The 219,586-nt window shown below is 51.7% G+C and overlaps 70 protein-coding genes and 3 non-coding genes across 73 annotated transcripts; 33 read left to right on the forward strand and 40 right to left on the reverse strand.

The window, feature by feature from the left end:
• Window positions 1–9,570: 9,570 nt before the first annotated feature.
• Window positions 9,571–10,583, forward strand: BO95DRAFT_450928 (uncharacterized protein; the record flags this gene model as incomplete). The annotated part of the gene is made up of 6 exons (XM_025588051.1): window positions 9,571–9,711; window positions 9,883–9,933; window positions 9,958–10,099; window positions 10,222–10,278; window positions 10,336–10,438; window positions 10,478–10,583. 6 exons carry the CDS (start codon window positions 9,571–9,573, stop codon window positions 10,581–10,583), a joined length of 600 nt encoding a protein of 199 aa, XP_025445200.1.
• A 9,554-nt stretch (window positions 10,584–20,137) lies between these two features.
• On the forward strand, window positions 20,138–21,278 carry BO95DRAFT_407828 (cutinase-domain-containing protein; the record flags this gene model as incomplete). The annotated part of the gene is made up of 3 exons (XM_025584084.1): window positions 20,138–20,518; window positions 20,674–20,861; window positions 20,925–21,278. Exons 1-3 carry the CDS (start codon window positions 20,239–20,241, stop codon window positions 21,276–21,278), a joined length of 822 nt encoding a protein of 273 aa, XP_025445201.1. The 5' UTR covers window positions 20,138–20,238.
• A 691-nt stretch (window positions 21,279–21,969) lies between these two features.
• On the forward strand, window positions 21,970–23,880 carry BO95DRAFT_490015 (MFS general substrate transporter; the record flags this gene model as incomplete). Its single annotated transcript, XM_025590596.1, has 4 exons — window positions 21,970–22,120; window positions 22,177–22,922; window positions 22,997–23,372; window positions 23,656–23,880. The coding sequence occupies exons 1-4, from the start codon at window positions 22,007–22,009 to the stop codon at window positions 23,878–23,880; spliced, it is 1,461 nt and encodes a 486-aa protein (XP_025445202.1). The 5' UTR covers window positions 21,970–22,006.
• Window positions 23,881–26,145: 2,265 nt separating this feature from the next.
• Window positions 26,146–28,317, forward strand: BO95DRAFT_440162 (uncharacterized protein). The gene is made up of 8 exons (XM_025585894.1): window positions 26,146–26,631; window positions 26,685–26,704; window positions 26,757–26,793; window positions 26,844–26,914; window positions 26,976–27,277; window positions 27,329–27,403; window positions 27,466–27,533; window positions 27,599–28,317. Exons 1-8 carry the CDS (start codon window positions 26,439–26,441, stop codon window positions 27,982–27,984), a joined length of 1,152 nt encoding a protein of 383 aa, XP_025445203.1. The 5' UTR covers window positions 26,146–26,438; the 3' UTR covers window positions 27,985–28,317.
• Window positions 28,318–29,189: 872 nt separating this feature from the next.
• On the forward strand, window positions 29,190–31,017 carry BO95DRAFT_407833 (FAD-binding oxidoreductase; the record flags this gene model as incomplete). Its single annotated transcript, XM_025584085.1, has 5 exons — window positions 29,190–29,468; window positions 29,552–29,655; window positions 29,719–30,064; window positions 30,141–30,379; window positions 30,492–31,017. 5 exons carry the CDS (start codon window positions 29,190–29,192, stop codon window positions 30,994–30,996), a joined length of 1,473 nt encoding a protein of 490 aa, XP_025445204.1. The 3' UTR covers window positions 30,997–31,017.
• A 197-nt stretch (window positions 31,018–31,214) lies between these two features.
• On the reverse strand, window positions 31,215–32,933 carry BO95DRAFT_512171 (T6SS phospholipase effector Tle1-like catalytic domain-containing protein; the record flags this gene model as incomplete). Its single annotated transcript, XM_025591500.1, has 3 exons — window positions 32,758–32,933; window positions 32,684–32,698; window positions 31,215–32,632 (listed from the first exon to the last, which is right to left on the reverse strand). The coding sequence occupies exons 1-3, from the start codon at window positions 32,918–32,920 to the stop codon at window positions 31,215–31,217; spliced, it is 1,596 nt and encodes a 531-aa protein (XP_025445205.1). The 5' UTR covers window positions 32,921–32,933.
• A 2,090-nt stretch (window positions 32,934–35,023) lies between these two features.
• BO95DRAFT_356352 (DUF3433 domain-containing protein) lies at window positions 35,024–38,665 on the reverse strand (the record flags this gene model as incomplete). Its single annotated transcript, XM_025582297.1, has 2 exons — window positions 35,024–36,870; window positions 36,922–38,665. The coding sequence occupies 2 exons, from the start codon at window positions 38,663–38,665 to the stop codon at window positions 35,024–35,026; spliced, it is 3,591 nt and encodes a 1,196-aa protein (XP_025445206.1).
• A 3,432-nt stretch (window positions 38,666–42,097) lies between these two features.
• BO95DRAFT_356494 (sugar porter family MFS transporter) lies at window positions 42,098–44,040 on the forward strand (the record flags this gene model as incomplete). The annotated part of the gene is made up of 5 exons (XM_025582308.1): window positions 42,098–42,399; window positions 42,485–42,685; window positions 42,750–43,139; window positions 43,160–43,497; window positions 43,586–44,040. 5 exons carry the CDS (start codon window positions 42,098–42,100, stop codon window positions 44,038–44,040), a joined length of 1,686 nt encoding a protein of 561 aa, XP_025445207.1.
• A 353-nt stretch (window positions 44,041–44,393) lies between these two features.
• BO95DRAFT_440168 (putative hydrolase) lies at window positions 44,394–47,172 on the reverse strand. Its single transcript, XM_025585895.1, has 7 exons — window positions 46,581–47,172; window positions 46,311–46,527; window positions 46,070–46,254; window positions 45,607–46,010; window positions 45,210–45,554; window positions 44,978–45,108; window positions 44,394–44,834 (listed from the first exon to the last, which is right to left on the reverse strand). The coding sequence occupies exons 1-7, from the start codon at window positions 46,909–46,911 to the stop codon at window positions 44,549–44,551; spliced, it is 1,899 nt and encodes a 632-aa protein (XP_025445208.1). The 5' UTR covers window positions 46,912–47,172; the 3' UTR covers window positions 44,394–44,548.
• Window positions 47,173–51,058: 3,886 nt separating this feature from the next.
• On the forward strand, window positions 51,059–52,389 carry BO95DRAFT_460940 (terpenoid synthase; the record flags this gene model as incomplete). The annotated part of the gene is made up of 4 exons (XM_025588782.1): window positions 51,059–51,512; window positions 51,572–51,603; window positions 51,656–51,903; window positions 51,969–52,389. 4 exons carry the CDS (start codon window positions 51,059–51,061, stop codon window positions 52,387–52,389), a joined length of 1,155 nt encoding a protein of 384 aa, XP_025445209.1.
• Window positions 52,390–52,852: 463 nt separating this feature from the next.
• Window positions 52,853–53,399, reverse strand: BO95DRAFT_460941 (uncharacterized protein; the record flags this gene model as incomplete). The annotated part of the gene is made up of 2 exons (XM_025588783.1): window positions 52,853–52,971; window positions 53,048–53,399. 2 exons carry the CDS (start codon window positions 53,397–53,399, stop codon window positions 52,853–52,855), a joined length of 471 nt encoding a protein of 156 aa, XP_025445210.1.
• Window positions 53,400–54,325: 926 nt separating this feature from the next.
• On the reverse strand, window positions 54,326–56,144 carry BO95DRAFT_490041 (MFS transporter; the record flags this gene model as incomplete). The annotated part of the gene is made up of 6 exons (XM_025590597.1): window positions 54,326–54,433; window positions 54,540–54,878; window positions 54,931–55,299; window positions 55,349–55,750; window positions 55,881–55,970; window positions 56,055–56,144. 6 exons carry the CDS (start codon window positions 56,142–56,144, stop codon window positions 54,326–54,328), a joined length of 1,398 nt encoding a protein of 465 aa, XP_025445211.1.
• A 599-nt stretch (window positions 56,145–56,743) lies between these two features.
• Window positions 56,744–59,249, reverse strand: BO95DRAFT_440169 (acyl-CoA oxidase). The gene is made up of 2 exons (XM_025585896.1): window positions 59,122–59,249; window positions 56,744–59,050 (listed from the first exon to the last, which is right to left on the reverse strand). Exons 1-2 carry the CDS (start codon window positions 59,211–59,213, stop codon window positions 57,040–57,042), a joined length of 2,103 nt encoding a protein of 700 aa, XP_025445212.1. The 5' UTR covers window positions 59,214–59,249; the 3' UTR covers window positions 56,744–57,039.
• A 677-nt stretch (window positions 59,250–59,926) lies between these two features.
• BO95DRAFT_356421 (kinase-like protein) lies at window positions 59,927–60,519 on the reverse strand (the record flags this gene model as incomplete). Its single annotated transcript, XM_025582304.1, has 2 exons — window positions 59,927–60,352; window positions 60,412–60,519. Coding segments are annotated over 2 exons (534 nt in total), but the record flags the coding sequence as incomplete, so codon positions are not given.
• Window positions 60,520–61,369: 850 nt separating this feature from the next.
• On the forward strand, window positions 61,370–62,923 carry BO95DRAFT_460945 (uncharacterized protein; the record flags this gene model as incomplete). Its single annotated transcript, XM_025588784.1, has 1 exon — window positions 61,370–62,923. One exon carries the CDS (start codon window positions 61,370–61,372, stop codon window positions 62,921–62,923), a length of 1,554 nt encoding a protein of 517 aa, XP_025445214.1.
• Window positions 62,924–63,039: 116 nt separating this feature from the next.
• BO95DRAFT_383441 (putative transporter) lies at window positions 63,040–65,452 on the reverse strand. Its single transcript, XM_025583420.1, has 7 exons — window positions 65,048–65,452; window positions 64,782–64,999; window positions 64,681–64,733; window positions 64,278–64,620; window positions 63,950–64,226; window positions 63,762–63,884; window positions 63,040–63,699 (listed from the first exon to the last, which is right to left on the reverse strand). Exons 1-7 carry the CDS (start codon window positions 65,269–65,271, stop codon window positions 63,144–63,146), a joined length of 1,794 nt encoding a protein of 597 aa, XP_025445215.1. The 5' UTR covers window positions 65,272–65,452; the 3' UTR covers window positions 63,040–63,143.
• Window positions 65,453–65,930: 478 nt separating this feature from the next.
• BO95DRAFT_44949 (TPR-like protein) lies at window positions 65,931–67,774 on the reverse strand. Its single transcript, XM_025587952.1, has one exon. The coding sequence runs from the start codon at window positions 67,746–67,748 to the stop codon at window positions 66,036–66,038; it is 1,713 nt and encodes a 570-aa protein (XP_025445216.1). The 5' UTR covers window positions 67,749–67,774; the 3' UTR covers window positions 65,931–66,035.
• A 446-nt stretch (window positions 67,775–68,220) lies between these two features.
• BO95DRAFT_407860 (class I SAM-dependent methyltransferase) lies at window positions 68,221–69,490 on the forward strand (the record flags this gene model as incomplete). The annotated part of the gene is made up of 4 exons (XM_025584086.1): window positions 68,221–68,445; window positions 68,495–68,608; window positions 68,700–69,189; window positions 69,226–69,490. Exons 1-4 carry the CDS (start codon window positions 68,370–68,372, stop codon window positions 69,488–69,490), a joined length of 945 nt encoding a protein of 314 aa, XP_025445217.1. The 5' UTR covers window positions 68,221–68,369.
• Window positions 69,491–69,798: 308 nt separating this feature from the next.
• On the reverse strand, window positions 69,799–71,159 carry BO95DRAFT_471591 (glycoside hydrolase family 43 protein; the record flags this gene model as incomplete). Its single annotated transcript, XM_025589604.1, has 2 exons — window positions 70,474–71,159; window positions 69,799–70,421 (listed from the first exon to the last, which is right to left on the reverse strand). Exons 1-2 carry the CDS (start codon window positions 70,838–70,840, stop codon window positions 69,799–69,801), a joined length of 990 nt encoding a protein of 329 aa, XP_025445218.1. The 5' UTR covers window positions 70,841–71,159.
• Window positions 71,160–72,047: 888 nt separating this feature from the next.
• BO95DRAFT_440171 (putative isoamyl alcohol oxidase) lies at window positions 72,048–74,300 on the reverse strand. Its single transcript, XM_025585897.1, has one exon. The coding sequence runs from the start codon at window positions 73,905–73,907 to the stop codon at window positions 72,213–72,215; it is 1,695 nt and encodes a 564-aa protein (XP_025445219.1). The 5' UTR covers window positions 73,908–74,300; the 3' UTR covers window positions 72,048–72,212.
• Window positions 74,301–75,315: 1,015 nt separating this feature from the next.
• On the forward strand, window positions 75,316–76,963 carry BO95DRAFT_383455 (uncharacterized protein). Its single transcript, XM_025583421.1, has 5 exons — window positions 75,316–75,606; window positions 75,672–75,739; window positions 75,804–76,183; window positions 76,233–76,297; window positions 76,364–76,963. Exons 1-5 carry the CDS (start codon window positions 75,411–75,413, stop codon window positions 76,750–76,752), a joined length of 1,098 nt encoding a protein of 365 aa, XP_025445220.1. The 5' UTR covers window positions 75,316–75,410; the 3' UTR covers window positions 76,753–76,963.
• A 3,520-nt stretch (window positions 76,964–80,483) lies between these two features.
• Window positions 80,484–81,749, reverse strand: BO95DRAFT_356359 (RTA1 domain-containing protein; the record flags this gene model as incomplete). Its single annotated transcript, XM_025582299.1, is given in 3 exon segments — window positions 80,484–81,231; window positions 81,251–81,462; window positions 81,525–81,749. The coding sequence occupies 3 exon segments, from the start codon at window positions 81,747–81,749 to the stop codon at window positions 80,484–80,486; spliced, it is 1,185 nt and encodes a 394-aa protein (XP_025445221.1).
• A 686-nt stretch (window positions 81,750–82,435) lies between these two features.
• BO95DRAFT_356394 (sugar porter family MFS transporter) lies at window positions 82,436–84,129 on the reverse strand (the record flags this gene model as incomplete). The annotated part of the gene is made up of 2 exons (XM_025582302.1): window positions 82,436–83,581; window positions 83,647–84,129. 2 exons carry the CDS (start codon window positions 84,127–84,129, stop codon window positions 82,436–82,438), a joined length of 1,629 nt encoding a protein of 542 aa, XP_025445222.1.
• Window positions 84,130–85,287: 1,158 nt separating this feature from the next.
• Window positions 85,288–86,648, forward strand: BO95DRAFT_356356 (putative isomerase YbhE; the record flags this gene model as incomplete). Its single annotated transcript, XM_025582298.1, has 4 exons — window positions 85,288–85,561; window positions 85,632–85,672; window positions 85,742–86,060; window positions 86,122–86,648. The coding sequence occupies 4 exons, from the start codon at window positions 85,288–85,290 to the stop codon at window positions 86,646–86,648; spliced, it is 1,161 nt and encodes a 386-aa protein (XP_025445223.1).
• Window positions 86,649–87,152: 504 nt separating this feature from the next.
• On the forward strand, window positions 87,153–88,473 carry BO95DRAFT_460955 (putative glycerol dehydrogenase (GCY1); the record flags this gene model as incomplete). Its single annotated transcript, XM_025588785.1, has 7 exons — window positions 87,153–87,213; window positions 87,286–87,370; window positions 87,422–87,429; window positions 87,496–87,653; window positions 87,727–87,756; window positions 87,816–88,113; window positions 88,184–88,473. 7 exons carry the CDS (start codon window positions 87,153–87,155, stop codon window positions 88,471–88,473), a joined length of 930 nt encoding a protein of 309 aa, XP_025445224.1.
• Window positions 88,474–89,322: 849 nt separating this feature from the next.
• Window positions 89,323–91,384, reverse strand: BO95DRAFT_490053 (flavin-containing monooxygenase; the record flags this gene model as incomplete). The annotated part of the gene is made up of 3 exons (XM_025590598.1): window positions 89,323–90,544; window positions 90,605–91,013; window positions 91,084–91,384. The coding sequence occupies 3 exons, from the start codon at window positions 91,382–91,384 to the stop codon at window positions 89,323–89,325; spliced, it is 1,932 nt and encodes a 643-aa protein (XP_025445225.1).
• Window positions 91,385–91,764: 380 nt separating this feature from the next.
• Window positions 91,765–95,346, forward strand: BO95DRAFT_383462 (uncharacterized protein). The gene is made up of 16 exons (XM_025583422.1): window positions 91,765–91,927; window positions 91,999–92,034; window positions 92,098–92,173; window positions 92,235–92,739; window positions 92,796–93,028; window positions 93,077–93,335; window positions 93,382–93,404; window positions 93,458–93,530; window positions 93,587–93,708; window positions 93,756–93,869; window positions 93,923–93,991; window positions 94,040–94,181; window positions 94,233–94,373; window positions 94,431–94,502; window positions 94,567–95,097; window positions 95,168–95,346. The coding sequence occupies exons 1-16, from the start codon at window positions 91,783–91,785 to the stop codon at window positions 95,228–95,230; spliced, it is 2,604 nt and encodes an 867-aa protein (XP_025445226.1). The 5' UTR covers window positions 91,765–91,782; the 3' UTR covers window positions 95,231–95,346.
• A 620-nt stretch (window positions 95,347–95,966) lies between these two features.
• Window positions 95,967–97,427, reverse strand: BO95DRAFT_471596 (putative NAD binding Rossmann fold oxidoreductase; the record flags this gene model as incomplete). Its single annotated transcript, XM_025589605.1, has 5 exons — window positions 97,032–97,427; window positions 96,858–96,969; window positions 96,691–96,792; window positions 96,561–96,622; window positions 95,967–96,500 (listed from the first exon to the last, which is right to left on the reverse strand). Exons 1-5 carry the CDS (start codon window positions 97,314–97,316, stop codon window positions 95,967–95,969), a joined length of 1,095 nt encoding a protein of 364 aa, XP_025445227.1. The 5' UTR covers window positions 97,317–97,427.
• Window positions 97,428–98,389: 962 nt separating this feature from the next.
• Window positions 98,390–98,941, reverse strand: BO95DRAFT_429302 (nuclear transport factor 2 family protein; the record flags this gene model as incomplete). Its single annotated transcript, XM_025584887.1, has 1 exon — window positions 98,390–98,941. The coding sequence occupies one exon, from the start codon at window positions 98,939–98,941 to the stop codon at window positions 98,390–98,392; it is 552 nt and encodes a 183-aa protein (XP_025445228.1).
• A 275-nt stretch (window positions 98,942–99,216) lies between these two features.
• BO95DRAFT_45076 (non-ribosomal peptide synthetase) lies at window positions 99,217–103,288 on the reverse strand. Its single transcript, XM_025588033.1, has one exon. The coding sequence runs from the start codon at window positions 103,188–103,190 to the stop codon at window positions 99,360–99,362; it is 3,831 nt and encodes a 1,276-aa protein (XP_025445229.1). The 5' UTR covers window positions 103,191–103,288; the 3' UTR covers window positions 99,217–99,359.
• A 1,799-nt stretch (window positions 103,289–105,087) lies between these two features.
• BO95DRAFT_356223 (uncharacterized protein) lies at window positions 105,088–106,807 on the forward strand (the record flags this gene model as incomplete). Its single annotated transcript, XM_025582292.1, has 3 exons — window positions 105,088–105,178; window positions 105,245–105,752; window positions 105,805–106,807. 3 exons carry the CDS (start codon window positions 105,088–105,090, stop codon window positions 106,805–106,807), a joined length of 1,602 nt encoding a protein of 533 aa, XP_025445230.1.
• A 47-nt stretch (window positions 106,808–106,854) lies between these two features.
• On the reverse strand, window positions 106,855–107,997 carry BO95DRAFT_450959 (NmrA/HSCARG family protein; the record flags this gene model as incomplete). The annotated part of the gene is made up of 4 exons (XM_025588052.1): window positions 106,855–106,920; window positions 106,981–107,322; window positions 107,377–107,907; window positions 107,956–107,997. 4 exons carry the CDS (start codon window positions 107,995–107,997, stop codon window positions 106,855–106,857), a joined length of 981 nt encoding a protein of 326 aa, XP_025445231.1.
• Window positions 107,998–108,738: 741 nt separating this feature from the next.
• On the forward strand, window positions 108,739–109,383 carry BO95DRAFT_407887 (peroxiredoxin-like family protein; the record flags this gene model as incomplete). The annotated part of the gene is made up of 1 exon (XM_025584087.1): window positions 108,739–109,383. One exon carries the CDS (start codon window positions 108,739–108,741, stop codon window positions 109,381–109,383), a length of 645 nt encoding a protein of 214 aa, XP_025445232.1.
• Window positions 109,384–110,498: 1,115 nt separating this feature from the next.
• Window positions 110,499–111,167, forward strand: BO95DRAFT_440180 (uncharacterized protein). The gene is made up of 3 exons (XM_025585898.1): window positions 110,499–110,708; window positions 110,783–110,867; window positions 110,938–111,167. The coding sequence occupies exons 1-3, from the start codon at window positions 110,567–110,569 to the stop codon at window positions 111,038–111,040; spliced, it is 330 nt and encodes a 109-aa protein (XP_025445233.1). The 5' UTR covers window positions 110,499–110,566; the 3' UTR covers window positions 111,041–111,167.
• A 460-nt stretch (window positions 111,168–111,627) lies between these two features.
• BO95DRAFT_407889 (CHAT domain-containing protein) lies at window positions 111,628–116,071 on the forward strand. The gene is made up of 3 exons (XM_025584088.1): window positions 111,628–112,321; window positions 112,377–112,463; window positions 112,520–116,071. Exons 1-3 carry the CDS (start codon window positions 111,773–111,775, stop codon window positions 115,637–115,639), a joined length of 3,756 nt encoding a protein of 1,251 aa, XP_025445234.1. The 5' UTR covers window positions 111,628–111,772; the 3' UTR covers window positions 115,640–116,071.
• A 137-nt stretch (window positions 116,072–116,208) lies between these two features.
• Window positions 116,209–119,907, reverse strand: BO95DRAFT_356208 (uncharacterized protein; the record flags this gene model as incomplete). Its single annotated transcript, XM_025582290.1, has 6 exons — window positions 116,209–116,523; window positions 116,618–116,989; window positions 117,060–117,596; window positions 117,648–117,842; window positions 117,893–118,164; window positions 118,353–119,907. 6 exons carry the CDS (start codon window positions 119,905–119,907, stop codon window positions 116,209–116,211), a joined length of 3,246 nt encoding a protein of 1,081 aa, XP_025445235.1.
• Window positions 119,908–120,061: 154 nt separating this feature from the next.
• On the forward strand, window positions 120,062–120,972 carry BO95DRAFT_45168 (uncharacterized protein). The gene has a single exon (XM_025588098.1). The coding sequence runs from the start codon at window positions 120,217–120,219 to the stop codon at window positions 120,778–120,780; it is 564 nt and encodes a 187-aa protein (XP_025445236.1). The 5' UTR covers window positions 120,062–120,216; the 3' UTR covers window positions 120,781–120,972.
• Window positions 120,949–122,508, reverse strand: BO95DRAFT_490067 (putative protein kinase; the record flags this gene model as incomplete). The annotated part of the gene is made up of 5 exons (XM_025590599.1): window positions 120,949–121,130; window positions 121,201–121,441; window positions 121,502–121,821; window positions 121,859–122,196; window positions 122,261–122,508. 5 exons carry the CDS (start codon window positions 122,506–122,508, stop codon window positions 120,949–120,951), a joined length of 1,329 nt encoding a protein of 442 aa, XP_025445237.1.
• Window positions 122,509–124,183: 1,675 nt separating this feature from the next.
• Window positions 124,184–125,569, reverse strand: BO95DRAFT_450962 (uncharacterized protein; the record flags this gene model as incomplete). Its single annotated transcript, XM_025588053.1, has 3 exons — window positions 124,184–124,712; window positions 124,783–125,291; window positions 125,348–125,569. The coding sequence occupies 3 exons, from the start codon at window positions 125,567–125,569 to the stop codon at window positions 124,184–124,186; spliced, it is 1,260 nt and encodes a 419-aa protein (XP_025445238.1).
• A 1,140-nt stretch (window positions 125,570–126,709) lies between these two features.
• On the forward strand, window positions 126,710–128,842 carry BO95DRAFT_440184 (amidase family protein). Its single transcript, XM_025585899.1, has 3 exons — window positions 126,710–127,148; window positions 127,220–127,647; window positions 127,698–128,842. The coding sequence occupies exons 1-3, from the start codon at window positions 126,850–126,852 to the stop codon at window positions 128,723–128,725; spliced, it is 1,755 nt and encodes a 584-aa protein (XP_025445239.1). The 5' UTR covers window positions 126,710–126,849; the 3' UTR covers window positions 128,726–128,842.
• A 223-nt stretch (window positions 128,843–129,065) lies between these two features.
• On the reverse strand, window positions 129,066–129,816 carry BO95DRAFT_512195 (uncharacterized protein). Its single transcript, XM_025591501.1, has one exon. The coding sequence runs from the start codon at window positions 129,732–129,734 to the stop codon at window positions 129,369–129,371; it is 366 nt and encodes a 121-aa protein (XP_025445240.1). The 5' UTR covers window positions 129,735–129,816; the 3' UTR covers window positions 129,066–129,368.
• A 652-nt stretch (window positions 129,817–130,468) lies between these two features.
• On the forward strand, window positions 130,469–132,752 carry BO95DRAFT_440186 (phosphate transporter). The gene is made up of 3 exons (XM_025585900.1): window positions 130,469–130,759; window positions 130,828–132,264; window positions 132,332–132,752. The coding sequence occupies exons 1-3, from the start codon at window positions 130,681–130,683 to the stop codon at window positions 132,619–132,621; spliced, it is 1,806 nt and encodes a 601-aa protein (XP_025445241.1). The 5' UTR covers window positions 130,469–130,680; the 3' UTR covers window positions 132,622–132,752.
• A 1,027-nt stretch (window positions 132,753–133,779) lies between these two features.
• BO95DRAFT_490077 (cytochrome P450) lies at window positions 133,780–135,830 on the forward strand. Its single transcript, XM_025590600.1, has 6 exons — window positions 133,780–134,069; window positions 134,124–134,209; window positions 134,284–135,084; window positions 135,144–135,245; window positions 135,306–135,437; window positions 135,523–135,830. The coding sequence occupies exons 1-6, from the start codon at window positions 133,835–133,837 to the stop codon at window positions 135,715–135,717; spliced, it is 1,551 nt and encodes a 516-aa protein (XP_025445242.1). The 5' UTR covers window positions 133,780–133,834; the 3' UTR covers window positions 135,718–135,830.
• A 1,710-nt stretch (window positions 135,831–137,540) lies between these two features.
• On the reverse strand, window positions 137,541–138,768 carry BO95DRAFT_490083 (uncharacterized protein). The gene has a single exon (XM_025590601.1). The coding sequence runs from the start codon at window positions 138,521–138,523 to the stop codon at window positions 137,612–137,614; it is 912 nt and encodes a 303-aa protein (XP_025445243.1). The 5' UTR covers window positions 138,524–138,768; the 3' UTR covers window positions 137,541–137,611.
• Window positions 138,769–141,988: 3,220 nt separating this feature from the next.
• On the reverse strand, window positions 141,989–142,919 carry BO95DRAFT_460975 (uncharacterized protein; the record flags this gene model as incomplete). Its single annotated transcript, XM_025588786.1, has 2 exons — window positions 141,989–142,726; window positions 142,821–142,919. The coding sequence occupies 2 exons, from the start codon at window positions 142,917–142,919 to the stop codon at window positions 141,989–141,991; spliced, it is 837 nt and encodes a 278-aa protein (XP_025445244.1).
• Window positions 142,920–143,805: 886 nt separating this feature from the next.
• BO95DRAFT_471605 (uncharacterized protein) lies at window positions 143,806–144,674 on the forward strand. Its single transcript, XM_025589606.1, has 2 exons — window positions 143,806–143,978; window positions 144,038–144,674. The coding sequence occupies exons 1-2, from the start codon at window positions 143,853–143,855 to the stop codon at window positions 144,596–144,598; spliced, it is 687 nt and encodes a 228-aa protein (XP_025445245.1). The 5' UTR covers window positions 143,806–143,852; the 3' UTR covers window positions 144,599–144,674.
• BO95DRAFT_45266 (putative DNA photolyase) lies at window positions 144,641–146,909 on the reverse strand. Its single transcript, XM_025588163.1, has 2 exons — window positions 145,322–146,909; window positions 144,641–145,261 (listed from the first exon to the last, which is right to left on the reverse strand). The coding sequence occupies exons 1-2, from the start codon at window positions 146,703–146,705 to the stop codon at window positions 144,684–144,686; spliced, it is 1,962 nt and encodes a 653-aa protein (XP_025445246.1). The 5' UTR covers window positions 146,706–146,909; the 3' UTR covers window positions 144,641–144,683.
• A 488-nt stretch (window positions 146,910–147,397) lies between these two features.
• Window positions 147,398–148,792, forward strand: BO95DRAFT_45270 (NAD(P)-binding protein). The gene is made up of 5 exons (XM_025588166.1): window positions 147,398–147,707; window positions 147,759–147,917; window positions 147,973–148,079; window positions 148,141–148,457; window positions 148,516–148,792. Exons 1-5 carry the CDS (start codon window positions 147,630–147,632, stop codon window positions 148,704–148,706), a joined length of 852 nt encoding a protein of 283 aa, XP_025445247.1. The 5' UTR covers window positions 147,398–147,629; the 3' UTR covers window positions 148,707–148,792.
• On the reverse strand, window positions 148,792–149,657 carry BO95DRAFT_45276 (uncharacterized protein). Its single transcript, XM_025588172.1, has one exon. It carries the CDS (start codon window positions 149,544–149,546, stop codon window positions 148,878–148,880), a length of 669 nt encoding a protein of 222 aa, XP_025445248.1. The 5' UTR covers window positions 149,547–149,657; the 3' UTR covers window positions 148,792–148,877.
• A 598-nt stretch (window positions 149,658–150,255) lies between these two features.
• On the reverse strand, window positions 150,256–160,933 carry BO95DRAFT_450971 (putative polyketide synthase; the record flags this gene model as incomplete). Its single annotated transcript, XM_025588054.1, has 26 exons — window positions 150,256–150,304; window positions 150,332–150,548; window positions 150,570–150,607; window positions 150,629–150,746; window positions 150,768–151,290; window positions 151,312–151,372; window positions 151,456–152,090; window positions 152,116–152,349; window positions 152,432–152,726; window positions 152,783–153,612; window positions 153,673–155,612; window positions 155,634–155,750; window positions 155,772–155,967; window positions 156,010–156,189; window positions 156,226–156,349; window positions 156,383–156,419; window positions 156,447–156,570; window positions 156,601–156,636; window positions 156,661–156,720; window positions 156,751–157,079; window positions 157,157–157,234; window positions 157,286–157,727; window positions 157,785–157,858; window positions 157,951–158,074; window positions 158,140–159,175; window positions 159,918–160,933. The coding sequence occupies 26 exons, from the start codon at window positions 160,931–160,933 to the stop codon at window positions 150,256–150,258; spliced, it is 8,913 nt and encodes a 2,970-aa protein (XP_025445249.1).
• A 2,875-nt stretch (window positions 160,934–163,808) lies between these two features.
• BO95DRAFT_383501 (Gfo/Idh/MocA family protein) lies at window positions 163,809–165,269 on the reverse strand. The gene is made up of 4 exons (XM_025583423.1): window positions 165,239–165,269; window positions 165,154–165,174; window positions 164,544–165,078; window positions 163,809–164,443 (listed from the first exon to the last, which is right to left on the reverse strand). Exons 1-4 carry the CDS (start codon window positions 165,258–165,260, stop codon window positions 163,975–163,977), a joined length of 1,047 nt encoding a protein of 348 aa, XP_025445250.1. The 5' UTR covers window positions 165,261–165,269; the 3' UTR covers window positions 163,809–163,974.
• Window positions 165,270–165,392: 123 nt separating this feature from the next.
• On the reverse strand, window positions 165,393–166,307 carry BO95DRAFT_512207 (uncharacterized protein). Its single transcript, XM_025591502.1, has 2 exons — window positions 165,915–166,307; window positions 165,393–165,848 (listed from the first exon to the last, which is right to left on the reverse strand). Exons 1-2 carry the CDS (start codon window positions 166,216–166,218, stop codon window positions 165,541–165,543), a joined length of 612 nt encoding a protein of 203 aa, XP_025445251.1. The 5' UTR covers window positions 166,219–166,307; the 3' UTR covers window positions 165,393–165,540.
• Window positions 166,308–167,962: 1,655 nt separating this feature from the next.
• Window positions 167,963–174,914, forward strand: BO95DRAFT_383504 (putative pectin methylesterase). Its single transcript, XM_025583424.1, has 3 exons — window positions 167,963–168,164; window positions 168,224–169,202; window positions 170,400–174,914. The coding sequence occupies exons 2-3, from the start codon at window positions 168,307–168,309 to the stop codon at window positions 174,832–174,834; spliced, it is 5,331 nt and encodes a 1,776-aa protein (XP_025445252.1). The 5' UTR covers window positions 167,963–168,164; window positions 168,224–168,306; the 3' UTR covers window positions 174,835–174,914.
• Window positions 174,915–175,292: 378 nt separating this feature from the next.
• On the forward strand, window positions 175,293–175,364 carry BO95DRAFT_t75. The gene has a single exon. It is a non-coding gene; the product is annotated as a tRNA-Arg (tRNA).
• Window positions 175,365–175,465: 101 nt separating this feature from the next.
• On the reverse strand, window positions 175,466–177,384 carry BO95DRAFT_356211 (acyl--CoA ligase; the record flags this gene model as incomplete). The annotated part of the gene is made up of 4 exons (XM_025582291.1): window positions 175,466–176,109; window positions 176,172–176,592; window positions 176,658–177,041; window positions 177,109–177,384. The coding sequence occupies 4 exons, from the start codon at window positions 177,382–177,384 to the stop codon at window positions 175,466–175,468; spliced, it is 1,725 nt and encodes a 574-aa protein (XP_025445253.1).
• A 4,945-nt stretch (window positions 177,385–182,329) lies between these two features.
• Window positions 182,330–184,243, forward strand: BO95DRAFT_490151 (phosphoglycerate mutase-like protein; the record flags this gene model as incomplete). The annotated part of the gene is made up of 7 exons (XM_025590602.1): window positions 182,330–182,477; window positions 182,531–182,615; window positions 182,672–182,720; window positions 182,785–182,913; window positions 182,966–182,999; window positions 183,053–183,304; window positions 183,369–184,243. The coding sequence occupies 7 exons, from the start codon at window positions 182,330–182,332 to the stop codon at window positions 184,151–184,153; spliced, it is 1,482 nt and encodes a 493-aa protein (XP_025445254.1). The 3' UTR covers window positions 184,154–184,243.
• Window positions 184,236–186,152, reverse strand: BO95DRAFT_383511 (uncharacterized protein). The gene is made up of 2 exons (XM_025583425.1): window positions 185,947–186,152; window positions 184,236–185,883 (listed from the first exon to the last, which is right to left on the reverse strand). The coding sequence occupies exons 1-2, from the start codon at window positions 186,055–186,057 to the stop codon at window positions 184,261–184,263; spliced, it is 1,734 nt and encodes a 577-aa protein (XP_025445255.1). The 5' UTR covers window positions 186,058–186,152; the 3' UTR covers window positions 184,236–184,260.
• Window positions 186,153–186,870: 718 nt separating this feature from the next.
• BO95DRAFT_471612 (putative aldehyde dehydrogenase) lies at window positions 186,871–188,506 on the forward strand (the record flags this gene model as incomplete). The annotated part of the gene is made up of 3 exons (XM_025589607.1): window positions 186,871–187,497; window positions 187,565–187,885; window positions 187,934–188,506. Exons 1-3 carry the CDS (start codon window positions 186,973–186,975, stop codon window positions 188,504–188,506), a joined length of 1,419 nt encoding a protein of 472 aa, XP_025445256.1. The 5' UTR covers window positions 186,871–186,972.
• A 578-nt stretch (window positions 188,507–189,084) lies between these two features.
• Window positions 189,085–189,559, forward strand: BO95DRAFT_512213 (uncharacterized protein; the record flags this gene model as incomplete). Its single annotated transcript, XM_025591503.1, has 2 exons — window positions 189,085–189,172; window positions 189,221–189,559. Exons 1-2 carry the CDS (start codon window positions 189,161–189,163, stop codon window positions 189,557–189,559), a joined length of 351 nt encoding a protein of 116 aa, XP_025445257.1. The 5' UTR covers window positions 189,085–189,160.
• A 121-nt stretch (window positions 189,560–189,680) lies between these two features.
• On the forward strand, window positions 189,681–191,851 carry BO95DRAFT_45454 (Zn(II)2Cys6 transcription factor domain-containing protein). The gene is made up of 2 exons (XM_025588268.1): window positions 189,681–189,889; window positions 189,951–191,851. Exons 1-2 carry the CDS (start codon window positions 189,801–189,803, stop codon window positions 191,611–191,613), a joined length of 1,752 nt encoding a protein of 583 aa, XP_025445258.1. The 5' UTR covers window positions 189,681–189,800; the 3' UTR covers window positions 191,614–191,851.
• A 189-nt stretch (window positions 191,852–192,040) lies between these two features.
• BO95DRAFT_t76 lies at window positions 192,041–192,113 on the forward strand. Its single transcript has one exon. It is a non-coding gene; the product is annotated as a tRNA-Phe (tRNA).
• A 196-nt stretch (window positions 192,114–192,309) lies between these two features.
• BO95DRAFT_440198 (MFS general substrate transporter) lies at window positions 192,310–194,120 on the reverse strand. The gene has a single exon (XM_025585901.1). The coding sequence runs from the start codon at window positions 193,689–193,691 to the stop codon at window positions 192,369–192,371; it is 1,323 nt and encodes a 440-aa protein (XP_025445259.1). The 5' UTR covers window positions 193,692–194,120; the 3' UTR covers window positions 192,310–192,368.
• Window positions 194,121–196,022: 1,902 nt separating this feature from the next.
• On the reverse strand, window positions 196,023–196,093 carry BO95DRAFT_t77. Its single transcript has one exon. It is a non-coding gene; the product is annotated as a tRNA-His (tRNA).
• Window positions 196,094–197,827: 1,734 nt separating this feature from the next.
• On the reverse strand, window positions 197,828–198,718 carry BO95DRAFT_460996 (uncharacterized protein; the record flags this gene model as incomplete). Its single annotated transcript, XM_025588787.1, has 1 exon — window positions 197,828–198,718. One exon carries the CDS (start codon window positions 198,716–198,718, stop codon window positions 197,828–197,830), a length of 891 nt encoding a protein of 296 aa, XP_025445260.1.
• A 691-nt stretch (window positions 198,719–199,409) lies between these two features.
• Window positions 199,410–200,315, reverse strand: BO95DRAFT_330729 (uncharacterized protein; the record flags this gene model as incomplete). Its single annotated transcript, XM_025581906.1, has 1 exon — window positions 199,410–200,315. A coding segment is annotated over one exon (906 nt), but the record flags the coding sequence as incomplete, so codon positions are not given.
• Window positions 200,316–200,775: 460 nt separating this feature from the next.
• On the forward strand, window positions 200,776–203,107 carry BO95DRAFT_490166 (uncharacterized protein; the record flags this gene model as incomplete). Its single annotated transcript, XM_025590603.1, has 3 exons — window positions 200,776–201,507; window positions 201,569–201,990; window positions 202,021–203,107. The coding sequence occupies 3 exons, from the start codon at window positions 200,779–200,781 to the stop codon at window positions 203,105–203,107; spliced, it is 2,238 nt and encodes a 745-aa protein (XP_025445262.1).
• Window positions 203,108–203,746: 639 nt separating this feature from the next.
• On the reverse strand, window positions 203,747–205,419 carry BO95DRAFT_461000 (uncharacterized protein; the record flags this gene model as incomplete). Its single annotated transcript, XM_025588788.1, has 8 exons — window positions 203,747–203,799; window positions 203,857–203,905; window positions 203,961–204,178; window positions 204,239–204,314; window positions 204,376–204,657; window positions 204,749–204,834; window positions 204,908–204,971; window positions 205,018–205,419. 8 exons carry the CDS (start codon window positions 205,417–205,419, stop codon window positions 203,747–203,749), a joined length of 1,230 nt encoding a protein of 409 aa, XP_025445263.1.
• Window positions 205,420–205,832: 413 nt separating this feature from the next.
• Window positions 205,833–207,149, reverse strand: BO95DRAFT_461001 (uncharacterized protein; the record flags this gene model as incomplete). The annotated part of the gene is made up of 8 exons (XM_025588789.1): window positions 205,833–205,920; window positions 205,992–206,055; window positions 206,125–206,173; window positions 206,224–206,415; window positions 206,473–206,691; window positions 206,760–206,845; window positions 206,912–206,975; window positions 207,048–207,149. 8 exons carry the CDS (start codon window positions 207,147–207,149, stop codon window positions 205,833–205,835), a joined length of 864 nt encoding a protein of 287 aa, XP_025445264.1.
• A 402-nt stretch (window positions 207,150–207,551) lies between these two features.
• On the forward strand, window positions 207,552–209,436 carry BO95DRAFT_490188 (uncharacterized protein; the record flags this gene model as incomplete). Its single annotated transcript, XM_025590604.1, has 7 exons — window positions 207,552–208,307; window positions 208,357–208,442; window positions 208,496–208,777; window positions 208,840–208,906; window positions 208,981–209,198; window positions 209,288–209,336; window positions 209,390–209,436. Exons 1-7 carry the CDS (start codon window positions 207,845–207,847, stop codon window positions 209,434–209,436), a joined length of 1,212 nt encoding a protein of 403 aa, XP_025445265.1. The 5' UTR covers window positions 207,552–207,844.
• A 251-nt stretch (window positions 209,437–209,687) lies between these two features.
• On the reverse strand, window positions 209,688–211,539 carry BO95DRAFT_440199 (PAF acetylhydrolase). The gene has a single exon (XM_025585902.1). It carries the CDS (start codon window positions 211,517–211,519, stop codon window positions 209,999–210,001), a length of 1,521 nt encoding a protein of 506 aa, XP_025445266.1. The 5' UTR covers window positions 211,520–211,539; the 3' UTR covers window positions 209,688–209,998.
• A 429-nt stretch (window positions 211,540–211,968) lies between these two features.
• On the reverse strand, window positions 211,969–212,468 carry BO95DRAFT_490193 (NAD(P)-binding protein; the record flags this gene model as incomplete). Its single annotated transcript, XM_025590605.1, has 1 exon — window positions 211,969–212,468. The coding sequence occupies exon 1, from the start codon at window positions 212,428–212,430 to the stop codon at window positions 211,969–211,971; it is 462 nt and encodes a 153-aa protein (XP_025445267.1). The 5' UTR covers window positions 212,431–212,468.
• A 752-nt stretch (window positions 212,469–213,220) lies between these two features.
• Window positions 213,221–214,529, reverse strand: BO95DRAFT_461005 (uncharacterized protein; the record flags this gene model as incomplete). Its single annotated transcript, XM_025588790.1, has 6 exons — window positions 213,221–213,316; window positions 213,377–213,635; window positions 213,713–213,750; window positions 213,811–214,157; window positions 214,239–214,275; window positions 214,338–214,529. 6 exons carry the CDS (start codon window positions 214,527–214,529, stop codon window positions 213,221–213,223), a joined length of 969 nt encoding a protein of 322 aa, XP_025445268.1.
• A 964-nt stretch (window positions 214,530–215,493) lies between these two features.
• BO95DRAFT_461006 (flavin-containing monooxygenase) lies at window positions 215,494–217,316 on the forward strand (the record flags this gene model as incomplete). The annotated part of the gene is made up of 4 exons (XM_025588791.1): window positions 215,494–216,332; window positions 216,382–216,915; window positions 216,962–217,101; window positions 217,183–217,316. The coding sequence occupies 4 exons, from the start codon at window positions 215,494–215,496 to the stop codon at window positions 217,314–217,316; spliced, it is 1,647 nt and encodes a 548-aa protein (XP_025445269.1).
• Between the last annotated feature and the right edge of the window lie 2,270 nt (window positions 217,317–219,586).

Below are 219,586 nucleotides of genomic sequence, written 5' to 3' on the forward strand. Positions count from 1 at the left end.
TATTTTTTTTTAATAACTATAATAGTAATTTTATTAAATACTTATAATTGCTTCTTAAAAGATATTTAATATTTAAAATAATAGAACTAGTAGCTGTAAAAAAGGCTCTAATTATATTTTTAGATATTTATTATATAAATCTTATTTTTAGTAAAGTTTTTTTTAAAAAGTATATTATTTATATAAATCTAAATAAAAAAATATAATTAGTACGGTTCCGTGCTTTTCTAAAATATTTAATAATCCGAAGAATTCTTATATTTATAATTCTATTTAAAAGTAGCTGAATAATCGGCAAAAATATTCCTTCTATAATATATAAAATATTTAATATAAAGTTTAATTCTAAGAAACAAAAAATCTATAAAATTTATTAAATTAAAAATTACTGTATTATAGTGCTTGACTAGTCAGATAGAAAAAATCTATAATACTAGTAGACTATAGTATGTTTTTATTAGTTAGTTTTAAAAGTTTTATAGTTTAATATAATTCTGTTTAAGCTAACTCTTCTAGAGATAGATTTTTCTAAAATAGTTAATTTATAAAAAAGATATAAGCTGGTGTTTAGATAAATATAATATTTATAAAAATAAAAATAAGTTAAAGATACTATTACTGTTAAAATATTTTATATATAGTTTAAATCTTAATAAAAAAATAGAAATAATCTATAAGTAGATATAGAGCAACTAGTTATATTTATTTAAAAAATATTAAAAATATAAGTTATATTAGAAGTTCTGTATATATTAATATAGTTTAAAAAAAAGAAATTAATTATATAGATATAGTTTCCAGAAAAAGAATTTTATATTCTAGTAACTTTATAAAAAACCGGATTTAACATAGAGATGATTTATAATAGTCTAATAATAAAAAAAAAAGCTGATATTATTATATACTTTATAAAAAAGCCTAAAAAATATATAATTCTAGTTATATTTTTTTAACTTAACTCGACCGGTTTTAATTTTTAGAGATTTTATTAGAATATATATTTTTTTAGTATACTACTGTCACACGTTTAAAAAAAATAGATTATAAAATATTTTTAGTAATTAAATTAAAAAAAGATTATTTATATCTTTAAGTATTATATTTTTAGTATATTTTAGATAGTATTAAATAACCGGTTGAGTAATAAAGCTCTTTCTAATTTAATAATTAAACTATTAAAATTTTTAGTATTAATTTTAGATTCTAAAAAAGAAAATATTAGTATATTTAAAGTTATTATAAAAAATAGTAAGATAATATATTTTAAAGATAAAATATCTTCCGAAGAGAGTAATATTACTAATTCTAAATAAGTTTTTAAAATTTTTATTTTTTTATTTAAAAATATAATTTCCGAAGACTCTAAAAATACTAAAAAGCAAAATTTATATAGAAAAATAAAAAAAAATAATAAGACCAGAATAAAGACTGTTAATACTAAAGAAAAAAATACTAATATTAGAAAAGAGAATACTGCTACTAAAAAAAAACTGCTAATATTAAAAAAGAGAATACTAATAATATTAAAAAAACTGCTACTATTAGAAAAAAGAATATTATTATTAAAAAAAAAACTACTAATATTAGAAAAAAAAATACTAATACTAAAAAAGAGAATACTAAATAGATTATTAAAAATATATTCAGGCGGATTACTTTCTAAAAAATATTTAAATTAGCTTAATCCAAGTCTTCTCTGGTTTATTAATTTATTCAGAGAAAAATATATTAGTCTAATACACGCTCTTTTTAATAGAAATAAATTTCTAAAATATAGTAACTTATTATATATAGAACGCGTCTCGGATAAGTATATATTTATAATATAAAAAATAAAATTATATTATAAAGTCTAAAAAGTTATATAATTAAAAATATAAAATATAAAACAACGCGTAAAAATTAGAATTTAAATAATTTTCTGGTATTGACTGGGCGTGTTTTAAATCTGATTTAATATACTAGTAAATAGATTAGATTTTAAAAAAAAAAATAAATATTAAAAAGAGATAGTCTAACTACCAGAGTTTATTATATAATAAAATAGATATATCTTATTTATTTTAATATTAGATTTTATACTAAGATTGGTTTAGACTTTGAATTATAATTATTAGTTAATATTATATATATAGATAATTCTCAGAAGTCAGAATATATATAGGTATATAATATTTAATAATATTTAGCTAAATAGTATATAATACTAATTAGTTATAATAGCCAGAAAGAAAATCTAATTTAAGAAGTATTTAAAGTTAGCTAGTATTATAGAAAATAAAGAGATAAAAGACTACTTCTATTTATATTCTTAATAAAAAGTCTACTTAAAATAGTTCTTAAATTTTAAGATTTTTAAAGAAGCTTAATCTATATAAATTATTTTAATTTTAGTAGTAAGATTAGTTTTTAGAATCTATAGTAGAGATTCGAAATTCTCTGATTATATTATAATCTATTTTCTAGTATATATTATAATAAATTAAAAAAATAGAAAATCTTTAAGAGACTATTTAACCAAGTCTAATATTATTTAGTTTTAAATTAATAAAATATTTATTACCAGATCTAAAGTCTTTGTATTTTTTTTAATTATTAGAGAAACTTCCCTGAACTTCCGGAGATAGAAAATCAGAAACTTTAATATTTTATTTAGAATATTTAAATATTTAAGACTGCTTATAATTCTGTTTTTTTTAAAAATAATTTTCTGTCTTTATTTTAGTTTAAGTCAGATTCTATTATTTAGATTTTGATTCTTTTACTAAAACCTAAAAGCTACAACTAATAATAATTAAAAAATTTTAAAGCTTAGATTAAGTTGATATAATTTACTTACCAGTAGTTTTTCTTAAATCTTAATAATTTTTAATTTTAGTAGCTAATAGAAATAATATTTAAAGAATTAAAACCAAACTATTTAATATATCGAGAAATAAAAAAATAAATTTAAAAACTATTTAAAATATAAAAATTCCGAATCTTATATTTTATAAAATAATAAGCTTATAAATAGTTCGACTATTTATTTTTAAAATAAAAAAATTATATTAAGTAGTATAGTAATTTTAACTAACTATACCAGATATTTAATTTAATTTATAAAATTTGCTGGTTAGTAGATATTTTTATCTAGATATAGAAAATAGTTTCTGTTAATAATTACTTAGAATTAGAATAAAAATAGTTTAAATATAAGTCTAAAAATCTCTAATCTTTTTATTATAAATTAACTAATTAGATTTTTAAATAGTATATTTTAATTTATAACTCGGGCTTATTTAATAAAATAGTATGCCAAGCTGCGATTAATATCTAAAATTATTAAAAAAAAAGTATAATTATATTATTTAAATATATAAATAGAACTATAAGTATCTGATAAAGATATTTAACAGTCTATATATATATAAAAAATTTTAGAAACTATCTGTTATAAATTTTTCTTTTTAAGTAGTTTTAAATATATAGATCCGGGGTTATTAGAATTAAATTAATATAAATAATAAACTAAATAAAAAAATAACTATAAATTCTTTTATATATAATTTTTTTAATATTAATAATTCTAATAAGACCTCTGGTACAGCTTAAAAAATAAAATAAAAAAATAAATTTAATTTAGAATCTAAGAAAGCTATTAAAGAATATATTTAATTTTTTTTTATTTTTTTTCCGATTAGTTCTTAAACTTAGTTTCTTATTATAAAAAGAATATTATTATTTAATTTTATTTATCTATTTATTAAGTAAAACCAATCTTATACTTAAGCTATACTTAGTATATATATACTTTAATATCTAATATTATTATTACTAAGTTATAGTTCTGTTAAGCAGCTTTTTAACTTAAACTATTAGATTAATTTTCTAACTAAAATTAATAAAGTATCTTTAAAAATACTAGATTATTAGATATTAATCTGTTTACTAAAGCTAATTCTATACTTAAACTGTACTATATATATATTTTTATATTTAATACTATTATTATTAAATTATAGTTTTAGTACTTTCTAATCCAGCTTTATAAAATTAAAAAGATTAATAATAAAATTATTAGTCTTAATATAATATATCTATAATATCCGCCTGTAAAAAAGTTAATAGTAAATATTAACTAATACTTAATCTTTTTTTAAATTAATAAAAAATATTTTTTTAAAATTAAGAATTTTAATATCTAATTTTATTACGACTCGCGCTCCGGTATCTATATAATATATATAAAAAGTTTTATAAAATAAGCTATATTAAGACTGTTAAAATTTTTTATTAGAATATAGCTACCTGCTACTATATCTGTTTCAGTTCTATTTATATATATTTTATTATTATTATTTTCTTTCTAAATACTTTTAATAATAGTATATTTTTAATAAACTTCTGTAGATTCTTAAGACTGTTAAAATTAAAAATACTAATACTAACCGCTGTCTTTATATTAAGTAGTTTTTTATTAAGAATCTTAAATTTCTTCTATTCTATTATTTTATTAAATTTAATAAAAAGCTGTATATTTATTCTTGCTTTTCTATCTTCGCGTAAATATAAGAATTTGGGCGTGGGAAAATAGAGTATAAAAATAAATAACTATATTATAGTTATAGTATATACGAAAAACACGGATTATATAAAAAATAAAATATATATTTATAATTTAGAAAATAAAATAAATAGTTTTTATATCTTTTTAATAGTCTTCTGCAGTAATTTTTTTAAATTATTTTATAAAAATATTAAGATTATCTTTTTTAACTTTATATCGAAAAGATAAGTTTTCAGAAAAACATATTATAATATATAAATAAAATAAGTAGACTTCTTCTAGATATTATAGTTAAAAAGAATATAGTAACTATTTTTAATACTATTTACTAATAATACTAAGTATTTAATAATAATTAATAACTTAAAGATACTTTTATATTTTTTAATTATTAATACTACTACTTAGTATACTAAAATATATAAATATATCTTAATCTTAATTAATAGTATAATACTGTAAGTCTATTTTTTAAGTATACTATAAAATATCTGTAAATATGTTTTATATCTATTTTTTTTATCTCTAAATTAATATTTATAATTCTTAAACTTAATATTTTATTAATATTTTTATAATAATATATTTTTACTAATTTTATAATAGTAATCTAATTCGTGTTATTATTATTATATAGTTTACTAAAAAAAGAGAGGTTTAATCTTATTTTTTTATAAACTTTATTCTTTTTTTTTAATAGATATTATACTACTAGTAGTTTTTTTTTTTTATTTTATTATTTTAAGTTCTTTAGTTGCTTTATATATTAATTCTTTTTATAACTAAAAATATATTTTAAGTAAGAGAATTAGGTTTTTATATTTTTTTACTGGTCTAATAGTCCAGAAATTAAAATATCTAATTAGACAGCTTTATTAAGTATATTCTTTTTTTTATTATATCTATAATTTAACTAACTTTTTGTTTATTTAGAAACTGAGACTTTTTATTTATTTAATAAATAGAAATCTGATGGTAAGAATATTTTAGTATTAGACTAATACCAAGTCTTTTTTCTATTAATATTCTATATATTACTAATAATTTAATATATAATAAATTTAGATGTTTTTCTTGATAATATCTTTCTTAATAATATATTTTTTAATAATATATTTCTTAATAATATCTTCCTTAATAATATCTTTCTTAATAATATCTTTCTTAATAATATCTTTCTTAATAATATCTTTCTTAATAATATCTTTTTTAATAATATCTTTCTCGATAATACCTCTCTTAATAATATCTTTTTTAATAATACCGATAATATTTATTTAATAGGAATATATATATTTTAAAATAGGTTATACTTTTTTTAGAATACTTTTCTTATTTTAAGCCTATAATAGATAGAAGTTTATTAGATTAGTTTTTTATAAATAATTTTTAATTCTGTCTATAAACTCTTTATCTAACTTTTTTTTTATTCTTAGAATCTGGGTTTTTAGTACAGAGATTTCTCGAGAGGACTATACTAGTTTAGTAAAAATATTTTAATTATTTAATAATTCTTTAATTTAAATTCTTTTAAAAAAGCTGAATATTTTTAAACAAGCTGTTAAAAGATTTTTATCTCTTCTTTTAACTAAAGAATATAAAGTTAATATTAATCTAATAATATAGTCCTCTTCTCGGTTATTACTTAAAGAAGATCTTGCTAAAAAAATTCTAAAAAAACTTTAGATTATATATAATTTTTTAGAGCTATTTTATTATATTCTATTATCTTAGCTTAACTAGAAAAAGTTATATTTTAGAATAACTAAATATTTTAATAATCTAGTTGAGTTCTGGTATTCTTATATATAAAGATTCTTTCTAGTAACTATATTTAGTAAATATATATCTTTTTCTAATAAAGATCTATTACTGCTAGATAATTTTATTTAGATAAATTACAAGATGCTCTAGGACTATAAAATTTCTATTTAATATAATCGGATTATTTTTATAAGATTTAATAAACGAACGTTTTTTTTTATTGGTAATTAGATTATTCTAACTATATAACTAATATTAGAATAATATTAACTATCTAGATTTTATAAAAATTATTCTAGCTTTTCTAAACCAGATTAGAGTGGCTAACAGCCAGGTCAGGTTAGGTTAATTGGAATTTTTATACCTGACCGCCAGGTTATGGCCAGGTTAAGAAAATTTTTATACCTGACTGCGGTATAGCTAAAAAAGGGACGGTTAACCGTCTTAACTGTTTTTAACGCCAAGACCTGCTCGCTATACCTATTTAGACTCTAGCACGGTTAAGATATATTCAGGTTAAGCGGTTATTAACCTGACCATCTTAACCGTTGTCTAAAAGTATATAGAAACAAGCTTTTAAAATCAGAAAAAAATAACTAAAAGAAGTATTAGTATCTTCTTTATCTCTATCTTAAAGAATTAATCAGAGATTTCTGATAGTATTGATAAAATTCAGCTTTTTATAAAATTATGGTTCTTACAGCGAGAAATGCATATAAAGATATATAATTACAGTTCGGTTTAAGCCGTACATCTTAATTATAATATACAATATCAGAAAAACTGTATATTTACTAATAATCGGACTACTAAGAATAAATATACTATTTTTATTCTACTATTCTTCTTCTTACTTCAGCTTAGATAGTTTATTATATCCTTATTTCCATCTAAAAGAGCTGAATTGTCTGTATAATAGGTTAAACTTGAAGAAAAACCCGCGTAATACTATTTATATAGTTTTTCTCGGCAACTGTATTTTCCAACAATTACCTTATTAAATACCAGATACTGTGAGGGCAGTCTACTATTTTTATTCTTTTAATCCAGTTGATCTTTTTTATTCTTTTTACCCAGTTAACCTTTTTAATCTGTTTAATCTTTTTAATTCTAAGCACCCTAGAGACCTGCTATTATTTATACTAATCTTACTTTATTTATTTAGTTTAACCGACTCCCCCGCGTAATAATAATACATATCCCGAAGCCTTCCCGCACTTTTCTCTTTTTTTCTTCCTCTCTCCATGCTTAAAATTCTTGTATCTTAGCACTAAATAGATTAGTTTTTAATTATTTGAACAGCTCTTATAGATACTGCATCTTTTATAGAGAGCTCTATATAAGCCTTTTTCAGGTTTTTTCTATAAATATCAGAGCGACCTGACCAACCTGACCAATCTGACCGACTGAAATAAATAAGATGCGGCAGGCGCCTTAGCTATATTCAAAATATAATAAATTATATTTACACAAAAGCGCGTCTTAAAGCAAAATAAACTACTTTTATAGAATTTTCTACTTTTTTTTTTCTGTATCTATTATTTGCAGAGTAGTCTTAGAATTATAAGTTAATTACAGTTATCTGGCTTATTTTTAGAGAATACTATCGAGCCTTCTTCTTCTGTTTCTCAGATATTTACAAACTATAATAATATTTAAACTAAGATAAGCTTCTCAAGCCAGATTTTTTCTCCTTCCTTAAATCTCCAGATTACGCGCGTCGTAAAGAATCGGAAGATTGTTCTATATCTAACTTATAAAAAAAAGTGCTCTACTTTTCAGAATTAGTAGCAGAAGACAACCTTTTTTAAAGCCTGTATACAAGCTCGAAAACCGCTATTTCACTTCGGTCGAGAGAAGGCATTAATAATATAGAACAGCTTTTAGAAAGATATATTATTTTCCGATAGAACCTCTTATATCTACTATGTTGCCTGTCTTCATATCCTATAACACCCGGGAATTAAAAACTCAGGAACTAGTTTTATAAGCTACTATCTTCGCAAGGATTATAAGAAGAAAATGCTATCAGTGGTATTTAAGCAAATAATCAGTCAGATACTAAGTAAAGGGCCATTACAGGTATTTATTTGTTCTTTCAATATAAATCTTTTTTAATTGTTATTTTCTCTAGGCCTCTACAGCCTACGATGAACAGAACTTTTAGAATCAAGTCCTATGCTTTATAATTACCTGTCGCCTACCATTCCGAACTATCGAGTATATTTAATTTAAACGGATGATCAATCTTGCAGCTTTATCTTCCTGCCGAAAATCAAGTCCTCCCAATCGAGCGCAGATTAAAGAATATTTCTTGGAGTTGTCAAAAGATATACACACACAGCTGTTATTAAAGTTCTCAGATACTGGAAGGATATCGGTTGCAGTAGACTGCTGGACTAGTTCTAATCAGAAAGTATTTCTTGCTTTAACTGGATATTTTTTAATAGAAGATATAGATTACTATGAAGTTCTACTGGGCTTCCGACCGGTATCTGGATCTTATACTGGTAAGAATCTAGCTATAATTATTCTATCAGTCTTGCACAAATACAACCTGTCCTATTAGTTGTTAGATATAACAACTGATAATGCTAGTAACAATAGTTTAATATTTAGTACAATTTTATCTGAACTCCGGACTCAGCTCAGCTAAAGCATCCAGCTTTATAATGCTTTACTCAATCCCGACCTTGCAACAATTATTCAAAGCCAGTATTATATATTCTGTCTTGCTTATATAATTCAGCTTGTGGTTAATACTCTTCTGCGGAAACTTCAGATTAAGGTCTTAAACAGTACTGTCGAATATATATGGAAGAATTATAATAGAAGTCTTAAAGCCTCTTCTGGTATTTTAAGAACTCTTAAAAAGATATATTCTAGGAGCTATCTATAAAAGACTAATATAGAGAGCCCCTACTATAGTAGAGACTATCTAAATTAGTCTTTTACAGACAGGTTCTAAAGATCTTCTTTTAATAATAGCTAATAATACTAATTCTTAATTATAGATTCGGAAGATTGCACGATTTGTAAATATAAGCTTTTAATACTATAAAAAGTTCCAGCTTATTTAACAACTCGAATCAGGCTCGGTCTACTACCTTCTTCTTAACTGTAAAACTTGCTGGAACTTAATCTATCTTATAATTCGCCGGGCACTTAATTTTTGTTAAGCAATTAACAGTTTTATTCAGCACTGTGATTATAGTAACATTAATCATCTTTACCCTACTATAATTGAGTAGAAACAGATGGAGTATCTTCTTAAGCTTCTATACTTCTTTTTTCTTTTTATATCGTATCTATCTGAGAACAGTGGGCCTACTGTTCACAAGGTTTATAATATCTACAACAATCTTTTCGATTATCTGGATCACTCAATCAATCGATTGGTAAGAAAGCGGGCACCCTGGAAAAAAGAGATTCTTGGAGGCTTGCAGGATATACATCGAAAGCTCCGAAAATACTACCATTATACCTACCAGGCAGAAGGCTATATCTATATAATTACAACTATTCTGGACCCGATGTCAAAGCTTAAAAAGTTTAAAAAGAATACCTAGCTGGATAATAATACTGACTGGTATCTTAAGTACCGAACTATTTTTGAGAAGGTGTTCTATTTCTATTACAGTTAGAATCCGGCTATTAATATACTATTAACTATCTCCGGGTTACTGTCAGGCCTGGATAAAGCCTTTTATAACATCTCTAAACGCCGGAGACTCTCACCGGCAGCCGAGACATTTAAAAAACTTAAGATATATCTAGATATCGAAGGTATATAGCTTATCAAAATATCTTTGATTAAACTGATACTGTTCTAAGTACTATAGGATATACTGATATTCTTGCTTACTAGAAGTCCCGCCGTAATTAGTTTTCTATTCTCTATTAGATAGCTAGAGATTTTCTCTTAGTTGCTACCAACGGTGTTAGTATTGAACGTCTATTTAATAGTTCTTAAGATATCTGTTACTATTGCCGGAGCTGTTTTTATTCTGATATAATTAAAGCAGTAATGCTTCAGATATGTACCGATTGTTTTACTATCAGTAAGAAGTACCAGGATATTCTTAATAATCTTAATCCGGATTCGATTATCTTTATACCTAAGGAGTAAGAGGAGGATAAAATAATTACTATCTTCTATATTAGTAAAAATAAGAATATAAATAATCTTAAAGATAATCTAGAAGATGGATTATTATTAGAAACAAGAAAGCTAGCTTTATCTGAGTCTTCGAATATTACACGTACTTAGGTAGAGATAGAGACCCGGTCTTCTCGATTTCTTCGCTACCATGATTATCATCCTGGACAGTATAAAGAGTAGTATAATCTTATCAGTTTATCTAATATTAAATTTTATATTTCTTATACTGGATTTTGTAAATGTCTTTTTTAAAGCGTAGTATACCCCTCGGAACCACAGGAAAAGAGGTCGAGCAGGTCGAACAGATCGAACAGATCAAACAGGTCAAATAAATCAAACAGATCAAGCAGATAAGCTAAATCTAGATAACATTACTATACTATAATTAAAAGTATATTACACTTTGTATATTATCTGTATAAAAGAAATATATATATTATTAATTAACCTGCAGTTATTAACCTACCCGCTATACCTGACCTTCCTGACCGGCAGGTATAAACGGTTAAAGTGATGGTTGTATCTTAACCTAACCATAACCGTACGGTTAAAATTTTTTTGTACCTTAACCTGACCGCCAGGTTATGGTCAGGTTAAGGTTAAGGTATAACGGTCAGGTTAATCCACTCTAAACCAGATTATAACTATTCTTACTTTTTAATCGAATATTAAGAATATTTAGAGATCTTAATATTATTAATTTTAAAACAAGTTAACTTTGTATTCTCTTATTAGACTATTCTAAATAATAATTTGATTATTATTTTTTATATATTTTATCTATCTACTCGTAAGTTTCGATAATATATTAAGATATATTCTTTTTAAATAAAGTTAAAGATTAAATATTATAGATACAGCTACTTTTAATAGTTATTCGAGCAGTCTAATATCCGGTTAATTCTATTTCTACTATTTATTAATAACTTTGGAGTATATTAAAATATATATAAAATTTTAAAAACTTTTTATCTTATTTTAGTAGAATTAACTTATTAGAAATAATATTATTTAAATAATTTTTTTATTCTAATACTGGGTTCTTATAGTATAAAAATAGAAGATAATATTTAGATATTTTAAAAAAAGATCTGGACTTTTTTTTAAAAATTTTATATATATCTTTATAGAGTATATATAGTTATTACTATATTTATTATTATATTTACCGGCGATATATCCTAATAAATAAAAAATTCTAGTATTTAAAACTATAATATTAAATTTAGATATTATATCTGCTATTATCTAAAAAATAATAGATATAACTTAAAATTTAACTTTCTCTTATACAATTAGTATTATTTTAAGATTAAATTATTCCGAAAATATACAGAAAGTCTTTTTTTATCTATTAAATAGATTTAGTTTTTTAGTTTAAAAAATCTATTATTTTATTTATTACTACTTGAATTATTTGTATTATTATTAGATCTTGTTTTTAGTCAACTGTATAATATTTTTTATTTAAATTAGAAGAATCTTAATCTCTGTTTTTAAAACTTTATACTTCGGATTTTAAATCTAAAAAATATAAAGAAATATTTTATAGTACTTCGGAAAATTATTAGGCTTATTTATTAGTCTCGTCTGTTAGTACTTAAATATCTTTAAATATAGATATTATCCGAACTTAGACAAGCACTTGTTCTACTTTTACTAGTCTTATAATATAAGACTAATAAAACTTAGTTTTATTAAAGATATTTTAAATATATTTTAGTTTTATTTTTAATATTTTATTTATAAATTAAACTAAGTTTATTACTAGAATATATTATCCGGACCTGTGCTGTTATTGTCTAAAAGATTTTAGTAACTTTAATATATTATACTATTTTAATTCTAATAATATTCTAATTTATTATATACAGTTAAAAAGCTTTTTAGTATCTTATTATAGTTGTTTTATTACTTAAATCTTAAGATTTAAAAAGATTTATATCTGATAATAATATATCTTATCTTTTATAATATAAATAACTAGCTAACTATTTATAAATAAACTACTAGTTTTAAAAGATAAATAGCTCTGAAATCTTACTATTCTAAATATTTATATTAGAATATATTTTCTATTATTTACTACAGAGTATAGACTATTAATAAACTGTAATATACTAAGCAGAAAATAGAAATATAAATAGATATAAAATAACTTTTTTACTATTTAGAATCTTAATTTTAATTACTTTTATTTTTATTTTTAGAATTTATAAGATCTGGACAGATCGGGCCTTACTATATAATTTTATAATCTATTTTTTTTAAATAGATTAGATTCGACAGTCCCTGCGACTTAGATTTAATAGTATTTAAAACTATAGCTTTTTTATTTAAATTTAATTAATCTTAAAGTTCTGCTAGTTATATTTATAATTTTTAAATTACTATATTCTACCGAACAAATATAATTCTATAATAGAGTGGCTAACGGCCAGGTCAGATCAGGTTAATTAGAATTTTTATACCTGACCGCCAGGTTATGGCTAGATTAAAGAAATTTTTATATCTGACCGCAGTATAGCTAAAAAACAGGCGGTTAACTATTTTAACTATTTTTAGTACTAAGATTTTTTTACTATATTTGTTTAGGCTCTAATACAGTTAAAATATATCTAGATTAAGTAGTTATTAATCTGACTATTTTAACTATTATCTAAAAGTATATAAAAACAAGCTTTTTAAATTAGAAAATAATAACTAAAAGAAGTATTAGTATCTTCTTTATCTCTATCTAAAAGAATTAATCAGAAAATTCTAGTAGTATTAATAAAATTTAGTTTTTTATAAAACTGTTGCTTTTACAGCGAGAAATATATATAAATATATATAATTACAGCTTGGTTTGGGCTGTATATCTTAGTTATATTATATAATAACTAAAAAACTATATATTTATTACTAGTTAGATTATTAAAAATAAATATACTGTTTTTATTTTATTATTCTTCTTCTTACTCCAGCTTAAATAGTTTATTATATTTTTATTTTCTATTTAAAAGAGCTAAATTATCTGTATTATAAATTAAACTTAAAAAAAAATCTGCTGTTAAGTTATAGACTGGCAGGTACAGATAACAGCAGATAAAATAATAAAATAAATAACAAGCTAATAATATTTTAATAACTTATTTTCTTATTTTTAATTAGCTATTTAATTAGATTATTTTTAGATTTATAAATAAGACGTAGCTCGAAGAGCTATAAAAGAATTTAGAAACAAAAAGATTTTTAAGCAGATTCAGGGTCATGTAATAAACAGTTAGAAATAATAGATTTAGCAGATTAAATAGATTAAATAAATTAAATAAATTAAGTAAATTAAATAAATTAAGCAGATTAAGCAGGTCAAGCAAGTTAAATAGATTAAATAGATTAAATAAATTAAGCAGATTAAGCAGGTTAAACAGATTAAATAAATTAAGTAGATAAGTTAAAAGAATTAGGGCTATACTATAATATTTATATAATATTATTTATATGATTTTTTTCGGCAACTATACTTTTTAATAATTATTTAATTAAATATTAGATATTATATTTCTTAGAGGGTTCTGTAAAAGTCTTTTTTAGGTTTTTTTTATTAATATAAAAATAATCTGACTGATTTAATTAATCTGACTTTTATAATTCTGGACTTAAGATATGATTTTCTGCTTACTAGGCTTTTTAAAATAAATAAGATGCGGCAGATGCTTTAGCTGTATTTAAAATATAATAGATTATATTTATATAAAAGTATATTTTAAAATAAAATAAACTGTTTTTATAGAATTTTCTACTTTTATCTTTCTGTATTTATTATTTGTAGAGTAGTTTTAGAATTATAAGTTAATTATAGTTATCTAGCTTATTTTTAAAGAATACTATCGAGCTTTTTTTTTTTATTTTTTAGATTTTTATAAACTATAATAATACTTTAACTAAAATAAGCTTTTTAAGCTAGATTTTTTCTTTTTTTTTAAATCTTCAGATTACGCGCGTCGCGAAGAATCAGAAGATTATTTTATATCTAATTTATAAAAAAAGTTTTTTATTTTCTAAAATTAGTAGCAAAAGATAATCTTTTTTAAAACCTATATGCGAGCTCGAAAACTGCTATTTTACTTTAGTTAAAAAAAGATATTAATAATATAAAATAGTTTTTAGAAAAATATATTATTTTCTAATAAAACTTTTTATATCTATTATACTGTATATTTTTATATCTTATAACACCCGGGAATTAAAAATTTAAAAACTAGTTTTATAAACTATTATTTTTGTAAGAATTATAAAAAGAAAATACTATTAGTAGTATCTAAGTAAATAATTAGTCAGATACTAAGTAAAGAGTTATTATAGATATTTACTTATTTTTTAAAAATAAATTTTTTTTAATTATTATTTTTTTTAGGCCTCTACAGTCTATAATAAACAGAATTTTTAAAATTAAATTTTATATTTTATAATTATCTGTCGCCTATTATTCCGGACTATTAAGTATATTTAATTTAAACAGATAATTAATCTTGCAGTTTTATTTTTTTACCGAAAATTAAGTTCTTCCAATCAAGTACAAATTAAAGAATATTTTTTAGAATTATTAAAAAATATATATATACAGCTGTTATTAAAGTTTTTAAATATTAAATAAATATTAATTATAATAGACTGCTGGACCAGCTCTAATTAAAAAGTATTTTTTACTTTAATTAGATATTTTTTAAATAAAAAATATAGATTATTATAAAGTTTTACTGGACTTCCGACCGGTATCTGGATTTTATATTAATAAAAATCTAGCTATAATTATTTTATTAGTTTTATATAAATATAATCTATTTTATCGGTTGTTAGGTATAACAACTGATAATATTAATAATAATAGTTTAATATTTAGTATAATCTTATCTAAATTTTAGATTTAGCTTAGCTAGAGTACTTAGCTTTATAATATTTTATTCTATTCCGATCTTATAATAATTATTTAAAGCTAGTATTATATATTCTGTTTTGCTTATATAATTTAACTTATAGTTAATATTCTTCTATAAAAACTTTAGATTAAAGTTTTAAACAGTACTGTTAAATATATATAGAAGATTTATAATAAAAGTTTTAAAGTCTTTTTTAGTATTTTAAAAACTCTTAAAAAAATATATTCTAGAAGCTATCTATAAAAGGCTAATATAAAGAGTTTCTACTGTCTATAATAAAAATTATTTAGATTAATCTTTTATAGACGGGTTCTAAAGATTTTTTTTTAGTAATAGCTAATTTTACTAATTCTTAATTATAGATTCGGAAGATTGCACGATTTATAAATATAAGTTTTTAATATTATAAAAAATTTCAGCTTATTTAACAACTTGAATTAGGCTTAGTTTATTATCTTTTTTTTAACTGTAAAACTTGCTGGAATTTAATTTATTTTATAATTCGCCGGATACTTAATCTTTATTAAGTAATTAAAAGTTTTATTTAGTACTATAATTATAATAATATTAATTATCTTTATTCTACTATAACTAAGTAGAAATAGATAAAGTATTTTTTTAAGCTTTTATATCTTTTTTTTTTTATATTCTATCTATCTAAGAACAGTAGGCCTACTGTTTATAAGATTTATAATATTTATAATAATTTTTTTGATTATTTGGATTACTTAATTAACCGATTGATAAGAAAGCGGATACTTTAAAAAAAAAAGATTTTTAAAGGCTTGTAAAATATATATTAAAAACTCCGAAAATACTATTATTATATCTACTAGGCAGAAGGCTATATTTATATAATTATAACTATTCTAAACCCGATATTAAAGCTTAAGAAGTTTAAAAAAAATGTCTGACTAGATAATAATATTAACTAGTATTATAAATACCGAACTGTTTTTAAGAAGATATTCTATTTTTATTATAGTTAGAATCTAGTTATTAATATACTATTAATTATCTTCGGGTTATTATCAGGCCTGGATAAAGTCTTTTATAATATTTTTAAATATTAAAGACTTTTACCAGCAGTTGAGATATTTGAAGAACTTAAAATATATTTAGATATTAAAGATATATAGCTTATAAAGATATTTTTAATTAAATTAATACTATTCTAAATATTATAAAATATACTAATATTTTTACTTACTGGAAGTCCTACTGTAATTAGTTTTCTATTCTTTATTAAATAGCTAGAGATTTTCTTTTAGTTGCTACTAACAGTATTAGTATTAAATATCTATTTAATAGTTTTTAAAATATCTGTTATTATCGCCGGAGCTGTCTTTATACTAATATAATTAAAGTAGTAATACTTTAAATATATATTAATTGTTTTATTATTAGTAAGAAGTATTAGAATATTTTTAATAATCTTAATCTAGATTTAATTATTTTTATATCTAAAAAGCAAGAGAAGAATAAAATAATTATTATTTTTTATATTAATAAAAATAAGAATATAAATAATCTTAAAGATAATCTAAAAGATAGATTATTATTAGAAATAAAAAAGCTAGCTTTATCTAAGTCTTTAAATATTATATATACTTAAATAGAGATAGAGACCCGGTCTTCTTGATTTCTCTACTATTATAATTACTATTCTGAATAGTATAAAAAATAGTATAATCTTATTAGTTTATCTAATATTAGATATTATTTTTTTTATACTAGATTCTGTAAAAATCTTTTTTAAAGTATAGTATACCTCTCAGCTCCACGGGGGGAGAGGTCGAGTAAATTAAATAAATTAAGCAGATTAAGCAGATTAAGTAAGTTAAACAAATTAAATAGATTAAACAGATAAGTCAGAAGGATTAGAACTGTATTATAATATTAAATAAATAAACTAAATTTAGAGAATATTACTATACTATAATTAAAAATATATTATATTTTGTATATTATCTGTATAAAAAAAATATATATATTACTAATTAATCTGCAGTTATTAATCTACCTGCTATACTTAATCTTTCTAACCGGTAGATATAAATAGTTAAAATAATAGTTATATCTTAATCTAACTATAACCGTACGGTTAAAATTTTTTTATATCTTAATCTGACCGCCAGGTTATGGCCAGGTTAAGGTTAAGGTATAACGGTCAGGTTAATCCACTCTATTCTATAATTAAAAAATATATTCTATTTAAATAACTTGATTTTAAAAGACTAAAAGTCTATTTAATAAACTAAATTTTTAAAATATTTTTATTAGTATACTCAACAGAATACTCTTAGAGTATTCTAATCCAGTATAATAATATAATACTATCTTTTTAGAGTTATATTAGGATTTTTAAATAGTTAGTTTATAGTTTTTTATATTCTTTATATTATACTTACTAATATTTATTAGTTCTTATCTATTTTATAATTAATTATTTATTTAATATTATTCTACTTTATTCTATCTTTCTTGTAGGGTTATATACTATCTTAATTATTAATATTTTGTATTTCTTTTTATAAAATCTTTATAAGTAATTTGAAAAGATTTTTTATTAGTACTTTTTTATTTTAAATATTTAAATAAATAGGCTCTAATAAGCCCTAATCCTAATATTAAAAAAATATTTATATTAGATTTTTTATAGAAGTCTGTTTATACTTTTCTAATTTTAACAATTTTAATATAGTATACATGGAATATTAACTTTATATAAAGTATTATAAAGATTTCTATTATTTTTATATTTTAAAATACTATTTTATATATTTAAAAATTTTAATAATATTATTATTACTTCTTAGCCTACAGTTAAAGAATAGAAAGATAACTAATCTAATATAAAAATAAACTATAAGAAACTTCTATAACGTTTAAGATAACTGTTAGTATTAAAATTAATTATTAAGTAATCTACTTTTAATACTAGTTATAAACAGTTCTGTAATATACTTTTTCTATTATATAATAGTATTTATTATTTTAAGACTATTTTTTACTACTACAACTGTATTCTAACTGTACTATAACTGTATTATAACTATATTATAACTATATGATAACCAATAATCACTCTTTATAACTAAATACTACTATCATTAATAGTAGAAAAGGCTCTATACAGACCCCCTTGGCCTGCTATGTAACTCCGCAATCGTGAAAGGTGAGCTCATGCCCTACATTTATGACTAATATTCTGGATAAATGGCGTTTGGAATAGGATGTGCACAACCTTGGATTTATGCACAATGCCGTCTAGACACAGGATATCGAACCGAATTCTAGTGCTCGTCAATAGGAAATCAAAGGATCTACTCTGCCACTTAGTCTAGGCCCTCGATTCAAGAACTGTCAAGCCAGCCCGCAGGTCCTGCACAATTTTCTTTCACTGCTGAACAACCAGAAAGGCAGTTTTCTCGAGCCGGAAAGTCTGGACTCTCAGGTACGGAACATTCTGACAGCAGTCGGCTTGTCACCCGCCTTGTGGGCCCTGATGCTGAAACTCACAATAGCCCTGGGTAAGTATCTCTGTTGCCTATCCAAGATTGCAGTGTGATCTTGTGAGCGATTTGACTCCGCCTGAGGGAAGAAAGAATGAGAAGGATTTGGCGTTCCATGCTGGACCACCGGCCTCGAATAACTCTTCACTCGCAGCGTGAAAATTCTCGCTAGATCTATTAATTGTCTAAAGCATCATTATCAAGGTAGGCAAAGGTGAGTACCTCTCGATTGATAAGTCTGCTAGTGACGTCGATTGCCGATCCTAAGCCCCGTCGAGAATACGCCAAGGCGGTGATATCGAGCGGTACCGAGGCAGATCTCCTTTCGCGCTCCGCAACCGGGTCATGCTGCTCACGTTCGGGTTGATCCTCATCCTTCGAGAGTGATGGATCTACCATGGTCTGGATCATTTTGCCCTGAATGCTTCAGGCACAGCCGTAGGTGATCCATGGATCAGAAATGGAAGGACTGGCCAACTGAAACAGACAGACTTTTCCAATTCCGCCGTATCATCCATGCATGACAGGCTGGCCGAAGTTTCAGCGAGGACAGGCTCAGCCTTTGAAGCTGATCTCTCTCATCCACCAAGGAATGTGGTGCAGGTTGAAGGTTTTGCCGGAGCGGGCCGATTGCCCGATCGGGGAAAGAGGCCTCAAAAATTGGGCGATTGCGGGGACGCAGGAATCACTAGTAGTCATTAGTAGAGTACGGAGTAGCCCTAACGAACCCCTTAAACAGCCGGCGAGAAGACCCGTCCAGGAACACGATCACCGCCCCAGGGGGAAAGAGGGGGACGATCGCTCATTTATCGGCGACAGACCCTGGTCACGGACAGGGTCTGCCCTTGGGATCCGAGCGCCCCGACTGGCAGCAGTCATTCTACCGGTCTGGCTGCTACACCGACACATAACGGTTCGCCCGCGACGTCGCAGGGTGAGACATTTGCGGCTAACCATGGATTGTGATGTATCAACCGCACGGTTTCAGGCCTCTCACCCCGGGGTTGAGCCACCTCCCAGGGATGTGAACCGAGCTTCTCGAACAGCCTCGGTGCAAGCTGAAACACGCCCGATCCGATCGCGGGCTGTTCAGCTCAACTGACTTGTGAAGGGTCTCAATTTTGAGGACTTGGACCAAGTATAAGGTTGGGAGGTTTTCACGCAAAGTTGGTCGGTCCAGTCCAATCCAGCTCGTCCATCCATTGACTTCGGCCAGTGCAGTGCACTTCCTCTCTCTTCCCTCACTCAGGCTGTTCCTTCGTTTACAGAGCTGCGCTCTATCTCTCTCGTTCCAATCGCACGTTTGTTGCCGTCGATCTTTTCATCATGAAGTCCTTCGTTACTCTTTCTCTCCTTGCCACTGCGCTGGCTGCGCCCACTCCGACTCTGCATGGGCGTCAATTCGACCTCTCTTCTTTGCTGTCCGGGTCCAGCTCTGGCTCCAGCACCTCCTCTGGATCTAGTGGTCTGAGTGCCCTGGCCTCGCTGTTCCCAACCAGTGGCTCGGCGACCGGCAGCACCACCGGCTCTTCCGACACCAGTGGCAGCGCTAGTGGGAGCACCACTGGCACCACCACTACCAGCACCGACAGCAGCAGTGGCCTGAGTGCGCTGAGCTCTCTGTTCCCCAGTAGCAGCGCGACCACCAGCTCCTCTGGCAGCAGCGATGGACTCAGCGGTATGATCAGCAGCGTCATGGGTGGTAAGCTTCTGTCCCTCTTTTGTGCCCCCCTCATCTTACACAATACTCATTTCCTTTAGGCTCTAGCACTCAGAACGGAGTCACCTCCAGCACCGGCTGCAAGGAGCTGACCTTCATTTTCGCGCGTGGAACCACGGAGATGGGCAACATGGGCAGCGTGGTCGGCCCCGAGGTCGCCTCGGCCCTGCAGTCACTGACTGGCAACAAGGTGACGGTGCAGGGTGTGGACTACCCCGCCGACTGGGCCGTAAGTCGTCCTCTGTCTCTTCAATTCTCTCCGATCACGTCAAGCTAATCGTGTCCCAAACAGGGCAACATGAACATGGGCGCCTCTGGCGGCCCCAAGATGGCCAGCCTGGTCAAGCAGGCGCTGAGCCAGTGCCCCAACACCAAGGTCGTGCTGGGCGGCTACTCGCAGGGCTCGATGGTGGTGCACAACGCCGCCAGCTCGTTGAGCGCGGGCCAGATCCAGGCCGCTGTCCTGTTCGGTGACCCGCTCAAGATGACCTCGGTCGGCAAGCTCGACTCCAGCAAGGTCAAGGAGTTCTGCGCCGTCGGCGACCCCGTCTGTGAGAACGGTGTCAATGTCATGGCTCACTTGTCTTATGGAAGCGATGCGCAGACGGCCGCGCAGTTCCTGGTAAGTGCCGTCGGGCTTTCTTAGGTTGGGGCGGAAAATGAGGTAGAAGCATGAGGATGCGTTATGGTCATGGATTGGTTTTATGGATCTGGAAATGGTTATTCTTTGAGCTTGGATATGGGTTTCTATGATGTAGTGGGGATGGGATAGCCTGGTGCTGTCTCATGGTCGCTGCTGCTGGGGTTATACTTTCTTGCACACACTCCTTTTATACATGAATGTGAACACACTTTTCGGGGTGCTTACTCTTTGCTGAGTGAGTGGAGTAGTCTTTTCATTTTGCAAGCAAAAAACAATTCCCAAGTGCCTTAAACATATTTCTGTGGTAACATATGCCACTAGTGCCAAGACAGCGAGTCGTGTACATTGAACAGTGGACGGGTAAGCCAGAATGAGCCTCTTTAGCGTACAGTATCATCATTTTAATGATTGTACAACGGTGCAGACTGACGGACCAATCCCCAACCCTCTTAGTCGACCAGCCACCCGGAGAGTCCGAGGCAAGGATTACAAACGCGACCGCGTGCAACAAGCCTTCTGGGTTCCCCGGCTTTTCCCCAGAGTCATCCCAACCGTGCGGGGTCAACTGCCGATCGGCCTTCTTCGTTGGCCTGGTGGCCATTCGGAATATCCGACATCTTGGCACTTGCTTAACAGCTCTTTTATATGCTGCGGATGACCCGCACCCGCACATATCTTGCCCCCCCCCCTGCTTCTCTCCCTTTCTCCACTCTACTCCGCTACATCTCACCATGGACGAGGACAAGGGCACATCCAACCACATCGACTACGCCGATGAACAGGGGCTGCAAGATGGCTACGATGCCAAAACCGCCGAACCGGCCCCGGACCCGCACGATCCCAAGGTAGGCAACTCTACGTCTAACCAACACAGACTATCAGACTCACCTTCACTCCACAGAACTGGCCTCTGCTGACGAAAATCACGACATACATGACCATCTGCTGCTTCACCTTCCTGGCCAACGTCAACAGCAGCAACTTCACCGTCGCCACCAAAGCCATCATCGCCGAGTTCCACGTCTCCTCCACGGACGCAGGCCACCTCGTCTCGCTGAATGTCTTCTTCTTCGGCCTGGGCAACCTCGCATGGGTCCCTCTCATGCGGGTCTTTGGCAAACGGCCCGTCTACCTGGCCGCCCTGCTCGGCCTCTCGATGATGAACGTCTGGTCCGCGAAAGTCACGGGATACTCGGAGTTGCTGGGCGCTCGGATCATGTCCGGGCTCGCCGCCGCCGCCGCCGACGCGACTGTCCCCGCGGTGGTGGGCGATATGGTTCGTCCGGAGGGTCGGGGTCACTGGTTGATGATCTTCCATCTGGCGCTGACGTCGGGGTTGTTCGTGGGGCCGTTGATCAACGCCTACATCGTGCAGGACGCGGGCTGGCGCTGGATGTGTTGGTTCCTGGCCATTGCTTCCGGTGTGATTTGGGCGGTGGGTATCTTCACCATCCGCGAGACCACATATCTGCCTGCTCGACATGAGGCTTCCCAAGACAAGACCCCCTCGGTCTGGAGCATGCTCTCGTTGAAGCAGGGCTACAACCCCGATGCCTCGTTCCTGCGCACGGTCAAAGCCATCCTATCCGCCGCAGCTTATCCCCAGCTCCTCTGGTGTGCCTTTACCATTGGTGTCTCAGTCGGATGGTGAGTCCCCCGAACCCTCGTCCCTTCTCCCACAACACATCCCCAGACTGACTAACTGGTCATGAGTCAAACAGGAACATCGTCGTGCAACTCACCGCCTCTCGCACCTTCACCTACGCCCCCTACAACTGGCCCGCCGGCGACATCGGCCTCCTCTCGCTGGCCGGGTTCATCGGGTCCCTCCTCGCCTTCTACGTCGGCGGCCGTCTCATCGACCAGATCTCGACGCGATACACCCAACGCCGCGGCGGCGACCGACAACCGGAGTACCGTCTTCCGGCCTTGGTGGTGCCCGGGGTGATCGGACCGGGGGGCATTCTGATATTCGGCCTGTGCATCGCGCACCAGACGCACTGGATGGGCGTGGCGGTGGGATACGCGATGCAGGCGTTCGGGGTGGCGGCCATCTCGAATGTCGCGGTGACATATGCGTTGGATTGTTATCAGCGGGTGAGTTGCTTCGTCTTCTTTTTCTTCTTCTTCTTCCTTTTCCTCCTCCGGCCGTCGAAAATCCGCAGTCAGTCGCAATATGCTCCTTGGTAGGATGCCGAGGGACCATCCAGGATATAAACCCCTCCCCGATCCCCCGATTCCCCTCGCCCAAGCACCCCCCTCTCTCCTCTCTCATTCGGATAAAAAATCTCCTCTTCAATCAAGCCCCTTAATCTATTTTCCTCGTATTCCCTCGCCGTTCTCAATCAAAACTAGAACTAATACGAGGGGTGGGATGCAGATCGCCGGCGAAGCTTTGGTGATCATCTTCGTCATCCGCAACACGATCGGCATGCTGCTTTCGCTGTACGCGAGCGACTGGATCGCGCGCCAGGGCGTGGCGGTCGTGTTCGGCGAGATGACGGCGATCCAGGCCGCTAGTTTGCTCTTGGCGGTACCCTTGTTTTTCGGGGGAGCGCGGTTGCGCGCGTGGACGGGGCGGTATGGACCTAATCGGGGGGGTTGAGATCGATTGAGGTGTTGGTCGGTGGGTTTACGAGTTTTCGGACTTGGTCGGGAGGGGTGCATATATGGTTGCGGTTGTGGTGTGGTGTTTTGGTGGATTTCTACAGTTGGTGGTGGTGGTGGTGGTGCTGTTCTTGTCTGGCATCTATGCCCTTAGCACTGTAGTTACGTACCTGAGCGGTAGAATCTGGTAATAAGTTTCCTTGACCTCTGTCCAGTTGGTATTTTGATTCTTTCTGAATCCCGCTGCGCATTGCGAACCAGTAGGAATCGACCTTGACCAATGGTTGCCTATCCATTCCTGTCTCACACTCGCAGGGTAGTTGACGGTTCAGCTCGCTAAGAGAGTTTTCCGGGTCGGATTTCCGAGGCTGCACTCCCAATTGGGCCTTTTTTTCTCTCGCCTGCAATCTCCGTTTTTATGTCCACTGGGTCCTCGGAGAGGTCCGAGCGGAGGGGCAAGTACCAGACTCGCATGGGAAAGGGCAGCGATGGAGAGCTGGCCGACGTGAGCATGACAGATTCTCGTCCATGGGTGAATCTCGGGGTGGCGGGGGTTCTCCCTGGTGAGTCGGACATCGTATTTGTGGATTGACACAATGGAGCTCCGGCGAGGGATAAGGTTTCCGGACGCAGAATGAACCTTGGGTCGGTGTGGTTGCTTACGTATATTATTTGATGCTCTAAAGGTAACAGAACCTAGTGTCAACATTCACCTACCTACTGAGTACATATGTGCAAGTTATTTGGTGAGGCTGTCCATCAACTGAAGGATTGCAAGCTGCATGGATCCTGTCTATCATTAGTTGAACAATCGTGCTGGATCCTCTCACCACATGGCACGACGGGTTGATTTTCTGCTGTTTCTTGGCTGTTGCGGTGCTGGTGTGGGCAAGTTAGGGCCAGAACCGAGGCTACCCCTAAGCTGAGTGGGTCGTTAGCGGCTTCGCTACTCTTCTTGGTCTTCTTAGATTTGCCGATTTTTTTCCTCAATTGAACCACGACAACCCAAGCATAACCACAACTTGCGTCATCAGGCCCTCCCTCAAAGGCATCAAAGGCAGCCGGTGCAATTTCCACCCTGTTCCAGCTCCTTGGGTCATCCACGGGCCAGGGTCAGCCCATCCTTCGTATTATTCTCGACAACCACGGTAGTTACAATCTATTAGCCGACCTTATTAGATTTAGATTGCATGTCAGCACTCAATCAGGCATCTCCTCGAGTCCATGAGTTCTTTCAGGGGAGAGAGGCCATTGTCCCTTGTTCCTGCAAGCCGTGACAAAGCTTAACCTGCATAGAACTTTTCCTCCTGAACCGAACTATCATCCTCTACCTGAACTCTGTCAATCCTTTCGGTTGCTCGGCTTCCGACTTGACCTTCCTTCCTTCCTTCCTCCCTTCTAGCTCTGCTCGGACCCCCCGTAGGGTCTGCACCATTTTACCAGTAGCCCCCAAGCATACGCTCTACCTGGCTTCAGAAAAAACTGTAGGAAATAACATACGTGCCAAAAAGATCACGTACACTCGTTTAAACCACCTGGAAGCTGAACCCAGGTCAGCTTCCAGACCGAGCTGACAGGAGAGAAAAAACAATGCACTCTGCCAGGGTGGAGCCGGTGAGTGCCACCCATGGATTCGTTTCCGCTTCTCTGCGTGACGGGCAGCCTCGGTTCCAGATTTTCGGGCCTTGCCGGACTTCTGACTTGCTGCTTTGTTTTTGTTTTGGATTTTTTTTTCCTCTTCCTACCATTGTGGACATTGGACAACTTCCCCCCTCCACCCGCCTCTCAGATCTGTACCGTGACATCCGTCGATGCCCCAGAAAGAGAAGAGCGAGGGGAAACAAGCTGTGATCGTCACGATCTCCTGTTTTAAGAGGGGAATGGGATGCGATCATGAGCAATAGGACACAACATCCCCCTTCGATTGACTCACTCACCGGGGACGAATCCCCGAAAGTCTGAAAATTGGATTCTTGTCTGGGAAACCAAAACAAAATCGCCCGCCAGCCAGCCAGCTGGGTCTCATGAGCAGCACTAGAACCAACTAGTCTCGTCTTGTCCCTGCTCCGAATACACGGTCGCCCAGCGCCAAAACGTGCGCTGCAGCACATAGTCTCAGTAGTCCAACAAGTCCCTCCATTAGCGGGCGAAATTGAGTTCGCCACTTTTCTTGGTGCAGGACAGGGCTTTTTACGTAGCGTAGCGCGTCGTTTCCTCCTCTGGTATGAGGGGAGAGCAGCCCATTCTAAAGAAAGAGTTTGGTTGATTGTAGCAGCGGGTAATTGTATATGACAGAGTGCACCGAAGTGTTGTTCCCTTATCTGCTGGTTCACTGTCTCCGCTGCAGTCCTGGCGTTGGCCTGTCTGTCACCTACACAGTATATCTCCGGGCTACAGTCTGTGCTTCTTCTTTTCTCCTTCTCTTTTTTCCTTCCCCAGATCTATTCTCATCTGTCACTCTTTTCCCTTTCTTTGTTTCTTTCTTTCTTTTACTAGGGTGTTTGTTCTCACCCATCGACAGAGATCAAGCCCAGATCATGCCGAGTTGAGCACACCATGACCAACAGCTCCTCCATCACGCCGGCCATGGCGCCGCCCGCCGGGATGGTCTCCAACTTCGTCGACCCCCCGTCGTGCGGCCTCAAGTTCCTTGTGGTCAACTGTGTCTTCCTGCCTCTGGCGGTGATTGCGCTGGTCGTGCGCATGTGGACGCGCATTTACCTGGTGCGCAGTGTGTCATATGATGATTGTAGGTCTCCTTCGCTCCGGAGTATCGAGCATAATATACTAACAATACTCCAGACCTCATGATTATCTCCGTTGTAAGCCGCCTCCTCAATGATATTCCTCACGTGCATCGCAACTGACCAGCAGGTCCTCTCCTGCATCCTCACCGGCGTCACCCTCGACAGTAAGCCATCCATACCCTGCTCCAACCGCAACCACCAAGCTAATGGACAGTGCTCAACTGGGGTCTGGGTAAACACATGTGGGACGTCCCGTACAGCTCTCTCACCCCGTGGTTCCTGAGGGTAAATTCCACCCGGCCCCTCCACCTCCAACCACACGCGCAAATCTGACTAACGGCGATAGCTCAACGTCGTCGCGGCCATCATCTACTGCGCCGGGACCGGCTTCACCAAAGTCTCCGTCCTGATCTTCTACCTGCGCATCTTCCCCAGCAAGACCTTCCACTACGCCGTCTGGGCCGTCATTTTCATCGCGGTGGGCTACAACGTGGCCAGCGTGCTGGCCAACATCTTCAGCTGCAGCCCCGTGGCCGCCTCGTGGGACTATTCGATCACGAACGCGACGTGCATGAACCGACCGGTGTTTTACTTTGCGAATGCGGGATTGGGCATTTTCACGGACTTCATGACGACGTTGGTTCCGATGTGCGTTTTTTCTCTTGGTGATTGAAGGGGGTGATGCTGACGGGGTGGTAGTCCGTGGCTGCGGAGATTGCAGATGCCGTTCCGACAGAAATTCGCGGTTGGCGCTATGCTGGCTATGGGGTGCATGTGAGTGTTCCAGTCCTTTTTGTTTCGTTTGAGGGCATCAATGATGCTAATAAGGAGGATAGTGTCGGAGTCATCAGCTGTATCCGTCTCGCCAGTTTATACACCCTGCTCGAAAGCACCGACCTCACTTGTACGCTCCCGCCTCTCGCTCCTCCTCATCCCACCATAAGATTGGAGACTAAAGACAAAGCACAGGGACCACGACCAACGCACTCATGTGGTGCACCATCGAGCTCAACCTGGGGATCATCGGCGGGTGCACGACCGCGATGCGCCCCTTCGTGCGCCGCTACTTCCCCCGCCTGCTGGGTCTCTCGACGCACAGCGGCGGCTACCACGAGTCGGCCTCGCGCAAATACGGCCACCCGCTGGGCTCCATCCCCCGCGATGCGCCCGAGTTCGCGCCCGCCAGCAATCACTACTCCACTCGATTGCACGGGGGCACCAACGACGACAGCGAGGAGCATATCCTACCGGGGACGACCACCCCGGGGGCCGCGTTGCACCGCAGCAAGGGCAGCACGGAGGGGATTATCCGGACGGTGGAGTTTAATGTGGATAGTAATACGGACCTGCGATAGCTGATGATACGGTATATTGATGCATAATTGAGGGATTATTTTCTTGTTCTATTTTTGTCTTCCACAGCTTCTTGTGCTGGGATTCTTTCGTCTGCATTTTTGTCCCATTTTTTGTTCTGTCTCTGGGCTGGTGGAGCTGTCATGGCGCCATGCCGCCATGCCATGTGCTGTCAGTGTCGGTGTCAGCAAGTGGATCAGGTCGGTGCTTGCTCTTGCTTGGTAATCACGGCGTTAAGAGGGGATAGGGGACCGCATTGTATCGCAGGTTGGAACCTGCTTAATCTCTAATTCAAATGACAGCTGTCTAGACGAGACAGGGGGAAATTTCCGTAGGGGATTAGGGCTACGCCCAAGTTCGAAGCGTCCAGATGCGGTACTTGATCCGGAAGACGGACACCCACCAACCATCCCGACCCTCCCAACGGCTCACCTCGTTCTGCACGCACGGCATCCTCCGGCAAGGAAATGGGTTCCGAACCGTGCAGAAGCGCTATGCACAGTGCCGTACACGGTACACCTGTATAAGATGGCGGCAGTGTATGAGAAGGAGTCTATTGGCGCAATCCTTCTTCCACGTGGGTGGTAAGTTAGTGCCCCCCTCGGCTATTGCCTGCTTCTCCCCCCCCTCCCCTCTCCTCTCTTCCCCCCCCCCCCCCCCCCCCCCCCCCCCCAACCCGGGCGATAAGTTCCCCACTTTCGAGACTATTGCAGTGCCTCTAATCCCTTTCCATCCACCCCCGTTCGTTGTCCAGTGATCTAGCAAGACCGCTAAGCCGGGTGTGGCCTAGCAAACCAGACTAGGACCATTCTTCTGTCCTTCCGCCTTGCTTCTGCGCGGTGAGCCCGTTTTTTTTTTTCTGCACGCATTCGGTGTTGTGTTCCTTCGTCTTCTGGCCTCCCCACTCCGATCAGGCACACCTGATTCATGCAAACGCAGCTCCTCCACTTTTCTTCTGGTTGTTCCGCGGAGTGGCCTGCATCGACCTTACTGCGATGAGTCTGGCCTGATCACTTGGCTTGCAAGTTGCAATTGAGTTCGGAGGTTATCGTTCGTTCCCCCAACGCCAGCTAGGCTGTAGCCCGTAGCCCGTAGCCTTTAAAAGCCTCACCTTGTCCCCAATTTTTCTTTGGTCTCCCAGGATTCTTTCAATTCTCATCTCTGTTGTCTCGTTTGTCATTCTTGTGCTTTCAAGAAGAATTGCGCCATGAAATTCACCCGCGTCCTCCCGCTCGCCGGCCTCGCCGGCGCCAGCAACCTCACCAAGGGCTGCAACGTGCTGAACGGCGCCCTGGACGAGGTCTACCTGCCCAGCACGACGGTGTACGAGTACGAGGCGCAGAACTTCTGGTCCAACACCGAGATCATGGCGCCCGGGTGCGTGTTCCGGCCGCAGTCGAGCGCGCAGCTGGCGCGGGGCATTGAGAAGCTGGTGGCGGCGCAGGCCGAGTTCGCCGTGCGCGGTGGCGGCCACATGGGCATTCGGGTATGCTGCAGTGCCTTCTTCCCCTGCACCTGCACCTTTTTCCTCTTCCGGCGTGATTGATTGCTAACGAAAGTGATCGGCAGGGATCCAACAACATCGACAACGGCGTGCTGATCGTCATGTCCAACCTGACCACCCTGGAGTTGAACGCCGATCAGTCGCTGCTGCACATGGGTCCTGGCTTCCGGTTCGTGGCCTTGCCTTGCTTACCGTAACTCTCGTTCGAGAAAGTACTGACATGTCCGAATAGCTGGCAAGAGATCTACGACTACCTGGAACCCTACAACCTCACCGCACCGGGAGGCCGTCTGGGCCCCGTCGGCGTGCCGGGGCTGCTCCTGGCCGGCGGCGTGAACTACTACGGCAACCAGGTCGGGTTCTCGTGCGACTCGGTGGTCAACTACGAGGTCGTGCTGGCCAACGGCACCATCGTCGAGGCCAACGCCACCGCGCACGCGGACCTCTTCTGGGCCCTGAAGGGCGGCAGCAGCAACTTCGGCCTCGTGACCCGCTTCGACATCGAGACCATCGCCTCCACCCAGGTGTGGGCGGGCACCTGGACGGTCGCGGAGGAGTACATCCCGGATTTCCTGGCCGTGCGTTGTCCCTGACCCGGTGGATCATGAGAATGAGACGAGTCGAGTAGAGGACACAACTGACGAGAAGGCACAGGCAACGGCTGCGTTCGCCGCCAACAACACCGACCCCAAGACCCACGTCGTGCCCGCCGTGGTGCCCTCCGAGGGCTCGGCGGTCGGCTCGGTGATCCTCTTTTACGATAGCCCCGACGTCAGCTACCCGGACGCGCTCAAGGTGTTCACCGATATCCCGGCCGTGTCGAACACGATGGGCTTCAAGACGGTGGCCGAGATGGCCGTCGAGATGGGTGCGGTGGTCACCCCGCACATTAAGTATGTCCCATCCTTCCCTAGCCCGGCCCAGCCCAGCCCGCTCCCCTTCATCCTATCCCCCAACCCTAAACACTCACCCCGGCAAAACCAAAAACACTAACCAAGAAAAAAGCGACATCTTCGTCGCCGGCACCATCAAAGCAACCACCTACGACTCCCTCCTGCAGGGCGTGCAGATCATCAACGCCACCTTCGCGGCGCAGCTGCCCAAGCTGTACGCCCAGATCCCCGCGGCCAACATCTCCATCATCGAGCTGGACTGGCAGCCCATCGGCGCCAACTGGATCGACGCCTCCACCGCCCGCGGCGGCAACGCGCTGGGCCTCGACGCCACCCAGAACTACCTGTGTTATGCCGAGGTGGTCGAGTGGATTGGCAGCGAGTACGACTCTATCGTGGGCGAGTGGGTCGTCGAGACGACCGAGCTGATCAACAATGCCACCGATGCCGCGGGGCTGTATGATCCCTTCAACTACATGGGTGATGCGGCGTGGTTCCAGGAGATTTACTCCGGGTATGGTGCGGAGAATTTGGAGAAGTTGCAGGAGATTGCCAGTGCTTATGATCCCGAAGGGGTGTTTCAGACGCTGATGCCGGGTGGGTATAAGCTTTTCTAGGCTGGTGTGGTTTAGGTTGAGGGGGTGATGACGGTGTTAACGGGGGGTGGGGGATAGACTTAATATGGACTATATGTATTAATGAATATGAATATGAATTCTCGTCGAGTCTAAGTCACTTCCTTATTACGTTGGGTTATGTGAACCGGAAACAGGGAAGATAGGAAGGAAAGCATTGTCTACAAACACCCGACTAGCATACACTTGACCCCTCACCCCTAAGCAGTACTCTTGCGCGACGCACACCGTGACCCCCCCGCACTCCCCCCCGGCAAAGGCCCCTGCACCTGCACGTAGTAATCACACAGTCCCCCATGCTGCATCCGTCGCCACTGCCCGATATCCCTCCTCTCGATCTGATGCTGATGGCGGTCCAGCGACGTCGTCGTCGGCACCCGCTTGTGCCCCAACCCCAGGTTATACGGCCGATACTCCGGGTCCTGCTGCAGCCGGTGGATCACACTGGCGTGGATGCGCGCCCCGTCCGGCAGCGGCCGCCGCAGGCCCCCGACGTGCCACCGGGTCTCCTTCACGGAGCCGTCGCGGTTCACCTTGGGGCGTTTCATGGGCAGGCACTCGAGCAACCGCCAGAAGAGCGTCTCGACGCCTTTCCCGGAGTCGTACTCGAGGGAATCGTGCAGCGGGGCGCGTTCGGCCATGTGCACGATCGCGGGGTCGAATCCCATGAGCGGTTGTTGTTGCTGTTGCTGCTTTGCCACGTCCTCTACCTCGATCAACCTCCCCTCCCTACCATCATCATCCCCATCCTCCGAAGAAGAACCCGCCGAAGAAACCGGAACCAAATGACACCCCAACTCCTGCAACTGCACCGGATCAAACGTCAACCCCACATGCGTCGCCTCCTGCACCATCCACATCAACGGAATCTGACTGACAGGCCAGCTCCTCGCCCCTTCCCCTGCATAACTTGGAGGATGCCCGCCCCCGACATCGCTATGATCCCCTGCGAAATACACCTCCTCGAAATCCGTATCTAGCACGGGGCTCAACGGCACCCCCCAGAACTGCTGCTCCGCCCGCTCGGCCCACGTACTCACCCGCCCCTTCTTCGCGTGCGCGCCGCGCAGTCGCTCGAACAGCACGGGCTGGAACTTGATGCGCTTCTCGTCGATGCTCACCGCGTGCCGCATGTAGCGCGGGCGGGGCATCGTCTCCATATCTTTCAGCACGTCCTTGTTGAATTCGGCGACGCTGTTGACGGTGTCGAACAATCCCAGAAAGTGGACGAGTCCGACGGACCGGCACATCGTGTCCCGGCACAGCCGGAGGAAGTTGTCGGCTTGGCGCGCTTCCTGCTCCCCGTGTGCGTATTTCCACGACAGGAAGGCTTGCCATACGAACGGGATCAGTTCTTCGTTGTCGGCGGAGATGAGGCCCACGAAGTCGAGCATTTCGTTGAGGAAGCGTGCGGTGTACGCGCCCCGTGAGAAGCCGAAGAGGTAGATGTGGCTCCCCGGGCGCCAGCGCCTCGCTAAAAAGCGGTAGCCGCCGATGACGTGTTGGTCGAAGGAGGTTGCTAAGGCTTGGTCGATGACTTTGCTGGCGGGCAGGTTGCTGAAGGGCCGGAAGGCGACGTTAGCGAATGTTCCGGGGGTTATGTCGGTGCCGATGCCGGCTTGGGAGGGTTAGTATGTGTGGAAGATTCACAAGATTGGGGGGGATATACGTTGGTAATAGCAGTCTGGGGAGAAAGTTGGTTAGTATGTTTTGAAAGTTGACCACTGAAGAGGCAAGGCTTACATCGATTCTCTTTGCTGCGGTCCAGCATCCGAAAGATTTTGAGGATATTGCTCTCGCCGCCGTCAACCCGAAACGTATTGCCTGTGCCGTCGAAACAGAGCACCAGTTCTTGGGTGGGCTTGTGTACCGGCGGCCGGTCGCAGTCGCATGGATCGTAAGTCATGGTTCAATTTGGGGTGGGGTTGAATTGGACCAACTCCGACCCAGACCTGCGTGATGAGGTCCTTATATCTTGCCCAAATGCCTCCAGGCTGTCGCCCACCCCAGCTGAATCGGGCAACCTGCCAATAGCCCTGCATCGTGGCTGAGGGGCAGAGCCTGTATCCCACCCATCCACCCATCCACAAATGGAGAACAGGGATTTGGCCAAGCCATCAGCCCAGGATTGACCAATCCACTCCGCCGCCCGGTAAGGGTGCAGCAACGGTGGTTGAGCGCACAAACTTCGCTGGCCGTCGATCCGGCCGCCCCCATCCATGCAGTGGCAGCCTTATGCATCTGACCCCGTGGCAGGGCTGACCATTGGCTCGCACCCTGGTTAAGGCCAACCACTAGGAACACTCAGCCTCCAGCGCAGTTCACAGTGACTGACTCTCTTTCGCTTTGCTTCGCCTTCCGTGGTGCGTCTCCTCGAATGTTGAGGCAAATGCCATCTGGCAGAAACGGGTGTTCTTGCCCCTTCTTCCAATCACACCCCGGCGATGTGACAGATCACCCAGCATGATGCCAGCCTGCATCGATAGACCCTCGATAATCTGCACCCCCGCTGCATGCGGCCCCATGCCACTCGAGCCAATCGGCAGGGCTGGCCATTGCCACGGGCACCGGCGGACGACCAACAAGGCAACTCGTGAACTCACCCGATCGCTCGTCGGCCGAGCTATTGCTCACAAATGACTCTCACTTATCTGACTCATTTGCTGTCGACCAAAGGCTGCACTCACGTAAGATGGCCGAGTCAAAGCCACGCCTCGTGGCGATTTATTCGGAGAGGTTGGGGATGGCAAGTGACCGAGTCCGTCGGAGGGATCCGACACTGGCGGGGGCCGACGACGAGCATGTCCGACGAAGGCGCCTTCAGTCAGATATGGTTGGCCTGAAACGTGAGCACTGGATCTACTCGTGCCTGGGATATCAGGGCCGTCCGCCAGGTCTAAGCATTTCTCCCGTCGGTAGGCATTTTCTCGGGGGTCAAAATCCCCTCTTCAGTCTGGTAGTAAAGAGTGAGTTAGCGAGATGTCAACATGGTATTGGGTGACAGACAAAAGACGAGGGGAATAGAAGGAGGATTGCGTACCCAGAACACCACTGGCGCCAAAAAACGACTCGGGGACCACCGAGAGCAGCCTTTCTTGCTGACCGGAGGAAATACTCAGCCCAATGTTATTACAAGGGCCCCTTCCACCTTAGTCAATGAACGAAGGAAGGTACATACAGCAGATTATGGTAGCTTCCCCCCTCGTAGCTCTCCACCCTATCGCGGGGACTGCAGATGTGCAGGTCCACAGGGCTCTGTTCTTGGGGCTCTGATGACCGTGACATATTGCCCAGGAGTACAACGGATCATTCGGGCCGTGGCAGTGAGACAGTCGCTCTTTTCCGATTGTTGGCCAGCACGATTTCACAGATTTAGATCTCCTCCTCGCTTGCCCTCTCACAGGGTAATTCCCCCCTCCCTCGTAGCTCTCCATGCTAGCCCGAAGACTGCGAATCTCCAGCTTTCGAGGAGCTTGGAGTTGGAATTCTGAATAGCGTGGCATTCTAGTTCAAGACCGAACTCTGGTTTGCAGGGACCATGTCTGAGGAAATAGCTTTTTGCGGACCGTCAGACTAAGAAAGACCACATCAAGTCGGAGGATGTCATCAACCTCTGCCTGTGATGATTTTAGTTGAGGAACGAGGTGGAGTGGATGAGAATTCTATGGTTGATCAACAGGAAAGGCAAGAGGAGCGTGATCTTCACTGTGATTGAAGTGAATAACCTCTCTACTCCTTCCATTCCCTACAGAAATCTACGGCAATCACTACAGTAGAAGGCGGTGAATGTTCTGATCCCTCATCTACTCACTGGTCAAAAATTTATCATAGCCATTTTCCCTATACAGCCAGATCTATGTACAAATTCCAAACTCCAATCTATGTGACCCCAAACCCAGTCAAATCCTGATGCCACCCAGCCCAAACCAACCGGCCCATGCTAAACATCCCACCCGATCCAATGCTAATACTGTTACATCATTAATTGTTCATTACATCTCGCATAAATTCATGATTCCTGCCGAGCAGGAGGCGTCTCCGGCTCGCCCATCGGCTGCAGCTCGATCACCTCAGCCCCTTTCGCCTCCTCCCCTGTACGTTCGCCCCCTTCCGGAGGAGGTTTATCTTCAACCACCAGCGGTTCCTCGTCCACCGCATACCGCAACCGCCCGTCGTCCTGCAGGAACGTCCGGAATGCATACCGTTTGTTCAGCCGCGTGGTATGCTCCCGCCGCTGCGAGTTGGGCATCGCGTAGGTGTTGGTGAAGTCGCCCAACATGCGACTATTGGCGATCCACGGGATGATCGCCCCGATCGACCGGGGCATGCGTGGGCCCCGGAACCGTCCCCGTCGTTTGCCAAAGACCACCAGCACCACCACTGTATCCAATGCGATGATGATGAGGGCAATAGCTAGCGACGGCACGGACGGAACCATAGCCCACGTGTTCGAGATCACCGTCCCGTTGGCGGCGGGACGGGCCTCTTTCAATGGCAGAAGATACATGTTCCGCCACACCGAAAAGTAAGTGGTGTATACCCACTGATATACCTCCTTGGAATGCTCCATCAGGGCCTCAACCTGCAGAGGTAGAACATGCGTCTGGCTCTGTTTGTACAGCCGGGCCACCAGAAACCCGGCCCAATCGTACGAAGACACATAAGACCCGTTGTGCCCCGGTTCTTCCCCAACAAAGCTCTGCGGGATAGCGGCAAAGATCTTGTTGAACTGCCCCATGGCCGCGGTAGCATTCTCATACATGGCACCAGAGGTAATGGACGTCCCATCAAGCGGGTTGACATCGGATATTTGACCGCGTTGATCAAAGGTAACGCTGAAATTTTGCATCTGCACCCTCGGCTCGCAGTGAAGAGCGATGGTATTTTCGCTGGTATAAGCTGACGCAGCGGTGTAGTTCCATCGACCGACCACGGTGAAGGTCGACTCCTGACACTCGTCCCGGTCGGAAGAAGCCGAGGGCGAGAGAAAGTGAATCGAAAGCGCAATAGCTTCGTGGGGTCGCGTCAAGCCAGTCATGTTCACCGTGCACTCTCGACTCGCATTGTTGAAGGGATGATACATCCAATACTGGGTGCGGTCGGTCTGGTGCATGCTCTTTTTGACGTCGAGAGAGACGCAATCGAGTTCGGCGCCGATTCCAAGCGTCGTAGCGCCATACATCACGTCGGGATCTGGATCGGTGTTCCTGATCGGGAGAAAAGTGTAGTTGGCCGCCATCCACGACAACAACGGGACCCCGCTAGACACACTAGTCTGGATCAGGTCGAACTCGGTGAAGTCGGCTGAGAAGTCAGTTTGTCGAAAGTGCGACTGGCTATAGTTGGCATACAACGATTTGGAGGGCAGAAACGAGGTGGTGAGTTCTTGATTGAAAAGACCACCTGCGACCACGGTCAACACCACATTGGCAATACAAGTGAAGGACACCATTCCCAGAAGAACATGGCGATCCTGGATGGCTTTGAGAAATACGGCCCAAGGGTTTTGGGATCCGTAATTCAACGACAACGACGACTGGGCCGTGGCCATACCACGTTGAAGATGGACCCAGGGTTCCAGAATGCTTATATTGCGCAGAATAGAATTGCAAAGTGCACCGACCGAGGAGGCAACCACCGACGGTAGGAATGAAAGGACGACTTGCAGGAAGCTTGAACCGGACTGGGTCAGATGCTGGAAGCTGCCGTCATGCGCCAAGGACGCAACCGTCAATCCCATAATGGTAATGATTGCAGCTAAAAACAGGAATTCGATGATGAAGATCGGTACGACCAGAAAGTGGGGCATTGGGTCGACGCGCGTCCGCGTTTGGTAAGGCAAGATCACTGGCGAACCTACACCGAGTCAGTAAAGTATTGTCATTGTCTGGAACCAGGGCAGCCTACCATCCGCCGAGACAATTCCTAACCGGGGGCCTTCCGGGCCCTGCTGCCATTGGAGGCGGCAGGTGTTGAGAATCTGGCGTAATTGGCGCGTGGAGAACTGATGGAATTCCGTCTGAGGATCGGCCAAGATGTTGGTCGGCCCAAACACATCGGTTAGCATACTGCACATGGCCCCGATGGAGCCTGGATCACTCTGCAGGATATTCGGGCGGGACTGATAGAAATAGATCAAGCAGACGGCGAGCACAATTCCACAGGCTAGTAATATCTCCGAGCACCAGGCAGCGAAGGTGACCACCGATATCGTGACCTGGGTTGAGAATCGCAAGGCGGGCACGCTGGTCGGTTCCTGGTCAGGGTTGAAGAGCCGCGCGAAGGTGAGCACAAACGTCTGGACAACGCCTCGTGTCACTTTCGACTCGAACTCATCCGGAGTCATCACGGTCGATGCATCCAACACCAGCAGCGGCTCCAAGTCGCGCACGTTCTGACTGATCACGGGTAGTTCCGTCACGGTCGTGTCGCCGCTGGTCTGATTATTCTCGATGAACAGCATGTCCCCCGTGTACGGCGCACGTTGCGCTAGCAGTCCTTGGAAAGCGTTGATATTGAAAAGCTGGTCGGACAAGGTGGTTTCGGTGTCAGGAAAGACGGTGACATTGGTGATTGAACTGTTGGCGTGCATACTCAGTCGCGCGGTCGCTTGGCGGTAATCAATCTTGCAGGCAAATATCGTGGCTGTTGAGGTGAAATCGGATCCCATTTCGCTGATGCTGTAAGCTCCGGCCTCGGTCGCGTTGACCGAGAGAACGATGCCATACAAGTCGTAGGGGTTGTCGCAACCACGTGCAGTGAACGCGGAGCTCATATCCGGAGAATGGTGTGACCGGTTGGGCCAAACAGGCTCCCAGTAGCGAATCTGCAGGTAATCGGTGTTATCGAAGTAAATATTCTTATAGTGAAAATCCAAGATGCAGCCGTTGTCGCTTCCGTTGATATCGGGCAGTTTGACATCAGTCACGTTCCACGAGACGGCCGGTGGGTAGGTCGAGTTATCGTTCACGGACACAGACAGGTGATTGTCTATCATGACATCGCGACAGGATAGTTGAGCCCAGTAGATAGTCTCGTTTAAGGTCCACACGGTGTTCTCCTGCCGATCTTCGAGGCTGATTTCGACCGGAGCCACGGCGTAGTTGGACGAGCGGGAGTCGCGCAGTTGTGTGTTGGTGGTCAAGACTGAGGCGAGGGTTGTGTTCGGGCTGCTTTCTTGCGAGAACATCCACTCCGCCTGGTGGTCGAGATCCAACAACTGCGGCCATGTTTTCATGTCGTCGTCGTCGAGCATGTTGATCTCACGGAGTTCGAGGAGGGTACTCTGCAGGGCGGGGAGAAACATGCGAATGAGCACGGTGGTGACGGAAACCAGAAGGACGATCCAATGGCGGCGCCGTGCAGACGTAAGGGGTGTGAGGAACGACTGGCCAAAGTTGTAATTGATGAAGAGAACCGAGGCGGGGGCACCTTCCGGTCGCGCAATCTGGAAGTAGGGCTCCAAGCGCAATACATCGTAGTCAACAAAGGTCCAGAGGGTGACCAGGGCCAGGGCGGCGATGATGGGCAGGTAGTTGTAGGCGAATGACTGCAGGTTGGAGACATTGTCGGTGTCGGAGAAGAAGACCAGTCCTCCATATTGTTCACAGTATCGCCGCAGAACCTCCAATGTTATCAACGAAGCGAACATTATTGCGGTGATCAGGGTGAGAAACATGGGGCGCAAGGCCATGGGCCGCCATGCCCCCAGAGGGGTGGTTGGCGGGAGCGGTGGTCCATCGGGCGAGGTTTGGCGCGATCGGAGGAAGGGCGGGAGACGATGACGGTCTAGAAGGGAGATTAGCGATAGAGTAACCATCGAGGTTTCAAAGGAGCAGCACGCACTGATGACAGGCAGCCAGAAGTTATAGAGTTTCTTTTCCAGGCGCCTGAACATACTTGATGAGGCAGGCTCTGGAGAAGGAGAGGGCGATGGAGATGGGGGGAAGGGAGGCGGACGGTCATGGCCCGAAGGAGGATTGCTCATGGACGACAAGACAGAAGCTGACGAAGCCAAGAGACGGGATCATCGCTGGGGGTGGGTGGGGGAGATGGCGGACGAAACTCGCATGACGGCGGACGGTAAGATCACCGTGCAGGCGATAGATAGGAAGAGGAGAGAAGAAGAGGATTGGGAGAAGGAAAAGAACGGAAGGGCGGAGGAGGCGGCGGAGGCGGAGGCGGAAGACGAAGACAACGATTGAACAACCAACGTACGAGGGTGCGAAAAAAGAAGAGTGGGTGAGGGAGGGGGGGAGGGGGGGAGGGGAGGTGGAGGAGAGGATCAGTGAGGGATTAGGGAAGAGAGAGAGAGATAGAATATGCAGGAGAAAGGGACAGTGAGTGAGTGAGTGAGTGAGTGAGCAAGTGAGAATGAGAGACAGAGAGTGAGAGATGGAGAGATGGATGGAGTAAGAGAGAATGACGATCGAGGTCAGAAACTTGGCGGGCGATTCCTGATTTGCCTGGCCCAGGAATGAAGGGCGGCCTCAGGTTACCCATCTCAAAGGGGTTAGATCGCGCGGCAACTTGCTGCAATACACCGCCTGTAGCCAACCAGAGGGTCTGACTCTCCAGAAAAGAGCGGAAAGGTTTAGGCACTAAACCCAATTGATCTCTGCGGCGCGCGTCTTTCGGCCTCCCCATTGGGACTAGTTCGGAGTCACTGAGCTGAGTTCCCTAGGAAGTATGAGCAGCAGGAGGGGACGGGTGGACAACGGGAAAGAACATACCTACTGCATACTACAACGACTACTGAGTCTATTTACTGAGGATGAAGACTTATCAATCGTATATTACTTGAGTTGCCAGATCGTATGTTTTTCTTCCAGGCTGGTTTTCAACTACCGTTTGTCTTAGCTCAGCTCCGCCATCACTCCCGCGACCAGTATATGTTCCTAAGCCCCGCTTTGCACTGTACTCCACGAAATGCCAAACAAAAATGGCGGATACTTGAAAATGTTGATGAAATTAGAACCGAAGGAATAGCCGAGTGCTGTTCTTATTTTACCACCAGCTTCAACAGCTCCAACAGCTTCCACAGCGCTCAATGATCAATAAGTACCTTAGCGACCTAGTAATCAACTCTGGTCAGTCTCACCGCCCGCATCTCGAGCAATGATCTTGGCGACAATTGCCAAGACCATTGGGTAGATGGGTCGAGTGGCTTGACGATGGATGCGTCTGGCCTCATCGTCTGACTCCATCCCAAAGTGCAGCTTGTGGCGTGGTTTGGGCACCGCGTAGGTGGCGCAAGCCAGGCCAGTGAAAAAACCCTCGGGTGGTTTCAGATTGCTGTTTTGCTTCTTCGCGGGAGCACCATCACTGTTGACAACTCTGATACAGGAGACAGAAAGGTGCAGGAGAAGTGGTAGATCTCTCGCCGGATTCTGCTTAGCACTCCTAGAGCCGAGTGTCCGTGTCAGCAGTCACCCATAGGCGGGAAGCTGGAACAACTGAATACTATGGCTTGCCAAGAGCAACCGCCAGAGCGACATGTGATCCATCACTCGACGGAGGGTTTCTCATCAATCAGAAAGGCCCCGGTCCAGTTGACATTCGGACTGTCCGGTCTGCTTGCTTGGAGCTGTCGTCTGGAATGCTTACAGGCAGACAAGAACAAATCATTGCAGATTCGTTAGGAGTCATCACACCCCATCCAGTAAGATACATATGTGCAGAAATATGTTGGTGGTCGAGACAAGCTCTGCGACCGAAGGTTGGTGCTGTCAGCAGCCCGACCAGCCACCGACAGCACTCGCCCGGAGCTGATGCCGGTCGGACTCATCAGCATCCAGTAACCTTTTGTAAAAAGAGCAAAGTTCTTGCTATATTATATGCACTACTTCCCAGGTCCAAGCAACGCATGGCTACTGGTGCAGAGTGAAGTCAGAAGACGTCCCTGCTCGTCCATCCCTCGACCGAGCCATGTGATCTGGCGCGTGTTTGTGAAGCTGGCCGGCTATCGGCAAGACACGTTGCGAAAGAGAGGTGCGGTGGTGCAGCAGCAGCAGCAGGAGGGTGAGACTACGTATGCCCAGGATCTCCCCCAGCAGGTTTACCGGGTTGTTGCAGTGATGTGCAACGTAACTGCCCTTTGGAGATGGGGTCGGACATTATTGCAATCAGTGGGTATGATGGGGAGCTCGACTGGACGGGATAATGAACTAGCGAGACTGATTCTTTGCTGATCACGCCCATTGACTAACATACAGACACCAGACCCTCACCCAGTTGTATGATTCCATTCACCAGGGTCAGTGTTGTAGTGACTTATGCGGGGAAGACCAAGAGTCGGTCGGCTGGGCCCGTCTTGCCCCAATCGGGCTCAGACCTTCAGCCATCCGCCGACCCAAAGCTTGCATAAGCGATTAAGCATTGGGCGCTTTCCCCGCCCGCCCGCTATGGAGCAAGCAAGAGTGGAGTGGATCCGGACCCATCATAGTGCAGTCAGTCCCTTCTCTTTCCCATGTGAGTTTTCCTGGAGACGACAGTCACAACACTCGCCAGAAATCCGGGGAAGATCTTCTTCTACAATCACCGGTATCTTCGGAAGAATTCTCGCCCGATGGTCGTCCGTTTCAGCTTGTTGTACGGTTCGATCCCTATACCGGAGGTACCACCAGCTGCTTAGGGTTTCACAACAGGATCCTCCCCGATACTGCCCCCATCCCAGTCACTGGCCTGTACAGTACGAGCCTAATCTGGTCCTGTTCAAGGCTAGCTGCTTCCCTCGGACCAGGATTCCGATCCCTCTTCAGCATCGCCCTCAAACTCTCGTCGTCACAGAGGACTGGGGATCCAATCAGCCTACGGACAGGCGATGGTACCGTAGTGCCGTAGAAAGTTCCTGGGGCGTGGCACGATGGCCTGAAACTCTACGGGCTGCGGGGTTTCAAGGTTGGCAGCGGAAGTGTGAATGATGGGGAAGGAAGAAGTGAGGAGTGAATGACAGCCACCTGACAGTCGAACACTATTTTAAGGAAGCTGAGCCCATGGCTTCTCTCCCGGTCCCTTGGGCTTCTTCTTTCCCTCCCCCCGTGTTCCCATCTTCACTCCAACATCCATCCCCTCACTCAAAATCATGTTGGTTGGCAACATCTACGTGATTGCGGGTGTCTCCGTCGTTGGTGGCGCCCTCTTTGGCTTCGATATCTCTTCCTTGTCCGCCCAACTCAATGAGAACTCTTACAAATGCTATTTTAACCAGGGTCCGCAGGGACCTCCCTTTACTGATGATGAGGACTGTTCGGGTCCGACCTCGTTGAATCAGGGTGGGATCACTGCTGCCATGGCCGCCGGCTCTTGGCTGGGCGCCTTGATCTCCGGACCGCTGTCGGATCGTATTGGCCGAAAGACTTCCATCATGGTTGGCTGTGTTATCTGGTGAGTACCTAGTACTACCTCTTCACTACTTTCCGGGAGTATGTGTTAATTGCTTTCATGCTAATCACACGTCATCTATTTGCAGGTTGATCGGATCGATTATCATCTGTGCATCGCAGAACATCGGCATGCTGGTGGTGGGTCGCATCATCAACGGCTTGTCGGTCGGTATCGAATCGGCCCAGGTCCCGGTCTACATCAGCGAACTGTCTCCACCCTCGAAGCGTGGTCGGTTCGTCGGCATGCAGCAGTGGGCCATCACATGGGGAATCTTGATAATGTTCTAGTAAGTCGTGGCGATTCTCACTCAACCGTCCTCTGCCTCGACTCTTTGCTCACAGAAGTTTCAGTATCTCGTACGGATGCTCCTACATCGGGGGACAGAAGTCCTACAACTACAGCACCGCCTCATGGCGTGTTCCATGGGGCTTGCAGATGCTCCCGGCCGTGTTTTTGCTCGGAGGGATGATGCTGCTGCCCGAGTCACCTCGCTGGCTGGCACGCAAAGATCGGTGGGAGGAATGCCATCGCGTCCTGGCGTTGGTTCATGCCAAAGGCGACTTGCATCATCCCTTCGTCGCTCTTGAAATGCAAGACATTCGCGACATGTGTGAGCTCGAGCGACAGTACAAGAACGTCACCTACCTAGATCTGTTCAAGCCGCAAATGCTCAATCGGACCCTGATCGGCTTGTTCACGCAGATCTGGTCGCAGCTAACGGGCATGAATGTGATGAGTATGTATGACCCCGTGGTGGCAGTCTGCCTTGGCTGATCGTGTCCATAGTGTATTACATCACCTACCTCTTCTCCATGGCCGGCTACACGGGCAATTCCACTCTGCTGGCCTCGTCCATCCAGTACATCATCAACGTGCTGATGACTCTTCCAGCTCTGATCTGGATGGATCGCTGGGGTCGCAGACTTCCCTTGCTGGTGGGGTCGGCTTTGATGGCGATCTGGATGTATACGAATGCGGGGATTATGGCGGTTCATGGGGAGGTGGTTCCGGGTGGAATTGACGGTGTTGCGGCGGAATCGATGCGTCTGCATGGGGCGGCGGCCAGAGGATTGATTGCCTGCACCTACTTGTTCGTCGGTACGTACGATACTTGTTTCCTGCCATGCTCCACTGTCTACCCCATGCTCAACCCCACATGATCTGATCTGAATCTCGTCTCCGTTAGCTTCTTACGCCCCCACCCTCGGCCCCGTTTCGTGGACTTACCCGCCCGAGCTCTTCCCGCTTCGGCTTCGTGGAAAAGGTGTCGCTCTCTCGACCTCGGGCAACTGGGCGTTCAACACCGCACTGGGACTGTTCACCCCGACGGCCTTTGCCAATATCCGCTGGAAGACGTACATCATCTTTGGCGTCTTCAACACTGCCATGTTCATCCACTTCTACTTCATTTTCCCCGAGACCGCCGGAAAGACCCTGGAAGAGACGGAGGCGATGTTCGAAGATCCCAATGGCATCAAGTATCTCGGGACACCAGCCTGGAAGACCAGGGTCAAGACCAGTGCAGTCCGCGAGATGGAGCGCGGCCATGTGGATCTGGAGTCGAAGATGGAGCCGGGCCACACTCACACCGAGACGGTCGCAGCTGGTGAGAAGCGGGCACAAGAGCGCGGGGAGGTTTGAACCAGGCATAGAGTTGAGTTGACGTTGACAGTGGGGTTGACAGTGGGGTTGCCAATATGTGAAGTGGTTGACGGGCTGTCCATAATCTCGTGACTAGTCCAGGGCATTTGTATTTCAGCTCTTCTTGTAGCATGGCTGATGATCTTGCCGATAATACCGTAATTTCTGAATGAAACCGGCCATGCGTGCTCGTTACTTATCAGACAGTTCATATTACCTACTGCATATCCACACAGGAGATGTATCTTTCTCCAGGAGGTAGACTTCTTTTGCCTTGTACTTTGGACAGGGTTTGGTGAAGATTGCGATACGTTCAGTAAGCCTGACACCATGCTCGATTGAAAGTAATTGGTATGCGATATGCCATGCTACATGCTACATGCTATGCAATATGCTATGCAATATGCTACGCAAAAGCAACGCCTTCCTCCACCCACCATAGAAACCAAACGCACCGCATGCGAAGCAGGTGTCCTCGTCCCGCGAGTCCACCACCCCAATCCCCAGATTAAGATTTCCTTCTAGAAGAAGCAGCCTCATACAACCCCCGAATATCGTCGCGCCACTGCCCCTCGTCGATGCGCTTCACCCGGCGATCGTAGGTCATCAACCCATTCACCTCGCCCTCGACGTCCGTCGTCTGCGTCCACACGCCCGCGCTGCACGCGTACCGGCGCACCTGTTCCTGCAGCTCGGTCAGCAGCTGGTGGCTCCGGTAGTTCCAGGCGGTCAGGTCCAGGTCCATCTCGTAGGTTTGGTTGATTGCCTGGATTGCCGTGGGGTTGTTCCAGAGGCTATTACTTTGTTAGATGTATGATTCTGGGGTTGGATGTGTAGTTGGCAAGGGGGGGTTGGGTGGGGTTAGGGGGTGTTTAGAATGCTGGGAGGGGCAGGAAAGGGTATTTGCCCGGGGAGATTGGGGAAAAGGGAAGCGTACTGCTCGATCGAGACGTTATGGCCCAGTCCGCCGAATTCGCCCTGGATCGCGATCCGGGTCGGGTCGTAGGGGGTCGAGTCGATGGAGTAGAAGGGCGTGCCGCATTGGGGGTTCGCGTAATGGTGGTTATCCTTGATTCACTTCGTGTTAGCTCGGGTGCTATGGTTGTAAATTGTGGAGACAGGGAGACAGGGGATGGGAAAGGTAGGAGGGGTAGGGCTGGCAAACGTACATGGAAGTCCCCCGCGCCGTGATCGTGCCATCCCGAGGTGGAATCCACCAGCCGCGTCGGATCGAGTTGTTTGACGCGCTCCGTCAGCGACACCTCCGGGTAGTACGAGGTGATCTGCCCCCAGCCTTCGTTGTAGATCACCCAGGCGAAGATGCTGGGGTAGCTTTTCAGCTGGTGGATCATCAGCTCGAGCTGGCGGGCGAATTCCTGCTGCTGGGATTCGTTCGGCAAGATGGTCGCGCCGCTGGCGTCGTTCTCGAGCGGGCGGAGTGACGGCATGTCCTGGATGACGAGGAGGCCTAGCTCGTCGCAGGCGCGGTAGTACAGGGCCGGTTCGAGTTTGATCTGGTATCGTGAGTGTCTTTTCGAGGGGCTGAGTGGGGAAGGGTCAGCTCACGTGTTTGCGCACCATGTTGAAGCCCAGATCCTTCAGCACGCGCAGATCATACTCCATGGCTTCGCGGTTCGGCGGCGTGTACAGCCCGTCGGGCCAGTAGCCCTGGTCCAGCGTGCCGAATAGAAATGTGAAGTTGCCGTTCACCAGCGGCCGCTCGATGCCGTCGACCGTGCCCCGCGAGATGGTCCGGAATCCCAGGTAGCTCGCCACCGTGTCCTCGCCTAGGGTCACGGTTACGTTGTAGAGATTGGGCGCGTCGGGCGACCAGAGCTTGGGGTTGGTGACGTTGAATTGGAACGGCTGGTCGGAGGTGCCGTTGCTCGACCCGATCTCGGAGTCGCCCTCGTGGATGGCGATGCGCACGGAGGTGCTGTTGCCGGTGGCGCTGTGAACGGTGACGTTGACTGGTTTGGTGGTTAGTAAACAGTGATTGAAGGAGTGTGTAAGGCAGACAGCTGCTTACCCTGTCCGTGCATGTCGCCGCTCAAGTCCAGCTGCGTGATGTAGTTGGCGGGCGTGGACTCGATCCACACGCTCTGCCAGATTCCACTGCAGGGGGTGTAGAAGATGTGGCTGGGGACGAGGTGCTGTTTGCCGATGGGAATCACATAGTCGTCGCTGTCGGTCGGGTCGTGGACATAGACCAGGCTGTAGGGCCTCTGTTAGCTGGGATGGATCGAGGGCTGGAGCTGTGATCTACGTACAGCTCATTGTTCGTCGTTGCGTTGACCAACGGCGTAATGTCCACTGTGAATTCGAAGTATCCTCCCCGGTGGAAGCCCGCTTGCTGTCCGTTCACGAACACAGTGGCTTCATAGTCCACGGCCCCGAAGTTCAACAACACGTTCTGTCCACTCCATGAACCGGGGACGGTGAAGTTGGTGCGAAACCAAGAATAGAATGCCGACTCTGCTTGGATGCCTACAACAATTGAATTAGCTTCTGCGCTCAAAGGAGGAGCTGGTGCAACCCACCCGACAGCCCGCTCTCGAGACAAGAAGGAACTAACACCTCCTGAGCAAGCGCCTGTCCGAATGGCGGACTTTGCACCGCATCCAGACTTGTGGCAGCCTGATACTGCCAGATCCCGTTCAGATTCTTCCAATCCGACCGCTGTCGTTGCGGTCGAGGATACTCAGGCCAGGGGTTGGTGCCCACTTGGTCGGTCCAGTTCGTCGTCAACGGCGGCTGCTTTACCGCATATTTCGTCGTCTGTCGCGTGGAAAGGTGCTGGATACTGCCGATACTCCGTGCCAGAGACTCGGAGGCTAGAAGGGGTAGAAGCCAAGTGGAAACCCAATGCATGACGGCTGTTAATGTCTAGTACAAAAAGTATGCAGCTGAAGCGCAGCAGCAAATATCCCCCAGATATGAATTACCGCCTGGGGTATTTATCCCCTTGCGATTGCTACCTAGGATTCATGCTGGAGGCAAAGCAGCAAGTGCCGAAGAGGGCCTGAGCCAGCTGATCCTACACCATGTCATCGGGCTTTTGACCCACTCAGGTCAGCATGATTGTCATGGCAGCCCCACGATAAGAGGGGATGATGGGGACACAGAAGCCCTGATATTGAGCAGACGCCAGAGGCACAGGAGTAGGGTCTTGGAGTGCTCCACCGGCCATCACTTGATCGCTTGGCAACCCAGCGTTGTGGCGCGAAGTGGATGGACTCGGGGAGAAGCCATGGGTGATGAACCGGGCCGAATGGTTGACAGCCATGTCCCATCTGCGTCCGAGTACGTGTAGATTAAATCGCTCGCCACCTGCCAAATTTGAGGATTCTGGAGCTGTATTTCTTTCTCCAAGTCTCCAAGTATCTTCTCCACCGATGGGTGAGTTGGTAAGAGACTCTGACAGTCAAAATCACTGCATCGGGCCCTGAGCGCTGACTCAGCCAAATCACCCAATGAGGGCCACGGATCACGAAGCAGGTTTTGGCTCCGATGGGGTCTTGAGACTGGGCTGCATGAACGGATTGCCAATCACTGGTCTCATCCATTCATATCTCAAGTTTGGGTGCAGTGAATTTGCCTTCTGACCCCTTTCTGCGTTCCCTGGTGTTGGGCACTTCCCTCCCTGACCCCTGCGGGTTCGTCCTATTGTGTCCCAGGGGCATGTGCTTTGTCCATGGTTTATTCTTCCCCGCAGATTCCAGTCTGGCCCCCTTGCCTTTTCTTTCTGTCCAGATGCTGACTCGCAAAGTAACGTGGCTAGCAATTCTTCCTATCAACTTCTACCCCGCATGTCGCATGCTGCCTAGGATGGGCTTCAGGATGAAGGCCTCACCGAGACTACGAAAAGTGGGACTCAGAGGTATACTGCATCATTGCATCAGCCAAGATCCCGAGCGATGATTTCATTAGGTTCGGGTTCAGAGGGATTGCTCGGCCACGCACCAGCCTTGCTGTGGCCCTGTTATTCAGCCCTGCCAAGGTGCATGTAAGTGATACAGCGTGTCAGGTGGGCGAGATTGCTGTGATTGTGTTGTTCTTGTTCATTCCTACATCACGTATTTGGTTCTCCGGTCTCGACCCGAAACTATTGTGGGTGACGTGACCGGCAGGTCATTGTTCCTTTGGATCACCGAGCCATGATAGCCTCGAAGATGAGCGCCGATCGATTGATGCCCCGCTGTCTGTTGGCTGTCATTCCATTTGTTGGGTTCCGGTGGGTTCGATGCGGAGGGAAGGTAGGGTCGGTGGTGATCACGGGATGGAGACCGGAGGGCTCGGAAGAGTCCCTGACACCATGCAAGTACTCATACAACGTCCACTTGCACTTATGACTGCGATATACCTAAACTTGAATGTTTGATACTTCTTGCCGAGTAGTGCAAGTGCAAGATCCTAATCCCGCCCAACGGTTGCTGGAAAACCAGGCGCGGTCTCAATTTTAGGCGTGGCGTCGCACCCCACATTTGCCGGGATTGAGTATTGTCCGCCGGAGGAGCGCCGCCACGTCCTGCATTCAATGGCAACGAATGTACCGAGTATTCAATCGAGAAGGTATGCATTGACCACTCCGGCCTCATTATTGATGTTTGTTGTCGGTCGGTCGGTCGCCGAGGCAGGGTGTCACAACTCCAAAAAGGCCGATCATCGCGGGTATGGGGTTCGGCTCGGGGTTCCGAAATGTGCAGGCAGCCGTGGAATCTCAAATGTTGGTCCTCGGTGTCGCTACTGTTGACACGAGGTCCACCATTCCACTCTTGTTCTCTGGGTTGTTCGCTGTCATGCCGGTCGCCGACGTGGGTTTCAATTTCCCAAGTATGATGGGGACGGGGTTAGGCTCGGTGTTCCGAATTGTGAAGCCGTGGAGTCTCAAATGATGGGGTCCTGAGTGTCTCGACTTTTGGAACGTAGTCCACCATTCCATTTTTCGTCGAAGTGGGCTCCAGGCTGTCACTTCTGTCGATCACTTTGCAGGTCACATATTTCAGTAATTTTTGTAGTGTTAACAGTCGGCCACATCCCGGCAGCCACTTTCTTCACGGTAACCGACAAGGCCTGTTTGGCTGGACAGTTGCACCCCGCGTACCACCTCTATTTCGGTCGCATATTTTTCATTATCAAGATACATGAGCTTTTTGCCTACTCATGGTCCGTTTCGCATCCTACTGTGTCCCAGTTCGGGGGATTGATGGGATGCTTGTTCGGTGAACCTCATCCTGTAGATTGTCGGGAGAGTAAGACTTTCGGATAGCGACTGGGGAATGCAATTGGTGGCTTTGCGCAGCACCGAGGCAGATAACATAGTAGTTACCTGCTAAAGACGATCTCGAGATAGGTCATATCGAATGTTCCTTCCTATCCACTATTCATACATCATCTCGATTTCAACCCATATCAAGAGATCGCAACACTGAACGGCCAAACTGGCTCAACCAAGCCTTCACTAATCAGCCCAGCCCTTCTTATATGCTGGAGAAGGATCACAGGGTCAGCGGCGGTATGGCTAGTCAATGAAAGCATTGCGTCGATGCAGGCTCGCCATGTCCAGCATCTGCCTTGCGTGGGCGCGGGTGTCCAGTCATTCGACAGACAGAGATGGCAAGGGCGGGGCGGACCTTGCGCGCGTTTCTAGTAGCATATAAACAGCAGAGATCAAGAAATATCTGCATCAAAAGGATAGAGACAGGCACACTATTCATCTTCATATTCGCAAGGTGCCGAAGGAGGCCGAGGTTGTCCGGCTGCGACAGAAAACCGGAATGAACAGTGTGATGCTCCAATCTCCATCTCGATTCGACCGTATTAGTACCAGATCCGTTAGGTTAACGTAGTCTGCGAGGTCATAGAATATATTTTCAGCTGCTTGGCTACGCCGACATGGCACGCTTTCCATCTGGGATACCCTTGCCGACGGTGGCGAAAATCACCAATCCGGGCGAAATAAGCACGCGATGATAGATGGCAAATGCTGGACCCATGAGTCGAATCACGGATGGCCCGAGCAAGCGTATTTCTGTTAGCAGCATCGTGGATAACAAAAGAGCTAAGGCGACAAGGTCATGGCGTGAACATGGACAATGGCAAACACCGGTTCAGCAAGCCAAATCTTCCCACCACGAGTCATCAACATTCAGCCAGCCCTGGGAAAAAGTAACAAGAGAACAGGTGTTTGCTACAGATCCTAGGAATTGTACCAAAGGATTGGTCGGCTATTATCTCGTCCGTGATCAACCTGCAGGTCTCTCATGCGGTCAGCACAGAAACTACATTAGCCTCAACGGGGTTGTCCGGCCCCGAGCCCTAGTCCGCCACTGGCCTGCGGCACGTCGTGATCGCTTCGAATTTCCATCTTGTCGCTTGAGTCTACCAGTCCAGTAAGGCCTGCGCCGTGTTGATAACGCTTTGACAAGCTTCGGTGGCAAATTTTGTGTTGCTTGATTCAGACTCCTCCAGACCAGGGAGAGGACAGTCTTCACTGTCACTATCGGGACCGCAAAGTATGACATCGCGTCTCCGCCTGTTGTTTGTGTATCTTTGGATAGGATCGAAAGACACATCTTGCAGGGTAGAGCGAGTAAGCGATCGAGCGAAAGGACCGAAGGCCATCTGCACTCCTGATCTCTTCGATTCACCTAGTCAGACCAACTAACCCGGATCCGGTGTGGCTTGCGATGGTGCGTCTTGAAGCAGGACATCAAAGCCGATGGACTGCGCCCGGACTTCAGCTCTTATCTCTCACATAACGGCATTAACAGCTAGCTTGGGTTATCCATCGTCACTACTTCAGCTTTCAGCCCTGAACATATCGCAAACATAGACTGCAGAACCCAAAGCCACCGTACATCGGCGACGCCGCCACCTCGTAGCCGCGTTCTCTGTGTAACATGTTCGCCCGGTATTTAAAGCCATGAGAGCTCCCTCTCTCCCTGCCAGGAGCTTACCAGGATATTAAGACCTTGACAATAACTCCACACACTTCCAACTTGTCATATAAAGCACAATGACACCTCAACCACTGCGACCAATTTCCTACCGGAATGACCCGCTGGGTACGATTGGTTGTACGGGCCCAGTTCATTCCGAATACAATTTCCTGGCAAAAGGCATCCCAAACGAGAATGACCCAAGACCGAACTCAGTCACGATTGACCCGGTCGCATTACATCTTCCTTGGAGAAGCTCCTTCCCCGCAGCGCGACAGTGCCGATTCTGGAGCGAGGCAGAAAATGCCGGCAAGGCACTCCTCCAACAGATCAAGCGGATCAACCGTGCAAACAGCACCAAGGGTGGTTCGGCCAAGATTGACATGAATGAAGAGGAGATAGAGCTCTCGAACAAAGAGGTGGAGCGAATCGTGAACGCGTCGAGCGCGGCCGTGTATATGAACCCCAACTGTTCTTGCGAGGAGATCGAGATTATCTCGCAGCTTAACCTGATACTCTGGATCCATGATGGTATGGCTCGTGTTACATCTTTCGGCACCGATTGAAGTCGCTGACATCCTCACTGGCAGACATCCTCGAGTCGTCGGATTCACCACACGAGGTAATCATGCAAGCACTTTATGCAAGTGAAGGAGGCTAACATGCGTGACCAGAGTGCAACGATCATCGAGAAAGTGACGGCGAGCTGGGCCGACATTCTTGCTCACCCATATAAATACGCAGCAAACTCTTCAGATATGTTTGTTTGCTTGGCTCAACAGATGCTGCGCATCGACGGTCAAGGGGAAGGGCTTATTCGGGGATACCTAACGTGGATGGCATTCATGCGGTCGACAATGCGAGATCAGTTCACTTCCCTCAGAGACTATCTCGACTACCGGGCGGTTGACATCGGACGAGAGTAAGTATCTAATATCCTCATGCCGTCGTCAGAAATCAACAACTGATCCCATCCCCTCCGCCCAGCTACATCCTGGCCGCCGTGAAGTTCGGCAACGGAATCCACCTCTCATCCGCTGAGGAGACACCGCTAGCCCCGTTGATCGCACTGGCCATGGATCACATCATCATGACCAACGACCTGTTCTCCTACGACAAGGAGCGACGCGACTCCGAGACGTGCGCGAACGCGGCCCGATATCTGGAGCAGGTCCTCGCCATTGACGCGGGTTCCGCCAAAACACTCATCAGCGGCCTGCTCACGCAGACAGAAGGTCGGATCCATGCGGAGCTGGAGAGTTTGTGTCGTTCGGGTGCGCTGAGCGAGGCGCAGATCCGGTACGCACGGGGTGTGATCGAAGCAGCGGCGGGCAATGTGGTTTTCTCCATCACCACGCGGAGATACAGCCCTATTGGGGCTGGCCACGCCAGTGCGACGAAAGGTTGAGAATCGAAGGGGATTGTTTCATAGAAGATTAAGACAACACCGATAGACCATCATCCACTGTGGAAAATTCTCTCTCCGATGCTTAAGCCCGCTGGACGTGGGGATGGAACAGTTATCTCCGGTACGTACATAAGGAACTAAATGGGCACAGACTCAGGCGGAAACGGGGATAACAGGCTGGCCTGCAACATTCCGAGCTACATATGCTGGGCTCTATACGTATACAGAACACCCTTCCATTGACAAAGTCGCCGTTCATGCTTAGAGTAATGCTAGAAGTAGCTGTAAGGGTTGATTGAACATGCAGAAAACTACCCTTGAAGATGAACATAAACACTGGTGACACATCGTCGAAATCATATTATGCAGATTATGGCTGCTTGTCTACAATCGAAGGGTACAAGGCAACTCCGCACATACTTCTACATAGTTGCACATGCAGAGATAAGGCGCTGGCACCTTTCTACTCGACATCACACAACTTAAACCTATTATCTAGTCTCGTGGGATGATACATGGCGCCCGTGTACTTATTGTGCTCGTTCACAACCACTCGGTAACGACCCACCCCTGCGTCGCCCTCTGTCCGACAAGTATTAGCCTTGAATGAACCAGTGCTTTGAGGTTGCGGCATGGAAACCAAAGAAAATCGACTTACTACCAGAGTAGACGCTACCAGAGGTAAGAGGGTACTCATACAGGTTACTGGTTGAGACAAAGAGCTTCTCATGGTTCTCATACAGTTCCAGGTACTTGTTGTATCCGTATGATTTTCTCGCCTTGGCTTCCTCTACAGCCCAGGCTTGTCTGCGCGCACTGTTAATATCAGATCCATCAAACCGCTGGCCACCGCAATTGACCGGTCTGATTTTGGCGCGGGCGTCGAGGTCGCGTTCAGATATATCGATGATCTCTGCGCTCTGTTGCATTGGGAATTTCGCAATGGGGTGGCTTGCCGCGCTGCTGAGGGCGAAGATGGCCACAAGAAGGGGCTTGATGCTTACACGCATGCTGGTAGAGGGGAATAGGATACTGGGTTAGTGATTGATTGATTGTGATTCGGGAATGTGTTCGTCCGGATAGAAAATTGTGCAAGTATAAATACTGTGTGCGCTTCCCGTACGGATCGAAAGTTCAAACAATCGTCGCTGTTGTCGGTGATTGACAGGTTGACTCAAGATTGAGGAACAAGAAGTGGGGTCCGTATTTGTAATTACCGCGAGCTATAGAGATGTTTAGTTCTAGTTCTTTGTTGTTCTTCAGTGTGAACAATGTGCATTGTTTGTCTTTGTTGCACTGGGACAAAGAGCGGCCCTGTGCTGCTTGAGACCGGGCCTAGCAAGGCCTAGCAAGGCCCTACAGGAAGACCACAGATGATTTCCTTGTTTCCCTTTGTCCGAAAATCAGTGTCAATCCATGAAAAATCGTATCTTCTCTAAATTAAATGTAGACTTCTTCTTTATAAAGCTGCAACCGGATATAGAATTGATGAATGCCAGCTAAGTTCTACGATCTGGAGAAGATGCTAGCTGAGGTCTAATCATAGAGTACATATCATCGCGACAATACTTGCTGAAAGGATTCTTGTAAGATAATCACCTCTTACGAGAGTTGAGATCTACTTACAAATCCAGAGAATCAGAGACAGGATAAAAGACTATCTTCATCCAGACTTACCTATTATCCTAGCAAAGCTTAAAATTAGGTTGGCGAAAACATAAGTCTAAGTCCTGCTCGGAACGTTCGGATGACTTAGTCGAGTTCCAGATACGCAAAACAGAGTACAACAAATACTGTTGTTGGAGCCATTGTTTCCAGTCAAGCAGACAGCATGCATAGGAAACCTAAGGACTGTCTGGAAACATCGGTATGATGCACCGATTAGTGATGTTCAATCAAGTCACCCTTTCAAGGGATGGCTTGGGAACGGCGAGGACTATGGTGGCGTACAAGCTTTGCCCGAATATAAAATCTCCCCAAACGAAGGAATTTGGATATTGTAATGAATGTATCTTGATAGCCCGAACAGAGCTGCGTCCAAGGGCTGCCCACAGCGCGTGTATAGCACGTCTTGACTTCCCCAATCACGGCGCTCATGGTCCGTGATAAAACGTATGCTGCATACAAATTCCCTCATTTGCTCCACGCACCGGGTCGATCTTCGGAAGGCGAGGGAGACTCACCCACAAAGCCAGAATCAGAGCAGACAGAACGATAACAAAGGGCTGAAGTAGTGTCACCCCATGAGCTTCGGCAACCACACCCACCAAAAACGGAAAAGTCGATGAGCCCAGGCTACTGAATCCGGTGGCCACACCGACAGCAGTAACATGCATATGCTCGGGAAGAAGCCTCACCGTTGCATAGACGATGGCTGGGAAGAGGGGTCCTAGGAAGAATCCCTGCATCGCGGTCGCGACGGCCGCGACAACAACAATGGGACCGAAGTGGATGACGAAACCAATCGCGATCTCACAGAGAATATACAGCTATGAGATCTTTAGCATGTCAGAAGCCTGACGCGGAGTCCCGAGGACTTACGATGACGGCAAGCCGTTCGCCGAGCCTAGGCGTGACAAATCCCAGAGCTATTCTTCCGAGAGAGAGTCCGAGCCAGAACCAGGCGGCGGTAAGACCACTCGCGAATGGGGCTTCATGCTTGGCGTCGCTCATGAATGTAACGACCCAGCCGGCGAGACCGAGTTCGATGCCAACGTAGAGGAAGAGGAAGGCTGAGCAGGTCCAGGTGACTCGAGCGGATGGGTTCCGGGATAGTGTCTCTCGTAACCCACTCTGCTTAATCAAGGGTTCAGCCTTCGATGGATCTGCTGAGAACTGTGTTGGAGCAGCAGCAGACATGTTCCAGAAAGCTGCAACTGACGTGAGAAGCTCGACTGCAGCACAGCCGATCTTGATAATGTCAGTGTTGTGTACTGTTCCTCTCGAATGAGAAGCTCACCATAACATAGTAGAAGTAATACCATGGCAGACCACCTTGTGATAGCATCGAACTCAAGACAAGAGGTGTCATGACAGCACCCAGACCAAAGGCTGCGTGAAGACAGCCAAGGACCTGGCTTGCGTGCTTCATGCTGCTGGCCCAAGCATTCCAGGCGGAATCTATCAATCTGTTTCCAATCCCTACCAATGCAAGGGTAATCACGAGGACCGGATACGGCGGATGAAAGCAGTTGACCAAGTAGGCGATTAGATGGCATGCGGGGGATATGATCGCCACGCCCCTTCGTCCCATGCAGTGATATATCTTTGTGTCCAGAACTGCTGCCACAACGTATCCTATCAGTGGAGAGAGGAAAATGACTGAGACGGCGATATAGGAGAGTCCGTAGTATGAAAGGAGCTGGAAGGAGTAAGCACTAGCAGCGGGACAATGAGCACATACTTACTTCTGGGAGCAGTGGCTAATGTTGTACGTATCAGTATACCGGATCAAGGGAAGCAGAGTTCCATGTAGCTTGCATTGGACGTACACCAGAAGCGGAATCATTCGCGCCCATCACGAAAAAGCTCCAGCAACACGCCATGACTTTCCAGATATTGGATTTGGGACGGTTCCAGTCCTGCCCTCGGGCTGCTGTATGACATAGTGTTTCTATGACTTTCCAAGTTGGTCGTGCTAGAGAAAGCCATTGATGTGATGATACCTCTTCATCCCGGCTTGTGTTGCTAACTGATCTAGCGGTTGCTACTGGCTTTAGGTTGTTGACAGGCTGGTATGAAGCAGTCTCGGTCATGGTGGTGCGGTCGGTCAACAGATTGCTAAGAGTGAATATAGTACACCTATATTGAACTGTGAAGAGAACCAGCAGGCCAAACAATCCATGAGGCCGCAGGATAGATACTAATAGGACTTTAAGAGTACCCAAGATCACTGTAACCCCCTGACTCCACCTAGTATGCAGGGGTGAGTCAAACAAGCCACACGGATAGCAGTGCGCTGCGACCATGAGTTCCCTACGGACCAGGTGTCTTCTTTGAGGAGCAATGACATTTGGTGCATGGTGAATCTCTTTTATCAGTAATGCTGATCGATGACCAGTCTTCAAGGCAGTGCAAATTGGCACACATCAAGGCTAAGTAGTTGTCATCGAACGACCTCAACTCTTAGTCTGTACTACAGGAGGGATTAACGGGCATATTTCACAAGGTCACTCTGATCACCACATTCTATTTGACTGTCGCGATAACCTCGGAGAGGTCATGATCTATCGGAGAGCTCAGAGGCTCCATCCTGCGGCGCTTGTCTGCGCCCGTTTAGGAAAAACGTTTCTGCCTTAGGGCCAGCGGATCCATAGACCCACTGCAATAGATTACGATGTGTGTAGGAATTCTATTCTTAAACAAGGAAGATTCCGATCTTTGAAATCTTCCAGCGTTTTGTTATTCTGTCACGACTTCTTTGTCGCGACTCCAATCTTTCCCAAAGGCCAGCCGATCGCATGCATCACAAGAGCCGGGCAGACCCTCGAGAAGGGGTCGTCCCGATGCTATCTCGGCGGCACTTCTTCACAGGACGCCTTGACACAAGATATGAAAACAAGAGATCATCGTGATAGAGGCCACATGTGGCTTTACTGTACATGGGACATGTCAAACCTGGAGACTTGATGGAATAATCTGACATGGTCCTCATAGTCTAGCTTTGGCTACCGGTCTAATATCTCCTCGAAGGAACTCCCCGATCCCGCCCTCAATCGTCCATGCCTCTCTCGCCAGACCCTGTTGATTCACCGGCAACTGTTGGCTCCAGCTCATCAACCTTTCATACACATTCCCATCACGGCATCCGAGCGCGCTACAGAGACTCGCATCTGTGAAGTCCCAGGCATCAGTCAGAGCGGTGATATCAGGCAGCAGTGCCGTCAGAAGTTCGTCGATGCGCGCACGCATCTGCAGAAAGTGGTTGGCAGTCAAAACTCGGTCTTCGGCGAACGGGATAGAGGCGAATGATGGGCTTGGGTTGGTGATGGTTGTCAGAGCGAATAGCTCCGTGAGGCGTGAGAGAACGGGGAGTAAGCTCGGCTGCGCACTCCCGATGGCAGCCACACGGCGCTGCATGAACTCCAGCACAAGGTACTCTACGTACGCGTGTGCAGCGGGCAGAAGCCGTGTGAGAGATGTGTTCCATGCTTCAGCTGGGGACGACGTGCGGGTTTGCTGTGTGTAAAAGGAGTGTGCTGTGGATAGGAGTCGGTGGAAATGGTGTTGGAAGATCTTCAACAGGGTTGCTGGCTCTGAAATGTGATTGCTGTCAAGCAAAATGTATGATGGTGGGGAATTCTCTCCCTCAACCTGCAGCCATTGCTGGTATCCCGACAGAGACTCAATCATGTCGGAGTCCAGCATTCTTCCTGCTTGAAGATCGTCAATCTGCTTGAACATGTAGCGCAACGTTTGCTGCCACATGACATAATTCTCCCCTTCGAAGGTCGCCGCTGCACACGCCGTTGCCACCATATCCGGTAGCCCCGAAATTACGAGGTATCCATGTCCCCCACACATCTTGCGCGCCTCTTCCGCTCCCGCAGCAACAGCCTGTGTAGCCCAGGCTTTCAGCCCGGCGCTCACAGCATGGGTAAAGGATAAGCGACCGAGCTTCCCTTCTCTCTTCTCCTGCTGATACTCTTCGAACCGGTCGTCAAACTCCTTCGAGGCGAACAGGATAGCATACGCCTGAGAGATGAGCGTCAATAACCGTTGATGCTGCGACTTGTAGGCGAGAATGGAGACTTCGGGGCAGGTAGATGAGGAGGGCATGGGAGCGCCCTGCTCGCGCACCACTGCATACCGCGTCGCGACGGTCAGAGGCTGCGCCAGCCCGAACGCCGCCCAATAGATCACCACCCGCCGCACCTCCAGCATTGTCGCATAACTCTGTTTCGCAATGGAATCCTGAGACTCTGCCTCGTTTCGCACATATGCCCCGTCTGGTAGCACCCGTGCATGCGCCGCCAGCAGACTACTTCCTGGGACGCGCAGGTGATTGAAGTGGGCATAGCCATTGCACGTACCGTTATACGCCATCTTCTGGCCTACATCCCCCAGCGTCACTCCCTTTAGGGGTGTGGAGTCAGAAAGATCGCGGATCTGCACGACAAACCAATGCACGCCATGGTCCACTCCCCTGGTCTCCAGTCTGGCTGCAACTACTGCATGAGAGCAGCTGAGTCCCAGGCCCCCGGGCCAGAACTTCGTCGCGGTTACCGTCGGAGAATGGAGGATGAATTCTCCCGTGGCTGAGTCGAAGGTCGCCGTGGTCTCCATGCCACGGACGTGGCTGCCGTGTCCCAGCTCCGTCTGCGCGTAGCAACCGTTGATCTCCATGCGATCGATCAACGGCAGCCAGTACCGTTTCTGTTCATCGGTGCCCTGGAGATTGATTGTGCGGCGGAACATGAGGAAGTTTAGGCCGAAGGGTGTAGCGTTGGTGAGTTGGCTGCGCTCGGTCAGGTTGACGAAATGGGTATGATTGTGCTCTAACATGTCGGTGACGATGGCCCGGCCGCGGCGCAGGCCCTCCAGGTATTGCTCCCTCCGGTCGAGGCCAGTGTGGAGGTGAGGAAGCTTCATAGTGTTGGTTATTTCTAGGGCTGATTCAACGCGGGTGAGGGCTGCACGGCGGGAGGAAACATTCTCCTCTCTATTCATACAGTGCATTGGTTCAGGAGGCGCATTTATGGAAAATAGTCTGAGGACTGCATACCAACTTACCCGTCATAGATGATGTGCGTCAATAGCACAGAGTCAAACGTAGCCGCTTGACGGGCCTGCGTCATCAGTGCCATCTGCCTATTTGGCGACATTGTGTGCACAGAGTTGAACGATGGCTTCATCCCTTCTTCTGGTTAATTCCGTTCATATAAATCAGAGGGAGTGTGGCATGATACAGGAATATATTAGCTGCACCTCCGCTGCAAATCAGGCGTTGAGCGCAGAAATTGTGGCTTCTGGTGGGCACTGTAGCGATTGGACCGCCCGAGCAAGCATCAGCATCGAGCCGAGGCTGTGCTCAATGTGAATTGTTCCAAAGCAGGCTAGCTGGAATGTAGATGATCCTTCTCCAGCAATCAGAGCACGAAACCTGGAAGTCTAGAAAATGCCAAGGCACGGCAATGGTTCGCGGACGGCCTGAGCTAGCCCGATCCAGTTAGCCTCGATAGAGACTATTTGCTGCCAAGATCTTAGTCCCATGGCGCTGGGCTCATAGGCGGATCTGGTTTATCCCTCACTTCCGCCAGATGAGGTCGGTTTGGATGGCTGTCGGATTAAAGCAACCTTCTTCTCTAAAAAATGCAGTCTACCCTTCTGAAATAAAACTGAATAGGAAAAGCTGTGGAATCACAGGCGACCAAACAGCTTAGGCGGGTAGCCTTCTTCACGGGAGATGAACCAGATAGAAACAAAAACATATCAAGCACTCTATCTGGCGGTCGCTTGGTGCTAGTTACATCTGTTTTTGCTTTTCCATGTGAATGGTGGGTTCATAATCTGGAAGACAAGGGCTTTAACAAATTTATCAACTTATTCGGCTCGTGTGCACACGAGATAGATAAAGACACCATTCATCATGAGGTTTATCCTCGAGCTTCTTTCGCAGCTTGAGCCCTTTCATTAGCCACGGGTCCATCAATAGCTCCAGCGCCGTTGGACGATCTGCAGGGTCCCATTGCAAGGCTCGCCGCAACCACCCCAAAAGCCCTTCAACATCCTCGCCTTGAATGTTGACGGCCAACTTCTCGAACGTTCGGTCGGGAATTGGAACCAAGTTTTTGCAGTTCCCGGATTCATCCCAGAACACCCAGCTCATGTCCAGTTTCTTGAGGAATTCCAGCGGTGGAGGCCCAAGCAAGGCAATAAGTTCTGCGATATGAGCCCCGTCGTCAAAGATGCCATCGATGACTTTACCCTCAATGATGGTGTTCGGGCTGACTAGATCCCATGCCTTTCAAGATCTGTCAGTACTCATCGGAGACAAAGGAGGTGTTTAGTGGAATGGCTTACCACCATGGCAACACTCCAGATATCGACTTTGTAATCCCAGTTCAATTTCAGGATGACTTCAGGGGCGCGATAGTAGTCGGGCATGATACTCTCGGAATGATCCTCGTCAGGGAATGGAAAGCGTAAGTTCAGTGGGGACACACCGGGGTCGCTGATAAGCCCACTGGTGTCCTGGAGGTCGTTCAACAGGAAGTCCGCGTTCGTGATTCCTGCGGAATGCAGTGCTACTGCAAGGGCTCGATCTGAGAGCCCTAGGAAGATCTCGGGACGGGAATCTTTCAGCCAGAATGAGAGCGTTGGCTCAGATAACACCGATAGGGTTGTATCTCTGCGAAGCAATAAACTGCAGAGCTGCTGAATGACAAGCCATCTCTCCAACCTTAAGATAGGGCCATGATATCACGTGATATGGGAGGAGCCTGTATCTGCATGTCCAGTGACCAATATACATACTTGTGCAAGACCGGACTCAGAGCAGGAGAGCGAGTGAGCTTACTAGAGCTTGTAGCACGAAAGTGGTCAACATCTAAAAAAGTACAGGATCAACCAAACCTAGCAACAAGCGTTCACCGAGGTCAAGGCAGCGATGAAAGAAGTTCGCTTACTGATATGATTATCCTGAATACACATTGGCATTCTTTGAAATAAACATGTGTACAACGGTACAGATCACAAACGCCTACAGCACCGCCAACCAATAAAGGCATTGTCTCAGGCATCCTTTTGAGGTTACCGACACTATCCAACAACGGCATTGTCTGGTCTTTTGACCAAGCCACCTTTATGGTTGAAAGAAGTATTCTGGAACTATATATTACCACCTAAACGTTATATTGTGTGCGGCCACTCGCCCGGTCTCACAAACTCGTTTGCCTACCTCACCCTGTCGTTCAAGCGTGTTTTTATCGCCTGCAGCTTTCATCCAATCGCATAGACACCTTTCGCGTCAACAGTCGAAATGGCGAACGAGATCGACACCCACATGACAACTCAAACCAACAGCTCTATGCCTTGCACAAGCAGAAAGCGAGGACTCACCTACGATGAGGAGCCTGGTCGGGCGTCCAAAAGACCCAGGGCTGGCTCCAACAAACCGCCGCCTATAAGACACAACGACTCCGCTCGCCATGCTGCGGCGCCTTTGAGTGCACCACTACTTTGCACTCGACCGTCCTTCGACCTCTCAGAGTACGGCATTACAGCTCTGCCTCAGCTGCACTACAAAGACGAGGAGGCTGCACCGGGCTCAGTCCATGTCCAATGGACCTTGCGAGCCCCGGTCCAGTATCACCGGGTTCCAGCTCGGCGACACAGCCTCGGTGAGCCCCGACAGGTGAATGCTCCTGTTCGTGTCCATGTCCTAAGACTGCAGCCCACCGTGCTCTGCAGCGTGCAGCAAACCATCCCCAAAGCTGCGGTTCTGCACTCTGTAGCCGTGACCAACCCCACCACTTTCAATCGCCCTAACCATCCTCCTCAAAGCATCCCCGCGCCCGATCCCACCCTCCTCGAGTCCCTACGCACTCAAATCCCGAAGGAGATCCTCCCACTTGCCGCCCGGCTGTACGGACTCCTGTACCCTCGCGAATGCCCCGAGACGGACCCCACGACTTGCGAATGCCACCTGGCCCAGATGCAGGGCTGGTCGTCGTCTCCAACCACCGACATCCGCCAACACCTCCTCACCTCCGACCCCACGGCCCTAACTACCATCACCAACTTCCACACCAAAATCATGCACTTCGTCGAAGACTACATGACCCAGACCTGGTCCACCTTCGCCCAACGCTTCCCCTCCCTAACCCTCACCCCGTCCCCCTCCCGCCCGGAATACCTCCGCGTCCTCCGCATCTTCTATCTCCACGAAATCTGCACCCGGGAGATGGCCCTCACGCGCCGACGGATCCCGACCCGCGGTGCCGCGCGGGGGTTCGTGAAGGAGAGATACAACGTCTGCCTGGACGCCTCCTGGCGCCACCAGATCACCCAGCTGGCCGCCTGGGAAGTGGAGCAGCTGTTCTGCGTGGCCACGTATCTCCGGGGCGTGTTCGACGCGCTCCTCGACCGCGGGCTGGACCGCGCGCGGCTGCATCGGCTCGAGGACGGGATGCGCCCGCTTCCCCCCGACGATGGCCAGTTCCAGGGCATGGCCTTGCTGTACCGCGCGTGCGCGGAACGGGATCCCGTGTGCAGGGCCAGAATGCTGGAGGCGGCGGATCGCGGGTGTCTTTGGGTGGTTACGAGTCAGAATCTGGGGAATTTCCTGCGGACGGTCGGCGGGCATCGGACTGCGGTGCTGTGGACGGGGGGTCGGTTTCGCGATGATGGCTGCGGGGCGCAGGCGGCGTGGCGATGGGCGCTGGGGAAGGCGGAGTGGACTGTCTTGGTGGGGCGGAGGCGCACCGCTGAGGCCAGGAGGTGGGGGTATGTGTTTCTGGATCGGGAGCGGTTGGTGAGCCATGGGGTCTTGACGGAACCGTTTGTGCGGAGTGGCGGGGTGCGTGATGAGTGAGGTGGTGGCGGTGGTGTTTCTTTGATGCTACGAGGGCAGTTTAAATATATATCTATACATCTGCTGAAGAGTTATTGTTCTTCCTTCATCATCTGTGTGCATCGCTCATCTGATATGTCGTAACCGTAGCCGTAATCTACCAGGTAGTACGTAGTCTAGTCTATACACAATCTAAACCCCAGACCCTAACACCCCTATACCTCCACAAATGCAACAAAATCTACAACACCGTCCCCCGCACCTGCCTGACCCCCCTCAACCGAATATCCCTCCACATCGTCACCCCCAAAACCGCCGCCGGCAACACCGCCAGCCCAACAATCAACATCCGCTTCTGCGCCACCCCGTACGCTCTGACCGTCGCCTCGCGCTCCTCCGTCCCCGGCGCAAACTCCAACACCCGCGCAATGGACCCGTACAACTCGGCCGCCAGATACTTCTTCTCGGGTGGGAGATACTCCTCGATGTACGCGGGGACGGTACTCGTCCAGATCGCGCCGGAGATGGCCGCGCCCACTGCGGACCCGATCTTCGACCCCAGCCCGACCAGCGCGAAGGACACGGCGATCGTCTCGTGGTTGCCCGTCGCCAGCCCCGCGATCTCCTGGCAGATGACCAGCGTGCCGCCCGCCACGGCCTTGAGGATCTCGCAGGCGATCACGGCCGTGATGTGGCTCGTGGGCGAGCGGAAGGGGATCATCAGGGCGGTGCCGAGGATGAAGAGGGGGAGGGCGGCTAGGGCGGGCGTTTTGAAGCGGTTGATCTTGCGGATTAGGCTGGTTTGATTAGTACACATGTCATAGGGGGGGGGGGGAACTGAAATGCGAGGGGCACGTACATCCCCACCGGAATCGAGATGATGCAGCTGCCAATGCTGTAGATGTTGTAGATGTACCCTGTGTCGCGGATGCTGGTGTTGAAGACGACCTGCAGGTAGGAGGAGAAGTAGAGGTCCCAGCAGCTGTACGGGTTGTTAGTGGATTGAAGTGGTGTAGGGGAAACTGGGACCGGAAGGGCAAGGCGTACTAGAAGCTCATGAACATCGCGCAGGCCAAAAGAAACGCGCCGAGGAGCGTCGGGTCCCGCAGCCGGCTGTACGGGACGAAGCACACCGGGGCCCCCGATCGCTCCCAGAACAGAAACCCGATCACGCTGAGGGCACCCAGCACGATCATCGCGATGATGTCCGGCGCCATCCACCGGTCGAGCAGCGAGGTGCTCCACATGTTGGTCCCCGAGGTGGCCAGGGTCAACGGCAGCAAGATCAGGACGAAGCCGGCGGTGATGAGGAGCATTCCGATCGCTGCGTTCGTTAGTACGGTGCTGTGGATCGTCCCAAACAGGCATCACATACGGTCAAACTCCACGGCATAATGAATGATCGTCTCCATCCGTGTCCGGTCTTTCGGCTTCGGCTTGATGACACCCGCCGATCGGGCCTTCTTGCGCGTACTCCAGAGGAGGAGGAGGAGAGGGGCGGTCACGAGGGGGGTGAGAACGGCGAAGATGCCGAATCCGGTGTACAGGGCGTCGCGTTCGTAGAGGAACTGCGCGGCTGCTGGCCCGATGAAGGTGGTGATCACGTAGGGAAACGAGGCGATGCCGTAGACGAAGGCCCGGTTGACGAGCTCGGTGGTGTCGGACATGAAGACGTGCAGGACGTAGTCCATGCCGTTGTAGCCGACCCAGTAGATGATCTGGACTTGAGTCAGGGTGGGCTGGTCTTTTACGGAGGGGTGCAGCGGGGAAGAGCCTACCTGTGCGGCGACATAGGTTTCGACATTCCGACAGGCAGCCATCAGAACCAGGCCTAGCCGTAGTCAGTATGCAGCCTGTTTCTTGTGATCGAGCAACTTACCCAGGGTGCACAATGCGACCATAGCAGCAAAACCCTCGGGGCGGCCCAGAATGTCGATCAATTTGGCGATCGGCAGTTTCGACACCCCGCCAATGATGCTCGTCAAGACATTGGTCATGGCGATGAGCGAATGGTCGGTGAACTCGGAATAGACATAGGGACTCAGACTGCTGGTCGTCTGCTGCTGCAGGGAGTTGACGAAGAAGATGATGAAGACCCTGCGGAGTTAGAGGGGACTCGACGAGACTGCGGGGGACTTAACTTACAGAGCGTAACCCGTATACAGGGTTCGGGTGGACCAGACCGAAGCCAGGGCCTCGATCTCCGCAACCCCATGAGAGGTATGCTCCGGGGAGGACAGATCCGGGCCATCGGGGATAGGCTCGTAGCCATCATCTCGTGGCGCGGGGACGTCAGCAGGATGCGTGTGGCGGATTTGTTCCAGAATCTGCCGGGCTTCGCAGTACTTGCTCCGCAAGAACCCGAGCATGGTGGGAGGCTGTTTGCTGCTGTCTGTTGTGAAGCGCGCAGACGGTTCCACGGAACCAGAGATTTTACCGTGAAGATTGCAGAAGACGCGAGAAAGGGAAGTTGCAGCGGCCAGCGCTTGATGTGACTACATGAGAACAGCAGAAATCGATAGGACTGCGCAAGAGGGGGGCGTCATGAGATATAGGTAGGGGAGGCTTGGAGTGAATGCTGACCGCTTGTATTGCGGAAGAGAAAGCAGAGACTGCCTGGAGCTTGCAATGTGCGGGTGAGGCAACCAATCATACGCGTGACTCAGTCTCTCCGAGGTGGATCCCGGCATTAGTCGCGTGCAATTGGGCGGTCACTGGCGGGAGAACCGAAAAATCAAAGGCAAGATTATCAGATGAGGATATCAGATGAGAATCCCATCTGATAAGATCCTGTCGTGCTACTCGGATCCCTCGGCATGGTTTATAAGTCCACAGTTACCCCGCTCGACCACGGATTTCTTTCCATTGTCTGTTTTTGTCTATCGTGGCAGTAATCCTCTTCAATAGTCTCTTGTCATCGAAGCCTCATCGACTGTTGTCTCCGACCGTGGGAGGATCAGGTAGCACCCATGCATGACTTGCCGCAGGTGTCAAACCCCTTCGATAATCTGCACCATGCACAGTTGGACACACTGTCAGCCTTCATTTTCATTACAATGTATACAAAATAATATATATTCACACATCTTCAAACAGCTAATCCTCCACGCCACTATCATCTCCACGATTGCACTCAGCAACTCTCCGCCCCACAGCATTTCGCATCCTGCAAAACCTCCAACCGACAGAAACATGAAGCCCGGATCGGAATATCCGCTCCAGCCAGCGCAACATTTTTCGCCGGCTCGATCGCCTTCGCCTCCTCCTGCTTGCCCAACCTGGCCAAGCACTCATGATACCCATGCAACGCCCAGACATTGTTGGGGTGCCGGCGCGGGCGGATCAGCGACTCATCGAGCCCCAGATCGGCGCGGTACGTGCGGGCCGCCTCCTCGACCTCGCCCTGCTCCAGCTTCAGCGCGGCGTACGCGTGCCGCACGGGCTGCATCCACGCCCACGGCTCGCTGTAGGGCAGCCGGTCCTCGAGCTCGATCGCCTCCTGCAGCGCCGCGAAGGCCACCCCGTAGTGGCCGGCGCGGTACTCGATCTCCCCTGTCAGCATGGGGATGCCGACGGCCAGCATATCCAGGGCTTGGCTGTTGTACGCCCGGCGGGTCGCGGGTACCCTTTCGCGGGCGGCGAGGAAGAGGGCCTGTTCGCTCCGGGCGGAGGGGATATCGTTGGTGGCGGCGTGGGCGAGCGCGCGGGCATAGTGTGTGGTGGCGGCGGTGATGGCGTACAAGGCTTGGTCTTCGGGGAGTGGTATCTGCTTGAGTTCCTCCCACATGCCGAACCGGACCATGACGTGCAGCCGGATGGCGACAAAGTGCTCAATCCAGTCGGCCATTGGTGGGGATTGCGTGCGGAGTAGAGTCTCCGGGATGCTGGCTTCCATCCGGGTGACGGCGTCCAGGGCGGTGCGCTTCTGGCCCGCGAACATGGCGGCGTAGACCAGGGAGTGGTAGTCGTGCAGTCGGTAGAAGGTGTAGAAGTTGTTGTGGCCGGCTTTGGCGGCGTAGCGGTCGTCCGCCAGGGTGGACCGGTAGTTGGACCGGATTGAGGCGCGCCAGTCTCCGATCAAAATGTCCAGGTGCGTGGGCATGTGATGCATGTGTCCGGCGTCGGGAACGAGGTCGCGCAGGTGGTCCGCAGCGTAGATGCCTTTCTCGGGGGTCGGAGACATCTCGATGAAGTGGATGTACAGGTGCAACAGGCCGGGGTGGCGGTAAGCCCCTGTTTGCGTGAGGGCGGTTTCGAGCACGGCCTGAACTTCCGTAGTTCGGGCTTTGGGGTTGGCCTTGCCGGTGAAGAGGTCCCAAAGGGCCCAGGGGGTGACATTCATGAGGGCGTCGGCGTAGAGGGTGGCGATGTCCAGGTCGCAGCCGAATTGCTCGTACACTGGCTTCATTGCGTCGGCGTAGGCGCAGTTGACGGTGCTGTAGTCTTCCGGGCTCAAGGGAGTGTCGCGAGGGAACCGCTCGACGAGCGCCCTGCAAAGGCCTTGCTCGAGGGGGGTGGCGTTGCTGGATAGCTCCAGGGCCTTTTGGGATGCTTCGTGGCCGCGCTGGACGCAGGTGTGCAGGTCTTTGCGGTCAAAGCGTTCCCATGCTTTGTTGTAGTTGGGTCCGACGGCATAGGCGAGACCCCAGTAGCCCATAGCAAAGGACGGATCATGCTGGATGGCTTGTTCAAAGCAGTGGACAGCTTCACCGTGGTGGAAGGAGTAGACCCACACGAGGCCGCGGTTGAACCAGACGCGCGCATCTTCGCTGCTGGTGGTGACAGCGCGTGAATGAGTGCCCAGGTCGAAATAGTCGGCGCTGGCGGGGATAGGTCCGCGCGTCATTTCGGAAATTGGAGAGATTCAGAGACTGATAAGTTATTGGTTTGTTGTGAAGTCTGTAAAAGAGGACGATGCATTAAATAGCAGCCAACCCCCACTCGGTTCTGGTAAGGCGCGATAAGGCGGGGCGATAACAACCGCCAAAGACCGACCAGACACCGATCGCATGCAGGCGGCCGATTCACCTTGAGGCCTAGACATAATTCGAACTAGACTTCAGACATAGAACATCAGATAGCGTAATAAGTACTGGCCAAGCACAAATGCAGTCTATATTTAGTGAGTATTCCTTCGCATCTTGTTGGAACTGAAGGTTTTGAGAGGATCCTGACTCGGCGATTGATCGCAATGCCAAGACCTAAAAAGACCAAAGGCCGAGCCCAGCCCACCCACTCCGATTGGTCAATTCCTCTCCTTCCTCCGGATCTCTCGATGTGTTTTTTCTTATCGGGTCGCCGTTCAGATGGGTTCATCTCTGGATTTCCCGAGTGCTTCCCCGCGTTGGTTACCAGTTCAACTGGCACTTTGTTCACCTCAGCTGATTATACACTGATCTTCATCCCTCACTCTCCCTTCCAATTTACACCCTGTCACCTCACCCCTCTCCACTACACCGCCACAGAAATGACCCCCCCAACAACCCGACAATGGCTCGCATCCCTCCTCGAACCCGGCCAAATCCTGTCCATGGCCATGAAGAGTACGTCTGCGTCTTCCCCTTCTTATTTCAACCTCACTAACCACCCCAGGCTACATAATCGTATGCCTGGAGGCCATCCTCGAAGGCCGCATCCTAGCCCCTCTCCTCGAGACCCAGCGTCTGCGCGACGAAGCCTTCGGCCGGTTCTGGGTAGCGTTCAGCGGTACCTTGCCCTCATTCCTTAATCTCGTCATGTATGCATACTAAGCCATCAACAGCACCACCCCAACCCACCCAACCCACCACACAACCAGAGCCAAACCAGCAACAACATTCGCAACCCTCAAACCAGGAACACCACGACGACACGCCAGCAGAAATCCAAGGCTCCGCCGACCTCATCCCGCCCCTGCTCGCCACCGCGCGCGGCATCACCCTCGACCTCGGCCCCGGCACCGGCACGCAGATGCCCCACCTGCGCTCGCCGGCCATCACCGCCCTCTACGGCGTCGAACCCTGCCATCACCTGCACGCGACCCTGCGCGCCCGCGCGGAGGCGGAGGGCGTCGGGGAGAAGTACACGGTTCTCGGGTGTAGTGCTGCGCCGGAGCAGTTGGGTCCCGTGTTGCGGGAGCGGGGTTTGGTGGATGGAAGTGGGGCGGGACGGGTCGATACCATCCTCTGCGTGCGGGTGCTGTGCTCGGTGCCGGACTTGGGGGGGACGGTGCGCGGGCTGTATTCGTTGCTCAAGCCGGGTGGGCGGGTCATTGTGGTCGAGCATGTGGTTAATTCGGGGTTTCGGGGGTTCGGGGGGAGGAAAGGTGAGGGGAAAGATGAGAGGGCAGGGTCCGTCGTGGCTAGGGTCGTGCAGGGAGTGTATGAGTTGTTGGGGTGGCGGTGGTTTGTTGGGGATTGTTGTTTGACCAGGGATACGGAGGGGGCGTTGAGGGGCGCGGCTGCGGAGGATGGCGGGTGGGGCAGGGTCGAGCTGCGGAGGTATTTTGGGGAGGGGGTTATGCCGTATATTGCTGGGGTGTTAGTCAAGAAGGGGGAGGGAGAGGGGGAGAACGAAGGGACGGTGGATGAGGGGTTGCGGAGGAGGTAAAGATGTTTAATGTCTAAGGTGCAGACTCATGCTGGCATACAGCTGTTAGGTTAGGTCAAGTGGGAAGAATGAGGGTTAGCCTCACTGCTGGTGACGTGGTCTAGAGGAGGCCTGAACATTGTCGACCTCGACCAGAGGAAGTATTACTTGTCTGTCCACTGACTGGAGTCACCTCTCCCATATATCTACGCACATGAAAGCTATCAACAGACATAATTGCATTTCATATACCGCCAGCTAATCCAAGCCCCCGAACAAGCCACAGCAAACTATATACATACCAACTCGAAACCTAGTTTCCACCACACCTACTCACTCGGCTCACTAAACACGGTGCTAAACGCCGCCGGCGTCTCAAACACGGGCTTCCCCCCGCTCACCCCCAACGGCTGCACCATCGTATACCGCGTATCATCGCACGCCCCGGCACTGCTGTTCGACGCGTGGTACGCAATCCACGTCTCTGTAGCATCGGGGCTCTGGAAGAAGCTGTTGTGGCCGGTACCGTAGTTGCCGTTGGCCGAGGACAGCGCACAGCTATCGCCCTTGGTCCAGGCGCTGCGGGAGGTGGGATCGGTCGTGCCGTCCCAGGTCAACAGGGCGACGCAGTAGTACGGGGTCCAGCAGTACGAGGCCGAGTAGGCCAGGTAGGTGGTTCCGGAGATATAGAGGGCGGCGGGCCCCTCGTTAACGGGGGTGCCGTGGGTCTCGAAGCTCTCGGTCGGCTCGGAAATGACGCTGATGCTGCCGGTGAGGCTGACATAGTCGTCGCCCAGTTTCTGGATGCAGAGGGATTGGTAGGTCACGCCGTGGAAGCAGGAGAAGACGAGGTAGTTGCCGTAGGCGTTGGTGCGGAGGACGGTCGCGTCGATGGACCATTCGGTCGTCAGCTGGCCGGTGTATGTGTACTCGTCCCAGGGGGTGGAACCACCTGCGGTTACTGTTAGTGGGGGGTTTTAGGGGAGGAGCGGTGGGCTGCCTACCGGTGAGGACGTGGAGACGCTGGCCGTCCAGGTCGGTCGTCTCCCCTGCGGTGTAGTAGATGTACCACTTGCCACCCAGGTAGTGGACCTCCGGAGCCCAGACGTTGCAGCAGCGGCCGGCGGTGGAGGTGGAGTAGACGACCTTCTTTTCGGCGGACTTGAGGCCGTCGATGGTGGTGGCCCGGCTGATCTCGAGGTCCGTCCAGGTGGTGGTCATTAGATAGTAGTATCCACCGGTGTACACCAAAAAGGGGTCGGAGCCCCCGGGGTTACGGATCGGGTTTGTATAGGCCCCAGCTGTAGGCAGGAGGGCCCACAACCCGAGCAGGGCCGTCAACAGGCGGGTGATTATCGATTGAAGCTGCATTATGGTCGGTTGGAGTCTGCCGCTACGACTTTTTTGTTCACGACTATTGCAGCTGTTTATATAGACAACATCGTGGTCGCCAAGATTCACCCCACGGGGATTCAGTTGCCATGATGTCCATCGTCGATGTCTCCCACCGGAGAGATGCCCTTCGTAGTATAATGTTGATCGGATGCTGAATGCGGGGGGGTTTATTCACGGCAGTGCCGGGGCTTGGCAAAGGGTAATTCCACCACTCCCGCTGCCATGCCGAGCCTGCTTGTAGGCAGTCCAAGATAGTCGGCTAATTCTGAGGAGTCAACTAACCACATTGAAGTAGGCGCGGGGATATTCACATATGCATCATCAGCCGCTAGTCTTCAGTGTCGCATATGCTATGACGTTCTGCATCAGAGCGTCGAGCATCACTGCCTTGGATGGTGAGCATCATATGAGTAGAATGCACCCTGACCCAGATGATATCGATCATACCATATCAATTCAGGCAGGATTTTTCCAACCACTCTCTAGTCGGCCTCAAATCAGATGTTAGGTTAAGTATGCAAGTAGCGTTATTCGAGTTTAAGATGCACAAAACGGTCAATGGCTGTCCGTATCCGGTGTAGATGATCCGGTCGTGGGAGGGTGTCGATATATTTCCACCCGCAGTCCAGCACATTCACGAGGAGAGGACATCTGAAAGTGATTTCTCAAAATTATTGCCTTATCTCCTGAGGCCAATTCTGTAGTACAGTCAAACAACACTGGATTCCATCTACATGTTATTGTGCCAAGTCGTCAATAGGAAGTAAAGAATTATGTGTAGCACAGTTGCACAGAACAATGTCTCAGCCTAGAGCCTGGAGCCTCGAAGAAATTCCCTAAAAGAGAGCCGGACTCAGGGTCGGGAAGTGCAAAGCCGACCGGAGCCGGATCGGACCCTTTCAGGACGTCTCAGATACGCTAGGCCCGATCCAGCACGCATCGTCCAATTCCATGGAAACAGTGAGCCACGCCGATCCTTACGCTTTTTATGACAGCGGCTGCAAAAATGACAAACAACTCCACTGCCCACTCACTAACCGATTCCGTGCTAGTTAGTCGACTGGCAAATAGCGCCACTCTACTGAGCACTACCGCCACGCACAAGTGCTTTATGCAATATTCATTCGTACAGAGCAGGAAAGAGTAGGCTTTAGTAAAGGGTTAAGACTATCTCATTAACCAACCTATCGACATGTCCTGAACTCATTAACAAACATTAAGTCTATCTAATATTACGCAAATTCTATCCGCGCTGCGAACGAGTGACCTGCGCCCGCACTCCGCAGGGAGAAAAATGCTGGCGACCGAAAACAGCATCGAGCAATCTATCCGATCTTCTGGAGATGGCTCACTGAAATGCAGCAAAGCAGGTGCTGTTGGCCTGGCTCTCCTGCCAGCCAATGCACTTCCAGCAGCTCAACAACCCCGAGGGATCGTACTTGTGCTTGATGGCCAGCAGCTTGTCGTAGTTCTCCGTGCCCCACCAGGCCTCGCGCCAGTCCTCGGTGAACGGGTTGGCCTCGTTGCTGTAGGCGCCGCTGCCGGGCGTGATGCGCTCCAGCGTGGCCGTCATGTTCTGCAGGGTGGCGATCTTGGCCTCGCGCGTCGCGAGCGTGCTGTTCCACGCCCACGCGCTGCCGGAGCCCAGCTCCCACACGGCCTGGCGCCAGGCCGGCGTCGCGCTCGTCGACCCCTCCGTGTAGTTGTACAGCACCGGGCCCACCACGGGGATGTAGGGGGTCTGCCCGTTCTGCTGGATCAGCTTGAAGAAGTCCATCAGGTTCTCGCGGCCCTCGGCCGTCTCGAACACCGCGCGCGGCACGAGACGGCTGCCCGCGAAGTGCGTCACGCCCACGCTGACGGCCTCCGAGGTCACGTACTTGGTGTAGAAGTCGTACCACGAGGCGAAGTGCTCGACCACGGCCGAACCGCCCTGGGCCTTGGCGTAGGCGATCACCGAGGCGAGCGATCGCTGGGCCTGCGCCACGGTCATCAAGGGAGAGACGTTGATCAGGGTGCTGCCGGTGATGTGGCCGCCCCAACCTTCCTCGGCCCAGCGCAGGGTGTTGTTGACGATGATGTCCATCCAGGGGAGCACGTTGGTCGAGTTGCTGGTGAACTTGACGACGGCCGCCGTGAACCCGAAGCGCGGCTCCACGCGGTGGGTGCTCTCGAGCACCACACCAAAGGTACCACCACCGCCGCCACGGAGGGCCCAGAAGAGGTCCTGGTTCTGGCACTCGTTGGCAATGCGCAGGTTGCCGTCGGGGGTCACGACCCTGTACTGCACGACGCGGTCGACACCCAGACCGTAGACGGGGGAGAGCACGGAGTGGCCGCCCATCTGCACCCAGCCGCCAGACAGACCGACCGTGGGGGAGTACCCACCCAGAATGGTGACGTTGTGGTCATGGGCGAAGGCGTAGGCCTCGTCGAAGTTGACACCGGCACCGGCCGTGATGGCGTTGTAGGTAGTGTTGGCGGGGCAGCCCTTGGGAACGAAGGTCGCCTGATAGCTCATGTCCTGCAGGTTACGGGTCCACAGCTGCAGAGTGCCCTTGCCACTGCTCCGGCCCAGGTAGTCGTGGCCGCTGTTCTTGATGGCGACGCGCACGCCGGAGCAGCGCGAGTACTCGAGGGCGGCGCTCACGTCGGTGGCATCGTGGACCTCGAGGTAGTAGGAGGGCATGTTGCCCTGGCGGCAGTCGGTGCCATTGAAGGCCAGCGGGTCGGTGGGGTCGCTGCTGTCCAGCACGCACTGATCCTGGGGGTTGGACGAGCACATCTCATCCTGGTAGTTCATGTACCCATTGGGGGTGTTGGTGCGGAGGTAGGGGTCGCTGTAGTTGGCCTGGATGGTGGCGCAGGCGGCATCGTTGGGGGTGACGGGCTGGCCATTGTAGCTGGAGAAGCAGGGCAGGGAGAAGGGCGTGAGAGGCTGGACACGACCGCCGACAGTCGTGTTCAACGCACTCAGGCTGCAATTGCTGCAGCTCGCAGAGGCCAGCCCCAAAAATTGGACGGCCAATGCGGCATACGACATCTTGTACCCCGAAGACGCCATCTTTTTTTTGTTGACTGCCACGCGAGAATGAGACAATCGAATCGAGAATGAAGATGGGGAATGGCTTGGGTTGAGGGAGAAAAAAATTGGGCAATCCCCCCGACGATCCCGCGTCAATTTATTTCTCAGAAAGGGACCAAACTGCACGGCAATGCAAGGCAAGAAAAAAAACGAAAGTCGGGTAACGGCACGTTCCGCACGAGGCCTGGCTGGTCAGTGTTTCTCCCGATCGCGTAGGATGGCGCAGGCTATTGAATTGCACGACTCAGGAAGTGGAGGAATACTGGAGACTGGTATGGATGAGGATTGTTGTAATAGAATCCGACATCCGACTGGGTTCGAGGCTGCTGAGGGAGCCAGAGGCCGTGAGCAGAGAGAAACAGGGAGGCACCAGGAGATGCTAGACTGGACCCACCACCTCAGGACGATGACCCACAGTGAAGTCCACCGACTTCTAGTCTTGCCTGTCTTCTCCAGCGGGTTTGTTTAAGGTTTCGAACGATGATTCGTGGCGTGGGCTTCGTTGGGCGCCACCACGCTTAACTGTCTTTAGGGCTCGGCCGTCCTCCGAAAAGGCCAGTCTCCGCAATCGACTGATATAGCCACTATACTAGACTGCCTCTATAGCCTCGGACTTGCATGCCTTTGCAGTCAAGTGGAAATCCTGCCAGCCAACCGGTGTCTCAGATAGATCATCCCATGCACACAGCTTCCCACTTGTCGCCCTGGTGCGATGGTTCCTGCATGGAAAGCTCGCTTTCTTTCCCCCCTGAAAGGCACCGCATCCCTGTCTAGCCACGACTGCCACGACTGCCACGCGATCATTCCACCCCTTCTAGACTGCGATGCTGCATGACGATCTTAAGCATCCCCAGACTCTATAAGAATCACGTTCCTGGGGATGGAAGAATCGTGCGGATCAGCACTGTAAAACTAAACGAGACTGGGGAAACCCAGAGCTCCAGGGCAGCACGGCTTGATCAACCACCTCAAAACACGGTTCAGGGCTCGTAGAAGACAGAAAATACTAACCTCCGCCCTGGAGGAACTCCCACGAGCTTAATGCAGCGACAGCCATGGAAAGGAATCCAATAGTTGAAGATTAGAGAGCCCATTCGGACCCTCCCTTGCGAGCGGTGCGTGGCCCAAAGGAAATCCATGACAAATCAGCGTGCATTTTCCACTCCCCTTCCCTCCCTCCCTCTCATCCTCCGGTCGGAGATTCGCCTTTTTGTGCCAGAAACCAAACAGTCAAAGACCCAAACCTGTCTGTTAAGGTTTGGTGGCGACGCCAGCACAATTCTAATAATCTAAGAATATTAATTAAGGCCACCGAGCGATCCTCAAAGGGGAACAGCCCGATTCACTTTAAACTTCCCCTTCGCCAAAAATCTCCCACGAATTTCCTTACATGGAACTGCGCTGTGCCCTGGTGTCGTCCATCATCTCGAAGGGCTGACTCGCATAGTTTGGCAACGCAGAATGACTTGGGAAGAGAACAGATACTGGAAAAATGCGTTGACCATCGTCCCCATCGTGGGAGCTGCCTTCGCGACTATCACCTATGCCCTGCGCCTGTACTCGCGGCGGTATACTACCGCTGGGTTGAAGTTGGAGGACTGGCTGATGGGCGTCGGATTGATTCTGTCTTACTGCGCAACTGCCTTCGTGGTGGATAGTGAGTTTTTCCTGTGTGTTCTGAGGGAGTCTTGGAATGAAATGCTGATACGGTGGATTTTGCAGCTGCCTTCAATGGGGTTGGAATCCCTGTTGCGTCCCTCCCTCCCAAGGAGCGTCATCGGATTCAATTTGTATGTTCATGAGCCAGCATGCCACAATCCTTGTTGACTCCTTTTCTAACCGACGCACCCACAGGGATCATGGATGATTCAGAAATTCTGGGCGCCGTCCGCCGCGTTCATCAAGATCAGCATCGTCGTGTTTCTGCGACGCTTGCTCGGCACTCTGCGCACCTACACCATCGTCTCCAACGGGTTGATTATCTTCATCGCCTGCTGGGCCGTGACGGCCTTGCTGGTGAATATCTTCCAGTGCATTCCGGTCCAGTACTACTACGACAAAACGTTGAACGGTCACTGCATGGCGGGCCAGCGGGCGTTCTTCCAGGCCATGGGCTCGATCGCCCTCGTCGAGGATGTGATCATCCTGTTCCTTCCTGCGCCGGTGGTCTGGGGCCTTCAAATCACCACGCGACAGAAGATCGCCTTGACCATGGTCTTTTCCTTGGGTGGATTGTGAGTTCACTTTCACTGGGCGAGGGAACCTCCAACTAATCGTGCTTAGGGTCTGTATCTTCAGCTTGATGCGACTGATTGAATTCCGCAAGTTCATCACCACCGATCTTGCCTGTGAGCCAAACCCCCACCCTATATGCCTGGCTTTATGTTCCAAAGAAAAGTTCTAATTCCGCACAGCATCGAGTGCCAAAGAATCCCTCTGGACCTGCCTGGAACTCGACATCGCGATCATCTGCGGCTGCCTGCCGCTGCTGAAGCCCCTGGTGCAGGGCTTCCTGGGCAAGGTCAAGTCCGGGGTGTCGAAGGGCCGGTCGCACCCTTCCTCCGGCACGAAGCTGTACGGCTACCCGACGAGCAACACCCACCACGACGGGTTCCTGCAGATCAACGAGCTGCACGGGTCGCAACTCTCCAAGGGGGCGAACGTGGCCGCCAGCGCCAGTCGCAATAGCTCGGACGTGGAATTGCAGGGCATTGCGGTGCACACCGTCATCGAGCAGGACGTGGATGACCATCCGCAGCTGTCCTCGTCGGAGACGGTGTCGAACCACGGGTGGCCGCGATGAGCGCCGCCCACCCTCACCCTCACTCTCCATGACGCGCGCGCGATCATGCGAAACAGCAATTTCCTGTGCTGGTATCTGGGGTCTGGACCGTATCAGATGATGTGCCTGTGCTCAGCCCGTCATTTCCGCCCAGAACCACCACCACCAGTTGGTGGACACTGCTCACCCCCCGAGAGTGTCCACATCCACTCCTTCACTTTATGAACATCACCCTTCCCTAGCATCCAATTTTAATGTCAATGATACCCCTTTAGAATCTTACTTCTCTTCTACCGTTCCGTGTCTTGTGATCCTTCAATCCTTCGTAAAATTAATCTGGCACAATCCTATACAATCCAAATCTGCACTATGCGACACAAGGATCCGAGGGTAAAAAAGCTAATCAAAACCCCAAGCCGCCGCTAGTCTCACCCCAAAAGATTTTTTTTTTTTTTTTTTTGTGAAGGTGCTCATGATGTCACAGCACAGCGATCCCGGCATCCCCCGGGAGCAGAACAAAGAGGAGGGTTCTCCAGCCTCTCGTAGGGTGCCGTTCCACGGTTCATAAGTCCGTGGTCAGACCAGAGTCTATTGTGGCAGGCAGCCATGGATCGGGGGATTGTCCGGGGAAGAGTTCTCTCCCGGTGGGGCGGTGGTTTCATGCCGCAACAGGTTGGGACATTTCGTGTCGGGTCTCTTACATGCTGAGCCGTGGGATGGGCTGTTTGAGGGAGTGTTGATCGGAGGTCTTTGGATAGCTGACGCTGTTGCCCTGCAGTCTGAATATATAGACATTCTTCAAGGTGAAATAATGGACATAGTGAACTGATTTTGTTGCATGAGACCAGCGACCGGAGCAGCTCAATTGGGATAAGATCGGCATGCCGAGGAGCTGGATTCTTGGTTCCGATTTATGCCCGAGCCGACGGGATCCACCCGCACTCAAAGAGAAATAAGGATCTCCAACACCTGGAACCTGACTGTGTTGTGCGAGGGAGGCCTCAGGCTGCTTGGGTGATGTGCCTTCTGGAAGGAGCACATAGTCTAATATACACCCTGACGCAGACTAGTATCCTGACGAAAAAGCAAATCAGGAGTTCACTTTTCTTTACTACTATACTGTAGTCGACTCAACAGAAGCAAGGCTATACCAATCCGCCAACTGGCAGCATTTTAACGTGGTTGGCTCAGTACTCCGGGGAAGACATTAGATTGTGATATGTAAGTCAGCATATATCTATGGTCAATAGTTGACTTCACACACTTTGGTATCCTAGCCATTGTCACGGGCTGTCAGGTGTAGGTCTACAACTTCTAGCTTCCGTGGTGGTTGTGTCAGATTGAGAGATAGCTCCATGCTTGTTAATTCACTCGCGTCCCTTGCAAAAAAAGTGATGGTCCGGGAATTCCAATGCTCGGACTCGTGCAAGACTCACGTACTCGCTTATGTTTCACCCGGTCTTCCCAATTGCAGTTCATTCACCCTCGCAGTTACCAGATCGGTCAGTAGGTCATACCCGTATCGTTCCGCGACCTCGTTCGCGACACGCTGGAGTTCTCGAATTGAACCCTCGTCGTCAGAGCACCCAAAGGGGTACTGACCCATCAGCAATTCGACCATATAGTCATGGCCTGCCTCACAGGCTGAGTCAATGGCTCGGAGTATATGATCCTCTTTGATTCTGGCAGAGACTGCATCTTTCTCCAGGAGCAACCGCACGATTTCCACTTGGCCATGATCTGCCGCATGTCGAAGCGGAGGATACTCGCAGCAGCTATACTCATCCGAGTACGGGTCCGCCCCCTTTTCAAGGAGCAGCTTGACCAATGCCATGTTGTGCTGGCTGATGGCTTCCATCAGCGGCGACGACTCCTGGCCTTCCTCGATCATCGCACCCCTCTCCAGCAACAGCAACACCGACGATTCATCGCCTCTCTCGGCAGCATAGCTGATTGGCGTCCGTCCGTTCAGATCCGCGTCATTTGGATCGGCTCCTGCATCTAAGAGCAGGGTCACGACCGATGCGCCCGATGCACAGAGAAGCGCCGTCATGTCTTCCTCATTCTTCCTGTTGACGTTGACGTTCTTGCCCAACAGGATGCGCACTACCTCGGAGTGGTCTTTCTCGGCCGCCAGCATGAGCGGAGTCCAACCATCCTCATCCACGGGATCGGATTCAGCACCCGCGTCTAGTAGGGCTTTTACAACATTCACCAAACCATAGCTTGCCGCCCACGCGAGGGCAGTCATACCGCGTTCATCCTGTTGATCCACATCCGCTCCCTGCTCCACCAGCAAGAGTGCATCCTCCTCGCGCTCGTTTCGGATGGCCCAGATCAAGATCTCGCTGTCTTGGGGATCGTTCAGATCAACGCCAGGCGTGACGGTCCTGTACAATGCCCGCAAGTCGGCCAGCCTCGCAGCGGGTGAACGTGCAGCCAACTCATCATTGATCTCTTGGATCGACTTCCCGCGAAGGAGCCGAACAACACCATCATGTCCTGCCTCAAACGCCGCCTCGAACGGCGTTTGACCGTCGCTGTCCTGGACCTCCGAGCATGCATGTCTTTCCAGGAGCGATTTGACAATGTCCGCATGTCCTCTCCGTGCAGCCCACGCCATCGGCGTCCGCTGACATTCGTCCCGCACGTCGACCGCGGCATTGTACTCCAGCAAGACCCGGAAAATACCCTCGTAGCCCCGTCTGGCCGACCAGGACAACGCCGTCCCGCCGTAGCGCCAGTCCCGCGCGTCCGGATCCGCGCCGGCCTGCAGCAGCATCCTAACCAGCGCCTCCGAGCATCCCCTCTGCGCCGCTGCGATGAGCGGCGATTGTCCCTGAAAGTCAGCCAGGTCGACACGGGCTTCCGCGTTCAGCAGCAGCTTGACAGTCTCCTCGTCTCTGTTGGCGATGGCGTGCAACAAGGGCGTCCGACCGCCCGCATCGGGGGCGTCGGGGTCGGCGTTGTGTTGTAGGAGGAGTCGCACCGTATCGCCATGAGCATTGGCCACGGCCCACGCCAGACAGCTCCGTCCGTACTCCGTGTCACAAGCATTGACCTCGTCGCTGTTTCTGAGAAGTGGTTCGAGGTCGACGGTTCGTCCGCTCGCGGCGGCGAGGAGGATCGGCGCCTCCCATGGACAGAGGGCGTCGGGCATTTTGGGTCTTTTATGAGGAAATCTAGGGGTAGAGGTGATGGTGTCTGGATATGCTCGAGGAAGGTAAAGGTAGAGGGGTGTATATCTGTTGTCTGTAGAACCGTTCATGGTGGCAGATGCCAATGCTTGGCGCAGAAAATGATCCAAGGAACGGTGAGTAGATAGCAGGCACAGTCAGTCGATAGACGTATACATCCTACAGTCTAGATTCTAGGCAACTGAGACATCTATACTCCCTGCCTAGGTTGAATGCGCTTGGGCCAAGAGTTTGGCTCCACAGCGCACGCGTGTGGTGCTGCTTACTGGTCTAGGTGGTCAAATGTCAAACCATAATGTATTACCACCGGTGGCCAATCTATGAACCTCACGGGCCCCGGTTCGGACGAACCATTACTGCTAGGCTTACATCAAACCTTCGATGGCCCGTACTCTCTTCTAGACGGGGACTGGGCGCCTGATCTCAGTCGCCAAAGACTCAATCGGGCACGCGATATGAGACTGAAACTTCCTGAATATATTCTGAATCAGCAACCAGGGATCCATGTATAATCCATACCAGCATCAAACACAATCCGTACAACATAAGCCAACCCTAACCCCTCACCCCAACATCCCCCCCCTCCAGCGCCCCCAACTCCTCAAACGACTCCCCGGCGCCATTCCCCAGCTTCCTCCTCATCCTCTCCTCCCGCTTCCGCTCCTTCCTCTCCCGCTTCAAAGCCTTCTTCTCCCTCCGACTCAGCCGCGGAAACTCCGACCCCTCCCCGCGGAGCACCTGCCCGGGATGCACGACATTCAACCCCACCAGCGCGACGAACATGGGCACCGCATCGAACACATACTCGTACCACTCGTGCGTCAGCACGGGGTTGTTGACGTCCGAGCCCCGCGCGTACTGCGCCAGCCGGAACACGATCCGCACCGTGATCAGCCCCAGCGCCAGGTACATCGCGGCCAGCAGTTTCTTCCACGTCGGTCGGAACGGTCCTCCGGCCGCGCGGTGGACGCGCTCCGCGTCCAGGGTGCCGGCGCGCTCCATGGCGAGCAGCTTCCGGTGCAGGTGGATGGTTAGTCCTGTGAAGATCAGCACGAAGAACTCCTGCATCCCGATCCCGCCCATGTAGATGTGCAGGCCCCGCATTATCGTGCTTTGCGGTTGGTCCTCGCCTGTCGTCATGGAGGCACCCGCGAGTTGGACGAGGAAGGCGACGATGTCGAGCCAGACGAAGAGGCGCGCGTAGTGGGTCGAGGTGAGGTGGGCGAGGCGGCGGGTTGGGAGGAAGAAGTGGATGAGTCGGCCTAGGGTCATGTAGAGGTAGGCGTTGATCCCTTTGGCGTTGCTCGGTTAGTGGATGGGACTGGGTGGATGGTGGGGCTATGGTTGGGAGGGGTATAGCTGAGAGGGAGTGGTATAGAGAGGGCAGTGCTTGCTCACAGATCGGTGCCAGCAGAAAGAAGATCGTGTACAGCGTGTCGTAGATGTCGCTGTTTTGTTTACGCGTGAGGAGGGCGCGGAAGATGAAGGCTAGGAGCTCCCAAAGAGCGCCCATAATCACTACCCAGGCGTACCTCTGCGTGTTGTTAGCATGGTGGCTGGGCGAAGGCAGGAATCAGCGGGGAGCAGGGAGGCCACCTTCTTGTAGATAACCGCTTGTACGAGGTGGCAGATGGTGGTGAAGCCGAACAAGACACCGAAGAGTACGGCGGCTGCAAACGACGGCACGTACATCAGGACTGCATCGCAGGCTTCAGGCGGCAGATAGCCGTTTTTGCCAGGCTGGGGATGGGTGCATGTCTCGGTGGTTGTCGCCGAGGTTAGGGCACTGGTGGCCGTGGCCATGGATGTGGTTGTGCTCATTGATGTGCTAATGGTTAATTGCTTGACTACTCTCTCCTCTACGACTATTGCCTCTTATATATGACCTGTTTTCTTCCAGGTTTAGCCAGGATGAGGCTCATCCAGGCAGCCTTGATCCTTTGTTGCAAATATAGATGTTGCATGCAGCCCGATCTCAGGGCGGCGATCCTGGGAGTGGGAGTGAGTATGCCTTCATTGGCTGGCTCGCATGCGCTAGCCCTATCTGGGACTAGTGTGGTGGCTGCCTGGACCCTCAGGCCAATGTTCGATTGATAGACGCTCGGGCCAATCACACCGACCGTTGTGTGAAGCTGACGTGCTGTCGGAGTTCAGGCTGCTGGATTTGATGCTGCGGCTATGCACGAGATTTTTACTCGATTTGCACACACTCCCGGCATCTTGCTCCTCTGGTAATGTGGTAGCCTGAAGTGTCAGACTTGACCGGGGTCCAGTGTTGGTGGGGGTTGACTACTGATTTGACAGCCACCTCCTACAACTTCAGGATACAAACACGTTTACAGTTAACTAGTTTCTTTCAGAAACACCCCCATTATGTGATTATGCATGCTTGAAGAACCGGTGAGCATCATCAAGTCTGGGACCGGTAGTCGAGAGGCATCCCGAAAAAATTAATGTTTTTATGTGATGTTTTCTCTAACTACCTGGTATACTAAACTTCAATTAAGTCAGACCTCAGACCTTCCAGAGCTTGCTCCACTACAGCCCATCTTTAAAACAGCCTCTCGCTTGAGTTCATTCTCCTCGAGACTACCACCATCTCCAAACATCTCGTCGATCTGCTCCAGCGTCTTCCCGCTCGTCTCGGGCACGAGCAAGAACGCCCACACCCCCGCAAGAACACAAAATGCCGCAAAGAAGATATAGGTCCCGTACGTGATGTTCGATATCATCGCCGGTGTCACGATCCCCACCACGAAGTTCGATAGCCAGTTGACACAGGTCGACAGCGCAACGCCCTTGGACCGCAGGGCCGTCGGGAAGACCTCGGACGGCAGAGCCCAGCCAAGGGGCGAGTAGGTGTTTCCATAGATGAGCATGAACAGGAAGGCCATCGCCACGCAGGCCCACCCCGCCGACTCGTTGGACCAGCCCGGCCCATAGACCGCCGTCAGGGCCGCGATGATAATATAGCAGACGCCCATGCCAAAGCCCCCGAAGATCGCCAGCGGCCGCCGACCGATCCTATCGATGGTCACGAAACAGACCAGCACGGTGACGAGCTGCAGACAATTGAAGACCCCGGATAGGATCAATGACATCTCGCCGGTCTGGCCGAGGGTCGTCATGAGCGTCGGGGCGTAGTATACAAAAGCGTTGACTCCGCTGAACTGTTGGAAAAATCCTGCTCCGATGCCGACGGCGGTGCGTTTCCAGGTGCGCCGGCTGAACAAGCTCATCCATAGGGCCGCTTCTCGCTTGAAGCCGGTGACCCCGGGACGCAGGCGTTCTTCGGTGAGCTTCTGGATCCGAATCTCCGTCATGATAGCTTGGAACTCCGCCTGGGCCTTCGTGTCGGTCGTGGGCAGGCCGCGTAATTTACTGATACTCTTCAGGCAGTCGTCGGGACGGTCCACCAGAGCCAGCCACCGCGGGGAGTAGGGGAAGAAATGGATGCCAACTCCGAGCAGCGTGGCGCTGACCATCTGCAGTCCAAAGGGGACACGGAACGATGCCTCGCTGTCCACCAGTCTCATTCCGAATGTGATCCAATACGCAATAACTGAGCCCGAAACGAGGCAGATGGATTCTAGCACCAACAGGGTTCCTCGTAGGTTTGGCGGCGAGATCTCTGAGATATACAGCGGTGCGCCCTGAGTGGCCAGACTGAGTTAGCAATCAGATGTATAGGGTACTAAGATTCTCATCAAGTACGTACCATGGCTAGCGTACCAACTCCAATCCCACCAATAGCTCTCCCAGCGACTAACATCCCGTAGCTCTGGGCGGACGTCTGGATGATCGCCCCGATGTCAAAAATCACCACGACGACTGTCAACGCCCACTTGCGGGAGATCTTATCCGCCAGGTACGGCATGAAGATACAGCCCACAAAGGCGCCGAGGAGCAGCATGCCGGTCATAAAGCCCTTACCGAACTCGCTCGCTGATCCCGGAATGGCTGCGTGGAATTGCGGCATGACGTTGATCACCGAGATGACACCTTGGTCATACCCGAAGCTGAAACCGCCGAGTGACGCCAGAAATGCGGCCCCTAGAACGTAGCCTGAGCTGAAGAGCCCTCGGATGCCGTCCGGGCCGTAGGAGGGTTCCTCCACGGTGAGGGCGTCGACATCAAGGATCGTGCCCTGTTCATCGTGCTCCACCGTTGTGGAGTCGTCTCCCTTGGCTCGTGGCTGCATTGGGTTCTTTGATTGATAATTCATGCCGGTCGAAATAGTGGCCTGATTTCATCTCGGAGGTTGAAGAGGGCAGGAACATGGTTACTTTAAGTAACCCCGTGGGGGTGGGGGGAACCATTTCGTATCTTGCTGGGGTTACCCCGGACCTGCCCGAGATTCTCCAGAAGGGCTACCATTAATCCCTGCCACGCCAATCAGATATGCAGACCCGTAGTCGGGCTCAATGACAATATCGACACGGCCCGTCGGACATCTCACTTGGGCGCTGACATCGGGCTACTGCGCGTGGGGGTTAGCCCCGTCCTCCGTTCAGTTTGGGGGGCATACTGTGCATACTGGAAGATTCTTGATCCGACTGGAGGATCCCTACTCCGACTAGCAGCCGGGTGACCGGAGTATGGATCTATGTTCTACAGGGCAAATAGATGGGCGCGAATGCACCTATCACGAGCAATGATAGTTGCAGCCACGTCATCTGCGTCATATAGCCTACGAGAGGCTTTGTGGATGCTCAAAGATAAATCCTGACAGAAGGCCTTATCACCTAGTAGTACACGGCATGTTAGCAGCTTATTCCACCCGTGTCAACCTGTTTGGAAGCATCGAGATGTCGTTTCCCTTGCCTCACCGCTGTGGCCAACAAAGAGGTTAGAGTTTCGTCTGCTGCTCCATCCTTTCCTATCGGGACAGGCAAAATACAGGATTGGCACGGCTTTCGTATTCACCATATGCCGTTGTCACTCGAAGCCTGGCAGAGACCAGACAAATGACCTGGGACGCACGAGGAAATGACGTTTGCCTTGCCTCGGGTGGGATTTATGGAGTCTCTGATTGTCATTGAGGGGCTCGCCTGTGAGAAAATATACATCTGCTCCTCCGGAGTATTGCAAAGTCGATCTAAACCACGGGCAGGCTTGTGTTCTATGCCCAAATGACATCGGATCGGAGCAATCTGATATCGGAGATAATGAAGTGATGGGGTCCCATCGCCCGATGCACGTGACCATCGGAGATTAGGGCACGCATGGCTCTCTCCTCATTCAATCAAGCAAGAAATACAATAGGGAGGGAATGGATGGAACATTATACTAGATATCAGATTAGCTTAGTTGTGCAAATTGAATCTGTCTCGCTCGTATGACTCCTGTTTGATACACGATGCATTACAAACTTTTATTATCGGGCGACCGAGCCGACTTCACCACGCTCGCACTCGATCTCGACAAGAAGAAGCTGAGCATCCTCGCAAACTACGCCGCCCCTTACAATGCTTCCTGGGTCGAGCCCGTGTCTTCGCAAGGCAGCGTTGACCAATTACTCGGGCTATCCGAGGACGATGACGCCGGCTTGCTTTACAGCTTCGAAGTTGATCATGCACACAAGGCTTGCAAAATCACCAGCCAGCAGCCGACCCTGGGAGCGCCGGGTCACTGTGAGTCTTGCCCCATGCTGCAATGTTTCTTTCTAGAAACAATACTGATGTTAACCGCACTCGGGTGTAGTCCTTACACTGCGCGATAAATCTGCACTGGCGCTGGCGACGGTTCGTCTATCCCACCCCCTTCGCTTTCGCATTTGTCAGAACGGATACTCATACACATACCGTATCCAGTATCTAGGAGGTTCCATTGCTCTCTACCCCATCTCAGTCACCAAGTCCGGCACGGTACTGCTCGACGACGTCCCCCGAGCCGAGATCATCCCAAATTTCCCCTACCGGGACGCGGGACACGGCCCGAACCAAGGCCGACAGCGACAATGCCATGTTCATCAGATCCTTGAAGACCAACGCGGGTTACTATACGCTCCAGACCTGGGATCCGACCGAGTGTGGCTCCTCCGGCGCGAGGGGGTGCAGAAGCTGGACATCTGCGGCTGGCTGCAGTGTCCCCCGGGAACAGGGGCTCGGCATGCCGTATTCAGTCCGGATGGTATGTAGCCCCCAGTTGCTTCATAGCACCTGGCTAGGTTGGCTGACGGAAGCTTTCCCAGAGAGAATCATGTACGTGATCGGAGAGCTCTCACACACCGTCCTCGCCTTCGACCTCTCCGATGGCCCCGCCGAAGCCATCCCGCCCATCGCTGGCTTCGCTCCCAACATCATCCCCCCGGAGGTCCACCCCGACCACCAGTTCATGATGGACTCTTCCGAGATTTGTCTGCATCCTTCGATTCCCAACGTTCTCTATGTCAGTAATCGGTGGGAACGGCACATCGCGCCCCGCGAACCGCATCTGCAGAACGTCCCGCAGCAGCCCCCGCCCGGCGATGCGATTGCCATCATCTTGCTATCGGACGACGGCAGGAGTGTCAAGGCGATCAAGCACGTGCGCACCAAGCTCGATGTCATCCGTGGGATGCGGGTCAGCGACGACGGCAGGTACGTCGTGGCGGCAGGGCAGGAGGGTGGTGGTGTCGAGGTCTACGAGATTAGCGGGGATCGAGGCGATGTGTGGACCCTGGTGGCTGGGTTGAATGAGGGATTGGAGAGTGGCATTAAACATGCTGTCTGGCTATAGAAGTCATGGGACGAGCCCTGGCTGGATATCATTATCTTTTACTCGTACTTGAGAATTTAAGGTAGATTGACATGACCATTTGTATGATTGAGATCTGATATATGACTTGCTTCCTAAGAACTATTCTGATGCTTCATATTCCAGTTCAAGGTGAATTTCTGCATCAGCGAGACCATGAACAATAGGCATCAATGACCCAATGGGTGACTCCCGTTGACTTCATATCTCAATTATTCTTGATTACGATCACGGCGCCGGACAGGGACGACTAACAAACCTAGTCCGACGTCATACCGGAGCTCATTGCCAGGGCCGGAGATAAGCACTTACCGAGGTTGAGATAAACCCGATGGCGGTTAAGCCAATCTCCGACCCCACGCTGAGTATCTCCGACTGCATTAACAGCGCAGGGCCTTATTAGAGGCGGTCCCTGCAGCGCTACTTTGCATGTACTGTACTTTCTTGTATTCTCTCACAAACCAAAATAGCAATAGCAATAACACAATGGCTCCTTCTACTCACTTCAAGCTCAACACGGGCGCCCTGATTCCCGCCGTCGGTCTCGGTACGTGCCTATGTTTGTGGACTGTCGTGATACGGTACAGTACTTGCTAAGACCTGGTGTTTCGATGTATAGGAACCTGGAAATCCGAGCCCGGAGAGGTGGCCAAGGCGGTGGCCTTCGCCCTCAAGAATGGATACCGTCACATCGACGCAGCATTGTAAGTCTTGTTGTCTCCCTGTGTCAAGTCGCCCCCGCTAACATCCTCCAGAATTTACGGTGAGCTCCCATACATCGACGGGCCATTGCGCCTCTTCCATGACTAGTCTAATGCCTACGTAATAGGCAACGAGAACGAAGTCGGTCAGGGGATTAGAGACAGCGGCGTGCCCCGTGAGGAGATCTTCATCACCAGCAAGCTCTGGAACACCCACCACCCCAACGTCAAGGAGGGTCTGCAGAAGACTCTGGAGGCACTGGGCACCGACTACCTCGACCTCTACGTAGGTCTTGTCCAACACGTGACACTCGCGTGATACCTTGTATGGTAACCAGACTGACCCACGTTGCTATCAGCTGGTGCACTGGCCCGTTCGGCTTGTTCCGGTGAGTCCTCCTGGTCCCTGTCCCTAGCCTCTCCATGGGCTAACCCTATGCGCGTGCAGAACGAAACTAGCGAGCTCCTGCCAGTGAACCCAGACGGTACCCGCTCGGTTGACCGGTCATGGGACCAGAACGAGACCTGGCGCCAGATGGAGGAGGTGTACCGATCCGGCAAAGTTAAGGCGATCGGTGTGGCCAACTGGTCCATCCCCTACCTCGAGGAGCTGCGCAAGAAGTGGACGGTTGTGCCGGCGGTCAACCAAGTCGAGCTGCACCCGTTCCTGCCGCAGCATGAACTCCGCGAGTACTGCGAGAAGCTTGGCATTGTTCTGGAGGCGTACTCGCCTCTAGGCTCTACTGGTGGGTTTCACTTGCGCTCACTCTAGAAAAAGACTCCACAGTCAACCAAGTCACTAACATGTGTGGTCAGGTGCCCCAATCATGTCCGACCCCGAGATCCAGCAGATCGCGGACAAGAACGGCGTCTCGGCTGCCACGATCCTCATCAGCTACCACGTCAACAAGGGCGTGGTGGTGCTGCCGAAGTCGGTGACCGAGAAGCGCATTGCCAGCAACCGCGAGGTCATTGCGCTCTCCGAGGAGGATTTGGCCGTGCTCGATGGGCTGGCGGCCAAGGGCAAGGCTCAACGGCTGAACACGCCGCTGTGGGGGTTTGACCTGGGCTTTGCGGACTGGTACGGTCCGGTCAAGGCGCAGTGATGCCGTTGGTGAGGGCATGCCGTATAGATTTATCATTCAAAAAGCGAGTCTTTGGTGTTAGGCTGTACCGAATTAAAATGAGAAATTCTTGTTGCACGTTCACAAAATAAGTTTCATATGATAAAGGGCCTGAGTCCGTAGTTCGGTTGTTCGCACTTTGCGAAGCGCCATACCTCTCTACCTCTTTCTCTACGTGAGTTGCTTTCCACCACTTTTCCACCACTACCGTGTATATATAAAATTGAAGGGTCTCACATCCTCTGAATGAATAAATTCCATTTTGTCAGAATACAGGTCTCATGCGGATGTGTAGCTCGGGGGAATCCGGAGAAAATTCGGCACACGTTTGCGTTGACCTCTCTAAAAGTCAAACCCCCGGGTGTGTTGTTATAATAATTAGGTATATGCACGTGGTATAAAGACTGGTAAGTGCGGATTTTGATGGTAATACCTTCCGCCCTGGCATTATGAGCTCGTTCCAGGGTAGCTCAATCATAAGCTTTTTTCGAATTTGGGTAAAGGAACCCTTTGCGGCAGCACGTTGCCGTATAATGGACACTACATGACCTGGGCTACTTCAGACTCATCCGCAGTGAGATTGAACTATACAGTGTATCCTGAAGCATTTCTGAGTGTTTTAAATGAAGCTTGGTCTATGACGTGAGGTATGTCTAGACTAGCGTCGGACACAGTTTCTTCTTAAAGACATCTACCCTACAATATCGCACTCGGAGAAATAATATCAAGAAATCTGACATTGAATAAGAACCAATTACAGGGAAAGTTCGTGATCATGAGAAAAATCCATACGTATATACAGGCAACCCAAAAAAGCACACCAGTCGAAGTCTAAGCCGTGTAAGGCGCGGGGGAGACCCCCTCCATCAGCGCCTTGATACGCATCGCCATGAGCTTCGAATGGAAGCGGGTGTAGGGCAGGTAGCCGACCATGAGCCAGAGGTTGGGCACCCCGGTCTCCCGGTACGCGGTCTTGAACTCGCCCTCCTCGTCGATGCCCCAGATGGGCCCGCACTGGCGGGCGATCTTGTCGCCCAGCGTGGCCCGCACGGAGTCGATGGTGTTGGAGAAGCCGGTGGCGAAGACGACCAGGTCGAACTCGCGCTCGCGGCCGTCGTTGAGAATCACCTTGTCCTCCGTGAAGCGCTCGATGTAGCCCGGCTCCACCTTGATCTTGCCGTTGATGATGTGCTCGCACGCACCCGCGTCGAAGTAGAAGCCTCCGTTGCGCGTCTGGCCCAGTGTGGAGCCGCCGGTGCCGCGCTGGCCGCGCCAGGTGCGCAGCCCCCGCGCGTGCAGCGCATCCAGCAGCGGACGGTCGAGGTCCTCCAGCACCTTGGCGTTGCGGCGTGCCAGCTCCTCTCCGGGGCCCGTGGGGGTCGCGAAGAAGAAGCGGTCCTGTTCCTCCTGGTTGGGGCGGTTGCCCTCGGCATCGGGGCCGTAGTTGCCGATCGCGCGGGGCACGGAGTGGGTGAGGGACATGATGTACGTGGGGGACCGCTGCAGGAGGGTGACGTCGATGCCACGGCGCGAGCAGTCGAAGGCCGTGTCGAAGCCGGAGGAGGAGGTGCCGACCACACAGACCTTCTTCCCGACAAAATCCCGTGCGCTGTCGTGCGCGGTCGAGTGGCGGATGACACCCTTGAAGTCGGCCATGCCGGGGACCTGGGGGGTCATAGGCACGCCGCACAGCGAGGTGGCCATGATGACCTGCTTGGGGCGCAGTTCGCGAGTCTCCCGGCCTCCCTTGTTTATTGTGACCGTCCACCGGTTCTGCTCGTCTTGCTCGGCCTTGACCACCTCCGACTTGGTCCAGACGTTCAGCTCCAGCGCCTCGGCGTACCACTGCATGTACATGCCTTGCTTCTGGGCGGGAGTGTACGTGGGCCAGAGCTTGGGGTAGGGGAAGTAGGGCAGGTCGTCGGCCCAGTGAGGGAAGTGCAGCGAGAGGTACTCGTAGCGCTTCTTCCAGACGTCTCCGATTTCGTCGCCGCGCTCGATGATCAGGCTGTCCATGCCCAGTGCCTTGCATCGGGCGGCCAGCGCGAGACCACTGGTGTGGGGTAAGGGCGTCAGCACCTGCAATGTAGGCATGGAGAAGGGAATTGCTCACTTCTGTCCACCACCAATAATCAGAACCTCCGGATTGGCAGCCTCTACTTCTGCGGCCCGCTGCTTCTCCCAGCTGATGGGACCGGTCATATGCCCGTCGGCCGGGGGCACTTCCGGGAACTGCTTCAGTTTCTCGGCCACAGTGTGCATGGTGTAGATCTTCCACCCCTCCTTCGTGAGAACGGCATTGATCACCGCTGAAGCATTGACGACTTCAGTCTCAAATGACACCACAAATTGTAGCTGGGCAAAATCGGGGTATGGGCGGGAAACCGCGGGAGCGGGACTGAAGAACTTGAAGCTGTCGGCTTTCGTAGTGGGGAAAAGGTCCTGGGCAGCCTTCAAGATGGCGGGGTGGAAGTTGAATGTGCGGTAGTCCCAGGTGAAGGACAGCTTGTCGCGCCAGACACCTGTATTGAGGGATTGTCATGTCAGTTGGTTGCATATGCATGCCATATGGGAGCACAGAGAAGGACCTACCATATGGGAGGAAGAGATCGGTGAATGCTTGCGCACCGCCAGCTCCCATGCTCTCGGAAAGGCGGGCAACAATCGTCTCCGCCTCCTTCTGAGCGTCGCAGTCGGAGGGGATCTCAATTCCCAGAACGTCCGAGGTGGGAAGAGGGTGGTTGTACTTGAAGTCGTACATGTAGTTGTCATCGACAGGAGGCTTGGAGGAGGGAGTATCCAGCTCGCTGACCACGACCTGGGCCTTGAGGTCGGTCAGGCTGACCTGGTTTATCGGGTGGTCCAGGCCCGACTCTTGAACTCTGAGAACCATTTTGGCTGATGAAACAAACGGAACAATTGAAACGATAATTCAAAACAAGTCTGATGAGCAAGGATGTGATGTTTGTTTGTCGAACTCAATTTATAGCTTCTCCAGTCGCGTCTTCTATACCTTTTTCAAGAGACTCGTCTCTCGGGTAGATCGGGCCATTTCCATCTTGGGACCGGAGATAAAGCAATCTGGAATTGATGGAATCGGGGATGCATTACGTCGTAAGGCTCAAGGCTGGCATCGGAGATAATCTCTCGTATTTTTGCGGGGGTGTGGGGGTGAGGGTGGGGGTGGGGGTGGCTCATCACATGACCGGACATATTTCTCGCCTCTCCCGCCTCCCTCCTCGGCTTTCCGTCATCGACAACACCCGCCTGTCACTTCACTGCATTTCATTCATGCAACCCGATTCATATGGCATGATGGCCAACGTCCCAGGATCGGACCGCTCCCAACCATCGGGAAGAGTCAGCCATGAGGCCGATGACGATCCCAGACCGACCAAAAAACAGCGAAGACAGCGCCCATCCCTCAGCTGTGCAGGTCAGTGCTGCTTCCCTCGTAGAATGTGACGGTCAAACGTATAGAAAGGTTGATTCCAATAACCCTTGCAGAATGTCGCCGGCTGAAGATGAAATGTGATCGGCAGTGTCAGTAACTTGAGTTTGATGTATGGAGACCGTGCCCACCGGCTGAAAGAAGGAACATTGCAGTGCCGTGCTCAAACTGTGTCCGCCGACGCCGGACCTCATTCTGTAACCCAGGTGCAGCCGACACTGCACCGTCCCGGTTTGTTCACGTTCCATGTGCTTATGCATGCCTGCATGATACTGATTGGCTGCTATGGTAGAGGATCTGATACACCCAAAAAGCAGCGTAAGAGTCCTGCACAAGCTGAACATCCCCCTACCCAGGAAGACAATGCACCCCGTTCACCCGACATTCCTCGCTTGGATCATCCATCCATACACATCTGGGACACGCCCTCTCAACATGATGTTTCACAACATCGCGGTCAGGCCCAAAACACTGCCGCGGAGCAGGGGTCCGCCGACCATTCGGGCCGCAACTCACGGCAACCACCGCACAACGGCAACAGACGGGATGACTTTGAACAACTCGCCCTTTTCGCCCACGCGCTACAGTCCGACCCTTTGCACGAATCCTCTTCAGCTGCTTCGGGCCGAATTAGCCTATCTGGGCGCAGCGATCGAAGGAACAGTGGCTACCAGAATCCCGTCCCACAGCCCCTTGGCGTTGCCGGGCAGAACGGCTCCTACGGCACCTTGATGTTGGGTAAAGGAGGCCGGTCCAAGTACCTGGGCCCGACGGCCGGCAGTGAATGGTTGAAAGAGGTAGGTCATCTCTGCTGGAGCCTCGTTCACAGCCACTGAGATGTGTATCTATGTAGTCGGAAACCCAAGACGCATCGGACAGTCCCCCGGTGACCCGCGCTCCTTCCCCAAAGATCCCAGATTCGGTTCCATCCCAGCCCTACCGCTTGACTCCCGGTACCACTCCCATCGCCTTTCCGTTCAATGTGGCAGCCTCACACGTCAGTACTCGGGAGCTGCTTTCCCGCCTGCCCACCAAGGAGGAGGCGGAGACATTGGTGGGATCGTACTATCGCTATTGTGCTTGGCAGTGAGTGTGATTGACGGGGCTTACGAGGCAACGCTGACAATGCTTCAGCCATGATGTTGCTCCCAAAGCCAGTTTCCAGAAGACCTTCGACCGCGTCTACAAGTTTGCCGAGGGAGTTTCCGTGTCTCCGCGGGTCAATCCGCAGGAGATTGCGCTGGTGTTCATCGTCCTGGCCCAAGGCACCTTGTTTAACATTGAGATGCCTAACTATGATCCATCTGCCGAGGACTGGCTGCATCTCTCGGAGTTGGCTCTGGTGAAAGGGCGCTTCTTTTCCAACAACATGGTCGCCGGACTACAAACTTTAGTGAGTCTTGAGCTTGTCGCTATCTTTCACTGCTAACGATCAGCAGCATTTGATGGCGCATCTGCATCTGTACGTTACTGAGTGGCTCCGCAATTTTTATTCTTTCACTGACATTGGTCTAGACATTTAGATAAAGGGGGCCGAGGGGACAATGCCTGGCCGCTCTGGGGCCTGGTCATGCGGTTAGTTCAAGCGGTAAGCACAACTGCTCCAAGTGAAGTTCACCACTGATGGATAATCTATATGTCTAGATGGGTATGCATCGAGACGGCGCCCGCTGGAATCTTCCGCCGGATGTGATTGAGGAAAGACGCAAGGTGTTCTGGGAGTTGAATGCCGCCGACACCTTCCAGGCACATTGCTTCTCGAGGCCGTATGGGTTCCCCGTTCAGGTCTTATGATATGTCTAATCTCAGGCAGATGCGCCATGAATCCGGAGCATTGCGATGTCGCATTCCCTTCCGAGCCGGAGAACGCAACCGGTGAAAAGAGCTATTCGATCCTTCGATTTGAGCTCTCGCAGCTTTCGTCCGAGTGTGTTTTTCTCTTGTCGTCCCGAGGATGCCTCACATCTAACCAGCCCGCAGAATTCTCCATATGGCGATGAAGGTGCACAAACCACCGTACTCGGCTGTGACCGACCTCGACATTAGACTGTATGTGCCCCACCGCCACAGTCTGACTTGAAAACTGACGCTCTGTAGCGGCGAATTTGAGCGCAATCTGCCGTTTTCCCTTCGTTGTCGAGCCGCGTTTCTGTCCATGCCCTCTCGCTACCCTCACGTCGAAGCGGCAATCGAGGCATCGCCCGAACCCTCCCGGAGATCAATGACCATTTCTTTTCAAGTTCGTCCTTTTCCCATGGCAAGTTGGATTGTCTGACTAAGTACTCGGTAGCAAATGAATCTAGCGCTCAACATTTCGGAGACGATCATCAACCTCCATCGACCATATTATGCGAAAGCACTGTACGATATCAACGACCGGATGAGATCCGTCTACGCGCCTTCATTTTTGACCGTGATAGAGCGTTGCGCCGTGAGCCTTCCATCTTCGCTCGTCCAACATGCAAGACGCTCCAGCTGACACTCTCAGATCATCATCGCAATTGTCGACGACATTCACACCCGTTTCCCCGCGGTCAGCACCAGACAATGGAACTTCTGGGTAGGCGCATCCCCCCCATTCTCTTCGGGCCAGAACATCTCTCCCAACCACCTTTCTATTCTAGTACCATGTCTTCGGCTCCGCTCTCTGCCTGGGAACCCTCGTGCTGCGCGACCCCAGCAATCCCATGGCCGCCTTCGCTCTGACCCAGCTCGACGCCGCAATCAACCTCTTCACCTCGCTGATCCAACACGGCGCCAACACCCCACGCTACGGCCGGAACCTGCAGTGGCTGGCGAGGCTGCGCGCGCGGGCGTCGGCCAAGATCGCCTCCGCGTCGACGCAGCCGGCTGCTGCGCAGGATGATGTGGGCCGGCGGGGTGACCGAGACCGCGAGGACAGCGAGGACGTCGAGCTGCTGGGCTGGCGGACGCGACTGATCGAGCGGGCGGGCCAGGGCCGGCAGACGATCCGGACGACGATCCAGCTGGCGGATGAAACGCCCACCGACTCGCCGCATGGCATTGACGTGGGCTCGAACCCGTCGCCGAATGACCTCCATCATCATCCTTTCGGGGTGCTGCAGGGTGATCCTTCGATGATTGTGGCGGGCTCGTCGTTGCCGGTGGTGACGCCGGATTCGACGAATGAGCTGGTGGGATCCTCCTGTCTTGTCCTCTATCTGCTTGGGTGTGCGATGGCTAACGTGTTCCGTATCGGGGTAGTTGCAAGACTTTTGGGATCCGATGCTTCTTCAGGATCTGTTGGGAAGTATACCGCTGGGCTAGGCGGATGGATCGCATTAGACTCTGGCGGTGGAGTGGTTTGTTTTGTGTAGCTACTAATGATTCGTTTATACCTCTTACTAGCAGCCTGTAGATATGGTGAGGTGCATTTTTGCCGGATTTCCGAGCTTATCATTATACGTTGTAATGAAATAGCATATATGTATATAAATTCTACGTATGGCCAGTCAATCACTCGATCTGTGTTTCTTGTGGACCTATGGGGAAAACACCTACATGACATGCTGGATTCAAGTGTGTCGGTGAACGGAGAAGATGAGGCATTAGTTTATTCTAGGGATTCATTGATAGGAGAAGAGTGAGTGAAATGCGAGGCGTAAGCGAACGGCATCACATTCCAGTATCGACAAGAAACACACTTGTATTTTCGCGTGTTTCTCCCTGGTCTTGAAAATGTTTCGCCCGGTCCAAAGAATTGGTCAAAAGATTTAAGATTATAACAAAGGATTTTTAAATAAGTGAAAGATCTGGCCACGTGCAAGCAAATCCAGCCTTGAGTAACGCCATGTTGTTCTGAGATATGTTGACTCTAGTACTAGAAAGATCAAGCCTAAAGTGTCGATTCTACGAATTCTAGGTGCCTCGAACCGAGAGAAAATGTCATGCACATATTTTTGATTCGTAATCCCCAGTTCTATGCGTCCACCACTCATAACAAAAACAAAAATGCAAAACGCTACTCTGACCAACCCAAGCCACCACGTCCCAGATGCTCAAATCATGCCTTCCTGCCCGCATCCAGAATCGCCAACCCATTCTCGTCAAAGTACACGGGCACGCCGTGGCGGAAGGAGAACTGCAGCGCCGTGGCGATCTTGGCGGCCTCGTACGCGTCCTCGGGCGCGCACGTCAAGGGCGCCCCGTCGAGGCAGGCGGTGGCGAACTCCTCCAGGTCCTTGAGGAAGGACTTGTCGTACAGCACGAAGGCGTCCGGGGTGGTGGCGGTGCGCACGCCGTGGGCGTCGCGCACCTCGACGCGGTTGATGGTCGAGTTGGCGTTGATCACCGAGTGCGCCTTGGTGCCGCACACGCGCGTCATCCCCTCGAACCCGTTGGTCAGCGTCCGCCCGAGGTGGAAGGTCAGGATCTTGCCGTTGGCGAACTCCACCAGCCCCCAGCCGTTGTCGGCGTCGCCGTACTTCGAGAGCTCGCCGTACACGGCCTGTTGGCCCACCGCGACGACCCGGTTGACTTGCTTTTTGGGGTTGGTGAGGCCGGATTTGACGTCCAGGTAGTACCGGCCGATGTCGATCTGCAGGATTATGGTTAGCATGGGGGAGTGTAGGTGGAAGTACAGGGAAAGGGGACGGACATCGTGAACACCCATGTCGACGAAGATACCTCCGGATTGCTCGGAGAAGCGCACGAAGAAGCCTAGGGGCATGGTGGATTAGGTGGACGGGCTCACAGGTACGAACTGACAAGGAGAGGTGAAAACTTACCTGTAGGGTCCTGCTGGTCAAGACAAGAGCTCTCGACTGCGTGGACGTCTCCGAGTGCGCCAGCCTCGACCATCTGCTTCACCTGACGGTACGACTCATCATCTAGCGCGGGTCAGCTCACCCCTAAACACTAGTTGCCACAGCACAGGGGGCTGAAGTCCACTCACATCGTCGACAGAAGGGAACCAGGAATTTGAGGTGGGGCTTGGACGCAGCCTTGGCGAGGACCTCCTCGGTGGTGATCACGTCGACCGAGATCGGCTTCTCGCACATGACATGCTGGACGGAGTGTGTCAGTCCGCAACCCAGTTCTGAGACTGACAAAGGGCAGTAGAACTCACCAGACCCAGGTCAAGGCCTTTGATAATCAAAGGCGCGTGGGTAGCGGTTGCTGTCGAGATCAGGACGGCCTCGGCACCGCTGTTCTTCATGCAGTCCTCTGGATCGGCGAAAAACTTCACGGAGGCAGGCAGATTGGCCGCCGCCCATTCGTCAGCCCCGGGTTTCGTGTCACAGGCGGCGACAAGCTCGATACGAGGCTGCCTGAAGGCCAGGATTTCGGCGCGGATGGCTCCCAGACGGCCGAGGCCGATCAGGGCGAGTTTGAGGCGCGGTTGCGTGGTCATGTTGATGATTGTGTGTGTTGTGGTTTGTCTGGAGGAAGGAGTGATGGATTGTGTGGGAGGTCTTTCATTTTATCTCCATTTCTGAAAGATCGCTTCCCCAGAGATGTTGCGGGGAGCCCTACCTCAGGACCGACGATGCGGATGCTGCACGCGGGGTGGATGGCAGATGTCCGATCTCCGATCTCCGATGCTTTGGTCCGACGTCGGGTGCGTGCCGGGAGACCAGCTCAAGTCCGACCCTTATTTGGGCCGATCGGACCTCGCACGGGTAGAAGGCGGTCGGATTCAGTTCACAACCAGAGTAGAATTACCTTTGGCAAGAAGCGACTGCTATTTTACATGTTTAATGGTTGTTTTAGTTGTATACAGGTTACCTGGCATCTACTCGTTAAGGTAGCCCACAGTGCTTCATCAATTTGATAAAATGTTACCTCATCCATAGAATCCGGTGAGTACTGTACAGTACTTATATCGGCGTGTGCGTGTAACGCCTCGCTTCAACGAGTCACATGATTTCAAATTGAACTGGATGTATGTAAACACCATGAAATCTGTGGATAATTCCTCCTTCCTTAATAATCCAACGATTCTTGACGCATCAAGCTTTTCTCTTTGAGCAAGTAAATGCATCATTATTACGTTCGTGATCAACAACTTATATATTCTCAGGTGTAGACTAGTCAATAATATCAAATACCTAGAAAGATTCTCCAAACTCTCATTACAATCCCAAGGTCCACTATTTATGACCTTACAGATGTCATACAGAATTGCATATAGAGTCACCAAAAAGTATGTTCACAAGAACAGAAATTAAGAGACGGCTAGCATGTAAGCTACCCAAGAACTGTAGTATACCACCACCCACAGAGCAAACATATCAAGCATCACCCTTAATTGAATCACTGTACCATCTCCCCGGTATACACGTATATGATATACACCCCCGACCCAATCCCAGCAAAGGACCCAAACCCAACATATAGCATCAAACTTAAACATAACACCACCCCTTCACCCCCAACCCACCCCAGCTCGCTCCTAACACCCCCAGAACCAACACAATCAACACCCTAAAAGAAAGCAATCGGATTCCCCCCCTCCCCCTTAGAACCAACCGCCTGCTCTACATCCCAATGCTCCACCATACACGTCCCGACCATGCGGATAATATCCACGAGCGCCGACTCCCCTCCCTCCGCCCCATCCTCCTTCGGATTCGGGATCACCCGCGTATGCGCCACGCCAAACGCATTGCCCGCTGCGTCCCACCCCACGAACGCCCGCTGCAGCTGCGAGGTCACGTCCGGCACGAGGTTCGTCAGCTCCGCGGCCGTCTCGGTCACGCCTGTGCCGGCCACCAGCGGTGAGTGGTTGATGTATTTCCCGGCGACGTAGTGGCTCAGTGCGTCGGTGAGGCGGTGCTCGGTGTACATCAGGTTGGTGAAGGTGGTCCACGCGGCGAGTTGCTCGGCGGGGGTCGCGGTGGGGGTTGTGGTGTTGGGGCAGTTGAGTTGGGTGAATTCGTCGGCGTTCGGGGATGGGGTGGTTGATGTTGCGTGGGTGCTGGTGAGGAGGAGGAGGGGGAGGAGGAGGGTGGTGGTTGTTAGGGATTGGAGGTACATCTTGAATCGAGTGCTGGAGTGGATGGGAGGTAGGTGCATACGTGGAGAACGCGGTGGGTTCTGTTGTCTTATGTATCGTCAGAGTTGAACATATCGGGGTGGTTGGAAGGAATGTTGAGTGGAATGTGTCGGTTGTTGGGTTCGGGGCTGCTCGAATATGGGTCTGAGTCTAGGCCCATTGAAGGGGATATAGGCAATGCGGTGAGTGGTGTACTGTGTTTATTTGAAGAGGAGGTAGGAAATACTGATTAGCCGAAGAGACGGTGAGACCTAAGTTGAAAGAGAAAGTGTAAAATTCTTGGTTATCGAAAATAAACTCTGAGATATTAATACGTGATGCGATATACCAAGCATTGGGAAAACAAGAAACCTTCATTGCAGCACTCATGCATGTCTATACTCTATCATCATTGACCCATTAAATCGGCTCATCCCGGGGCTCGATCAACACCTCATTAACAGAAACATGTGCGGGCTGGCGCAGCGCATACACAATCGAATTGGCGATATCCTCCGGAGCCAAAACCTCCGCCCCCGACGGCTCGCCATACTTCTTAAGCGCTTCCGCGTCTGTACTCATCCCCAATAGATCCGTGGCAACGTTGCCAGGCTGCACACTCGTCACGCGCAGTCCCGTTCCGGCGGTCTCCAGACGCAAAGACTGCAGAGTAGCCTCCACGAAAAACTTGCTAGCGGAGTACACGCCCAGACCCGGGAACACCTTCCGACCGGCATCAGAGGAAATGGCCACGATGTGTCCGGCGCCGCGGGACAGCATGCCCGGGACCGTAGCCGACAGGCAGTGCAGGAGACCCTTACAGTTCACATCCACCGTTTGCTCCCATTCATCCGTCTGCACATTGGCCATCATGGTGAAGTACATTACACCCGCACAGGAGACGAGGATGTCGATAGGGCCGAGTTCCTGGGTGGCATCGTGGAACAAGGCGTCCACCTGTGCCTTGTTCGTGACATCTGTCCTTTTAGCAATAATCTTGCCTCCGTGGGCTTCCAGCTGCTTCTGCAACGACTCGAGAGCTTCCACACGACGAGCGGCAAGAGCAACATGGCAACCTTCGCGTGCAAGAGCGGTAGCCACTGCTGCACCAATGCCGGATGACGCGCCGGTGACAACAGCCACACGGCCGCTAAGCGGACCTTTGACCAGCTGCGCAGTTCCGTTCAGCGCCTGCTGGCGCACAGGAGGCTTTGACAGCCATCCTCTGGCAAACCAGTGACGGGTGTAGGTCTCGAGCAGCGCCTTGTCCACCTTCGGCCGTTCCACGCATGCCCGGAACGGTCGGGTGGCCGCGTTATCTAGCACGACAATGTCCCGCAGGAATTCCACAGTCGGCATACCACTGCGGAGGATATCCACGGTGAACCCACCGTCACCACCCTTGACGTTACTGCGCTTCTCGTTCCACAGGGTAACCCATTCATCCCAGCCAAGAGGCTTTGTGGGGTAGCCCAGCTCGTTCAGAGCAGCAAACACATCGCGCGTATCAACGGGTTTGGGGTCACCCAAATGGAAAATGGTCTGCTCAGCATGGGTCTGAGTGGCTAGATGGACGATGGCCTTGCTTACGAAGTCCACCGGAGTCATCTCCGCGCGCCAACCTTGAACTTCAGGGGCGTAGCCCAACTTGATCGATTCCACAATCAAAGCGGAGAGAAGATCCCATGCGTTGGCAGCACCGGTAGTACTATGTCCACTGATCGTGCCGGCACGATGGACCTTCACGGGCAGACCGCGACGGCCGGCCTCGAGAACGAGCTGCTCCGCGACCCACTTAGTTTGTCCGTATCCATCGAGCAGCTTGGTCGGAACATCCTCCACATCCAACAACGTGTCCTCCGGCCAGCCTTTCTCGCCCGAGGCGGGCAGGACCCCGTTCGTGGAGACGTACTGCACTGTGGCGCCACTCTTGCTCGCCAACCGGAGAATCTCACGCGTACCACCCACGTTGGGCCCGCGCAGGGCGGCATAGGGGTACACGAGGTTAACGGTAGCCGCAGCATGCACAATCACATCGACACGAGCAGCCAGCTCATCGAACGCCTTCGCTGAAAGACCGAACCGTGTGCGAGAAAGGTTTCCTGGCAAAATCTCTACACGCTCCATCACGGAATCGCGCCACAAGCCGAGATCAAGAAGGTTCCGGCGAATGCGTGCCACGCCCCCGGGCTGATCATCATTCGCAGGCTCATTAAACCGCACCAGACAAATGATCTGGGCGGAGGTGTTTTCCAGCAGATCGTGGAGCAGAAAAGCGCCGAGGAAACCAGTCACGCCCGTCAGAAGGACAGTGTTGGCTTTGTCAATGGAGCAAATCGTGGCAGGGTTCGCAGGTCGGATGTCATCGTCGAGAGTAGCGTCCGCACGCAGAACAGCTGGAAGATCAGCTTGCACTGCGGCTGTGTGTCCATCACGAATCGCACGGACGGTCTCCAAGTGGCCAGCCAGGGTTGTGGTCTCCGCCAGCCGAGCAATGGGGACCCGGAAGCCAAAGTGCCGGGACAGGCGTGAAGAAAGGTCAGCAAGCGACAAAGAGTGACCCCCTAGGTCGAAGAAGTCATCCGTAGCAGTAAGAAGAGTCTTGGATGTCTTGAGAGCTGCAGCCCAGCAGGCTGCGACCTGGTCCAAAATGATCGGGTCTTGATCCGCCGCTTTGCTGTTACCGTTGGTGTGAACATCAGTCTTGGGGGGAGGCAAGCGCTTGAGGTCGACCTTGCCCGTCACATCATGAGTGGGGAGTTCCGGCAGTTCTACCCACAAAGCGGGAATCATATAGTGCGCAAGGGACTGCGCCAGAATGCGACGCGCCGCAGGGCTGTACCCGGCCTCGTTAACCTCAACCGTCGGCCGGCCGGCAGCGTTCCTGTCTGGCACGATGTAGGCCACCAGCTGCCGTTCCAAACCCTCGCCATGAGCGACAACTGCACAGTGACCGACCGCGAGGTTCTTGACAATCTCGCTTTCGACCTTGGCCGGCACCACGGAATATCCTCGCAACTTGATCATCGATCCTACGCGACCGGTAATTTCGAGGAGTCCCGAGGGCAGCAGCCGGGCCAAATCACCGGTGCGGTAGAGGCGAGACCCGGGCTGTGTATCAAAGGGGTTGGGAGAGAACGCTTTGGCGGTGGTCTCGGGCAAATTGAGGTATCCACGGGCAAGCAGTGGGCCGGCCACGAAGAGCTCTCCACTGACTCCCGCATCGACCGGTTGGCCACTCTCGTCCAAAATGTAAATCTGCTTTGGATCTAGAGGCGGACCGACCGGGCAGTAGGTCGCTTCCTCATCAATGATCTCCCGAATATCCCCGCAGGCGATCTCATGCGTCTCGCATGCACTGTAGCAGTTAAGTAAGCGAGTCTGCGGGAGAGCCTTGATCGCGCGACGGGCCAGATCGGTCGTGACCACTTCACCATTTAGCCACAGCGTGCGGAGCTCGGGAAGACGTTCATCGATGTGGGGATGACGCTGCAGCACGGTCGCCAGCAACGTGGGCGTCATCAAGGTCTCTGTAATCTTTCTCGCTGCCAGCAGGTCGACCAATGCTGCGGGATCGTAGCTCGCGTCGTCCGGCACTGTCACCACGGTGGCTCCTCGCAACAGCGGCCGCAGGATCTCCCAGATAAAGAAGACATTGCAGGCCACACGGTCGCCGGGTTGCAGGTCCTGAACCCCGAATCGCAGATCATAGGAAAGCACTGGAGCTCGGTGAGGATTGGCAATACCCTTGGGCTTGCCTGTCGTCCCAGACGAGTAGGAGACGAATGCCAGTCGGTCCAAATCATCGTCGGCTGGCAGCGGAGCCGGCTCGGTCGCGTGACCATTTGCATGGGCGGCCGGCTCATCCAGGACAATCAAGGGCACCTTGCTCTTGATCTTGCCCACTTCCGCCCGGTGAGTGATCACGACAGCTGGATTGCCGTCCTCAATCACGTCCGCCAGCAGCTCTGGCGGGTAGGCCAGCTCCAGGACGAGAAAGGCGCCCCCCGCCCGCAAGGCGGCCAAGCAGGCAATCACATAATCGGCACTTCTTGGCAACAGCACGCCCACCAGCGTATCTCGGCTCACTCCATATGTGCGGAGGCGGCGGGAGAGGCAGTCGACCTCGCGATCGAGCTCCGCGTATGTGAAAGTGGTCTTGTCATCCTCGAGGGCTACCGCGTCGGGGGTCGCTTTCACTTGGCGAGAGAATAGGGCCGACAGGTCTTTTGTGGTATCGAGGAAGGGCATGGTTTCGTTAAATTGAGAGAGAAGGTGGACGCATGAGAGGGAGGAAGCAGTCGGCGAGAGGAAAGGTGGAGCTCGGGGAGTATTCAAAGGGACTGGGCAGGCATGCGTTGTCAGCTTGATGCAGTGATAGGTAGGATTGCATTACACTGCAGACTCACCGGCAGATTGATGAAAGAATTGGAGGAGAGCTTTCTTCTCACCGAGCAGGACAGAAGGTGTTGTGTTGTTGATTAAGTAGTGACAGAGTGTTTAAAGAAAGAAAGAAAGAGAATTGAGAGCGGTGGAGGAGGGAGGAGGGAGGAGGGCCCCGGGGTGTGTGTTTGTGGGCAGAGAGTCGAGACATCCTGGCATAACCGGTTTGGGTTAGTCTTCCCAACATCCATATTCATGGATCCATTGATCGTATCTGGGAAACTGGGTATCCATGGCTCGCCAGTGCCAGTCTATTCAGTGAAGTGGGTTGCTCCAGGAATTCGAGTCGTCTTCGACTCATCAGGGTGGGTGTCATAAAGTTTCAGCCAGGTACTTATAACTTTAGTTACTGGGTTTATTAAGGATGACGGTGGTATGGTAGCAAATGGCCGTAAATTGTCCCCTGTCGTGCATGCATCAGTGGCGGATGCCCCTCTTCGTTCTCACCGTGGACTCACTGGGCACTGCACTCCTTCTCCCGAGTCTTCCCCCTCTTTTGCCGAGTCACCTGACCTCTAACTTACCCATGGTCTCTCCGCATTGCTGGTTGTTGCTGGTTGGGGGCCAAGCGGTTCCACCCGACCTCCGTCTTATTATCGTCGGGTATCGATTGGTCGAAGGCGCTGACAGGTGGGGCCTCTGACATGTGATTGCGGGTCAACTGTTGGTCCGGGCTCGCAATCACATGCTTGCGGCGGTTTTTGTTGAGAGTCGACCTAAGCTGAGGAAGCCAAGCTTAGGAAGCTGAGTGATGCTACAGCAATTGATTCTCCAGCTCCTCCAGGCTCACATGACTTCTTGCCTATATTGCTCACCGCCTTTGATTTTGTTGAGATTAAGATCAAGAAATGACGGTGCTATCATGGATAATGATCCTGGATACTACCGTGGACACCTGGCTAGGCCCTGGAAGGAAATGATAGTGGGGCGCTAGCTCTATCCCAGATCAGGAAGGTACCCTGAGATTTCCCATACAAAAACGACTGCCGGTGCAATCAGCCACACGTGGCCTTCGCGCCTTCGCAGCCCACAAACCTCAGTCTTTCCACACACTATCCAAATCATCAAGATTCATGGGGTCTGCGAGGCGTTGGCGAGAAACCAACAAGGAAATCAGCAAGGCATCGTCACCCATCCTAGTTTAGCTACCGCTACGGATCCCATGATAGAAGAGGGTGTCACCGCTTTCAGATCATGTGACTGCATCTACGGCGTGCTTGGGCGCCCGTAGAGCCGGAATCCTTCTTGGCTTGGCTGTTTCTGCCATTGGCAGCTTCCCTTACATTCGTCTACATGACAGAGGCATCTATTCATTACCTACCTACCTCAGGCTGTCCGACATGAAACACCAATTTAATTCACACTTTTCAGAGTCCTTCCTCCACAGCGATCAGCGATATAAAAAGCGCCGCCTTACCGATGGATTATATGCACCAGCTGAACGGCTATACCGGCCGCTCTTAAGGACTAGCGTGGGGCATGAGCGTCTTCCAGCCGCACCCCCTCATCTCCATCCATCAGCCACATAAAAGCTTGCTATCTCGAGCCAGATAACGCCAAGCGGAAGTATTGTACGGAGTACCAAGATCGGTATCACCACTGACTGATCACCCACATGGAGAACCACGATTTTTTCAACGAGCACGAGAACAAGGTGGAGGAAATCCGGAGTTCGTCCAAAGATGGTGTTTCCACCCTTCCGATGATGGGTGCTGCCACAGGGAGTGAGATAGACCCCTTCAGAACATATCCCTCCACACTGCCCTCGGACATCGTCAGCAATTGCTTGCAGTATCGTATGTATACTGCATTATGGACCCCCCCCCCCCGAAAGTCTACTCCCCACTGATTCTTGGCTGTAGGGTTAAGCATCATGACGCCTCGAATGATCCCGAGCTCAGGAGCCAAGAACCCTTATCTTGATGCTTGGCTGCCCGTCTCCCTGGAGAACCCAGCGCTGTTCAATGCGCTGCTGTTCTCAGCCGTCACACATAGGCTCACGCATTGCCTCGTGAATCAAAAGAACACACCGACCTCGATGGTCTTGGAGAACAAGCAATTGTTAATGTTATGTCAGCAAGAGGCAGCGACGAGAGCGAACAAGGCGCTGCAGCACGCTGCAACTGCAGTAACAGACGCAAGTATCCTGGCCGTTCTCATGTTAACTGAGGCAGTGGATCATGCCTTTCAAGATCGAGATTGGACCGGCTCTTCGCCATTCAATTCGCCACTACAAGGCCTACAATGGCTCAATATTCACGGGGCGCGTGTGCCGCACATGTCTCATCAGGCGGGCCTCTGCAAGCTAGTGGCCCTGAAGGGCGGGCTCCAAAGGATCAGGATTCCGGGAGCCTCCTTGGCGATTTTCTAGTAAGGTCCTAATGTGTTTCTTTGGTAGCAGCCTCGCTAATCTTGCACTTAGCCGGACCTTGGTGAACTCCACTTTGACCTTGACCAAGCCTCAGATTCCATTTTATTCCAACCGCGGGCATGACAATTCCGATTGGCGGTTCCATTTCAGTTCGTCTGGGGGATGGTGGGACCATGGGGTGCAGAAATTCCAAAATGCTGGCCTACCATTTGCCCTCGCATGCGTATTGCAGGGTTTCGTCATGTACTGCAGCATGGTTCATGCATATGTGAACGGCGACAATGCACCACACGACACCAGCTTGTTGTGTGACATCCGGAACCTAGTCCACTTCCATGTCATGTCGCTGCCCACAGGAGCGGAATGCGACGACAGAGAATGGTACCCCGGATATGAAGCCTGCAGGCTTGGCCTGCTCATATTTAGCGTCGGAGTCATTTTCCCCATTCCTCCTGTCGGCTCGCCACTTCCCCGTCTCGCAGGGCTTCTGCGCCGGGAGTTGAGCGAGGAACCTCTATTCGATCATTACACACTCGATGCGGACAATGGGCTTCTCGTGTGGCTCCTTACGATCGGTGGCATAGCCGCGCAGCACACCATCGAAAGATCGTGGTTCGCACAGAAGCTTGCAACCGTCGTCAGTCTTACCTCAATCCCAAGCTGGCGTTCTCTGCGGGCACTGCTTAAGGCCTTCCCTTGGTTGGATTGTGCATGCGATCATGCCGGAGAAAGGCTGTGGGAGGAGGCCCAACGATCCACCTCTCCGCCGTCCTTGACAGATGCGCCAGGTACCCATCGCTACACAACGAGGCTCCAGCCATGTCTCCATTGCCGCCGACGAAGGGTGAAATGTGACAAGCAGCAACCATGTCAGAACTGTGTCAAGCATAACCATACTTGCAAATACACGACTTCGACACTCGAGGAACAGGTTGAAACTTCAACTACGGGGATGACGCATGCCTGCGGTGTGTGCCGCCAGCGGAAAGTCAGATGTGATGGACAGAGACCTTGTAAAGGATGCCAGAAATTGCAGATATCATGCTCAAGGTAAAGATGCTATGGGCCATCGCACCACTAGCTGAATACATATTGCTTGCTTTAGAGAATAGAGCAAAAGTCGGTTCGCTCGCAGTACTCCTTGAAGGAAGTCATTTCGATGCCGAACTATGTCCTGTTAGAACCTTGGTCCTGTTTCCAGGATCCGGGCAAAGGCAATCTGCTTACCTGCGAGGGTCGGACCACCGTGGGATCACCTCCGTCATAACCGAACTGCTGCGCGAAAAGCACGTTCTCCCCAAATTCCCGACCGAGTCCACCAGGCAGGAGCTTCTCGAATGATTCAATGGTGTGCTGTTCGTAGCCACCGTTCGGTACTCCCTGCGACTGGCACCAGATGTCAAGATACGCCTCCCATGACAGGAACTCTCCGACAGCCAAAAGGTTCAAGCCGGGAAGTCCATCCGCTACCGCTTTAACACACCGACCAAAGTCATTTTGCACGTCTCCAAAGGGAACGGGAATGTCAGCCGGGCCAACCCCGGAGATTCGATAGGAGCCCTCGGCTTGCTAGAGAAGAGCGTCAATAAACGTAACCTCACGAAGAACAAGTGATGACGAAACCTTTTTTGGTGTTGTCGGAAGACCCCATTGCCAAAGCAGATTGAAGTAGATCGGTGCCTGGATCTGCGAGAAGCGGTCTTTCAAGCCTGGCAGACTTCGAACATGTTCGACCACCACCGCTTTCGAGTCCATGTGGTAGACTCTGGGGAATTTTCCTTTGCTCCACTTATTCGCGGACGCCATGGAACTGAAAACAAAGCGTTCCAATGTCGGAATCCGGGCGGCGGCCTCCGCCAGATTCTTTCCCTGCTGGACCTCTACTTCAAAGCAATATTCCGTGAGGTCCTGGTCTGGTTGTTTCTTCGTCATGCTCTCGGTGTCTTGGAAGATTGTCCAGAAGTCAGTCACGCCGAAGATGATGGTTGCATTCTGGAATGCTGCTTCCAGGCTGTCAGGGTAATTCAGGTCCCCGTAGACGATCTCGACGCCTCGCGCCTGTAACTCCATGGCTTTGGGAGAAGATGGGTTGCGGGTGACACCCCGGACCTTCCATCCTGGAAGCTGGAGGTATGTGCTTGCGACGGAGCCTCCCTGTAGATTGTAAGTAAGATGCCCTGGTTTCGTGGAAAGCACACTTGCCTGGACTCCCGTGACACCTGTGATGGCAATCAACTTGGACATCTCAGCAATTTCTCCTGGACTTTTATGGCCGAAAACAATAGAGCTTGGGTGTGCTGAAAGGCGAATGATTCGTTATTCGGTATTCGAGGTCAAGCAGCTTCTTATATCATTTTGGAATAACTTTCGTGTCGAATTACCTCGACCAGAGGCTCATGAGGCACTTCCAGCAACCCTTTCATTCTCTCGTGGTAGCATTGGTAATCAAGGAAAGCGTCCAAGAGCCTCAAATCCTTACGTCTGCATGAATTGACCACACCCAACTCTTCGTATTCACTTTCTGCTGATGAAGCATGCATTGCCAACCTCCCCAAAGGCCGGGTCCAAGAATGTGCGGTGATTGGCTCAGCGCGGGCCCTCGCCGAGCTCGGCGAGACTAGTCCCTACTAGGTAAGCGACGCCGATGGCGGGCAGGGACCCTCCCGCCCCCACGGCCCCGATCTAATCTACATCTCCGTCAACGCTTCGGCTGCGGCTGAGGTAGATTTCACGAGACTTACTAATTCTCATGTCGCATGGATTTCCAAGCATCGTCTTGCTAAGCATCAAGAGTGCATCATGCCAAAGACCCTGTGCGGCTCTAAGTTAGTCGCAGGATGATAGCTATAAAGAGCAATGCGATATCCGGCCCAATGCCACTTTTCTCACCATCGCATAACACAATCCACCTGTGCAGAACATCCCAAGTCTCCATTCCCATTAGTCCAAACTCTTCTCGAGCTCAAACCGCCTGAAAACCTCAAAATGTCTCTTCAAGCCTCCCTCCAAAGCGCCTACGCCGACTTCCAAAAGGCGGCCCCAGCCCCCGTCATCGACACCTTCAACTCCGGCGTGCAAGCCCTGCAAGACTCCTTCGACGCCAGCAAAGCCATCCAGCCCGGCCAGAAGCTCCCCGACTTTACCTTGAAAGACGCCACCGGCAACGATGTCACCAGCGCCAGCCTCCTAGCCAAGGGCCCCCTCCTCCTCTCCTTCTACCGCGGGGAATGGTGCCCGTTCTGCAACCTCGAGCTGCGCGCTCTGCAATCCCGCCTGCCCGAATTCATCGCCGCGGGCGTCACCCTCGCGGCCGTCTCCCCGCACCTCCCGGACACCTCCCTGTCCGTGGCGGAGAAGCACGCCCTTGAATTCCCCGTGCTCTCGGACGTGGGGAACCAGCTCGCCCGGCAGCTGGGGATTGTGTGGAAGCAGCCCGAGGCGTTCGGTCCGATCCTGACCGGCTTCGGGGTCGATTGGGAGAGGAAGTACGGCGATCAGAGCTTGGAGGTGCCGATCCCGGCGACCGTGCTCGTGGGCGCGGACGGGGTGGTGCGCAATGTGTTCTTGGACCCGGATTACACGAAGCGGTTGGAGCCGGAGACCGCTCTGGAGTGGGTTCGCGCTCTTTAGGGATATGATATTATGGACTATTGGTTGGATAGTAGATATTTCTAGCTCCTTAGAAGTGCCTTTGTTTGTGCCTAGCTCAATTTGGTGGAAACTTGTCTCGTGTTACCTTTTCTGACTGGTGTAGAATCTCTTGAGTGAATCTCCATGTTCGATGCGTAAAATGCAGTGCCACCAGCCACTAATGGTCCTACCATTGTTTGATTTCCATCGATATTGCACCCCTCTAGCCGTGGGTACGCGGCCACTATCGCCCTTACACTCCGCTCGCATGACCCAATCACGTAGTTCAGCCGTGAAGCATATTGTCGACATACTAGACGCTCAAACCATCGCAGCAACAATTACCGGTACAACCTCGGGGAGATGAATGTTGCATAAGACAATATCACTTGCCCATATGATTTCTTACGTTCTAGGAATCTCAGAGCAACAATGCAACCCCGAGATTTTCACAATACCATAGATAGATTGATTCTACCCCCGCGAACTCCAGGCCAGCCCAATCGTCAGGCCCCGAACTCAGTCGATGCTAATTACCTGCACATACCCAAGTCATATGGAACAAAGTCAGTAGAGTGGAGCGTCGGGTGCCGAAGGGTTCGTGTGCGATAGTTTAGTACGCTGACGGACACGGAGACGGATTGCTCTTACTTGGGTTAGCTGCGCCGAGCTCGGCGAGCCCCGCGGGCGGCGGAACCACCGCAGGAACATTGTCCACTCTGTAGTTCGGGTATCAGCCTCTTTTTAGATAGTCTAGCTGAAGACATGCAGCTTGATGTCTTGGTTCACGAGGCTAAGCCGTGCAGAAAGAGCATAAGCTTACCAAGCCGACTGATGAGAGATTCAAGTGGAGCTTCGCAATACGACCGAGTCAATCGTGCCCTAATCCGGCTCTGAAGGGTCCAGCTAAATCTACTCGATTTTGAGACCTATACGAAGTATGCATGCTCTGACTCGAGCGCGCATCATGTCCGTGAGGCTGAAGAAAGAAGACTCCTACCATATTGGTCTTTCAAGCAGAGACACCCAGGTTGAGTATGTAAGCAGGGGCATTTTCCAACGATATATAAACCCCTTCACAACCTCCCAAGTTTGACTGCAATCACACTCGACAAGCCAATCCTCCTCATACTACAACATTACATCTGCCTACCTACATCTACCATCCTCACCCCCTATCACAATGAAGTCCATCGCAGCCGCCGCCACTCTCCTCAGTCTCCTCCACGGAGCCACCGCCTCCATCACCTGGGGCACCATGTGCACCGGGACCGAGTTCACAGGCACCTGCACGAACTATCAGAGCACCAACGTGAACCAATGCAGTATGTTCTCACTTTCTCACTCTTGCCCTGACTCTGCCCAGTCCGCCTTTTCTTAGCATACTGACACCCGAAAGTCTCCTTCGCCGGCAAGGACGCGAGCTGGAATGATAAAGTCCAGTCGGTCAGCGTGTGGGATGGCAATGTCTGCACCTTCTGGATGTAAGTATATACGATCACTGGGGAAGGATGACTATCGTGTATCACGGGACTGATATCTCTCTCTCTCTAGTGATGTTGGCTGCAGCGGTTCCAGCAGCGGAGCGCTTGAGGGGGCGTTTGCCACCATTGGCCAGCCTAAGCAGTGGAGTTCGTTCGCCTGCACCTATGCCTAGGCGTGGTTTGTCGAGTCTGCAGGCCTGCTGTGTTTGTGGGTATGAAAGGAGTGGGGCGCGGAGGTTGGGGAAGAAGGCTGTTAAGGGACCGCTTAGCGTATTCAACATAGGCGGGTTGGGTTCTTTACAGCCCACGCGGGGATAATTACTGATGGGAGGTGGCGAGAGCGTTATTTGTCGGATTGTACGTAAATGAAGAACCAAATGTAACGTTCTTGAACATGTCATAGATTTGAAGACAACAGCCATGCAAGGTATAAGCTGACCTGTCTGCCGGTCGGTCGATCGCCACTCTAGCCTAGCATGTAGTTTTATTCATTTGGAATGGAGGCGTGTTACAAGACACTATGTTGGTCTTGATACTCAAAAGCAGTCATACTATGCTACACAGGGTTGATGTATATAGCGATATCTCAGGGTAAAAGCAAATATGTAGTAGATGGGATGACGTGGCAGTGCCAGCGCCAAGGCCTGCCTAGAAAGATCAAACAGGTAGAAATAAGTGATATCTCTTTCTGTTCGAAGATCATCCCTGACCAATCAGTTCGTCAACGCTGCGTCCCAGCCACACGTTAGCTGCCTGATCTCATTTGTCAATCTAGTATCAAGCGTATCCGCCTGACCGAGTCAGGCCTCCAGTTGTTCCATCACACTGCGTACGCCAGCCTTATCGCCTCTTCGTGTATCATCTCCTTCGCTCATCATCCGCATAACACAGAAACCCGATTCAAGATGACTACTACCCCCAGGCTGAAAGGCCTCGCACTCTGGGGTGGCAGGAACGAAGTGGTGAGTCTCCCCCCGCCTGATCGGTCGAGTTCGGTCCCTCATCAGTGGACCGCGTTATACCTCGCTTCTCGCCCACTCCCCGCCAAGGTCTCTGCCATCCACTTCGATATTACCAGCCACGACCAGGGATATGGGAACCCCCAGAATGGGCTCTGGTCCTGGTTCGAAGTCTCGATTTTAGGCGCCTGGGCCGAAGAACCCGATCCCAACTTGTTCCACGACTTGAGTGACCCGGCCTACGTCCGATCGAGTCCAGAGGAATTTGGCGAGTGGATTCAGGAGCAAGGGCTATACTTCAAGAATCTGCCCATGGGCCATGCCCAGTCGAGTGGAGATATCAGCACGACCCTGGTGAAGAATAATCTTCAATCCCAATGGCAGCAACAAGTCGCGACCTGGAAGCGAGGCGGGAACGAAGATGAGAAGAGCGCCGAGCACTTTCTGGACCTCATCGAGGAAGGCGATCGGCTGGTGATCTGGGCAAGAGTGCGGGTATGCTCATGCAGTAGTCCCAAGCACCAGGAGAACTGCTAACGAATCATCAAAGTTTCCAGGGTGGAGAAATGAGGTCAAAGAAGCTCAAATAACGGTATCGGCTCCGGTTCTGATGTCAGATCATGGGGAAAGTTGCGAGGTGTGTATAAAAACTCTTCGGGGTGTGAAAAGTCAGAACTAAATGTGGGTGGACAGAAAACTAGGATTGCAACACCCACAAGTATCACGCCAAGGCCTCATGCTAAACTCAAAACTATTCAACAATTCATCCAGGAACAAGCGCTATTGGCCCTCGGAAATGCAGCAGTGCAGACCAGGGATGCCTTTATCGCCTCTATGAATGCTGACAAGAATTGGTGGACTTGTATGGATCCAAAGAGCGGGAGATCCAGACACCAGAAGTCAGATACAGCCACCGAACGAATCCTCCGCAAGAAGGAAGAACTGTCGAGACTGCCGGATAATGACCCTGGAAGGGCAAGTGTCTTGAGAAGTATTGCATTTGCGTACGAGGCACGACAACCCGCCACAAGTCAAGAGGAGGAGGAAAGTCTCAACAAAGCAATCGAATACTCCCAATTGGCAGTCCAAGCTAAGCCAGAGCAGCTCGCGTATCGGATGTTCCTGATTATGAACCTGCAAATACGATATGGACGAGCCAAGCAAAGCACAGACCTCGACCTGATCATCACCGAAATCGAGTCAATCGAGGCTCTTGGAGGGCATAGTAATTTCGTCTTCTTATTGGGATTTGGTGCTTTCTATATCACGCGGTACGATGAGACCGGGAACACAGACGACTTGCAAAACGCCCGGGATATCTTCAAAGAGGTTCGCCACATAGTTCCAAAGGAGGATTTCCTTGTTCAAATCATGACAAGTGGCTTGGAAGAGAAGCATATGGCGTACATTCCTGCCGAGCTGGCGATAGGTGAAAAGGTGGACACTCATATCGATAATGCGGAGCGAGCTATTGCCCTCGCGGAGGTCAATTCAACAATATATCTGCAGCTCCTTCATAACCTTTTTGAACAATACTATCGACGATACCTTCAAACGGGGCATAGCAGGGACATAGATCTCGCAATCGCCAGGGCAGAAGAATCCCTCTCGTTGGAGGTGTCAAAGAACGATTCGATAATAAGGTGGCACACGGCTAATTCATTCATGGCGAGGTGGCATCGTCAGGGACGACGCGAGGATTACGACAAGGCACAGGAGCTGACAAAATCAGCAATAGATGCCGCGATCAGTGGTAGCGCCGAACAAATAGGGTTCATCGTACAAAGGGCGGTGTGGATGGCAACAGAAGATCCAGACCGGACTGACCAGACACAGGCTCTGCGAGCCTCTATCGAGGAAGTAGAGAATATACGCGCTCATTCGTATGATGGTCTCACTCCACGCTACAAGAAACAGATTTTATGTGCGCTTGGTGGACTATATAAGGATCTCTATGGGTTGACCCACGATATCGCCGACCTTGACAAAGCAATCGACTCAATGGAGGCCTTCTTTGGTCTGAATGTTGACGATACGAGCTCAAATCGGTTGATAATGGGAAACCTCTGGCTCGCGAAGGCCTCTCGCACGAACGATACTACAGCCTACCGTCGTGGACTGCGGAGTTTCCAGCGATGCTATGAATCTGATCAAGCCCTGCCTATAGATCGTGTACGAGGTGCTTCATGCGTCATGCATCACGCAATACACCACCTAAACTGGACAGCGGCTAGAAGACTCGCAGAAGAAATCATATTTCCGCTGATACCTCTTATCAGCAGCCGCGACCTGAAGCATGATGACAAGACTTACAATCTGCAAAGCCTGTCCGGTCTCGCTGGTCACACCTGCGTCGCATTACTTCGGAGTGGATCTCTGACAGAAGCACTTCTGAAAGTTGAGATCAGCCGAGGTATTCTGATTGGCGATTTGATTGACCTTCGAAGAGACCTGTCGAACTTGCACAAGGTGCATGAGGATCTTGCCCTGGAATATAACATGCTTCGGGAGAAGGCCTTGCGTGATATCCATGTGGATGAGCCGCAGCCGACTAACAACCGTCGTGGTGCATTCCAACTTCTGCAACAGTGCGAGAGTCGCATCCGTGAGAGGATGGGCTTTGAGAACTTCCTGCAGCCGGTAACACTTCCGGATATTATCGACTCTTCCCGCGAGGGGCCGATTGTTGTGGTGAACGTAACCTGCGTGTCATCCGATGCTATTCTGATCACCCCGGATTGGATCAAACATTTACCGCTCGATAGCATGATCAGCCATTCTGTACCGCAGTTTCGTCATCAATTATTGCGAATGCGGTGCACTTGGAAGTCAGGGCCCAGAGATCTAGAGAGTGATCTGCCGCCAGAGGCGCAAGATGTGGATCTCCTGTCATGGCTCTGGTACACTTGTGTAAAGCCAATCCTTGAGCTGCTCGCGTCGCATAACAGCATCTCTTCTCGTCAGAAAAGCCGAGTCTGGTGGATTGGCGTGGGTGCGGCGAGTGGACTCCCCTTCCACGCCGCCGGGGACTACACCACCGGTCCTCAGGATGAGAACACGGCAAACGAGAATTGTCTCGACCGCGTCATATCTTCATATACCCCAACGATCAAGACTCTTCAAAATTCCCGGCGCAACGCTCAGCGAAGGGCGGCCCAGGCACCCGTCCAGCCCGAGGACAGCCCGTCTCTGTTGATCGCCACGATGGCGGATACCCCGGGTCATGGCACACTCCATGGGGTCCGCCGGGAGGCCAAAGCTATTATCGATACTGTCAAACACGCCATGCATGTAAAGCATATGGCTGAGCCTTCTGCCGACGAGATTCTTGCTCAAATATCGGCGTGCCAGCTGGTACATTTTGCCTGTCACGGACACTCGGATCCCGAGGACCCGGCTGAGAGTCATATGCTTCTGAAGAAGAGGAGTGGTTCGGGCTTCGTGGTGGACAAACTAACCGTCTCTCAGCTCCTTGATCAAGCGACGTCTTGTGCCTGGATTGCGTATTTGTCTGCCTGTTCCACCGCGGAGAATCGCGCCGAGAAGCTGCGCGATGAGGGAATACATGTGACTACTGGGTTCTTGATTGCAGGCTTTCCGCATGTCATCGGCTCCTTATGGCCAGCAAACGATCAGGTCTGCGTGTACATGGCGGCGTTTTTCTATGAGGCGCTGATCAGGCGGCTGGCTACTACTCTGGTTGATCCGAATCGTGCGGTAGCAGAGGCGGTTCATGATGCAACACTTAGAATCAGACGGCAGTATTATGACAGTCCAATGTCCTGGGCATTGTATACCCACAATGGGGCTTGAACCTGTTTTCAAAAAGATGTTCGCTGAGCAGCATGTTGGAGCATGATAGTGCAGAGATAGGTGGCTGTCATCAAGTGTTCATCCCGCGTATTTCGACCCTCATACCTGCTGTTATAGCCGCCAACCTCACGGTACCACTGCCTACCACTTGCCATCGAGAAGCGAATAAAGGACAATGAGATCAGAACATCGCATCTAAAAGATTGCTCTACCCTAATAAGTGTGTTTTGATGGCGAACATTTCCAAATAGACGGATCGACGCTGGCATATGAGGGTGTGGGTGAGCAACTTCTTGCTCTTGCTTTATTGCTTCCGTTTTCTTTACTTTCTCACCCATGTAACTCAGTCTCAAGGTTCACTAGGGTTTCCAAGTCTCTTGTGCTTCAACTCACTCGCTGCTCTAGAAACGATTCCTCGAATCTTAACATGTGACACTATCATTTTAACAACCTGCACAGGGCTGCTCGTGCAACACACGTTCTAGATGAGCCGGAAATATTATTCAAATAAAGCAATGTATGCCGATCATTATCGCCAAACCATCTTGAAGCCCCTCGTTCTTTTACTGTCACTTGAAGCGCGAGCGACTGGTAATTTTAGTACGGGGCCCAGACCCCTGTAATATCACGACCCCAACAAACAACTTGTCATCCAGCATTTTGAACCCCCACAGCCCAATAGCCTCTCCCTCAGGCAAACTTCCTTCCCCGTTCTGCGCATCTCCCGCTGTACGGCGGTAATGCGATGTGTACCTGCGTTGAAGAAAGTCGACATCCTCGTGATCTGTTCTCCCCGTCATAGAGGGTAAATTCCTCTTCGCGGACGGCGTGGAGATAACGGCGCGCCGGGTCTTTGTCTTGTCACCCCGTTTCATGCAATCGAACTGATCCTCCATGTCAGTATGATTTCCATATCCTCCTGGGTGAGAAATGGGCAAAAGGGAAAGAAGCGCCACGCCTGGCTGCCGTATCACTAACAGTAACTTGCAGGAGGCCCGTCCAGTCCTTAATCAAGGACATCCGTTGGATATTTTCGTCCGGAGAAAGTCGCACAGAGCGAAGGGCCTGTCCAGCGGCCACATCGCCTATATCCTGAACAGCACCGGACTTATATGTGAACCTCAGGCCAGTGATGTAATCCTCCTTATTCAAGCCGTGATACCCAGCTATGGAGACCAGGCCATTCGTTCCATTACCTCCCGCCCAGAGTGCGCTTTGGGGAGTCGCCCAGGGCCGTTCCTCGAGGGTATGGCCCGGGTCCCAGAAAACCATCTTCTGACTCGGCGATTTGAGATTTTGGATTACCCGTGGAAAGTCCCACGCGCCGTTGAATACCCAGACAAAGCACGACTGTGAGGGGTATACATTAACTTGAATTAGAACTACGGATTGCAAAGCAGAGGCGGGAGAGCGGGCTCACCATTTCTTCGAGGTAGCTTTCTTCAAACCGTAAGATAGTATGCTCCTTGGCTGATAGCGGAGGTCCCTCCGGATACACCACAGTCTGAAGGGGAGTAGTTATCATGATGCGAACGACTCGGCCCATGAAGAACTCCTGGCTCAAGGCCTTGCAACCATTCGACAGCCATATTGTGATTCCTGTGATCGTCTCTCCGGGCTCAAGGGTGACCGACACAGACTCAGAGATCCACTGACCGACGATTGAATGAGGAGATTCGAAGTACTCAAACCATAATCCGGAAACTTCATTGTCGAGCCGCGGGCGCTCGAGGTTTCCGCTCGAGAATCTTATACACTTGACCGATTTTAAGCTCGCAGATGTAAAGGCTCTACAAAAATTGGATCTTTCTCTGATAATATATGAGCCTAGAGGGGAAGCTGAGCGTGCGGCAGTTGAAACGGGGTACGGCAAGGCCGCGTCCGTGACCCGCGTTTCATACGGCGGCGGGGTTCTCTGACACTGTAATCCGAAAGCACGAAACGAGTTGTTTGATGCCTGAACATGTCTCAGTGGACAGCTTCGTCATTCCTTGGGTGTTGGGCTTACTTCAAGGGTGGCAATGAATCCAGTAATGCGCTGCCCGATGGGCGCTTGCATCGCCTCGACAGTCATTTCCTTACGTTTGATGAGAGGATTCGAGCGAGAGTCAAACAAATGCAGTTTTAGCCGGTAATCCGATACTTCAGAGCGGCTCAGCTCGTCCCAACCCGTGATAAGCTCCTTTCCAAGGTTTGTGCGCATCTGAATTCACGTCAGTCTCAGTGGCATGCCGAACGAAGAGATGCGAGTACCCGAAGTAACAGGATCCGGCTATCCTTGGTGGACTTCGCGACTGTGACACCTGTGACATACTCCCCACCGGGTCCATCAATCAACAAAGATACTTCCATCAAGCCCTGTCGACCGAAGTGGGTAGAGGTCCGGTCGTCGAAATAGAAGGTGAATCCTACAATGGGTGCCGAGTCATTGAGGATATGGGTCACTATCCTTGTCAGTTGCGGAAGCTTCTCCCCGTTGCCACCCGCGAAATCAATATTCAGCATACGGTTGTACCCTTGCAATGCTGGCTGCAGTTCAGGAAACGAGAGATACGGCTTTTCTTGGATAGGTGGGCGTCCACATTGGTTGGAGTGTGAAACTGTTGTCGACTTCCGAAACGGTGTCACTGGCTTCGGTAAATCCCAAGGCGATCATTTTGAATGCCTTGGGTGCCACCAATCAGTAGACACATGGACGATGCGGCAGTTAAACTTACATCAAACTGAGCGACCAGTCGGATTCGTCGTGCTTTCGGAGCGCCGAAGTCCAGCTTTCCCAACGCGATATCGGCCCGGTCCGTCTCTTGATCTCGCACCCACTGCGGCGGACATGCACCGTGGTCGCTTCCTTCAACGAGCACTCTTAGATTGGTGATGCCTCGCGAACTGACTTCCAGTTCAAATCCTGTGACACAAACGGACGGGGCAATGTGAATTAGATGGCCGGCATTGGGTGGCGCAAATCCCAGAGCGATGTTGGAATACGCTTGAGTAGAAAGGTGCAGAAGTTCGAATTCCAGACCGGAGATGAAACACTGCAAGTTAAAGTCAATCACATAAACACGAATGGTCTTGACAGTGAAGTCGTCCAAAGGTAAAATGACGGTCCTATCGTGGAGCCTCAGACTTCCTACAGAAAGTAGCCGGTGAGAGTCCTCCGACACTTGGGCGCTGAGCATTTTGCCGTGTGTCCCATTTTCAGGAGTTGTATTGGGGCTATGAGACAGACCTGCATCCTCGGTACAGATACCGCCACAAAGGTCGGTTCCATCCAAGAACTGAGAAAGCAGAGCCGCATTGATACCAGCAAGTCTCCATATTCGCCGCCGGTTTCTGGCCTGCGCAAAGCTGGAGCCGGAGGTATCGCTCAAAACATGCTTCAGCGTAAAGTAAGCGTCACGCCAGTTGAGATAACCCGTCGAGTCAGCGGGCCAAGCAAATCCCATCTCGCCATCTGCCAGAAACCTGGTGCGCCAGAAAGACTGAGGCAGCGATGACGGATCAGTCGCGGATGCGAGACTTCTTGACGCCAATCGCAAGTGCTGAATATCGGGTGAAGGGAGGAGAGACACAATCATAATTAGAACCTCGACTGAAAGTGGGGAGAATATGTCATCGCGTGAAGACGGCCTCCGGGCTCTATGTGTGGATCGTTGAGGGCAGAATTGAGTGTCCGGGGTGGCACACGATAGAATCTCTGCCAGATTGCGGAACTGTGAAGGACAAGCCGAGAGATAATCAAGTCCTTGGTCGATCATATCGCAAAACATAACCCCCATCGGGTTTTGAAATTGGGCTGCGCCACCGAAGTCATGACCAGGACGAAGGTATCTTTGCTTACCCCATGTGGTACAAAACAGCATCTGGAAAAGAAGAGTGGAAAATCTGGTGAGGTCGGATCGGCCCTCCGGGACTCTCTGCAGTAGAATCTGCCAGCATAATTCATGCACGTCGAATGACCAGGTACCTGACGCTGGGTCGCGGAATCGGATGTACGACATCAGGCTGCCAACCCCGTCGTCGCTGAAACAGCAATCATGGTGCGAGGGGGCATGGATTCGACTGGAATGACTGACATATCCTACGCCGCTCACAGTGGCGAGTTGGGTGACTAGCCATTGATCATCTAATGTATCACCGCGAAGCTGAATCACACGGACCTGCCGGTACCATTCCAGATCGGTTGGCACGGTGCCAGGCATGACCAGTGAACGGGCAATTAGAATGCCACATATCGGACAGTAGTGATTTGGGATTGTTCGAGTCATAGAGTATTATGGATGGATGGATGGATGGATAAACGGATGAAGAGATGAAAAGATGAAGAAATGAAGAGATGGATGAGAGGAGGTGGAAACAAGGGACAAGGCAAAGCTGAGAGAAGTGCAGTGAGGTCATGTGATCCCCCTCATTTATATTAGCCTTAGATGTATCGAAGGTCAGAGATGGTGTCCCTAAATTGCGTCTGAATCATCATCACGCATACAAGGGCTAAAAATAACTTGAATTAGTGCGCGCAAAGATACCTTTCTGCGCCCACCATCCCAACCATTGGGTGCAGTTGTTTGTGGCTGCATATGAGCCAAACTGGAAGCAGATGTGCACGCCCCATGGCAAGGATAAAGGTCAAGCCTCCCCCGTGGTCGCTTCAGCATTCTGACTCTTGCTGTTCAATGCATGTTTTCATAAAAAGAAACCATCATACCATACCATTTCAGCCATGGCGGACATACCACCAGCAGGGGCCGCATGGGCCCCATTCCCCGGAACCTCGGTATTTACAGTGCTCTGACCGCAATAAAACCCAATTCTGGCGAAGCCCCAGTCTTTTTTCTCTGGAACGCGCTCTGCGCAACCTATTTTCCTCCAGGCAAGGGATTTTAGATGGCCGTCGGCCGACCAGCAATGCGAACGTCTCCCGCAGATTCCTAGCAGCCACGGCTATCGGTACCAAGGTGAAGTTCTGGAAATACGACGCGCCAGACTTGCAGCTGGAGTCAAATCTCCCGACATTGGCTCCGAATTCGGAGGTGCTGGACCTCTCCCAAGCTCGGGGTCAAACCGAAGCCATTCAGATGTTGGCCTATGTGCGCAACGAAGGTTTCGACTGGACGGAGTCAGGCGAAGATGGAACTCACTGAAAGCACCACGCACGTGTGCAGTGGAAGAAGGGGATCAGTCTCGCTATGCAACGCACATCGATCCAGTAACCACGTCTGTTGTATTTCTGCGTTGCCTTCCTGCTTTATTCATGTCTCCTATCTTTGAAGCTTAATGCAAACTCTGATAAAAACAATCAGACTGATGGCTCAATTCTGCGGTTGAAGAAAAGGATGCCCCGCCAGTTCGCCTGCCAGTCGTCGGTAATTATGATTCCAGAGAAGCATTTGCCCGACGAGATCCAGAAACGCCTCTCTCTCCTCTCCTTGGAAGAAGGAAACCGTATCGCCGGGATGCCGGTCGGGAATCAGATCCTCGTAGAGAAAGCGACCTAGAATGCCCATTGATCACGAGTCAGATAATCCTCTATGTTGCCGGAATGACAAATCCTAGAATCCTACCATAATTGTCAAAGAACGGCCCACAAAAGTACTCTTCCGCGGTCTCGCATACCCTGCCGTCTTCTCGTCGGACATGTCCCGGTAACGAAAACTCGCGCATGGATTGATACCTCTGCAAGATTTCGGGAGGCGGGGGACCAAGTAAGGCTATCATTTGCGCGATGTGCAGTTTTGCATCATAGCGACCGTGTTGATCGTGGATATGCTGAAACAGCTCCCTACCTCCGACAAGATCCCACAACTGAATCTGGTATCAGTAAAAGCAACAGTAATAACATCCTTGAGGAGTGACGAGATGTACCAGAACACCCAAATTCCAAATATCGGCAGGCATTTGCCATCCAATACCCAGGATCACCTCTGGCGCTCGGTAGTGGTCTGGCTGAATTGGCCAGATGCCCCAGTCATCTTCTTCCGCCAGTCGGGTGGCCAGGCCAAAGTCGACAAGCTGGGGAATACTCTTGAGGCTTTTGAGTGGGCCGAAATCGTTACGGGATTGGTACACTGGCCGTCCTGTCGAGTCAATCTTGGACGCCATTGGCCTTGCAAGCTGAGACTCTATGAAATCAGCGAGCACGGTCGGATCCTCGGAGGAGACCATGATGTTCTCAAGCTTTAGATCTAAACGGCTTGGCTCAGTAGGACCAATGTAACCTACCTGTATGGACTACCCTGCATTCCTGGTGGAGATAATCAAGCCCCGAGAGCAGGGTACGGATGTAAGATTTGATAAGGGGCAGTGGCATCCTCCCATCAACGAAGTGCTGCTGATACCTCGAAAGGGGCTCCCTCAGAGGCGGGTACACAAGACATGAGTGAGATCCTTCCGGGCCTTGGACCTGAAAGGAGTTGAGCAATGTGCGGATTAGTGAGCGACCGCGATGTGAGGGGTCTGCGGTGGAAATATGCTCTTCAACCTCGCGCTCATGACCGGCATAGTGCGCATTGTTATTGGCGATCTTCAGTGCCACGATGGTCTCCGGCTCTTCGATATGGCTGTATGCTTTGTCAGAGACCGAGAGGGCTTCGAATCAAACAGCTATCAGTCAAGGCCTGCTACCGTTGTAGATCAAGCGCGAGCCATACGGTTGAAGACACGCCCCAGCCGACTTTGACGACAATATGGTAGCGATCAGCGAGTACTTCCCCAGGCTTAGCTGGGTAGAAGCCCTTCGAATTGTAGAATGGCGAGATCTCTTCATCAACCAATATGCCCGGCGGTAAAGGTGGCCCGTGAGAAGGTATGAAGAACGGTCTCTTGCGCAGTAAGGAAGAGAAGCGAGGAAGAGACGACCTCAAAGAGCTCATGACAAAGAAGTTTCATGTGATGTGGATAGTTGTGGAAGGAGAGAAGCTCCAGGCGCCTAAGCAAGGCTGGGACCCGGGGTCACGTGTGCCACGGTCACATGACATGTGCATCTCTTTTGACGTCGCGGCCAAGGAACATTGAGCTTCTTGTTCTTCCCCCTTTACATGGAGGCCTCCCTTCACAGCTGTTATGAAGATTCTTGCGGCGTAAATTCCAGCGTTAGGAGGTAAAAGAGGAGAAAGGCTGACCGTTGCAATCGCAACAAATTAGTCTATGGCACCCAAGTGCAGCAAACTACGTTCCCTCCTCCAAAATATGTCGCAACAAACAAACCTAAGCCCGTTGTGAGTAGTGCACTATACTCAGTTTCGTACACCAAGTACTCCGTCCTCCGGTGTTGAAGCGGAAAAACCGAAGATGATAAGGTCGATGCCGCGATCAGGCCTCGGAATAGATAAGCGCTGGTGGCACTAAACCATGTTGGGAAAACTGCGCATCGCCCCGCCCCGGTGGGAACAGGCCCATCTTTTGCAACTAGGAGAATAAGAGTACTATTACTCACTGTTAAATTATTTATTTGGTTCGTTGATCTTGAAGTCAGCTAATGATTAGGGCCAGCGCTAACGGGAGAATGTACAAGGCTTCAGTATATATAGATGTACAGATGTACATAAAAGTAGTAGCAGCAACTTGATGAATGTTCCCCGAGCAAAAGGCAATCCCGGTAAGGATCAAAATATATGTATGAGTAAATCATAGACTGATTTCGTCTGCTGAAATCTGTACTACACCACTGTCCTACGAGAGTCATGTGTAGTTATCATAATGACATCAGAATTTACTGATTTGATTTCTATAATCAAAGCCCAGTGGATTTTTTTCATGTATTCTAGCCGAAGTATTGTCGAAGTATGTCCAAGCGAAGGGCAGGTCGGTCCTACCCGGCATTGCCACAACGGATGCTTCCGACCGGATAGCCCCGAGTCCAGTATTCCCCATTCTTTCCTAACCCTCTTTCCTCGCTTCTATCTAAAGGGTTCTTTGTGTCAATTACTATGTACTGTACGAAGGAGGGAACTTTACATGCGGGTTTCGAGCTACCACGCGTCATGGCTCGAATAAATCCATAAGAGACCTAAAATCTACATCTAGGCTGCACCAAGTGGCCATAGACTGGAGGATATCACATCGCCTGAGGCGCAAGCCGATCTCCAGAAAGCCTGCACAGCGATCGGGTAGCCCCAGACTGTCGACTGCGAATTGCCCCGCTGAAAATTGATGAAGCTCCCATGCCCGGATGTATACCACGTACCACGGTCAATGGGAGGTCTAGGCCCGCCGGTGGTTCCGACCGCAATCATCCCACTCAAATTCAATTACCCGGTCGCAAGTCTGGTTCCGACTCAGCAAACGAGACCTGGCCGGGTGATGTTGCTCCGGCGGCTGGTGTGCTGCTGGTTTCGAGATGGCTGCTTGCTACTCTCGATAGTGTCGAACGTCTGTATGCCCTGCCTGGAGTGGCATGAGAAGGGAGGCTGGAGTGAGCGCCAGTCCCCTTGGCCGTATAATGACCTCATTCTCGCGCTGGACGCCTTACAAAGTGTGGTCTTCCGCACCTAGTCCTTGGCGATGCGCTTTGCATCATGGATCCGTGAGACAAGCCTCAAATGCAGCCTAGGAGCTCCGTCCAGCATTGGCATTCCCGCTCTCGATCACCGTCACCGTCTCCTGGATGATCACCTGCCCCTTGCCGGCCGCGCGACCGGCATGCTTCGCATTCTGCGGCGACAGCAGGTCCTCTGAGGAGCTGTCGTTCCCCGTGCGTGGCCCACCCAGCGAGGTCGACTCCGGGGTGGCGATCGCCCCCTTGCCCGTCTGCACGTCGACGTGATACGACCCCGCCTCGGCCGCGGCCTGGCCCAGACTATTCAACTCCACATGCCCCTCCCAGGTCCGGCCGTAGCCGCGGTGGAACCGACTGGATCGCTTGTTGGAGGAGGTGGCGCCGCCGGAGGAGGAGGCCTTGAGGTGGTTGAAGTAGGAGCCGAAGAGCGACTTCAGGGCGGGGATGGAGAGGGCAATCAGCGTGCTTCCGATCTCGGAGGTCTCGACCGCCAGCATCGGGTCGTACGCCCAGCTGCCGTCCGACGACCATTGGCCCACCGCCACCAGGTAGATGCGCGCGCAGGAGATGGCAAGGACTCTGCCGGAATGGTCTGGTCAGCTTGGGAATGGGGGGTAAAAGAAAAGTCATTGTTAGGCAGGGGACTCACAGAACACCCGGGAACATGATCAGTGACAGCTGGAATTTCCGTTGCCGCGACACATGCAGCATGTAGATCAACATGGACGGCAGAACCAACATGATCAGATCGCAGACTAAGGATAGCCCCGAATTGACCGAGTAGACGTCGCCCCAGCTCAGACATTTGAACTTGCTCGCCCCGGCTTGCCATTCATACGGCCAGAGCCCCGTGATCGGTAAGCAGTGGAAGAGCAGCAGGAAGAACTGGGTGAGGAAGGCGAGCACGAGGAAGATGGAGGCAAGCTTGATGGCCAGGGACAGTTTGTCGTGTCGCGCTGCCAACCGATGGTAGAAGGCCAGACCGGACAGGCGGCAGATGAACAGCGCGGTCGTATACAAGATGTGCATGACGAAGTCCAGGACTTCTGTCTCCTTGACCTGGGACAAGGAGAGGACGTACTCGATGTACTCGATATGACGGCCGCTGCCCAGATCAATGAGGACCATGGACAGCACGACCACGGTGATGTACAGCAGCTGCCAGCAGTCAGTCAGTGTAGGCTTTCCCTACCCGTAACCGCAGAGAGAATTACCAGGGTGAAGACGGCCAGGGAGTCGTCCATGCCAAACCGCTTCAGAAAGAAGATGCGGGCGTAGCATCTCGCGATGACCACGAGCGTGGTCAAGGCGCAGACGAAGATGATGGCGATCTTGGCCGGGCGATCGCGCGACTGGGCGAGGTATTCCAGGCTGATCCCCGCGGGGATGCGACCCGCAGCATCGGCCGCTTCAATGGCAGCAGGGATGTTGGCCATGTTGCTGCAGGCAGGCTTGCCAGGGACCACCGGAGTTACGGGGATGGAGTCGTTTTGTGAGTCAGGATGGGGACGGGAGAGAGAAAAGACGAAGTGAAGAAGTAATGGGCAGACTGGGCCAGATCTTGCATGCTCCGACGAACCAGAATTTCGGGGGAGATGAGCACCTTGAGTTGTTCTCCCTGAACTAGGAGGAATGCGGATGCGAACCATGGTCTGATGGACGAGTCCACCCGGAGGCGAACTAGGCAGTCTAGTCCAGTCTGTTTTGCATCCTGGGAGCGATAAAAGTGCATTAGCCTAGGGCTATGGGCTAGGCGAGCAGCACACGATGTGTTAGTGCTGGTTAGTTCTCTCACTAGCCGATCCTGCCATGTGGGAAAACAGCCGACCGAACCATCCGACCAGGTTCGTGGGTTCTTCACAGTCTTGGTGGTTGTTCTTAAAAAATAAAAAAAATATTTTCTCTCGGTCGCATGATTTTCTTTTTCTTTTCTTTATTTATGGCGCATTTTCTGTCTTGATGACGTGCCCGGGAGTGCAACAAGCGATCGATTACCTTAAACGCGATAAACGAGCAGCCTGGCAGGACACGGACGAGGGAATCCATGGAACGGTTTTCCCTTTCTTCTGTGAACTGGGCCGCAGTGGAGCTTACCGCTGGGGAGTCAGAACTCAGATTACGTGGAAATTACTCTTTCGGATCTCCTCGGCTACAGGGAAACCGTTGATTTGATTAATTAATGATCATTCTTGCATCTTCTCAGGGGGGAGAAGCTTCGGGCGGGCTTCGAGAAGATAGACTGCATCTCACGGCAATTCGGAGCCAACCGACACAATTAGTTAGTCCTGCCCATTCAATTCGACTCCCTCCTGCATCCTGACCTACTCGTACTTCTGACGGTGCCGAAGATCCGCCGGCGTCTCGACAGCCAGCTTGATCAAGCTTCGGCCGATGCTCCACCCGGTGGCCGTCCGCGGTGGCCTCATCGGCTAGTCTCCTTGTCGAAACTTGAACGAGATTAATTGTCTCATGTCGACAAAGTATAAATGATTAATTGTACCCGACCAGGGAATTTGTTTCCTGCTCCTGAGACTTGCCCCTTGCATCCAGCGGTATCGCTGTATCCCCCCCCCCCCCCCCGATCTCCCCGATCCCCCCGATCGTCGGTCGCCGTTTCGGCCCAAGCCCCATCAATCGACGATTTACTCATAATCCTACCTTTCTCGTTCGGTTTCTTTGATTTTCACTGTTTCGCTCCCACGTCATCTCCCCGGAAATGCCTTCCATCGCGTCGCGACTCCTGGCCGTCGGCTTGGCCGTGGTGGCCGCCGCCTCGTCGGCGCAGAACGACAGCCTGGTCACCCAGCAGCTGGATTTGCAGCCCTACCCCTATGACTTCCCCAAGCTGGGCACCAATGGCTCCGATCTCTTCCCCATGCGTCTCTGCCATGGCTTCAAGCTCGAGGAGGCCAGCATCGACGAGATCCAGGCCGAGCTGGAGGCCAAGAATCTCACGGGGGTGCAGCTGCTCCAGTGTTATCTCGAGCGCATCTACCAGGTTCAGCCTTATGTCAAGTGAGTGTTTTCCAGAAATCAATCAAAGCATGGCAGGGATAGAACAGGGCTAAAGGGTGGTCGATGTGCAGTGCGGTTATGCAGCTGAACCCCGATGCGGTGAGCATCGCCGAGGCGCTGGACGCGGAGCGGGAGGCGGGCACAGTGCGCGGCCCCTTGCACGGAATCCCCTTCTTGGTCAAGGACAACATCGCCAGTAAGGACAAGATGGAGACCACCGCCGGTAGTTGGGCCCTCGTGGGCTCCGTCGTGCCCCGTGACTCGCACGTCGTGCACCGTCTGCGCGAGGCTGGGGCTGTCCTGCTGGGTAAGGCGACGCTCAGTGAGTGGGCGGACATGCGCTCCAACGACTACTCCGAGGGGTACTCGGGCCGTGGTGGCCAGTGCCGCAACGCGTATAACTTCACCGTCAATCCTGGTGGTAGCAGTTCTGGCTCCGGCGTGTCCATCTCCACCAACCAGGTGCCTTTCGCGCTGGGTACGGAGACTGATGGCAGTGGTATGTTGTGCATCACACCCATCCTAGGGTTGGTCGCTAACGGAGTGCAGTCATCAACCCGGCGGAGCGCAACAACATCGTCGGCATCAAGCCCACCGTCGGCCTCACCTCGCGTGCGGGCGTGATCCCCGAGTCCCTGCACCAGGACACGGTCGGCACCTTCGGCAAGACCGTGCGCGACGCCACCTACGCCCTGGACGCCATCTACGGCGTCGATCCCCGCGACAACCAGACCGCCGCGCAAAAGGGCAAGACCCCCACCGGCGGGTACGCCCAGTTCCTGACGGACAAGTCGGCCCTGAAGGGCGCCGTGTTCGGTCTGCCGTGGATGTCGTTCTGGCAGTACAACGACGCCGCCCAGAACGCCCAGCTGATGGAGCTGCTGGCGCTGATCGAGTCGGCGGGTGCGACCATCATCAACGGCACCGAGCTCCCCCATTACAAGGAGATCGTCGACCCCGAGGGCTGGAACTGGGACTACGGCACCTCCCGGGGCTACCCCAACCAGTCCGAGTACTCCTACGTCAAGGTCGACTTCTACAACAACATCAAGGATTATCTCGCCGAGCTGAACAACACCAACATCCGCTCGCTGGAGGACATCGTCCAGTACAACATCGATAACGCCGGTAGCGAGGGTGGCCTGCCCGGGGTGAACCCGGCCTTTGCCTCCGGACAGGATGGCTTCCTGGCGTCGCTGGCGACCAAGGGTGTGATGAACGAGACCTACTGGCAGGCGCTGGCGTACTGTCAACGCACCAGTCGCGAGGAGGGCATTGATGCGGCGCTGCGCTACCAGGGCCGCAACATCACCGCTCTCCTGGCCCCGCCGGACTTTGCCCCCTCCGTCGAGATCGCCGCCCAGGCGGGTTATCCCGTGGTCACCCTGCCTGCCGGTATCAACGAGGACTCGCACATGCCCTATGGATTGGCCTTGTTCGGTACTGCCTTCTCCGAGGCGACCCTCATCAAGTACGCCAGTGCCATCGAGGATCTGCAGCTGTCCTCGCAGACTCCCTGGAAGCGTAGCCTGCCCACCTGGAGCGGGTATCTGGAGCGCAACATCCCCGTGAACTAAGGGGTCTGCCGGAGGTGGGAAGGGGCGGAGTGGATGTGTACATATGCGGTGTTCTCGATAGACTTATAATAGTAATAGATCTTCGTCGCTGTGACTGTGTCTGTGTCTGCTGTACTGTCTTGGTGGGTTGATGAAGCGGAAGGTGGGGAGAGGATGGGAGGGGATCTGTGCGGTAGATGACCAGGTACGTTAACACACCGTCTTGTTGCGTCGGAGGCAGTGCCAAACTTACTGGCTTGGATTAGAATCCTTGCTCGAATCTCCAATTTTCTCTCTGATGTGTTATCGTGGTGATGTGGTACAATGGGAAGGCAGCCGGGGTTCTGTGACAGTCGATGGCCAGGGGAACCAGCATACCGCCTTGTTGTGAGGTAGGAAAGTCATATACTTACTGGTTGGATGCAGACTTATTGCTCGAACTTCCACCATGTAGACAGTCCTACCCATCTCCATGGCTACCAGAGACGGACTAAAAGAGGGAAGTGAACCGATCGCTGAGAGGATTGAGCTTCAAGAACTTTCCGTCTGTCGCCAGAGGCAAGGCAGGGCTGCACAAGCGAGGCGGGAACGCCGGCCCTAAGGCAACAAGGCTAACCGACCAAGGCAGGATGTCGACTGGCCGTGGTCTCAATCATCGAAGGTTTCATCCGATGTGCGAGAGCTTGCCACTGGCGAGAGTGGCAGAAGGTAATTGTGGTGGGTGAGGAGCTACGCCCCCCACAGCTGCCACCTTATGTCTCATGTTGCTGAGGCATGCGGGCATTGAGACCATGTTTTCACCGTGGCCACACCCAGGGGGTATCAGACCAGTCTGGAAGGAGGCAACGGTGCAGGATGCCGCTAACCTGGGAGGTGGTTTCCCCCGAGCTGTGGATGGGCGTCTTGCCACTCGCGTAGGGCAACAGCACCTGCATGGCAAGGCAGGAGGTGAGTCGCCCACGCGGAGCAGCGACGGCCGAACGCACGATGGCAGGAATGGGAGTGGACGGACTACCAGTGATGATTGCATGGTCTGTTTCTCGGCAGACGCCGTGATGCAGATGAAACCCTGATCCAGATCGGTCGTCGCCACGCCCGGAACTCAGCTCCATCGTGATGCATGAACGTCTCACCTGGAGGCAACCGCCGAAGACCAGTCAGATTGGACAGAGGACATGCACGTGGGAAAGGGGGACTCCACCTCACGTGCTCAGGTCGAGAGTCTCAGGGCTCAGCTGCACTATGCGCTGCCTGAAAGGGGAGTCTAGCCGAGATGAGTTCCTACTGGGAATTGTGGAGGAGGAGGAGGAGGAGGTGGTGGTGGTGGTGATGAGGTACCGTGGTGAGCAAGCACGGGCACAGCAGAAGGGATCCTGGTTGTGATACGAAGCGATAAGCCGTATACTACCTGAGGACTCGAACATGGAGACAACCGCATTGATGATTGGCTTCTCCCCGGATTTGAATCGACCCCACGTGGACCATGCGCGGGCTGTGATTGGCCCTGATGCTCCGCTGGGCGCCAAGAGCTGCCAAGCCAGCCTCCGAACACCGCCAAGCCCTGTGCCAAGAGGTTCTGGGGGGTTGAACCGTGGATGAAGCAACCCTCGACCGCAGCTTAATCTCCTGCTCGAATCAGCGTTGGCCGGCCAGGAACGTGCGGAAGGGAAGTTGCTGGTTCAACTGGTTCCAACTGGTCAAACACACGCCACTGTCAGATGCCACTGTCCCATACTGTACGTAGTCTACACAATTCATCAACCACCACCACCACCACCACCAACATTCATCCTGGTAAGCCCATCTTCAGCCTGGCCTCTCAGTCAGCCAGTCAGCCATTTCAGCCATGGCTACATAAGACTCACCTTTCCTTCCCTTCTGCCTCCTACTTCTTTCCTTCCTCTCTTCACGCCTCCTCCTCTCCTGCAGCAGCCGCCATCCCCTCACGCGACATCATCCCAGCTTCTCCAGCCACGATGACGCTGCATCAATATGACTACATCTTTGCCATCGGCACTCTCTTTGCCATGCTGGATGCCTACAACAACGGTGCCAGTAAGTTGCCGGAAATCCTCTCCGTGCTATGGTCTCCATTTCTGACCCCGCTCGTTCTTACCCTGCAGACGATGTTGCGAACTCCTGGGCCACGAGTGTCTCCTCCCGCTCCGTCTCCTACCGTCAAGCCATGATCTTCGGAACCGTCTTTGAGATGCTGGGCGCCATCTGTGTCGGAGCCCGTACCGCCGATACCATCAAGAACGGAATCATCCCCAACTCCGCCTTCCAGGGAAACGCGGGGGTGCAGATGCTGGCTTTCACCTGCGCCCTGGCCGCTGCCTCCTCTTGGGTGATGTGGTGCACGCGACACTCCGCCCACGTCTCCTCCACCTACTCGCTCATCTCCGCGGTCGCTGGTGTCGGTGTCGCCACGGTCGGCGCCTCCCAGGTACAATGGGGGTGGAACGACGGCAAGGGAATGGGCGCCATCCTGGCGGGTCTGGGCATGGCTCCCATCATCTCCGGTTGCTTTGGCTCCATCATCTTCATGCTCATCAAGGTGGTCGTGCACATGCGCAAGAACCCCGTCCCCTGGTCGGTCTACACCTCTCCCCTTTGGTTCCTGATTGCCGCCACCGTCTGCACCCTCTCCATCGTCTACAAGGGTTCTCCCAGTCTGGGTCTGAGCAAGAAGCCTGGATGGTACATCGCGGCCGTGACCATGGGCACCGGTGCCGGGGTCGCAGTGCTGTCGGCTATCTTCTTCCTCCCCTTCGTCCACGCCCGTGTCATCAAGAAGGACCCCAGCGTCAAGTGGTGGATGTTCGTCTACGGACCTCTGCTGCTGCAGCGACCCGCCAACCCCAACGCTGAGTCCGCCAAGGTCCCCAACTACGCCGTCATCCAAGAGGATGAGTTCCCCTCCCCGCCCGGCTCGCCCGAGACCCTCAAGGGCGCCGACGCCGACGTGGACGCCGTCCACAAGGCCTCCACCAGCGGCGAGAAGGAGCTCGTCGCCTCGGAAGCCCAGCAACTCACCTACAAGGAGCTCATGGCCCAGTCCGATAGCCGTCTCCGCGCCCGCCTGCTGCAGAAACGCGGCCCACTGGGCTGGGCGATGCGCACCCTCCGCGACAACCCGATGGGTCCCGGTCAGCTCTACGAGTTCCGCAACATGGCCATTCTCGCCAAGCGCATCCCCGCCATGATCGTCTGCGGACTGCTGTACGGCATGCACTACGACATCCACGCCGCCCAGAGTGGGATCAACGGCACTCCCGAGGGCGACCGCATGCAACGAGTCTACGCGCACGCGACCAAGTACCCCAACGAGGTCGAGCACACCTACTCCTTCGTCCAGGTCCTGACGGCCTGCACGGCCAGTTTCGCCCACGGTGCCAACGACATCGGTAACTCCGTTGGACCCTGGGCCGTCATCTACTCTGCCTGGAGCACTGGTAGTGCCGCCAAAGCCAAGGCTCCAGTTCCGGTGTGGCAGCTGGCGGTGCTGTCGGCGTGTATCTCCATTGGCTTGATCACCTACGGGTACAACATCATGAAGGGTAAGTTTCATCTCTTTACTAGTGCATCCCTTCTCCCACGAGCGTGTACTAATGGAATGGGTCACAGTCATGGGCAACAAAATCACCTACCACTCCCCCAGCCGCGGCTGCTCGATGGAACTCGGCGCCGCTCTGACCGTTCTCGTCTTCTCACAGTACTCCCTGCCCGTCTCGACCTCGATGTGCATCACAGGTGCCACCGTCGGCGTCGGACTGTGTAACGGCACATGGCGCGCGGTGAACTGGCAGCGGGTGGGACTGTTGTTGACCGCGTGGATCTTGACCTTGCCCATTGCGGGGACGCTGGGTGGGTGTCTGATGGGGTTGTTCATCAATGCGCCGCATTTTGCTTCATAGTTGGCACGGTCGGGCTGATGGGGAAGTGCAATTAGACCTTTTCTTTTGTGTGATGCCCGGTGGTCAGATGGCTGCCATGTTTATTGGGGGGTAATGTACATTTTAGTAATGCAAAAATGGGTTTCTTCGGGTGTCAATCTGTGTAGGATATGGTAGGCAGGGTACCTGTCTCTGTAGACTTCACTGAAATTGTAGGAATCTCACGTTTCAGGCGAAAAGACTTCACTGATGTCTGCCAGCATGAACTGGTGCGGGGAAGGTATGTTTCCCGTCACGTGCTCCGTTACCAACGACGATTTACTCAGTGCTGACAACCTTCCATGTTTTCTTCAACTGCATTGCTGCGCGAAAACTACAGTATCCTGATGGGAAAGCTTGATTGCTTCATTGTATTCATTTCATCTTCAACCTTCCTCCCTCGAGTTGCCAGGCTAGCTGATATGTTGGTCGTTATGTTGACAAATCGCAGCGGCAAAGAAATCAGCCAAAGTGTTGTGAACAGAGCGCAATTGGAAAATAGCAAGGAGTACCTTGGCATTGGAAACGACTGTGATATTAGAAACGCAACAACCACGGTAGGTAGGAAAATGAGTTGGGCAGGGTTGCAAGAGCAGCACCCCCTAGCCCCCTCTCAACCGATGCTCCTGGTGAGGACGTAGAATCCAAGCCTCCGTCACGATATGACAATTCAGTCGTGTTGAATAGCTAGGCTCTGAGTAGAGGGGTGTTCGAGAGAGTAGTAGTGGTTAAGGAGAGATAGAAATAACAGGTGAATGTTTCGTAGTCAGACGAGCAGCCTGAGGCCACGGTCCTCTCACTCTCACCTCCACCTCTTCTTCTGTTGAGGACAAAGTGAGGTTCACTTCATATACTTCGTCGCACAAATGGAGGAAGTCAATCTCTCTCGGCTACCGACTGCTCCCCACTGCACCTGATCTCGCTTACAGCTTGGCCAAGCTTAGCTCTTGTTTAGCTCACTTGCTCGACCAGTCATGGGTTGCTGGGCGGCATTGGCCTTCTTGTTAGTGTCCCCGCCCCACACCACCGATTGGAGATGCCGGCCTCAAACCCCACCGATGAGCGGGTCGGGTGAGCATCGACCAGCCGCTGCCAGCGCTTGCATCCACCCTCATAATTTCCAGCATCTCCAATCCACCGACCGTGGCCTGCCTGTATTCTGCACAGAACGGATCGCAGGATCAGAGACCTCAGAATGCAGCCGTCGGACTTGCTGTCCTGGTTGCATGCCAACCTGCTAGCCTCATTTTCCACTTCGGCGAGCATCGTCCTGACCAGTTTTGTCCTCCTGGCTGTCAAACGGCGGTATTTTACTTCACTGAGGGACATCCCAGGGCCATGGCTAGCTTCCGTGTCCAGCCTTTGGCAGGTCTTTCAGCTTATCAAGGGCCACACCGAGCTGGAAATGATTCGATTACATCGCAAACATGGTAGATTTCACCTCCCGTATCTGCCACGCAGAGATGAATCTGACCTGCGCACAGGTCACTTCGTCCGCATTTCCGAGAACGAAGTTAGCGTCTGTCACCCAGATGCCATACGGTTACTGCTCCAAGCAAATCTTGCCAAGGTACGACGAGCCTACATCGTATGAGGCCCCTGATTGTGCGCCTTGCATCCCATAACCCGGCCTAAAACACTTAGGGCTCCTGGTATTCAATCTTCAGTCTCCCCGACTATCACTACGTGAACCAGATGTCCGAGTTGAACCCCCAGCGCCACATCCACAAGTCGCGGAACATAGCAGCAGGCTACGCGTTGTCCAACATCATCAAATCCGAGCCACAGGTGGACGCTCTCCTCGTTCGGCTGGAAGAGCAGTTGGACCGTTTGATCGCCTCCGGGCAGCCTGTCGAGTTCGACCGATGGTTCAACTACTTTGCCTTCGACGTGGTCGGCGAGGTGACCTTCTCCAGTCCGTTCGACTTCCTGGCGACGGGCACCGACATCCGCCACGCCATCGCCAACAGCCGCGCGCTGGCCCTCTACATCGCCGTCATGGGCCATTACGTCTGGCTGCACAACCTCACGCTAGGCAACCCGCTGCTTAGCCGTCTGGGCCTGCAGCCCACCTCCCACATTTTCGACACCTGTCTGGCGGCCATCGCCCACCGACAACGCCAGAGCCAGGCGAAGACTCCTGCTACTACGCCAACCTCCACGGCGGCTCCACGCCTCGACATGATGGAGCGGTGGCTGACCACTCGCCAGCAGCACCCGGAACGCATGGCCGAGTCGGAGATTATGGGCGCCTGCGTAGCTAATATCGGCGCCGGCGCCGATACCACCAGTGCCACCCTGCAGGCGTTTGTCTACCACTTGATCCGTCATCCGCAGTACTTGGCCAAATTGCGCCAGGAGCTCGACGAGGCGCAGGCGCGCGGCGAGCTGAGTCCCATCGTCTCGTACGCGGAGGCTACCAAGCTGCCTTATCTCCAGGCTTGCGTAAGTTTGAGTCCTGTAAGTGGGTGTAAATATGTAGGATTCTGACCATCGCGTTCCAGATTCGGGAAACATATCGCTACCATCCAGCCACCGGGACTGGACTTCCGCGTGTTGTGCCTGCGGGTGGAATCACCATTGCGGACAGGCATTTCAGTGAGGGGGTGTGTGCAGTCCACTATACCCTTTGCAAACCGGAGAGGCTAATGGCAGAGACTGTACAGACCGTCTTAAGCATCAACCCGTGGGTGTACCACCGCAACGCCGAATTCTTCGGCCCGGACTGTGATGATTTCAACCCCGAACGGTGGCTCGATGTGAATCGGGTGAAACAGATGGATCCGTTTTTGATCCACGTGAGTGTTTCTCTGCTCCCCGGACTATCTGTTTGAAAAGTTGTGAAGAACGTGCTTGTATTGCTGACATGCATCGTCCGGGCAGTGGAGCGCAGGGTACAACCAATGCCCCGGTCGCAACCTCGCGCACTTCGAGATTTCCAAGGTCGCGGCCTGTCTCATCCGGGATTTTGAGATTGAGCGGGTCAATCCGGATGCGCCGTGGCGGTTCGAGACCCATTTTACGGCGGTGCCGTATGGCTGGCCATGTTGGTTGCGGCGGAGGGCTGTTGGGGGGTGACGGGGTTCAGTATGGCTAGCCCATCATCATATGCTCCGACAGAAGATGTCACCACTATGGACGAGCTACCATTACCATTACATAGGGGAAAAAGGGAGCGGGGCATACGATGGCTTCTGATTCAATATCGGTGGTGGCCGGGCTTAACTGGGTCGTACTGAAGGATCGAGGTCGTGATTTAAATGCATTCATTGCCTAAGTATCAACGTCAAGCTCCTAACTAGCAGTGCGCGTTACATCGAATGGTTCCATGCACAGTCTGACCATAAATGAAAGTAAACAAAAGATCAACACTTGAAGAGAGAGGAGGGGGGGGGGGGGGGAGATTGTCTGTGACGGGCCGGGCTATCATAGTACTCAATCACTTGCCCTACATTACCAACCCCCACATCCAATACGTCTTCGCGCAAATGCTCAGGCAGCGTGCGATGAAACACAACGGGTTCCGGATCAGCAACAGCGCCATATGGAGTACAAAGAGGGCACTCAAACACAGGCCTATAGCCATCACATTCCGTGAAATGTACACCCCCTCCCGGGGGCCTGCGCGGAGGAACCCGGCACCACGTGGTGCCGGGTATCGCTTAGAAAGCCTAAGAATGAGCTGTTGCAGCCAAACGTTTGATACCGTTCTTCCACCCGATTTCACAATCTCAAGATAGGGCTGCAATACGATGAGCCCGGTTGGGGAGACGGGGAAGCCCCCTGGCGCTTGGTCGTAAACCTCGAGTGGGCTGAACCTCATGTCGAGGTCCAGTGGTCGGAGCTGGATGGAGCAGAAAAGACACATTAGTACTAGCTGAGCAACACAGAGCAATAGATATGAATATAGACCAGTCTCATACATCTAGGACTTGCTCAGCCGTGTCCGGAGAGGACCAGCCGGGGCTTTGTTCTTAGATGTTTTCCTGGAAGCGCCCGGCGGCGAAGGGTGCTCAAGTGGGAAATACTGGGTGGAGGGAAAGAAACTCAAAATAAAGGGCAGCTTTCCCCTGCTGTGGGAATACCCAGGTATCGCCGCTCCCCTTCTTCAGGGGCGAGCCCGCTTGTCTCAAGCGATTCAGGACTCGCTGACGTCCGCTCTCGCTTTTTAGCCCAATGCTAATACACTAGAACACGCTCTTTTTAGTAGAGTCACAAGGCGGAGCATTGATCTCGTCTGGCACGTATACTCGATCTCCGGCCCTATTTGGATAGAAGGCAAGAATACCACCCAGCACGGTGACTTCTATCGCTTCGCACCGGCCGTCCATCCGTAGCCAATCAAGTACCTGAACAACTGCGGCTTCTACGACGTCTGTGTGAACAGGATGAGGCGAGGGCAGGCGATGGGTAGCCGCCTGGAGAAGATGGTCGCGCGCCACGGTGGTCAGTCGCACTGCGAGGGACTTCATCGAAGTTGCGGCTTTCATGACTATCGGTCGATGGAGATGTCGAGTCACCATATCCACTGCCTTGGGAACAAATGCCAGCATATTGACGGCTTGTGGAAATTGTAAATTGAGGAACAGTGGATATGAGTGTCAGTCACGGTCAGGGTGCCGAGGTGTAGCAGAAGGCCAACGCCAGGGAAACATTGAGATGGAGGGACTTTTTGAGGGGATTTTATCATCAGACCATCAACAGCCATCATGCCAGGCTGATCAGCTGTGACTACGGCTGCTGAAACCTGGCCATTGACAAGCTTGCGAGCGTTTTTGGCCGACCTATCCTTGTCATTGCTCACCGGTCTGTGTATTTTGAAAGGTGACTCCCTTCAGAAATCATCTAACTGCACGTTGTTGTTGATATCAGAGACTAATATTATTATTGCTCAATCTCCCCTAGGTGGTAGACATACTTGAAAGGAACTTCGCGTAACGTTCGCATCGACGTGGGGTCTGGGGTCTACTTACTACATACTCTCACAGTCAGGATCATAGACCTCAACCCATTCGCTCTTCTCGTGCTCGGGATCGTGAATCGAGACCCCCCACGCTTTGAGCTTCCAATAAACTGTCCAGGGAACTCGATCATCATCCCACTTGGACTTCATTGGCTCACCAAGTGTTCCCTGCCGTTTGAGGTCCAGGTAGAGACGACCAAACTCGTGCCTGATCCTGGCTCGTTTCGCCCGAGATTTGTCGTCAGCATCGCTGGATCGAGGCATAGTCACCCAACCCAAGAAAGGGTCTGCCAGATCGCCGATAGTATAATCGTAATGCACCAATCGAGGCCCGATGGGTAGTTTGAGCACAAAGGTCATGAGAACCTCGTACTGGTAGTGCCACCAGTCAGATATGGCGTACCCAAAGTCACGAAGCCAAAGGTGGATGGCATTCTGCAGGCATTTCCCAGGCCGCAGCATCTTGACCGGGTACCGGGTCGGATCCTGGCCCCCTCGACAATTGAGGACCAAACGCGCTCCACCGGCGAGCTTAGAACCTTGATGCTCCGAGCTCGATGTGGTCATGTAGTTGTCATCCCATATCTCATTGCCCTGCGGATCCCTCAGAAACCCGATGGGGGGTCCTGGGATGGTGGGCGAGTGAACCTGGGACTGGCGGTAGAGGAAAATCCGTCCAGTCTGACTGGTGTCGTCACCATGCCCTTCCGGGTACCGGTAGTCGGTATGGAAATGATACGCGGGTATGGGGAAGTGCCTACTCGACTCGATTGGACCTTCTGTGACTGCACGGCAATAGCGTCGCTCGGGGTTCTTGCACGGGGCGAACCGGTCCGCAGCAGCAAGAAGCTCTGCTACCCGATCGATACCAGAATCCTCAACACTCCATGCCGTGAAATGGCATTGGATGGGAGCCCCCATGATGGACAATGGTTGCTCCCCGGTCAGGTAGGCGGGGATATTGTTCGAATCACACACCCATTGCACCCAGGACTCGGCACCGCCATTGCCTTCGGAGAGGGTAACTCTGGCGGGGGTGGTGGGGGACTGGACTGATTGTAGTAGTACATCGTGTCGTGGTCTCGGTCGTATGGGAATCAGAATGTGAGTTGTGCTGTGTGGTTACTGACTCTGATGATGTTGATGTCTCAGATCGAGGTGGCACAAACCCCCCTTATATAGACCAAACCCGTCTCAGAGACTAAGAAGGCCAAAGCATTGTCTCATGATGATGAAAGAGATTCGGATGGGCCATGCATTGTTATGAATTGCTTGCGTCCTAGAAATTGCCTATTCAGCACGGAATTTCCTTTCGAGGCAATGAGAACAAAGCACTCAGGGACCCCTTTGGAATAAAAAGAGAGTGTGCCAAATTTGGCAAGCATCTGTCTCTGAGTGCGCACCTGTGGTGTTCTACAAGGGCACGTCGAGGAACAAGGCATGGCAGACCATGCCTGCGACATCGTTGCGGAGGATGAGTTGCGACGGGGTGCGAGAAGAAGCTCGTGATTCGACTCGAGGGTGTAAGTGTAACGTCGGCCATAGTTCCCGGTTTATCGGGCTTTTTTTTTTCTTATCGTCTTTTGTTCACGAGGCCAGGACCGATCGACTGGGAATTACACGATCTTGCCAGTGCTTTAACGCCGTCTCCCCGCAACAGCCGACGGCAAATCCCACTGCCCAGCTGGGATCGAAATCCGATCTCCGGCCTCCCCGGCCTCATAGGCTCCTTGACAACAAGGCTTCCTTGTAAGCTCACCCACTAGGCCCGCGACAACAAAATCCGTTATCTGCACGGCTGCATGGAAGTGAAACCAAGCGAGGAGCTGTGATCCTTCTTTGCCACACGTCACCATAGCGCCGGGGATATTGCCACGCGGATTCTGGTTCTGACTATAGTTCATGCGCCCCGAAATCCTTCCGATACCGTTCATGACATCAAGTGCAAGGAGAGATAGAGATCCGTCCTGTGCCTATCCGCTCATGCTGACCGTACGAAGCCAGCTATGCTCCCTGGCCCAGACGACACCACACTAGACCGTCTTCTGTGATGACCCTGGCCACCCTGCCCAGTCCGGATCTCATCTCCAAAGCTACATCATTTAGTGAGGTTGCAGTGGTGGTTTCAGGATCCCTGTGCTTATCATGTTTCACCCCTAATAGGCAGAGAACTTGTTGTTGTCTGAAACCTGAGTACTGGTAAGAACTGATTAGTGCGGGGTCAAAGCTTTCTCTGCTGCGCTAACTTGATTGTGAGCTCTGTGAAATACGACAGTCTTGGTTACACAGTCAGCCAAACGATGGATGTCCCTCTATCTTTGTAAAGTGAGGTATCTCCGCGGTTGCGGTCATGAGGGGCGGAAGTATCTTTCTGTACTGACAAGTCACCATTTGCAGTTGTTCTGATGAGGAATCGCTAGGCAGCAGTGCATGAGCACGAGCTGGAGGTCTCGGAACAGACGGCTATAGGCTTATGCTAAACAGCTATTGAGTCAAGTAGAATTGATGATTTTCCCGGGGAAGTAATCCCGGCACTTCTTCTGCGTCAGTTTTTGTTCCCGGTGTTTGGCGGAATGCCTGGTCACGTTCTCGAGGATAGACAGTCCAAGCGTTGGCGTGCACCGACTGTCTATGCGAGATTTTCGGGGTACGTCAACTCTGGCTCTCGCGCGAAGACCAGTGGACTACAGGGGCATGGGTGGACTTGGTGCAGCGTTGGTGCAGCGTTGGTGACGGTTCACTTCGGTGGAAAATAATGGTATTTCAGAACAGTACATAGGAGAATTAGTGCGGCGCTCGTAGGCCGTAAATAATTAGATTATGGTTTGTTGCTATTTTAGATCCAATCCATACATCACCAATCTGGTGCCCGATGGCTGGGCCACTGCAATGCGCCACTTCGAAGACAGAAGTGCCAGTCCAGTGTCCGGTGGCTGAACTCGTGGAGGGCATTCTCCGAGTGACAACAATGCCAGTCTCCTCGCCAACGGACACCATGGTGAGACAACGCGATGCTCTACGTAGATCAAGATTCATGGGTTTGCACCGCGTTGCGCCTCGCGCCTCGATGCAGGGCGCACCCCACTCCATGTGGTCATCCCTGTCCGCCTGAAGAACTAGCCCTTCTGGTGCCGTAACGGAGTCTGGCCTGTTCACCTTGACAAGACATGGTTTGTAGCCGGGTACAAAAATGATCGACCTCTCCTGCTCCGCTCTGGAATTGGGATAGGTACGCACTCTGACGGGACTTCGATCTGGTTTGAGACGGACAGTTGGCATAGCACCTACTCCAAGATTGGGCCGTGAAGCAACAAGCGCACGGTGCGCGTCTAAAAAAGACCATAGGGAGGCCAGTTCAGGGGGTTGATGCTTGGAGAATATTTGGGTAGATGGACCTTTGGTCGGGGAGATTTTCCAAGAAGGCGCTGGTGAATGCCTGGGCCACTCGGATGATATTTGGACCACCGTGGGAGAGCGTGACATGAACAATGTACCGCAGATCAGGTTCCGAGCCAGTATGCATACTTGGCAAGATTGTCACAGATCCGTCAATCTCAGTAACAGTGGTGTAGCGGTCAGGTCAGAGGGAAGTCGCTTTCTTAGACAACAGGTTGATGAGTTTCGGCTGAGATGGGCGAATCCGATGTAAGATCACAGTCCCGCTGTTCCCTATACTAGTCCAACATCAGCTGTCGACCCATGTCGCTCATATCATCGCACTTCATCACATCGATCTCATTTCACCCAGGATATAGCTCATGTGCAAAATATGGGTCACCCGGGACGAGAGGAATAGATGGTGTCTGGGGCAGGCAAGGCTTGGGTTGAAAGCCACCCATTGAACACTTCTTGCGGTGGGCGAGCCCGCGTCGCCGAGGCTCCAAAGTGGTGAGGGCATCCGGCTATGGTGCAGAGTAGATCTCGTATGACAGGCCGGGCTTGAAATCGCTTTCCTGAAAGAGCTAACCGCACAGAGCACCTAGCCCCTCAAGAGCTAGAGGAATGGTTGTGTGAGCTTGGAAGGCAAATTCGGGGTCAGGCATCACTTCATCTTGCTCACCGGGGTTGAGATGTCTGACTGGGTAGTTGGTTGCCGGCGTGGTAATCGCTTCTCTGGGCACAGTCCTTCAAATTGCCACGAGGAACGAGCCAGCTTGTTTTCACTTGTTGGCGGTATCAATGAGGATATGAATGTGAAGAATGGGGTGGTTTGATGGAGAAGTGTGGCAGAAGAGAAATCTGGGGGTGTGGGGGACTTCACATTTACGAGGCTATATGCCCGGGTGGTTCTGTTCTCCTCGGTCCCAGACTCATTTCATCAATTCACTAACATGGTTACATCCAAAGCACAGAGCCAACAAAACACCCTCACCTCCATCCTCTCTCCTACAGCAAGGCAGCCACCGCCGCAGCCGCGACCACAGGAGCAGCAGTGATCATCGCGCCCACTGCCCCATTGCCGTTCGCCGCATCCGCCGTCTTGGTGGCGGCAGGCTCCGTCAGGGACTTGAGTCCGCCCGTGACCACCAGCTCTGCGAAGGTCTTGGTCGGACCGTAGGTGGAATGGGTGGAGGTGGAAGACGCGTACGATCCGCCATCGAAAGTGCCGGTGATGGCCACGCTCATCGTGCAGCTGGCCGACTCGCTCCAGGACTTGAGGGAACATTCGTACGTGCGGGTCACGGTGTAGTCATAGCTCGTGCTCTTGCCGGAGGTCGACGCGATGTATTCGCCCGACACGCTGACCGTCGAGGGACCCTGGATGATGGTCCACGAGTGCTTGATGTCACAGTCGGTCTTGGGGGCGTCCTTGAGACAGCCCAGGTGGTAGGTGGTGGCCTTGGCGTTGACCCCCGCGACACTGGCCGCCGTACTGGTCCATCCGCCGTACTTGGGGACGGTGACATCCCAGTCCGGGTTGTAAATGCCCACCGTAGTGGTCTTGTCATCGGCGCTGGCCGTCAGCACCGACAGGGCTGCGGCGAGGAGGAAAGTGGCGCGCATGTTATCAAGGTGGAGCTTTGGAGGGGGAATAATCAGGTCTGCCAATGATGAGGGGTGGAGGATCAGCAGAATATCACCGGGGAACAAACCTTTCAGAAACGCTCCAGGAGCGCCACCCGTCTTATGTATGGAGAAAGGAGGGGGCAGAGCTCACCCTCACGCCGGGCTTTCCTTGACTAGATTGGCAATGAGTCAAATGAGGCAGACTAGGTACCCAGCCGGAGGAGCCTCCTGCTGGTGCCTTCGCCGTCTGCGAATCAGCGGTTGCCAACTTGATAAGCGTAGGCGCCGTGGGCCCCGGGCGAAGCAACATTTCCGATAGATTCCTTTTAGCGAGGGGTTAGCGGGGGTTAGCGAAGGGGCTACTGGCTGCATGGAGTCAAGCCCCATCTGACATGCATTCACTAATGTACCATTGGTCCAAAGTCCACAGCAATCTCGGAACTTGGAAGGACAGGACTGACAGGCATTCCTCTTCCTCGGCCCGCTGCGAGAGACACAGGAGCACATGGGGTAACTAACGTCTGAGAGCGTTACATTCAATAATGTATTGGCTGTTCGATGACACCACCTCCGACATTTCGGGAATCAAACTGAATTGCTGGCCTGTGCCTGTCTGACTGACACATATAGTCCACCATCTCTAATGTTGGTCGAATTTCGTGTTTCAGACTCGAGACAGATTTCTCGTAAGGGTTGTGGAGGATGATGCGGGAGGCAAATACTCATGTGCCTACTGGTAGTGTAATTCGGTCGGAGATGACAGCATATCAGTTTTCTAACTTTACATGAGTGCGTCCGTTCCCCACATTACCATCAAGTCAAGTTCTATGCCACAACAACGCCACAACAATTCCATTGATTCCATTGAGTTGTCTTAGATCCACGAGCTTGTTGAGTGCGATTTGCACTCGGCAGTGGACCAGTCGGCTATAGCCGAAAGGAAATTACCCAAACGGCAACCAAGTCCCCAATCGAGACTAGCCGCAGGGCCTTGCAGACCGAGCTAGACCAAACTAGGGTCCTCAGTCCAGAGACTAAACCCTTCATGGAACAGGGTTTGCCAAGCAGGGGTAAGTTTGGACTTTCCAGGCCGCCGGCGCCTGGACCCATGATGGGCACCCCCCCCCCCCCCCCTTGTTTTCGTTCCAGCTTTTGCCACTGTTTCTTTTTAAAACCCATGTAAAATCTCCGATCACAGCATGGATATCGCCATTGTTGCTGCCTTTCTTCTCCCTCCCACAAGATGAACGCCAAGTTGCTTCTGGGGCTGGCTGCCGCCGCCCGCCTGGTCTCCGCGCAAACCACCGTCACCTCCATGTTCATCTATGATGCCGATCCTCAACCCTTGGTGGCATCTGTCATGGGCGTTGTATGTGCCTTAGGTGCTTGTTCTAGTAGACTTGCAGCATCAGCTAAATTACGTGACAGGCCGCAACAGCAACCACCTACTACATCAACTGTCCTCCGGGAACCGACAGCTCCGACTGCGGCATGGGGCCCGGATTGACCGTGATCGCGGGCCCGCAAACCACCTCCTATCTAATGGAGGAGCCTGACGAGGACTTCTACTGGTCGGTTGCGTGTTCTCTGCAAGGAACTACGACGGGTTCCTGCGTTGAAATGGCTTCAGGGACGGGCGCCAATTTCCCGGGAACCAGCACCATCCCCCTGGACACCGACGACATTGCCAGTGGCTTCATGCCGGTGACTATCACCGCGGGGGCGGGCAGCATCACTGCTTCCGGCACTGCGTCGGCCACAGCTTCGATCACGGCTACCAGTACCGGTACCGGAGCTTCGACCACCGCCACGACCGCATCGGCCAGCGACAAGTCTGCGAGTGCTGATGCTAACAGCACCACTGCGACTTCCGCAGCGTCCGCTGCCTCGACGACTACCAGCACTGGAGCCGGTGCAGTCATTTCGAACGATGCCACGCTGATCTTTGGCGGTGCTGCTGTAGCGGCTCTGGTGGCGGCTGTTTTGTAAACACGGCTGTATTATATCATTACTGTGTATCACTATATATATCAACATTTATATACCAATCCGTTGGTTCCGCATCATGCGAACTCTATCCCTTCTTTCTCTTCGGGCTGGGCTCTTCATCTTTAACCTCATCGGAAGGAGCCCCGTATTCTCCATCGACCACCCCATCACCACCAGACCGCTTGCGAGTGTGATCCGTTAAACTCTTCGCCTCTTGACCCGTCGTCTCATCCACCACCTTCCCTCCTTCATCATGGAAGTCAAACAGCTCTTTCCACGACCCATTCATAACCTTGGGATCATTCCCGTAGAGATTCATCTCGTATGCATGCTTGATCTGAGCAATGCAGAAGTCCCTCCGCTCGTTGAAGTCGAACATCGGCTTCGGATAGGTCTGCAGCCCGCTTGCCTCGTCTCGATCGCTCGACCCGTCGCCGGTGATCCGGCATTTCCATTTCTTCTGGTCGGCGATGGGCGCCCTCCACGGCTCGTAGATGTACTTCTTGTCGAAGTGCGCCAGCTCGGGACAGTAGCGCCGCACAAACCGCCCTTCCGGGTCCCATTTCTTGCCGAAGGCGATTGGGGAGTAGCAGCGGTAGTACTGGGAGAAGAATGCGGTGCAGGAGAGCCACATCCAGTTCCCGACGTTCGAGGCGGTTTCGTCTGCGGTTCATTAGTGAATCTTGTATGTTTTGCTAGCATGCATAGAGAAAAAAAACTCACGATCAACCAGCCACTCCTCAAAGACCTCCGCGCCGCGTTCCCAGCTCACGTAGCAGCCCCCGCGGGTCAAGAAGCACGCGACACTGTGGCGTCCGAGATGGTGGATCCAGCCTTCCTGCTTCAGTTGCCGCATCAATGCATCAATCCACGGGAACCCGGTGCGCCCGTGCTTCCACCGTCGAAAATAGGTTTCTGCCTCGGGGTCGTCGATCGTGTATGTTCCATCCAGCAGATGCTCGCCTCGCGGGACTTGGGAGTAGTTAGACTGCAGATGCCAGGGGACGAAGCGGGCAATCTTGTTCCCCTGGGTCTGCGCATAGGCGTACCCCAGGGCTGCCTGGGCCGCAAAATACATGTCCCGGAACAGGAGTTGGCCCGGCAGGTTGGTCGGGATATGTGCGACGGGCTTTTTCTCACTCTTTCTCTTCTGAAGCACGGCGTCGACATCCCACCAGAACTTTCGGACGGACAAGGTTCCAAAATGGAGATGGGGCGATAGCAACGTGGTAGCCTGAGGCTCGAACGCGGCGGGGGAAGTCTTGGGCTTTTCGAATGTACTGACGTAGTCTTCATCCTCAATACAATCGCTGAGGATTTGGAGAGCCACTGACTCGCCCCCGCGATGCGGCGTCGTCGCCTGCGATGGGTCAATGCCCAATTCGTCAAGCGTGGGCACCGCGAAGTCCTCCTTCGGGCCCATGATCTTATGGTACTGTGTCTCCGACTTCTTGTTTCTGTGTTCCGAGTTCACATCCGGCTCTGTGTCAGGGATGTCCTGGTCCAATTCCCTCAGGTCCATGCGACTCTCCTCCCACGGATCCGGGACGCTGGTCGGGGCCGCCAGCGGCTGGTCTGGCACCCCGCCATTGAGCTTCTCGGCCGCCTTCTCCAATTGGGTGATGCTCATCGTTGGCTTGCGGTCGTTGACGCGCACGATCTCATCCGAATCGAACAGTGTCCTCCCACTCTTGATGACCACCGTCACGCCCGCCTTCTCCGCCAGCTGCACCACTTGGTTGTCTCGATCCCGAGCATAGGCGTCGGTGTCCTTCTCGAAGACCAGGTGGGTCACCCCCCAGGTCCTCCACAGCTTCGGGAGCACGGTCTGGGGCGCCTCGCGCACGAGCCAGAGTCTCTGCTTCGGGTTCAGCTTTGTGTAGGCGGCAGAGAGATCTTGTTGGCTTTCGAGCAGAAATCGCCAGCGGTTGGGCCCGACGCGGGCGCGGTAGACGTAGTGAGGATCCCAGGTCCAGACGGGGATGAAGATGGATGGTTTGAGTTCCAATGCGGCGGTGAGTGCTGGCGCGTCGTGGAGACGAAGGTCGGTTCGGTGCCAGAGGAGGACAACGGGCCCGCCGTTCGGTTTCTTCAGCTTCGGAGGCATGCTGCTGGATGATGGTGCGCGCGCAAGCGCGATTGAGGACGAGCGAGCGCTGCTTCTGTTGACTTCAAAAACAGCAGCGAGATTGGTGTGAAAGAGAGAGAGGGAGGGAGGGGGAGAGAGAGAGATGAATCTCCTGCTGGTCTAGACTCGGCCGATCGTCGCGTCGCATTCCGATCGATCTGGTGATGTCATGCGGTCCACCCTTGCGGTGTTTGCGGTGTTTGAGGTGGTTGTCGTGTTTGTGGTGTTTGTGCTCTCTAGATTATCCTGCCGTCGCACACCGCCAGTTCTCTTATCTTATCGGCCCAGCTTGCACCAGCGATGTCATGGTCAGTGGTCGCAAACACATCCAGGCTGGCACGAACAGAGTCTTCATCTCTTTGGAATCACGGACTACATGAGCTCTACAGTGTGACATCAGGAAAGCCCCTTCAGTCATTTTCCATTTCTCACTTATAGCCACGGATGTGGTGAATCAACCTTGTATGCGACGCGGGATATATCCTCGCAACCATCTGGCCTACTGAGGCCATGTTGTGTCATCCCCACCTGCGTCCGGATCCAAGATCCTGGCCTGTTTCACAGCTCTCTTGGCCGCCAAGGGCGAGTATCATCTGTCCGATCCCTACTCAAGGGTTATTCCGGCGGCCGGTCTAACAGCCTGGCAATGTAACGCAGGACTCAGTCATCTTCAGAAGAAGACTTGCCATTCTGCCCCCGTGAAAAGTTGAATATCCCTCCTCAAATGTCCCCTGTGCGCGAGTAGCCGCTTGCTGTCAACACGACTCGTTCCCTCGGAGTCGATATGGATTCATCTGCATATAATAGCCATAAGATCCGGACACATACGCAACGACTGAATGATTCCAGCCGCTAAAGTGCTCCCATCTTCGCTTCTCTTGCTGGGCCCGCTCATTTCTTCCCATGCTCGCATCTATTTCGATATCCGCGCCCTTTTCAATGCCTTCGTACTTGATCACAGGAGCCTCTCGGGGCCTGGGTGTGAGTACTGTATCAAACCTTGTGGATATGATACTGAAACGTCCATAACAGTGGGAATTTCTCCGCCAGATATCAAGCGATCCGAAGAATACGGTCATTGGACTCGTTCGCGATAAGCCTGCAACCGAGAAGCGGGTTATGGAAGAGCTGGAATCCCCCTTGAACATGCACATCTTGCAGGCAGACATAACCGACTACAACAGCTCACAGGTGGAGATTCGCATTTTCCAGCACGGACGCTTACTGTGTGGCTAATGATACCCAGGCAGCATCAGCTCAGACCGCGCTCATCACCGGTGGAGGTCTCGACTACCTCATCGCTAATGCAGGCTACGTGTCGAAATTCGATGCATATGATGGAATTGGTGTTCTGTAGGTAGATCCTAATGCCCCTGCATCACTGGAGACAACTGACATGTTTTTGTTCTCCTAGGGGCGAGCAACCCGAAGCGCTGGAAGAAGACCTCACACACTGCTTTCGAGTCAACGTCCTGGGCAACATCCACTTGTTCAACGTGTTCCTGCCCCTAATCCTCCAGGGCGAGGCCAAGAAGGTCATCGCTCTCTCTACCGGTCTGGCAAATCTGAGCCTTATCCCGAAGTATAATGTGGAGGCCGCGTCGCTGTATGCCATCAGCAAGGCGGGGTTGAACACCGCGGTGGCCAAGTTCAGTGCACAGTATGCCAAAACGGGGTTGTTGTTCATGAGCATCTGTCCCGGCATGGTGGAAACCGGCCATTTCACAGACGGTATGTAACCTGCGACCGGTGCATTGTCGTACCATCGAGGAGCTCTAATTCTACCTAGCGACTCCCGAGCAAATGCGAGGCCTGGCAGGCATGCTCACGGCTTTTCACGAGTACGCCCCGCACTTCCGCGGCCCCAGTACCCCCGAAGCAGCCGTGCGAGACGTGCTCTCAGTGATGCACAGAGCTAGTGTTCAGAACGGAAACGGCGGCACCTTCGTCTCGCATTATGGGACTCGGCAGTTTCTGTGACAAGACTCAGACAGAATTTCATACACTCTCCTCCACAGCACTATATCCACAGACCCAAAGGAAAACACATTCAGAAGAACTCCAGCTAGGCCGCCCGCAAATAACAAGTATCATCAATTACACATTGCATCGGACACAGCCCAACCCCTCTTCACAAAGCACGGCCTCTTCTTATAAACCCTTCTTCCCCTGATAATACTCAGGATACGAAACCTGATACCCAAGCATCCACCTGCCCCACGCCGCCACCACAATCGTGAACACCCGACTCACGATCACTCCCAGCCCATGCCACGGCAACGGCAACGCGAGCGGGATATCCGCCGCATGCAAGAACACCATCAGCTGGAACAGGCTCGGCGCCTGCTGGGCGATCTTGCAGTCGTCCAGGTACCCGAAGAAATTGCGAAAGAAGCGCTCCTCGACCTCGTAGTCCACGGGGGAAAGCCTGACGTCGAAGACGAGTTCCTCGGTGGCGGAGGCGTTCTGCAGGCGGTGGTACGTCTTGGGCGGAATCGTCGCGGTGAGTTGGTGGTTTCCAGCGTCCTCGCCGGTGGTGGTAGTGGTAGTCAGCTGTTTCCAGGGTTTCGGGTCCACGCCTTTGTACAGGTTCATGCTGCCCATTACGACGCGGAAGGTCTCGGTTTGGTGGATGTGATAGTGGAAGGGTGGCTCCATGATGGAGATGTCGCTGCCGCGTGGTGGCAGGGTCGTGCGGAAGACGTAGGCCTCGTGCGAGGCGTAGAAGGAGACGGAGGAGCGGCCATTTTCATACACGATGGGATTTTGGGAGGCCCGGTTGACTCGGGGAGGGGGTTGAGCGCGCAGGAAGGAAAGCATGGTGGATGGCTTGCTGGGGGGTGAGGCTGATGATCTACACTGGAACGGGAGGACGGCCTGTAAGCTTGCCTATGTATACCTGTAGGTGAATGCGATGGCGGCTTATTCTGGCCCGACTATGGTTTGTCATGAAAGAAAGGAGGCTCTTTCATGGTTTCATAAGATAGCTTACAAGAGGTCGTGGTGGATCATCGCCCTCGTATCCTGCATCATCGGGCCAATGATATGCTGGGAAGGCTCGTGATCAGTAATCATCAGACCCCTTGACCGCTGGTTCGCATTCAGCTTGACACGTGAAGCCCCAAGCCAGAACATGGTAGGGCTGGAGAAGGTTGGGCTGATGAACACTGGAGATGGAAGTAGGGTTGGGCATGAGGAGGTGGTGGCTGCCGGTCTTGCGGCTGCCTTAGATATTAGGCATCGACCGTCATTCTGTTATTCGAGGGAGTTCCATTGCTGCAAGTGAGCGATGACATGATGACTCCAATCCCCACACAACTACGCACATATTCAGTCAGAGGCAATGGCCAGTGTCTTGACAACGAACCAATTTCAGGGCATGACAGTCTACCGATCTACAACATTCACTCGGTTCAACCACCTCGGATTACTTCAAAGAGCCTCAAAGAGCAAAGTACAGTCATCATCCGAGTATATTGAAAGCTCAGCCCCAACCACGGTATACTCACTGCATGTACCACCGTCCTCCCTATAATTTAGCCCAAGCACGGAAATAGGTATGCATCAGCTCACCCATGCTGGGCACCGCAAGCAATTCGGGAAACTCCTCCAACGCTTCTCGAAGCTTCCGTGTGTCAAAGTATGCATTCGTGCCAGCATCGAGCCTCCAGAAGTTGATAAACTCGTGCAATGTATCGATCATCATGGACGAACCCTGCCTCAGTCGCGGATCCGCGCCTTGTCGGAATTCTTCGATCCATTCGGCCGTCGGCAAGCGGCGGAGTGAAGAGGAGCATTCGCAACTCAGCAGCTCGAAGGTCTCTTCGAACGTCATGGTTTGACTCTGGTCTGGCCGCACGATGTTGAACGCATGGCCAAGGCTGGCAGGGGCCAGAGACAACCGCAAAAGAGCCGAGCAACAAAAGTCAACCGGAGTGAATTGATTGCGGATGTTAGGCGCAGCCGGATAGCTGCCCAGGCGTATGCAACTGCTCATCAGATAATTCACCAAGTCGGACGCTTTGGACATGCCCGTCACACTATGAGCAGTGACATAGCCGGGTCGGTGGATGGTGACGGGGAAGCCGTTGGCAATCGCGTTCCAGGCCACCTGTTCGGCGACAACCTTGCTTTGCGCATAGCCAAACAGCTGTTTGAGAGCCTCCGGGTCAAAAGTTGGTCGCTCATCCTCGGGAACCATCGCGCCCGTGAGATGAATGACCGTACCCCACGCACTGATCGAGGAAGTATGATGGAATGGCTTCAGACGACCGGTGTTGGCAAAACGAAGTAGATGGTACAGGCCCATGACATTGACGTCTCGGTGGTATGAGTAAGGCAGAGTCCAATCAACCACCGCGCCCAAGTGAAACACCACACTCGCCAATTGGGCGAGCTCTGCATACTGCTCCGCTCCGAGACCTAGCATGGGATCAACGAGATCCCCGGGAACCGCCTTCAACTTGGACTCCAAATCGGGCTGGAGGCCATACTCATGAAACGCCTTCTTGATTCGCGAAAGACCCGTTTCGGCATCGGAAGCTCCTACAAGACACATCACTTGCTGTACATGCGGTAGGCCGACCAGTAAGGAGAGGAGGTAAGCCCCGAGAAACCCAGTCGCGCCAGTGAGTAAAACACGGCTCCTTCTCCAGGGGTATGCCATCCTGGCGCTGTCCCCGCTGCTGGGTGGAGGTCTCGACCCAGTTCCCAATCTCGTTGGCATAACTCGACATCGCCCGTCTTGCCACGATCGGCATCAAGCAGGGCACCTGCATCACCAGGCTTCAGCTCCTCGGAGGCATACTTGGCGCGGAGAATTCTCATCGTTGCTTTGCCGAGTCCCCCTACGGTCCCCGCGTTCGCGATCTCAAGCAGGGAGATTTCGACTTTGAAGTGACGGCGGAACCAACTTCGAATCTCAATCGCCATGAGCGAGTCTATGGCGATAGCAGCCAGTTCTGCCAGTTCCATGTCCTCTGGGTAAGACATGTGGGTCGCAATCATCTTCCGCAGCTCGTAAGTGAATTGGTTCTCGGTATCTGGATGGTTGAGGATGGATGGATCTTTGTCAATCTCGGCGAGGAAGTAACGGAGCTTGTCTCCCTGTTCACCTAAGTCTGGGCCCTCGGTATTTGAAAGATGGCTCCAGGCTGCAAACCGGATGTCTCTGGCCCACCAAGGTTTCGCAATGCCTTCCGTAGAAGGGGCACTCGTACTAATCCCAAGGGCAACCTGAGGGGGTCCGTTGAGAACCGCGAGTTCTAGGACCTGTAAAAGATCCCGCTCGCTCAATACCTGCAAGCGCAGAGTTCGATTGAGTTCCATAGTCCGCTGGGACTTCTCGGCGAGTGTATCCAATGTCTCCCATGAATCCAAGGTCGAGCACATGAGCAGGAAGATTCTGGGCTCGGCGGAAATGAACGAAGGCGTCCAGATAGGTGTTCGCAGCGGCGTAGTTGGCTTGACCTGTCATACCACACAGTCCACTGATCGAACTAAAAAGGATGAAGAAGTCAAGTGGCAGGGTCTTGGTGGCCTGATGGAGATTCCACGTTCCGTCCACTTTCGGCTGAAGCACCTGGGTCCATTCATCGAACGTCATCTCGGCGAATGATTGATTCTGTTTGTATGGCGTTTCGGGCTGGTGTCAGTTACCATAGACAAAGAAGCCTTGCGTGGAGGGGGCCAATGGTGAAACTCACCTGAAGAACCATGGACATTTGGATCACACCCGCTAGAGGTTTTGGTGAGCATCGCACGGCGCGATCAACGTCATCCAGGTTGACAACAGTCCCTTGAATGACCGTAACCTCGCATTCAGCCTGCGCCTTCAGGTCCTCGATAAATGATCTGACGATAAGCGCGCTTGAGCCTGAGCGAGACAGAAACACAAAGTTGCGTGCCCCCCTCTCAACCATCGAGGTAGCAATCGCGCGGCCGAGGCCTCCCAAGCCTCCGACGAGAAGATAAGCTACGTCAGATCGGAACAAAGCGCTGCTGACATGGGCGCCAGTTACCTGAAGTGTAGAAGGGTCGTCGGGCATGCGAATGACAATTTTGCAATATGCTGTCCAGTTTGCATCAGTCGAAAGGCTCTAACAGCATCTGCCGCGTCGAACATATTGACTGGTTGAATTGGCTGCAACGTTCGATCTTCATGTAGTTTCATTAGCTTAGACATTGTCTCACGAACAACATCAGGGCGTTCCAGTCCTAGCTTGAACAAATCCACCCCAAAAAAGGCGCGATTCCCGCCGAACATGTCCATGTCCAGCTTGCCGTGGCCGAGGAAGTCTCGTTTCCCCAGTTCAACCATCTTGCCATACGCAGCGACGCATCTCCAAGAGGCGTGTAACAGCTCGCCTGCCAGGGAATTCAATACGACGTCGACACCTCGATTCTTGGTGCGCTCCATGATGCCCGAGACAAAAGATGTGCTGCGTGAATCGAAGATGTGGTCCTCGGAGATAGCACAGTGGTCCATCAAGTACTGTCTCTTCTCCGGACTTCCTGCCGTGACATAAACTTCAGCGCCTAGCATCCGACAGATCTGAATAGAAGCAAGTCCAACGCCACCGCAGGCGCTGTGTATTAACACCGACTGACCAGGCTGTATGTCTGCCACGGTTACCAACGAGTACATCGCGGTCAAGAAGATGCATGGCGTTGCAGCGGCGTCGGCCAAGTTCATCTGGGTTGGAATTCGGTAACAAAAGTCGGCGGGCAGCACCTTGCGTGTGCACATCAACCCCGTTCCTGACAGTACCACAGACTCCCCCACCTGCAGCGTAGCCACGGCGGATCCAACTTTGCGCACGATCCCGCTGCCATCAATGCCGATTTCATCGGTGGAGCCCATCAAGCCCATGCTGATCATTATATCCTAGAACACGTATGGTCTGAGTATGCGGATTTGCCATCCGGAATGGAGGACCTAACTCACCCGAAAGTTTAACCCAACGAACTTGATGTCAATTTCCACCTCGTCTGCCCCAAGGGCCTGGGGTGGATTGGCGAATTGCCATACGATTGAGTCGAGAGAGTCGAGGATACCAAAGCACTTCACATCCATGGCTCTCGGAACGCAGCTCTGTACCGAGCTCATAGCATGTTCCGTAGAGTGCCATCCGAAACGCGGAACGTGTATCAATCCATCATGCAGTGCGAACTCATGATCAAACTCATAGCGAGTCTCTTCCCCGTGAGCTTTGATCGCGTCGAGGACGCCGAGAACACCTCGGATGGCATCGTCGTCGAATTCATCGAGCTCAATAGTCATGGCCTTAACACCAATGTCCTGGCGAAGGACTCTCATCAATCCAGATACCAGAGCGTATCGCGGATCGAGCTTCAGGCCATACAGCGGGTGAATTGGTCTTGTCAGCCATATTAGGTGTCCTCGAAGGGAAACGACCGACTTTTGGAAATTGTCGTAATTCTCGCGAGTGATGGTGTGTAAAAATGGGCTTTCTACATCCAACAGAGAGATGACATCCGTGGACTCTGCTGGAGTGGTGCCTAGAGCGAGCCATTGGACATCCCAACCATGTAGAAGAAGTTGAGTCTCAAGTTGACGAGCCCATTTGGGGATGGGGTCATGATAAAGGAGACCTAGCGCCCCCCTCTCACTTGCCCTTGGCGACGAGACTCTCGACAGCATATTTGCGTTAACATGATAAGGGGCCTCATTATCCAAGCGCACGACATCGGTGCCCGTAAAACCTGCTTCCAGCAGGGCATGATGCCATTGCTCCGGGCTGAGGTAGGGGCGTTCGCGCCCATCATTTGCAAGCCACCAACTTGGTAGAGCGCCCATGATGTAATCAAATATAGTAACATCATGACTCAACTCCTGAAGCAACAAGCGGCCCTGGGGTGCCAGAAGCTGCCTGACGTTTTTCAAAGACTCGAGAATGTTAGGGGTTGCGTGCAGGACATTTGATGCGATCACCAAGTCGTAGCTCTCGCTCTCGTATTCTTGCTCCCGGGGATCTTTAGATATATCCAGCGTTCGATATTCCATCCCTGCATGCTGTTTGAACCTTTCTTTTGCTGGTGCGAGGAAGGCCGCTGAAATGTCGGTAAAAGTGTACTTATCGTACATCCTGCCTTTGTTTGGTCCCGATGCCCTTGAGAGGCCATCGAGTACAGCGGAGGTGGTCCCACCGGTGCCGCCCCCAATCTCTAATACGCGCAATGTCGGCTTCGAATGCGCGAGTGCTGCCAGATACTCCTCCCACCGCGTGATCGAGGGCATGTTGGCATACAGATGCTGAAGTCCGTCATCCTGCATCAGTAGCTCCAGCGGGTTGACTTGATTCTCGAGAATCTCGGTAATGTTCGAAAGGATCCTCTCAGCAAGTGCAAGTGGGTCAGCAATTGATGGGGGATGCGATTTGCGCAATGACGCCTCGAGGTAGGGCCATCGTGCAGTCGGGTTATTGGCAAATTTGTCCCCGATCTCTGGAACAAGGTTGGAATTGCGATCACAAATTTGAGTATGGGTTTTCTCAATCCAAGAGAGGTATTTCTTCAGGTGGTCTTGTTTGGGGCAAGCCGAACGTGTTCTGTGAAAGGTCTCGACGACGAACAATCCAAAAAGTTCTGCCAACAGCTTTCCTGGGAATAGGCCCTTCTCAATAGGAGGCAATAAAGTATCGAGTGGCGTGAAATCAACGTACGGTCTCCATTCAATGGTTGACAGCGGCGGTGCCGGCGTATCCTCAAGAGCAGACTCCGAAACACCAAAGAATGTTGCGTGCTGCATGGAGAGAACCACACGATCCTGACACGCGAGGAAGGCCTCCCCGGTCATCATTCCACCGGTCATGTCACACGAAACATTCAGTTGCATAGTATCGCGCGCGTGAGCAACATAGAGATCTTGAATGGCAGTCGGGATACACAATCGAGTCATACGATGACTAATACCCTGTGTGGCCGCCACGCTCAAGAGCTGCAGACACTGATCAATGAGAATGGGGTGGAGAGCATACTCGCTCACATAGTAGTTATCGCTGTCTTGTAACTCCGCAGCCGCACGGCTGCTTGATGGGCTCGCAGTGATCTTGCGGAGTCCCCGGAAATGGGCTCCGTACTCTAATCCTCGAGCTTCCAGTGCAGCATACCATTTTTCCGAAGACACTTCTCGTAAGTAAGCTTGGATTTGCGTGTCCGGGTGTCTGCGAATGGACCCAGCGCGGACTTGCCCCACACAATGTTTGGTCCAGACCCCGTGCTGATACGAGCTGATAGTGAATTCACACCAGTGAGAGTCGACATTATCCGCCAGCTTGTGAGGACGAAGACTTGTGATGAGTTCGATTCCTTCGGGTTCGTTACCGGAAAGAACCAAGGCAGCTCTAATAAAGAGGTTTTGAATGGTGTAATCATCGCTATTCGATACTTGGCGGACTGCTTCACCCGCCATGGCGACATATGCTGCACAAGGAAACACGACCTCTCCAGTGATTCTATGATCTAGAAGCCAGAGAACATTATCCAGTTGCAGCAGGTTTCTCCAAACAGGCTCTACATCAGTGGATTCGAGGCATCGCGACCCCAGCAATTCGTGATGCCGCGTTTCGCGTAACCGCCAGTCGTGCGCCATCCGAGTCTCGCTCCAAAAGCGCTCATCATGCGTCCAATAATACGGTGGGAGGTCCGTAAGGACCTTCGCCCGAGGAATAACTTTACTCAAATCAATCGACACGCCACGTATGTGTAGGTGGCCGGCTGTCCTCAGGAGGCATTCCCAGGGCTCTTTGCCTCTGACTAAAGTCGGCGTATATTCTGGTCGCTGTTTCTCTTCCACCTGAGATATAATGTGGCGTAAAGGCGCCTCGAGCACAGAGTGTGGGCCAAGTTCCACGAAAGAATGAGGCCCTGAGTGAGTGCTCAGCAGGTTCTGGATTGCCGGTTTGAACAGAACCGGAGACTCTAAGTTCTGTCGCCAGTATGCAGCAGTGAGTTGCCCGGGTTCCATAATGGTCTCGCCGGTGACGGTCGAGTAGAGCGGAACCATGGTGGTGCTGAACATCAAATTGCCCAACAGTCGCTCATAAGCTTCGCCAACTGATATCATATGATGGGAGTGATATGCAACGTTGACGGCCAGGCGACGACAAAAGACCTCCTTGGTCTCCAGGTCTCGAATGATCTCCTCCAGCAGCTCCTTGTCACCAGAAAGCGTGACACTTTTGGGGCTGTTGTCACATGCGATGACCACTCCTTCTTTGAGGAATGATTTCGCCTCCTCGATACCCAGCCCGACCACCGCCATAGCACCTCTAGAGTTTGCTGTATCAACAGCTTGCCCACGGCGGTATGCAATTGTGATTGCTGTTTCTGCTGAGGTGGCCCCAGATGCATATGGCCCGCGACCATCGATGGGATAACTCCCCACTCTCGAAGCAGGTTGACGAGACCGATCTGAACTGCTGTACAAAGCGGCTGGGCTAGCCTTGATGCACTCATCCGGTCGACATCGTCGCAATTGAGAAGTTCTTGTAAGGAAAATGAGTTTCATTGATGCCAAAACGATGTTTATATCATACCTTCAATGGACCACCCAGTTGCGTTTGGAAGTTGCTGCAAGTGCCGATCGAGGGCACGAATGTCTGCTTGGAATTGGGGTGATCTTCGCAGAAGCTCTCTTCCCATTCCAGGCCACTGGGCCCCTTGACCGCTGAAGATGAACACAATCTCCCGACTCGTGACTCGAGACCGAGCGACTGTAGTCAGAGCTCCATCCGCACCCACTATAGAAAACGCCCGATGGGGTAGCTGTTCCCTGTGGAACCCCAGGGTGTAAGCCATATTACCACTAAGCGCTGGGTAAGCTTCGAAGTAATCACAGGCATTCTGGACGTTGCCATCCAGTGATTTGGAACTTTTAGCGGAGTGTAGTAATAGATGAGCCACTTCATTTCTCAGGCTCGCATCCGTCTTGTTCGCGGGTCGTTGGCCACGGATCGAGGCGGCAGAGTCGATCACAACCTTGGTCGAGTTACAGTGAGCACACTCGAGCATTATCAGATGTTCCAGAGGACTTACGTGTGCATTGGTGCCTCCAATACCAAAGGAGTTCATACTAACTCTTTCATGTCGGTCGCTTGGCCATGAAATGGCTTCGACCGGTACCTTTCATTTAGCCTGCTCAAAGGGAACTATTCCCATGTAAGTGATGTAATGTTGGGGGGCTGTAATCATGCAAACCCACTCTTCGAATTGAGCTCCTCGAAGAACACATTCGGAGGTATAGTCCTATTTTCTAAAGCGAGGGCACATTTGATGATACTCGTAATGCCAGAGGCACCTTCCGAGTGACCAACATTGGGCTTGACCTGAATGCCTCATCATATTATAGCTGTCACTTGAATCTTCACACAGCGGAGAGGAGCCAACTTACCGCGCCTATGTAGATGCGGTCTTTGCCGAAGATCTCGGCCACCACCGAGGTCTCCGCCACGTCTCCCACTGCGGTGCCTGTGCCGTGACATTCAAAAAATGCTGTCTTGTCGATGTCCTCGATTCCAGCTTTGTGGTACGTTCTGCGGATCAATCGTTCTTGTGCCTGGGATCTGGGTGTAGATATGCTCGGAGTTTTTCCATCGCAGTTGACGGACGTTGATCGAATAACCGCACGGATGGGATCGCCGTCCCGCATGGCCGCATCGAGACGCTTGATGAAAATGGCATTGATAGCCTCTCCTCGGCCATAGCCGTCCGCGTTCTCGTCGAATGTTCTGCACATTCCACTGGGAGATAGCACCATATTGACGGAGGTCGTGATTGACATTGTGGGTGTGATAATCAGACTAGTCCCTGCGACGATGGCAGAGAGACATTCCCCGGAATAGAGTGCCTGGCACGCTTCATGAAGGGCAACCATGGACGATGAACAACCCGTCCGAAAGACCACGCTGGGGCCCCTCAGGTCATACTGGTAGGAGACATTGTTGGCCAGCGCAAAGTCCCCCGTCCCCATCACACGGTACCGGTCAATGGCCAGAGTGTCCTTACTGGCCAGGTCTAGCCAGTCTTCACCGAAATTGCCCACATAGCAGCCAATATTAGTTCCTTGCCAATCGGTCTGGCCCGCGTTCTCCATACACTCCCACACCACCTCCAGTAACATTCGCTGCTGGGGATCCAATTTGGAGGCCTCGATCTTCGACATGCCGAAGAAGCCGGTGCCTATCTGGGCGATGTCTTGTTGTAAGAAGTAGCCGTGCTCAGTCCGAATGGTCCCGGGAACCCCGTCACAATGGTAGAAGGCGTCGATATTGTACCGATCCCTGGGTACCCGGCAAAGGCCGTCTCTTTTGTCGATCAGCATCTGCCAGAAGTCACTGGCGTTGGTCACTCCTCCCGGTAGCCTCATCGCCATACCTACGATCGCAATGGGGACGGGAGCAGGGAAACCGGTGTCATCGTCTCGGTGGCTGTGGGCAGTTGTGCCGCTGCTGAAGAGGGAGAAATCCCAGCTGAGTGTTCGAAGGAGGGCGAGATGTCATCCCAGGAGGATTGGGCCATTTTTGCTTGTCGGGATATTTGAGAGAATGGTGAGAATTACAGGAGAGACGAGAGTGAGAATAATAACCCGTGCATCAGGGTAGCCGAGGGTAGAGTAATCTGGCTCGGAGGTTCTCACATGTCGATGATGATGATGATGATGATGATAATGATGGTGTGCCCGGTTTACTGGGTGGTGATACGATGAATTCGGCAGGTGATGGTACCACGAATTCGAGCTGTCAAACTCCATCGTGGTTAGCGGAGGGAAAGGGCTTGGTGGATTATGATTGATCATTGCCCTGGGTTGGCAGCGAGGATCTGCGAAGACTGCAAAGACTGCAAAGACTGCAAAGACTAGCATTAGGTGAGATGTGTTGCTGTCGGTAGTGGATAGGTAGATGAAGTTCCAAGTTGTAACCGTGAAAGTACCGCCGCCGATCGAGGGATCGTCCCGAGTCAAATGACACCGCTAGTCCCAATCAAGTCATACCGTAGTACGCGCAGCAATAGTTAGTGTATAAGCCTAGTAGGTATAGGTACCTAGTAAACAAGTATCTTGTTAAGAGTGTCGAATTGCATGGATTCACCAACTATGTGTAACTCTACTATCCCCGAGGCGAACTCTTCGTCAGCGGCCAAAGCAACGCCCCAACCATCCCCTTGGCCCACCCAATCCATCCCCGAGCAGCCACCACTGTTTTCACGGCCTTCATCATCCGGTCCGTGAAGACGTCCGTGGTCTCCACATCGTGCAATTGACACTCCCAAACGCCTTTCTCGGAATCCTCGCCCGCAGCAATCGTGTACTGCACCGCCTCCTCGAGAGAATCCCGGGTCAAGTACGCACGGTCGGGGAGGTCCAGCTTCAACCGGGGGCCAGTGACCAGAGAGCGCCCGCTGCATTTTTGGTTGGCCATGAGATACGTGGCCGCCTCGACCACATCCTCCGGCTGCCCGAGGGGGACTCCAGCTAATACCACGCGACCTGGCCCATTCAACATGCCAATGTCGGTGAAATAGGGGCAGATGATGTTGACGCGAATGCCGCCCGAAACGGGGGCTGTGACGCGTAGGCACCGGAACAGACCCAAGACCGCATGTTTGGTGATCGTGTAGGGTGCCTGGGTGATGAGCGGGTGCAAGCTCGCCGTTGAGCCGACTAGAAGGATATGGCGATCTCGCGGAGCGGTCTGCCCGGTTTCGGAGCACGGTAGCGAGTCGGGGTTCCGAGGGAGGTACCACTGGGCCAGGTGGACCGTATACAGGACCCCCGTCAGATTGATGTCGACCGTCTTCATGCTGGGCGCTGGGGGGGTAGGGTCATTCGAGTAATCCACGGCAGGGTACTCGAGCCGTCTCGCCTCGTCCCGATCGTTGACGCCAGCATTGGCCACGACGGCATCAATCCCACCGTGCGAGCTGAGCTGCACCGCTTGTCGGAAGAAGTTGACTTGGGAAGCCCACGATGTGACGTCGAGATGGATGAAGTGCACGTTGTCGTTGGAGGAGTCGGAGCGAATCTGCGCCACGGCCGTCTCTCCGGCGGGATTGATGTCCCCAACAATCACCTGGGCGCCAGCGGCAGCCCAGCGAGTGGCAAAGGCGGCTCCAAAGCCCGAGGCACCGCCCGTGACGAGGATTGTCTTGCCCTGAAGGTTCGAAAGGCTGTAGTCCAGGCTCAACATGGTGGTTGTTTCTGCTGGTGAAAGCAATCCCCGACGACGGGAGGCCGAGGTTGAGCAGAAGCTTTTATAGCGGAAATCAAACAAGGTGCGGACCTCATTGATGGCTCATCGATGGCTCATCGGGTTTTCTTGCTAGTTGAGCTGTGGCGTGCGATGTTCAGCTGAGTGTTAGACTGTGATAGGCTCGAATCAAGACCTCTCGTATCGACTGGTGAAGGCTGGCTGCGTGACGGGGCCGGCCAGGCAGGCAGGCTAGTAGGTTCATGATGTATGTAAAGTTATCATCCAGTGGCTGTACTGGACTGGGGTGATCTTCATCGGCTAATGTGGCCTCATTTGAGGGTGTCTTGCTGCTGCTCCACCCGTCGCCAGCTGTGGTGTGTGTGTGTAAGTGTGTGTAAGTAGTTGGTTTTACGATCTTCTTGTGAACGCGGGGCGAAAATTGCCCAGTGCGACCGTGGTGGTCAGGCACTCAGGCAGTCAGGCAGTCAGGCAGCCGGGCAGCACTTGACTTCTGAGGCATCCATCGCCCGACCCATCATCAACCGTGGACATGTCTTACATCTACCTTAACCTTGAGGTATGGTACTCACGACTCTACAGTACGTGTACGCATGTCAGAGTCTATGGTACTCCTTGCGGTGTCGTATACAAAGATACTCGGGTCTTTCTGCGGCTAGTGCAACTTTGTCGTGCTTCTCTCTCTCTCTCTCTCTCCCTCTTTCTTCTTTCATGTGACATTTCTGGTTTTGATCATAGTTTTGTATCTCAAATCTCAATTTCTTTGTGGTTTATGTTGGTGTATGCTGTGCTGGACTTGTCAGGGTTACCTAATCAGCTTGGTTTTTGTTTGGGTATTTTGTACTTTGCTTGCCCTCGTCCGTTGCCAATCCGCTCTCCGCGGTCAGCAGGACTCAGGACTGCGTACAAATGTCGTCCGGGGTGGGATTATCTCTGGTTTCATCGTGAGTGCCAACACCGGCCGAGTCCTTGACAGCAAGCTGGCTAGGTTGAGCCTCTGCCACTTCCACGTCTGTCTCCACAGAGGAAGGTGGCTCGGAGTCTGTGGACGAAGTCAAAGAAGGTGGAATACGCTCAGCCCTATCTTTTTTCAGACTCTTCGGAGTGCCCGGACTCGACTCCACGTCACGGAAGGAGTTTTTGGCACTGGGATGTGCAGACGAAAGCTCCATAGGATCGTGATCATGGACCGGTGCCGCCACGTCCTCTTCTGTCACCATAGAAGAGCCTGCAGAATATTGCTCCGGTTCATCTTCTTCGGTGACCATTGGAGACCCTGGCTCGGAATCTGAGCCAGCGACTGTTTCGGGGAGAGAAACAAATGAAACGTTGGTAGGAAGAACGGGATAGGCCCCTTGATCTTCGGGTGGATCAGAAGCAGCGACATCGGCTTCAGCATCAGCGGTGGCTTCAGGGCTGCTTGGAGATGGTCCGAGGGCAGTCGGATCTTCAGCAGCACCAATTACCTTGGTCCTCGCAGTAAGCTCTTCTTCAGGAGTTCCAGGAACACCGGGATTGTCACCTTCTTCAGCAACGTCAGTCTTAGCAGTCCACTCAGTTTCAGGTGTACCAGGAACTTGAACCGCGGCATTGTCGGAGTCCGAAGTGGCAGTGCTTGCCACAGCTTTTGAGGGCGCTGGCGGCTCTTCCTCAGTCACAGGCGTGCTGGGATCACTATGGGCTGCAAAAATACTCGCAACCGAAGTATTCGCGATTGTGGGATGAAAACTATCGCCAGACGTGGTCGCCATGGATCCCCCGGCAAAAGCACTGTAACCAGGGACATCACCATCGTAGATGTCGCGAGCCAATTTCTCTGGTCACTGAGGGGTGGGCAAAGGCGCGAGGATGCCTGCCTTGTCCAAGGCCTGCGCCATGCGCTGCACATAGACCTCAAGCTCCTTGAAAGGCTCTCGAGCATGCACCGCGCGCCAGACTCCATCCAAGTGATGGTCCAGGGCCTCATAGCCGATGACCTCCGGTTTGAGCTTCCTTGAGATCAGATAGTCCAGGACGCGTGCGCCCATGAACCAGTGATAGCTTTCTTCCGGCTCCAAACACCACCACCGCGCCCACTGGATTAGGTGCATCTTAATGTAGTACACCGGCTTCAGCATTCTAAGCCTGGTTAGAACGAACTTGGGGAGTTCCCACTGGTCCTCATTCATCCAGATCTCATCATCGTCCTCGGGGACTACACATGACCCAAGGGCCTTGGAGCATGTGCGCAGGTACAGATCCAAGTGCGGCGCGCCCCCGGTGGACAGTTGCACGATTTCGGTTCCCACATCATGAAAACCCCCGGATCGGCCGCACACCTGGTTCAGACCACGACTGAAGCTCTTCTCGTAAAGAAGCTGGACGGCACGGACCATAGAGGCATTTTCGACGACAAATTCGATGTAGTGAGGCACGCCCAGCTGGGTATCCTCCACTCCGTATAGCTGAACTATGGAGCCAGTCCACACGATGTACTTGATTTCGGCCTCGTCGATTATCTGGGCGATCTTCTCGATCTGGGTGATCGCAGGGAGTTTCTCAAAGGGAAAATCATGGTGTAGCCTTTTCCGTTTGTGTGTAAGCGGACTAAGCGGGGGTTACAGAGGGGATAGTCGCCACCAGGTGTGTTCGCCTGAATCTTTATATACACCATGATGTGACTTCCGACGCCGGTGAAAATGAGTGCAATCATCCGTTCCACAACTCGTCCAACCGAAACACTACATCAAAATATGCCCAGAAAAGCCATAGCAAGAGGAGGATGTCAACCCATCACTGTTTGAGGGTATAACCCGGTAAGATTGTGAAGAACTTCTTATAGTGTGTCTGGAAATTGTCCTTTCCCCATGATGTCTTTATTCTCACCGGAGAATTTAGCTGGAGGACTAGAAACCACTCATCGTGACCTAGATCAGGATGGACTTCGACGGGATAAGCCGGATCGCACATTCACACGCTGCGATCCTCATATTCACCTGACAGCTCCAAGAACGGAAAGTGGTATATGGTGCCCCCGGGACCTATGCAATAGCTTCAATCTCATCCGGGTACTGCAACTGATTCTGCTCGCGAACTTGGTCAAACACCCTCATCATCACTAGCGTCTCTGCCAAGGGCATGACCGGCGATTCGCGCTCGCCAGCCTGCACGCGCCGGGCACATTCATCTGCCTCCCAGAACAGTCCATGGCCCACCGGGATCGGAAATGCGGTTGTAGAAACGTCTTCCGCCGACCCATAAACCACCACTTTGATACTATCCGGACGCGCGGCGGGTCCAAATACTTGGATCTGTCCTTTTGTCCCAAGAATGCGGACACCTGGTTCTTGCGGGTCGGCCGTGACTCGGAGACTAGCCGTCGCTACCCCCTGCGTCTGCGTTTCAGGGGAGGTGAGGACGACCGTTACGGTCTCATCTACCCCGGTTTCTTTGTACTTGGTTACGGAGCCGGTCGTTCGCAGGGAAACCGAAGCGAGAGGCCGGTCGGGACTCAGGAAAAGGAAGACCCAGGTCAAGGGGTAGATGGCCACTAGAAACAAGATCCTATGTTAGCATGGAGACTGAGATTTGGCGGAGGCTGGCAAAAAACCGACAGTCCAGCAAGGCGCCGCCAGCCAAGGCGGGGCTGACCAGGCGATGCTCGGTGCCATACAGCTCCTCCACGTTGCGACCCAGGCTCCGATCGGCCACGATCCGCTGAACCGTCCCGATGACCCCCTCTCGGACGAGATGTTGTACGTGGCGCGTGAGAGGGAAGAACCGGGTCCAAAGCGCTTCCATGAGGAAAAGTCCTCGTTTCTTGGCCAGATCCACGAGTACCTGGGCTTGCTCGGCATTCACTGTGAAAGCCTTCTCCACGAGGACGTGTTTATTGGCGAGCAAGGCCAGACGCGTGTGGGCAAAGTGATGTGAGTGAGGAGACGCGACGTAGACAATGTCGACGTTGGGATCAGCGACGAGGGCTTCGTAAGAACCGTAGGCACGAGCGGTGGATGGGGTGTGGGTAGTGGAGAGGAGATTCTGGGCTTTTTCTATCGCGCTGGACGAAGCGACGGCCACAATGTCATGGGTGACATCGTGGACCTGGCGAGTGGCAGGGTCGATAAGAAGGTCTTTGACGAACTCTGTACGTGGTAGGTATACTGAGTTAAAAGGTGGCAACTTGGAAGTGATTGGGAGTTTTTCGATGGACGACTAACTGGTGGCATTGTCGCCGGTTCCTAATCAAGATGGGATGAGCGCTAAGTTGGACTGTAGCTGGGCCTGGAAATCACCTCTTCGCACCTAAAATTCCCCAACGAACCATACTTGCTTGCTGTGTCATCAGATGTTTTCCAAGGTTAAGGAGATGGTGACAGGTAAGGTATTGTGGCGCGGAGTGATATCAGGATTTGTACTCTAAATAAATAAATGAATGAGTGACGACCCTAGGGTCCGGGGTGTCATCCAGCCTGCAGATCGCGTCATCCCCGGGCAGCCAACTTCCACGAATGAGAAACAACCTTAGTATCATGTTGAGGATAATATACATTATATTTATATTTATGTGGATACACCATGAGATTGACTTAACCACCCCTGCATCCTCAGAAAAAGAGAATTCTGAAGCGGCGACTGGCTCCCGAGGTAGACGTAGTCGTGGTGATGGCAGCACTGCCCGTCGCGGTTTGGCTGGCCGCAGCAGTCGTTGATGAAGTGGGACCACTGACACTGGGCGATGTCGATACAGCATTTATCGCAGTGGTCGAGGAAGCAGAGGCATTGGTGATTGCGACAGCAGTGGATGTATTGTTCCAGTCACTGTAGGAGTCACTGCCGGACTCATCGTCGTCGTCATTTAGGCTCAAGGCATATGCTTGCGAAACCCACAGGGAATAGACACCATCCCCGCCACCTGTTCGTCAGGTCAGGTCAGCAAGATAGACAGGCATTGTCTCGGGAAAGAGAACTTCATTCGTACACGTATCAACAGCATAACCGGGGCACGTGGCATTGCAAGCACTCTCGTCATCGGCCAAGGCCATGTCCTGGATATCAAGAGCCGCAGTTCCACAGTAACACAGCTCCTCTTGCACTGCGGCAAACACCCCGTTAACCTTCTCGCATTCAGTTGTACAGTGGCCGACCGATTGGAACTCATAGCTCCCCATGTTCTCCATGTTTCCAGTGGAGGTGAAGCAGCTGACCTGCGCCCAGAGGTCGTTGGCTTGGGTCGGGAGGACCAAGGGCAGCAGAGCTGCCAGCGAGTAGACGGTAGATTTCATGGTTACTAGGTAAAGCTGCAGGGAACCTTTAAAGTTGAACTGTAGAGCGGGCGATCTACAACGAATATAAAAGTTCCATCGGTCCCTGGTGCCCCTGCGCAATGCTAATGCTACTGCTGCTGTTGCTTGCTGTTGGCTTGCTGTTGGCTTGCTGTTGGTGGGCTTGCAGGTGAAACTCCTCGTATCAAGCCAGGCCTGGCCCCACTTAGCGCAACCTAGTCGTACTTGAGTAGCATTACTATCGAAGTCTGTCGAAATTGCATGACCCTGAGTTCAGTTTGGCGTGTTTGGCGAGTTTGATTGCATGGCTAAGATTTGCTGCCGCTATACCTAGAAAGGTGTGTGTATAATTATGCAGTGTCAGGTATCATTATGTCAGCGTGCATAGTGCGGGGTGCATATTACTGCCTGAGGCAACCAACCTGGAATCGAAAATCCCGTCCCTGCAGGTTCCAAGTTCTTGTTCCAACTTCTCCCTCTTACTTGTACACCAAAACACCAATCCTTTCCATCCTTTCCATCCTCTCCAACGGATTCATTCTCCTGCACTCCACATGATCCAAAGCTTTTCTGGTCACTCTTTCATTCTTTCATTCTTGCGAAATTCTCTTGCCACAATGCTTCCCTTCTTCTCTTCCAGAGCCTCCGTTATCCTTGGAACGTCCGCTTGAGCCATCGACTACTTACCTAGTCAAATCTCCTTCAAATCTCCATCGGAGACACCGCACCACCAACACTGGCTCATCCAAACGCCACGACCGGCGGACTACCTCAATGGAGCCAGCTCGGAGAATCCCATTCCCGCTCAGGCGATGGATGGTCAGTGTGGCGGTGCTGAATGCCAGACCCGCAGACCCGCAACCGGGAATTCGCTGCCAGCCAAACTTCGGTTCGTCCACTCGACACCCCTCGATCTAGCCACTCCAAGGCCCGGCCGCATCTTTGCAGCATCTGGCCGAGTCTATGGCGTTCCTGACACCCGATCCCTTCCAAGGTCACTCGGGGAGAAAGGGGGCTGCGATCCCGAGAGCAAATTTTGCACTTGTCCACGCAACAGCCAATCCATATCCACCTAGGGAGACAAAGAGAGGGAGAGAGAGGGCAACAGACATCATCTCGTGCCTATTGTGCCAAGGGAGTCTGTCAACCCTGATGCAAGAGATGCGAGAAGCGAATGATCTCCGGTCAGGAAGGGGGGAAGACACGAGGCCAGGAACCGATCGACACGGATGCCAATCGCTTAGATTTACCTACCCCTGGCCCGAACCATGCGCAATGCTTATCGTCCTTTCGGCCGTTCCAAACTGGTGCTTGGTGCTTATCAGATATGCCACCAATCGTGAAGCGTTAGGGCTTCTTCCGGCTGGACTCCGACGCCACGTGCTTGGCAGCTGCTCTTCAGCAATCAAGCAATCTATTAGTCTTCATCGCCTTCGTAATCGGATCAAAATCCCATCCTGGGCTTTAGTGCCCCGGCCCTCATCGTGGTGTCACCGGGACCATGATCGATCTGCCCTGGAAATCCCCTCGGCTACGCTTGCCCCTGGCCTGCAGAACTCTTCGCCGCCACCTACAGGCCGAATGCCCTCAACTGCCCGGCTCAGTGTATAAATATCTTCCTGATGGTCCATGGCCCATGGCCCTTAATCTCTACCCCTGTTCGTCCCTACTACCTCCTTCCGACTGGTTCCGCGCTTGATCGTGGTCCAGAATCGGACGAGTAACGACAACCACCATGCAAGTCTGGTCTGTCTTGGGCGTCGCCGGCCTGGCTCTGGCCCAGAGCTGTGCTGCTGCCCTACCGTCCTCTTCTTCCGTCACCTCTCAGGCAGTCATCCCTACCGCGGCTGCAGCATCCCCAGCTAGCACGCAGGATGCCACAACTGCCACACGGGTAGTGACTACTGTATCATCCGCTGAGAATGCTGCCACGACGTCCGCCTCGAGTCAGTCTTGTCTCCACCATGTATCCCCTTCTCTTCTCACATCACTGACTCTTCTCCAGCATCTTCCACCGCTGTCGTCGTTGCCACAGACACCTCCGGTCAATTCACCGCCATTGGAGATGCCATTTCCTACGCTCAGTCGATGGGCATCCCCACTGTGACCGTCAAGGCCGGCACCTACACCCAAGCCGTGACCGTCTCGGCTACCGCAACTGTTACCGTAATCGCTGAATCCCCCAGCCAGCGAGATTATAGCCAGAACCAGGTCACCATCTCGGCCACAAGTCCTCTGACCATTTCGTCTAATGTCCTTGGTATCACCTTCCGCAATATCAACTTTGTCAACACGGCTACTGGCAGCTATGCAGCTGCCACCATTCGTGGCTCCAAGAACGCGTTCTATGGCTGTCAATTCGTCTCGGCTGGGAGTCTGGGTATCAATGCCAACTTAGGTCTTGCCGTCATTGCCGACAGCTACATCGAAGCGCTGGACAAGATCATCTATGGGTATCCCGGCTTGTATGTGTACAATACTACGGTCGTACCCGTGGACAATAGTGCCTTGATCGTCTACAACAGAGGTACTACGTATAACTCGGTTCTCTACAACTCCACCGTCGTCTTTGATTCCTGCTCGGTGCAGCAGAAATCCGGCACCAGCACGAAGAACGTCTACCTTGGAGCGGCCAACAATGGCTACGGCTCCGTGGTGGTCTACCGGGATTCGACTCTGGGCAGCTTGATCACAGCCACGGGTGCCTACACCGACAGCTACTCTACGGACCCTCGGAACTTTTATGGTGAATTCGAGAACACCGGCGCTGGCTCCTATGCGAACAACGAAGCCAAGCGGTCAGCATATGTTCACCTGCTGAGTGCATCTGACCTCACTCGGTTCTCCCCAGCCCAAGTCTTTGCTAGTGTCTTTTATCAATTCGCCGCGACAAACACCGATTGGGTCGATGCTGACGTTCTGGCCGCTATTGAGAGTGCTGATGTCATCCAGCAATCAGCATCTACTACTGGTACTACGGCCTCGTCCAGCATCAGTGCCACCTCGGCACCCGCATCTCAGGTCACAGCCACCCGCGCTGCTTCGACGCTGATTCGGTCGAGTGCTACTGGGACGACTACGGTGTCGTCGGCTGCGGTCAGAGTGTCTGCTTCTTCCTCCGCTGTCTCGTCTGCAACCACGTCGTCTTCCACTGGATGTTCCTTGCCCTCCACGGTACCTACTAGTGCCCTAGTGGTTGGTCCTTCTGGGGGTTGTGCGCAGTACATCAGCATTGCCTCGGCTGTCGCTGCTCTGCCTTCCGATTCTACTACCCAGTACGTCTACATCCTTTCGGGTACTTACGAGGAAGCCATTACCATTAGCCGTGAGGGAGCTACTGTATTCCGCGGGCAGACTACGAATGCGCTGGACCAGTCGAGCAATACTGTCACCATCGTCCACAGCGCTGGAGTGCTGTCTAGCAACGGTGGATCTGCATCTACCGCAACGTTCCAAGCGTCCCAATACTATGCCAAGGGGATTTCTTTCTACAACATCAATTTCGAGAACGACTATACGCCCACTAAGAACAATATTGCAGTGGCTGTCGCTGCTAAGGCTCAAGTCCTGGGCTTCTACGGCTGTGGCATCAAGTCTTCTCAGGGAAGTTTGCTGATCAATTACGGTGCCTTCTACTTCTCCGATTGTCGGATCGAGGGCACCACTGACTTTATCTGGGGCTACGGTGGCATCTACGTGTATAATTCTCGCATTATCACGGATGGAACCACCACCGGTCAGACCATTGCTGCGCAATCCTACCAGAATTCCTATGGGCCATCTCAGTTTGTTTTCGACAGCTGCGCCTTTGTACCCAGTGATAGCTCCGTCCCGAAGAGCAGCACCTACTTGGGCCGGGACTACTCTACCAATGCCCATGTTGCCGTTTTGAACTCGTACCTTGATGCCCACATCGCGCCACTGGGTTGGTTAATCTCGTCGTCCAGCAGCAGTGTGACCTTTGCAGAGTATAACAACACTGGCCCTGGCGCCTCCACCAGCTCGCGGAGCAGTGTCGTGGACATCCTGTCTGATGATAGCGCGTATTCTGTTGCTGATGTTTTGGGGAGCACGAGCTGGATTGATACATCAGCCATTGCTCCTTTCTCCGGCTTTCCGGATTCTGCTTATGGCTCCTCCGTTTCCTCCTCTGCCAGCTCTTCTGTCACTGCTACAGCGAGCTCGTCTGTCGTAGCCTCAGCCACGAGTGCGGCAGCCACGAGCACCTCGACATTCGTGGTCTCGCAGAATGCTACCACTGGACAGTATCGCAATATCACTGCAGCTATCGCTGCTCTGCCCAGTGACGGCAAGGCTTACACCATCTACATCCTTGCAGGTACTTACACTGAGCAAATTTCTATCACGCGCTCTGGAAAGGTCACTCTGCGCGGTGAGACTTCGTTCGAGAACGATTACACCCAGAACCTGGTCACCATCGAATTCTCAAATGGAGAGCTCACCAGTGCCGGCAAAGATGAGAGTACACCTGTCATCAACGCAAAGAAGACTGACGGCACCGGCTTGGCCCTGTACAACATCAACTTCCAGAACACCTATCCCCAGACCAGCAACACAGCCGCGCTGGCTGCTGACTTTTATGGCACCAACATGGCGGCCTATGGCTGCTCCTTTATCGGCTTCCAAGACACCTTGCTCGCCAACAAGGGCACGCAGGTCTTCTCTAATTGTTATATCGAAGGGTCGATTGATTACATTTGGGGCTATTCGACCGCCTACTTCCATCAATGCTACATCGCTACAAACACTCCAGGGGCGTGCATTGCGGCGCAGAGTCGTTCTTCATCAACCGCGTCTGGCGGTTACGTCTTCGATACCTGCTATGTCACCTACACCAGCACCTATGGGTCGACTTACGGCAAGTCATATCTCGGACGGCCTTATTCGGAATACAGCATTGCGGTCTACATGAACTCCTACCTGGATAAGCACATCAACGCTGCTGGCTGGGAACAGTGGTCGACAAGTTCTCCCAACACCGCGTATGTGACTTTCGGAGAATACAACAATTCCGGTCCTGGAGCCTGGTCCTCGAGCCGTGTCTCTTTCGCTACCAACCTGACTGCCACCCAGGCAGCCTCGTATAGCTTGTCGTCATGGGTCGGCGATACTACTTGGCTGGACATGACTGCCTATAACTATGTGCCTTCATACAGTCTGACGGGACCGTCAACCGCGACCAGCACCAACACGTCGACGTCGACTGTCACTGCCATCTGGGCGCATCCGACTAGTGGCACTGTGCCCCCGGCAGGTGCAGTACTCGTCTCGCCTAGCGGTGCTGTCAACGGCTCGTACAGTAGTCTGACCGACGCGCTGGCTTCTCTGCCCGATGACTCTTCCACTCAGATCATCTTCATGTACGCCGGCTCGTACAACGAGCAAGTGCCGTCAGTGGACCGTGATGGCCCAGTGATGATCATTGGCTATCAGTCTGGCAGTCCCGGTGCTACATACACGAACAATCAAGTCACCATTACCTACTCGCGGGGCTTGTCTGTCAGTCCTTTGCCGACAGGTCACTCGGATGCTGAGACAGCTACTTTCGCCACCGCCAGCAACCAGATTGCTTTGTACAACATCAATATCATCAACACCGACAACCTGGACGGCTCGCAGTCATCATACGTGACTCTCGCTGGTTCGATCTATGGCTCTGAAATCGGCTTCTACGGCTGCAGCCTCGTTGGCTGGCAAGACACCCTGCTCACCGGCAGTACCACTGGCTACCAATACTACGAATCGTCCTACATCGAGGGTGCCATCGACTTCATCTGGGGTTACTCCAAGGCCTACTTCAAGGGCTGCACTATTGGTGCCAAACGTCAGAAGTCTGCCATCACTGCCCAAAGCCGTGCCTCATCGACCGCCGTTGGCGGGTATATCTTTGACCAGTGTCTTTTTGAGGCAGCCAGCGATGCCACGGTCGACTTGACCGAGCTTGTCTACTTGGGTCGGCCTTACTCAAAATATGCGCTTGTGGTTGTGAAGAACTCTTATCTCACGGATATCATCAACCCCTCTGGCTGGAAGGTCTGGAGCACGACTGATCCTCGCACCGACTATGTCACGTTCGCTGAGTATAACAACTCTGGCCCCGGCAACTGGGAGAATAATGCTGCGTCGCGTGAGGCCTTTGAGTACTGTACGTTGTTGACCTCGGACACATACACGTTGACCGAGGTTATGGGCTCGACTGACTGGATTGATATGACTTACTGGAACTCTATTGTCACCCCTCAGCCTGCGTCTACAACTACAACTACCACCGGTTCGAACTCAACCACGGTCTATAATGGAACGACTCCTCCGGCTGGGGCTTACATTGTGTCGAAGACGGCTATTGCCAATGTGACGACCTATGATACTATTCAAAGTGCACTCAACGCTCTGCCTACCTCCAGCAAGGTGACACCCACGGTGTTCATCTACCCTGGTACGTACGAGGAACAGTTGGTGGTCAACCGTTCCGGCACCACGATCTTCATGGGATACTCGGACAATCACCTCGATTATTCGAGCAACCAGGTAACGATCCAGTACAACCACGGTGTGGACACGCAGGCCGACGAGTCCAACTCGGACAGCGCCACCGTATATGCTACGGGCAACTACTTCCAGGCAGTCAACATCAATTTCGTGAACAATTACGGCACTACCAAGAACTACGCCTCCCTCGGATTCGCCGTCAAGTCTAGCAAATACGCCTCACTTTATGGCTGCCAGGTCACGGGTAATCAAGATGCGCTGTTGATCAACGGCTACTTCTTCGCCAGCAACAGCTACATTGAGGGTAATATCGATATGATCTGGGGTTCTGGATCTGGCTACTTCCTCAACTCGACCATCTCTCCCAACGAAGATGGCATTAACCTGACGGCCGACAAGCGCAGTACTAGCACCACGGTTGGCGGCTTTGTGTTCGACCAGTGCACCATCACCCCGGCTTCTGGAGCTGGCAGCATGTCCGAGATCTCGTTGGGTCGCCCCTGGAACAACTACGCTCGCGTGGCATATGTCGAATCGTACCTTGACTCCTGCGTCGAGGCGGCTGGATGGGAGCAGTGGTCCTCCAGCAGTCCCCAGACCGATGGTGTTCTGTTTGGTGAATACCAGAACTATGGTCCTGGATCGTCCACCGCCGATCGGGCGTCGTTTGCGACAGTCCTGGATGCCAGTACGGTCGCCCAATTTGAGCTCACCAACTTCTTCGCCTCGACTTCCTGGATCAACTTCACTCTGGTTGATGGCACTCCTTTCGTGCCGGGCAACTCGACGACCCTGCCAGTCACCAGCACCGGCGTGATGCCCAGCACATCAGTGTTGGCCACGGCAACTCCCACGGCGACTTTCACTACCCTCGTGACTGTCACTGATAAGGAGACGGCCTTCACCACCCTTACACCTGCTGATCGTACCTCCACTGTCAAGGTGACGGTCACGCAGGACATTGGCACTACCGTGACTCTGGCTGAGTCTTTCAAGACTACCGTCGAGAAGACCACCATATCCAGCACCACGACCATCGTCGAACCGACGGTGACGAGCATCAAATCGACGGTGATCACCAGTTCGGAAATCGAGACCATCACGGCTCCTGCTAGCACCAAGACGACTACTGTCAAAGACACCACGACGGTCACCGCTACCGTCACCGAGGGCGATGTCACCACCACGGTCAAGAGCACGGTCACCGCCACCAGCACCGTGACCTCGTCTGCCAAGGCCAAGACGATCACCGAGACCGTGGCCAGCACGACAACCAGCGTTAAGACCTCCACTCCTGGCACCGTCAAGGTCACCTCGTACACCACCGTCACCAAGGGCAGCGGCGGTACTAGCACGAAGAGCACCAAGGCCACCACCACCACCATCGACGTGACCTCCACTAAGACCACCACGAAGAGTATCACCACCACCCTCAGCTGTATCCCTGCCGCCAACGCCAAGCGCGCTCTGATTCTGCCCCGCGCTGCTGTGAACGCGGCCACAGTCACTCAGTATACCACCCTGACGACCTATGTCAAGACCTCGACTGACGAGCTCGCCTCGCCTACGGTCTACGTCACATCTACCACAACCAAGACCACTGGCAAGACCTCGACACTCAAGGCCTCCACTAGCACCATCACCAGTGTGTCGGCCACCACCAAAGTGGCCACAGAAACCATCAAGGCCGTCACCGTCATTCTGACAGAGAGCAGCACCACGGTGGTTGCAAAGACTACTACGCTCAAGGCCAGCACGATCACTGACACGATCACGTCGGCGGCCACAAAGACCTCGACTGTGTCTGTGCCGGGAGCGACGGTGACCGTCACCAGCCTGAAGACCACCACGATCAAGTCCACGGTCACCTTGCCCCAGAGCACCATCACCAAAACCAAGGCCACCGTGACCACTGTCAAGGAGACCGTCACTCTGGCGACTCCTACCACTACAGTGCTGAAGACAACCACTCTCAGTCTTGAACCCTCGGTGACAATCACGGAGCGGACGACCAGCACTCGCACGTCTACTATCAATCAGACCGTCACCGAGACGGAGACTGTGACCAAGACCTCGAAGAGTGCCAAGGTCTGCCCTACTGACTGAGGGATCCACTCTCTTCATCCTCTTTTCGAATTCGGGTTTGAGATTCCTGTAAAGTAGTTATATAATTTACTTAATCTATGCTTTAATACTCCAAGCGATGTGTATTGAATGAGTAGTTGCTTGTCATTGTATGTATTGAAGATTGGGCGAGTAGGATGCGGAGTGCCCCGAACGCTCTTGATTTCAGCTTGACACGAGCACATATATATCTTTAGCAGACAGCAATTGTGAAAAGGAGGGATGCTTGGAGGCTGTCCAACAATGTTTTCCCAGCGTCAGTATCACTTTCTCATAGAAGGAGCAGGACAAACTGTCAATTCAGTGTCAAATATGTGGTATGTGTAGTTGGGATAATGTAAGGTGTGTGATGAAGTGCAAAAGATGTCGCATGATTGTCCAGCAGACTTAGTTGTGTGATGGAGTGTGAGACCAGGAAAAAAAGACTTTCCTCAACAGCTGGCCTGCTGGCCCAATGGTAAGGCGCTTGACTACGAATCAAGAGATTGCAGGTTCGAGCCCTGCGTAGGTCATTCTTTTTTTGCCCTGCGACTTTTAACATCATCATTTTGTGACTCTCAGTTACTTAGAATTCCGCGATTAGTCAACCTGCATTCAACTTCACCACCGCTACTCAAAGCTTCGCCTGTCGAGATTTCTTCTCCCGATCGCGCAGCAACCGTCGCAGGATCTTCCCACTGGGACTCTTGGGAATGAGATCCACAAACTCGACGCCGCCCTTGAGCCACTTATGCCGGGCCTTGGTCTCCTGCACATGCGCGACAATCGCCTGGACGGTGGCGGCATCATCCGGTCCAGTCTGCGCCGATTTGACAACAAACGCCTTGGGCAGCTCGCCGGCCTCGGAATCGGGCACGGGGATGACGGCGCAATCGCCCACGGCGGGGTGCGCCAACAAATGCGCCTCCAGTTCGGCGGGGGCCACCTGCAGCCCCTTCACTTTGATCAGTTCCTTGATCCGGTCGATGATGAACAGATGCTCGTTGCCCTGGGGGCTCAGCCGCATCACGCCCACGTCGCCCGTGTGGTACCAGCCGTCCCGGTAGGATTCGACGGTGGCTTTGGGGTTGTTGAGATACCCCATCGTCACGTTGGGGCCAGCGATGATGACCTCGCCTGGAGTGTCGTAGGAGGTGATTTCGCTGCCGTCGGGGTCGAGGAGCTTCCACTGCGAGCCTGGCATCGGACAGCCCACGGAGCCGGCCCATTGGTCGATGATGGGGGTTAGGCCGACTACGGTGGTGGCTTCGGTGATTCCTGGTGGAGGGCACTGGGTCAGTGGTGTATCGGAATGTATCATTGTGTTGGTGAGCACCCACCATAGCCCTGACCGATATTCATGGCGGGATACTGCTCTCGCACCGCTGCCTCGATTTCCTCGCCCAGCGGAGCTGCCCCCGTGAAGAGTCCCACCACGCTGCTGAGATCATACCGTCGGCACAGCTCCTGGCTCTTGGCGATGCGCAGCACGATGGGTGGCACGAGGAGGAGAATGGTGATTCTGAAACGTTGCGTCGCCTCCAGGAGGCTCTCCAGCTGGAAGCGCGCGAACACCACCGTCTGGTCGCCGCGGTAGGCCGCGTAGTGCGCGACGTAGTTCAGCCCGTAGGCGTGGCTCATGGGCAAGACACAGCTCGTCACCTCGGACTTGCCCTTGGTGCGCATCCCCGACGATTCATCGTATTGCTTGAACTGGAGGATGTTGGCCATCATGTTGTAGTGGGAGATCATCACGCCTTTCTGGGGAGAGGACAGTCAGTGGCCGGGAAGAGAGGGAGGGTTTGGCTGTGCGAGAGATATCGTACCGGCAGCCCGGAAGTACCGCTGGAATAACACAAAAATGCTGGCTGACGGCGACCCTGCCCGGCCTGCCATTTCAACGGAGCTACTGGGGGCAGCGTCTGGCCTGCTGCGACCAATTGTGATACCGTCTCGAACTCCGATGCTGCGGCGGGGAGCGACTGGCCCGGTTCGACGGGCGTCTCGAGCACGAAGACGCGCTGACGGGGGATCCCGACTTGGGCTGTCGCTTCCAGCGCGGTGGCCAACAAGGGCAGACAAGTGAAAAGCACCGTGGCCTTGGAGTCCCTCATCTGATAGGCCAATTCCGAGGCCGAATACGCGGCGTTGGCGGGCGAGACTATCCCCGACAATCGATGCACCGCCCAGGACAGAGGCATTGTGTCGATCTTTTAGGGAACGTCAGCATTGCTCCGGGTGGGACTCTGGATGTGACTTCAGGGACTGTTGACCCACCGTATTCATACTGAAGATTCCAATGACTTTGTCTTCTGCTGCCCCGGTGTTGGGTTCCCAGCCCAACTCGCGAGAAAGGGCCCGGGCCATGTAATCCACCCGCTGGACGATCTCAGCCGGTGAGTAACCCTGGCCGGTGACATTGCAAACGTATGGAGCGGGCGATTGGTCGATGGGAGCACGCCCATATCGCTCGTCGAGCATGAAGTCGCAGAGGGGGACCGTGTCGGGGATGGGAGGCAATTCGCCTACCCACTTGGGCGGAAAAAAGACCATGGCGGGAGATCTAGAGAATGGATGCTCGCTGGTGTCGAGGTATTCGAAAAGACGGAAAGAAAATGCAGCAGTGGTGGATGGAGAAGGCCTTTAATAGCAGACGCCGACGGTGGTGTTGCTGACCTCAGAGAATGATCCCTGCTTGGCTCTTCCTAAGCCTTCAGCCGCGTCTCACCATGACAGGATGACTGCAGGCCCCATCGAGCAGCTCGATGAACCGCCTCATTGGAGGTTGAGATGATCAGCAGCCTTAGCCCGGGCCTACCCACCGGCCAGCGTAAGCCGAGGCAAGCGAAGCAGCCAACATTCGTCCTCCAGATGGCTTTCCTGGCTCCACTGGGGGTTTCAACGGCGACCGTTGGCCTGGGGATCAGACCACCTAGACTAAGGGCCACCTGCCAGCTCAGTAGGTGGAATGAGCACAGAGATCGATCCTGGAGATCATTAGCATGAGCCATGCAGCAAGATCCTTTCTTGCGAGAAGATGGAGTGGTCGACTCGAAGAGTGAGGACCTCGCGGAAACCCTAAGTCCGCAGCCGGAGATCCCCAACAATGGCTTCGTTTCCAACGGTCGCGATTTTGCTGAAGTCGAAATCATCTCTAAAAACCACATGGATGTAGATGTTATGACTCCAATGCATGGATTGCGATCGTAGCTTGGTCTATGAAGCATGTTATTCTGGTTGCTGCCCAGGAAAATCGAGCATAGTGAGTCCTAGACGGGACGGCGAGAAAGAGCCCGGGAGAGGGAGGTAGTCAAGCGCCATCGCAGTCGCCACTGACCAAACCTACACCAATCTTTCGAACAGGCCGTATAGTGCATATTTGTGGATAGTTGTATGCTCACGTACGGAGTATAAGTATGTCCTTCGATCTGCTGCACATACCACGCCATGGGCAAGGGTGGCTTCCCCACATCCTGCCCGGTCGCAGCCGGACTACTACTCACTGCGGGTGAAATCTCCGACCTCCAGCAGCATCACTAGTCCAGGGTGGCGCGAGGAGCAGAGCCAATAGTCAAGCAATAGACTGGAGATCTCGAGCATCATGCGGCCTCATTCCCATGTGGGAACCCGTGCAGAATGAGCAGAAGGAGCATGGCCTGGGAACCTCCTCTTCCCCTGGCTTCGGTGGGGTACAACACAAATCGAAAAACCTAATCGAGCTTAATTGAGAGCGAGATCCAGTGAATTCACTGAAATGCCAACTCTTCGGACTTGACCGTGAGCGTTCAGGGGCAAATCTGGTGGATAGTCGGCCTAAATTGCTGGATTGTGTGAGGCGCCCCTCCGCCGTCGCCTAAACTCGCCTTCTTTGCGCCTCTAGTGAACGCGATCCATTCGAAGGCCACAAGAAACCAAAAAAAAGAATACGAGTCCGACCAGGAGAGCTTGAACAGATCCTCACTATATGTTCAGCTCAATCCCTGCCTTTCAACATGGATAGACAGGTAGTTGGTACACGATGGCTCCTCTACGTACCCTGCTCTTCGGAGCGGGCTTGATGCCGCTGATCCAGATGGCTGCGGCCTGTACGGGCACCGATGTCATTCAAGGAGGGTCGTCGGCGTACACTTCCTTCTGGAGTACGAGTGCCGGCCCTACACTGAAGACCTTTTCGGTGGTCGATACTGGGGGTCCAGATGGCGGTGCCTACCTGTAAGTGTGCCTAGTCAATGCGTAGCCAAATGCATAGCCAAGATGCAGGCGAACCCTAACCCCCTTACAGTGAGATCGACGATTTCAGCTATAGCTGGGTGATTGTGCGTCAGAACATTCCCTCGGTGGAGGTAGGCACCTCCTATCATGTCTCCCTGGACTGGTCCATCACGACGGACGATTCGACCGGAGCCTCCTGTACCCTTACAGTCGCCGTCGAAGGCAATTCCTTCACTGCAGCATCTGCTGCCCTCGTGGCTGGCCGTTCCAGTGGCTGGTCGAGTGTCTCTGGGACGTACACGCCCACTTCCTCCACCGGAATTCCTTTTGTGATCACCATCAGTTGCTCTCAGGGAGCTTCCAACGGAAACCCTGTCGTTGGCCTGGCCGACATCTCCATGGTCAGCGCCTGCTCGGACCCAACCTCCTCCGCGAGTGCCGCAAGCACCGTCACTTCCGCCACAAGCGACAGCACGTCGAGCGCCGTGAGCACCACCAGCAGTGACGCTTCGCTGGGCTCCTCGACTACGGCCTTGGCTACAACGACTTCTTCCTTCCCCGCTGCTTCATCCACCGCCAGCAGTGCTTCGACAGCCACCTGGTCGACGTCTTCTGGCACGACCGCTGCAACCGATGACAATGGCACCACGCTCACGGCCGATACCACTGCTGGAACGTCTCTGGAGGCGTCACAGTCCGTAGATACCTCCGACGATGCCTCGGTTTCGGGCACAATCTCAGTTTCCGATTCGACTGCCACCAAGCGCAAGCGCAGTGGTGTCTCCTGCGCGCTGAGCATTTATCAGGGCAACGATCTCATCGACAGCCTGACCGTCCCAGCGGGTTCATCGGCCCCATTCTCGACCTGCCTAGGCAGTTCATCCTCCAGGACCTCTCCCCTCACGATCAAGGTGGTTTGTGATGGAACCGGGGCCACGGTTGAGGTTTCGGATCTTATTGTGGACACCAGTCTTGCGGCTGTCGAACAATGCGCCGCCTCTGCTGCCGCTGCTGCTACTCCTACTATTTCTGCGGCTGCGTCCAACTCGCCTCTCACTTCCCAGAGCTCGGCTATTGCTGTTCAAAGTCCATCATCTGCTGTCAGTGTTGCCGTGCAAAGCCCTACTCCCAGTCCCCAGGCCAGCTCGAGTGTGCCTTTGTTTGTGACCCGTCCCAGCCCATCAATCATCCCAAGCCCTAGGCCCAGCTCTGGCTCTGTTCCCGGTTCGAGCTCCTCCGGTTCGGACTCCTCTGGTGCTGGCTCTTCTGGCTCTGAATCGTCTGGTGGGTCGAGCTCCTCTGAATCCTCGTCTGGATCCTCGTCTGGGTCTGAATCATCAGGAGCTGTCGCTGGATCTAGTTCTTCTGGCTCGTCGAGTTCTTCTGGTTCCTCTTCTGGTTCAGCTTTCACTTCTGGCTCGTCAGGCTCATCTAGCTCTTCTTCTGGCTCGACTAGTTCGTCTGGTTCCTCGTCTGCTTCTGGATCGTCGGGAGTCAGCGCTGGATCTGGGTCGTCCAGCTCTAATGCTTCCGGAGTGTCCAGCTCGTCTATCTCCCAGCCGGGCTCTGGCTCAACAGTCAACACTTCGGGGTCCAGCAACGCTATCTCCGGCTCTGGGGCTTTCACCACCTCCACCGTCTCGCACACGGAGGTGCATACTGTCACAGCCTGCCCGTCGACCATCAAGAACTGCCCTGCCTCCGCGAAGACCACTTACCTGACCACCGAAACTGTGGTCGACTATACAACCATCTGCCCGGTTACTGCCACGGGGACCCACGTGCCTGCAACAGCCACCCGCGCGTCCAGTGCCACTGAACACGAGGGATTCACCACGTCCACCGTGTATACAACCTCCGTGCATACGGTGACCGCTTGCCCATCTTCGATCAAGAATTGCCCCGCCTCGAAGCAGACCACGTACCTCACGACTGAGACTATTGTGGACTACACCACTATTTGCCCGGTGACTGCCACCCAGACGGGCGTCGCCACCGCGGCCACGGTCCCTACAGGCCCTATCTCTCGTGTCACCGAATATCATACCTCCACGGTGTACAGCACATCGGTTCGTACGGTGACTGCTTGCCCGTCAGGTTATCAGAACTGTCCTGCATCGGCGAAGTCGATCTTTGTAACCACCGAGACGGTCCCTGCGCATCTGACAACATATACTGTGGTGGCCACTGAGCCCCATGCGACCGCACGGCCCGCCGATGAGGAGGTCTATTCCACCTCCACAATGTATGATACTGCTGTTTATACGGTGACGGCTGTTCCTATGGGATCGACCGACCAGACTGCTCCCCAAGAGACTGTCTCTGTGTATACCACCCCGATTCCAGTTAAGACCACGGTCTATTTGAATGTCGAGTCCATCGGATCGGCTGCTGCTCTGTCTGGTGCTATGGGCACGGAGATCTCCAAGCCGGAAGGTGTGAATGTAGTTGGTGCGACACAGTCCGCCACCAGACTGGGCTCCAATGCCCAGGTTGAGGGCAGTGGTGTGCTATCTTCTTCAAGCTCACAGTCCCCAAGCCTGCCGGGCTCCCTGATCCCCTCAGTCAGAGCATCCTCTGCGGTCGCAGCGTCTGCCGCAGCCTCGTCTCCGGCTGGTACTTATGCTGGATCCTCCACTACCACCGCCGGGGGCGCGCTCTATACTGGGGCTGCCGCATCCCTCTCCCTCTCCCTCTCCTCTAGCCTCATTTGCGTGGTGGTGAGTCTTTTCGCTGCTTTGATCTTGTAAATAGAATGGCAATCTAGTACTCTAGTGAAATTGCATGAGCACATGGGCACATGGGCAAATCCAGAAACACTTTCCCGCACGTGTCAGCCAAGACGATAGACAGGAGTAATGCAGGTACTACAAGAGCTAAAGCCTTGGTTCATGAAAACAATTAATGGAGTGGAGACAGCTATCGGGCACGTGGTCCGAGGGCGCGGTGATTCTGGCTAATCTGGCCGGGCCTCCACGGGTTAACAACGCTAAGCAAATTAACCCTCATTTCGTCGGCAGCACACGGCAGCACATGGCCTCCCGTCGCCCTTTCATAGGCAAAGTCCGTCTCTCGCCTGTCGCTTGACCATTGCCGATGATACAGTGGCGTGCAGTGACATGCAGTGACATACAGCGATGCATGCATGAAAAGGGGGTTCCAGCAATAATCATGCTACTCTCTGTGCTTAACTTTAGTATATATTGGGCCGGTGCAGACCCCCGTTGGATGCTGCTGAGAGTCGATCAGAGCACTGTGCGCATTGCCAATTGCTTTCTCTTCTATTATGGCTACGTTCGCTGCTGTCGCTGCTCTGCTGGGAGTTGCCAGTGCCGGCCCGGTTCTGGCCCCGGTCAACGATATTCTGTTTCCTGCGACTGCCCACTCTTCCAACCCCTTGATCTATTCTGGCGGGAATACGCCCTACTTTACTGGTGAGTTTCATCCACGTCCGTCTAGCACTTGGCCCGACTGATGCAGAAACCAGGCCCGAACGTCAATGGCATCTCCAACGAGGTTCCCTCGCAGTGCACCGTTCAGCAAGCTGCCTATGTGGTGAGACACGGAAGCAGGTGAGCCATGTCTGGAAATTAGAAGTAGCAGGAGTGACGTGGCTAATGGCAATCAGATTCCCCGACAGCGGCTCCTACGGTTCATGGGTGGCTCTTGAGGAGAAGGTGGGTCCATAGCGACAGGAGGCTCCCCCATCTCAGTGCACACCTGATAACTCACAATCGGTAGATCCAAGCGGCCGTGAAAGGCAAGGGCTTCAAGGCGCGCGATGAGCTCTCGTTCATCGCCGACTGGAAGACTGTCCTGACCAACACCACTCTGCAAATGTCCCAAGAGTCGATGACGGGTCGCAAAGAGGTTGGGAGAATCACATCAAACCTGAAGACCATGGCACGACTAACCGAGCCAGGCTGTTGATCTCGGTTACACTTTGCGCGCTCGCTGTGAGTTCCCTATCCCTGGAATAGAATGAGGCATCCAGGCTAACGATCAATAGACCCCGATTTCTACGAAGACGGCCACCCTTTCTACGTGTGGGCCAACCAGTACGCGAACCCCATCAGCACCTCGCGCGTGGTCCAGACCGCGCAGGCCTTCTTGCAGGGATACATGTACGAGTTCGCCGACACCTATGGCAAGGTTGTCAGTGTCAACTCGACGGGCTCTGTCAATGCGATTGGCAACTCGCTGGGACCCTCGGATGCGTGTCCCTTGTATGTCAACAATGCGTATAACAATGTGACAAACTGTAGGTGGCTCATGACATTCGGGAAGCCACTCTCATGAGGGACGGACTTGCTAACTGTGCTCAGGGGATGCGACGTGGATGCCCGCGGCCATCAAGCGCATCAACGCCCTGGTCAGCGGCAATCTGACATTCACGGAAACTGACCTGACCTTCTTCCCCTACCTGTGCGCCTATGAGAGTCAGATCACGGGCCAGCTGAGCGACTGGTGCAATGTCTTCACCCAGGACGAGTTGACCAAGTATGCCTATTCGCAGGATCTGAGCTACTGGTACGGTGTGGGACCGGGTTCGTCGGATCCCACCAAGCTGCTCTTCCTGCCCTTCCTTGAGAGCTTCTTGGATCTGCTGGCGCAGGGCCCCGGCCAGAACGGCACCGACGTGGATGGCAGTCCCTTCACCGTGCCCAAGCTCATCATGGCTTTCTTGAACGACAACCAGATCGCCGAGTTGACCGCCGGCATGGATCTCTTCCAGGACCAGACCCCGTTGCCCGATGACCGGATCCCCTCCAACCACCGGTACAACGTGGCCCACTTCATCACCATGCGTGGTACCGTTGGGTTCGAGGTGCTCAACTGCGAGACGACCACCAAGAAGAAGACTACCGAGGACACCTATCTGCGCATCCTGCTCAATGATGCCGTCTATCCTCTGCCCATGTGCAAGAGCGGGCCGGGCAGCAGTTGTCTCCTATCGGACTACGTCACCTATATCAAGAAGAAGAACGCGGAGGCAGGCAACTTCATCGATTACTGCAATGTCACGCAGGCTGGTCACCCCGAGACCGTGGCCGGGGCCAGCTTCTTCACCGACTTGACTCAGGACTTCTTGACTCTCGTCTCTCCTTGAGCATGATTGAGCATACTGGGAATTCTTTGCGTGGACTGAATGCGTCCTCGCGTGTATAATAAATACGTTCTGATAGAAGGATCTTAAATCATCTCACGTAATAACTATTAGTCTATCGAGTTCACTTTCTTGTATCCAGCCACCAGACGATGTCGCACCACCGGGACCAAGGCAAGCAGCAGCCAGACCAAGGTACTGAGCGCCAGCCCGGCGGCAAACACCACAACGACGAAGGAGGGCGACCAGCTCTGCTTCTCAGGTGAGGGAGGAAAGAGGAGCGCCCGGGGGTCATCAGGCTGAGGCCGGTCTGCTCCGGGGGCCCAGTAGGTGGGCGGACTGCTGCGCACCATCTCCGAGAATCCCAAGCTGTTTTGGCCGGCGTCGAGAGCCTCTGCCGACACCCAATCCATGTATCCGCGGGCGATGAAGCTGGTCTCGAAGCCCGTCTTGGCCACTGTGCCGATGAGCGTCTTCTCCCCCTCTGCGGCCCTCTGCGCCCAGAACCGCCAGAACTTCACCTCGGTCGCTCCGTTCCAACTCACGTGGCATTCGGTCAACAACTCGGAGCCATTGATGCCGGCTACCGACGCGACTATGACCGGGGGCTCGGCGGGCGACGCCGACCAGGGGGATTTGTAGGCGCGGTAGTTGCCGAACCGGTCGCTGGCGAAGCGGGCTTCGGTCAGAAGGCGGCCGCCGTGATCAAACTCGCTGATGTACCCAAAGTCACTCCGGGACACAAACATGTTGTTGTTGGGGAGGAGTTGCGCGCTGCCCCGACGTCGCGTCAGGTCGCCGTCCGGTCGCAGATACTGGTTCAGCAGCTTCGCCTCGAAGTTGACCAGGTCCAACTCGACGATCATGGCGGCAGAGACGGGCTTGTTCTCGCTCAGCTCGTCCGCCGCGTTGTCCAGGAAGGACATCACCATGCGCTCCGGGGTGTGGAGGATGATACGCGCATCATGCTGCCATGAGAAGTCGAAGTCCTTCTGGAAATTGTTCCCCTTGCCGCCCAGTCGCCACAGAATGGCCCCGTCCTGTCCGGATATCAAGTAAATGGTGCTGGAGTGGCGACACGACATCAGGTAGTCCCCGTCCTTGGTCTTTTCGATCGCATTGCAGTGGATGTAGTCGGCGCCACGGGGAGGGGTTCCGACGGTGATGTCGACAAAGGTCTCGTGGAGCGGGATTCTCCCCTCGGAGTTCCATTCGAAGAAGACGTGGCCGGTGGTGTAATCGATATCGCGAAAGCCCTGGAATTTGATCTCGCGGGAGACCCCCGGCAAGCCGATGTCGGCCAGGTCCACGACCTTGGGCCACTGATGGATGGCCAGCGCTTTGTGAGGAGCGTAGACGTAGAACTCGTGCTTGTCGAAGACGGGGGTACTGGCCACTTGGCGATACTGTTGGTCGAGGACGGTGCCATTCGCAAATTCCAGATCCACCCCAAGCCCGGTCTGCACCATCAGGGACAGCTGAGGCTTGCCGAGGAGGGAATTGGTCACAACGCGCAGGTCGAAGGCGTTCTTATTGTCGGTGTATGCAGCCCCGGTCCAAACCAGATCGCCGTCCTGGCCATAGATGTAGGGGCCGACCTGATAGGGCATCCATCGTGTGGTGTAGGGTTCTCCCACGGTGACCCAGTAGGGGGCGACAAACCAGTAGCCCGGGGCGGTGGCATTGCGATGATAATGCGTGACGTTCCATTTGGGGATGCGATGCTGCGGTAACTGGATTGCCCCATTAGTCAAGGCTTAGTCAGGGCTTAGGCACAACGTCATGGAGAAACCCACGGTCCGAAACACCATCAAGTCTGAGTCATCCGAGGCGGTGAAGTCGCTGGCCACAATCCGGGCCACAATAAGCAGCAGCAGCCCACATAGTAGTGAACCGGGTAGCATCATGGTGGCATGGAGTAGAACGAATGACAATGCCTGCTGATCAAGAAGATCTTTCTTTTTCCTGGACCAAGGGGCTCGAGGGAATTTTATTCATGGTACGGAGTACTAGTACGGAGTAGCGTCGCTTGATTTTACCCCAGATGCATCGAGACTGAGAGAGATAGGGGAAGGGGGAGCTGATCGATGGATCGATCCACCTCGGATTCGCCGCAAAAACCAGTCCAGACCACGGTGGCCACCATGGCTTCTGACATATCATCCTGGCTTCCACACGAAGAGGCAGAGGTATCTGTTCTGGGGTAGTGAACCTTGGGTGTCCCAAGTCCATAGTACTCAAACTGAGCCCGACGGAGATTGCGGTTGTCGATCGACCGCAATAGTATCTCTATATAGTACCTTAGGGCAGGGACCATCCACCCAGTGACTCACCACGAGGAAACTTGGCTAGATTATTAGCACGGATACCGTAAAGATTACAGCCCCACAATCTACCAAGCACGCAGGTTGCACTCTCAGGGTCTTTCTCGCTCTTCCGTCCACTCCCCGGTGGAGGTTGGCTCTGGGAATTGAACCGAGTCCGCAGCTTCCGACTCGAGTCCTTTGTCCCAACTTGCGCATTTCATTACGGTCTTGAGGAGAGCGGACAGTCCGCTGATTAAGTCGAGGTCATGGTTCGGAATGGTGAATCGGCAGTTCAAGGGGGAAAATTGAGTTTCGGCTCCACTGAATCTGGAGAATGTCATGGATCCGTATATCCGTATCTCCTTCGTCGTATAGTCCTTCCCCGCGTGCCCCCAGCCCAAGCCCCAGCCCCAGCCTCAGTTTTTCACCCTCCTTGCAACTTTCCCCGGTTGGTCCCTGCCTTTAAACCGAGTTGAGAATATTGCCTCAGACCTGACGAAGTCAGTCTCGTTCAAAATGGAGTCACACGATACCGTCCCACTCATCATCGACGGTCAAGACATCCGATGCTCTCTCCAAGAGAGACAGGGCACCGTTGCCAACCAATACCCCGGGGGTCCCGTTTTCTACCAGGGTGCTACCAGAGACCTCGCCCTCCAAGCTGCGCAATCCAGTGCTAGAGCATTCACAACGTGGTCCAAGACAACCCCCATTGAGCGTCGAACCCTGTTATTCAAACTCGCGCAGATTCTGAGAGACCGGGCCGATGAGATCAAAAGCGTGTGTTGTCAGGAAATCCACTGCGGACCGCTGTGGGCGGACATCATCACGAACGACAGCATTGGTCTGATTGAAGAGTACGCTGCGCTCACCACCAGTGTGGCAACCGGGTCGATTCCGTACATTCAGCAAGGCTATGGCATGGTCCTGAAAGAGCCGCTGGGAGTGGTGCTGGGGATCGCCCCTTGGAATGCACCGATCATCCTGGGTCTTCGGTCGGTAGTGGCCCCTATTGCGGCAGGAAATGTCGCCATCTTGAAGGTAGGCTTCCTTGAGAGATGAAAGTGAAGGTGTGCCGTACATTCCGGTGGCTGACGCCAGAGATTAGGGCTCCGAGCTTAGCCCGCATACTCACTACCTCCTGGCCTCCCTGTTCCGCGAGGCTGGCTTCCCACCCGGCGTTCTAAATTTTCTGCTCCATCGCCCAGAAGACGCCCCGGAGATTTTCGACGCTCTCATCAACCACCCGGCCATCAAGAAATGTAACTTTACCGGCTCGACGCAGGTCGGCCGGATAATTGCATCCCAGGCCGCCATGGCACTTAAGCCGGTGTTGTTGGAGCTCGGAGGCAAGAACTTCACGGTAGTGCTTGACGATGCTGATCTGGACCTGGCGGCCAGAGAGATTACGAAAGGCGCCTTTCTCAATGTAAGTCACTCTCTGTGCCTGCGAGGAACGCTGCTAACGCAGACCCAGAACGGTCAAATCTGCATGTCCACGGATATGGTCTTGGCCACGACTGCGGTGGCTCCGGCTCTCGAGGCGAAGATTCTGGCCATCCTGCATGAGATCGAGACAGCACCGATGGTCATCTCTCCGGCTGCGAAAGCCAAGTTGCAGATGCTGGTGTCCGACGCACAGGACAAGGGCGCTGGAATCCACACTGCCTCTAGGGCCGTTGGCCATACCCCGCAGAGCTTTCCTCCGACCGTGGTAACAGGATTGACTCCGGAAATGAAACTGTACGAGATTGAGTCCTTTGGGCCGGTCGTTGGGATCGTTTCACTGGAGACCGAAGAACAGATTGTCTCTGTGATCCAGGAAGCCAAGTACGGCTTGTCTAGTTCGATTATCTCGAGAAACCACTATCGCGCTCTGGAACTCGCGGGATCTATCAAGGCCGGGGCGGTGCATATCAACTCTATGACGGTGCATGATGAACCGACTTTGCCGCACGGGGGGTACGGCGATAGCGGATGGGGTCGGTTCGGCGCTCGGTGGGGGTTAGAAGAATTTGTCCAGACGAAAGTCGTGACTTTGCATCCTTAGATAGTGCTGAATCGCGACGAGTGCTGAAAAGACTACAGTAGTGCAATAAAGCTTCTGCTGGATCATCGTTGTCCGATCCAATGCGTATCCGTACCCATGCAATGAGTGGTGTAGCCACAACACGGATAAGTATACTTCCGGCAGGGTGAAGCTGTGGAGCCTCTGGATACGAGGGGGCAATCATCCTGCCAAGTATACAAGCCTAATAGTGTGAGCTTATCTGCAATTAGACAAGCTGGTTCGACTTGTAGATTAGTGCTTGTGTCGAACACCCTCCCTTGCGCGCTCAATCAGCCCCGTGACTCGTAAGCGATACGAGCAGGAATGCTTGGCAAAGGATCGGGGATAGAGACGAGTCACGAAGTGCTGCTGGCATCCGGGCAAGATTGCCATGTTAGGAATATGGATCTGATAAGACCTCGCTTGAGGAGCGGTCTTGGCACTCGGGGTTAGTCTACAGTCTACACAGTATACAGTTGTACTGCCAACGGTTCAAGCATCAGCTCATGGTCTTTCGTAGTTGCTCGGCTGCACTTGACGGCGTCTATAAATTCGATTCCACCCCTGTCTGGTTCTCCCTATCCAGCAGCAGCTTTTTTGCCCAGCATTCAAATCTTCGGATTTCAACCTATCAACCACAGCGTCCTCGCCGATATGCAGTTCAAGGTTGGTGAGATCGAGTGTTTTGAGAGTAAATATTTACTGACCTGACAGGCCCTCGCCCTCGTTTCCGCCCTCGTGGCCACTGCTGCTGCCACCATCGACGTGGCGTTCAGCGGCTACTACCTTGCCGACTGCGTTTCCCCGAGCGTTGAGTCCGCCAACGTCATCTCCGGTGGCTGTGGACCAGCTCAGGGTCTGCCGTTGAAGTCTTTCTCTGCGCATGTCTACTCCGGTAGTTGTGATGATAGCACGACCTCGCCCGTCTTGAAAGTTTACACCGCGACGGGATGTACCGAAGAGTCCTTATATGGCGAGTACGAGGTCAGCAGCACCACCCAGTGCTTTGAGGTGGATGCGACGTTCTTAAGCAGTGAGGTTGTGTGCGAGTGATTGGTGGTTGTTTTGTCGCGGATGTACCATAGACTATAGTCATAACATAGATAAACACAATGTGTATAATGCTCGGTGATATAGTCCGCTGCCTAGATGGGCATAGTCGCCAAGCACTCTCATGTGATGTGCTGACGCATCCATTGGCAGCCCCTGATCAGCATGAATTGTTGCAAGATCTGAATGACAACACCATCTTCTGGGGGATTTCATCTCGTCAGCTCCGTCGAGGTGGCTCAGCATGTCCCCGAAATCATCCGCTTCCCGTTGCAGTGGGGATACAGGAAGCGGCCTGCCCCTGAGATCCCGACTGGGGTGCAAAACTTGCAAGTGGGGTCTACCTTCCGCCCCAATGCCTGTCACGATCCGGGAGTTAAGCATGTTGTAATAGAATCCGTCGAGTCAAATGTGGACAAGAAAAGCCCGACTGTCTCCGATGCAGCAGCACCGGTCGCAAGTGCGAGTACGTCAAGGCTGTGGCGGGCACCTTCTCGTCCGCCTCGCCTCCTTCCACCGCAGCCCTCGATCATCCCCTGGCGTTTGCCCCCAACACCGTCTGGAGAGAACGTCGTGCTTTTGCCTACTACTTCGAACGCGTAGCCCTGTTTGTCGGGGGTGATCTGGATGTCGAATTTTGGGGCACTTTCGTGCCTCAGCTGTGTCAGGGAGAACCGGCCGTGTGGGATGCCATCATCTCTATCAGTGCCCTGTTCGAGACGCACGATCAGCCAACAAGTCTGGTCTCCGTGCCGCCCATTGACCAACCGCAGAGTGATGCCTTGGCCTGGTACTCGCGCTCCGTCTCGGCTATTCGTCAGCGCATCGAGCGCGGGCAGGTCGATATCTTTGTGGGACTGATTACTTGCGTTCTCTTCATTTGCATTGAGACCCTGCAGGGGCGCGAAAAAGAAGCCCTGCAGCTGTTCATGCAAGGGTTACAGCTCATCCAGGCTCTGCGCGTCCAAGTCTCGTCTGGCGTGATTCCCCCCTCCAAGGCAGTTTTGCTGGAGGATGTGATTGTCCCGATCTTCATCCGGCTCGGAGTGATCGCTTTTAGTGATTCGGCCACTCGGATGAACATTCTACTGAGAGCTCGTACCCCAGTATGGTCGGCTGAATTCGTATCCTTGAGATGCGCGCGCGAAGCTCTCACTAGTCTAGGGGCAGAGACCATGCTCTTCGAGCGCCAGTGTCTGGCCGAGCTATCGCAGGCGGATTGCTTTCATGTCAGCGAAAGGTTGCTTCACACACAGGCGATATTCTTCGAGCGATTGAAAGAGTGGGACGTCGCGTTCAAGAGACTTCTGGATTCGCTCCATGACAAAGGGCCACTCTCCCAACACCAGGTGGTCAACAGCGCGCTTCTCATAGCGTACCACAAGACCACCACCATTCTAGCGACCATTTGCGTATCCTCACTCCAAACCATGGCGGATCACTGCCTGGAGGACTTCCAGATCATTATCAACCAATGTGGCCTTGCTCTCGACGCGTCCAGGCGACGTGACGGCACACAGCCTCCATTCACATTTGATCTTGGTGTTGGACTGCCCCTGTGGTTCACGAGCCTCCGATGTCGTGAGCCGCGCATTCGACGCGCCGCAGTCGAGTTACTCCGTCGAGCGCCGCCTGTGATGGGCTTCTACCGTGCTACGGCGGCTGTTAGTTTTGCAGAAAACATTATCATGCTAGAAGAAGGAAACGCGATGGCGCTGAGACCCGCGAGTAGGCCTCAATCTTCCACAGAGCTGGTCTGGGACCAGGATGCCGAGGGTCGCATCCCTGGCCATAGTTTACCCCGGGAACAGGGCAGGCTTGTGGCTACTTTGGACAATGATGCCCACCTGGCGCTGGCGGACATTCCGGAAGAAGCGCGAATCGGACCGATTATTGTCGTGCGTCAGGACGAGAGCTCGTCACCGCGAACCATGCAAGAGGGTGTAATGAATAGCGATGATTCCAGCAACGAAGTGACGGGGATGCGGTTTACACGGAATCGGCGGGGTCCGGTGCAGAATACATGGCAGCGGGTGCATGAATACCTGCCTTTGTGAATGAGGGCAAGGGGGACAGACAGAGCAACACTAGCAATTCCAGAGGAAGACGCAGTAATTCACTGCAATGAAAAAGCAGTCACGAAGATGTTAAACATACTGCAGAAGCTCCATCTTGTGGAGTCTTATAGGTATGGGCAGTATGGACAATATGGACAGTAACTATATGGTAACAGGTAAGGGCTAGCTGACATGATCTATGGGTCCATGGCGCAACTGGGGCGTGGCAGGCGATTCGGCGTGAATTCTTATGGCTGCTTAGGGGGCCGAGTACATCGGGCGATTACGGGCTTGGTCCTCCGCGTACAACCACAGCAGACATCACTGGTCTTCTAAGGCGCTGTGCCCGGATCAATTAGTGCGTGGAATCTGTAGAACGTTTTTGCTTGGTCCTAACACACAGTATCTTTACAGCATAGCATCAAAAGGGGCAATGGCGCATCTGGGAGCGCGTCAGACTGAAGATCTGGAGGTGGCCGGTTCAAGCCCGGCTTGCCCCAACGTTTCTTTTTTGAAAATTCTCTTTTTGTTGTCTATATCAGCTCTAGCGGGTCATCCAGTAGCGAGGCTGGAAGTGGAGGCATCAAGCGAGGCGGGTAAGTTAGGGCTTGTTGCCTCAGACTGAGGATTGGGAGGGGACCCGTTCGACCCTGGCTTGCCCCATCTTTTCTTTTCTTTTTTTTTTCACTGCTTTCCCTCCTTTTTGTTGCGAATCACGTGCAGTACATATGTACATATGTACAAATTGGGAATCGCTACTGCTCAGTGCCCTCAGTCTTGCCATCCCGCTTCCCCTGCACCACGACTATCTCCTCCTCCTCCTCTCCATTACTGACCATCGCCTTCTTCCGGAAAACGGCCCAGACCCCAATCGTCCCCACTATCAATGCCAGCGCAGACCCCAAGGTGAATGCATAACCCTTGGTGAATCGCGGCCCCTCCACGGTCGGAAACACCAGTAATGGTGTCCAGGCAGTTGTGGACTGCGAGACCGCATTGATGACCACCAGGACCACGGCTCGTTCCTGCGGGGAATACCGGAGCTCGGTGTTGACCCACCCGTACAGCACGCTCGACATGGCCACACACGCATAGATTGTCGAGAACGCAAACCACTTGGCCGACTCGGGCACCTCCCAGATCGTGAGAATGATCAGCCCCAGGCTGTTCCTGGTGTGGGCTAGGACAATGGCCCACGCCGGACCCAGCCAGAGGTCTGATAGGAAGCAGACAAACAGAGTATAGAAGATGCCGAGGGCGGGGGCAATAGCGGAGAGATTGTTCAGGGTGGCCGTGCTGAAGCGTTGGAGCGATTTTAGCCACAGGAGATACCCCCCTGCGGAGGCGTGGAGGCCCGCATTCCAGAAAAGGACGTCTAGGACAAGGAAGATGTAGAATTTCTGGCTCTTCAGGAGTGAACGGCAGGTTTGAAGGGTGGAGAAGCCGGACGAGGTGAACCGATGACCGGTGCGCTCGAGTCGTTCACGCCCACGCTGGATGTCTTTTTGCCGAAGAATCAGTCGGTTGGGCTTGTCGGGAGTCCCGGGTAGGACGAAAAATCCCAGGATGCCTATAGGGATGGTGATGATCGCGCAGATGATGAACATCCATCGCCACCCGGCAAGGCCGGACACCCCATCCAGGCGCGAGGAAGCACCGGCCTGGATGAGGCTGGCTGTGAGGGTGCCCAGTGTCAGACCAACATAGAAGCAGCCCCCACGACGAGCGATCTCGTCTCCGCGATACCAGGCCCCAAAGATGTAATGCATTCCGGGGAAGAACGCCGCCTGATTGCCGATGAACGTCAGATGCAAATCGCCGCTTATGGGGGTACAGGGGGTACTTACCTCGAACCATCCCACCAGAAATCGGTAGGCCATCATCTCGCTGTACGATGTAGCCCGGTATTGGAGGAGAGTGAAGATGCCCCAAGCGATGTCCATGATGGGGATCAGCCATGAGATGGGCACTCGCGTAAAGAGATACGCAAATGGGAGCTGGCCAACCACCGCGCCCACCGTGTACATCGTCTGGAGGTTTACCAAGTCATCCCCACCGAGGCCGATCTCTTCTTGCATTCCCGATACATAGGCATTGTCTAAAGGCAGAAATCGAAAATGTCAGTCCTGATTTGCGGGGTGATGCGGCGAACTGACTCAGGTTGGCTTGGTCGATATATTTCGTCCAATAGGACAGAAAGGCATACGGGACAATCAGAGCATCCAGCTTGAGAATCAGCTTCTTGTCCTCGAGAGTATCATTCTCCGAGAACCATCGCATCTGATACCATCGTCGCTGCTTGGGAGAGGTCATTGTAACGGTGCTGGCTGTTGCAGGAGCGATAGAGTCCTAGCTGGGGGTTAAAAAAGAAAGTGCACACTACATCGGCCATGTCGCCATTGATGAAGAGATATGCAACATGGTGATCTGCAATCAGCGGAACTTGTCCGCAGGTTGTCTAGCTGCAGGTCAAGATATAGTTAGCAGATTGTGTTGAGAGGAGGGGATAAGGCGTGCTCTGCCAGTATCCCCGCAATGCTAACGATTCTCTTATCGCTCCTCGTGTATATCACTTGATCGGTCATTAGCTGCCAGCCCTAGTTCGGCTTCCGTGGCCAGCTCTTCCGAGGCCATCGTTGCGAGCAGCCCCAGAGTGACCTCGTCCATTGCGTCTAGTAGCCCTACGGCCCTGTCGAGCGCTCCGGCTGTCTCGATTAGCCCTCAGTTCAGCTTCTCCACTGCCCCGATCTCTGCCGCTTCCGGAACGGCTGCGTCGTCATCTGCGGTTTTCGTCTTTTCTAATGTTGTATCAGTTGCCCCTTCAGCTTCTACAGTGGTTGCAACTTCTCCGTTATCGAGGCCTGTGTCGTCTATCCCCCTTATCCGACCATCCTCATCGTTCCAGACGGTCGCTTCTGCGAGTGTTCCAGTGCCTGTTGCGCAAAGCATCTCAAGCTCCCAGGCTAGCATCCCGTCTTCGAGTGCACTCACAGCGATATCAAGCCAACCAGTCAATCCTCTGTCTCGGTCGTCCGCGAGTGTTTCAGTGTCTGCTGCGCAAGCCTTCTCCAGCTTACATGCCGCCATCCCTTCCGCAAGTGAATCGACGGCAGCATCTAGCCACCTTGTCGATTCCTTGTCTCTGTCGCCCTCGTCTCTCATCTCCGGTGCCGGTATTCGCACTACAGCTGCGTCGGCAGTCACGGTGACTCCTCCTACCAGCCTCTTCTCTGCAGACTTCACTACCTCTACGGTTTTGACGACGCGCACCTCGACGGTGACTGCCTGCCCTTCCACGGTGACGAACTGCCCCGCCTCCGCTCGCACCACCTATCTCACAACCGAGACCATTGTGGACTCTACAACCATCTGTCCCGTGACGGCCACGGAGACGGCCGGAGCCAGCGAGATAACCTCCAGCGTCTTCAGTACTCGCACTACCACGATCACCGGCTGCCCATCGAGGCTTTCCACCTGTGCGGCTGCAGCTCAGACTACAGTCGTTACCACTGAGACTGTCCTTGTCTCAATGACCGTTTGCCCCGTCACCGCTGTGTCGGCCACTGCAACAGTGGCGCCGATGAACACCGAGACTACCCCTAGCATCTTCTCCACCCGCACCGCTACCCTGACCGGATGCCCCTCGAATCCCCCGCGTTGCGCCGCTACCGACCGGACCACATATACCACCACTGAGACAATCCTCGTTTCAACGACCATTTGCCCGGTTACGGCAGCCGAGGCTACCGCGAGTCCGGTTCCCACGGAGACTACCTCAAGCATTTTCAGCACTCGAACTGCCACGGTGACAGGCTGCTCGGCGGGTGCAGCCCACTGTACTAGCAGCGACCGAACCACTTACCTCACCACCGAGACTATCTTGGTCTCCACCACCGCCTGCCCGATCACGGCTGCTCAAATTATGACTGCTGGTGCACAGCCTACAAAGACAGTGACTACGACTGAAGTGGCAGATGAGGTTGTTTCGACCATCTATTCCACTACGACGGTCTGGGTGGCCTGTGCGACGGACGCCTGAGGTTGGGTCGGCCTCTTCTGGGCGTCTTCACTGTATTATGGAGATGAACAATTTCCTATTTCATTGCGCTCTTCATGGACTTGGATACCATATTTATCTCAAGATAGCCTTAATAAACGCAAGAACATACTGATGGAATCGACATTGATGCTCCTCGCGATCCGCAGCGCATGTTAGCAGCCTCCACCAAAACATAACCAGCTATTAGTAGGAGGCGAAAGAGACTGTCGGCTGTAGGTAGACTTCTGTACTGCTCCGAAATGCTTCTTCAGTCAACATGCTCCTGCTCATCCCATACATTTGAGTCGGGTTCACCTCAACCTGGTATGAACCCCAAAAAGATGAGAGAGGGCCCTCTTTGCCAAAAAAGTGGCGCTGCCCGGAATCGAACCGGGGCTGGCACGGCCACAACGTGACGTCATACCACTAGACCACAGCACCGGATGTTGTGAAAGTGTCCAAAACAAAAGTTTATAACCGAACATCATGCAGTCACTGAGTCATTCAGTGACCCCCCTTCACGGGGGCGCGGATTCGGCGGGGACGGCGGACGCAATACCATCGAGCAATATCATCTACCACATCCTTGATCATATTTCCGATCTAGGCATTCGTACAAGTAAAAAATAATTCACAATGACGATGGTAAAATGCTCCGTAATAGGGTAAACAGATATATTTAAGCCCTAGGATCTACTACTAGTATTCAAGACCGCTGACGATATTTACCTCCAAGTATTGATTGTAATTTGAGATCAGATAGAGCGAGTTCTACCTGCTCGATAGTTTCAACAGTCTACCGACGGCAAGGACAACCAAGGTTGCAGCCATGCAGCAAAGCGAGGTTGCTTTGCACAGGGAGTGCCATGGGCCACTCGACGCAGCTTCTTTAACATCTCTTCAACAATCAGATGGTCATGCCAGATGCAGAAGTAATCCATCTGACTCTGTTCCTCAAAGGGACAGATCACCCTCTGGTTCTGCGCGTTCATCCCACGCAACGATGGACATCAGATGAGCTTCGGCCAGAATGAATGCGAGATTTTCGCCTGGCTGCTCCCGACAGGTACTCATCCGCGACCTCCTGGGCCTCAGTTCTACAAAACAAGCCTTCTTCGTCCTCGTCTGACCCCGATACATCTTCCCTTTCGTCCACGCAGAAGACCCGGACCGCATGCGGCTGTGGGAATTGGTTTTGCGACCGACGAGAAACATCGACTGTCACACATGAAAAGTTCCTCTGCCTCTCACTACCTTGCGCGTTCGTGGTGTTCGAGGCTGAACCGGTACTCCTGTCCCTGATTCTCATCCAACGAAGGGACGCCGAATGCCAACATCATAATAGCAAGCCAGATCCAAACAGTCTCCGCAGCGTCGGGAGGCGGGGACACCCAGAAATCCGCTGTGAATTCTTGTCTGTCACGCATCCCAGATGTTATCGTTGTCCCAGTAACCCGTCATACAACGGCTGATGTTGATGTTGCGACACACCATCTGCAACTGTTAAACTTCCTTGATCAGGTCCTGTAATGAATCCATGATGGCGTGGGCTAGGCGGGACGATGACATCAAACATAGAGAGTGAGGAGGAAAATGGGCAATTATGAGTGAACACATGCTTGTGATATGTCTTCTGCGTGGGAGATTTCGATGGGGGATAAAAGAAGGGCGCTGATTATGACTCGAAGAGATAGAAGCAGGGAGCTCGTCGGACTTATACTGTTAGTGCTTTATCATGATTCGTTGTGCTTCTAGGCAGCCGATGTGTGGACAGGTGGACAGGACAAGGTCCCTTGTAGAATCCTTGGCACAAAGACCGGCGCTCGCTTTGGGTACAGTTAAGATGCTTTGCCATGAGGATGGTAAGCACAGAAGCTCGACAAGGAAGGTGGAAATAACATTAGGTGGCAGGCGACTCAGCCATTGGCTTTGATGGTGATTTCATATCTTCTTTGTCTCTCGCAAATTCTGAGCTGCAGCAACAGACAGGACGGACGATGGCTGTGGGGGACGTGGATGGCTAACCAGTTCCCAATTTCAGGCTACGTGAGGTTATTTGAGCGAAACTAACAACATGGGGCATGGTGAGCAGCCTGGCTATCTAAGCCTTAGGGCAGCCAACAATTTCTAAATTAGCGACGGGAACATATATTTACCAGGAGGAGACGCCCAGCCTCATATAAGCATAATTTCATTGATAGGACAAAAGAGGCTGGCTTTAGCTCGAGTCTCATCATCTGCATCACTTGTCAACAACGACGATCGCCGTCGTCGAGGAACCGCTCTTCCATTTCCACCTGGCCGCCGTATCACGATTAAATCATCGAGAATGGACTTGACATGAGGGAGGGAATAGCCAAGCTCTGCCTCGATTTGAGCGCGACACTGCTGCCATACCTGGGATCGAAGTCTTTCTTCCTCAAGGCGTCGGCGCACTTCAGCTTGCTTGTATTCTTCCACCGCAGCGGCTTTGACTGCCGCCTCGCGAGCCGCGCGTTCTTGTTCTGCTAGCAGATTTTGTGCCTCCTCTAGGCGTATCTCATTTCTCAATTCCTCGCGGCGTTTTTGGTCTTCAAGCCTGCGTTCGAGGGAATCCAACTTCCCCTCCCGTGCCTTACGCTCCAACGCTTCTTTCTCAGCAGCCTCCCGCGAAAGGTCTTGGAGCTTCCTTTGTAGTTCCTGTTCCTCCTGTTTCTTCTGCCTCCTTTCTTCTTTCCGTGCCTCTTCAAATCGGAGTAGACTGGCGATCTTATCGTCGATGTCATCGACGTCGTCGATGGCCTTGAGATAGTCGAGATCGACCAGCCGCCTGATGTGCCCCCTTGTTGAGCTTTTACCATGAGAGGATGTTCGTTCTCGTCCACGACTGCGGCGAAGTGGAAATTCCGGGGTGGAACGGGTGGGCGCCTCGTCTCGAATTAACGTCACCGATCTCCTGCTCGGCTGCTTCTCCTTCTGCGCTCTCTCGACTGGCGTAATCTCAACATCATCAAGGCTGGCGCGCGGCCGTCGATGGTGATGCCTTGCCTCGAATTCGGAATCGCTGTCAATTGCCACCCTAGTCATGACGATGACAATGTGACGTCGGCGTGGTAATCAATGACTGCTAATCAGGTCTACGAGGGGCTTATACGCGCTCCTAGGAGGGAGGGAAGGGGAACAACATACGGCAGCCTGAGATGAGTCACACGCATAAGTGTGACGAGTCGTGCATGCATTCATGCCAATAGACCAATCAACAGACCAATCGGCCTAAAGGTCGAGTTCCTAGTACATAGTAGGTACCTACTTGAGCTTAGTCCGTACGGACAACATGATGGGTCTGATTGGCATCATCCCCGGAGTCTCGCCCACTCAAATGGAGCAGCAACAGCCTGCTCCTGCCTCGATTTAAGTCGTGATCCTTCGCATCCTGGTCCTGTTTCTGCTCGCTTTGACGCTTCCCCACGAAGGAAATTAGAAGACTCCCAATCATACGTACAATAACCAGGAAGAGTGGGAATTGCGAGAGAATGTCTACGGTCTCTTTAGCAGTACTTGGGACGTCGCTGTGCTCAGACGCGGATCCTGAAGAAGCCTGCGAAGATTCAACCACAATCGATCGACTGTGAGTGGTGGCTCTACTACTCCCGTCGACTGAATTGGTCCCAGGAGGCGGCGTCCCGGGCTCATTTCCCTTGGAGATCGAAGTGGAGGCAGCGGATAAACATTGGGGCACTGGTAGAGTGGCCATGCTAGGGCCGTGTCCTGCACTCATATCCTGAAAAGACACCTGCTGGGCACTTGGAAGCTGGACCGATGTTTGCAACATGTTTTCTCGTTCTATTGCGTATGGCAGGCCTTGAGCAAGGGCATCCAGCCGGTGAGGGCGTGACTGTTTCCCGCTACTGGGGTGAACGAGAATCTCACTGACTCCCTGGCCCTGCTTGAAGGGATCGGGAAACCTCATCTGGCGGACCCGGTTCTTCAGACGATCTCGGTGGCGGTGAAGCTTTCCCTGAATCTCGACCTTCATGTGAAAGGACTGATTGTCATGGTGGAAGGCAAACGCGGTGTGGAACATGCTTCTGCGCAATGCTTGGTGATCGGGATCACTCTCGTGAAACTCCCACTTCAGCGTGCGATATGCCGAGGAGTGCGGCGGGGTGGGTAACAGACGGCCGGTGAACGACCACCGACTCTCGTAGCTGGTCTGCTTCGCTTTATTCATGCCCAACCCCCCGCCACCGCTGCCCAGCACGTTCACTCCCGGGGTGAGATTCAGTGCTTTCTTGACCGTCACCCGAGAAGGCTCTCCACTTAAGCTCTTGGGGCCGTAATAGTCCGTCATCCGGAGATCCAGGGGGGCTGGGAGATGGATCTCCGACTGACGGCGCCGCCAGGAGAATCGGTGGCCATCGGTTGGCGCACGGCGACTGCTAGTGATGTCCTCGAGCGATATTGTCACACTGGCGCTTCGGAGAACACACAGGGGCGACTGCTCGAACGCGAGATCCATATAAACCACCCCGGCGGAAGTGTTCTGCTCTCCTAGCTGCCCCCATTGCGACTTGGAGACACGGAGACGGCAATCAGCGTTCACATTGCCGACCTTCCGATAGCAGAGATTGGCATCCACTGTGTCCAAGCCTTGATAAGAGCGACCGTACCGCCGGGAGTACGTCACTGATGGTGGTTGCGGAGCATGGAGGGGTGGGGACATTGGCAGATGTTACGCAAAGGGACCAGGATCATAGTACCCGAGTACAGACACCAATGCCTGTCGCTGTGCTATGTCTGAGTTCCAAAGATAGAGTAGGGAAGAGAAGTGGACAGTAAGTTAAGGTAATAAACCGTAGAAAAGGAGAGGAGAGGGGCCACCAGGCACTGCCACAGCCACGCGTCAGCAGGCTAGCCTAGCTCAGCTATCCATGTTCGCTTATTGATTCATGCAATGCGGGGTTACATTCGCGGCATTAATATTATCCCAGCAATGCATTATGCCCCGTGCGATACCGGCGTTCCCTAAACGCTCGCTCGAGTCTCCGGTCTCTCATCACCTTCCCAGATACAGTGGTTTCTGCACTCACTCACCGGTAGCCCTCTATTTCTCATTGTAGATAGATCAAGCCTTTTAGTGACTCGGAATGGCTGGCCATTGGCCCGAAGTATTCGCAAAAACTCGGGAATCCGCACCAGGTCGCACCTTCAAATTCCCCGCCCAGGGCTATCAGGCGACGGAAGGCTATGCGCTGGTCCGCCCAGGTCACTCTGGCGATAATAGCCTCAGCGCCACCCACGATCGCGAGCTGATACGCCTCAAACAAGACGCATCAGAGTTGGCCCCAACCAAAAGAGAGACCGATGCCCTAAGTGGGAACAACGACGAGTTCGTCTTCCGACACCCTCAAGCAATTTGGACGCCATGCTCCGCCCAGGATATCACGATTCACTACGAACTAGACGTGGTCGATGACGTGCCTAGTCTGCTAGAAGAGTTCGCGAGACTGAAACGCCTGGGAAGGTTTGAAGTGGCCGAGGAATTCTTTGAAAAGTCCCTTGCGGAGTTTGCGAGCTTACTGCCAGTTCTACTCGAATATGCCGACATGCGGATTGAACAAGGTCTGTATGAGCGCGTTCGCCACATCAAGTTTCCTCGAGATATGGAGGATCTTTCTCTCCCGACCGTCAACGTAACAGAAAAGCCATCCGCCTTTCTTTACCATGCTAATTTGGCACTGATCCAAGCGTTCGCGGCCATACAGTTCCAGGGATGTATGAGTGAAGCGTACGCGAGCGTACGAGCACTGGAGACTCCAATGCGCAAGCTGCGGCGATATCGCCGACGCGAGCATCTTCCCCTGGACTCTGCAGAGGTACTCCGCAGTATCCCCCACCCAAAAATTACGGCGCCCCGGTAGTAATGAGCTCGATTAGGTGCAGGTGTTTCGGTATGCGCTCAAGATTCTTTGGCAGGTCGAGAGGGATTCAAATTTGATTCCGGAGCATCATTTTGACTTCTGGTCGAATGGCACCGATCTGTACCCATTTCTGCTGGCAGAAGGCAGGGTTTGGGATGCTCGCGATCTCATGATAGCTTCCATTGAAGCAGATGGCGCGGCTAATACTTGGAAGTGGATATTTGACCTCAGCATTTTCGCCCACAGTTCTTTCAGTCGCCTGCTGGATGACTGGAACAGCCAGCAGTATGATGAGCCCACCGCCCTCGCACTCTTAGACATACTCGTCACTGTCAGTCAACAGTTCCTCTCGTATGCAATTTCGACCCCCAGTGAGCATGACCTGTCGGTCGCTCACCGAAGCCTTCAGCACGCCGAACCCCTCGTCGCTATGCTCCGGTAAAACCACGCGGAGCTTGAGCAAACTAGGTCTTATTGCCGCTGGGTGACTGTCAAGGCCGAGCTCGGAAGAAAGCGTCAGGGGCAAGACAAGATGAGCTTTGGGTTAGAGAATCATCTCTCAAAGTTTCCGGGGCTCACCATCTGGAGTGGCGCAGTGCCGATATACCTACCCATTAAGACTGAGAATCCAGGCTGGACCCCCGAGGCGAGCATCACCACTTCTTCGCACATCGAGCTCTATGACGCCGTCTCTAGAATGCATAGATTTGGCGACTACGCCACCGAGGCCCTTTGTCGAGCGGAATTGCTTCATCATTGTTCCCCGCTCGGCGCCATGCAGCAGCTGGTGCACCTCGCAGATTTACAAATCACAACGCAGGGCGATCGCTTCGGTTACCATAAAACTTGCCTGGCGAAGTTTCTCTTCACCAGCACATCGCTCCTGCGTCAGTCACTACTCGCGGACTTGCGACTCACACCATCCACCCGGATATCGTTCTCCTTCCCGGGCCTGACTGCGTGGTGTATTGCCACCGTTGAGCGGGCTCTCCTGGACGCTGAGAATCACCAGGAGCGCGCGGTGCATCAGCTCACCCTTCAACAAGCGGCAGCGGGCGATGTCGCCCTTCTCCCTCAATATATCCAAGATCGGCTGAGGAATGGCCTTGATCGGATGTACGGGCTCGACTGTGGGCCTCGGGAAAAACCAAGCACCCTCGCCTTATCGCCGATTTCAACCAAGCCTGCGCTCAAATATGGCCCAACCTTTACCGGTCAGCGCTCGCTGCCGATTAGCAGCAGCAGCAACAGTGGCAGCAGTGATGATTCGCTCTTCTCCCGTGCTGATCCTGCGGTCTCCATCGGTTCCATTCCTCCCACCCGGTTACTTAACGATGATGACGAGGATAGCAGTAGTGGTGAGAGCTTTGGCACTGCGGACTCGGGCGCAGATGAGATCGGACGCCAGGAAACGAGTTCCCGACGTCAAATAGTAACAATAGAGGATGTTGATGAGGATGAGGATAGGAACGGGGATATAAATAAGGATCTGAATGATGGGAATGTTGGTAACGGATCAAACACTGGAGATCCCCGGCAAGGTCCAGTGCGATGACTGTTGACATTTGGGGCCTTGGTCACACGAAGAAGGTAAATGCTCCCTTCCCCTGGGGCTGAGGGCATAAATCTGGAAGCGAATCCCGAGAAGACACAGTTGTGACTAGTAAGGATTTTGCTCGTTCAGGTCAATGTAGAAGTTATATCATAAGTATATCTTTATTCAGTAGAAGACTGGTGTACTTTTCCTACAAGTGCAAGATAAATCCTATAGAAATACTACACCTTTCGATATAGACTTATGCATAGTCATGAGTTCTTCGAACCTGTATCCCATTTCTACCAAGCTTGACATGTTGAGAACGCGGCTACGGAACAAGAGTCTGATCGCGATACACACCCTGAGACATCCGGAAAGTAAAGCGTCAATTGGCCTAATGCGTAGCGGTAGACGGCATAGTCTTGGAATTATGACGATATATAGACAACAACAATGATTAGAGACAGAAGTATAAGGCATAGTTGCTGGTGTCTGGAGCTAGCTCACAGCAGCCCTGAGAAAAGACACTTTCTTCACTGAGCAGCCTAGAGTATAAGATTGATTGACTACGACGAATGCACAGCGCCAGGAAGACGGTCTATCTGCGCGAATACCAAAATCGATGATGTAAAGCAAACGCAGGATACTTGAAAGCTTTTAGCTCGGAGTCCCCTTGGCATAGTTGGTCAAATACTCCGCCATTGGCTTGTCTGAACACATCGTCAGGTCAACGTCTACCCAGCTTTAGCAAAAAGACGGAGACTTACAAACGGAGTTCGCACTCTCCAAGTCCCACTGCATCCACTCCGGCATATCCTACAACCGACATGGTCAAGATTCTTTTCCTAGTCATGTTTTCATGGACACATACCGCAAGCTCTAGCGCACCATTGAGATAGCCGGAGATAAGGCGTGTATCCGCCGCCACACTGGTCCAGACTGACTGCAGCACATTGATGTTGACGCGGAAGGCCTCGAGCTTGTCCTCGCCCACGTCCATGAGCTCTTGGCGGGTCAGGCGGATCTGCTCGATCTGATTCTCGAGCGAGGCTTTCTCCCGCTCCTTGGAGCGGATTTGCGACTCGGTAGCTAGTTGTCTCAATTGTTGATCAAGCTTGATACTTTCGGGGGGGGGGGGGGGGAACTGACCGGCTTTGGCGACTGCAAGCGCCGCCATCGAGACAATTGCCGCGACACTCACTCCAAGCGCAATCAGCCCACCAATCTATGCAATATCTCTAGTCAGACTAAATCCTACTCGATTATGGAAAAGGGTTGTTCTTTACCGCAAGGAAAGGCCCGAGGATGCCACTTGCGGCGGCCAACGCGGTGATGGCCGGCAGCAGCAGCGCGCCACCCCCGAGCGCGAGGATCGAGGTATTCAGCGACGTTAGCTTGTCGCGCAGCTCCTCGAGCTCCTCCAGCACCCGGGCAATCTCCTGCTTGAGCTGCTCTTCCCGGTCACGGGCCCAGACAGAGAAGTCGGCGATGAACGAGGTGAAGTTTGTCTGGAGCTCGCTGAATTTGTGCTCCATGGTACGGGCATCGGCTTGCGCTGTATCCATTTGCTGCACATTCGTCAGCCATTGCCAGTCCAAAAAGTACATTTCTCGTCTTTCCTATTCTAATTTGCGGGGCTGCAAAGCGGGAATCACATACATCAATAAACCGGTTCAGCACTGTGCGTCGACTATCTACGGAAATGCTTTCATCGAAGCAGAAGGGGATAATCATGTCATCGAATCCTAGGCAGCGTGAGCTACAATCACTTCCCCTAAAACCCCAGAACCTCGCGGGGGAAGAAAAAAGCGCACGTACGATTGCCATGAACCGCGATATCGGTCGCAAGGTTCCGACTGTCGGCGAGAAGCACTCGATATGCCTGGCCACCGTTAGCATTTGTTAGGGCACAACAACTGACCACCCACCACCTGGTTCTCAACCAACTTATCCTCAAAACCGGAATGATGGATGCGGTCGATCTGCGCGATCTTGAGGTGCAGGCTCACGAAGAGGCGCTCGATCTCGTTGGACGCCTCAACTGCCGCGTTCGACGCTGCGCGCAGGTGCTCTGTGCACTCGGGCGACGCCAGCCCCTTCGCTGCGCCCGTGCTGAAGACTTTGTTGTCCCTTTCGTTCTTGATTGGGTCGCTGAAGTCACCACCGTCCTTGAGGATCTCAATCTCACTCTCGGAGAGCGTGGCGGCGGCATCGATGAACTTCTGCGGAGTCGGGTCCGACCCGACCAGCTGGCAGACTTTGTCGACGAGGGAGTCGTAAGACGGCGGGGAGCTGTGGGGCTCGTAGGCTGGGGGGGCTGTGGCGGACATGATCGTGGTGATTGTATTAGGTTGGATGATGAGTTTGGCTGCTAGACACCAGTAGGGACTTTCTGCTTGCTGCTGGGAACATGACGTTTATATTTACTAGATCACGGATCCAAAAAGCCCAATGACAAGGTGTGCTACAGTATACGTAAGAGCAATATGCATACTGACTGGACTGCACGATCTTCTGTCAGCATTAGGGCTGGCTGAACGACCAGAGCGATCTCCAGTGGCAAAGGCATGCTTTACAGGTAGAGTGGGGTATGATTGATAGATTATTTTTTTGCCACTGCGCCGAGCGAAGGAAGCGCCCCGCCCCGCACATGCATGCAATATAAACAGGGAAACGTACCCCTGTCATTGACGCTAATGTATGCATAGAGAGAGCACGGCTGAAGCGTGCAGTGCAGACTAGCCTACTCGCAATAGATCTCCGGGCACCAACCCCGCTCGATGCCTGAGTTAATAGAGGATTTGACACCCAGGTGCATAGCTTCCACAAACCTGTTGCCTTAATCTGAAGATCAGCTAGAAACCCACAAGCGTGGCATGAAATTCACCAGTCTTCAGCTCACGGGAAGTCCAGCCAATGGACCATCGCATCACTGTACTGTTGAAGGTAGAGCGCCATCTCCGCGTCTGAAATGAGAGATGTCAGCTTTCCCCGCTCCTGGTGTGCATGGATCGGGATTTGACCGTGGAACGTACAAATCTCCATTCCGCGATCAAGGCAGAGTTGCATGTAGACTGGATACGCCTAGCTACGGGTCAGCATACGCGTATACTTGGTGGAAACGTGTGACTTACGACCATGTCGGCGGCGGTCTCGAACCACACCGTAATCTGCCGGATGTCCACCAAGACCCATTGCCAAACACGCATGAGGATGGAGGTATGCCGATCAAAATTTACCAGCATCATTGGGTCTGGAGCTCGTCGAGACCCTACCCGCTGTTGTTTTGAGACTGGTATGCTGAGGAGATCCATAGGTAGCTCATCCTGAAGTTGCCCTATCAGCCATGGAAATTGACACCATCGGACAGCATGAAGGCTTACTTTGTAGGGTAAGGAGTCAGCCATGCCACGTAGTCGGTCAATTTCCTGCTTATAGCTTCCAGTGGAACCATGACCGCTGCTACTCTCTGCCTCCGTCTCCACTGCATCAGAGACGCTGCGCACGACTGGGAATTTGGACCAAGCACTAGCCAGGTTGTAGGCGATCTCCAGCAGGCGGTACTTCGTGAGTGTCACAAAGAATGTCGGGAATTGGATTCGCTGCCAGCATCTTAAGTCAGCATGTTGATCTTCTCCGCACTGGAGCCAGTGTGGTAATTTCGATTTACCGCAATGAAATTGTGAATGCGTAGCACTTTCTGGTGCATCGAGAGAGATCCATCAGTGGAAAACCGAGCAACATCATCCTTCACCTCTGATACAACGATAAATTAATTCTGAGTCTTAGCCTAATGTATGGAGATGGGTCGAAGCGCCGTACCGTCATAGATGGCGCAGATGTTGTTAGAAAGTGGGATATTATGACGCAGCATAATCCTATGGTCCTGTATTCTTGTCAGCATGTTTGGTATGCGGAGTAATGCTTGTGGGATTGAACTTTTCAGCGTGGCAAATACCTCTCGGATCTCACGGATTCGCTGCTCATGCAGGGCGGTTCCTGGCCATCCGGACATGATAACATGGGCAATCACCGCAGTCAAGATGATCTCATTGCTCATCCCAGCGCGGCTGGCTTCTTGTGCGAAGGCGATGTACGTGCGACTCTGCTTTCCCAATACTTGGATGGTGGATGTTTTCTTCACTGGGCCATCATTCGTTGTGTGCCACAGCTGAAGCGTACTTAGGACTGAGCAGAGATTGTGGTCGATGGGTACCCTGTCAGTACTCGGTGGCGATTTGGGGGTGGGGATGGAGCTCGACGAGAACATATTGTTGGGTGGGCAATGGCAATTCCGAAGGAATAAAGTGGTTTGCTACTCATAGGGGAAGAATGAGAAGTGTTTGCCTGGTCAACAAATGAAGGCAATTTATCTGCGCTGGATTCCTGGGAGCAAGCATGTGAAAGATGCGGATGGGGAGTGGTGTCTGTCGTACAAGTTAACAGGAATTCGATTCTGTGCGAGGAGTTTTTGGCTTTGTTCGAGAAAAGCGGGGTGTTATCAGCTTGTTTGGAACAATGACCTCAAGGTGCAGGACGCTTACGTCCGCTGCATGAGCTCGGCATGCACGAAAGACCTTTCAGCCACGCCACAGCGGAGATATTCAGCTGTCGGATCCCGATGTTCTCCGCTGTGCTATGGTGTTCTGTAATTGAGGGCACGTAGTAGATCTTATTTCCCACTTGTGCTGTACAGTATATAATAGAACTCCTTCCACCTTCAGGTAGTCTAACGATCAAAACACAATTATCATAATGGATGACGCACCCCCCACGTACACAACCGGGGACTCCCCTCCTTCCTACGACGAAGTCGCCAAAAAACTGGAGGGCCTCGTTGGCGACGATGTCACGCCCGATAGAGTCCTCGACGCGACGGACAAGCTATCGGATGCCGAGATCGACATCCTGATAAACGGCGCCGACGGCCACTGGCCCCTGGAGACCGACCAGCAAAAGACAGATTTCGCGGTGGGGTGCGGCCAATGTCTATCCTCCCCCGAGGGCAAGACTCGATTTGCAAGCGCCGGCGACGAGGCCACGCAGGCGACCCGCGACATTGAGAACATCTTTGTCAGCTTGCATCTACGCATTGCGCAGATCGATCGGATCCATCACTCCGCATTCGAACCCGAGATCATCAATCTCCAGCAAGCGTACCGAGATGTCCTGGCCGGGAGCCGCGACTTTGCGGCCACGGTCAGCGTCCAGTCTAAGCGTGAGTCCCGCCCCCGTCTTAGGGCTCGATCTAACAAGGCTGGGTCAAGGGTTCGACGAAAGCATCCTCAAGATTTGCGCAAATGAGAGCATCGCCATCCAGACACGTAGGAATACTCTCGAGACGTACATAGAGGTACGGAGAAGGCGGTGGACCTTCTTGCGGTCATTCCGACTAACCCATCCTAGGGAACTACAGCGTTCCAAAGCGACGCGCAGAGAATAACCGATGGATTCCGCACTGTGACGGAGGACTTCGCTGCGTTTGTCGCCTCCTTCTCCACCTGGGCAAAGGACAAAGAAGGTGAGATCACCGAGCAAATCCGTCTTGTCGAGCAGGAGCTCGACGCTCTGCACCAGAAGCTGTATCAGCTCGAGAGCTCCCTCCGCGCCTTCGAGATCGTCTTCGGCGCGTCAATTCCCGCCACCGGGACCTTTGTGAAGATGTTCCCCGCCCTCGCGCCGTGGATCGTGGTACGTAGTAAGCCATTCCCAAGATTCTCGATCGCTGATGTTTCATCTCGAACATCCAGCTCGGTGGCGTAATTACCGCCCTCGCTTCTTTTGCCGCTATCGCCGGTCTCGCGGCTGGCATATCCAGTACGGGCTGACCCCTTTTCTCAATGGAAACCCCCGGTTTGAACGCAACCACTAACCGTGATTTCTGTCACAAGAAACGAACTACCGGATCCACCTCAAGACGCAGGAGAAGGAGAAACTGCAGACGGAACTGGAGAACCTCCGCCGCACGCGCGCCCAGCTGGAGGACTTCGGCCATGACTCGTTGACGCGGTTCGAGACGGCCGTGGGGATTCTGACGGGGGCGTGGGAGCAGACCCTCGCTGACGCGCGCATTGTCCAGGATTGGCTGGTCCGGGGCGCGAACGTTACTGTACGATGATCTCTTCTTCTTGGTGCCCATCTTTGATCATGTTGAGAAGCATTCACAACGGGATTATGTTCTAACATGCTGACTGGTAGCACCGACCGGAGTATGTGGAGCTGAATATAAGGCACGGTGTCAGCAAATGTAGGTCATGATCTATTGTTCCTTGTGCATGTGGCTGACACGGATGGTGGTAGACAGCGCACTGTCGGAGTATTTGGAGAGTTATGCTCGGGGAATTTGAATCTCGAGGGCCCGCGGCTGTGCTGGAGTGAATCAAGATTATGTAGCTTTTGTCATTGATAGGGTGCTGAGCTTTATTGCATTGCTAAACGAATACCAATCCATCTGTTCAGGGGCATCAACTCGGGTTACTTCCCGCTGTCGAGGACGGGGATGCTTTGCGCAGGCTGTGGAGCTCATGAAAGCAGGAAATGCAATCCGTGCGATGCAAAACAAGGGCGCACAAGTCAGCACCCTGTAAAGACCCACGACCGATGTTGTCGCAGATAATGGGTGCTAAGGATGGTGCGATGGCTCATAAGGCGCTGCCCGAATCTTCCACCTGGCCCTTAGGGCGGCCATCTGAGGGGACATCAACCATCGCATCTCCATGCCGGCGTAGATGAACCATTTGGGTTTTACATTAGGTATGACTGACTTCTGTGATATGTCTTGCTTGTCTTCTAGTCTCATCGGTCTGTGACAAACGCGCTAACTAGTGATAGCAAGCCTGATTGTGCCTGGCCATGGTCACATGGTTTGCAGCTTAAACCCTCGCCACGCCTGGCAGATATCCATCTATATTAAAGCTCCACGGGACACTCCATGGGCCGCGTCTGGTTGACGGGCGTAACATGGACTTGCCAAAGTCTCGCCAAACCCGGCGGGAACTCCCTTTGCCGCTCCGGACTCACCCACTCGTCGTACAGATGGTGGGTTGCTTTCTCGCCCAGAATGCCGCGTTCTCCACCCTCGCGCACATAGTGGAAGAAGTCATCCGTGACTCGAACATATTCACGCAGAGCTTCATGCACGTTCAAAGTGGCGCCGGTGGTCCAGCTGAGAAGCCACGGCTCGAGGAGCGGCGCATCGGTGATGCTGGGATGTGCCGTCCCGATGCTCGTGAGGAACCAGGACGGGGCGGGGACCGCGCGGACGAGGTCGCGGACGGTGTCAAAGTGCGGGCGGTTGTAGAAGGGACTGACGGTGCGGGACCACGAGTTGGAGTGCACGACCAGGATGGGCACGGTGACATTGGGGTTGAGGGGACCGCTGGACTTGCCCGGATCGAGGATCACTCCTGCCGCGGGGGAGGTGGAGCGCGTGGTGGTGAGGGCTTGCAGGGCACCAGTGGCGCCAAAGGAGTGACCCGCCAGGGTGAGATGGGTCATGTTGAGGCGGCCGGTCCAAGAAGGGAGGGTGGTGATGGGGTCCCGCGTGTTGAGGATCGGGGTGCCGTTGTTGATGGCATGTAGGAGGTCGACGGCGGCATGGAATTCGGCGTCGCGGAAGGCCAGCTGGGCGCGTTTGAAGTCATCCCGGGCAAACTCGGTCGGTAACCCTGATGGCGACCGTATATCGGAGAGACGGAGCGGCGGGACCGGACGACCCGGGGAGCTGGCGGACGACTTGACCAGGGATCCGGGCCCGCTCCCGTCGCGGTGTTCTATGGCGATGATGACGTGGCCACGACTGGCAAGTTCGGCGAGGAACTGGGTGTAATCGGTGCGCGAGCTGACATCGCCGTGGGAGAAGACGGTGACGGGGAAAGCATCGGTAGTATCATTATTATCGTAATGACGGAGAAGAAGCGGAGCGTCGACCTCGGCGGGGATGGCCACGGCGCCTCCTACCACCCATAGGACCCCGGTGAAAATAGTTCGGATGAGGAGGTTGTCGATCCCGGCCAGGCGGGCGTAGCCCTGGGCAGTGAGGCTGATGGGCCGCGGAATCCAGGGGTACCGGGGCTTGCGCGACCGGAATCGCCGGTCGGTCGGGTAGTACACCGTTGCCAGAAGCGTCTCGACGTCAAAGACCGGTTGTCCGGTGGCCTTGTGAACCGCCTCAGCCACGCGTCGAGGCCCGCCCGGTAAAGGCACTTCTAAGTCGATCGCACCGACGCCATGGGGGCCGGTATAGGACGGAAGTGGAGAGGCAAGGACTGGTAAGCCATAGATGATGCAATAGAGGGCGTAGAGCATGTAGAGACAGGGAGCGCTGAATAGAATCAGGCGCCAAGTGAGACGCGGGCGGGGCTGGCGGGAGGTCGTCGTCCACCGGGGTTGCGGTATCGGCGTGACGGGCGATTTGTTGATACTGCTCATTGTGCTTTTTTTCCGATGCTGACACTGGTCGGGTAGACCCAGCAGGCGCGGATGGCAGGCGTACTTGTACTCCCGCGATATCGCGGGGAATGAAGAAGGATCGATGACGTAGTGCCGACGTGATTTGCATCTGATTTGTCGCCACAGAGTACTGAAAACCTCTACACAAGGGGAGGGAAGTGTGAGGCTATAAACAGATGATGAATCAACCAGACAAGAGAAATGGCCGCGAGGCCTTTATTCTGAACTATATACACCGATAGAATTATAGCTGTTGTCACAATGCAAGCTTAGCTTTCTTTTCTATCTTTCCTGTCTTTTTGGTCTCTATATAGTAAATCTGCCAAGAAGCGGGCCGGTGTCTGGTTCTTAGTCTGGCTGGGTGATAGGAATAATAGCTCTAGCTGGGTAACTCTTTATAATAATATCTAGATTCTTTATTAGCTACTCTAAACGTAGAACTCGGGCTGTTGGGTCTCCTCGAGGAGCACGGAGTAGGATTCGTCGGCGTTGTGGAGGTCGGTCTGGGCGTTGCTGATGACGCTGGCTGAGCTCGTGTATACGAAGCATTGGGTGCCTGATTCTTGGGCGATGTGGATCAGGGTCTTGGTGCCCTCCACGTTGACTTTGTACATGGTATGCTTGGGGGCGTCGAATTTGGGACTGGCTGTGTGGATCACCGTATCGGGTTTTATCTGTTGGAAGAGCTGGCGCATGGCGTCGGAGTCGGTGAGGTCTCCACTGTAATACTCGACACCAGAGAGACAGTGAGCTGGTTGTCGGAGGTCGATAGAGTGAAGCTGTTTGTAGCCGCGCTCTGCAAAAAGCTGGAGGATTTGGCTGGCCAGACCACCGCAGCCACCGGTTACTAAAACCGTGCCTAGGCTAGAGCGGGAGTCTTCTTCTGACATGATTATTGCTCGCGCCGAAAGAAGGTGGAATAGACTCAAAGTACCAGTAACTATATTGTAGACAAAGTGGTAGGGGAAAGGTAAAGAGGAAGGCGTTTAGGGAATTACACAAAGGGGGTAGGCGGATCATTACTTTACCGATATACGCCAAATCCGGAACGGAGAAACATGTGCTGACAGACTGATAGTAGTCCCATAATGCCATTGCATAAATCGACCAGGGTCTGAACAGGCAACGATGAGAAACAGGGTGATTTATAGGCCTGTTGGTTGATGCTTTCCTTAATTGCCGTCCAATGCTAGTACTGGGCAAAATTGCCTAGATTTTGCCCTTCTAATGAGGTAAATATCCTAGCTTAGTTGTTCCCAGCCTGGTAAAAAACGCTAATACCTCTGGTTCCTGAGGCCAGCTTTCAAAGTTAGGGACTGTTCTGTCCTGTGGGCAAGCCTGTGGGTAACAACAGGGATCGGGCCCCTTTTCATGCATTGACCCTAAATCTAAAGCAATTAATTCGGTGTAATATGTTGATCCCGCCGCCGTAGCCGGTTGTGCCATAAGCCAAAGTATACCTCGAAATGCTAATTCTTCGCTTGTATGTCTCAATTGCCTTAATGTGTTGTTGGTACTCTCTCCCTCTCGTAGTGCCAAAGACCTTCGAGACCTTTATTTTGATGCTCACTAGCTGAGCGACCTGCATATGGCATATATAGCACAAAGTGCTATGGGCAAGACTCCATTTTTTGTCAGCTGCTATAGATCATACCCCGAAATGCATGTGGATGCAAAGAATCATCTCCTGAGCTCCTCGCCCAATTCGAATTTAGTCTCGACTGCTATCCATTGCTCGTCAGCGTCGTTTTCTCTACTCAGATTATTCATCTCAACCTGCACGTTGTGCGTTGTCAGCAATGCATCGTGCCAATCCAAGACTCCTCTTCGTCGTACAGTCCGACGGCCTTCCGCTATCGTAGTAGAATCCTTTCCTCCGGAACTCTGCAGAATATATCTGCCCACCCGAGAGCTGGCAAACCGCTTAACCGCGTAACGCAACAGGGGCTGTAAGGTGGGTAGGCAGGCGCACAGGATCCCCACACACGGCTCCACGCTGGACCAGATGAACACGTCGCCGATGACCCAGGTGATGTCAACTGATGTCTTCAGAAATGTCAAGTAATACAATCGGATAACACTTGCAATACAGACACTACTCACATTAACCGGTCAGTGTTCCGTAAGATGGAGTTGCTAGAAGGAGCAAGGAAGAAAAGAAAAGGTACTGACAATCCCCCAAGCATAAATATGCCGCACACCAACACCTTCTGTGCAGTACGCATCTAGAGTTTCCAAATGACAGGCCCAGGAATCAATAGAATGAGCACATCCGTGATTAAATTGGCGACTGCATTGCCGATATAGAATGGGTAGAGATTGAAGACACATCTGCCGCTGCTGGGATCGGCGTATTGCCTCCAGTAATAAGAGACTGGTCGACAGCAGACTAGAAATGCGATCGTGCAGGACAGCCAGTATCCAATCGTAAGCACTGCGCAGAACCAAATCGCCTTGCTCATCCCAAATATTCGCCGGTAGAGGAGTAGTATTGATAGCTTGATGAGTGGGACAGTGACCACGTAGATCAGAACATATGCGAAAAGAATTCGCATCAGCTTCATAATGTCGGTCATTGCAACACTCCAAACATGTTTTCCGAGGCCGTAGTTTCCTCCTAAATCGATGCCACCGGTCAGCTTCGTTCTTCGAATACAAGGCATTGTGAAATATGGGAATTGATATGTGGTGCACAAACCGATAATTGTACAGACAAAGCTGGCTGTCACTGATATCTAAGAGGCGTTTCAATAAGTATTGTGCGTCAAAAGACACAGAGTATTAAGGCGTGTCATACCCATGCGGCCAGAATCATCCAGTCATCCGCCGCGATCGCCGCGTCCTGCATTCGGTATCGTGTAGTCCATCGTAGGGCAATCGCGCCTGCAGCAAGAATATAGGTTGAAATCACAGCCGCATTATTCTTCGAATGATGACTGGCTGTGAGATCAAGGCCGGATGGTGGTGGTCCAAATGAAGTGTCGGACATCGTGTTACCTGAAAATATGATGCATATAACGAAGTACCTGGCGGAGAATGGTGAGCCTTGATCTGACCTTGGTTTTCCGCAACGTTCTCACGCAATCCCCGGGTGGCAAGAACTTCATATGACCCATTCCATGCACCCCTGCTTGTTTAATTTGCATAGTGCATAAGCTAAATCCAGTTGCGAGATTACGATGGGGAGCCGACTACACGCTACTTTGTCGGACGTGGATGCTGTGCTCCAAAAGACGAGATCAAAACGCTCTTGAGCAGCACGTTCTCAACTTCCAGGCCGGACGCTTTGGAAAATATAATTCATATTGAAAGTTGTACATACCTAACGCTGTGACTATTTTGCAACATCTCCTTCGAAGATTTGAGTACGGAGCAGGCTCCCGGTGGCCCGAAGCCCAGACCCACTACACTTGCTTCAATAAGTTAGGTCAGCAGTTAGGGCTAGTCGGCCGGGGCATTTGTTCTGCTTAGTGCTTACTTGGGCCGTTCTATTTCGTTTGTTTAATATACGTCTGTACTAATAGTCGACTCTAAAATATAGTATATTAAATTTACATGGATGGTGAACTAGGGTGTCAAATGTCAACCACTCAACCATAGCCGGCAAAGGGTCGGCCCACGTCTTGCCGGCCTTCTCCACTCTAATCGCACGAGTCGGATATTGATACTGGCAGCTGCTTTTCTTGTTGGAACTACGCTAAGTCACAGCCCTGAGACGATGGAAAACCATTCGATCTGAACCCATTTCCCCATTTCCACATTTCCCCCTTTCTCTCTCCCCCCCCTCCTCCTCCGCGCGAACCGTCGCAGGATGAGTGTCACCACCCGCTTTCCCCTTCCCTTCACTCCTATAAAGGAACGCGATACACGCCATCTTCGAATCACGATATCACCCAGTTTCCCCTTGCCAGTCTCGTTTATCATTGCCCATTTTCCCCATGACAACCACAACAATGCAATCTGTCCAATACCCTGTCGATCTCCAAAGATACGCTTTCGCATCCCGGAAGTTGCGCGTCGTTTGCATCGGGGCTGGTATTTCCGGCCTGAACCTCGCCTACAAGCTCCAGCACGAAGCCCCGCTTGATTTTGTTGACTTTGTGATATACGAGAAAAACCCGGAGGTGGGAGGCACATGGTTCGAGAATATCTATCCAGGAGTCGGGTGCGATGTACCCGCCCATAGTTACGTCTTTCCATTCAAGGCAAACCCCGAGTGGTCGCAGTGTTATGCTGGGGGACCAGAGATTGAGAAGTATATTCTTGATACCGTGGAAGAGTTCGATTTAAAGAAGCACATTATATTCAACACGCGCTTGACAGAAGCAATCTGGGATGAAGCCAAGGGGAAGTGGAATCTCAAGCTAGTACAGAATCATGAAAACAACGACAATTCAACGGATGCCTCGCTGAGTGATGAAGCAGATATTCTGCTTAATGCAAGTGGTATCCTGAATCAATGGAAGTGGCCAGAGATTGACGGGTTGTTGGATATGTATCAGGGAAAGTTGATACATACGGCAGCATGGGATAGGAGCTACGACTGGACAGGCAAGAGAATTGCGGTGATTGGGAATGGTTCCTCAGGATTGCAGATCATACCAGCACTGCAGCCCAAGGCAGCACGAATTGTGAATTTTATCCGGCAACCGACCTGGGTCTCGACCAATTTGTGTCCCGATATTACGCCAGATGGAATGGGAACCAATTTCGAATATACTGAGGAGGAGAGGAGCCGGTTCCGTAATGATCCTGCGGCATTCCTCGCGTACAGAAAGCAGGTTGAGTGCTCGTTCGTCACCCCTCTATATTGTCCACTTTGACCTGCTGACAACTTCCAGTGTTAACAGTGTGTATAAACTAATGCTTGCCGGAACTGAGCCCAATGAATCACTGAAGAAAATTGTTGAATCAATCATGCGGCAACGTCTAGGTAATAATCCGGAACTTATCGATAAACTCATTCCCAAAACCTCAATTGGATGCCGGCGTCTCAGTCCGGGTGACGGCTATCTTGAAGCTATGCAACAGCCCAATGCAGCATGGAACTTTGATGTCATCCAATCGGTTACAGAGACTGGGATTCAGACTACAGAAGGGAAAGAGGAATTTGATCTTATCGTTTGTGCTACGGGGTTCAACACGAGCTTTATTCCTACCTGGAAGCTGGTGGGTCGGGGCGGTCGACAGTTGTCTGAAGAGTGGAAGGATACCCCCGAAGCATACTTCTCTGCCTGTGCAGCTGGTATGCCAAACTATTTCATCTTTGCAGGCCCGAATTGCTGCATTGGACATGGGTCTGTGCCGCAAATGCTTGCCTGGACAGCAGATTATATCCTGCAATGGATTCAGAAGATTGCACGAGAGGATCTTCAGTGAGTGACTTTTCCCACCCGTCTGAGCAAGACTAAGACGTTACAGCTCGATTGTGGTTAAGGACAGTATACTCAGGCAGTATAATAGCCGTGCGCAGGCGGCCCTCCGAAACACTGTCTGGGCGACTGGGTGTCAGGCCTGGTACAACAATGGAACGACCAAGGTCACGGCTATGTATCCAGGAAGTGTATTACAGTACAAGGGCGAGTTCCACGATTGGGTATTCTAGATAAATATGTAGTGATGCTAACACTTTCCCTTTGCAGAAGCTATCTCTTATATCCGTGGCGAAGATTTCGACATCAAATATCGAACCTCAGATCCCTTTGCATATCTTGGGAATGGCGAGCTGGAGTGGGAGCGAGCAGAAGATGCTGATCTGGCTTTCTACTTGAAGTAGTCTGAAAATTGGATTCCAAGTTGGCAGAACTACCGGAAGAGTTGTACTTTAGGTTCCGTTCATAATTTGACACCATTCCATAGGCAAGCATCATGGGTCTGATACTTAGCAGTACCTTACCTAGTAGTACAGATATGCTGACTATACAACCGTTGGGATATACCCTTCTCTGCTGTCCGTTCCTGTGACGCATCGTCTATATCGAGAAGGAGAATTGACGGTTGGGGATGCACTGGCATCCTTTCTCATCAGCCCTGACCGAACTATCCGCGGTCGATGTCTTCTCTCCCACGCCGACATGGCTCGAGGAGTTGAGTGGTGGAGCTATCCATCTACCGGTTTTGATCGTCTTCGGATTAAGTTCTATCTTAGAAGCCATCGCCCCCCTCCAGCCCTACTTTGCCTCTCCTCTCCAGCTTCCCACTGATCCCATTCTCCCAGCTTCATGATCTGCATTATAATCAAAATATCTCTCACTTACGACAGCATCGCGCACACCGTCCACTTATCCTCGGGTGGTGGCGGCGGACTGGGACTTGGATGCCCCTCGCGGGCCAGTGCAGTGCGGCGCTTGCGGCGCTGTGTCATCCGGCGGTTGGGGATGCGGACGCGGAGTTGAAACTGGTTATGTGGGGCGGGGTCCCGCTGTATTCTTCGATTTACTTGCATGATAGAGGGGGCTTAGATGAGCTCAGGGGAGGGTTGGGGGAGGGACGGCTAGAGAAAGATGTCCAAGGAGATGAGCAGCAGCCATCAAGGTTAGTCGAAGGAACGGGGGATCCAGGTGCCGCTGGGCCTGCAAATCAGAGGATACGGACATTGTTTGTTTACGTCTTTCGATGTGGTGCCCCGAGTCAGACTCGGTCATATGTTTTACTCTGCATGAGGATGTGTCTGTCTCGTCTGGTGCGGCTCTTGCATATGGCTGCAATGTTTACAGACACATCCTCAGTTAGTAAAAGCGACTTTCACCTGCCAGGCAGGTACAGCATAGCGAAAAACTTCACATAGGCCTTTCCTGTGTGTATTCTCATATGTGCTGAAGGAGACCTTGATGCGCCACAGCATATCGCACATCAACTAGCACCAAAGCTGTGCCCGAGCCAGCCTTAATACACAAAAGGACACAAGAGAATAGGTCATTCTTCAACTACTATTCTTCCCCCTGTTCTCCATTTTTATAACAATCGTCTTTCGACTCTCGGTCGAGCTCTTCTCCGGGCTAGTATACTTTGGTTTATATTTTTACTCTCTGTTATTAGATTAGTAATATTTATTATGTCTTACAGTACTATATTTTCTACTATCTATATACTATAAGAACTGAGATAAAGACAGTCCAAAGTAGAAAGAATAATACAAATAAGACAGGCCAGTTCTTATACCAGGACGGGATATTATCGGGTTCTGCTGTTGGAACCAGAAGCAGAAAAACATCAGTGTGTGCGTGTAACACCTCGCTTCAACAAGTCATATAATTTCAACTTAAACTAGATATATATAAATATTATAAAATCCGTAGCTAATTTCTTTTTTTTTTTTGATAATTAATAATTCTTAAAGTATCAAATTTTTCTTTTTAAATAAATAAATCTATTAGCATTATATTTATAATCAACAGATTAAAAGCCCGGCTGAAGCTTAAAACTAGAGTGGCTAACAGCCAGGTCAGGTCAGGTTAATTAGAATTTTTATACCTGACCGCCAGGTTATAGCCAGGTTAAGAAAATTTTTATATCTAACTGCAGTATAGCTAAAAAAAAGACAGTTAACTATTTTAACTATTTTTAATACTAAAATTTTTTTATTATATTTATTTAGACTTTAATATAGTTAAGATATATCTAGATTAAGTAGTTATTAATCTAACTATTTTAATTATTATCTAAAAATATATAAAAATAAGCTTTTTAAATTAGAAAATAATAATTAAGAGAAGTATTAATATCTTTTTTATCTCTATTTAAAAAAATTAATTAAAAAATCCTAGTAATATTAATAAAATTTAGTTTTCTATAAAACTATTATTTTTATAATAAAAAATATATATAAATATATATAATTACAACTTGGTTTGGACTATATATATTAATTATATTATATAATAGTTAAAAAACTATATATTTATTACTAGTTAGACTACTAAAAATAAATATACTATTTTTATTTTATTATTTTTTTTTTACTCCAGCTTAGATAGTCTATTATATTTTTATTTTCTATTTAAAAAAGCTGAATTATCTGTATTATAAATTAAATTTAAAAAAAAA

This window comes from Aspergillus brunneoviolaceus, assembly GCF_003184695.1.
Source record: "Aspergillus brunneoviolaceus CBS 621.78 unplaced genomic scaffold BO95scaffold_13, whole genome shotgun sequence".
In the NCBI taxonomy this organism is placed as follows: Eukaryota; Fungi; Ascomycota; class Eurotiomycetes; order Eurotiales; family Aspergillaceae; genus Aspergillus; species Aspergillus brunneoviolaceus.

Excerpts from the sequence above, each read along its gene's own strand:
- BO95DRAFT_45270 (XM_025588166.1), top strand. The coding sequence starts at position 147,630 with ATGCTCGCATCTATTTCGATATCCGCGCCCTTTTCAATGCCTTCGTAC. Across the intron at positions 147,918-147,972 it reads CCGACTACAACAGCTCACAG|GCAGCATCAGCTCAGACCGC; the intron begins GTGGAGATTCGC and ends AATGATACCCAG. Across the intron at positions 148,080-148,140 it reads TATGATGGAATTGGTGTTCT|GGGCGAGCAACCCGAAGCGC; the intron begins GTAGGTAGATCC and ends TTGTTCTCCTAG.
- BO95DRAFT_383501 (XM_025583423.1), bottom strand. The coding sequence starts at position 165,260 with ATGGTTCGTTGGGGAATTTTAG. Across the intron at positions 165,175-165,238 it reads GGTTCGTTGGGGAATTTTAG|GAACCGGCGACAATGCCACC; the intron begins GTGCGAAGAGGT and ends CATCTTGATTAG. Across the intron at positions 165,079-165,153 it reads AACCGGCGACAATGCCACCA|AGTTCGTCAAAGACCTTCTT; the intron begins GTTAGTCGTCCA and ends TACCACGTACAG.
- BO95DRAFT_490077 (XM_025590600.1), top strand. The coding sequence starts at position 133,835 with ATGCAGCCGTCGGACTTGCTGTCCTGGTTGCATGCCAACCTGCTAGCC. Across the intron at positions 134,070-134,123 it reads TCGATTACATCGCAAACATG|GTCACTTCGTCCGCATTTCC; the intron begins GTAGATTTCACC and ends ACCTGCGCACAG. Across the intron at positions 135,438-135,522 it reads TGGATCCGTTTTTGATCCAC|TGGAGCGCAGGGTACAACCA; the intron begins GTGAGTGTTTCT and ends TCGTCCGGGCAG.
- BO95DRAFT_45168 (XM_025588098.1), top strand. The coding sequence starts at position 120,217 with ATGAGCCAAACTGGAAGCAGATGTGCACGCCCCATGGCAAGGATAAAG.
- BO95DRAFT_471605 (XM_025589606.1), top strand. The coding sequence starts at position 143,853 with ATGAACGCCAAGTTGCTTCTGGGGCTGGCTGCCGCCGCCCGCCTGGTC. Across the intron at positions 143,979-144,037 it reads TGGCATCTGTCATGGGCGTT|GCCGCAACAGCAACCACCTA; the intron begins GTATGTGCCTTA and ends ATTACGTGACAG.
- BO95DRAFT_490083 (XM_025590601.1), bottom strand. The coding sequence starts at position 138,523 with ATGGGGGCTCCCATCCAATGCCATTTCACGGCATGGAGTGTTGAGGAT.
- BO95DRAFT_440186 (XM_025585900.1), top strand. The coding sequence starts at position 130,681 with ATGACGCTGCATCAATATGACTACATCTTTGCCATCGGCACTCTCTTT. Across the intron at positions 130,760-130,827 it reads TGCCTACAACAACGGTGCCA|ACGATGTTGCGAACTCCTGG; the intron begins GTAAGTTGCCGG and ends CTTACCCTGCAG. Across the intron at positions 132,265-132,331 it reads CGGGTACAACATCATGAAGG|TCATGGGCAACAAAATCACC; the intron begins GTAAGTTTCATC and ends AATGGGTCACAG.
- BO95DRAFT_383441 (XM_025583420.1), bottom strand. The coding sequence starts at position 65,271 with ATGCTCGGGTTCTTGCGGAGCAAGTACTGCGAAGCCCGGCAGATTCTG. Across the intron at positions 64,621-64,680 it reads AAACCTATGTCGCCGCACAG|ATCATCTACTGGGTCGGCTA; the intron begins GTAGGCTCTTCC and ends ACTCAAGTCCAG. Across the intron at positions 63,885-63,949 it reads GCGATGTTCATGAGCTTCTA|CTGCTGGGACCTCTACTTCT; the intron begins GTACGCCTTGCC and ends CAACCCGTACAG.
- BO95DRAFT_440180 (XM_025585898.1), top strand. The coding sequence starts at position 110,567 with ATGAAGTCCATCGCAGCCGCCGCCACTCTCCTCAGTCTCCTCCACGGA. Across the intron at positions 110,709-110,782 it reads CACCAACGTGAACCAATGCA|TCTCCTTCGCCGGCAAGGAC; the intron begins GTATGTTCTCAC and ends GACACCCGAAAG. Across the intron at positions 110,868-110,937 it reads AATGTCTGCACCTTCTGGAT|TGATGTTGGCTGCAGCGGTT; the intron begins GTAAGTATATAC and ends CTCTCTCTCTAG.
- BO95DRAFT_45266 (XM_025588163.1), bottom strand. The coding sequence starts at position 146,705 with ATGCCTCCGAAGCTGAAGAAACCGAACGGCGGGCCCGTTGTCCTCCTC. Across the intron at positions 145,262-145,321 it reads TGAGGAGTGGCTGGTTGATC|ACGAAACCGCCTCGAACGTC; the intron begins GTGAGTTTTTTT and ends AATGAACCGCAG.
- BO95DRAFT_440162 (XM_025585894.1), top strand. The coding sequence starts at position 26,439 with ATGACCAACAGCTCCTCCATCACGCCGGCCATGGCGCCGCCCGCCGGG. Across the intron at positions 26,632-26,684 it reads CAGTGTGTCATATGATGATT|ACCTCATGATTATCTCCGTT; the intron begins GTAGGTCTCCTT and ends ACAATACTCCAG. Across the intron at positions 27,534-27,598 it reads CGAAAGCACCGACCTCACTT|GGACCACGACCAACGCACTC; the intron begins GTACGCTCCCGC and ends GACAAAGCACAG.
- BO95DRAFT_407889 (XM_025584088.1), top strand. The coding sequence starts at position 111,773 with ATGACTACTACCCCCAGGCTGAAAGGCCTCGCACTCTGGGGTGGCAGG. Across the intron at positions 112,322-112,376 it reads TGATCTGGGCAAGAGTGCGG|TTTCCAGGGTGGAGAAATGA; the intron begins GTATGCTCATGC and ends GAATCATCAAAG. Across the intron at positions 112,464-112,519 it reads ATCATGGGGAAAGTTGCGAG|AAAACTAGGATTGCAACACC; the intron begins GTGTGTATAAAA and ends GTGGGTGGACAG.
- BO95DRAFT_45276 (XM_025588172.1), bottom strand. The coding sequence starts at position 149,546 with ATGCTTTCCTTCCTGCGCGCTCAACCCCCTCCCCGAGTCAACCGGGCC.
- BO95DRAFT_45076 (XM_025588033.1), bottom strand. The coding sequence starts at position 103,190 with ATGCCCTTCCTCGATACCACAAAAGACCTGTCGGCCCTATTCTCTCGC.
- BO95DRAFT_440168 (XM_025585895.1), bottom strand. The coding sequence starts at position 46,911 with ATGCATTGGGTTTCCACTTGGCTTCTACCCCTTCTAGCCTCCGAGTCT. Across the intron at positions 46,528-46,580 it reads TCTCGAGAGCGGGCTGTCGG|GCATCCAAGCAGAGTCGGCA; the intron begins GTGGGTTGCACC and ends CAATTGTTGTAG. Across the intron at positions 45,555-45,606 it reads TCAACATGGTGCGCAAACAC|ATCAAACTCGAACCGGCCCT; the intron begins GTGAGCTGACCC and ends TCACGATACCAG.
- BO95DRAFT_383455 (XM_025583421.1), top strand. The coding sequence starts at position 75,411 with ATGACTTGGGAAGAGAACAGATACTGGAAAAATGCGTTGACCATCGTC. Across the intron at positions 75,607-75,671 it reads AACTGCCTTCGTGGTGGATA|CTGCCTTCAATGGGGTTGGA; the intron begins GTGAGTTTTTCC and ends TGGATTTTGCAG. Across the intron at positions 75,740-75,803 it reads AGCGTCATCGGATTCAATTT|GGATCATGGATGATTCAGAA; the intron begins GTATGTTCATGA and ends ACGCACCCACAG.
- BO95DRAFT_383504 (XM_025583424.1), top strand. The coding sequence starts at position 168,307 with ATGGGCATCCCCACTGTGACCGTCAAGGCCGGCACCTACACCCAAGCC. Across the intron at positions 169,203-170,399 it reads ACTACTGGTACTACGGCCTC|CTCGTCTGTCGTAGCCTCAG; the intron begins GTCCAGCATCAG and ends TGCTACAGCGAG.
- BO95DRAFT_512207 (XM_025591502.1), bottom strand. The coding sequence starts at position 166,218 with ATGAAATCTACCGTCTACTCGCTGGCAGCTCTGCTGCCCTTGGTCCTC. Across the intron at positions 165,849-165,914 it reads CGGTTATGCTGTTGATACGT|GTGGCGGGGATGGTGTCTAT; the intron begins GTACGAATGAAG and ends CCTGACGAACAG.
- BO95DRAFT_440198 (XM_025585901.1), bottom strand. The coding sequence starts at position 193,691 with ATGCAAGAAGAGATCGGCCTCGGTGGGGATGACTTGGTAAACCTCCAG.
- BO95DRAFT_440169 (XM_025585896.1), bottom strand. The coding sequence starts at position 59,213 with ATGTCGCCAAATAGGCAGATGGCACTGATGACGCAGGCCCGTCAAGCG. Across the intron at positions 59,051-59,121 it reads ACGCACATCATCTATGACGG|AGAGGAGAATGTTTCCTCCC; the intron begins GTAAGTTGGTAT and ends CTGTATGAATAG.
- BO95DRAFT_440199 (XM_025585902.1), bottom strand. The coding sequence starts at position 211,519 with ATGAGCAGTATCAACAAATCGCCCGTCACGCCGATACCGCAACCCCGG.
- BO95DRAFT_383462 (XM_025583422.1), top strand. The coding sequence starts at position 91,783 with ATGCAACCCGATTCATATGGCATGATGGCCAACGTCCCAGGATCGGAC. Across the intron at positions 93,405-93,457 it reads TTGATGGCGCATCTGCATCT|ACATTTAGATAAAGGGGGCC; the intron begins GTACGTTACTGA and ends ACATTGGTCTAG. Across the intron at positions 94,503-94,566 it reads CCAGACAATGGAACTTCTGG|TACCATGTCTTCGGCTCCGC; the intron begins GTAGGCGCATCC and ends TTTCTATTCTAG.
- BO95DRAFT_440184 (XM_025585899.1), top strand. The coding sequence starts at position 126,850 with ATGCCTTCCATCGCGTCGCGACTCCTGGCCGTCGGCTTGGCCGTGGTG. Across the intron at positions 127,149-127,219 it reads CAGGTTCAGCCTTATGTCAA|TGCGGTTATGCAGCTGAACC; the intron begins GTGAGTGTTTTC and ends GTCGATGTGCAG. Across the intron at positions 127,648-127,697 it reads TACGGAGACTGATGGCAGTG|TCATCAACCCGGCGGAGCGC; the intron begins GTATGTTGTGCA and ends AACGGAGTGCAG.
- BO95DRAFT_512195 (XM_025591501.1), bottom strand. The coding sequence starts at position 129,734 with ATGCAATCATCACTGGTAGTCCGTCCACTCCCATTCCTGCCATCGTGC.
- BO95DRAFT_44949 (XM_025587952.1), bottom strand. The coding sequence starts at position 67,748 with ATGACGCGCGGACCTATCCCCGCCAGCGCCGACTATTTCGACCTGGGC.
- BO95DRAFT_45454 (XM_025588268.1), top strand. The coding sequence starts at position 189,801 with ATGTCCCCGAAATCATCCGCTTCCCGTTGCAGTGGGGATACAGGAAGC. Across the intron at positions 189,890-189,950 it reads CTGGGGTGCAAAACTTGCAA|AATCCGTCGAGTCAAATGTG; the intron begins GTGGGGTCTACC and ends ATGTTGTAATAG.
- BO95DRAFT_383511 (XM_025583425.1), bottom strand. The coding sequence starts at position 186,057 with ATGATGCTACCCGGTTCACTACTATGTGGGCTGCTGCTGCTTATTGTG. Across the intron at positions 185,884-185,946 it reads ACTTGATGGTGTTTCGGACC|TTACCGCAGCATCGCATCCC; the intron begins GTGGGTTTCTCC and ends GGGGCAATCCAG.
- BO95DRAFT_440171 (XM_025585897.1), bottom strand. The coding sequence starts at position 73,907 with ATGTCGTATGCCGCATTGGCCGTCCAATTTTTGGGGCTGGCCTCTGCG.